Below are 288,358 nucleotides of genomic sequence, written 5' to 3'. Positions count from 1 at the left end.
ATTGACATCTTACTCTGCTGCTATCACACATGGCCTCATATCCAGCTGTAAACTCACACTTGCCAACTGTAATTAGAACCTCACACAGAAAAGCAACATTCCACAGTTTATCCATGGTGACAAGTTCTTGTTACCTTGTGAGTTGTCAGGCTGCTGGGCTGTCGGGTGGGTCCAGTTTTCCTTTGGAAACAATTGTGATGGTAACCCCAGCCAGGTGAATGGGAGATTCGTGACATTGAAAGGAAAGCAGTGAAAATGTTCTTAATCTGGCTGATGTGGTACTTGATCATGCAGATGACATTCAGGAGAGAATGGCAATGGAAAGAACAGAGGTTGACAGTGACAGAGCAAAGAATAGCAACTGTCATGAGGGCAGTAAAAGCGTAGCAGGCTCCTCAAAGCTGTGGATCCCTTGGACATCACCCTGCTTCATAAAGGGTGTTGAGCACTCGGAGTCTAGAAAGATGTTGTCAAGGGTGATTTGTGCAAAAAGACACATTCTGAAGAGGAGAGGTTGTTCTCATGTAGTGGCTCAGAGATGTCTGTACTCAGGCATAATGACTAAGCTTTTGTGCTATAGATGAGAGGGAGACTTTCGTGGAGTCTCTACCACTGCTATCGATCCCCCTCCTCACTCCAAATGGGGGTTCCCCATGGTGAAGTCTGTATGCACAGAACTTGAACATCTAACGTCCCCACTGAGGGGACACTCAGTGAAGAGGCCATTCAGAAGCATAGAATGGCATCCCCACAAGCATCCCCCACTTCTCATATCATACTTGTTCCTCATGGGGTGCACTGTCTCCACAGGCCTCCTGCAGTCTGCACCCAGCTAAGAAGATCCACTGGGGGCTGCTGGGGACAGAGGAAGGAAAGGGAGAGAGGCTAAAAGGAAACAGGTAAAAGGGTAAAAGTGAGATATCTTCAGTATGTCTTCAGGACCAAGCCCTGCTTCCCAGAAATAAAAACATGAAATAAAGACATAGATAGCTCTAGCTGGGTATATAAAGCAGTGTTGCAGAGAGATGAGAATTTTTTCCAGCAAGTCTTGGAAACAAAGTCGTTAAGTGATGTAAGTGTGTCAGCTCTTTCCAGCAGGATCTCTGTCTTTCTACATAACTTATACAGGTGTCAGCACGTTGAGGACTCTAGAACAGAAACAAAAAATCACTGCAGAGAAAGTTGATCCTCTCTAATATCCCTGATGTATGAAAGTAATTTCTATCATAAATATGAAGCAGAAAGAAGATACATAATGCTAGCTTTGAATAAGGTGCAGTAGCAGTTTCTTTGACAGACAAGTCCAATTTTTGCTTTCATGCATGCAGGTGTAAATCTGTACTAAGTAGTCTGCTAATGTCAACTGTGTGGTGTCAGGCTCATTTTATTCTAACCCAGATCAGAATCTGATGCTTAGCCTTTGAAGTGTTAATTTCTGAGAAGTCCTATTGGCACAGAACAGAGAGTATGTAGTCACTGTCCAAAACCTCTTCCCAGCCTAATTGCAGCTTCAGCCTGTAAAACCCTAATGACTTAAATGGAATTATTCCAGAGTCACACTGATGGAAAATGAGAGATAGATTAGAGTTTTTGGTCTGAGTAATAGCATTGTTCAGGAACCTGTACCGTGTGTCTTAATCAGCAGTCCTGCAATGTAATTGTCTGTTTGTTGTGTAATGTTCCTAGAGAATCTCATGCTATTTATACACCATACATAATCCTCATAAGTAAATGAACAGCATTTCCTAAGGTTCAAAATCCTTTCTCCTATTCATCTCATTTGACTGGTCTCAGCTCTTTCTCTCCATATTTTCCCAGGAACATAACTGTATTCGTTGGAAAGCCCAAGAAAGAGCAGTATTGTGTTCTTAATGACAGAGGCAATTGAGACACTTTTGGAAGAAAACCAGATGGGAGGGCTTTATTTAAGGTCATGCATTTTAATCTCTTGCTTAAAAAAATATCCTTTCCAGCCAGGTCTCTGAAAACTTATCACAGCCAACATACAAATTAGGAAAATGTATCCAAATGAATCCATCTGAATGCCATATTCATTACTTTATGTTGAAACACACTCAGTAGAACTCCTGTCTCTGAAATACAGGTCACTGGTAAAAGATGTTGTATCACCATGACATCCTTAACCATATGTTGCTTTTATCATTATATAATTTCTACCTTATAAATAAGAATGTATAGAAGGATTTAAATGAGAAATCCTATTAGGGAAGATTTAGAAACCAAAGAATTTTCAGTTATCCTCCTCAGCCTGGCATCCCACCTCTTACAACTTGGTTTTTTTTCTCCCTGAGTTCTTGTTGTGAGCTTCTTTCAAAAATTTTAAGCAGTCAAATGAAGTTCAATTAAATACTGAATGTCTCAGTCATAAAATGCTTATTTGAATATGTACTTTGGGGTTTCTCTGGAAAAGAAAGTGTGTGTGGGAGGGGCTGGAAGGAGACATTTTAGCTTTCATGCTTGAGTATTAACTGTGCATTTGAATAACAACTTCTTCTAAAATAAACCTGTCTATTTATAAATATGCTTTGGACTTGTGACAAGTAGCAGCTTATGGGCCTGATTCTGCTCTGTTATACCTGTGCAACAGCCTCCTTAGTGTGCAGGGAGGAACAAAAACAGGCAAAAAATTGGTCTGATAGATTAGATCAGAAATGCTCTCTACACTCTTTGGGACTATCAAAAGAAATCAGGAAAAGGCAATTCATGAGAAATGGAGCTGGATCCGAAACACTGACCATGTTTAGGAAGACAATCATCTGGGTTTTTTTCAGCCCTGCTTCTAATCAATCTTTTGCCCTCACGTCTTCTACAAGCTGCATTACCTCATCTGCTGTGCTCTGGGTTAGTAAAGAATGACAGTGCTCCTCGGTTTCATCTTTGGATGTGCCTGCCAGGGCTTTATGGCTCCCTCATTTCTCTGAGAAACCAGCTATGCAACCCCGCTTTGCAGAGAGAGAGAGAGAGAGAGAGAAATGTAACTGCTGAGACTCAGCTTGAGTGCTGTTAATGAAGGGAAACGTTACCTAAGAGATTAGCACTATTAAATCCATTGTGCATTCCAGAGATCGATTTAATAGTGAATTATTTTACAGGAGGCAAAGCTGGATTTCATTTGCTTGTTGGAGAATTACTCCTTTTTGGTTTTTTTTTTACCCATTCCCCGGGTTCCTTTGATAAAAATTCAGAGGCAGTAGTAAGAACACACATTGCTTGGTATTATGGTCTGAGGGCTTGACTATATGATACAGAATAACAATGTCAGTGCCCTGAGGGCACTAATAGGTCTTGAGCATCTTGATCAGCATCACCTGGGGCCTCCACCCACGTCCTCTGCCCATAGGTCCAGGAGCACCATTTAAACACAGGCCTGGGAAGTCAGTGCTTCCTTGTAGCCTTGTCTTTGCCTGACAGCTGCTGGTGGGACCTTCTGCGATTGCCTGTCCCTGGTTCTGTGGAGCTGTGCCCTGATGGTGAGCTTGTTACCTGGGTCACCTTCCTTTTGAAAACAGCTTTGCTCTAGTTGTTCTCTCCTTTATTGCTCTGGCTGAGAGACTGTACTTTATGTCTAACTTCAGGTGCCTGTTAGTGGAGGAACCAAATAAAGTGGTATGAAATCTGCTGCCAAGTCTCAATGGAGAGCTCTTTTCAGTTCTATCTGGACCCTAAACCACCTTGTAGGTGTACTTTTGGTCAGCGGCTCTATCTATGCAAAAAGCAATCTAGACTTGGAGCTGTGTGGTTTTCCTGTAGGAAAGAAAATTATCCTTGTTGCACCCAGCTGCATGGGAAATTTAATTGCAAAAGAGTTTGGTGTGGATGCGCCTTAGAAGTGCAATTGCTCTGTGCCAGTGCCTGCTTTTACAAGTATCAGTGACATTGGTGAAGTCACTGGGTGCACGTGGGTAGGAATGTTCCCTATAAGTTGTAGCTCAGCTGCATGTCAGGCTCACTCCTATAGAAGTATTGCCTTTGCACCTGCTGAACTAATCATTACCAGTGACTCTTTACCACTTCACCATCCTTTATAGACATTTCCCCTTAAGTGGTGGAAGGGTGTGCTGTTATTAGAGCCTATGTGGCTCAAATTGCATTTGGTGTTCTCAGACGAGCATGGGGCCAGGGAGGCAGCTGACCTGAGCCAAAGCTGTGTGCTTTGCCTTCAGCCAGCTACGAGCAGTGTGTGGGTAGAGCACAGCACAGAACTGTGCCTCATTGAGATTCTGAAGATGTACTAATCACATCACCTACCCCGCTTTGCCTTCCTGCATCAAAGACTTGTCTTCTCAATCCTGATTTCTTAATAAAGATCATGTATTTTATTTATATATTTATTTTACTAATGGAGCTTCATGTTAAATTTAAAGTCCATTAGAATCACTGCTTACAGAGTGCCCTTGAAAGTATGTTTGATTGCAGACTCATCCGAGCGTGATATAGAAAGCTCTCAAGCATTAATGGATTTGGGAACACAAAGGTGGCTTCACTGGCTTTTTTAGTCCTTCGGTGGCATCTGAAATATCTCCTAGGGAAAATGCATAATGTAAAAAGCCTAAAGTGTTGAAAGGGTGCATTTGGAAGGGACAGGAGGAGAAGTCTGAGCTCTGTGATTAAATCCTCTTGTGTGATCAATGTGAAAATGACAAAAATGTTCGAAACTCCAAGTGAGAAATCCATCTCCCCTGCACAAAGGACATGTAATTGGGCTTTATGCAGGGAACTAAGCCAGGTGGGGTTGAATTCACCTACTCTGTTTGTGAATGTGGGTTAATGAAGGACCCTCCCCAGCATAAATTCCAGACCATGGGCATGGAAATAGCCACTGCTGCCCTTGGCACACCTGCTGGGGCTCCCAGGAGGCTGTGACCACAGCAGGTGTGTTTAAATGACCCCATCTATAGCTCTGGGTGGTTTAAGGTACAATTGCAAGTACACCATGCACTGCTGACAGGTCATTTGGTACAAGAGTCTTCCTCAAATGACCTAAGCACCTCTGTCCTCTTTCTGCACCCTGCCTTAGCTTCCTAAAGCTTACCCCCATTTCATGAAGAGGTTCCTGTAGGAGTATGAGCTCAGTTGTTCTGCTGCTTTACCCAGAGAATATGAGATAAAGACAATCTTAGTGGTCTTAACTGTAATTCCCTATGTCTCCACTTGCCCTCCTAATGGTTTCCTAAATCTAAATGAAGAAGTCTGTGGGACAGGGTTATCTGCAGTCTTCAGTGATGGATCAGAAAGTGGCCTGAGTTGTCTGACACAGAAAGCTTTTTTTTTCCTGCCAATTTAAATTCTACATTGTACATGATGAATAGCCTGGTAAAAGTGATATTCCTCCAGTTGGTTGTCGATGTGAATTGATTTAAATTTGAGATTTTTTTTTTCTGATTTGTGTATTAATTTCTTTGGAAAGAGTCCTGAGACATCAGTCTCCATAGAGGAAAAACTATATTGTCTCAGAGGAGCATTTCTCAGCTAGTGCATCTGGGAACACAGCAAAACAGAGCTCATAGAGCCTAATATCCTCAGATTCCTTGTGAACAATATTTTAATGTTAGAATTGCTTTGCGACAGGAGGTTGAAGTTCTTGATTTCTTGTTTTTCAGAATGTTCTTTTTCTAAGCTTGAAAATTAAAGTTTATTCTGCTCTGATTTTTCCTTTTTTTTTTTCTGAGAACTTAGCTTTGCCCTTGTAAATTGAATATAAAATTTGATTTAGCTGAAATAGCTGTGCAGGGTTTACATAAAAGGGAGATATTTTGTGTATTCAGGGCTGTCTCTGATAATGACAGGAATAAAGGAGGTTAAATATAAGTTGCTTAAACTATCCAATTAAGGTTTCATAAGTGCTTGAGAATATGGTAGCTCTGAAATTTTTTAAAAGATGCTTTAATAGGCCCTGGAAAATTACTTTCCTAATAGCTATATATGAAAAATGTTTGCTGATGGCTCCCCTGGACTAGCAGCTGAATGTCTTCATTAACAGGTAACGGTTGGGATTTTTTTTGCAAAAAGCCACTGACTGCTGTGTCAGTTTTGTACCTGATTATTTGTGTTCTTTCTGAAGTTATCTTGCCCTGTAGTTACTCTATTTAGAAAATTACAATAAAAATACATGAAGAAATAAGCAGCTATTATCCTCCTAGAAGAGTTCTGGGCTATTTTGTTCACCTTCCCCTCCCTGCTGAAATATTGAGGCAATCAGCAGAGTTATTGTTTTTTGACACGCTGCATGCGTTCCCTAACTGGTGCCATTCATTCCTCTGATTGAACAAGAAGCTCTTTCATTTTTCAAATGAAGACTTTTCTTGTGGGTGAGTGCATATTTTTCAGTGGGGTACAGTAACACCTGGGCTAATTTTAAAAAACCCAGCTTGATAACCAGCAGCAATCTGGTTTTGGCACCACAAAGCTGTCTTTTGAAGGGGTCAAATTAGCCTGTGGGGAGCTTTAATACTATTAGTTCCCAGTTAAAACTGCCTTGAGAATCTCTCTCTGCATTACACTGCACTCTGTAGATTGTACATGCCCTGGTAGCAAATTGTCTTGCATTCTGTAATCTTTGATTATACCAATGGATGCTGTAGAATCAGAAAGCCTGTGAGATAAGCAATCAATTAAATACTTATCACTTAAACATTTTTATTAGCTCTTAAAAGTTTCCTTGATAAATTTAGGAGAATAGTGTCCTGTCCTAAGAGTGGCACCTCTCTTATAAGTCATTAAGGAGTAGTGGAAAATACTACATAGAAGAGGATAATGCTTTTTTCATAGAGAACAATACAATAAGTAAACATCTGAAGTCTGAAAATTATTTTTGTTTCTAAATAGCCCCAAGGAACAGCTCAGTGAGACTCCATTATGAGAAAGGCTCAGTGGGGTGATGCTTCCCTTTTTGGCATGGAAATGATTAGCAAAATTCCATGACCACAATTAATCCCTACCTCAGGTCTCTTAGGTGAATCAAGCCTCAGAGGAGGAGCCCATCAGAGCAAATACTGCTTAGCTGAGGGTGTTAAGCTAATACCAAATGCATATGGATGCCAGCCTAGTTCAAGCAAACACTAAGGGGTACCAAACTACTAGGACCTTGCTGGTAGGTATTGAGGCAAGTAAAGATTTATGTGCATGGAAAAGGAGCTCAAAACCCAACTCAGTTAAGGTTTCCAAATTCAAATATTGAACAAAATCAAATATTGCTAACTTCAGCCAGAGGAAAACTTCCTGCTGATGATAAAGAACACTGAATTTGGTTTTACTTTTCCTGCTCAGGGTTAACTGATTTTATCTTTACCTAACTCTAAAATACAGATGAGAAATACAGTGTTTGGAGCATTGTGGTCCCCATTTATATGTAGTTCCCTCTTGCAAACACCTTTGGAGAATGCAAAAAGGTTATAAAAAATAACACACTTTTAAGAGTGTGTTATTTAAGAGTGTGTTAAGAGGGAAAACCATATGCAAGTAAAACTTGGAGCAGCACTAGGGGCTGTTTTCTCTGACAGACCAGCTTAACAGCATTCTAGGGGCAAAATATTTTAAAAGCAGCTGCACCAGCCTTGCACAGGTTGCACTTGCAGTCGTTTCCTTTTGCATATGCAAGGGCATAATTACATGCCACACAATGCACTTTGGATTTCCACAACTGAGCAGTCCTACACGTGTATCTGGGATGCTAGCCTTCATGTGGAAATTGCTTGCATATTGCAGTCATTTTATATTTAAAAGTGGTCACATACACACACATGCACAAAAGAACCCCTTCAGCCCACCATCAGTGCTCATTACGGGTATTGTGTCCATTGGCACAGATGGAAAACCTGCGTGGGTACGTCAGCATATTAATTCTGGAGAACCAAAGGCTGTGAATTCAAAATCTGGATTTGTTCACTTGAAGGGATTTGGGAAGGCAGTGTTTACACTGATTTTTAGTGTTTCCAGCACGCACTTATATTTCAGGTACATCTGCAGCCTGTTGCAGTATGTCCCAGCCAAAGAAAACTGGGATTTGTTTTAATCCTGCACACTGCCTTCAAGCACCCTAATTAACCCTTCCACAGTAATACTGTTGCATATAACTTGGTTGGCATTCCTGTGTATAGGATGGGTTTGCTTCTGGAAGTCGATTTGCCTTAAGAAATAGGTGTTATATTTTTCTTTTATTTAGGAAAACTAACCAAAAAATGGAAATGATTGTTGGTTAACATGTGTGAGGGTCAAATCCACTGAAGGTATTTGAAAAATAGTTTTTGATCCATTACAATTTGTCCAGCAAACAGAACAAGTAATTATGACAATTTCTACTATAAGGGGAGAAAACAAAACAAAATACCTTTGTGTTTTGAAGACATGCTGCTTGTCCTTATTTGGATATAAGACTTCAAAAAGGATCTTGCTTTGCTGTCTGTAGATAATATGCAGTAGCTTCTGCTTTGAGTTTACTTTCTCACAAACTTCTGGAGCTGCAAAAGGAAAAGAGAGGGAGATGAGAACGTGTAAACAGAAAATGCAGCCAGCAATGTATTTTTCAGAAGAACGTGGGACTACATTTGACCTACATATATTTTGCAGGAGGAATTGGGTGCCTTGGTTATGACAGAGGACAGACTCGGAAATGTCTTGATGCAGTGGAGATTTATAACCCTGATGGAGACTTTTGGAGAGATGGACCTCCTATGCCTTCTCCTCTTCTCTCCTTACGAACAAACTCTACCAGTGCAGGTTGTGTGGAAGGGAAGCTGTACCTTTGTGGAGGATTTCACGGAGCAGGTACTAAAATGAGTCCGATATTCCTTGTGTAGTTAAAGTCACTTTCACAGGATACAGACTGATCTGATGACTGATCAACCCTATCAGGTGGCACAGGCATGCCCTGGAATCACAAACATGATTCTGCCCTTTGGACTGCCAACCCCTAATGTCAATATGAATTGTGTTCTGTTTAACCCTTGCTTTTTTCCTTAACAAAACATGAACATTTAAGGATTTTTCCAGTATGCACTAAACCTCTCCAAATCTAAAACCTCAGTAGAATTATTCTGGATTTATATCCAGAGCTACAGATCAGGAGCTTAGTGTTTCATGGACATTAAAGAACTTGGGCATATTTGTTGAACGTTAAGGCCCTGTCCATCTGTCCTTTGCCACTCTATCTCTGCCTATTTACTTACATGATTTTTGTTATTGCTGTTGAAAAAGATTGTGCATTTAATGAGTACTCTGCGTAGGGAATTGAGATGCAAACAGACTAAAGTTCCAGATCTGGTGATTTTAAATAATCCTAGCCTCATGGACACCTTTCTTCTTTTTTCTTCTTCCTTCCAACTGTGCTGAGCTCTTTCTAAATCTCCAGTGCTTATAACCATTATTTTTTTTTCATTATAAACGCAAAGAGTCACAAAACAAGCACACTTAAACTCTTCTGCTACATAGAGCTGCTACCCTAATTTCTTTCTAGGAGAAAGGAACAGCACAGATGCATTATCCACTACTAATAAATGTCATGTCAGGCTCACTGTTGTCCAGGAATGGCCACGTGGTATCACTGGGTGATGTCTTCCTATTGCACTGATTCCAGTTGCATTGACTTGTATAACAACCTCTAAACATAAAGCCACTGTTATTTTAGAATGATGATTTTCATCAGCTAGTTCACATTTTGCTTTCTAACCCCTTTATTGGCTGCTGTTTGAGGAAGCTGCTTCCTGAAAACAATTGTTTGGCAGCTTCTAACAGGCTTGTTCTCCTGTCATCTCTGATAGAAGTTGTGTGACTTCAGAGCAATTATGGTTATGACACATCACTGTGTTTCCATAGTGCCACCATAGTTGTCTTTTTCTTAGCAATATTATGAAAAAGTCTAAAGTTAGTGGGTACAAATCTCAGAAGGCTGATAAAGGGAAGTGGTTGAGTCACCATCCCTGGAGGGATATAAAAGATGTGTGGATGTGGATCTTAGGCACATGGTTTAGTGGTGGGCTTGGCAGCACCAGGTTAGTGGTTGGACTGGATGATCTTAAAGATCTTTTCCACCCTAAACAATTCTATGACTCTATGATCATTATCATCGAGAAATTAAGCAATTTTGTTCAAGATGACTAAGAGATTAATATGAGATTTTTCTGACTAGGGAAGCTTCAGGGCCATAAAAACACTTTCTGTACAATACCACCATGTTCTGTCACTGAGTCATGTATAAGGAGTGGTTGTTCTGGGAGAGTTTGAAAGTCCTCCTGTGGATTTCAGGAAGGCCATCTTTTGTATGTTTGAATAATGCCAGCTCAATGGGGTCCCAATTCCTCACTCTACTATTACAATCTATATAATTATGTGTAGAACTCTCCTGCACTAATACTGTTATTTAGATTGAAAAACAAGAAGTCAAAGTTAGAAAATGCCAGTTTTGCAGTTACCTGTGCAACCTGAATTCTGACCCCCTATGTGTGTGTTCTGTATACCTGTAAAGAAGTAGCATATGATTGTGTTGTTAGATGTTATGGTGCCTATTAACAGGAGAGCCAAAATAAGATTCTCGCTGTCAACTGTAAATCAGGTATAACCACATATTTGAGGAGTTGAGAGGAACCTGTGCCTTAAAGACAGGTTTCTTAATGTGACTTTCCAGTTATTAAAGGAAAAGGGCTTTCTAAATCTTTACAACAGTAGCAGCTTCTAGCTACCATCATGAAGAAAAAGATGAGTGCAGGCCGTATGTTGAACCTGAAGAGATTACCTAGCTGGCCTCTCTTCCTGACCCCATCTGCTTTGTGTGCTAGAAAGGGCTCTTGCCTGATGTGCTCTTTAGGGATGAAGGGTGGAGTGAGAGATGGTTGTTACCGTCATATGGGAGCTTGGAAAGGGTGGCTTGATTCTGCATTTTCACAATTACAGCTGCTCAGCAGCTTCAAGGTACAGAACAGCATGTGCTGCTACTGCTTTAGTAGCAGACAGGGTTATTTTAGAATGTGCTTGTTTGGTTTTAGTCTTTTGGGCTTCTTGGCATGTCACTTTGGTTTTTATGAGGAATGCAACCAAGAGAGGATATTCCAGTTTTACAAAACATTGTAATTTAGCTTCAACCAAGTGGAGTTCTTGGAACAAGCTGAAAGCACAGCTGTAGTCTTTGGGTTTTCTGCCTGCTGAACGCTAAAGGGCTGCTGGGAACATTCAAGAAAAAGTGCTTCAGAGGAAAAAAAAAAAACAAACAAAAGCAAACAAACCAAACAAGAACATATAAGCCAAAATTATTGCTGCAGTGAAAAGTCTTAGCCTAAGGGGCTGAAACCAACCCCTTGTATACTATAGATCTGTTCCAAACTCTTCAGCCTCAATTTGCCTTTGCATGTGCTTAAACCCACTCTTGATCCAGCAGTGTGAAATTTAACCCGCAAAAGACATTGTTGAATCTTAATTTTACTGGTATGTATCATGCTCTATACGCCTTTCTGCATGGCTATAGACCTAAATCACAGAATCAACTAGGTTGGAAAAGACCTCTGAGATCAAGTCCAACCTTTCACCTAACATCATCTTGTCTACTAGACCATGGCACTGAGTGCCACATCCAGTCTCTTCTCAAATACCTCCAGGGAAGGTGACTCTACCACGTCCCTGGGCAGCCCATTCCAACGCCCAATCACTCCCTCTGTAAAGAACATCTTCCTAATGTCTAACCTAAACCTCCCCTGGCACAGCTTGAGACTGTGCTCTTTCACTCTCCCTAATACTCCTTAGCCTTTCCACTTCTTCCTTAGGCTCTGCCACTGAACAGAGCAGATCATCCACCTGATCGCACCTTACGTGGGTGTCTTTTGCACTGTCCTCTGGTGCTAATGCCAGGCTCAGACACTCCCTGTAGCCGGTGACCTGGACTGCTGTGTCCTTCCTGGGGGGTTCTGCCTGGGTCAGTACACTCCTGCTGGCAGCAGCTGCAGCAATGGCTTTTGATGGTTTATAAACCATTGCTGGATTTAGTCAAGTTGGGGGGAGGGAACAAAACCCAAAAACCAAAACACCAAAAAACCAAACCAGCCAAACAAAAACAATGAAACCCCCACACACACACGTATCACAAAACCCACCAGCAAGAGCTGGCAGAATGGCCGTGCCCTTCCTGCTCGCCGTGCCTGCGCGAACTGCCGGGCAAACTGCCGTGCCAACTGCCCTGCAAACTGCCGTGCTGCCCCCCTGCCTGCCCGCTCCTGTTCCCAGTGCTCCCTTGAGCTATTTAAATTACCCTCAACTGGGCCTGGAAACACCCCTTGCTTGTCTGATTGGCTCCCAAGAGCAGCCAAGTCCAGTCCCAGTGGATTATTAGAGTCCCGAGATGCTGTACACAAAGCTGAAAAGCAGCTGTCAACTGCTCAAAGGGCCTTAAATTTGGATGATAAGGTCAATACTGCTGAGCTACCATCTTTCCTGAGTCTCATGTGACAGCTGAATTCTTGTGATGGCAGGATTCCCGTTCTGTATATATTGCCTCTCACAAATCTTTGTCTGCTTGAAGGGAGAACAAGTGGTGCAGCCTGAACAGTTCCCCTGTGAGCAGAGGAAGAAAACCTGCAGCTACTCGAGACGAAAGTCAGCTTGACCAGCTGAAAGTAGCAATAGCAGTCTTTCTAAAAGATGAGTGAGCTCCAACGTGTGCTCAAGCTTCCTCTGAACTGTTGTTCAGTTGAGGTATGTTGGTGAAGCTTGTAAGGCTTCCTCAAGTTAGAAGTTTGCTCAAAGCCCGCCCATGAAAGAGGAAAGGGGTTTGATTCAGCTGAAGCTTAGACACTTCTCTGCAGTGCCTACACTAAGACCTTAGTGACCTCAGGCTTCCTGCAGCAGATGGAGAACAGACATTTCAGAGATATATTCAAGTCCTTGGTGCTTTACATCTGCTCTGAAAGACCAGAAGGCAATTCAGAACCCTGAGGAGCTCTCCTGTCTCTTAAAGCTTTGTGTTTTGATCAGAGTATGAGGGGTTCTAACCTGGCTCACCTAAGCCAAACACGTCAGGATGTTGGTGTCTATGGTTTGATGGTATAAACAGCCCTGAGACCTCTGTGTTGTGTCACTAGCTGATGAATGTTGTATGCTCTTACAGTCACTATAACTACCCAAAAAGAGCAATTCTTGTTCTGAATTTTTCTCCTTAGCAAGACTTGCAAAACTTCATCTGTTAGCCAGTAGTTTATACAAATTAGCTCATTTTCTACTAAAACTGCTATGTCAAACAGGAACCATTAATCTGCTTGTCTCAGCTCCAGCTCATGTAGCGTTGTGTAGTGAATGTTGTCATTTTTCAGCAATGTTCTAGCATTCATCAGGATAATCAGACATGTTTTAAATGGCTGATTTTGTCCATTAGTTTATAGTGCTGTAGAGTGGAAACATTATCCCTAGTATGAGTACTCAGCAGGGCTCAGTGTGCAAACGGCCAGCAGCTTTCCACTAACTGCTAAAATACACTGCCACATTTCCTGCTGTAACTATGGATTTTAAACCAGCCTTTGCAGTCTGACTGTACAGTGGTTTTGTTGACATGTTTGATTTCCTTTGCATCGAACTAAAACCTGTCACCTGCACAGTCTGACAGCTACTGACGTTACCCTGTGCCTGGCAGAAGGAGCCTCATTAGTGTGGCTCCCTGAAGGAGGGGGGAGCAGCTCTTCAGGTATGCGGAATTACACCCTTATAAAATGCCTACCATATTGGGTTCCCTTTCTTTTGGACTGCTTCTGAGCATTATAAATCTTTTTTTTTTTTCTGGTGAAAATAATGAAGGCAAGGGTGTGTGCCTGTTTGCTGGGACCATGTCGTCTGCTGTCACTGTCACTTTCCGAGGCAGATGTTTGTTGACTTTCTGTTGTTGCTGCACACAGATCTCATAGCCTGTGTCTCGGGGTTGTAGCTTTAGTTTCAGATTATGGAGGTTGGTACAACTGCCTGTCTCATAGATTTGAAGTAAGAAATTGAAATACAGACTTGGATTTTTGTTTTTTAACCTGATGCATCCTGGTTTGCATCAGATATAGCATGGCCAGTAGGACCAGGGCAGTGACTGCCCCCCTGTGCTGGTGAGGCAGCACCTTGAATTCTGTGTTCACAACAAGATGCACGTTGAGGTGCTGGAGTATGTCCAGAGAAGGGCAATGGAGCTGGGGAAGGGGCTGGAGCACAAATCTGATGAGGAGTGACTGAGGGAATTGGGGCTGCTTAGCCTGGAGCAAAGAGGCTCAGGAGGGACCTTATGACTCCCTACAACTACCTGAAAGGAGATTGTAGGCAGGTGGGCTTTGGTCTCTTCTCCCAAGCAACAAGCCACAGGACAAAGAGCTGCTGAACTCCATTTTGTTATTTACTTACTGATATCAAGTAGAAATTAATTTTTCATTTAAGTGTCGTTACAGTCAGAGGAAGGGTAAAGGTAAAAATTATCTATGCAGGAATCTCAATTTTGTGTTTGCAACTGTTAGCCAAGACAGATGATAGTGATACTGGGTCCTACTAACTGTGTAATTTTGATTCTTAAAAAAAAAAAAAGTAATAGTTACCCTGGATTAATTTTCTAGCATTTTCTGTCTCATTTACATAAACTGCAATCCATGCATTGGAATAGAAGCAGCTCTGCTTGCAGCAGTGCAGAACTGTGTAGTAATTACTGTGTTCCCGCTGAGCTAATGAGTTTGCATCTCCACACCATGCACTCCTGACAGTGGACTAGCTTAATAGTTATTTCTTTTGACTAATCTCCTATAAAAGCTATTCCCCTTAGTCTCCTCCATTACATGATTTAGATGGAGAATTGTTCTAGTGCTTGTTTTTTATTATGGTGGTTATGGAACATTACTGGAATCAAATTAAATATAGACATATTAAGGAGTCTGGCACAGTAAATACTGCACTTGTGAAGTTTGAGGGTTGAGAGATTGGAACAAAACCTGTTTCTCCAGCACCTTCCCATGTTCCCAGCTAAATAAAGCAGAGGTGCAAACCCCGGGCTGCCTATCTGCAGCACTGTTCGCTTCCCTCTGTTAAAATTTACTGAGCACTGATGAATAATTAAAGCTCTCCTACCCACAGTTGTTACCATTTGAATAAATATTCCCAGCAGTGGAAGGGGTTCAGGGCCCCCGTGTTTTGCTCAGCACAGAAATCTGCTCCTGGCCGGCCGCTGTGCCGCAGGCATTGCCACGGCTCTCCAGCCCGTGCGCTGAGTCCACCCCCAAAAAGTGCTGCTTGACCTTTCACCGAATTCTCCCCCAGCACCAGCGTGAGCTGCTGGGACTGGGAGAGATCTCCACACGGGGCTGCCTATCTACCCCGCTCATTAGCTGGAAATGTGCTGCCATAAATGAGGCCAAATCAGGTCAGGGGAATTGCTGGGGAGCAGCACCTGCTTGTTCCACATCTAAATCTGACCCACTCTCTGGCAGCATGGTATTAGCAATTCAGCCCTGCTTCTTGCTACATCTCATTTATAGTTTATAAAGGGTTAATGAATGATTAATAGATATTTTAATGCGTTTTAATTAATTGCTGAAGAGGTCAATAGATTGTTTAGAAACATGGCTTGTAGCCGTGTATGACATGTTCTATTGTGTTCATAACTGCCTGTCATGCATACAGTCTAAACATGCTTTATATCATCTATAAATAATGTATTAACCCATTGTAAGGCATTTAGAAACAGTATCTCAGGACGGGCTGGGCCCAGTAGTTCTTATTCTGATCCTGCAGCTTTCACTTGTATGAATGGTGCATTGACTTCCAGAGCACGGACCCCGCTGCCTCTGTAACCTGTGATCCTGCTATCATCTGCAGTGCAAGCAGGAGCAGCGCTTGTAAGATTGTCTGAAAGGGGCCTTGACTAAGAACTGCAGGCAAAATCTGGAATGATTTTAAAAGCTGAGGTAGCTGGATCAATCAATCAAGAAAAACAGTTGAAGTAACTGAATTAGAAGTTTCCTTCCATAGACCATCCAGTTCTTTATATATGTTTTTTAAAACACTGATTTGTGAGTAAATGGGTGGATCATGAAACTATGATCCCGAAGAATTACACAGCAGAGCAGGAGGATAGAGACCTCTCTATGAGAGTGAATATCTTACCTTACTCCATGCAGGTGCTCTGAAAACAGTCACCTTCCTCCCAGTTTTGGCTGTTTCTGGTGGGATACACTGCCTTGGTACTTCACATCATGAAGGCTGGCCAGCATGTTAAACAGCCAAGCCAAGTTCCCTCTCCTGTGTATTCTCTGCCTGCTTCTGCCCACAGGCACAGATGATGGATGTCCTTGACCCCACGAGGGGTGCTGCCTGTGTTACACTGGTGGAGTTTGGGGGCAGCTCACATACACAAATGGGATTGAAGGCCACAGACTTGATGAACTTATTATTTTTCCTACTGCAAATGAGGAGCCAGGACATCTGGTGGTAATGATCTAAATGCACTTTTATCCCGTTGCAACACAAACATGAATTCCCAGGTCACCTAACTCTGCATCTTGTAATCATGAAAGCAGCTATTAGTGGTGAGAAAGATAAGTAGCAGAGGCTAGTCCCATATGTTTGAAATCATTCTTTGGTACAGATAATGGCATGAAAAAACAGGTACAAATGAATAGTGGAGGCTGAACTGCTTCAAGGCAACTCTGGGGTGGCTTTATGTGTCAAGAACTGGGGAAACCAGTGAAAGAAACACCTGAGTAAGCATTTTGAGGACTGTTTGGGAACTGGCAAGCACCTTGTGATATACAAGTGCTTTTTTTTCCATGGAAAGAGCAGAGCAGAGAGGTAGCAGTTTGCTACAGGTTTGGTGTGGTTTTTTATAAACTGATTTATGCAAAAGAAGACAGAGCATATTAGGAAACTGCAAACTGGAAAGGAAAAGGTGCTATAACAACCTGAGGACAATGTCAGGAGGACCTCAGGTAAGTGGCCTGTGTGAGGATGTCCCAGAGCACAGAGTTCAAGGACAGATGTGACATTGAGACTACTCCCACCACACAAGGTAGTTCTGTGCTAAGGTCTGGTTCTGTGCTGGCCTACTCTGGATAAAGTTGCTAAGGTGCTGCTGGCCATCCAACAGTGTGTCAATGTGGTTCTGTCACTGCTAGTGGGCAGGTGAGCTTGTCCCCAAACTACTTTAGATGTCTCTGCCCTGCACTGATGCAGAGGCACCATGACTCGTGGCTTGGCACATGCTCTCACCATCTCCATAACTCTGCTTCCTCACTCATAAGCTGGAGCAAATATACGAGCTGATGTCAATGGAATTCTGGAAGAAATAATGAAATATTGACCACATTTTAGCAAACTTGCCATAGGTTTAGCTCCAGTGAATGGAATTTCAGCATGACATTTTTTGAGTTCAGTCCTCTGGACACTAAGCAGGCTACAGCACAGTGAATTTATTTTTCTTGGCTTACAAACATAATAGCTGCATGATTAATAATCCTGGATGAACTATGGATTTTCTACCTGTTAAGCATATTGCTTAATTCTTCTACATCTCCCTCCCTTTAACCCTCACAATCCAAACCCTAATAATTGTATCTGAATTTTTGGTTATGAGTAGGAAAGAGAAAGCAAGGTCAAAAAAAAGGGCAAAAGTGCTAATAAATACTGTTGTCACATGGAAAGTTCTTCCTCCCCTCAACCTCCAAATCACAAATGGAATGTGGTTTAAAAAAAAAGAAAAAAAGGAAAAAAACCCAGATGAAAAAGCAGATCAAATATTTATGTTGCCTGCAGTCATACTGGGGGCCTTTCCAAGAATCGTTCATCAAACATTCAAACGACATGAGAAAACTTACATCATAAAATGAAGTCTGGCCATATTCGGGGAGTGAATCATAAAAATCTTTTAAAGAAAAAGCATGATTGTGTATAGGGAGTGCAGGCAGGCACTTACTGAAAATTAATATTTTTGTTCTTCTTCTGCACTTTCAAAGAAAAAAGTCGTATGAAAAATTGCAGGAACGTGTTGTGTTTACAGACGAGAATATAAAAGATAATCTAAAGATTAGATTCATTTTGCTTTGACTACTGTATTTGCATATATGAAATACAATTTTAGTGTTTATAAAGTAAATGTTTTCAGGTATAAACTCAAGTCTTGACACTGGGAAAAGATAAGTTTGTAGGCTCAGTGTAGCTTCAGTCTGCACTTGCACATCAAAAAGGCATAACTGTACCAAAAATGTTCTGACTCTTTTTAATATACCATAGTTTCTGGTGGGGATAAATTTATTATTAATGTTCCCTATGCTGGTTTAGCATTTTCCTTTCCTGAGTATGAATAAATCATACTATTATAAACACAATTTTACTGCTGGAAAAGGATCTGCGCTAGAGTTAGGTTTGTACAACCAGAATAATTCTCACTTTAACTCCTTTGCAGAAAAACACAGTGTAAGACAGTTTCTTAAAACTTCTCATGGTTAAACAAGAAAGTGCAGAAAAATACTGCCTGGTTTTGTAGAAAAAATTAGTGAAATCCTTTCATTAGGTAAGGTGGTCATCTGGTAAGTGAGGCAGAATAATGCTGTGATGACAGGGAGTTGTGTGGGGTGGCTTTTTAAGTAGGTAAGTTTTTAAGTTCTGTAATACAGCCAATTTATTTTTGTGGGTGTTGCATGATTCTCTTGTAAGCAAATTGGCTGCTAACATATTACCTTTAAAAGATAAATTACAATTAAATAAGATGAATCAATGAAGCAGAATCAGGAATTATTTGCACCTTCAAGCTTAAAACTTTAAAGCTGAAATATAACATTAGAGCCTGAAGTCAAAGGTGCTATTCTCTTTGAAAAGCATCACCTTTTCTATTGGTTTTACCAGGAAAAATTAAAAAATAATTTAAAAAAAGGCTTAAGAACTGAGGTGCTTTAACTAATTTCTCTTTTAAAAAGAAAAGATGTATTTTTTTTTTCTCAAGAATGACTATTTTGAGCAGTGCCTTTCCTCACATGAACTTTCTCATCTAAAGAGTGCTGTTTCCTTTCATATTAAACAAGATAAGACTAGAGAAATTATTGCTTCCCTTATTTAAAAAACATACTCTTTTTATCTCTCAAGGGTTAAGAGTTAACTAACACTCCATGTGCTGGAAAGCAGAATTTATAAAGTGGAACAAAACCAGTTACAACATCCCACAGAAAAGGGAAACGTGGGACACCAAAGATGGGGAGGCACCAGGGTCAGGAAAAAACACAGCAAGGCTTGTAAGGAAGGGTTGCTGAATAAGCCTTTGATGTTTTAATTATGTTTTTTTTCTGAAGTGTTGCAATCATTCACAGAATGTCTTGGTTCCAACGTTTGATTATTTTTCCTCTGATTGTCTCATTTTTGTCATCATCCATGCCAAAGAAAACCCAGGCATAAAAATTTATTGTATGAAAGAGATGATCTAATAAAAAAATACAGCGACTGGAGCCTCCCATGTCACAGGTTAGGTCTATTTGTGTCTGTATTTGCCTCTTAGGAAAAAACTCTTCACTCTTGCAGTCATATAGAAGTGAGCTCTTTGCTGATACTGGTAACTGGCTGGTTATTTGTTTGCTGTTTGTCAGTCATGCTTTCTCTCTTCACATGTAATTGGGTTTTTTTAGCAGTTTGCTGTCTTCTATCTTGAATGGCTGCACCCTTCCTATGGATTATTATTATTATTATTCTCCTTTAATATCCAGGTTCAATAAGCAAACCATCATAACTTGTTTCACAGAATGGAAAAGAACAAAACTACTCAGGTGTGACTACATCATGAAATCTTATTCAAATTTTACTCAAGCAAGCTCCTAGAGATCTGTGAGAGTCCCAGAGGTCTGAGTCTGGACCAACAAAAATTGTATTACAACCAATTGTGACACAACTGAGGGCAAAATGAGTACAGGCTGTGGATGGTGGGGTAGAAACAAATGTTGCCCTTCTTTATCAGAGGGGGCAGAGATGGTGAATGGTTGGTGAGTGGTTTCCTTAGATAAACATGACAAAAACATGCAGAAATGTTCATAAAACTGCAACATCCACATATCTTGTGTGTGTGCAGGACTTGCAGAAAACAGAGCTGTCCTGTATGCACTCAGTAAGGAAGCCAATCCTGGGAGGAGAAGTCTTGTTTCCACGTGACCTCCCCACATGCTGAAATTCCTCCTCACAGAGGAGCCTTAGAGGTATTTTACATCCCACCACACAACATCATCATAACACCAACACCAATTTTGCATGGAACCTAAACCATGACAGCACTGGTTTGGGGGCACTAAATCCCCTGGGTTGTTGTCCTCCGGAAAAATATGTTGTCTGTTTCCAAGGGAAACAATATATGTCTCTGAATGTTCTTCTGCTTTTCACTCTTTCCTCCTTCTCCAATCCTTTGCTGCCAGTTCCACACAAAGGCAGTGCCCAAACAATGAGGTGCAGCTGATAGACGTGAGACAACGTTGGTGGTGGTGGGAGGTTTTTGTTGTTGGTTTGTTTTTTTATTTTAGAAAAAAGCTTTCTATAAGGGATAGCTGAATGGGAACCTCAGTCTGAACCCTGTAAAGTTTATCCTGTCACCAGTCTCTTATGACTCAATAAAACAGCATGGAGTATTCAATGGTTTTTTGCTATTATGGTTCTTATCCTGATATTTGTGGAGTGTCTGTTCTCTTGCATCTCTCCAGAAACTCATCTGACAGCAAAGCACGTGCATGTCCTCAGCTCAAAGTAAGAAAAGTTTAGGCTAAGGTTACTTGCTGTGAGAAAGCAACTTTAAGATGAAAAGAAAAAGTGAGCAGAAATGAAAGACGCTTTTTATTTTTAGGAGAGAACTTGGGTTTGAGTAACAATTTTTGCGGAGTTCAGGACTGCTGTTAGCAGAGAAAGGGCTTGTGGCCTTGTAAGAAGTTTAATATAGCATTGCTGGTTGACAGCTATGGTTCTCTGCTGCATGGAGATTCTTTCATTTTTTGTTAGTCTCTGTAAAAAGCTTCTTGTCTGGAGATTGGCTGTGATTTAATGGCATTCTTCTAACCTGACTGTTCATGACAAATTCCTCAGCACTTCAGACCATCTAAAGTACATTTAAAGCCTTGGAGGTTTTTTATTTCTCCTAAATCACAGGATGTCCAGACTTTGCACCCAAGGAAAAAATAGTCTTGGAGTGCTTCCAGCAGCCTGAGAGCTGCATTTTAGTCAGGGCAAAGAAAAGACAATATACTGCATGTAGGCATACTTGTGAACAAGAGGCAATACTCTGCCTCGAAAAGATGAACATTTGACAATTGACTGCAGGCTGAAATGCCACCTGCATACTTGTGCCAAGATGGAGCACTTGATGCTTTTGTCCCTGCAGCTGCACCTGGAGCCCAGAGGGTGAGGACTGACTGCACTGCACAGATCTCCATCTGCACTATTTCATTTGCTGTACGTTGACAACTTGTGTGCTCCTCACACAGTGTAGTCATTCATACCACAGAAATTACCTCTTTATTGCCCCCTTTCAGAAGGGTCGTCATAACAACTGCAAAAACCTCTTTGATCCTGTTTGACTTGCCTCCTGATGCCTGCTGTTGTTGCCTCTGTCTTTCAGCTCGTCACGAGGTTATCACCAAAGAGATCCTTGAGCTGGATACGTGGGAGAACCAGTGGAATGTGGTGGCCACCAACGTCCTCATGCACGACAGTTACGATGTTTGCCTTGTTGCCCGGCTGAACCCACGGGATCTTATCCCTCCTCCCCCAGATTTAGTGGACCAATAGAAGTTCAGTGACTCTCAGTGCTTCCAGATTCTGCAGAAACTGAAGAATGTAGAGAGACAAATGCTGCATTGGCTCTGGGTGAGAGCTGAGTGCCACAGAGACAAAATGGCAACATGTGGTTAAGGACAGAATTGCCTTTGGGCTGTGCTTCTTGGACAATGCTTTATTTGCTAGTACTGGTACTCTGCACTTCTGTGATTGAAAGTCAGGGTTGTCCAGTCTTTGTGCTTGGCTTCTCATCTTCAATCTGGCTGCACAAGCTTCAGTGTTGGGCACAACATGGGCTGCTGGGACCCTTTGCCTCACAGGCAAGGGGCAGCCCAGGGCTCATTTCACAGCAGAGCATGACATATGACAGAAAGCTTTAGCCACGGAAAACCCTCCTTTGCTGTTCATCACACGTGGTTCTACTAAGCTATCCAGGAAGCTAAGAAATATATGAAGTTAACTGATGAAAACAAGTGCCAGACCATAGTTTACTGATGCAAAGGGAAAACATAGACAAGCCTTTGTTTTAAACAAAAACTCATTAGCCAAGTGCAAAAGCTACAGCAAACATTATCTAACCCACAGACAGGACAGTCAAGAGGTCCTGTCTTTGCCACTAGAGCTGAACCTGTGCTAGTAGAAAACTAGTCTTTTGGCAACAAGAAGGTCTTCCAGCAAGGTTAGTCAGTCTGCACCAAAGACAAGAAGAATCCTAAATTTTCACATAGAATCTATCTGTTACAAGGCCTTTTATGACCAAGATCTTAGAGTTCTGTTAGGAAACTCCCTTTGAGAGATGGAGAAGGGGATGCAAAATAACAAAGCAGATCATTATTATCTGCATATCAGCTTTGCAGCTACAGGGAAAGGATAGACATGCTAAACAATAAATTTTTATATAATAGGAATAGCTTTAATGAAATAGCATAAGGTAAAGTCTCTACCAACAGAATTGGCTATAATCACAGGGAAGAGGAATAATTCAAACAGTGCTTCTGAAGGCATAGTTAGCCTTTGTAGAGCTTGAAGACAGTAGGTTAGAGAGAAAATTGTTTATAGTACCACCATCCCATTTAAATTACCAATAACTATTCATCAGTTCTCTGGAGCCTACCTTACAGTGTATCTGTCTCTCACTGCCTGGGCAGTACAGACAAGGGAATTGGAAATCTCAGTTGTGCTCTTGGGCCACAATTGCAAATGACAGTATGCTGCAATGCAGAATGAATGTCAGAGACAAACACTGAGTAAAGTATGATATATCATACTTTATGAGACAATATGAGAATGATCATTGTCATGATCATTGTCAGCAAGAAGTTGCTTTTGATCCCACAAAAGCAGCAACAAAACTAAAAGGAAAGAACTGGCAATGAAATGAGGGAATCCATCAGGTAGTTCATCCATAGTTATTTGCAGGATTGCACTTCAGAGCATCTCTATTTTCTTTCTCAGTCTTATTTTAGGCTCCAAAAGTATCAGCTATTTTTTTTGGTTGGATTTTTTTTTGCTTGAAATGCTTATGGCAGAGAGGGATGGAGAGGATGACCCGAAAGCCCTTTCCCAATTCTGACTTTTCTGATTTATGAACTATTCTCTAAAATACCCCGTGGGAGTATTAATCTGTCATGTAAAAATTACTAGCATGAGTGTCACTAAATCTTATTTGATAACACTAGTAGGACACTGAGAAGTGCTCAGATAATAAGGGAGCTGGGGAGAAGAAACTCAGGAAAACATGTAGAAAAGAAGTAAATCTGTGAGCAGATAATCACTTGTCTCTCCTTATGTTTCCCAAGCAGAATGAGTGTGACAGCCTAAACTCTTGTGTTTGTATAATTTCTGTATTATCCAGCCATTCTTTTTTCATATGTAGGTCATCATCTGCCTAGAACAGAGCTGTGACAAGCATGAACTTCAGCAGAACAAATCAGCGGCCGGTTCCTACAATCTTAACCCCTCTGGTCGCTAAGTGCAGTTGTAGGCATAAGATCAAGGAGGCAAACTCTGCTTTAATATGTTTTTAAACAAACTCAATGGAAAGTTCTTCCAATTGATAACCATCCAATATTGGAAACTCTTTGGCTTTTCTTGTTACTGTGAAGTAAAGGTAATCTTGTTCTAACTTCTCTACGAGGTTCTTAGGGCAGCTGGAAGCAATGTTCTTGAGCATATGTTAAGTGTTTCCTTGTGAAATTCTGTGACTGTAGGTACTGCTTTTGCTTCTTTCACCTTTTTTGCTTTAAGGAATAATGTTTAAAAGGGTTTTATTTTCCTTTGGTCTCTGCTTTATGGTCTATTACTTAGGGTTCCTGAGGTTTAAAGCCTGGGTTAATCTACTTGTTTTTACTCTCTGAAAGACAGTCTACTTGTAATATTTGAAGGGGAGAAGGAAGACATTTGCAGGCTTTCACCAGTCATATTTGACCATGTATGTAAAACGCAGCTGACACCCCTCTATTAAACTTTTATTCCAGTAGTGAGCTGGCTGTTTCTTTCCCGCTTCATATGTTTTGCTTTTTTGACTGATATTTAATGAGCTGGATGAAAGGAAAGTATGTACTCTGAGAAGGTCTGACTTAATAACTGAGGAGAGTAATGACATATTTTAAATACTGACCTTGCAATCAGTGATCTTGAGCTGTAGTGGGCAATTGACAGGTTTATTTTTCATGCAGCGCTGGCAAGTGACCTTCCCCCTGTGTGCACTGAGCACCACCTCTCCTGCTGCCCACAGGGTCTGACTGTCAGTGGGGACTCTCACTTGTGTGTGTCTCTCAGTTTCTGCCCGAGTTGGAATGTCTAGCACTGTATGTCAAGCAGGAGAATTTTTTTTCTGGATTAAATCTAAAATGGGGGCACTAACTTCTTCATTTTATATTGTCCCTATGTAGTTCACGGGTTCTCCTTGGGGTGACTACAATTTCTAAACCAATATTTGGAAATGTAGCTTGGCTGAGGAAGGAAGAGGAAGAAAGCACACTTATTGAGAGGTATAGATCTCAACCAAAATCCTTCTGAGACTATAAGAATACTGCAGGTCTGCTATGTCCATGGATAAACTCACATTGCTGGTAAAGTCCTTAAGAGTCTTAATTTCTTTTATGACAAAACCTGATGCAAGAAAAATTATTAAATAATTACAGAATATGCATTCTCCAAGCTTGTGGGTTTCACTGAAATAATACTTTACTGCAGCCCTTTTCAGTCTGAGCAGTAGTTAGCTGAATGTTTCATCAAGGCTGATTTGACATCACCCATTACTCTAAAATATAAATAAAGCAGTGCTGGAAGCTACTAGCTGTTTAAATGAATGAGGGGTTATGAAGCAAAGGCATATACAAGTTTCACCTGAAGTGCTGAAGTTACATCACTGGTTCCCAAATATGAAGAAAAATTTTGGAGAGGTAGCTGTTTGTGTGGCATGCAGGGAGTAAAGCCAAAAAAGAAGTGCTATAAAAAGCTAATCGAAGCTCTCCATTTTTATCCCCCGCTAATGTTTTATTTTGAAATTGTACATATATAACTGATTGCATAAGGACCCCTACAGATTTCTCATCTCTGTTTTCATATGTGTGGTCACAGGAACTGCCCACATATGTAAACCATCAGGCATCTGACTACCCGCCCTCACACACCACTGCTGGGATTGCCTTTGCCTCAGTCCCTGCCCGTGCCAGGCAAACACACACACATTTTGCACGTGTGCAATATCGAAATTTATGGGGAAGTGTCTGCACTGTGCTCCAGCAGACACACACTGCGCTTGGAAAGCCTTGATTTGCCAAAAGAAAATTGCCTTTGTGCACACAGAGCTGTCAGCTCCTCTACCAGCACTCCCATTTATGCTCCAGGTAAGAGGCTGAGGGAGTATCAAAACTGAGATCAGCAGCAAGACATGGGAAGTGCTCCCAGAGTGTTACAACACGCAGTGGAGCCAAGGTGGGATGAATGATCCTCCCCATCTCCTCCTAGGCATGGTTCAGATGTAAAAGGATTTGGCCCTGGATCCTTATCCTGTACTTTTAAATCTACTTGAAATGTGTAATGAGATCCATGATCAAATGAAAATCAATGGGGAAAATGCTATAATTTCTTTTTATGTTAAAATATTTTCATAAAGATCTATATTGCTTTTCTGCTGATTTGGTAGATGATGACATTCTTTTAATAAGCTGTTTACCTAGTGATTGCTATCTTAGCTATGGGGATGATCCCTTTCACAGGTTGCTCTCCTAATGGATTATGCAGCTCCTCTGAAAATATGTTTCATGAATCACAATGCTTTGAAAAATCACCTGGTCAGAAATTCAGTTACTCATCTGCAAATGTCTGTGCCTCTCCCTACAGCTTTTCAAGTGGACTCTAGCTCCAGCTTCAAAGAAAAGCTATTTCACCCCCAGTTGTGCTCAGCTGGAACTAGTACATTTGCAATTTGCTATCATTTGACATGCAGAGGTTGAAAGCAAAGGAAATATTGGAAAATGGCTAAAATAGACATAAAAAGTACCCGGAAGTGCACTTTCCTTCTTTCTTGGTGAATGTCCCTCGGTGTGTACTGCCCTGCCTGGTGTATGATGGAATGATTTACTAATCACCCATGACTGCAACCACAGCAAAGATCAGGCTGGGGCCACGTGTTTGTGCTGCCAGAGCAGAGGGACCCAGCGTGGTGTGAAGCTGTGGCTCCTGACAGACTGGCCTGCCTTGCCATAAGGAATTACCTTCAAACAAAAATGCTTTTGACTGTCCCATGATGTGCACTCTTATGTGTTTTATATACATATGTGTAAGGTTAGTTTTAGAAGTTCTTTACTGACAGCAGTAAGATCCTTTTTTATAAAACATACCTAGCAACTGTGTCTTCTGCATCGCTCATCAGAGTACTTAAAAAAGGTGCTGGTCTTTAAATAATTGGAACAATTCTGGGCTTCATGTCAAAAAGAACCTTAAATTCCCTGCTGAGGGAAGGAACAAATGGGGAAATCTTTTATTACTCCCCTATGTCTTCCTTCTTCTACAATTTTTTGCTGGATGTAGCTCTCCCCTCAGAAGCTCAGAGTTCTCTTGAAAGCTTTGTGCAAGCTTCTTCTGTTTCTCTTCCCTTAATCCCATTTCTGCCCTCAGCCCACTTGTCTGACCAGCCCTTGAACTCCTTTGTTTCCCCTTTAGTTCCCCAGAATTTAGGGACAGCCACCTAGGGTGTTCACCAGGCTCCAGACCTTACAGAAACTTATTGCTCCCGGATCAAATCATCTTTGAAGGACAGAAGAAAGATCGTGTGATCTTTCTTCTTTCCCAGCCCCTGGGATTGGAGGACATTCATCTTTGGGCAGGTTCTAGCCCCAGGCCAAATTCTGCTGTTCATTCTCATACCAAATAAAACCTCCCTGCTCTGCAGTGTCACTGGTCCTCTGATTACAGCTGGGGCTGGAAGGCAGGTGACCTGTGTTCTACTTAGCCCTGCCGCTGTCTCCCTGCGTGGTGCTGGTAAGTTTGACATTAAATGCCTTGCATACTGTGCGTGCCAGAGCTGTAATGACTGCAGGCACAAGCCATTATCATTATCTCTGATTTCTGAACACTAGTTGCTAGAAAAACTGACTGAAGCACAGAGGGAGGTGTCTTCATTATCTCACTACAGCTCATGTCTTAAAGCCTGACTTCCTCCCGCATTTTCAGCCAGGCCAGGTTTCACTAAAGAACTGAGTCTCTAATTTATCTGGTTTTAATATTGGTATTTTTTCTCCACTTTGTCCTATTCTAGTCATCTTTCATAATAATGCAAGTGACTTCATCAGCTTTCCTATGGAATGCATTATCCAAACTGGCCTCCCGAGGCTGCTGGCTTTTCATTATCAGGGTCGAAGTACAACCACTAAAATGCCAGTCAGCTGCACTACTTTATTTTCTCATTCAGCAACTTCATAGTAGAGGAAATGTATTTCATCCATACATGCAGTAATGTGAGAGGAAACCACTTCCCACATACACAAATTTCTGACTCATTCCTTTCGAATGTGGCTGAAACAACTGCTGAATCCAAACATAAAAAGCTATGATAGCCATTCAATAGGTTTTTTCCAGAATTTCCAGTATGAGGAGGAGAATCACAGGGTGATGTCTTGTAACTAGAGCACAGATTGGAAATTTGAACCTCTGGAGTGTGTTTTCAGTTCAATGACTCCATTTACTAGCCTTGGGCATTTGGTCTCCCCTCCTAGGTTCACCTATGTAAAATAGTTAGAATAATACACCTCTACTCATTTTGTGGATCTGCCTTGCTGTGTTTTTAGAGGGAGTGGCTCTCATGTCTGTGATGTTATGTTAAGAAACAGATATTAAAAAGTGTTATACAATGGTAGAACAATAACATTGTTACACTGCTGTCATCTCCCTGATTTTTGGTAACAGAACATAACATTTTTTGTCCATAGCATTCAGAAATTGAGCCTTCCTGGGAAAGGAGATGTTTGCAGCTAACAAGGGCATTTTGTTTACTGCTTCATAGAAAATCAACAACAGATATCTAATCCTGTGATACATTAAGTAGAAGAAATGTAGGGCTTATTACATGTGCCTTCATAGCTAGTCTCGCTTGTACACAGGCAGAACTAATCTCAGTGAATTGAGAGGTCACTAATTGAGGCTAAATTTGAACAGTAGTAATTAGAAAGATGAATGAACTGTATTTTTCTCAAAGCAGATTTGATTTAATAAATTATTCCACTTAGATAGCCACAGTTGTTATAAGGCAAAGAAAGAGAAGGTGCTTTGCAGAAATGTAGTAGATTTACAGGGTAACTGAGACCTGAATTTAGATGATCTACCACATCTTTGATAGGAAAGCTTCAGCTCTCCAGGGAGTTCTGTAACAAACCTGTGATGCATTAACTAGCCACTAAAAGGTACTGCTGCATCCAAGGAATCACCTACAGGATATGCATAAAAGGGTTTTAGGATATTGCTGAAGTGTAAACAATGTGGCATCCACTTGCTCAGTTACAGAACTGAGTAAAACTAAGTAAAACCTAAAGCCTTCTTAATTTGCTCATTCCTTGACCATCCTTCCGTGATGACACCTTGTAAGGCTGTGTTGCCCACTTAACCACTTAAACAGTCTACAGGTAGATTACAAAATGTATAAGTAAAGGTAAGAAGATAAAAAAGTAAGAAGAAAAGTGGTCTTCAAAGGTTTCTGATATATTCTAGCCCCTCTTTTCTGTCAGCTGGGACACACTTGCACTTAAGAAAGCTATAGCTATAGCCATCTTGCTGTTGTGAGAGGTGATTTTAAGCTGAATAGATGTACCCAAGCCAGATGTGATGTGATGTGATGTAGTGATTAGCATGTGAAGACTCAATAGTCCAGGTGCCAGCTGTCGTAGCAATTCAGCGTGATCTTTAGCTGGCTTGGACAGCCCATCATGAAGCCCAAGCTGTTACATGCTCGCTGCTCTCATTAATTGTCAGGCTCAACTGAAGATAACTAAGGTATTCACTCATGTTGCAGTCAGAACTCCTAAACGAGTATGAAAAAGAATAACTCTGTAATTCAGCTGCAGGACTTGAAAAAGTCTTTTGCAGCCAGATCATTTTGTAGTCCATGTTGTCATGAAGCTACAAATTGCTTATACTGGCACAGCACAGAGAGAGGCACAGGGAACAAGTGCTCACTAACAGGTGGAACGGCAGCCGCTTGTGCCAGCACTGCCACTTGAAAATTCACTCATCAAACTGTGCCTTGATGCACCAGCATTCACCTCAGCTCTGGAGTAAGCCCACTATAAAGCTGGCTCTTCAGAGTGCTCTAAGTGGACAAACAGTCAAAGACTGCACAGAGATTGATAATTGCTCCAAAGCCTTGTCGCGACTGGTGCATTAACAGCTTACTGCTTGATGGCTTCTCAGGCTCTTACACAAAGATGCCAAATAGCATATGAACAAAACCACAGGATAGGAAGCTCACCCTCTTTCCAGTATTCACAGCTGATAAAACCTTCCTAAAGGTTTTCATTCAGTGTTTTTCAAAATGGGTTAAGAATCCACCCCCGCTCAGCACTGCAGCATGGAGCACTCATCTGATGCCCAAAATCACAGCTCTCTTGCCAGGAAATTTGCTGTATTAATGCTGCTGTCCTAAGCAGCTCAGTCTTTAATCTGATTTCTTTGTTTCTTATTTCAGGCAAGCCGCTGTAATAGCAGCATTCAGCAAAGGCTGCTAAGCCACTTGGCATGTCTATAAAACTCAGCCATGTTAGCTGTTCTCTTGCTCTTCCCAGTTGGCCAGGGGCCTGCTCGCTTGCATTTGAGGACTTCAATGTGTTTGCACTTCTATGATATTGCACAGATCAGCATGTAGTTACTGTTTTATTTCCCTAGCTGAGCTAGATAAATATTGAAAAAGATTTCTACGGCCTACTTTTATAAGGAAAGTAAATCTTTATAAGTAAAAATTCAAAGTGAAGCTATAGCTTGGGGTTTTTCGGAACCATCTGTGCTCTGTGTATTTAATCATATTTCTGTTGTTACAGGATTTACTGGATACATTTTATAAAGTGCATTAGGAGATCCACAGGGATGTGATCCACTCAGAGGCTATGACCCAGTAGGATTTTTGGCAAATGATTGTAATAGGAGCAGGATCAACCCAAGCCTGTCATCCTATTAGTATTTTAAAAAGCTTTCTCTGAGACTGGGAGATAAATAGTAATCAGAAGTTGATAAAAAGATGTGACACGTTGTAATTTATATCTAGTTTGGATTTAAACCTCAATTTTTAGAAGGAAAGAGTTGTCAAGTAAGCACTTTGTATGCTCAACCTGAATACAAACCTGAAAGTATCCAGCTGCTGAAAGTCACTGTTGTTCCACCGAAAAATATGGGTGGATCAGTTCTAGAGAAGGAATCAGCTATCGGGATCAACATAAAACCCACTCAAAAAGAGTCACCCACAAAGGTAATCTTCTCTATTTAAATTATAGTAGGTTTTTGAGAGGCACTTGTCACAAATCTACACGAAGTTTCATGTTGGTAAAACAGTGGAGACAAAACTGGAGTCAGAGAACATCAGAAATATAGCTGCCTGGGGACAGCCCACAGTCTAACTGCAGAAGCACTGGTCACTGGGTTAATGACACACTGAAACCCCTTTTGTTGTATGGGAAAAGAAAATCCATTAGAAAAACCTATAGAGACATCTAGCTCTATGACCTAACTGCTGCAGTTGTCTACCATACAGTGGTATATTATGGAGATAAGCAAGCATGATAAAAATGTTATAATAACCTTTAAGAGTGGGAGACTGGAAATGCAATGCTGTTTTTACTTGCAAAGTGTTTCTCATGCAAGTGTCCCTGGGAGATGTTTTATAATAAAGTTTGAACGAAATACAATAAAAATCAAATCAAAGCTCTTTCACTACATATCAAACGGAACAGCCCAGGTTACAGCTTATAAGGTTACAAGATAATTTACTTGACGAATTTCTGCTGCTGCTGCTCAGAATTAAAAAAAAAAAAAAGAAGAGAGAAAGTAGCTCAAAAGGTAGTTTACAAACAGTTTATATTTAAAAGCTGATGTTGTCAAGAGATCAAAATTGAAAGACTCACAGAATTATTCAGCAAGCTGCAAATATCCATAAATTAAACAGAAATCAGTTATATTCCAGGATCAAAAGCAGAATTTTGCATGTGCAGCATTTTATTTTCAAGTATGCATATGATAATTACTGCATGCAAAAATGCAAAAATGTTAATGTATTACATGTTTCATTTCATGAAAAAGTTATGCAACTACAAGCAGAGCTCAGCCCCACTCTGTGTGCACCCCAATAAAACTGCTTCATGTACAAGTGAGGAGTGTAACTCCATGTCACTGTGTGCACGAGGTTATTCAAATTCGATATCTGAACATTGATTTGAAAAACAACAGCTGATGCAGAAATCCAGTGTTCATGTCGTTATTTTTTTGGCCGCTGTCAGAACTTTCCAAGTGGACTAAAGGGATCCAGCGTCATTTAAGATTTGCTGACTTGTAAACCAGAGAGCCTCCTCTTATTGGTATTTTTCCATTCACAAATATAGGTCCATTGCGTTTTTAGTATGAAAGGTATTTTTGCTAATGACTCATAAAGTTCTAGGTGAAATTAATGCTCTGTGCCAAAAGCTGTCTCTGTAAAGGTGTAAAGGCTCTCAGGTTAATAGGGATGATTCTAGTCCTGGCCGATTTCCACAGGGTGACTGTTCCCATCAAGCTGGCAGTGGGTTTTATGTAAATGAGTCCATTATCAGAGCTGTATGTATCTGGTTACTAGTCTATAGGCCCTTAAGGGAAATTGGCATCAGTATTTCCAAGGCAAGCACTCTTTTTCTTAATGTTCCAAACCCTGTTGTTTGTTGGTTTTGCTTTGGGTATTTTTGTCTCTAAACAACGGTTCCAAGTTAATAGTTTGAGGATTAAAGAACAGATCATATAAGTGAAAGCTAGTTCTTAATCCCCTAGAAATATAACACGTTTGGGTTAGTTAGCTCTATTATAATTTTTTTACAGAACCCAGTTAGATAAGCCACAGTAAAACAAGCAGGGCATGAAAATTAACCAACTTATGGGTTGTTTTTTCTTACATAAAAACCATGTTGAAGACTTCAGAAACCTTAAAAAAAAAGCAGGAAAAGAACATGTGGGAAGCATTTAGACGGTAGAAAGACTTTAACCTTGTATTAGCTGTGGGCCTTCCAGTCTGGCTGAAATACTCACCTGTTGGTTCACCATGACCAGGTACAATTTGTAGGCTGCCAGCTGAGAACCAGCCTTTATCAATCCGGTCTGCATTGATGCTGGGGCCAGCATTAGCCAACACTGCATCCCCTCAGGGAAGGATGTAAAACCTCTTCACCCTTCTTGCATATAATTCAACCGTATTTCCTGACAATGGCAAGTATCTGCCTGACCTTGTTTGCTGATCTGCATAATTTTACCATAATTTTTATAATCTCTCCTTGTGGCATAATTTAGCAAACAGAAGGTAGCTTTATTACTGAGCTTTTTCTGAATCAATAGTGCTGCTCTCATTGCAAAACTACATGTTACAATTTGTTTCTACTTGAAATATTGAGGCTTCACCTGAAGATGCGGGATGAAATGCTGGTCCTGTTGGAGTTTTGTTGTTGTTCTTTGACAGGATCAGGGTTTAGCCACCAACTCTTTGTGCTACACAAAGTGTGTGTTATATAGAATGCCTGTTTTATCAGAGCCAGAAATCAGGATCCTAGTTATTGAGAAAGCAGTGCTGTAATACTGCCAGCTGGGAGCACAGCTCATTAAAGGTACAGTGTTATACAGTATTTTAGATACCTTATTAAGTATTGTCATAAATGCACGGAATAAAGTGATCTAGGAGCACCTGGGTGAACAAGTTTGAGAAATGGGGGTGTGAGTCATAACAGGAGTTCAGGATTCAAAACATTTCATGCAAAGCGGTAGAAAGACATTCAGTTAACCTCTCATGTCCTGATAATGATGTTGGAAATGCTTTCATGCACTGCAATATTAGACTTATGGCTGGCAGGGAAGTTAAGCATACTTCTTTTGATATATTCTGCTTAATCAGTGGTTTGGGTATCTCACTTTAGATATCAAAATTGGAAATTTTTTTGCAAATAGCCACAGCTATGAAACAGCCAAATGCAGGACCTGGCACTTCACCTTGTTGAACCTCATACAATTGGCCTCTGCCCATCGGTCCAGCCTGTCCAGATCCCTCTACAGAGTCTTCTCCAGCAGATCAACACTCCCACCAAACTTACTGAGGCTGCCCTTGATCCCCTTGTCCAAATCTTTGATGAAGAAATTAAACATAACTAGCTCCAATACTGAGCCCTGGGGAACACACCACTTGTGACTGGCACACTGCCTCAGATTTCTCAGGCAAGCTGGGAGATTGTCTCCTGATTACAGACTACAAGGGAAACTCTAGCTGTGATGAAATCAGTGGAGTTGGGCTGTTGGCTTAAAGGAGCTAGCAGTTAAGTTTCTTTTAGGTTAGTAGCATTATAAACAATTTGCTTTAGGAATGTTGTCTACTCAGGGTTTCCTGAAGGTCATCCTTATGTGTCTGTGCTCAGCCGTCATTCAGACTTATGACCTTGTTTCACTCATGCTACCACCTCTAGAGCCCATCTACCTGCATGAATAAATCAGTAAGGACATCTGACAAGCACCTGTCAAGCAGCCTGAGAGACAGCATGGGGGTGGCAGGCAAAGGGGAGGTAAAGCATGTCACAGTTGTGGTTGTTCCCTGGAATGCTCTGTCAGAGCATTAGAGATGCAGCTGCTACATTTGAGCATGATCACATGGAGCTCCTCACGTGCTGGTCTCTTCGGGGAACTCACTGAATTGAAGGGATCTCTCACAGTATAGCTGTGCTGTGCAGAGAAAGAGGTCACAGTGATCTTCTGGAGCATTGCAGACCCGAGCACTCTGTGGGGCCCTGGGATCTATTTACAGGAGCTCCGTGCAGGACTATGGACTGTGTTACGTTGCACTTAACACGAGGACTTCTGGTCCTGAACGTGGCCCTTGGGCATTGATGCACTGTAACAATTAAATAACGACTAACAAAACTTGCCTGCACTGCTGTGTACATCTCATACAAGCTGAGGGAGACATCATAAGTAAAGCAGTTCTTCCACCTTGTGGTTAGAGAGACTACTACTGGCAGAACCTGTACATCAAAAATCAGACTGCATATGAACACTGATGTTAAACAGACCAAGCACACATTGCAGGACCCCTCTTGCAGAGTGATGCTACAGGTATTAACTAGCCACGTTTTGCAAAGTGAACATCTGTCTGCATGTATGTATTTACACACGTGTACACACAAACAGCTTTGTAATGCCCTCTGGCGATCCCAGCCCACGGGGGCTATGAGACCTGGGTAACAGCAGCTCCTTCATCCTCCTTGGTAAGGAGAGGCCTCGACTCAGTGCAACAGCCAAACCTTGACACCCTGGTAAAACGTACTGGTGTGGGAACAAGGTGTGAGCATGTCACAGATGAGAAAAATGTGATCTCTTCAAAGAGAGATTGTAACTGATTTCTGCAAGCAATGACACTAGAATAAAAAGGAACTATTTAGAGGGAGTGAAAATATATCTGTGCTTCTCTCCCCATTTCTTCTCTCTGCCTCTATTTTCTGCTTTTTACCTCTGGCTATTGCAGCAATCATGTAGTCTTCACTGTTTGCATCAGGGTGCAAATTCAGCACAATTGGGTCCAGCATCTGTAGTCAGTTGCCACGAAGCAAAACTTGATTTTTAAAGCAGTAATTAAACATCAGTTTTGCACTAATGCAATAGAGGTATATTGAGACATATAATTTTGCAGTAAATGCTGAAGATTTGCACTGTGTGAAACAGTGGAACACACTGGCTAATAAACTTCCGTGCCAGTAAATGAATACTAATGTTTTTAATGGTCCTAAATTACATTATTTCTGAAGCAGGATTAGCTTGGTTATATAAGAGGGACTGATTTGGTTCAAAGAAGAATAGCAAAACATGAAAAGAACAGGCTGTTTAAAATCTACGTCTGCTTCTCAGATGTTTGTGTTCTCTAAAGAGCAGTTTATAAATTACATGCTATCCTCCTCCTCCTCATCATCATCATTCCAGTTGTACCAGCTGGCACCACTCTACGTGGAGTCCTCTTGCAGTAGTAGGTCTTTCCAAAACAGTATAAAAATCAGCCCTAGTGTATAAAATTCCATTTTTGTCACACAGGCTGCAGTTGGCTGCCAAAATAGTACTCTAAGATAAACTGTCAAAATCACAAGTCACATCAGGCCAAAATTTGACTCGGTGTCTCACATGGCTTTACTGTAATAATGCCCCAAGAACTGTATCTTCAGTTTCTTTTGCTCTTCAGTTCTGCAGAGTGATACCTGATTATTTAAAGGAGCTGAACTTGTCTCTTCTCTATGTAGTTTTCTACTGCAGTTGGCAAAACAGTTTCTTTTTTCGCTGTAAGGTCTGAAGAAAGCTTGCTTTCATCAACCATGTTTTGCCACCTAGAATTGAACTTCAATGGCAAGTTTCACCTGTAAGACTGTACCCACTTCACCCAAAATGTGAAGTTGTTCAGATCCAGGATGGACAAAATAGAAATGTCAACAAAATCTAATGAGTCTTCATCCTCCATGTCTAAGTAGTCAATTCTATGTAATGATAAGGTTTATTTTTTTACAGTAGAAAACAAAATTGTTTTATTGTCTAAATTAATTTTAAAAAACCCAGGAACACAAGAACACTGAATCTATTAAATATTTTTCCCTATTCTTGTGGCACAGACAAAGGTTAGTATTGAAAAAGCATGTGTGACTGTGCAAATTCTGGCATCTCATTGCATGCTTCTACCACTGATCCCCTAATCATTGCTCTGCTTCCTTGTCCAGACTTCCACAAAACCACTCCTGGTTCTCCCTTCTTTATCAGCTCTGGTAAATCAGCACAGTGCTGACATTAGTAGGTCAAAATAATCTTATCAAACCAACTCTGCAAGACATCATGTCAGTTGGAAAGCAGCTCCTTTATCTCTAATTAGAAATGTGTGGGTTAAAACCAGTTTCAATAAACTGGATGTTTTGAAATGAGCAACTATGGATAAAAACTAAAATATTCTCCGACCTATTGGCAGATGTCTTCAATAACTTGTAGATCAGATGCATGGTTTCAGAAGCCTGGAGAAGGGCAAATATACTCTCCACCAATCAAAAAAATAAAAGAAAAAAAAACATGAAATGAGAATTAGGCTAGTCTTTTAAATTAATCTCAGAAAACTGGGGATCAAATAATCAAACAAAGCATACCTAAGCACCTAGAAAATATCAGGGAGATTTGTGGAAGCCATTATGCATTTTATAGAGTGTATACACTGCCTTTAATTGCTTTGTATTAACACCTCTATTTGCTTTAACCTTTCTTCTGACTTCTGTTTACCTTTTCCTTTCAGACCGCTGATAACTCCCCCTGTAAAGGCCTGGAAAGCACACAGGACATGGTGTGACTCTCGGAAAGAACCACCTTAATCAGCCATTGTAAGCGTTTCCCCTGTTGGCACTGCCAGGTGACACAGTGACATCTTGATGTACCGTGACTTCATTGACACAGAGCCCAGTGCTTCACATTTGCGCCAGTGTTTCATATTTTATTGAAGACCAGTGGGATCTGGGTGCATTAAATGCAGCCTCAGGCACGCAGGGACCGTGTGACACCGTGTGACACCAGGAGGTGTCCATCATCAGATGCCTAAATATAGGTATCTAGTCTGAAGTTGTTACCTTAGTTACCTCTATAATCAGTAGAGATGAACATCTCTGGAGGATGGTTCATCTAATCTGAAAACAGACATGTAAGATAGGTAGAGTATTTCTCCAGAGGTGTCCACTTGTACCTCCATTGACCACAGAGAGTCCAGACAACTATCTACATACCTGACTTCTAAAACGGCTAAAAGCAGATGAGTTATTTAGGTGAAGGCACATCAGCCTTTCTACCATCTGATATGTGACACCAGGAGGTCACCGGTGTTGGGGGAGAGGGCGGGGCATGCGAGGAGGTTCTTACGGGAGAGAAAGACCTGAAATGTTCTGCTGTGAAAATACAAAACCAGAAAACAAATGTTGTGTTTATTTATTTATTCACTTGTTTATCCATACATCAGTTAAAATCTCTTAAAGCAGCCGTAAGAATTCTGGTAACTAAACGACGCGTCCCTCCACACAACCCACGTCCCCAAGGACGCTCAGGAGCCACGGTCTCCCACCGCGCCATGATGGCGGTTGGGTGGGGCTGGACTACAACTCCCAGCAAGCCGCGCGACAACCTAGAGCCCATCCCGCGGGGGTGTCGTTCGCTGTGGTCGCAGTGCATGATGGGAGTTGTAGGCGCACCGCGACGGGGTGGGCGGTGCCGCGTGCGCGCGTGCGCGGCGGCGGCGGACGCGGCGCGTGGCAGGAAGCGGAAGGGGGCGGGCGCGCTCGGAGCCTGACGTGTCCCTCCGCGGCCGCCGCTCGCTGCTCGCCGGGGCCGCCATGGGCAGTGAGTACCGGGGGCACGGGGGGCTCCGGGGGTCGGGCGGGGGCGACAAGGGGCGTGCGGGACAAGGGTGGGTCCCCTCGCACACGGAGCTCGCCCGCGGCGCGCCTCCCTCACGGGCACCGCGCTGGCCCGTTCCCCCGCGCCCCCCCCCCACACGCACTGAGAGGTGGCGGGACCCCTCTGGTTTGGCGGCTCCCGCTGGGTTGTTGCGTCTCCCCTCCCGGGGATGGCAGCTGATCCCGGGGAAGGAGCTCGCCTTGTGTGCCGTGCCAGGCTGAGGTGCCGGGTGCGGTGCCGGGGCGGGGGTGTCACCTCGGGCAGGGGGCGCAGCGCTGCCAGGGGCATTGCCAGAGTAAACGATAAACTGTGTCTGCAGCCCGGAGTGATCCGAGTCAGTGGGAGTCTGCAGAGTCCCTCACCTCGAGGAAAAGCTGCTTGAAAAGCGTCGTAGCCGACTGGAATATTGTTGTAGATGTAGGAGAGAATCTTGGTTTGCTTTAAGTTGAAAACCACGATTCAGTGTAACCTTTCAGGCATAATCGCTTGAAAATAAGTGTATATCTTTTGTGGGCTGGTCTTAAAGTGTTACCAAGTTGCCACCGAAGTTGCAGCCTGCCATGAAGTGGAAGCCACCAGTAGTTTCGGTTCTTCTGTGCTTCGTGTCTTTTTAGTTCAAATCAGTCCAAAATATGAGTGCAGTCTTAGATGTGTCTTAACCAGGCTACCATTAACTCTGTTTAAAATCAGATCTCTCTGCTCATGGGAGAATTGTGACTTTGCAAGTACCTTCTTCATTTATAGGCTTATTCTAAGACAGACTTTTCTGATCTAAGGATGTGTCCTTTTGGCTGGGAGAGAATCATGGCACAAGACGTTCTATAAAGTAACTAGAATTGATGCTTGTGAACAGTGTGTAGGAATTTTTAAGCTGTGTGGCCCACAAGTAATATATATATATATACAATATCCAAGGTACTTTTTTCTCAAATATCAGGCTCAGGGAGAAGCTACTATGAAGTAAAAGTTTCAAGGGTATTGATAAACTCATGCAAAGCAATGGCTGGGGTTTTTTGGTGCTGTCAACCTATACAGTGAAATAGGAAAGCTCTTGACTTATTTTTGTAGTTCTTTTTCCAGTTCATACTGTACTTAAAATGTACTAGCTGAATCTCTGCCTATCTAGAACAGATAAGGATTCAATAATACAAAAAACTCAAACCACAAACCAACCAGTCAACAGAAGATCCCCAAAACTGGGCTTTTTAATATGTAATGTACGTGTCCAAGTTGAATTTTGCTTGAGCTTTTCCCAGTATTCCTTGTATCTCTGTGTTCACTTTGTCTTTTAACTAATTTCCATACAGTAAAATTTCTTGAAGTGATCAAGCCCTTCTGCGTTATCTTACCTGAAATCCAAAAGCCAGAACGGAAGGTAAGTTAATAAAATTTTCTTCATAGGTTTGTATTTGTATACTGTAAAATGTTTACAGGTTGCATTTGTGGGATTTGGGGTTTCTTCTCCCTGCTGGGAGAATGGCAGTTTTTGGCACAATTGTTTTTAGTGAAGTGCTTGTCTGGTGCATCCTGTGTTGTGGATGGGGCTGCACAAGAATATATTTGCTGGTAAGTGCAGTTGTGCAGATTTGGTTATGCCACAACAGTGTGTGGTGAGATGTTGGGAGGAGTACAGAGTGTAAACTAGAGTGGGTTAAAACAGCAATACTTGAAAATCTTTTCTTCATAAATTCTAATCTAAGATTATTTGCTAAAATAAGCTGCTCTGTATTATTGTTTCTTTCTCATCATAAGCTCTTTCTAATAAAAATGTAAGACTTGTTTCTGTGGAAGGACTAGAATTACCTTCCATTGACATAAGCTTGTTTATTTGGATTAAATTTTCAATAAAGCTTTGTAATTTTCCTTGGTCTTATGTGGGATAAAAGGGATGAACTGTAAGTTATTTTCTTTAGGATGTCCTGTACTTTGTCCCTTCACAAGAAAATCAAATGTGCTACTCTGAAAGTTTGCTTGATTGACTAGGTCTTGTTATCTTGACAGCTTTATCATCTGGTGTTGGATTTTGGTTTTGTGGTTTTTTCCCTTTAGATTCAGTTTAAGGAAAAGGTACTATGGACAGCTATCACACTCTTCATCTTCCTAGTATGCTGCCAGGTATGTTTCCTTCTCCTGTTTTTAAGGAAGAGCTGAAATGTTTAAAGCATGCTATGAAGTCTCTAATTTAATCTCTGCTTGGAAATGCAGATCCCCTTGTTTGGCATCATGTCATCAGACTCGGCAGATCCTTTCTACTGGATGAGAGTGATTTTGGCATCAAATAGAGGTATGGTCAGTCTTTCAGGAGGGCAGTTCTTTCTTAGCTTGAATGAAAATGGTTTTGGTCTTGTTCTTACATTGCACTCTATTTTAATGAAGATAAAAAACTGAAGTAGAGAGGGAAAAGTAATTTTTTATATTCTGTAAAATCATAAACCGGTGCGGCATTGGGAAAGGCACAGCTTACAAAATGAGTTTATGGTTGGCTGTGTGCACTCTATTATATGCATAAAACTTGAGCATTTTTTTGAGGGAAATGGTTAGGGAAGAGACAGTTCCTAATTACCTGCATTGCTGCTGTTGCAATCTTCTGTAAATATTCCAAGGTTTGTGATTTGTGTTTCAAATCATATTATACGTGTGCTGCGGTTTCCTGGGTGACATCTTTGAGTCTGTCTCACAGAAGATTGAAATGCACTGTAGTTTATATAGATTTCAGTTTCTTGAGGAAGCTTCCTGATTCAGGTATGGATTAAGAATGGTGGCAGTTTCCTGAGTTCACTTTGTCATTCTTTATTATTTGGGCTGTCTTATCAGTCTATGTCATACCTTGTTTTATGCAGACTAAATCTGTTCTTGACAGCAAAAGTCTTTTTCAGTGGACGTAGTTTTTGAGTTACTGAGCAGTACTGCATACAAGATTGACTTCTAACAAGCTTATGTTATCATTGATACCTTTTACATACATGGAAATTTGGAGTTTTAGATCTTCTCCATCATGATGTAAAGGATGGGAAAAAAAACTTTGAACTTCAAAAGTGCCTGGGTGTGGTACACTCCAGTATTTTCTTTCATTGTTCTTCCTGTGTCTGGCAGGCACGTTGATGGAACTGGGCATTTCACCCATTGTCACTTCTGGGCTCATCATGCAGCTCTTGGCAGGTGCTAAGATAATTGAAGTTGGTGACACCCCAAAAGACAGAGCTCTCTTCAACGGAGCCCAGAAATGTGAGTAACAGCTCATATTGTGGTTTAGAGTTTCTGTCCCCAGCAGTAGAAAGTGTAAATTTAATGTGTGATGAATGGTGGAGTCAGAAATGTGGTTTTCTGTTGTGCTGTGCTCATGTTCTGCTACAGATGTCTGTACTTCATCAGTCTTTTACTGACTGCTCTCTGGCTTGTTGGCTGTTAAGATTCAGAAAGATGTGAAAAGGAAGAGTATCTGTGCAATTGGCTTTGCTGCCATAATCTCCCTGGATAAGCAAAGCAATACATCGACTGTGGGGACTCAGCTTTTGAACTGTGATGGTCAGCATTAACCTAAAAAAAGTTCATGGTGATTAAGATGTTTGTTGTAGCTGTTTATACTTTGCAGTTTCAAGCATGGTTCTTTCTCAGCAATAAGGGGTCTCTGTGCTCAGTTGATAATGACTTCTAGAAAAAAAAATGAGTGTTCTTTAGCTATTTAATGCTGTACCACACTTCTAACTGATCTATTTAGTGGAAAATAGAATCATAAATTGCTAAGGGAGTATCTTAACACCCTCAGAGTTTTCAGTATCTAAAGCAGTCTTTGGTAACCAAACCCATTTGCTTCTCAGTATATTTGTTTCTGGAGTTTTTTTGTGTATTTCTATTTTCCATGCCAGATTTCAGATCACAAACTTAACTTGTCCTTGATTTTAAATATCTTGTGACTTCTGCATCCCTTCCCAACTGTTGTGGTTTAACTCTGGCTGGCAACTAAGTATCACACGAGACACTTGCTCGCTCTCCCTCTAGTGGGACACTGATTGCCCTGTGTCATAAACTCCAGAACAAATACATACTTTTTTTCTTTTTATTCTGCAGTGTTTGGAATGATCATTACCATTGGACAGTCTATTGTCTATGTAATGACTGGAATGTACGGAGACCCATCGGAGATGGGTGCTGGTATCTGCCTGCTTATCACAATCCAGGTAATTTCTAGTCTTCTCTACTTACTCTTCCCCTGAAAGGGCCAAAAAATCAGCCTTATGGACAGCTTGCCCCACATGCAGAGGAAAAAAAAGGATCCAAGTGTATCTTCTTCTTCATATGGTCTTTTCTTGTCTTTTCATATGTGTCATTTTCTTAGCAAAATGAGAAAGGCATAAAACTAATGCTGTGTTCCTTTTTCTACTGTAGCTTTTTGTTGCTGGATTGATAGTTCTGCTCTTGGATGAGCTCCTCCAGAAAGGATATGGTCTTGGTTCTGGCATCTCTCTCTTCATTGCTACCAATATCTGTGAGACCATTGTATGGAAAGCATTCAGCCCCACCACTGTGAACACAGGGCGAGGTAATGTGGTGTAGACCATGTTCTTTACAAAAATTTTGTACAAAAAGGCAATATCTTTTTTTTTTTTAACACTGTGTTAGCCGAATGGCAAATGCTGTTACTGGCATCTGAGCTGTGCAGTTGACATGTAGTGAATCTTGCTAAGGCAGCAAGTGCTGCTGTGCAAAGTCCAAACACAAAGACATTTCCTTCTCAATTTATGGTATCACACAAGATATTTACTGAACTTAAATTGGAGAAATCCCATTCTGAATCCTGTAGTACCAAAGTATCCCTAATGGAACAAAGCACTGAAATTTGGAGATAATCACAGCTCACCTCTAATTTGTTTTTCCTTTTCTTTTCGAAGGCATGGAATTTGAGGGAGCCATCATTGCTCTGTTTCATCTTCTGGCTACTCGTACAGACAAAGTCAGAGCTCTTCGTGAGGCCTTTTACCGTCAGAATCTCCCCAACCTCATGAATCTGATCGCCACCATCTTCGTCTTTGCCATTGTAATTTATTTCCAGGTCAGTTGGAGTGACGAGGGTTGTAAAACTGTATGGAAGTAGGTCCACTTCCTTCTGCATTTCACTTCTGTATTTTCACAAGACTAATTTTTTTACCTGCAACATCTGGTTGTTCATTATGCTCTGCCTTTTCTTAATCAGTTCCCACACTTGCTGTAGCCACACAAAAGACTTGAGACCTACTTTGGTCTCTGGAAAAAGAAACCAAAAGACAAAGAAAAACCCGGATGAAAATGCACATGTGATATTGTCTAACCCAGCTGCTATTGCATTTTACTGGAGAATACTTTAAAGTCTCTAGGCCTGTGTGTCTCTTACTGTTTGTTGCAGCAAATATATCTGTTGAAGAATATTGGAAGTTTTAATGTTTCTTTTCCTGGATGCTTTTGTTCAGTCTTCTTGTAGACATCAGAAGAAATCTAAAGTTTCATCTTTCATCCCTTTTTATGTGTGTGTTTAGACAATCCTGCAGGATTGCAGGCCCTTTGCAGAAGAGTTCCCCTGGAAGCCCTCTGGAAGGAGTATGTCTACTTGCACAAAATGATTGCAGCTTTTTTCTGTTGCTGTCAAGACCTTGCACTTGCAGTTTATGGCCTTTGATATGGGTTCATACAGATGTAATAGGGGATTTTCTTTTGAAAACTTTTCAGGGCTTCAGAGTGGATCTTCCTATCAAATCTGCTCGGTACCGTGGCCAGTACAACACCTACCCTATCAAGTTGTTCTACACTTCCAACATTCCCATCATTCTTCAGTCTGCCCTGGTGTCAAACTTGTATGTCATCTCCCAGATGCTCTCTGCCCGCTTCAGTGGCAACTTACTGGTCAGCCTGCTGGGCACTTGGTCTGTGAGTATTCCCTTCTAATCTTGCATACAGCTTTATAAAGCACCATTAAAATGTGTGGTTGAAAAGATGGTCTCTGAATATTAGGACACACTTCTGCAGGTGGTCATGCACACTAAACTCCTAAATTAGTAATTTGTTTAAATTAATGGTAGTGTATGAGACCTGCTGTGATGAATGTAGAAGTTAGGTTTTCATTTACCTTTTTCCTTGGGCTGTTCTTTGCTGTCAGAAGTATTTTTTCTGTTCATTATTGCATTTCTGCTTAGATAAACTACTTGTGATAGTTGAGTCACTGATGCACAGTGACACAAAGGTGATACAAACCCAGGCTTAGCTTAATGTCTAAAAAGTAGTGAGAAGGTTGGTGACTGCTTTCTTCCTTCTTCCAGGACACATCTTCTGGAGGCCCTGCTCGTGCTTATCCAGTTGGTGGACTCTGTTACTATCTGTCACCTCCAGAGTCCTTTTCTTCAGTGTTGGAAGACCCTGTACATGCAGTTGTTTATATTGTATTTATGTTGGGCTCCTGTGCTTTCTTCTCTAAGACATGGATTGAAGTCTCTGGCTCCTCTGCCAAAGATGTAAGTTTAAAATGGCAAATTATGTCAGCTTACTTGATGAAAACAGGTGGAGTGTTGCAAGAATAAGACTTTCTGCTGAAATAGCTGTTCTGCTGATAATATTGTTGGTAGTATTTATCATTTGTGTAAACAGGGACTGTGTCTTTCTTGTAAGTGGGGAGGATGGTTTCTTTACTGCTTTTTCAAAAACAACATCAAAACTCAAATAGTTGCTTTCACTGGCATTAGGGAATTTAGAACTTAGAAACATCTGATCAGTGTGAGAGCAGGCAAGGTAACAGGAAAGGTAGAACTCCTTCAGTGCCACATGGCAGGTGCACCATGTAGAAGGCAGTTGCCACTTAAGAACTTGCAGGTAAAGCTCAAATAGCCAGTGGGATAGAGAGTTCTGAGCTTCTTTTGTGGGAAGATTAACTACAGGTTTTTATTTTTATCTTGAGAGTGCTGATAATGGGGAATATAGTGCAGTGCATTAATGTGCCTGAGCCTAGCTTCTCACAATTTCCATTTGCTACAGGATATTTAGTATTCAGGAACTATATCATTCTGAAATTAGAATTGGAGAACAAGACGGAAAATAGCTGTCATCGTGGTGTGTTTGTATTGTGTGGTTTTGTGTAGGAAATCAAGTTTGGCAGCCATATGGAATGGTTTATTCCATTCTTTAACAAATATGTAATAGTTGCACAGTTACTGTAACAGCATGAGCACCCTTGTTTTGGACTTGCATCTTGCTGCTTGTCAAGGCATGCAGGGATGCACTTGCAGCCATGTATAGTCAGGTTTTTATATCAGAATAAGCCAATGTACATTTTTTAACACTTTAATATACTTCCCTGATACTAAGTAAAATTATTTTAAGTTCATGTAAACAAGGTTTTCCACTATATAGTGGAAAACTGGCAGCTTATGCATCTGAAAGTGTGTTTTTTCAGTACATGGAATCAGTGACAAGCACCTTCAGAAATTCCCCTGCTAGATTTTGTTACCTGCAGTTGTCGGTAAAATGTTTGCAGGGTTCCACTGTAACCCTGTATAATTGCAGAAATCCAATTTAAGAATAATGTTTCAAGAAAGGTTTCTAAAGTCTGGTTTCTAGTATGGCCCCACAAATAGCTCCACTGAATGTGGAAGCTAAAACTGAGTAAACACTTCATAGAATGGTTTCACTAACATCTACTAGACCCTATTCAGGAGAAGAGTAAGTGGCAAAACACGGATTGAATTATATGTATGAGAGCCTACCAATGTCCAAATTTTCCTCTTCTCAATAGCACTGGAATTATCAAAAAAGCTTTGTGTAATTTAACAGGTAGAAAAGTGCCTGTGACTACAATCAGTCTGAAGTTAAAATAGTGGATATTGTAAGCTCAGATGAATAATGCAGAAAATAATCCAACCCCCAAAACAATACAAAAAAAAGCCCAAGCCCACCACCATTTACTGCAGTGTCTTGGTTCTGTTTCCTCATAGTACTGCATTCCCTGACCCTGACAAATGGCACTAAACTTACTTGCTCCATTCCTTGATTCAATACAGGTTGCCAAGCAATTGAAAGAACAACAAATGGTAATGCGAGGCCACAGAGAAACTTCAATGGTACATGAACTCAACAGGTGAGCTGCACATTTCACTGGCTGTTTATGCAAAGTGTTATGGGCAAACACGTGGCAAATTTTGCTTTGACTTCTATGTTCTAGATCCTAGAACATAGATATTCTTTCAGCTTCAATGTTACATGCATGAGGCATAGAATATTATCTCATTAATGGAAGATTTGTGCAGTACAGCTTATTCTTACCTTACAATTACAATTAGCCTTAAGTTCCGGAGCTTGTATTTTCCTGTTGTTAAATTTTTTCATTTATATAATTTTTTCAGGGTAGCCACAAGCTTAATCACTGTGCTTAGTTGCATGGTAGACTGTAATTAATACCTTCTCCCTTAGCATAACAGTCTTTTCCCCTCCAGTCAGGTTGAGCTTTTCATTTCCTCACCCAGTGTACTGGCATTGTTGCATGTTCCTTGTCTTGGACTGCAGACCCATAAGAGAAGAGAGTATTCTACCCTTGACTTTTTTTCCATTCATGTAGTTTCCCTCTTGTTTTCTTACCCACCTGGTTAGATTATCTCTGTAGTGGTCTTTCTGTTCTCAGTGGGATTGCTTTTCTAGAAAAATCCTGCCTCTGATATAGTTACTTTCCATAGATCCCATATGTGACTAACCCTCTGTATTTGTTACTATCCTGAACAAACTCTAATGGCCCCTTTTCTGTTCTTGTTTCGTGTTTTGCAGGTACATCCCCACAGCTGCTGCGTTTGGTGGGCTCTGTATCGGCGCCCTCTCTGTGCTGGCAGACTTCCTTGGGGCAATTGGGTCTGGAACTGGAATTTTGCTCGCTGTCACTATCATTTATCAGTACTTTGAAATTTTTGTAAAGGAACAGAGTGAAGTTGGCAGTATGGGAGCTCTTCTTTTCTAAACCTAGCTTCTCATGGACCCAGGAAAGAGAGGAGGGACATTCTCAAAAGGGTAGCCAGTCAGGTGAAAAGAAGTATCATAAACTCGATAAGGTTGTTCTATAGAAACACATATTTTAATAATGTTTCCAAAGCACATTCCCTTATGTTCAAACTTTTCTAGCATACAGTTTGCATTTTATAAATTGATGAGGAAAATGTGCAAAAAATTTTTTCTTAAGAAAATTGTTTTTTAATTATGTGTTAGGAGAGTCAGCTTTCTGACTTGGATTTAGTTCAACAATTCTTGGGATTTTTTTGAGCCCCTTTCAAATTTAGTAACCAGAAACCTTTGCAGGTTTTAATAAATGTTTGTTAAATGAATGTTTGGAAGGGATTTTTTCCATTTAACTTGTTTTTGCAGCTCCTTTGCAGTAATGGTGAGAAAAATCTCTCCATCTAATGCTCAAGTTTCCATGATTATGGTTGTAAGCACAAACAGTGTTTAATGTGTCTGGATATTTTTTCAGTATGGCAGATTTGGAAGGCAGTTGTTTCTTTTTACTAAATGATATCTCTAATTCCAAATGTCTTGTAATTACTACACTAGACCTTGTTAGATGTTGAATATCGGCTTGAGACTGTTGTCAAGTTTCTGAATAAGAAAGGAATGTGTCCTTTCCCACCACCTCTCCTCCATAAGCAGAAAACTCAGGTCAATCTCGATTCTGCCAGAGCCTGTGCCTAAGAGTTGCTGCTTTGAAACTTGGTCAAACTGGCAGCTTTGTAAAGCCTTCTACTTAGTTTTCATTGCCATTAGTGGCAGTACTGCTGGTTCTGATGCTGGCTGAAAAAAAAATGGGTGTTATGGCTGCATAGATGCAAATCTGCTTGTGCTCTTTGCTAGAGCAGTTTCTCTCCTTGATAATGAATTCTGGTCTTGTAGCGATCGGGATGTTATCTGACTACTCATATCTAGTGAATTTTGAGTCTCATTACCACAAAGGACTGTGGAAAGAATGTATGTTACTTGTCTGTTTCTATAGATCTAGATATGAGACCCTTGTCAGATAACCCCACTAAGGGGCTTATGTAGAGGGCTTTTCCATCCTATAATCTCGTGGATTTGAGTGGTACATAGAAAAATACTTTCTCAGAAGGTACTGGGGCTCCTCCTTTTTTTGAAGATCAGACCTTCAAATTGGGGAGGTTACAGCAAAGGCTTTAATGGACCAGAATAATACTTAATTTTCCATTTAAATTTAGATTGTCAGTACTAATCAGGTGCCTAGGACCAAATGCAAATATTTGTGTACGAGTCTTGTAAATACACTTTTCCTCAATCAGTATTTGACAACATGGAAACCAAAATGAGGAGTTGTAACGCTGGGATGTTTCTCTGCACTGCTTCAACATGCCTTCTGTGCGTTTTTGCATGTTGGGCTGACAGTATATGAGTCACTGTTTCTGCTGGGAGTGGTGGGACTGTTATGGACCCAAGGAGCACAGATGACATCCAGAAGCCCTTGTTAATGCCCTGAGCTCAGGTACCAAATGCCTGAGGAATCTGCAAATGTGGAATAGAGATGTGCCTATCAACAAAAGTCAAACTCCTGGGGTGAGGATCACAAATGGAAAAGGAATAAAAGTATTGGGATGAAGAATCCATGAAATTCTCACTGTCAGCCATTCACTATTACTTCACACTACGTTCTATCATTTTTCTGTTTTTCATAAAGTACTAGTGCACCACAGCACAACTGTGATGTGACATGGGGACAGTTAAAGAGTGACTTTAAAAGGAGAGGGAAGGAGCGTGGTGTGGTTCTGCTTTGGGTATTTTTGTTGTTGTTGTTTTTCCAGGAAGCCCAATGCAAACTTTGTTTTGATATAAAAGACTCCACTTTTTGGGCATGAAGCTCTGGCTGGGCTGGAGCTGTACTTGTATTTTTGGTCATATCATCTATTTGAACTGGTTGCAGTTTAGACTGTTCTCTCTTCAGTGTCTAAGCAGCACTTGTTCTGTGCATCTGTATTTTTGTTGTCTAGTGGTAAAATCTTTGTCTACTATGAGGCAGCTATGTCCTCAAAGCAGGACCTTCTGGTCATACAGTGGATGTTCACAAAAAGAAATAATGCCTAAAAAATCTGCTTTATAATGAAATAAAGTGCATCTTTGGAGCTAATGTTTAGTTTGTTGGGGTTTTTTTCTGAGTTGCAATTCAAAAGGCGCTGCACACGTAAATAGTGGGAGAGTGGGGCCATGATGTATCAGTTTAACAAAAACTGTTTCCATTAGAGATACAGTGCCAATCATTTTGTAGCATGATAGTAGTAATAGGATGTTAACTGAAACAATGCAAAGCTGCTGATATTCCCAGTATGCCCTTTGAGTTCCTAAACTTAGAGTAAGGGAAAATTTTTACTTCCTTCTGAATAGAAATATCCCAGTCCTTGAAAGCAAATTTGCTTAAAATAGTGGTACTGGGTGCAAGAAGTTCAGCCAAGATTTTGGTTGTCATTCTAAACAGCAGCTTGATTTCTCCCTTGCTGTTTTATTTTTCACCAGAAAACTTGCATTAATAACTGTGGTTGCTGTAGGAATATTATGTCATCACACATGATCACAGAACTAATTGGGGTCACCGTGGATGTGATGAGTTACCTGCAAGAGCTGGGGGAGACACCAACACCAGGGCAAAGCCTGAGATCCTCTTTCTGCTGATGGCATTTTAAGTGCAAAATTCTTGGCATGGCCTCTTCTTCTGCACTGCAGGTTTCCTGCGAAAGCTTTTCCTGTAGCATTTAACTGCTGGGTGTTTGATTTTTGTCCCTTTTGCCGTTATTCAGGAAGCCTTAAAAATCATCTATTTTATTCTAGTTCACTTACTCCTAGGGCCCATCTCCATATAATTTTGAGACGGCAAACAAATGGACTTTTTTTCCTGATTTCTCAAGCATTTTGTTTGTTGTTGTTTTTTATATTTTTAAATAAATAAATAAATTACTTTTGGCTGCAACTTTAAAGGTTGTTGCTGTACTCTAAGCATTGTATGGCTGTGCTCCCATGATTTCTCCAGGGGATAACCCTGTCCTTCTACTGTAAACAGACTGATTTGTGAAGCAGATTTCTCAACCAGCTTTCAGTAAAGGAGGAAGCCAAGTGGCTTGATAACTGCTTTCCCTGATTGTCCCCTCTTGCAGCAAGGAATAACAAGCTTTAGGTGGCCTTCAGTTTTACCACAGCTCTGAGCAGTCTCTCACAGGTTTCTGTGAGCTGCTTGTTTACAGACGTGGCGGGACATGCTGTGAGGTCTACAATGAACCTGGACTAGTTAACCTGCTCCCTGGACTAGTGAACGTGCTCCCGATGTGTCGCTGGTGCTGACCACAGGCTGGAATCCTTCTCGCGGCGAGTCTGTCCAGCTCCGTGCTGGCTGCGGGGTCAAGGGGGCTGTCGGCGAAAGCGTGCAGGGAGGGACAGCAGTGACAGCTCTGACACTCTGGTTCGCTCGGTATTTCGGCCGGCCCTCGGCTCCTCTGCCAGCTTTCTGCCACGAAAGCCCAGCCTTCGCCGGCTGCCTGCCCGAAAAGGTCGCGGTTTGAAGCGCGGCCAGGGACGAGCGGCTCCGCCGGCCCCGGCCCGCAGGTGTTCAAACAACGCCGGCTTGTCTGGGGGGCTGCGGCTGCCAAAAACCGCCCCGGAGGACAGAGCCTGGCACGGGGAGCGTCTGCCCGCCGGGTGGCAATGTTACACTGCCATTCCAGGCACCGGCTCCGAGGCAGTTTGGATTAGGGAAATGCACGTTAAATTCGTTCCAAATGTGTGTTCTTTCTTTTGCTTCCCTGCTACGCCGATGGGCGTCGTACAAAGTAAAACGTTGGGAGCGGAGTTCGCCAATATTTATTTGTATTTCCTAGAGCTGGGGCCCGGATTGAGGTTGTTTTAAGCTGAAATGCTGAAAATAATCTTTTAGGGAGTTCACAACATTTATAATATTTTCTAACATTTTTCAAGCATGCTAGGTGTCAAGGGGCAGTTGCTGTTACAGCCTTTTAGTCTGCCACTTAAGCCTAGACTGAGACAGTCCATGGGATTGGAAAAAAGACAAAAAAAAAGAAGCATTTAAAAGGAAAATCAATATTCTAAGCTGGGGACCTAATTAGGCAGCTAGACTTTAAGCTGCTGGTTTATAATATGCCACTGGATGGATCTGCTAAAATTGAAACCCTTCTGTGGGCCAAGTTGTAGCAATCCTCTGGCTATTGCCAACGTGATGCCAGCCAAGCTGGCAGTGCTTGGCAGAAAGGAAATACCCTGACAATTGGCACCTCCTTTGGCAGCTGTATCAGAGGGGTTGGAGACTGAATGAGCACAGGCATGATATACTTTGTCATCACAGAGGGGGCTGTCAAGGTCAGAGATGAGATGCCGGCTCTGAGATATTTCTTGTTGGAGAACAAGAAGACTGGGCCAGTCAGTTTTCCAGTAATAGGAATACCTGAGAGCTTAAAACAGAGGGAACAAATAAAACAAGAGAACAGCAAAGATATAATTTTTTTAAGAAGCTGTTTCAGACATTTTTATATTGCTTTGGAAAAAATCAGGACGCAGGACACATACACAAAACCCCAGATTCCCCTTCTTAGATATTAAGGCTAAAGTGGATGGTTCCAAAACTGGTATGAGCTGGGGTCTGGGAGAATATTAGCTATCTGAAATCTCAGATGAGTATTTTCCACTTTAATCTTCAGTGTGTCTGAAGCCCTCTGATGTTCTTACAGCTCTGATGTGTCTCTTCTGTGTACCTGTGGTGTGAAGATTTATAAAAGAAAAATGCAGCAGCAAGCAGGGAACAGCAAACAGAATATTTTGCCTGATTAACTTCACTATATAAGTGTGAATTTTATTTTTGTTTAAATAGCTTTATCTTTTGGCAATGCAAGAACCCAGAATGTTGCTGCTGCTGCTGCTGGATTCCCAAGGGGTGCAGAATTACACCTAAAGCACGTAGAGGAAGGGCTCCCTGTGACCACAAATGTGGTCATTTACACAATGATTTGGGATTGCAGAGCTCAGCTGCAGAGAGTAACTGGTGGGTGTGTGGTGAGAAGCCAAGAAGGAATTGTGGGAAAAAACAGTGCAGGAGCCAAGGCAGTGAGGAGATGTACCCTTGTGAATCTGGGATGTGGTGGTGTGTGATGGGCCTGTATTTGAGTGCATCTGAGAATGCTCTCGAGCTCCAGGGTTTTGAAGACTGCTGACAACAAACTGTGAGTGTGTTGTGCGGTTGGGGATGGTGATTAAAATGCAAAGGGGCAGCTGCCTGCTGGATCTCCCCTGCAAGACAAACCCAGAACACCTCTGTGCTATAGAAATCAATGGTTTGTTTAACCTTGATATCCCAGCCTGACCTGGTGTTCCCTTTGCACCATACAAAGTTTTCTTTGTGTTCCACAGATGTAGAAACTTGTAAGATAGGAAAGTGTGTTTGTTAAAATAATTCCTTTTCTAAGCACTTTTATCTTGGATGTTTGAGGATGAAGCTTGGACTGTTGATTTTTAAGTTATTAGAAGAGCATTTTTTTAACCTATCCCCCTTGCTTTGAGTATCTCTTGAAAGGAGAAGAGATTTATGGGGGGAACATGTTAACTTCTTTAAGTAGGTAGAAAAGAGCTGCCTCTTATCTCAGTGCCTCCCATTTCTTAAGCAGTGCTGGCTGGTGGAAGCAAGCCAACATTTGGGATAAGGCTTATCTAATTTAATGATGGAATACAGTAACACAAGCCAGGGGGTTCTGACACCACTTTCTGCAATTGAGGTACATTGAAGTAATTTTTATTTAACTTTAAACACAGGTATCCACCTTTTTATAGTGAATAACTGGAAGCTTACATAATCCTTTAAACTGGAATGGTGACAAGGGTATCTCACATGTGGAAAGAGAAGAGCCTTAGCTGTAGGGCAAATAAACTAGAAGGGTTTTCATTTTTATGAAATGAAAGTTCAAAATCCAGCCCACAGCTTGAAGACCTGAGTAAAAGCTACCATCTTATTTTCTTGTGTTCCACAGGTAGATCTGTGGTGGGAGGTTCTTGCACAAAACAGGTATTTCTCACGTCAGAACTTCAATCCCTCTGTGGAAGTGATCCTTAGGCTATTCAAACTTGACATGCCCGTGTGAGCTTTGTCCAACATGACCTTTTAATGGGTGTGAGATGAGCTTCACCCAACTTGTTTTCATCTTACGACAACAAGAGCACTTGACCATGCAAAACTACTTTTCTGTATTTCTGTCTAAAAGGCTTAGCAGCTCTTGGATGTAAATTTTTGATTTTCTCACCTTCTCCAATGTCTGTGTTCCATGGGTCTTTAGATGCTGTCGTGGTTACTTCCTGTCCCAGCATGGGTGGGATGGGGTTGCCCTGCTCTGATTCTGTGTGAGGGAAGGTGGCTGGTGTTTCTGAAGGCAAGTGATGATATGTGTGGATAGTCCTGGCAGGATCCTGCCTTCTGGACTGGACAAAGCAAATTCATCCTCTGAAAAAATCTATCCAGAGGGACAGGACCCTTTAGGAATATGTAGTTATCAGTCTCTCTAATCTTAGGTGCCTATCACCTGTATCCAAGCTGCACAATACAGATGTCCAGAGGGGCTGGAGGCATTCAATAAAGCTGCTACTATAGTTCTTCACATTAATAGTGAGTTTGAGCGCATCACTCCTGCGGTCAGTGGTCTGGAAAACTACATGCAGCTCTCAGACCCGGAGAGAATTTGGGAGGATAAAAGAATGGACAGGCTGAAGCAAGGTTGAGGATCCTGACAGTCACCACCTGGGAACCAGAAAAGATGTGTCTCTGGTGCTGGGGAATTGTCTTTGGCCTCTACAGCAGCATTTGGCTTGCTAGTTCCCAGTATTTACCTGAATATATTTTGGATTGTTGCAGCTCCTATTGTTTGTGATAAAGGGTTGGACAAAAGGTCCATTGATCAGGCAGTCCTTGCTATCCATCTCTGTCTGCCTCTTGAGACAGCCAGTTTGTGGTCGTAGTGATGCTGCTAAGCCACTGCACTACATCAGGCTGGCACAGCAAGTTGTGTTCACTGGGAGGAAAGAAGGTGTGATTGTATGTGCAGATCCCTTCTCCTTTCTCACCACTTGCATATGGGAATCGGGGTGTGAATACCATGCAATGTGTGACTCGCTGTCAGGTTCAAAGCTGATGGTGATCTTGCTTCCATGGTCTAGTTTAGTGGGGAACAGTCTGCCAGGTTTGAATGTTTGTGACATTCAAGCTCTGCGTGGCAGAGAGATTATCACAGACAAAGGTGCTGAATTTCGTAAATTTTTTTAAAAAATTAGGCCAACTATTGAGTAGAAAAAATCTTGCTCTTGGAAGAAAACCCTGGTGTTTTTCATAGGAAAAGTGAAATATCTCCTGTAGTTGTTGTTTTAGCTAAACTTTGTCTGCTTGTCTAATGATGAAAAATAGTGTTTGGTGCAATTATGGAAAATAGCCATGTTTCTGAAATACTTGTTATTTCTTTTACTGTGTCATAGTCAAAATACAGCCCATGTTCAAAATGAAATTGCATTTCATGCAAAGATTCTTGCACTGACAGAAAAATTAAATACTTTTATCCCCAAAAATAGGAGGGAATAAGATATTGAAAATAAAAAGCATCAATATTGCTGATGTGTATATAGAAAAGGTTATATCTTATGGCTCTGAAGTAGAACTTAAATTCAGACATAATAATGAAGATACACAAAAACTTCTGTTTTGAAAAACTAGCTGGGGGGAAAAAAAGATGTGAGATTTCAATATAGATTCTTTATAATGTAGTTAACAGAGTGCAATATTAGGGACTGACAGTAAAGTTGGTCAGCAATAAATGGGAACTATAGTTACCTACTGTTTTAAATTGAAATACTTATTCATTTTATAGAAAGCTTTTTTTTTTTTTCTCCCAAGTAATGGAATACAGAAATAACATTATCACTTTAAAAATTAACATGTGGGAAAGGATATTACCATGTTTTCCTAAGTTTGGGGATTTTTTTCAAGTTGAACCTTCCCTGTTTCTGACACCTTCCCTTCCCAATCCTGTCATCTGGCTGGATCCAGGGACTCAGCCTTGCACATGGTGGTGCAGAACCTCCAGCTATGCTGGGTCTAGGAATCTTTAGAAACCAGGCTGTGAATGGTGCCTGTAAAGCACGGGCAGCAGGAGTTGCTGGAGCTGGTGACAGTGCCAAGGCAGAGCTCCCAGCTGGGAGCTCTTCCCCACTGGGAAGAGCTGCTGCCTGGGTGCAGCCCCTGTGTCTGGGTACAAGCAGGACAGGAGTGGGAACAGGAGCCCGTGTCTCCCTGTGATCTCTGCAGGCTTTGGATGCGTCCCCTTAGACTCGCTGATGACAAGAGCTGAAGTGTGGAAGTCATTACCTTCAGCCAGATGCAAAAATTGTCTTGTGCTCCCGCTCCAAAGGGAGCCTGTGGTGGCTTCCTCCCTGTGACGAACGCAGGCGGTGGTGGCCCAGCCCGCTGCCGCTCACCGACCTTCTGGCTCCTTCCCCCCGTCTCCGCCGTGCCCGCTCCGCTGGTCCCCTCTGTCACCTCTCGTTTGCCGTCTCTCTCATCTGCGCGGGGCCGGACCCGCTGACGGCTCTTGCCGGGGCTCTCTCGTTGTCGATATGCGCATCGGGAAGATCAAGGAGCGCTCGGACAATGGGCACATTGTTCCCGGGTTTCTGCACCCTGGCTGGGGGAACGAGCCCCTGCCCTCCCATAGCCAGGACCCCGAATTCCTGGGACCTGGCAGTCCATGGGCCGGATGCTGCAGGTCTGATCCGGATGAGTTGTTGGAGGGAAGTTGTCCCAGCTTTGGTGGGAGTGAATTGTCAATTGTGATGGCTTCTGGCTGATGACATATTTGAGGGGAACCAAGCTTTTTGAGCAAACAGTATGATAGAAGGAGGTGCAGGATTTGAGGTCCCCCATGCACACAGATTTGGAAAGCATGTGGCTGTGGAAGTCTCTCTAATACAAACTGGTTTAATTCATAACTTGAGGTACAACCTGTGCCTGGGGTTTTGGTGGATTCACTTCTCTACTCAATACTTTTTTTTTTAATTCTCCCTTTTCTTTTTCTGGGATCATCTTCTGGGGAACAGGGTTGCCAGGGAGCCTGCTGCATCCTCATGGGAGTTCTTTCTTTTTCTTGCCTTCTCCATTTCATCTTTCTACTCTTCCTCTGTCTCTTTCTCTTCTCTTGTAATGCACAACCTTCTTTCAAACACCCCATCTCTCTTGTGCTTCTACTCCTGCTTTCTCTGGGATTGCATCCTCTCTACATGGGGTTTTTACCTCCCCTCTGATTGATTTTCCTTCTTCTTCCTCACACTTTCTTCTCCTGTTTGGGGGAATTTTATTTTCCATTCTCTTTTTCCTTGTACCTCTCTGGTTTACCATCCTCCCTTGCAATGTCTGCTTCTTGCTTATCAGCCCCTCTCCTTATCCTCCCAGTGCTGCATCCCTGGTGGGGACCCGGTTCCTTAATTTGTTCAAGAAGCATCATCCTGCTGAGCTCATCCAGATAAGTGATTTATCTGAGGACAGTCTCCGTTCCTGTTGGACGTGGACAATAGTCCCGTAGAGCAGTGAGGGTCCTGCAGTTCTGTGGGCCAGTTGGGATCCAACATCACACCACTCACACCTCCACACTTGGTGTCACTTGTCATAGGATTGAACCTATGACCATTCAAGCACAGCCTTGGTGGTTCAGAAATATTCCATGCTTTCTTTTTTGGGCTGTATATTTTTCCAGACTTTTCCAGAGTGTGTTGCACTATTCTGCTCCATCAGAGTCACATCTCACCCCAGAGAGGGCTGCCTCTCAATGGCAAATGGAGTAGTTGAAGGACTACTAGGCTGGGCCATTGTAAAATATTCTTTATCAAAAATGAGCCTTGCAAAGAGTGCTGTAGTTCTTTTGACACCCTCCCCCTCTCTTTTTTTAGTTTTCCTGTAGGAGTATTTCAGCTATTTAATTAATTTTTTTTTAATATCTCTCTTTCCAGACTTTTTATTCCAGCCCCACTGCCCGCGATCCCTGTGGGGTGTGAGGAGGAGGGCTGAGTGACAGGCTAATAACCTGCTCCGGCTCTCGCTCCAAGCCCAGTGGCAGGTGTCCCAGCACCCCTATTGAACGCCACCATCCAAAAAAAAATTTATCAACAATCTTCCTTCAACAATGATTTATTATTGCCATAATTTGCCTTGGTACAATGAGCTGCAGAGTGTATTTCTGCACCCGAGTGACAGGTATTTGATGGCTCCAGGTTCCTATTTTATTTAGTCTTGAGCCTAATATGATTTGGTTACCCTCGCCCCCTCCCTCCCATCCCTCTCCTCCCTCCCCACCCAACCTTTTCTCATTTTGTTTTGTTTTCTATGAGTGTGTTTCGCATAACCCTGGGCTGGCTGACAGCGCTTGTAAAAACCAGAAGTCGATCTTGCAGTGGCTTTTCACCATTAATCAAGCTGCCTGGAATTGGAAAGTAACACTGACAGGCTTTTATCTTGGAGAGAAGGAGGATGGCAGATGTATTTTATAGTGGATGAGCCTTCACGGCTTCTATTAGACTGGGACTTCAGTGGTACAAGGTGGTGGTTTGGGGGAGGAGGGGAGCGAGGGGGAGGAGAAGCCAGGGAGCAGCCTATAGATAAATAGATCCGTCAGTCAGGCGATGTGGAGGTCTCCAGGCGGCCAGCCATTGTAGGTGACAGAAAAGGCAATCAAAGACAAAACAAATCAAAAGGTACATCTTATCAGCAGCAGGCCAGCTGGACTTCCACCGCACTCGGAGGCCCCGCCGAGGGCAGGAGAAATTAATCGTGCTGTCGAGGCCAGAGAAATTGTCGCCGCTGAAGGTCCAAGTTCAGGCGAGCAGAGGTGGCCAACATTAAAGGAGAGGGAGAGCGGGGGGTGGGAGGAGAGGAGTGAGGAAGCGAGTGCCGCCGTCCCACCACCTCTCTCCCTCCCTCTCTCCCCCGGCCGCCGCGGGCTCCTGACAAGTGCATTCATCGTGCGATGATAGCTCGGCACCTATGATTGGTACCTTTAATAATATAGCCCTCGCTCAGCTGTCACCCTGAAAGAACAATTTTTCCTCCCGCTTTCCTCGATGCAAAGATACATCTGTAATGAGAAGGGTGACAGAAAGTGGGAGCGCGGGGAGCCAAGGAAAGTTTGGAAGAACATTAATCAAAAAGTGAAGTTGGAGGTGATGCCGGCTGCTTGAGGCGCCCGTGCCTCCAGCGGGGAGCCAGTGGTGGGGTTGAAGCTGCTGTCGTGTTTTCTGGCCCACAGTGCTTTGAGGCCCCCTTGGCAGGGGGGAGAGGGAGCCTTTGCCCACTCTGGGAGAGGAACAACTTTGAAAGCCACCATCCTCCTGCACAGCAGACCTGGGAGGGGATGGGAGGGACTGGGGAGTACCCCCTGTGCTGGGAGTCCTCATTGTAAACCAGCACAACTCCATGGTATACAATGCATATACTGTTGGACAGGGATCTCTCTTTGCCTCTTCCACCTGGAGGAAGAAATGTGTGGTTACAAGTCCTGTGAGTTTCCCTGCAGCAGGGCTCTGTTTTGCCCTGCTCTGATCCATCCTTTGGATTCAGTCACACTTGATGCCCAGTCCCATCCTTAGCAGCACTGTGCAAAAACTGCCTTATTTCCTCAAAGGAAGAGTTCTGCCTTCCAGGGCATGATGCTGTTTTCTCCAAGCTGCAGCATGGCTGCCTCTGGCCCGGGTGCTCTTATAGCTATAAGAGCAAAACCCCCCAAAGTGCCAAACTCTTGTGCAAAACCCCTCAAGCCCTGATTATGGCCCAAGCTGCAGCGTTGTGCTGCTTGGAGCCACTGCCCACGTGTGCATCAGCACAGGGTCCTGCATTGCTGTGCCCGTGGCCATCGCAGGAGGGACCAAGGACTCCCATTGCAGGTGCCCAGCACTGCACACCCCTCAGCCCTCCAAGCAATTCCGTGTTTCTGGGGCAGCTGGGGAAGTTTGGAGGAGTATATTCCACCCCAGATGTAAAAGACACGCTGGCAGCCCTGTGCTGGGGGCTGGGGAGAGCAGCAGGAGCTTGCATTGCATGAGGCACTGAGGGGGCTCATGTTTGTTGTATTTAAGAAACGTGTCTATTTTAATTTAAGGGATAAGCGGCAGCGTCCTCGAACATGGTTGTCTCCTGTGGTTTTTAGCAGCTTTCCAAGCTGCCCAGCTCTGCTCTGCAGTTGTCAGTCCCTCCCTGGGATGAAGCCCTTGGGCTTGAATTCTTTAGCACTAGCATTTGGCAGTCAGTTCTCTCATTCTGCATATTTGTTCTCTTGTACCTACAACTGATTTGCTAATCTGCATCTGTTTTTTTTTTATCCTAATAAAAGGGGGGATTATATTAAGATCTGGATCAAACAGGTTTGTCTGTAAAATCAAGGGTGCTGGTCTCTGCAACCCACAGTCTCAAATCCCAGGGGATCAGAAGGAAAGCAGGGAGGGTTAGGCAGCATCTCTAAAAAAAGTAGTTTGCTCTATATGGTTTCGAAAAATTGAATGGTGATTACTTCCTGCTTTCTCCATGGAAGCAGATAACTTCTGCAGACAGTGGTTGATGGGTGTGTGAACCATATGGCTGGGATAAATGCTGGTAATAAGGGGTAGAGAAAGCAGTCTTTGAGGAATGCTTCCCTCATCCATACAGAACAGTTGAACCCAGAATGGATGAGCACAGCTCATGTAGGGAAGTGAAGCTCTGGTCTCTGTGCAGGTCTCCTTACCAAGAACATACAGGAGGGGAAATGGGTCCTGGGCAGTTGATTTGGTCTGTCTGTGCAGGAGTTTCAGAGGAAGCTTAAAGGGATGAACTCTTCACATATCCTCTGCAAAGGTGATTCAGACACGTTTCGCTAGTGCTAAAATGAGGAAATAATGCTTTTGCCTGGTAACATTTTCTGCAGTCCATGGCCTGGAGCTGTAAGAGCAGGGATCTCTAACTCAAATGCCTGAGATGATTTTGAAAACTGAACAACCAAACCCTGAGTTTCACTGAGCCTTGGACTCCTTCTAGATGTTGAGATGCTCAACAGGTTAATATTTTTTTAAATGCTTCTGGCCACATGGAAGACAGGGCAATTTCTGACCTTGGTGTATATAAAGAGGGGGAATCAACTTTCAGGTAGTACCACACCATGGCATGGGAAAAAGTGAACCCAACACCTACATTTCTGAATTTCCACTAAGCTATCAACCTTAGCCTGAGAGCACCTGTACAGCTGGAGCTTGTACTCGAAGAGATACTGCGCATTTTTAACTCTCATGTGCCTATAATCTCTAAAACACGTGTCCAGAATAATGGATGTTGGGAAACTGTTAGCTCAGGTAATGACTCATTGAAGACTGCACTGTAAATCAGGAATAGATTTAGAATTGGGTCTTGGGAAATCAGGATATGACTCCTGAATTCGTTTCTGCCATTACTTCTCTGGTGGAAGGACGTGCTGTATGTGAGACACAGGCTTGGATTCATAATTTTAGAATTTATAATGAATAATCATCCGTATCTCCAGAGTTACTGCATCTACAGAGGCTTACAAGCAGGGAGATGCAGAACTGGCAACAAACCTCTGCCAGGTGACTGCATCCAAATCAATGGGAACCTGGGGAACAAGTTCTTTTTGGTGCAAACAGTCATCATGCTGATGTTACTCCCTAGACTTGGCCTGAATACCAGCCTTTTGGGACTAAACCCCCATCTGTTAGGGAATCCTGCACAAACATCCTACATGCTGCTGGGGAAACTGCCCCATCCCCTTTATGAATGAACCCCAAACCTGCAGTCCTAAGATATATGATGATGTTGGCATGCAGCACATAGAGCACAACCTTCCTGCTGAGAAAACTGTTATTTAATATTGTATTGTTTGGGCAGGTGTGTGGGAGGCTAAGCCAGGCACAATGGCCTCAGTTAAAACTGGACAAAATGACATTACACAAAGTCCATCTTCTCTGTTCTGATCCCCAGCAGCCTCACTGAGACTGGGGCAGGTTTGCAATGACCTAAGTGGAGCCAGGGCTCCATTCATAATGTAAATCTGGTGAACTGTAAAACAAAGTAGTTTTCAAAATGCTTTCCTGGTATGTGGTTAATATCTTGCTAAGTTGAACTCTGAAGTATTGCACTAAACAACTGGTCCCTGCATGAAGCCTAACCAGGGAGGTTATCCCAAAGCACAGGAGCCCCCAGCCAGCCTTGCTGTCTGCTGTGCTGTTTGAGCTTAGTGTGGAAGCTGAGACACCAACATGTCTTTATCACAGCTGCCTTCAACAACCCCTGTGGATTCCACCTTCCCACAGGAGACAGGATCTGCATGGGGCCATGGATCAGGGGCCATGGTGAGCAGGCAGTAAAACCTCAGGTTGTGCAGTTTTCCCACTTCTCATTGCAGACTCAGGAATGCAAGCTCTCTTTGGGAAAGAAAGCAAGCATCTGCTGCAGATGCTGAGAGGCAGATGTGAGCGTGCTCTTTGCTTCCTCATCGTCCTTGCGCTCCTTCCTATGCCTGGTTTCCGATCCAAAACGTGCTCAAATCTCTCCTCTTTCTCCCTGTTTGGCTGGTTTTACACCAGAAAACTGTCTCAAGCTCCCTCAGAGTTGTGGGGCTGTCGGCCAGTGGAGATGAGCAGCGGCAGAGCTGGGAGGCTGGTGCCAGGTTTGGAAATCAGGGCTGGGAGCCCAGAAGTGGCTGCAGTTACAAGGTCAAGCGAGCAGCATTATGTCCTCTACTCTTTGGAAATTTTTAACAGGTACCCAAACCCCCCCCCAAAAAAAACCCAAGTGAAGGTTATTGAAAATGTTTTGTAATAAAAATAAACTAGCTCTTAATTTTTAGTAATTAGAGGACAAAAAAATCCTCTCTTTCCCTGGCTTGCTCACTTCATCAGAATGTTCCCACTAAATAAATTTTGTGGCTGTAACTCCCAGGATATCGGTGCTGTTGCTTTGCTGATGTTGACGACTCGCTGGGATGTGCACAATTAAAATATGTACGTTGATGCACAGGCACCAAAGCTATTAATCAGCAGAGGGGATACAGACAGTGAACTGAGAGCCCAAAGTGTGATTATAACCAGCTCCCAGAGCTGGCACAGAGCAGGGTACCTGCATTTGTTCGTTTTAAGGATATCAAAATGTTAGGCAGGAAAAGCTCCTGTTTGCTTCTGGGCATTCTGAGGCTGGATGAAAATAATGGAGTTTAAAATAAACTCCAGCTGGTATAATGGCTCTTGATTACCAGCGTATCTTCTACCTAAAGAAATAAAAAGTATCATCATTTTCACCTCTCTGGAGTGTTTCCCACCCTGAGGAACACTGATATACCTCACACCCAAATGTGTGTGCAGGCATCAGTGCAGAGGAAGACCTTCCCAAATGTGTGTTTTGCTGGTCCTGCTCGGTAATGAGGATGCAGGTGTAAAACAGGTCACTGGTGTAACACCAACACATCCTCTGGCCATTGTGCAGCCTGAAGCAAGGTTGTATGTGTGTCTCATGCCTGCCGACCTGCAGCAAAGCCCTTACCCTGCTGTGAGCAGCTGCATTCAGCCTCATGCTGCTCTTTGTGGGTACCCCAGTTTCAAATGGTAAAAGCCACTGAAAGCAGGGAATCAAAGTTTTTTTCCATTGAGGGCATCTGGATCAATTTTTAAAGTGGAAAGTTTTCAGGATGTGTAGAGTCTTTGAGTTTTCTTGACCACAGCAGTGGTCTCACAGCTGGGTCAGTTTTCAGAGTATCTCCCATTTTTCTCATAAAGGTTAATTGTGTTTTAAATGCTTCTGGCCACATGGAAGGCAGGGTAATTTCTGACCTTGGTGTGTATAAGGAGGGGGAATCAACTTTCAGGTAGTACCACACCATGGCATCTGCATAGGAGGCACGTACGCTGGATTTATGTGTATCCACTGTCTCAGAGCAGGATCCGAGTGTGGCAGCACTCCATGTAGAAAGGAAATCACAGCTTATAATATTCAACTGGTTACTATAACCCCCACCCACCCCAGGTTTAATATTGGAACTATTTTTCACGTTGAAACCGAAATAGTACAAAATATGGGCTTGCTGTAATTGTTGTTAGATTATGTGTCACCCTGATAAGATGTAACAAATATTTTCCTACACAGCAGGGCCTGTTTCCCTGCGAGTAATGGATGGAGAAACTTCTCATAGTGTGTAGGCAATCGGTCGTAAAAACTTCGCTGAGAAGATTAATGCATTAAGTGCAACCTTTGTGGAAAATAGGAGGAAAAGAATTAAAATAATACTTTGTTCTTTCATGTTTAATATTAATAACCAAACTTATTCGGTGGGAACGTTCCTTGCTGCCATGTGCCTTCCTCCTTCAAGGGGCAGCTTTGTGTCAAGAGTATTTCTATTTTTCTAAAAATCTTTCAGCAGCAGCTATTGTATGTGGTGCAGTGATTCTTTCAACAGAACTATTTTTATCAGTAATATGAAAGACTTTTTTTCATGGGCAAAGCTTTGACACCAATAAGTCTGCTGGGCGTCACTTAATAGGTTAGATAAACATTGGCTCACCATTTAGCGTGGAAGGATTTTCCCTTTCTATCACAGCTCTATGTCTTCCTTAGACACTTAATGGCCATCAGAGAGGTGGCACTGTGGGGCGAGGGCTCTGCAGAGCCTGTGCATGGCCAGAGCCCGGGCAGGGGCTTGTTTGCTGTACAAACATTAACATGCAGAATGGAAAAGCAAGGCCCTTCTAGAAGGACCACACCAGTAGATAACAGCACCCCCTCCTGAGCACACCCTGCACCCAGTTCTGCTGTTGCCCATTAGAAGGGTCCTTGCTCCTTTCCGGGATTGTTTGGGATCAGCTCTGCGGCAGAGCAGGGGCTGTGGTTGACTGGGCAGGTGTAAGGATGGTCTTATGTGATGATGTAATGATGTGGTTTTTTTAAATTGCTCAAGGTTTGGGAAAAAGGCCGATTTAGATTGATTGCTGCTGCTTTCCTCCCGGGTGTACTTTGAGATCTTGTTTTCTTCCTGAAGTACACTTCTGTACCTGCAGTCAGTCTCAAGTGACAGGGACCATCAGTCATGGAGTCTGCTATGAAACCGGGGTCAGATGGAACTGCTTATTTTCAGTGTGTGGCACACAGTTCACTTCTTCCCAGGTCTTTGCTTGTATCTGAGGTCTGGTAGGCTACCCAGCTCGAGTTTTACAGAGAATCACTTGTTTTACTACTTGTGAGAACAGATATTTCTTCCCAGTTTTACAGAGCTTGAATTTTTATAAAGAACACTTTGTAAGCAAAGAAACAATTGGTTTGGTAAAGGAGAAATGAGCTTCTGCCTTTTCCTGCTGATGGTAGGCAAGTGGGAACAGTGGTCTTAAGATTTCAGTATTCTGGGAGGCACCCCTCTTCGCTGCCCCAGTAAGTTTTTTGCTGACAAGTGAACAGAGATGAATTTACCAGTAAAACGTCAATACCATCAAATGTTGATTGGGCCTTTCAACTGCTCTGGCATTCAGAATTATTTAGGGCTTATTCAAACTTCTTTCTAAATTGATCAGTTAGATATTTCAGAAAACTCAAAGAGAAATGGTACTTATATTCTTAAACAACTACATTCATCATTGCCAAGGACTGGCAAACTGCAACAGAAAAAAAAGGTTCAATTTTGAGTATGCGGCAGCAGCTTAATTCACTGTGTCTTTCTATCCTGCCATATCACTAAACAGAATGTGCCATCCAGCTCCAGCAAAAAGAAAATTAGTTTGATGGTATAATTGCAATCTTCATTCATTTGGAGTCAGCAAGAGAGAGGACTTTTAGGTTTGAAAGCAGGAATGCTCCTTGGCCAAAAATAGTCACAGATAAACCAAAAATCATTCATTAAATCTCTTTGTCACTATTGTTTAGTTGCAGATGTGGAGAAAGGGGTAGATAGATTATTTAAAGTACAAAAGCTAATTAGGGTTGGCTGACAGAGTACTGAATTTTGCTTTGAAGAATGGGACAGGTTTTACATGACTGAGATGGTAGAATGTGATCAAAACATTATTAAATCCAAACCATTCAGCTTCCTTCCAGCTCTTTTTTTTCCTCCCAGCAGTCTCCACTGTCCAGTCCACAGTTTTTGGAGCTGAAAAATCATTAGCAATTTCCACTAAAGTACTTCAGCACAAGAAATAGACAAGTCTCTAGAGCATAAAGGAGTGAGGACAGAGGTTTTTAGCAGCTGGACTCCTTCCCCAAAAGGATGATGACTGAGCCTATGCATGTTTTAGAAGTCAGAATTCTCTGATTTAACAATGAAGCTTTGTTACATTTGATACCTAGCAATTGAGCCATGTTTTTTATACAAACAGGCATGCTATGGCTTTGTGTTCATTTCAGCTTCTCTAACTACCATGAAGTCTTAAAAGCAAACCTCTTGGGAAAGCAAAGTGAATAAGACAGTTGTTTTCACCTTTAAAAAACAACAACAAAAAAGCCAGTTGCCCATGTCTGCCTAATGTTAACACTACTGAGATTCTCCCCGTGAGGAACCAATGACTTGCTGTCAATGATTCATGGAAGGCTGAGTAGCTCCATGCTTGGTACTTGTAAGAAGGTGTCTCATTTAGAGACACAGATTAAAATTTTTGATAAGCCAGAAGCATTAATTGCAAATTTACCCCTTTCACTTTGCAGATGCTAAAAAGGATATGTAAAACTGGGCTCTTGTGACAAGTTATTATTTATTCCCTTCCCACCCTACCCCAAGAACTTTGCTTATTTAATTAAGTGTACATAGAGTGTTTTAAATCCCTAAAGGTTCTAATAAGGAATGTGAGGTTAGTCACTTTATAAAGCTTCTACGTTTTTCCCAATTCAGCCATTGATGTGGTTACAGAGATTTGTATTTCAGTGTTAGAAGGATCTAAATCTTTAAACCATTTATCCTCAGAGTGCTGTGAAGCAATCAGGTATCCATGCTTTACAAAACAAGAAGCACAGTTTGTGAACATGAGACTAAGGCAAAGTCATACAAAGTCTGCGTAGAGTAGGATTTCATTTTCACTTTGAAACTTTTTCCTGATCCTGGGTGATCAAGGAAGTGGTGATAGTGGAAAAAACAGCTAATCGTGATGGAAAGCAATTTTTATTTAATCTGCTGTAAGAAAACACAAAGAAAGTGTAAGTTACTTTGGGGAAGAGGCTTTAAATAGGGCCAGGATAATTGCTATTATGTATTTCTCCATTCTCCAAGGAAATCTTCTGAAAATAAAACCCAAAACCCACAAAAAAGTAAACACTTTTAAAAGGTCTCATTACTATTTTCCCCCTTTGCTGCAGATGTTGCAGATCCATTTTACTCATATTTAGCTTTGTTAATTCCAACTTATTTTGACTGTTTCTTTAGGCAGGTCAAGACCCAGAGCGAACACATGCACACTTCAAATATTCTTGACATTTTTATTATAAAGCACTTCAGACAAACTTTGATTCAAAAAAAAAAAAGTTCTCATCTGTAAAAGGAAACTATTTTAAAACAACACTCATAAGGAAAATAGACTGTTCTTAAGTATCAACTTCAGTTAGAGCTCTTCTGTAACGAAATCTAAAGACAAAACCAAAGGGTCAAGAGCTATTAATTTCCTATATACTCATAAAAGGGAGACTAAGATGTTACACACACATCATGGAGCATCTGATGGTTGATAACGAAATGGGAACACTTGATAGTTAATTCTGTCCTGACACAGCAGTCCAACATTTAAATATTTTTTCAGTCCCAGAAGAGACAAACCATTAACATTTCTCATTCAATAACTAAGCCAGCCCTGGCTAAGGCTTAAAGCCACTTCAAAGCATCTAACATGATAAGCTTTTCATTTCATGTACTTCTCCTGTTGATCAGCCAAGATTTTTGCTGAGGATTTAGCATCATAGAAAAGTTCATTTATTTCTTCAATATGCTCTTTCTCAATGCTGTCCTTCCCATTAATCTTGGCAAGGAGGTTAGCTGGGGTCAGCAACTGCACAGCGTACCTGTGATCAAACAGAGGCAGATGAGTAATTACAATTCAGTGCATCCCAGTGAACTGAAGCTATGTAGGGGTGGGACATTTGTCAGGAAATGCACAGCTCTATGAGCAGTATCAAAAGTCAGCAAGCCCTCCAGCACATACATTCCTTAAAGGAGGAAAAGTGAGGATTACCACTCTCTTTTATGTTAGCACTGTTCTTAACAGACCACATTATTGTAAGGGAGAGGTTTGTCTCACACGAGTGAGTTATTCTACAGTGAGTGTTTTTAGACCCAGTCATGCTTAGGAGAAAACTGTTCCCAACTTACCTTAAGGTTGTCTTGGTACCAATATCCCCTAAGTGGTTTAGAGCCTCTTCACTGATATTAATTCCTTCTGTCTGAGCACGAAGTTTTGTGATCTGTTGGGAAGAATAAGTGAGGTACCAATTAACATGCTAAACTACTTAGCTTAGTATCTGGAAACTGTCATCTCAGAGATGAGACAGGCTATAAAACAAGATGATGTGAAGTTACTCTGGGGTAACTTACCACTAAACCAGAATTTATAGAATTTTAAGTCTTTGAACAGGCAAATATAATGTTGAAAAAACTATTCTCACAGAAGGCAAGTAAAGCTACACGTCTGGACTGCTAACCCTTCATGGTAACTCTGCATGATTAGTAAAGTCCATCTACTGAAAAGAAGCAGAATATGAAAACTTATACAAGAAAATGGAAAATGTATGTGGGAATTAAGTAGCAGCTGGAGTCTTGTGGGCAGGCATGGCAGTTACTGAATTCTGCAGGGTATCACTGCTGCTGTACAGCAGAGCCCTCCAAAGAGCCCTACAGAAAGCTATACTCTCTCCTTAGCAGCTCACAACACACTTTTTATTCAATTGACAAGAAGATAGTAAAATAAATCAAAAAGTTACTTTCTGTGATTCACCTATTCCTGCAAGAAGAAAAAAAAAATCACTAAGAAGAATCTAATCTTTCAAGAACAGTCTCAGGCTTGTACCAGTTTGAAGATCTTTACGAAGTTGGAGAGGAAGATATCACCAATAAGCCTGAGCATATAAAGCTGTAACAAAAGTGGCACAAGTCTCTCGGTAGTCCGTATTACCAGCTGAGTGATAAGGGGCAGACTGGATAATGATGTTGTGTTGTAGTGCTGAGATAACTCTGGAACTGCAAGCCTCATATAATACAGGTATTTTTCACTTTGGCAGCTTTGTAAACAAGATATCAAGAAGCACTCGTTTAAATTAAAGCCATAAAAATGCGCTCAGGAAGCCAGGGCAGGGAAGAGAGGAAGAGAGGGGCATGGAATGGAAGGAAGTTTGTGCTAAGATATTAGTACTGAATATTGCCAATGCTGCTGCAAATTGCAATTTCAGACTGAAGATTTTTTACTTTTAGATCACCTGAACGTCACCTTCCCTTCATTCAAACATTGTTGCTTTGTTCTTCTGCTAGAAACGTCTTGAATGCCACATCTTTAACAACCTTTTTAAAATAGCTTTTTATCTAGCAACCTGGTAGAACCTTACAGAAAGATTGGGGCCCAAGCCATTAACCCAGGAGCTTGCTTATATATGCATTTACTATGGAATAAGAAAATAACTATTTATCAGGTAAAATACATTAGGAACAAAATGTCTCAGTTATAACCTCTAATATCTAACAGCAGATACAGATGCAAAATGTCTGATTACAACAATATTTGACTAGAATATGCATAAAAATTTATTTTTTTCCCTATTCTGGTTGCACTAAGGTAACTGTGGGTCTTCCTCTCGGAGCAGAGCTATGCAATGGGATTTCTACTTAATCAACACAAAAAGAAATATTTTGAACTGGTTATGAACAAACTTTCAGTACATCCATGAACAGATTCTGTGCAGATAAAGAAATCAATTGAGAAAGGCCAAGGCAAAGAGTCTTACACAGAAATATCAGCAGCAGAAACTTCTTCCTAACATGAAAGAAAAATGGGAGCAAAAATAGAGAACTAAATTCATGGAGATCTTATTTTTAAACACCCACACAACTTTATTTAGTTAGAAACCAAAGTTAAGTGTAATAGCTCCTCCTCTTTTCCCATGAGAAATCGTCATTCAAAAGCCTTAATTTAAGGCAAGATGAGATTATCTGACTATGGGAACATGATTTATGGGACATAATGTCTGGACTCTATTTTTAGCTTTAGGAAATGGTACTGTAAACACTTCCTTTTCTTCATCCCTGGGGATGGTGGAAATCACAGCACTTACTCAGCTCTTTAAAAATCAGCAGCTCAGAAACAAGCTCTTCAGCAGTTTAATTTCTGCACAGTGATACAGCACTAACTACACAGAATTCACTTACAGTACAGGGAAGTCCAGACAGTCTTTAATATCCCAGACTGAGTAAAAGTCACACTTTAAAATTTGTTTTGTATACAGACCAAATCTAATTGTATTGTTAAATCACTGGGCTGCTTCTACTGCAATCTATACCACGATGCTTTTAAGTGTCCTTCTAGGTATAAAAAAACCATCCTGAGAACAGCTCACAACAGCATCTGTGAAAAGCTCCTCAAACCAAGTGAAATGAAGCTTTGCCTCTACGTTTATGTTCGATAAATGCCTCGGCTTCACCTTGGCACTTATCCAGCAGCAGGAGACTATTATCTTGTGACAAGGCTCTCCTCCATTGACAGTATCTCTTAAATAATACAAAGAATTGACATGGTAAACCGTAATGTCTTCTGCATTGTGTCACTTCACAGCATTGAGAGGCTAATGAGGGGGGATCTTTGACACAATGCATCATAATGGCACCAAGCATTATAATCGATACACAATACATTGTGATGGCCCCACAGGAAAAGTTCCAGGCATTTGGAAGCATATCTCTGCAACACTTGCTGTGCTTACATTTCCAAACTTGACCAGGAGCATGAAAATCCTCCCAGTTTCAGGAGACAGCCCCAGTAGGTTAAAGCTACAGTACAGGGAACAGAGGCAAAAACGCAGTTCATGAAGTTCCACTTCTCAATCCCTCTCATCTCTCTTGTGAGGGAAAAGCCTGAGGACTGAGACAAAAGGTCCCAAGATGTAACACTTCATCTCATACCAACTGAAAAAGCACAGGAACCTGCCAAGTATGGAAAGCACATTTGTGCAAGAGAGCACTTCAGCTAACAATTCATGCCATTTCATTCAAGTGAGGTGTCTCAGCTCTAGAAATGCTTAGCCACTCCTCAGTGGGTGGGAATCAGACAGAGAAGTTGCCCAGTTTTAACGACCTCACTGTAATGGTTCCTAAAGCAACAGGCATTTAGGAAGTAGAAAGCTTTCTGGCACAAGCCCTGGTGACCACAAACAACTCTATAGTAATAGAATAGGTAGAAACTGAGCAGAACTCTGGGGATTTGTTACAAGTTCTTTAAAATGTTGCATGTACCTGCTTCATTTCTTGGGGTGTATAGAGCATGGTTCGGATAATCATCACTCTATCCAGCAGGTCCAATGGTATTCCATGAGGAGACACGATATCCTCTGTGCCCCTAAAGGAGAAACCAAACAGAAAGAGGTCAGATACTATTCTGAGTTCAGTAAACTGATTTGACTAGAATCAGTAAAAAGTGACTACACATCTACTAGTTTACAACTGTTGTGTGTCTGTGTGAGACACACACACTCCCTGGACAGGGACAGGAACATTCCAGTCTGAAGTTCATACTGGATAGCCCAAGGGAAACAAATATTATTTCCGGAGCTCTTATACATGCCACTCAAATATAGCTAGAGGTGCTTTCCTTCATGCTTTCCTATATCACAATATCTAATGTTCCCAGTTGTCTTCCAGCAAGGAACAAATCATTCTTAGTTGTTTAGCAGTATCAGTAGAAATTATATACACTATCATCTATTTGAGAACATCCCCTCTTGCTGAGCAAGCCATTATGCTGTTCCAGTGAATACTTCAGTGGTTTACATCCCATGCTTGCAGTTGAGCAAATTGAGAAGTGGAGGTCTGTGCGTGAAGGAGAGAACAGGATCTAAATCCCCATCACTTCATTTGTTTGATGTACAACACCCAACAGCAAAGCCTGCAGACACGGGTACTCTTGGTTTTCCAAGACCACCACAATTTGCTGTGAAGTCAAGAGTGAAAGATAGCCAGACTTAATGAGAATTACAGAGATTGCAGTAAAAACAGTAAAGTGCTGCTAAAGAACTACATTTCTAAAGTTCTGTGCTAGAATTTAGGTATTGGTCCCCCTTTAGGCACTCATCCTCCTATATTAGATGTCACTATTATACGGAAAACTTCCTTTCTTAAATCAGTTTCCTCATAAGAAGTTCTGCAGTGAATCCATGCTGACAGACCTCTACTTCCTCTACTTTTACAAGACAGCTTTTTTTTATGCCTTTGCAAAGAGAATGCTGCAATGTCCACCTTAAACATTTTTGAAGGGCTTATCACCTTCACTTCTAAGCAATGCAAACAGAGAAAGATTAATACCAGATGAGCCACTATGAGGGAAAGGAAAAGCTGGTTACACAGCTGAATTAAATTAATTTAAAGAGTAGCAATCATAGCTAATGACAGCTTGTTTAGACATAATTAGACCTAGACCACAAATTAGCAATAGAACTTACAGAAGACTCTGAAAGGGGAGAGCACGTTTACTGAACATGTAAAGAATGCATTGTGTGGGTGCAAAATATCAAAGTGGAAGCACGGAGTGGAGATGAAAAACAAGGTAGTCGGTGAGACTGAAGAAACACAAAAAGCCAGACCAATGTAGCAGAAAAAGGGACAGGCTGATCTGCAACATGCTTTAACAGGAAGAACAAGAAGCTGAAGTCTGATGCAACTAGGATAGCAAACAGCAAAATAATCCAGAAGCAGCAGGAAACTATGATAGTAGAGGCTTGTAGCTCTGGTGCTTTTGATGTCTCTAATGTGCAGGCAACAGATATATTGAGGTATACAATGAGAATGGTACAGATCTGTCACAGATCACCCAAGATGTAAGACAATTCAGAAGCTGTTAGAGAAGGAGATGTGTTAGTGAAAATAAAAGGAGAAATTTCATTCTGCTTTAACTCAGCCTGGCATTAAATGCTTGTCCCATCATGAAGCTCACTAGCAGTTTTTGAGCACTGATGCAGCTTGCAGCCCATGCAGGGGATTATCACAGGTGTCAGTGTCACAGACAAAAGCCTTCACAGATTGTTACTCGACTGATACAGCGAATTCCAAGGCTTATGAACCAATGCAAACTGGAAAATTCAAGTGTAGACATCATACCTGATGATGCAGTTTCCTCTGTTCGAAGCAAAGATGACAATGGGGGAAATAGAAGATTCCAACGCTCGGTGCAGGTACGTGAAACATTCAATATCCAGCATGTGAACCTCATCCACAAAGAGCACACCTGGGACCAGCTCTGCAATGCCTTGATCAATGTATTTGTTCACCACCTTATTTATCTCTCCTCGAAGTTTGTCTGAGAAAAAAAAGAAACTGTTAGTTGTTTTGTTAGTGAACTATAGGTCAGTAGGTCAGACTTCAAGCAAGAAAAATTCTCCCTGAATTTTTTCATAGTTTGGTATTTTACTGCCACAAAGAAAATCTCTGTGACACTAAAATTCTGTGGCATTTAGCACTGTATTGGGGAGACATCTGTGCAATAAAATACTTCTAAATTGAACTTCTCTCACTTAACTGGGGTGGTCTGTCTTCTCACAAGGCTTGTGAAAAATTGACTGCTGTGGATTTGGGGAGTTTGGCAGAGGTGGAGGAGTCAGTCAAACCTCAGTTTAAAACATGAAATTTACTGAAGTTTCCAAGCATGGTTGAAAAGAATGTCATTGAAAGAATGAAATCTTGCTACTGTATTTCAGCAAAGAAGTTGCATTTAACCAAAAAAGAAAAACAAAACGGCTATATAAGTTTCTATGAACATATGGATCTCAAAACTATGCAAGATCTTACATTGATAAATCTGATATTAGGATAAGCAAAGCGATCTCTGGGACAGACAAAATACTTCCAAAGACTACCATTCAATTAGGTACTGAAACAGATTTTGATCTAAATTTAGATAGTCACTTAGTGAAACACCGTTTCTTTTAAGGGAAAAGGACAATAGATCTCTGTAGATACTGTTTCCTCCAATGATCTGTAAGCAGGAAGAGCAGCAGTGCACAGGGAGCATCAAGTCTGTAGAGAGCTGCTACCCAGGGGCCATTTCTCTACTCCACTGAAATTCAGGATGGTTGCTTCACATAAAAATACACCCTAACAACATTTTTTAGATTCTGTGTATTATTGGTGTTCAGTTTGGTCTTTTGTTGAGTGTGAACCCACGCTCTGCGTCAGGAATGTTATGAGAAGGGGGATGGCAATGGTATTCTGACCTCTCTCCCCAGGAGATGGGAGCAGAGCATGGTATGTATTTTACCACTACATGCATGAACCAATAACTTGTTGTACTGTCTCCAGCTATTGCAATTCTAGCAGCTGTATCACTGCTTTTTGAAATCTGAATGTTTATGAATAAGATGCTGCAGGAGTAACATGATTTTTAACCCTTTTCTAACTGGCAAACACACAGGTTATATTGGTCTAAAGACACCATGCAGGATTCATACCGGTAATTTCAGTTTTCTTAGGCTTCATCAACTGCCCCATCATAGAAAGGATGTCTTGCCCTCCCTAGGAAACAAAAGTTACAGATCAGCCATGAAGTCACATAGTGAGCACATAACTTGAGAATATCATAAATCAGGAATTGGTTAAAGTTGTTTCCTACAGTTACCTTGATATAACAGCAGTCTTTGATAATCTGTCAAAGTTTATGATTTCTGCAAGGGATGGGGCACAGTGGTGGAGGGAAGGAGAGCTAGGTCTAGATTATACATTTAACTGTGAAGGTAACAGATCCCAAATACCTGTGTAGAAGCTCTGTTATGGCTCTAAGACTGTTCTCTGTAGTGCTAGGAAAGGTATTCTGGCAAATATTCCATGACCAGGTATACAAACAACTGTCTCTTTAACAGGTAACCTGCTGCAGCATCACCTCTCTGAGGAAAGGAGAGGTAGACTGGCCTTAAAGGTGTAGCAACTCCTGCTTTTCCTTTAGTGGAATCTTTGAGGGTGAGTTAGGACAGCTCAACTTTCTACATCTCCATTATTCTTGTAACCACCACATTTATATCAAATAATTTTTCTGTAAGGACTTCATCTGGGAAGTCAGATACCTGAGGTCGAGCATTGGCCACATCCAAGTCATGGAGGGTGACATCCTGAATAATTTCCTTTTTCTTGTGCACATCACCTTTTGGCAAGGGAACATACTCTTCAGCTTCAAGGTCAAATTCCGTAGCATAGATATCACACCTGCCTTGCCTCTGAGGAAAAGCAAAGGAGAGAAACCCAGGTATAGAACTAATTTCAGCGCCCAAACCTTGAGTGACACAAATTTGATAAAGGGCTTAGTTCACAATTCCAATTCTGACAAGCCTCATCTGACAATTCAGACATCCCACTCCCTGCTTAGCAACAGGCATACCCTATCTACTGATCAAAGCTCAAAAACTCTGTTGAAAAACATCTGATATTTTCACTGGCAAGAATATTCCACTCCTCTCTCCCCTTCTTTTAACCGTATGCAATTCTTGCTAAAGGACAAATCCAGCAGATTAACTAGAGATTGGGAGAACTGTTCAAGACTCTTTTGTAGGTGGGTGATTTATTATATGATACAAAATATTATGCTCATCCATTAAACAGCAAGTATCACTGTACACTACTTTCTAAATCAGATATGAAAAGAATGCTAACTAATGCAGTATTCCCTTCTACATGTATATATCTTGTGGAGAAAATACCAGAGCGATAAAAGAAAGATTAAATACGCTGCACGTGTCAGCCTGAAAATGACTAAAGTTGCTTGGTTTTTATCCCTCTTCCCCTAAAGATGTCTTGATCTTACAGAGAAGAAAACTCATCCAGACAGCATCAGTGATAGCTTCCTTGCCAGATGACCTTAATTGTGAACCAGATCACCACGTTCTTTCAGTGCAAAAAGACTTTTCTCCCCAGATAAGGAAAGCAATGGGCTCTTTTTAAAATTTCCGTGTAACCACTTCATGTCAGTTAAGGTTAATAAATCAGAGAGCCTTCTGAAAAAGGCAGAGAAAGGTCTGCAAGAAACATACACCTGCATAAAAGTCCAGAACTTCTCTCTTACCTTGACGGCTCCACTGTTTGCTTCGATATAAATAACATCACCGGTTTCCACTCGCTCCTTCTGCAAGCTTTCAAAGATGCTTGGGTCCAGCTGGAGACAAGAAAACAGCACAGTTGGTCAGAACAGTTCCATATTGTTATGGAAATTAAGGTAAAGAAATTTAGTCTGAAGATCACTCCCATCAGACAAAATTAAACTGCAGCTCACCCCAACGATACCTCTAGGATTTTATAAAGCTGTAACACTTGGAGTGGGGACAGAGAATAAATCTGAAGGACGCACAGAACTTACTGTCTTACCAAAAAACTCTGCTATCCGGAGGAAGTGACAGTGCCAGAAACATAATGATACCAGTTACTGTTACAAAATATACCTTTGTGTAATGTGACAATATATTTATACTTAGGAAGCAGCACTTCTCTGGCTTTCTAGCAAAACTTTTATAAAAAATCTGGCTATAGCACTGAATTATGTTACTTGATTTCTTGAGTCCTTTCCCTCTGCGGAGCTGCGTTGAGGGAGAGTGGGTGTGGAATATATTAGATGCTTTTGTTTCTCTAGGTACATGTTTATTCACTTTTGCTCTTCATTTTGCTTTCAAAGTGAACAAATGCAAGATGATACTTAACAACAGAGACAGCTTTCAGTTTTCTCCCAGTCTGACAGGAAAATTGAATGGATACTTGTACAAGGAAAACAAAGGGAAAGTGGGCCTGAGCTGGCAGCACACCAGCTCAATTCTCAGTTCTCTATCAAATATTCACTAGAGCACATCTCCCCATGTAAAAAGAAGGGATGTGACAGAAAAGAACAATTTATTCTGAAACGGGCAAGATTTCCCAAAACCATCCTCAAAAATTTGGTTGAGAATTAGGAAAACAAAACCAAACAAGAGCTTTCTCCTATGCTTATTATCATGAACATGAATTTATAGCCAGGGGCCAAGCAAGGGTATCACAGACTGAGAAAAGGTTCAGATTTCCAACTCAGCCTGTTTTTTATGGTTCTAGAGATCTACAGAACTGCATAAGGATCTCTTCCTGCTTAAACTCACCTTTAAACTGTTGAAGACATACAGTGTGTGCTGCTGAACAGAAAAATAACGGGCTGCTAACCAAGCAATGGGTTTATCCAAAATTTCAATTAGTAGGAGACAAGACTAGTATCTAAATATCCTACAAAGTAAACATGTACAGTCAAGATAAAGTTGTCTAGCAAAAGAAAAGAGCCTCCTGACCTCCCCACTCTGTAGAGATGGGGATCAAGAGCTTGAAATGGAAATAAGAAGTGCTAAAAATAGAAGAAGAAGAAATAAACTTAATTTTTGAGACTCTACCACACATACCTTCAACTGTTTGGTTCCCTTTGCAGTTTTGAGTCCTATAATTACATGGCTGATGGTTTTGCCATACCCTCCCATAGGATTTTCAGTCTCACATGGAGTTAGTTCTGTGACTTCTCCTTCATAAACCTCCTTGGTCTCTTTAATCCTCAACCCTGCAAGAGATTGTTTAAAATAGTTTTAGTACACAAATCAATGGCCATATACACTCAGGAGTCTGCTGCTTTACTATCAACGAAATGTAACATTGTTAGGCTGCACTAATTTCATGGTAATATTTTACTTCTAAAGGTGGAAAGATAAAATATTGTTCTCTTCTTCAATATTAAGTGAGAATATTCATCCTGTGTTATTAGAATGAAAGCTTATTCTGACCAGTAAAGAGATTTATTAAACTCTTAGAAATTGTTTTCTTCTGTTCATTATTATTAGCTCTTGAAGCAAATGTCAGGACTCCCTCTCTTTTCCCTATCCTGAAGAGGGGATTTGCTTGATTTGTAACTCTATGCTAAAGCCAGAGATACAGATCATCTTCTGAAAAGTAGTGACATTAATATAACTGCAAGTTTTACACAATTTTGTACCATCAGATAAACCCCTGCACAGTTAACAAAAAGACAGAAGAAAAAGGTAACTTCATAAAAAGGTTTATTTTAGCAACTGAGTTAAAAATAACAAAAATTAGTTGACATGTATTGTAATTCATAAAATTATGAAACAGTTAATGTATCATTTAAAGTATTTTTCAAGTTAATAGCAAAAGGTGAGCTAGATAAAATTTAGCAGAAATTGCTATAATGAAAATTTAAAACTATTTCAAAATAGCTGACAGTGACATCCTTATTTTTTTTCAGACAGCCAAGCAATCATCATTGTATCTGGGTATCTTCTAATCACAACTACCATAATTAGCTGTTATTTTAAACTGATGAACAATATAGAGCTGAAGAGTTTTACAGTTAGACTGTTCCAAAGAAAAACCACTATCATCACCACCACCACTACAACTACGTATATGTTCTAACTACATAGAAGTTCAAAGAACCCACATCTGAAGAGACTCCATAAAGTATTTTATGAGACACACATGCCATACCAAAAATAATGAATGGACTGTAACAAGATATAAGGAAGTCATCCTGCCCAGTCTGAGGCTATTAGGACTTTATAAAACTTTCCTTGTTCCGTAACTTTTCCTTTTGCTTTGAAATAGATCAGACACTTCACCGATAATCTTGAGCTGCTGATAGGGGCTATAAAGAACTGACATATACGAGTCTGTCTCCCTCTACTGGGCCCAAGTTCAGACCAGTATTTGAAATGCAAGAAATAAGTTAACTGTGGATAACGTGACAATTTCTTGGTAAGAAATGTTTGCTTTCTCTGATTTAGGATTACACAAAAAGTTGTACATAAAGTTAATTTTAGTAATTTTTAAAATTGTTTTTCAGGTATGCCGAAACATCAGACAAAAAACTGATGAACCTCTGAGCTATAAAACAGACCCAGACAAGGCTGCATCACGTAAGTTCATATGTAAGGAATGTGAAGCAATATGGGAATCTATATAGTGTAACTGGTGGTGCCACAAAAACTGGACATTCACAGGTTTGCTTGTACTTTTTGCTTTGCTTTTAAACTTTTAGGACAAGCTCTGTTCTACTTTGAAAAACTGGAAACCTGTTTGTGTTTGGGGCATGTTTTGTATGTTGCTAAAGCACATCTTCCAGTTTCATTTCATCTGAAAAGAATCCAGTCCATGTGATCAGTCTGTTCCATGACACAAGCCAAAGCCGAGCCAGCGAGGACAACTCAGGGATTTGCTTCTGAAGCCTGCCTTTAAGCCAGATTAATGTGCTCATAGAGAGGTGTCTGTAGAAAATATTTACAGATGTTCAACAAAGGTAATTGATGCTTTGAACTTCCTGAATATCCTTTGCCTTCAAATCAATCTGCATGTATTGACTAAGAACTTCATTCTCAAAAGACTTCTTAAACAGAGACATCTCCTACTCCCAAATCAGACACGAGCCCAAGGCAGCAATTGTGGGCTACTTGTTTTGGCTCAACAGCACTCCATGGAGTTAAATAGTGCTTGTTTGATTCACTGGCAGTTACAGTTTGGAGACACAAGGAGTAGTTATGCTATTTAAGTGGCTATTCCAGCAGTTATTTTTTACTGCACCTGAGCTCTAACATTAGCTGCTGTCATCATCCTCACCTGCTGCTAATGAGCTCTAGAGCGGATTAGTCTCTGCCTCAGGTTAACTTTCTTTTAACCCACACAACAATTCCATGTTCTCATTTCCCACTCTGACCTTTTATATTTCTCACATGTTATAAATCCTCAACTATATCCCAAACACTACGTGACCATGAGAGTAGGTCAAGTCTTTTATTAAATAACTCTCAACAATAAAAATTCTGTAAACTCAGTCTCACTCCTGCTTCCTTCTACACTGGTGGGTCCAAACCAGTCAGACTCTGTAGTTTCCAAGAAAAAAACCAAACCAACCAATGAGTAAAAAAACTGATGTTAACATCTCTGGTAATTTTTAAAAATTGAGGTGGCTAAAGTCCCTGAAAGCAGAACGCATTATATCAGCAGTAAATGATGTACACAGAACCTGCTAAGGAAACATACAAACAAAACTCAAAAAACTCCTCAAATTAAAACTTTATGTACTGATGAGCTGGAGCTACTTTTGCACCCAGTCACAGGTGACACTGCACTATGTGTACAAAATCATTTTTTTAAAAAGTGAACCCTTGTAAATTATTTCTTTACCAAGCAGGAAAGCTAAAACCTATGTGAGATTAAAACTCAATTGGAACATATTACATTATGAGAAATGCTGGTTATTGGTCCTTTAAAATATTTGAGAATTTTTTTTTATACAGATAAAAATATTCAATAAAGGTTGTGTTATGAAAATGTGACATGGAATTCAACAGAAAGGAATTAAAGAAGTTCCATCTTTCATTAACGCTAATATTTGTTTAGAAGTGTCTCTGTTGACATTCAGGGAATGCAGGAAACTAACAATGTAGCTGGCTGTTAAACCTCAGAGAGTTAAAATACTGCTATCTCTAGAAATGACAACATGGATGGCATAAGTTTCATCTGCTGGTTCAGGTTTCCAAACCTCTGACAGGGAACTTCATCACATCAAGGAAATTTTGCAGACTACCGAGTCTCTGGCTTCCCTCCCCCAGGTCCCGCCAGATTCATGGTAACTAAAAGACCAGAGACTACTGACAGTTGCTTTCTTCTAAAAGTCAGTGGAATACTTTTGTTTCACTGGAGAACTGAGAGTCTTCTTCACCTTCCTGCTGCCAAATACCCAGACGAAGTCCAAGAGGAAACATGGTACGGAGGCAGGAAAATCAATTGTTAATATGTTCAGGACTAAAATCAGCTGGGCTGTCTTAAACCAATCCTCACACAGAAAAGGGCCACATTTATCTGCATTTATCAGCTGTCAGCAGTGATCATATGAGATTTCAGATTGTCACTGAGGGTGTGTCGCAAATTAAACCAATTTACATCAGACTTGTAAACGCACTCCAGAATTGAGGAAGACACTGAGTGAAAGCGTTTATTTCGTAGGCATGGAACTTTCTTTGTGCTTGCTGGAACAGTAAGTCAGGTTAATGCTGCCATTTGGGAGCCCCTGATTAAGAGCGTGTGTTTAGCAGGGTGAACTCACTACAGGAAAAAAGGAGAGAGCGTTTTTCTGTCTACAAGTATTTCTGCTAACATAAGAAACTAAAAATCATTTTTCTTTCAGCTTTATTCAGAGTCACAGGCAGAACCAGGAGGTGTATGTGGAGTATGAGAGGAGAATTTGGGGAAGCAGAATAAACCATAATACAGTAATTAAATTATGGTTTATAAACAGAAAACCTGACTCCACTGAGTGTGGAAGAGATTCACTAAAATAAGATCAGCGACGAAGAAAACAGGTATACAGTTATCTGAGAACACCATGCCCGCTGAAAAGCTTTTGCTTTTCAGATGACTGGAAAAAAGCAAATATGTATCATGCAAATACTTAATTCTTCTGTTTTCCTGAAACTCACCAATTGCACGCCGGAAGTTTTCCATCAGAACTTCTGTTTTCTTGATCTCAGTGGAATAGACCTCACTTCCAACCATAGGACAAAAGGGAACTTTGCTTCCCAGTTCCTGAGCAATGGCTAAAGCCAAAGCAGTCTTTGAAAGAAAAACAAAACAGAATAACAAAACCCAAAACTCACACATTAATTTCGATGAGAACTGACAAAGGGTTCTTTCTGCAGTTAACTTTTCTCATCATATCCCCTTTCATATATCAACTATCAATTTAATGTTAAGACTATTCTGTCTGACATGTATTTTTCACATATAACAACCCTCCCCCAAAACACATGACTTTGGCCAAAGACTCACAAAACCCTTAAAGACACAATACTGTGCATTCCAATTTGACATCTGATACAAATGGAAAAAGCCTTAAATAGCAAGGGGAACAAAATAAAGAATGCAAAACCTACTCAGGTTTTAACACAAAATTAACTTCTAAGACTTTTTCAGAGCCCATGTTATCCATGTGTTTGGTAATCTAAAGAGGTGGTTTCACATTAATGATGCTGAACCACTAGGTACTGCCAATGTTGATGACATGGCAAAAATCAAAATATAAAGCAGGAAATCATGTCAATACAAAGATGAAAAATAATCCAGTAGACTAAAATTTTATGTAACCACTACCCTAAAATGGTTTTGACAACAAATGAAAATAGAATAGACTTGTGAATACTTTATTTCATACCAAAAAAGAAAAATAATACCTTGCCAGTTCCAGGAGGTCCTGCCAACAGTACAGCTCTGCCAGCCATTTTCTTGCTTTTGATCAGCTCCACTATGACCCCACATGCCTATAAGTTAAGTAAGTATTCACACTATTAACACAAGTTATAACATCTATACACAAGCTTTAATATCTTTTGCTCCAACATTACTAGAACTGTTTACTGTGTTTTGCGATCCCACTACAAATAAGGAAGATCCCGATTTCATGCACATGGAAAGAGATTCAGGACCAGAAAAACCTACTTCCTACAGTCGGTTTACGTGACACAAACGTTAAAAATCACAAACAAAACTCAACCCGGGAGTCCCGATCCGTTGCCCCTCCCGCCCCCCCACGCACACAGAGAGGTTTGAAAGTAGAGCAGGAAACCAGTGCTCGGCTGCCTGAGACGCCGATCCGCTACAGATCCTCTTCCAAAGCCAGGCTGAACGGGGCTCGAAGCAGCCTGGTCTAGTGGAGGTGTCCTTGCCCACAGCAGGGGGTGGAACTGGATGATCCTCGAGCTCCCCTTCCAACACAAACTATTCTATGATTTTACGATGATTCTACGGTACAGCACCCGCCGGGGGCCGGGCCTGCGCTGGGGCAGCTCCAATCCCGGCTTGCAGCAAATCTCCTGACTTTTGGCCGGTTTCGCTGCCTTTGAAACCCCAGTTTCTACCCTTCACCCTCGGGGGATTGCACGGAAGTGGGAGCGGCGCACGAACAGCCCCGACGGCCCCCATCGCACCTCACACGGCAGCAGCGACTCGCAGGAGCCCGGGCAGGGCTTCCCCTCACGGCCGGGACCCGTCAGACCCCCCCGGCCCAGCCCCGCGCTCACCTCCCGCGCGTTCTCCTGCCCGACCAGCCCGGCCCCCGCCGGCTTGGCGGCGCCGCTCTCGTCCAGCCCCAGCCCCTTGACATGGCTGTGGGCGGCGATGCGCTGTGTTTTGGAGGTGCTCTTCACCTCCTCGATCTTCATGGCGGGGCTGGGCCGGGACGGGCCGCCGCGCGCTTCTCGCACGCGGACCGCGCGTTACCAGGGCTCCGGCGCGCGCCCGCCGGGCCCCGTCCCGCCCCGCCCTCCCCGCCGCGCCATTGGCCGCCGCGGCGCCGCTCCCGGCGTTCATTGGGCGCGGCGCCCGCCCGTCACCCTGCGCAGGGAGCGCAGATTTTTAGGGTCCGCCCGCCGCGCTTCCGCGTGTGTGGCGCGCGCGGGGAGTCCGGCCGGGCGCGGGTGCTGCGCAGGAGTCGGGCCGGGCCGGGCCGGGCCGGGCTGCGCGGGGAGGGAGGCGGGGGAGTCACCGGGCGTGGAGGGGCTCAGGGGAAGGCTGGGCCCGGCACTCGGTGCCGTGGTTTGGTTGGCATGGCGTGCTCGGTCATGGGTTGGGCTCGACGATCTCAGAGGTCTTCTGCAACCTAGTTGATTCTGTTAAATCGGTAGAGGCCGAGACCGGGCTGGGGGCGGTTTGGGGGGGTGGGCGAGCGGAGCCCTCCTGGAGGGGGAAACTGGCTCGTTCTTGCTCACAGGTTTCTTGTTCCTACAGCGACATAAACACCTGCCTTCCGTGAATACTTGAAGCCAGCTCTTCCCCCCTGCCGGGGCTGAGGGAGCCCCGAGTGTCCCCATCTCGTCGTGGGGCTGAGGGAGCCCCTTCCCCGTCCTGGGAGCCCCTTCCCCACAGCCAGGTGACAGGGGGCCAGGAACGTGAGCTTTATCAAAACCTCTGCGGGGTTTAGCTCACAAAAGTAAGCTGAGGCTTTCCAAATCTTGGTCAAAGAATCACAGAATCGTTTAGGTTGGAAGGGATCTCTGGAGACTGTCCAGTCCACCCCATTGCCAAGGAAAGGGTGTTACTTGCTTGCTCAGTGTTGCTCACTAACTTCTAGTGTTCATTGTAACTGCAAAATAATTCTGTTCCATGTGTCCAAAGCCTTCATGTCAGCAGCCGAGGTTGTAATATACAGCATATGTTCTGCATGAGCTTTGACCTACTGAAATGGATACAAACACTCCAGATTCTCAGCAGGTAGTTTCATGGCCTCACAGACATTGCCCTTGTTTCATCAGGTTTGTGATGCTGAAGCTTGCAGGCTGTTACAGCTCCTGACTGTGGTTCAGGGGTAATTCTGCTGCACCTTTTATGAAGTGTTTAAATGCTTGAGATGGAGATCACTCACAGTGAAATTTTAGATGGGATCTGGGAACCTGCAGTTCCAGTGAGTTTTCCTTGTTTGTAGGTATTGGGATCTCTGTCAGGAAAAAGACAGGGGACTCTTCCCATGGATATATAGTTTTCTGCCATTATAAAAATATGGCTATGTCCGCAATGTTGAAGGCCAAGGGATTACTGCGGTATGAGGCAGGACTGATGTCTGGTGCCATCTCGGCTTTCCTGTCACTGCCAGGGGAATTGCAAAAGCAGTCATGTGACAGCACAAGCTGGGAGAGCAGTTTTAGGGAGGATGGCAGTTATGGTTCAGTTTGCAGAAGCCCAGTGAACCATACAGAGGGCATTCATTCCCTTTTTGTTTAAGAGCTTCCATTAGTTTTGTTATAAATATCATTTGGAAAAGGAAAGACTTCGTTATTTGTTGCTTTCTTTTTCTGTTAATTGTTCTGTCAGCTTATATTTACATACTCTATAACTACAATATAATTGCACACATATGTAGTTCAACACCTTTGTAAGGGCATCCTCTTATACAACTGTTCAGCTAAGAACTTTTGAATCTAACAATCATGAGCTATTCTTTAAATAATTGGAAAAGTGTGTATGCTATTAGACTCTGTACATCCTCTCAGGGTCATATTAGTCACAGAATAGAAATGCCTAATGCGTACTGAGTGCAGACTTTTCTCTTTGTAAAAGAGCAAATATACAACTTTGATTTCTCCAGTGCATTAAACTGCCGCAAGTGTTGTGGGTAAGTCTGGTCAGAGTTCAAGTTTCTGCCAGTCCTGGAAGAATAATTAGCAAGTCTGGTAAGAGCTCTGAAGGCAGTGATGTTGTTATCAAGGGGTCCAGACTAGCTATGGCCCTCCTTTTCAAAAGGGCTAGCAATGGGTGAAATACATAATAGTTTGTTAACTTAGACTGAAACCTTTCCATGTGGTCCATGTTATCCTGTCTGATGTTGCAGCTAGACCTATTTTTGAGATTATGGCATTTCAAAGTCTATTTAATAGTACTTGTTTATTTATGTTTTTGTGAAATTCAATATATAGGAATGTAGATGGCAGGAATCAAGAATTGCTGTTAATCTTCAATGTAATTTAGAGGAAGGAGATAAATATTCCATGTCTGTAAAAATCAGATATGCTACTTCAGGTTCTTGAGCTTTAGAAATACTGATTCAATTAGAGATTTTTCCTGATAAAAGTGGGTAACAAACAGAGTGCTAATTGTTTGTCTACAGCAATATGACATCTCAAAAGCAGAATTTAGAGCCTAAAACATCTGTCTGGTAGTGACCATTGCTGTTCAGTAAATAAAATCTGCTGCCACAATGAAGGTACAATTTTAGTATTGACCTGCAGAAAATGTTATTAAAGTTATTTGGATTTGGGTTTATAGTAGAAGAGGATACTTCAATATAAAAAAGAATCAGTGAAGAATTGTTTGCATGATAGATGTGAGGCTGGTTTCTCCCTCTTATTTGCTCACATGAGTATTAATTAATTAACATTAATTAATTTGCAATCATCCATAAGCTGTGCCAGGTTTGGTGTTGCTCATTGTATTCATTGTTTTACTCATTCCATATGTTCTTTGAGCATTGTCCTGAAATTGCAGTTAAAGAGGGGCAAAAGAGGACATTTGGGTGAGGAAAAATAAACAGTAATCCTTTAGACCACACAGGATTAATTGTTTATTCCCCAGAAAGAGCAGAGCACAAGTGGAACTACTGGAAAGTTCAGAACTGAACTTCAGTGGCATAAATGATCTTTTATAATTGGTGTCTCATGTGTTGTGGTGCATCAGTATGAGGAAATATTGAGCCTCAATTTTTACATGATTTTTGTGATTTTTAATAGTTAACATAATAGAGGGGGAGGATAAAATAATTTCATTGCAAAGCATGGCTCTTCTTTCTCCTCTGTCCATGCCACCAGGTGGAACACAAGTGGGTTGTGCGACTGTTCTGCCCAGCTCATGTTATAGATGCCTTGAGTATAATTTAATATTCACTAGCCAGCTAACCAGAAAAAATAATACCTGTCACTAAGAGTCTGAACTGTTATTCCCCAGGTTTAATCAACTCATTTTACCAACGTTTCTTTTGCCCCCTGGTTCGAGGTCTCCTATTTGGCACAGACGTCATGCGATACCCGATGTGGGAGCTGGAGACTTGAGAGCTGTTTTCCTAGACTAAATGTTTGAGGTTACAGGACGTGGCCTAGTTTCACATAAGCTTTCAAATTTCAATGGGACATGCTGAATCCTGAAACTGTCAAATAGTGTATTATTTTTGGAGTGAGAGAGAGTACGTGTGTGTGAGTGTGTGAATGACCTTTACATTTTTACCCTATCCCAAAAGTCTGACTTCCTGCCCTTTCTCCCATGAGTCCATAAACTTTAGCCATTAAAATGAACACTTTTTAAGGAAGAAATTCAGTATAGGAGAGAACAAGTGGAAAGAGGAATGATGTATTAAGGGGAAAATAAGGAATACATCTAAATGCTACAACTTCATGGAAGACATAGAAAAATCTGGAGAATTTGGGATTCTTTCATTTTTGCCAGGTTCCCTTCTCCATCTTAGTAATATCAAGACCTCTGTGTGTGGGTGTGTGGGAGAAGTGATGAGGGGGTGAGGGGTATGTTCCATTTTATTTCCCACAAAAAAGCTGATTTTTTTTGCTACTCTTCAAAGCAATAGGAGTGATGAATCTTACCTAATTCCTTTCCAAATTTGTAACTAATTCTAAAACTTTGTAAGCTCACAGAATGGACCTCTCTAAATGCTGAATAAAAGTGCTTATGTCTCTCTTTATCAGATTTCTCCTCCTTGATATTGGTGATGTAAGTTATTCATTTCACAGATACAGTGTGCACTCTGATATTTCCTCGAGTGATACATGGCAAAACCAGAACTCTAAAATCCTGGAGACAGAGCTATCTGAGTGGTAACAACAGAGCTGTACACATTGGGCTTTTTTCCTTCCCTCTACCCAAGAACAACTGGCTCCTCTATCTAGAGAGTTGCAAATCTCTTCTGTGTCTAAAGGAAGAAAACACTTTTCTACCTGACAGCTCTCCTTTGTCACTCACAAGTAAAAGAAGTGCCACTATTTTAATGTGAGCTGTGGAATTAAATACATTTTCTTATGGATTTTTATCATCCTTATTTTGATGTCCTTAACAGAGAGAATTATCTGTTTTCATCCCAGGAGTTCTATCCAGTACCCCATTAAATAGTCTGAGCAAAATGCAGCGCTTTGTTTCATTGCTAAGTTGGCAGACCAAAACAGACCACACCTGATCTGGCTGTAGCCTCTTGCACTGTGAGTCATTGAAATGGGACCTCCTTGACCTCATTGCCAGTTTTCTCAAGAGCTGTAGAAACTTTTAGGCCTCTCTACTTTGTCAAAGCTTGTTGAAAATGGCAGTTATTTTAGATGTTTTGGGAGGACTTCTGGATAATGCCTCCTCTGGTTAGGAATCAGACTTTTTCCCACCTCTTCTGAACTCATCTAACAATGCTAAAAAAAGGAGTAAATGATAGGTAATATGATACAGGGATATCTTTGTGGATTATAACTATGGGAATTGATGTAAACTTTCCCTTCCCTTTGGAAGTACGTGTCAATATAACACGTTGAGACGTTCAGCACGATGAAGTGTATATGAGCCTTATGATTTAACAGGAAACTATTCAAAGCCTGGGAACTTGGTCTGAAAAGTGACATTATGCTTAATTTGGCTCTCAAGACAGAGCTCCCATCAAGCTGAACTATTCTACTCCAGAAGCCGATTAGCCAGGCTAGCTCAGTGCATTGCAGTATTCCTCATGAGTTCATGTCTTTCCTTTAGGGAGACAGTTGTCTCTCAAATAGCACTGAGTACTAGGAAGGAAAGCTATTCTCCCCTGCCCCTTTTCACCGAGTCATTGATTCTGTCAGCTTGTCTTCCATGTGTTTGTGAAGGAGGAATAATTTGTATCCAGCTTTAAACCAAACTCTTCATATTGGAAGTGTTGTATAAAGCAGCTTTCTTTGTAAGGAAAAAAAGCCTGGAGTTTGGAGTCAAAGCCTAAAAACTAAATCCATGATATTGACAATAGCCTTAGGCAAGTCATTTTACACTTCTGGCTCATTCATTAGTTATTCAGATGTGAACGCTAATACCATTAGCAATATGTATTACTGCATAGGGTGAGCAGAAAAGCAACAGCGCTGCTCTCGAAGAAAATAAAATGTAGAATACAGTGCAAGTCTAGTCTGCTTTGACACCTGTGGGAAGTCCATAACTTCCCAAGTTACAAGCCAAGTATTGGCTTCTTGGCTTGTAAACAGCTGTTATGATTCGAAGTGGTACTTTGGGTCACTTAGTAGTCACTATTGAAATGCTGAGCACACGTTTTAAGCTTTATCCTGTAATGCATTTGGTCCCATGTGCTGCCCGGGTTACCAGCAAAGCCAAGTGACTTAAATCAGGGAAGTGTGGTCCTGCCCTTAGCCTCTGAGCTGCTCCCAGGCCTCTTCAATGCTCATCTACCTGCTGGTTTTTGTTTGGGTGGTTATTCTTAGTTTGCAGGAGAGCTATGAATAATCTTGATGATTCTTAATCCATTAAAGGCGTGATTTTTAGGTAGCATCTTATCCAACATAAATATACTTTTACATGAAAGCGACTTACGTAAGGCTAGAATTTATTAAGTGTAAGGAGAGAAAATGATCCAAACGTGACCTGCTGTTTCACGCGGGTTTGCAATATCCACGCGACTTTGAAAGCAAACTTGGGCCGCCGTAATTCCAGCAGCACCTGGATGGGGTGTCCAGGGGGGCAGAATGAAGGGTGTGATGTAACAGCGAGCACGGGCTGAGCTGAGCAGCCCTACAGCCACTAATCAGCGTGGGCGACAGGAGAGCCAAGCACCGATGCCCCAGGGCAGGGGTGGTGACAGAGACGCTCTCCCAGGGCTGTCGCCCCCTCCTGCTGCCATCGGGCCGGGCACACACCTGTGGAAGGGCACAGCTGTTGGGTGTGTGGCCATCACAGTCACCTGCTTAAATTGCCTCTGCTGGGAGAAGGCGCCCAGCAGGGGCGGGGTGTGGGCAGGGGAGGCTGGAGAGGTGCCGCTTGCCGCGGCCGGTGGCTTCCATCCCCGCGGTTTCCGTCCCCGCAGTAGCGCTGGATTTGCCCAACCTTCGCCCCTCCGGGTCACCCTCCGCCCGGGCCGGAACGGCGGCGGCGGGCGCCGCGTTGCCGCAGGGGCGCTGTGGGGACGGACCGTGCGGGCGCAGCTCCGCCATGGCCGCCCGTCCGCTGAACGTGAACGTGGGGGTGCTGGGGCACATCGACAGCGGCAAGACGGCGCTGGCGCGGGCGCTCAGCACCACCGGCTCCACCGCCGCCTTCGACCGGGCGCCGCAGAGCCGCGCGCGGGGCATCACGCTGGACCTGGGCTTCTCCTGCCTGCGCACCGCGCTGCCGCCGCAGCTGGGCCCGGGGCCCGGCGAGCTGCAGTTCACGCTGGTCGACTGCCCCGGGCACGCCTCCCTCATCCGCACCATCATCGGCGGTAAGGGGGGCGCGGGGGGGCCGCCCCGGCGGGGTCCGCGGTGGGAGCTCGGCTGGTGCGAGGCGGGGGCTCCCCGAGGGCAGGCGGGGGTGCGGTGCCGGGTTCTGCACGGGCGCTGTGACTCTGTGACGCTTCTTCATAGTTGCCCCTCAAATAAAGTGCCAGTGCTCACAGGAAAGGGGTTTGCAAATTAGAGTTTCTGGGGTGTGCTTTGAACAGTCAGGCCTGCTCAGGTTCCTTACTTACTTGGGTAAAAAGTTTTCTTTATTGTGTATGGAGACCTTATTAATGGCATATTACAGTCCTATTGAGTTCTGTTTTGTCACTTGTTAAAGCTGTCAGAGTTTGCTGTTGCCTGGGTTGAGAGCTGTGCACGGGACATCCCCGTGCTGAACTTGTCTTGGAGGGACCAGGGAGTTCTCACATGATAATCTTATGCTTAGAAATAATTTTGTGGATTTTGGTATCTTTTCATTTTAGTCTTTGTAGATGATATTGGAAGGTTAATCTGGTTTGCGTTAGAATTCATTCTGAATTAGTTCACCTTGTTCTATCTCCTCCCTCCATCTCTTCTAAAAAGAGCTAAGAAGTCGTTGGTGCTCAATTAAGGATGTGACGGAGTTGCAGCTGCAGACTGCTTAAAGCAGTCGCAGGTTGATAAACTGCAACTGCAGAGGTCAATCAGTAGATTCAGTTCTTATGCGTTTCCTCTGCCAAGCTCTCTTTAGTGTCAGCTATGTGGTAGATTTGCAACAGAATATGTTTTTTCTTGGCTAGACTAAGGTTCAGACCGAGTTACTTCTGGTGATGAACGAATTTAATCCCCTTTTGAGCAGATGTGTTATTTCTAAACTGCGGTAGTAGTAACTGCAGCGTGTTGTTTGCACTTCTTTGGGGGTAAATATTTACTTACGTGTCTGTTTCACCGGCCCTCCAGTGCCATTCACGTGCTCCGGAGCTGCAGGGGAGGAGTGGCCGGGTGCTAAATAACAGAAACTTGTGGTCTTTTAGTCGTCTCTGGTACTTGACAACCCACTATCGTTCTTCAGTAATTGTAAGCACCTGATTAGCTTCTCAAGAACAAAGTTTACTTTGGCAAACGTTTCTGGGATGTACTCAAGAGTGACTTGTAGTCAGACATTCCTTTCTGCCAGAAGCAACTAATCTGAGCGGTGTAAACTTTCTCATGAAGAGGACATGGGAAAACTTAGAAAACTGCTTTAACCATTTTTTTTTATATACCTTTAATACTTTTTTTTGGGTGATTGTTTAATACACAAACGTCTTGTTACTTTCTTTTGTTTTTATGAACATCTTCAAAGTATTTAGTCACAGCTCTCCACATTGCCTGAATAAGTTATTCAGATTTCTTTATTGGTAGGCCATGAAGGGAGAAGCAAAGATGTGGACTAGAATATAGGGCATGATATTTTCTTCCCAGCAGAAATGGTTCTTTACAGGCATCAGTTCAGATACATAAGCAAATCAAACTCACTCAGTTCTAGTTATACCATATTATGTATATTAGTTAAAACATTTGCTAATATGACTTACTGCAATTCTGTGTATTAAGAAAGCGTTGTAGGGGAAATGCAGTGTCGTGTTAATAGTTTAAGGGGTTAAAAAAAATTCAGTTTTCTGCTGTATCTTGATGGTGTATGCCCCTCCTTTTTTATTCCCCCCCTACCAGGTTTAGGGGGTGAGACCATGATGATAAAACCTGATCTGTGCCTGTGGGACTACTTAGGTGCTTACAGGTTTAACATGTTTTGGTGAAACTCAAACTGAAGTATAGCATGTCTTGTGTAACAGGATACATTCTTTGGTGTTTGAGTATTTCAATATTGCCAACTTTTTCACCACTTCAGAAATGACACTTGAAAAATTTAGATTATTTTGATCTACTTCCTTCTTGTTGAGCGTTAAGGGTTCACTGTTCCAAACGTTTTGTCTGCAACATTCCGAGTAGGAATGCTGCTACTTTTTTCTTTTTGATGGAATCTGTGATTTCCCTGTTACTACACATTTTCTCTCTGTATGGTTTTAAAATAAAACTTAAGTGCAAAGTACTTTATCTTCCTGTGTTTATTCTGCCTCTCGGATTTCTCATACCTGTTTAAAATACTGCTTTTATGGTATCAAGTCCTGTGGTAGCTGTATATGTGTATTAACCTACAGGAAAACTAGAGACAGGATGGCTGTGGGCAAGGGAGCTGGATATGAGGGTTCATGCTATGCCAGGCAGTGCTCGACCTTGTAAATACTTGTCACAGTCACTCACAAGATGCTTATTTAGACACAATACCTTAGGATTCAATGAATGCAGAATATTTGAGCAGTAACAGAACGGAATGGAAAATGGAAGTCGTATTTCATTCTGTGTGGCTACATTTTTCTTGCAAAGCTTGTCCTTGAAAACAAAACATATCAAATGTTAAATCAAAAGTTTATGGTTTTTGGGGGGTTTTTTTGGTGTTTTTTTTTGTTGTTGTTGTTTTTTTTAACCTGCATGCTGGGAATTGGAAATGTTGCAGACAGTTCCACCCAAGATGCTTTCTTAAAGTTTTAGCTGGAAGGTGATAGTCAAGGTTGGAATGGAATAAATAATAGTCACTTGATGTAGTACATCATGCCTTTCACCACGCTGGTTTATATTCTTCAGCATCAGGCTCTTGTGTGTCTCTGGCAGGAAGGTATTAAGCTGTTGTTGGTAGCTGTATGGCTTGAACTGTTTTGTATTTCTTTTTGTCTTAAACAAGAAGAATGGAACTCTTTATTTAAAATAAAAAACTCTTTATGTAAAATAATTTCAGACATTTCCTATGCTTTAGGAGGCTCTTGTCTCAAGCAGTGCAACAAATATAGCATTTATAGCCATTTGTGACTTGCTAGGCAGAGAAAACAAACCTTAATAACTAATTTTAAGCGTCAATTCTTAGCTTGTCACGAGCAGTAAGAAGAACCCACATCAGCCTTACACTCACTTTCTGCACTGAAGGAATGACTGCAAGATGCAATACTGTTATTTTTCTTCTGTTCTTGCAGATATTTAGGGTGGTATTTTTGGTAAAATTTCACACTGAGATGGGGTAGTTTCTGTTACAGTGCTATGGAGTTTTTTAAGCTTCTGTTCTTTTGTTGAAATTCGGCTCCTGATCTTCCATAAAGCTGATGTTAATGTCGTCCAAGTAAAATAAGAGTTGCTTTTATATTTGTTTGTTGCAGACCTGTGCATCCAGTAGGGTCTGGAATGGTTTCTGAAATGAGTTCAGCAGGAAGGGATGCCTGCAGAGAGGTTATACAAGTTAATCTGCCAGAAGAAATTCAATCCCCATATTTCATTTTAAGACCACTTTGCGTAGCAAAGTAGTTTAACCAGTAGCAGATTTTTTACTTGCTGATGGTTAATTTCATGCCCTACAAAGGGTCAGCACACTAATACAGAAGAACATGATTACCTCATCCCAGCTTCCCCCACACAGGCAGCGAAGGGATATCGCAATGTTTGTTTTAGGTGAGCTGTTGTCAGATGCCCTTTATCTGTTTGATTTTGAGATGGGTCCTCAAAAGAAATTCTAAAACAGAAAATCGTCTTTTTTTTTTTTTTTCTTCTCCCTATGAAGTTCAAAGGACAGAGTATCCTTATAGGGTTTTAATTGGAAAGCTACTGCTTGACCCTGGTTGTCTAAACTTGGGGTGTGGGGAATTCTGACGAACTTGTAGTTTTGTAATCCTTATGCCTGTCTGAACCTTTGACCTTTTTACTTTATAACTAGAGCTTCATTGTCACCATTTGTCCCTGCAGTTCCTTTCAAAGAAAACTGCCTTGCAAGTGTCTGTTTCCACTTTGCTGCTGTGTTCTGCTGAGGAAGGGTATTAATTCATACCTGATACATTGGAGGGACCAAGACTTTTGAACTTGCACAAGAGCTTGGGGAGGGGGAAATGAGCATAGCAAAAGCATGTCTTGCTGATGCAAATGAGTACAATGAAAACAGGCTTGGGAGATCAAGGGAAATGTGGTCTTGCTACCAGCATTCAAATTCCGTCAGATGCAGATTATTTGTAAGATTAACATATCACAAAAAACTCCCACCTTTTATCACAGATTAGTTGTTTTGCTGAGTTTGTTGTAAGCTTTTAAGAGGATTTGTAAACTCGGGGTTACCTTTACATTACTGCAATGAAAACACACTTCTGTTGATGTGAGCTTTTGTTTGTTGAGACCTTTGTGAAGATGTGACAGTTAATGTTTTTTTCCATTCTAGGTGAGTGAGCAAGTAGGGTTTTATAGTTGTAGATGTATATATGGATGACTTGCTCTGAATGAAGGAAAATCTCTTCTGTGGAGGAAAGAGTGCCTTGTGTTGTTCAGTGGATACTGTTCTGATCAGAGAAGTCATTGGAGAGTCTTGAGAACTTTGGCTGTCAGCTTGAAATGAGAATAACATAATAATGAACCTTGTTCTGGTGGAAAAAAAAATTAAAATACAATTTTTGTGTAGTGTAATTCATATTCATGAGCCCTGTTGTAGTGGTTGATGTCATGGAAGTACTCTTGGGCCAAGAGAGTTCAATAAACACTAATGTGAATGTTTTCTAAATGCTATTGGACTCTTCAGGTTGATGGTGTTTGTAAATTGCTGATATTGGTTTGTATTAAAAATGCAAATAAACTTTATTTCTGCAAATGAAAACACTTCTCTTGAAATTGAAAAAGTGTCTTTTTTAATTCACCTCAATTTTGGCTGGTGCCAGATACTTGCCTGACAAAAGGGTATTTTTATTGATATTTTAAAATTAATTTTAAAATTTTAAATTTTTTTAATTAAGGAGCTGTGCATGAAGAAAAATCAGTCGGCATAAAAAATTTTGTTGGTCTGGAATGCCCTTCTCCCCCACTCCCGAAGCGGAACTTTGTCTCCTGGATGTTGCAGTGCACAAGAGGGCAGTGTTTGCTTACAATGTAGGATCTTAGTGATAAGTACTGGGGGTAACAGGTCAACGTGGGTGGAGTGACCTTACTGTGAATCGAAACAGAATTAAGCAGAAGATTTGGAACACAACTGTGGCTTAATTTTCTCATTCTTAAAGAAAACATCCTCTGTGTTTCAAGGAAGGTTGGGCTTTTTCATCTATAATTGGGATAGTGCTTTTTATACCTTAAGCAATAAAAACTTAGGGGGTGTTGTCTTACACATGACATAAGATGCAGGTAACACAGGTGAGACAAAACAACTGCCTCGATGTGGAAACCATGAAATTTAGCGTACACAGTTATTTTATTTAACTCTCCATTTCCCCATGTTGTGTAATAACTGGGCAAAAGAAAGCCAGTTATATGAAATCTATACTGAACCACTTCTGTGTCATTTCAGGGTTTGTTGTGTGAGATTGGGTAGAATGAAACTTGGAGTGTGTGTGTACCAGGGTACTTTAAAACGTTGGTCTTGTGGAATTTTTGTCTGTATCTGTGCCATAACTGTAATGGATTTAGCTTTCCATGTGTTATGCATTGCTCCTCATCTGTGTGTTTTTGAGTGATGTGACAGTGGGACTGGTCTACTTGGCTGCTACTATTTCTGTTCTATGTTCTTTTCTGCTATTTTGACTTGAAGCTGACTTGCCTATTAAAGCTACACATGTTCAACAAGTTCCTAAACTGTACATCAACTCTTATATTAGAGAGCCAAGTAGGATGAGGCTTCTGTTCCTTTTATGGATTGAAAAGTTTACAAGGAGCAGGAGAGCCATCGTCTCCTGATATCAAAAGTTACAGTGAATAATCACATTCTCTTCAACCTCTTGTTAGAATCCTGTCAGAAATGTACTGTTTTCTGTGTTCAATTTTAAAAAAAGTTGTGTATTTCTTGTTCAGAAAACCTGATTTATAATTGAATTTTAATCTTAAGTGTAGATTTTTAACTAGGAGTGGCTTTATTGAACCTTGTTTCAATGTTAAATTATCCCTTGCTAGGACAGGTTTTCTACAAAGCTTCTGAGTGGTTGTGTTTGTGTTTGCTTGTATACAACAAAATTGTGCTAATTCACACTTGGTTATTTGACACAAAAACATGACAGCTTCTCAAGAAAACATAATAACCAAGCACTGTAATGGTGCTGTTTAAGTCTGTTTGATCATTTTTCCTATTGATTTAAAAAGAGAATTTCTTTGTTCCGTTGTACTGTGTGCAAGCATTCATCAAGTAACTGCATGCCCTTTCATTTCACTTTTGCTTTATGTTTCTCCTTACTGGAAATTATTTTTTAAGCTGTTTGGAAGAGTGGGAAAGCTTAATCAATCAATTAAAAGCTTAATCAATTTTTAGATGTTTTAAAATATTAGCTAATGTAGTGAAGTCTTATAAATAACTGCATAAAATTTAGAATAGCTTACTATAAAATATGAACCATATTTATAGTTAAAATTACCCTTGTCAAAAAGAATTTAGAGCCCATTTTTCAAAGTAGCATTTTTACTGATGATGGATATGTTTGCTTGCTAAATAGTCCAGTTTAGCAATTCAGTGGTCTGCTAATTGACAAACTGGACTTATAAGGATCTACTGTATTTTTTCTGCATCTTGATTTAAAAGTTGTCTTCAATTAGTAGATGCTAGATATAAGCTCAGTGATACATTGCTTATGTATAAATCCATTTTTAATAGCTAGTTTAGCTTGATGGAGCCATGAACTGAGCTTCCTTAATATATTTCTCGGTGTTTTTTTTTTTTTTTTGTACTAGAAATAATAATGTAGGTTCTTAGATGACTACTGTAAAGTACTGTTTATAAAAACCTCTAGGAAAACCAAATGCAGATGGAAAAATTTAGGTTATAATTGTAAAGCAGTTGTGCAACAGATCTTCTAGCTAAGGGAGCAAACCAAACCCCCCTGCACTGTCAGTGCTGAAGCCTGTTAAGTGGAATAAAAAGTTGGTTCTCTGTGTGGCAGTGAGTTGTTTTCTGTCTGGGAACCCTAAGGTTGGCCTGGCAAGCTGAAGAGCAAGGACAGATATTCTGTGGTTGTAATTTCCAGATGGATTCTTGAACACATTGTGTTCTTTGGGTCACAGCTCATAACGGAGCAAAATTGGGTGAGAGTTTCAGGGAAGAAAGACTTGAACAGCTCGCACGATAGCTGTGATTGCAGAGACCCTGTGCATTCTGTGAGAATATATTCTCTGTGCTATCTGTAAAATTCAGATTAAATAGCTATTCTGAAGTGCTTCCTTTAAACTGTTTGCTTCTAAAAAGTGTTGCAGGCTAAGTAAATACCAATAATTCTTATTTCCCATCTCCTTATCAGTTATTTTACCAAAATGTTCTGGTCCAGTCTATCTGATCTCTTCAAGTGAGCATGAAATGGTTAGTGTTGACTTCCAAATTGAATTACAATCTCTGTTTCAAACTTAAACTGATTAATTCTACATTAGATTGAAATTACCAGCACCAGGGGTGGTTGTGAGAAGACAAACAAATACCCATGTGTGTTTATATATATGTATATATGTTTAATGTAACAGCAGAATGAGTTGGTGAATAGAGAAAGGAAATGGAATAGCAAAGGTAGCTTAAATAAAAATGAATAAATTGTATTCAAAAGCATTGTGGAGGTAAACGATGATAAGGAGGAATAAAAATCAACATTTGAATTGAGGCTTATAGAAGTTGATCTGGGTAAGAATCCAGGTCCCTCACCCCAAGTTCCAGAGAAGAGATGATACATTTGGGCTTACAGTTTTGTTGAGAGACTCCTTTTTCTTTTACTTCAGACTTTAGAAGGATCATGAAGACAGTTTTGTCCACTGCAGATCTGCCTTTTCTGCAGTAGTGAATATTGACTTTAGTACAATCACCTCTAGCACTTTCTTGTCTTCTGTGCTAAAGTTTTCCTTTGTTTTGTGTCTTGGTTGGGATGCAACATATGATTGGCATAGGAGAGGAGCTGGTACTCCTGGATCTCAGGAGCTCTTTTGCATTGTCAAACTTTGTCTCAGTTTTTTTCAGCCAAGTTTCACCTGTCTGATTTCTATTAAGTGCATTGTAGAGAAGGTGAGCATCTTTTAGATGTGATTCCTGTGTATGTAGAATTTGAAATGGTCTTTGAGAACATGTTGGGTTAAGACAAGCTGTAGAAGTGTTTGAGAATTGTTGATAGAACTGTCCAATTATATTAACAAGGATAGGCGTGGGAAATGTCTTTTGTCATAGATGCTTATCCACGCTTAAATCTGCTTTTCTAATATTAAAGACTACCCTTCCAGCAGTGTTGCTTTTGGGAAGAAAATTTTCCAAAGCATACAAAAACTGCATTTCAGAGAGAGAAACAAAATTGTAGCTGGGGTTTTTTTTGGTGTTTTTTTTGGTGGCTTTTTTTTTTTTTTTTTTTTTTTTTTGGAATCAAGAAGAGGAGGAGGGAAAATGGTTTCCTTGTATTTGACCGTGCTGTTGGATGGAAGACAAAGCTCGGTCTCTCTTGCTGACTAATGTCATCATCAAGGCATTTTTTTCTCCCACAGAGCAATTTTGTCTCCATTGAGACCCCCACAGCCATTGGCAAGACCATGGCCTGAGATTAAATCTCATGCTTGGGTGAAATTCTAATGACTGTAATTGTTTCCTCTTTTTAAGTCTGTGGTCCCTTCATCAAAGAGTGGTGCGGAAATTATGCATTTATGCTGTAAAAAGAGAGGTCATGATTACCTGAACCTGTGGTTGACTTCAGGGGATTCTGTGTCGTGTTCTGGCAGTGGTTATCCACGCTGACATTCTGGTGTGTGAAATGATTTAAAGTGTGGCTTAGAGCACACGTGCAAAGTACTGGTGTGGCGTGGCCTGGTCCTTGCCGGGGTTGTGCTGCTCTCCTTGGGCTGTCACCCGGTCAGGGGAGCAGCAGCAGCTCTGGTGTGTTGGGCATCTGCTGGAATAGGAGAGAAGGAGAAGTAGTAACCGTAGGTCGAGGTAGGTTTCTGGGAATGATCTACTTCAAGGGTAAACTCCTAACCTAGTGCAGCCGTGAAATAGTGCTGGACTTGGCTCGCCCAAATTGTAGAGGGCTTGAGACCCATCAGCAAGTGTAACTGTGAACCCTCATAGCTCAGAGTTTATTGAAGGTGTTCAGCATCTCGAAGCGCTGCCCCAGTGTGGTGGTGCTGGCTGTGCAGGAACCCAACCTAAGCGTGTCTGTGAATGTGGATATGACAAACACTGCAGGCAGTTTTATAGAGGTAGATTGCCTGGTCCTGCACAACTGGAATATATGTGTGTGTCAGTTCTGCTGTGTGATGGAAATATTCAGATATTTTGTGCTGTTTGTCTTTATTGTGCAGTTCTGTGTGTACACAACTTTGGGACTGTACTGACCCCTAACTTTTTTGAAGACTTATGAAAAAATCCCGTACTGTGCTTTAAGTACAAAACATTGGGTTTGTACTCAAAGTTATGAAGTATCCTTTAAAGACATCAGAACAACTGACCAAGAGACATTTCATCAGAGAATAAGGAAAATGGTTCAAATTGTACTTAATTTTGGGTGTCAGGGCTGCTTTAAGAGACTAAGGAAACCCCAAAATATTGTCATTCCTAAAAGCATTCAACACTGTAATCTTTCCCTGATCTGTGAGATGATGAATATTCAGTTTAGAGTATTAAAAAGTCTATCAGCAAAATGCCCCACAAATGTCAACAGTGCTGTTCACCTAAGGGACCAGTTTTGGGCATTTAACACTGAAACTTTGGTCTCTGTCTGGCTATGTTGTAGCTTCAAATAATATGATAATATGCCTCATTTAAAAAACCTGAAAAGCACTTAAATTATAACTGTTTGTTTATATATGTATAAATAAAATAACAATTATTTCAGTTTTTCTTATTTGATAATATTTTTCCTTGTGTATGGCTAAAAATTCAAAAGTCACAAGTCTGGCATCCCTAAGAAAGGTGTTTAAGGAAGTAATTTTGTTTTCTGGATTGCTTGCTGTGTGATAGCTTTTCACCCTGTGGGATGGACCAGCATGAATAATATTTCTTTCCCTGAGTAGACTTTTCACCTGAGTAACAACTGAGGATTCTCCCATTATTTCAAGTGCTTTGATAAAGTTGTGGTGGCTGGTGGTGTTTGCCCATGTGTTCATAATTGAGCTCTCCCTTTGCTCTCTCTGCTGTGTATTCTGACATCCAGCAATGCTTTTTCTGTACAAAATGGGTGGTTAACTGGAGTCTTTTGTGGGAACAGATTCACCTGTCTGTGATTCTTTATAATGCTTCTAGGGACAGTAAAAAAAAGTGTATTTGATTAAATCGAATTATACCAAACTTTATGTGGAGAAAATACTTTTCTAGTTAAGGGAACAGAAGAGTTTTGAACTGAAGCTAAATTCTATTGCAAAAACTCTCAAAAACCAATGGCTGAAAATCCAGTCTTTAAGAAAGTTGTCTCAGATGTGTTTTCATTACTGAACTGTGTTCATTTACAAGTTGTGTGTAGGTGGGTATTTGGCTGTTCTTTCATCGTGTGTCCCTAAATGTGTTCTCTTTTTTTTGTTTTGAAGCTTTATTTACTGTATGAAATAGTTGATTATTTTAGTAATGTCCAACACTGCTTTTGTGGGGTTTAATGTTTTCTTTGTTGTATTTTAAAGCCAAATCAAAGTGAAGATAAATTTAACTGTCAGTTTCTTTACTTACCCTGCACTGAGAAACCAGCGAGTCCTTAACTTACTATGGAAAAGATCACTGGGTTTTTTAGACTTGTAATCAAATTGATGCAGTGGTTGGAAGTTATTTTGGTTACTGTACTTGTTTCTTTTCCCTGTGCATTGTAGAGATCTTTATTTTTGTCCCATTCAGAAAAAGGTAGAGTGTGGCTAGGAAAACGGTAGACCACATAAAAAGTGATGTCAGGTTTATGGAATTTTTTTGCTGTATCCTTGCGTATAATTGAGTCAATCCTAGGTAAAACCAAAATTGACTATTGTGAAATTTAAATAAGTTGGCAGTATCCTTTTGAACCTTAATGTTTTAAATTTCTTTGCAGTAACTTATGAGCTCATGTAAGAACAATTGGAACAAAATAACTTCAAACATTCTTGTAACTAAGCTATCCAATATTTATTTTAGTAGCATATGATAGTTTCACTTTTTATTGCAGAGCTAACAACTTTGTAGCATCTCAAGTGCAACTGTATTTACTGGTTTTATTAGATGCCGAAAATTTTCAGGATGCCAGGATGAAATCATCAAAATGCACCCATTTTGGGGATGTTGTTTTTCTATTTAGAAGCTGTTATGCTTCCTATGAAAGATTTGTACTTTTGTCCCAGTTCCCCTTTATGCACTGTTTGATCAGAAGTGGAATAAATAAGATCTGTGAATGAGAAATGTGTTTCTTGCGAAGAGGATGCTAAAGTGGAGTCTGTTCTCTAACAATAATAAATTCATTTAGGGGTCAGAAGACAGTTTAAAAGCAGGCAAGTTGAGCTCAGCTAAAGCAGTTCACGTGTGAGAACTTGTCATAAGCTGCAGAGTTGTGTGGGTAACAGTCATTGAAATACTGGATGCTCAGGCACTAGTTTGTAGGGGGCAAATATGACTTTGTAGGAGGTCAGCAAAATAGCCTATCAAACTGGTTTTTGAAAATTAAATATATTCTGGAAATCGTGGTTTTCTGCTAAGTGGTAATGATCAGTGCAAAATATTTTAAATGCCTGAGCTGTAATCTCTCTTTTTATTTCTGTTAGCTCTGAGCAACCAAAAAAATTGAGCTCTAATCACTAAGGCTGTATTCTTTCTTGGTGATTTCAGCATTTCATTAAGCAGTGATTAGTACTCTGCAATTATGCATTCATTTATCTTAGTGATGCATTTACAGTTAGAGATAGTGTTGGTTTATTGAATTTGGCTGATCCCTAGCAATTTCAGCAGATTTTTTTTTTCCTGCCATGTAAGAACATGCAAGAAAGCAGTAGGGAGGGGTTCATAGCCTTGGCATTGTTTTAAATGATAATCTTATCTGATTTTTATGGGGGGGGAAAAAGAGGAAAAAAAAAAGATTTGTTTTGTTGGTGGTTTTTTTTATTTGCTTGGATTCCCCCCTTAGAACTTTCATTCTGAAGTCCAAAGGCTTTACCTTTGTCTGTTGGACATCCATGGCTCATGGTGTGCCTCTTTCAGGTGCAGAGTAATAAGCTGTGTAGGAGGCTGGTCTTGAAGCTTGTGCTTGGAATAGATTTTTCCCTATGTTCATAAGCTGGCAGTTCCACAAATGAATTAAAATCTTAAGGAATGTCAGGGAAGAAGAAAAAGAGGAGGAACAATGTATGTGGGAAATGGGATTGAAAACCAATTTCTTGATGTTTATATGGTGTCCTTTGCAGTCTGAGTAAGAGGGAGGAGAAAAGAATCTCAATACGACTAAAAACTGCCCTTGTTCATTTTGTATCATAACTGGATAAGGATTAAGTTTGAGTGGGCACGGTTGGACTGTGAGGTACGATGGTTTGTGGTGGGGGACTTGGGTCACTGATAACCCACCTTTGCTTCACTTCTTCTGTTTGTTTCATGTTTTCTGTTTCTAGGTTTTAAAATTACCTATTCAATTTGCCTCCAGATTTAACAGCATCTGAGCTTGAGTTCTAGTTTTTTGAGAGAACTGCAGTGAAATAGGCTTCTCTGCCTGCCCAGTGCTGCTGCAGAGAGAAGAGATGGTTGCTGCTCTCTTGGGACTGAAAACTTAAAAGCTTTCATTTTACCAGTAGAGCCCATCCTAAAGCTTGTGTACTCAGATGTTGTAATTCAATTTTCTGTGGACCAACAGAATCTAGCTCTTGGAGAGAGGCAAATCTTCTTTGATTGTTTGGGTAACAACATCATAGGGTATGTTTAAAACATGGTGACTACAACTATTTCAAATTTTTTTTCCCCTCCTGATGTCTCAGTTCTCCTCTGAGCCCCAACGTGTACCTTACTTAACAAGACACTAGAGGGGGAAAAAAAACATGTAAATGAATGTTACTATTACTTTATTAAGGGAGGAAAAGGATTAAATATCCATTTATATGATTTTTATTTCATGGGGTTTTTTTTTTACTTCTGTCATTAAATACTATTTAATTTTCTTTACCTACATTACTTTTTTCCTCTTCATACACTTTATTTCAATGTTACATTTTTACCAAATGGCAAGATAATTTTTCCCTCAAAAGCAAATTAACTCTGACATTTTAAACATAATTTATAAAAATAATTTATTGGAAGTACTTTAAGGAAATCCTTTACCAAAATTTAATTTAAGTCTATAGTAAATTGTCAGTAAGAATATACTTAATAAAGTTCCATTGTATTTCTCTTCCGTTATTATGATATGATTCTTCAACAGCAGTTGTCTCCATCGTTTGATGCGAAGACTGAAGTGCCCAGATAACAAATGAAATATATTTACTTAAGTTCATTTGAAATTAAATTCTCATTCTGAGTTTCCCATCCCTTATTCTGTAATTCTAGTTCTTACTGTCAGGAAGTTCAATTTAGAATCTATTGTGCTCTCTGAGACTAGAAGATGTGAATGGGAAACAAGACCTAACAAAATGTGAAAAGCAGTAATTAAAAGTATAAAAAAGGCTCCTATGAGGCAAAAGCATCTAAGAATGGGTTTTGTGAAAGAGAGAAGTGTGTATTCTTTAGATGTTCTTTGTATACTTGATATACTTTTGATCCTGTTTTGTGTTCTTGCTTAGGAATTTCTTAGTCATGGAGGTTGGATTAGCTAACGCAGATGATTTTGGACTTCTGGGCACTTCTTTTCTAGAATCCCATCCCAGTGAGAGAGTGATGGCTCAGTGCCTGCTGTTGCTGCTCTTTGAATTTTTGCTATGAGAAGTATTCTCTTGAAATGTACAGTTAAATGCAAATTTACAGATGCAGCTTCAGAGTAGAAGTATTGGTGCTTTGCGCTCTGTATTATTTTCTTGTTTATCCAGGATTCTTAGTCTGTTTGTTGCATATTTCCATTGAATAACTTGAGCAGTGCCAGCATTCCTAAGAGCTGGTCACATGAGCCTGGCAGAGCAATGTGTATTCTGAGCAGACTTTGTTTTCTGTCGGCTTTCATCCCACTTCCCTGGGGATGTTGTCAGCCTCTGTTTTAGCTTGAAAGTTTAGATTTTGATTTGGGGGAAGTGTTTTTTAATGATCAGTGAACCAGGAGGGTGAGTGTGGGGTGCAGAGCTGGAAGACCTGCTGTACTTTCCTTATGGTGACCCTCCCTGGTCACAGAAGCATAGTTCTGGTCTTGATGAAGGTTTTGAGTTTGAGTGATGTTTTGCTTAACTGACAGATGTTACTGCTCACAAACTTAGTTTATACAAGCTGCCACTACTGCTTGTAAAATGTAAAAATATTTGTGTCAACACTTGTATTTTATTCAGTTGTTCATTCATCTTAGAGAAAATGTGGAAGAACTTGCTTGGGATTATACTGAAATATCTGATTAGATAGTCATGTTTTGGTTTATGTAGTATTTGAGATGTGTTATGAAATTTCTGTGCAGGGTTATGTTGAACAATTTCATGTTTTGAGGTTCTTCAAAATACCTAATAGAAAACTTTTTTTTCTTTATTTATGAGGGCTTTTAGATAAGGGGCCTGGTTTTGTATGTTGATGGTTACTGTACGTTCACCTCACAGGATCTGTGCTTTTCAAAGTATAAAACTTGAAACAGTAAAATAACCTGGTTGTGTCAGAGATTAAAATATTTTCATTATTCTAGGGAGCAACTGGTCTAAATTTAGTCTGTGAGCTTTCTAAACCTGGTTTTGTGTTTATCTGTGAAGTGCCATGCACACTTGCAGCTTCGTAGACCCAGGTTGGGTGTTTTGCATCCATGCACCCTCCTAGGAATGAACTCAGTAAGGGAGCCTGCAGGATTAAGGTCCAAATAAATACAAACTCAGACCAGGTCTGTATTTTGTTCCTTAGTTGGCTGCTCAACTTAATTCACATGAATATCTAATTTGACATAGTAAAGTATATAATTCAAAGCATTTAAAATACTTATTTTTAGACAAATACTCTGCTGGTGAAATTTGGAATATCTTTTTATGGCACTTACTCTCTGCTGTAAAATTTTTTTGAAAAGGTCATCTGGTTATCAATCCTGATACCTTAGATTTTTCACCTTGCCTTCTGTTGGTACTCAAGCATTGCTACTGTCTCTTATCTCCGTGTGGTTATAGATCATTAAATTCCAGCCCTACTTACTGCAGTATAAATTCTAATCTTGGTAACTATTGTATCTAGTTTTATTTAGTAATTAAACCCTGCATTGCTTTCCTCCTTTTCAGTGAGCATCATCTTTTATATTATGGTGGGCTTTTATTAATTATATGGAGAATGTGTTAATGTGAGACACAAATGCTATACACTGCAATATGTGGAGTGCTTTGTAGCCTTGGCAATTTAGATAGTGTATCCACATGATATAGTTTGTTTTGTCCTGAAGTACTGGGATGTGAGATTTACAGGACTGTTAACCCCTTGGGACTGCTCTGAAATGAAGTGGATATCTTGTGCAGTCCTAGTCAGCAAAAATTTAAATAAAAATAAATACACTGTCAGAAGCCCTTGTGTTGGCCTGGCAGGAGGTATGAAATAGTACCACGTGCTCGATAATGGCCTCCTCAGTTTGGAAGGGTTTCTGTGATGTGACTTAGGGGAATGACAAACTGTGCAAAATACTTGCTATTTTCATGATTTGGTAGTGAATTGTTAGGCTGGGCCTGATGTCTGCCATGGACTGAAGGGCAGAGAACTGAGTACAAAATAACTCTAGCAAAATCTGAGTGGGGAATCAAAATTATAATTTAAAACAAACAGAGGTACAGCCTTTGTGAACGTTGGAAACTCCAAGTGAACTGAGAATTAACTAATAGATCACTGCTTTGAGTTTGGTTTTCAGTTGATGAGTTTATGGTGATTTTTTGCATATAAACACTTTCCTTGGTAGTGCAGTATTAACTCTTAAAACCTTAGCAAGAGCAATTTAATAGCAACATTAACTCTTCAGCTACTCTTCATCTGTAATTTGTAAGTTAGCAAAGCACCCAATATCTAGCATGGCAGCAGGGTAGGTTAACTGACTGCTGCCTAGACTGTGTCCAGAAAGATTTGTTTTCCAGAATATTGCTGTTTACTTTGGCTCTGACAATCTGTGCACAGTGTAGAGAATGAAAGTATCCTATTTCTCCGAACTGGCATCTTTAATTTGTTTGGGACTGATTGGTTTTAGAGATTTCTTTCATTCGTGCACTGTACTGCTACAGCTGTGTAGTAGTGCAGGTGCTTGAAATAAAGCTTGACATAAAAACTCAGATTGGTTGCGGGGTGTCCTTCTTGAGAACAACCTTACTTTTTTTACTCAACTCTGCTGTTCTTGTAAGGGTTATAATTATTGTTGGTGTTCGGAGATGGTGAAGGTTTGAAAGTTAGTGTTGTAGAAGTCTCATAGAATTGGGTATCATGACATTGGATTAATTTGCCAGTTTGAACGTGTATGGAGTTGTATGTTGATGTAAATAACAAGGAGTAGTATAATTGTTCTCTCTTTATATTTCCACTTGGTTATTTGCTGCAGTAGGAATAACAGTTTGCTGCATTACTGTCACAGAAATCAAGAAACTTGCATCAAAATTGCAGTTCACTGTGCTCCAAAGTACAGAATACTCTGAAGGCAAAATGTAATATAGTCATGGTAACCTGAGGTAGTTGTCTTCCTTTTCTAACTTCCTACTAGGTTTTAGTAACTCTTTTACTCATTATAGATTAATGTGCTTAAGAGAAGCAAAGCTCTAGTTGAGTGTATGAAAGATATATGTAAGAGATGTAAACCGAAATAGTCATGTTTATTACTGTTAGTTGTAAGTTCTTTGTTCCTTGTTGTCCAGCTCCATTTGATTCTCAGTTGTACTGAGATTTGCTGTTGCTCGATTGACAAGTTTTCAAACTCTGTCCAGCATTCTGTCAGTGCAGGTGATGACCAAGTGTTATTTGGCTTTACAGCCTTGATGTCATTCTGCAGCTGGGCACCACATCTGTCATGACTCCTGGTCCAAGCTGGGCTTCTCTTTGAGAAGAACTTCTTGACCCTTTGTACTCTGTACAGTACCCGCCTCGCAGGCGGACTCTGGAGCCGTTGTCTGGAATGCGTGTCTAACGCGTTCCACTCGGACCCTCGGTTCCATTCCATAATGTTAGCTTTAATTGGCTGTTTTTAAACTTTCATATACAATTTGGTTGTACACGGTAAATTACCACCCTCTTTGCCTTTTCCTAAGAGCAAGAAAGTAGAATCCAGACTATGCTTTCTCTTGCTACCTTTTACTATTGCCCTTGAGCTCTTTTAGAGACAGCACTGGTGGGTAGTGTTTCTGTCAGATGACAGATCTTTTTTTTTTTCTAGTGGTTTTTTTTTCTCTAATCTCCGTTTTTAACATTGTATTGTACTTTTGGATTGAATTCTGCATTTGAAAGTTTAGGAAGAATGGCTACTTCTTGTCCAAAGAAGTATCTCCAACTAACTCTTAGTGTGGTTGTATAGCCAATGTGTCCTCCAAATTATTTTTATTTTTTAAAAAAATATTCTTATATTTTTATTTTCTTTACTTCTATGTTTATGTGAGAACTTTAGGACACCACCAGTAGTATAACCAAGGCTGGTCTTCGCTATATAAGAATGCCTTCCTAGGTGCTTCCGAGTGTCAGAATAGCATGGGGAAAATGACTCTGCTGTTGTACAGGTTTCATCTAGGCTTAAATGCTTGATGAGAGCATCAGCAGAAGCTGTTTTTGAGAAAGAGGGGTAGTTTAGTTACATGAGGAGAAAAGTTGGCGATGCTGCATACAAAAGAAATTTTGCAGTTCAAGCTCGAAACAGTGATGAGCCTCTTGTTCGTACTTGGTATGAATAAAGTAAAACAAAGCCTGCCTTTATCCCCCGTAACAGGCTTATGAGCTCATGTTTCGGCTTTTCCTTTCCCCTCCCTTTCTGACATGGACTCTGTCTTTTTTTTTCTTTGCTAAACAGACAGTAACTCTCCGCAATATTTTTAATCTCAACAAGATGTCCAGCGGCTGATGATGCAAAAGTGTTACATCAACAAAGGGGATGATAGTTTGGAGCATTCCAGGTCTGACATTTTTGGCCAAGGAGCTGTGTATTGTGGCCACTGATTCCTCCCTGCACAGCATGCTTGCTTTGGGCAGGAGACTACTTTTCATTGACTCCTGTTGTGTGCCTCTCTCCTCCTTACTTTAGGCTTCCCCAAGAAGTTATGACTGGAAGTTTCATGGTTTTAGATGAAAGAGCCTGTTGTCTTGTTGAATTATCTCCTTTCTGTCTATATTTAAAGCAAAGTTGGCAGGTAAAAAAAAAAATACAGTAAAACAAAAGCTCTGTTATAGTAACATCTTGGGCTAGATTAGAATAAAACTGAAAGATTGACCTAATATTTTTTATTTTCATGTGTTTGCTCAGTCTGCATGTTTACCTGTAGTCCATTGGCACCTGGCAGTGGAACTGGCCTTATTTGACTTTGGATGGGTTCCTGAGCACTGGTGGGATCTAACCCACAGAAGTTTGTTCACTGAAATAAATTGTGATAAGTATCAGATTGTTTAGATTAGAAAAGTGTATATTATGGAATTTTAACATAATACACATTTGTAATCGTGGATATTGAGTAGCCATAAGTGCTTGTACTCCTAGATCTTTGAGAGAGAAATTGTTTTAAAACCTAAAAGAAATACTTTCAGTTTTTTAATGCTCTAGTGCAACATTTTAAGCTAACTATTTTTTTTTTTTGTGCTGACTGAAGTGGACCCAACTCATGAACCTTTTCATTCACTGAAGATATAGCTGAGACTTTTAAAAAGTAAGGCCTTAAGAACTTTTTCACGACAGCTAAACTTCTTGAATTCATATAAAAATCTGCTTAGATCACATAATTTAGCCTTGCAGCTGTAGTTTTATTGTGCAAAATATAAATTGATTTATAAGCTCGTTGTTTCATAGACGTGCCTGTTCCTTATGTACGACTGTTATTGTCGTAGTCTGTGTTCCCTCACAGTGTAAAGCCTTCAGACATCTCTGCAGTCTCTGTTAGGCTGATTCCATCAGGTACTACTTCTAGTCACAAAGTTTTCCCCTATTTAATAAAGGTAAGGTGGGATAATTTGTCGATTTCTACCTGAATGCATCATTAACCGTTGCAAGAGGGAAAATTAGGGCATGGGTTTGGTGTCTTTTTTTTTTTTCTTTTTGTAAATCTTATTTTTGATGCAAAGGCAGTTCTGTCGCCAGCCAGTCCAGAGTGTGTAGCCTCTCCCCCCTGCCATAAAACAATGAGCACATTCAGGCACAACTCGTGTTTTCAGTTATTAAAAAACGGAGCCGTCTGTCTCTGCCTGTGACTTTAATCTTTAAGCCTTTATTCCCTGTACCCCACCCCCTCTTTCTTTCCCCAACCTTTTGTTTGTGAAGTGCAGAGCTACAGGATATGTGGGCCTGGAGTTTCTGAATGTATTGTACATTCCCCTGGCAATTACAGATGTTTATAACCCTGATGTTGTTTCAGTATTGTGGAGGGTGAAGATAAAATTAAAGAACACTCTTTTCTTTGCCCCTAGCGGTCTTCAATTTTTTAAATTTTTTTTTTTAAATTATTTTTGAGGACAGGGGAGGGGAAAAAAGAAACAGCAAAATCTAAACTCTAATTTTTTTTACAAAAAATCTTGTTTAGTGTTCTCAGATGGAACATATCTGAGAGCTGTGCAGGAATCTTCCCATAGACTACCATAACTCATCTGTTAGGACAGGGTGTTGCATGCAGTGTTGTAAAAAGCATAATAGGGCTGGATTATGGTACAAAACAAGCTGCTTGGTGTGGAGTGCATGACCTTTGCTTACTTTATTTCAAAGACAGAGACAAGGTAGCTTAGGGCTAGTAATGATTTTAGAGTAGAATCACATGAATTTATTTCCAGCTTTGTATGGAACTTGGTCTTCTTTTTTTGGTAGAAGAATGATTTAGAATCTGATGAGTTAAGAATTTTACTTTTGGATTGGTGACTTGTAGAATTGTTTAAGAAAATTTATTTGTTAGTCTTGTAGAAATATACTCTTGATCTGTGCAAGGTTTTAAATCAATTTTTTATTGGAGGTGTTGTTTGAGCTATCTAAAGTTGCAGGTACAGGATTGATGTCCTTGAATTGACAAGATGGTGAGAAGAGAATCTAGTAGCAAATCTCTATGATGTGATCAAGGTGATAATTTGGGTGTTTCTTGGGGATTCCAGTGCATTTCATGATTTTCAGGGTAGTAGGCCTAAAGCATTAAATCTAAGTAAAGTTTAATGAAGTTGAGAATTTCAAGGTGGTTCAGCAGTATCTCTGAGGTACAACCTTTGTATCTATACCTCGTCTTGACTGTGTTCAATCTGCTGTTTATAGGTTTTGGAAGTTTGGAGTTGCATATCTAAATGTATATTCAGGTCTGTTTAGCTACACTTGTGTGATGGCTCTTATCTCCTATGACTGCTGTATGGAACTTCTTGTTAGACTGATCTTTTGAAGATATGGCAGAAGAATGAACAAGAATTTACAGTGAGATATCCTTTGGCTAGGCAGGACTTTAAAGAAATTAACACAAAAGATAGCAAGAAAGTCTTCCTGTCATCTAATATTAAACTGACTAAAATATGCTGAAAGAAATTCTAACAGATGTTCCAAGATGTTCATAATTCAGTCATTCTCCAAAGCACCCAGAGGGAGGCAATAGATGCTCTGTAGTAACAATTCTCCAGTCTTCTGGGAAGGAAAAAACCAACTAGTTGGTCATTAGGCACAGCACATTCTTTTTATCCTGAGATCATCAAGTTGTGTATTGCTTGTGTAAGGATTTCTGAGATGCTCTAGTTCTCTTTGTATTACAGCATGGGGGCATGGATGTGATCAAATCCTAGATATGCTAATGGAAAGATATCATCTTGTACAAATGTTAAAAGAACTTGAAAAGATGAAGAGCTGAGCGTGAAATAGCACTGATAGAGAACAGAATTTATAGAAACATAGTAGATATTGTTCAACTGTCTTTCCCCTTCCTGCTTCCCACCTCTGAATCCAGTACTGGGCCTCTACGTAATAGTAGATTCAAATACAGAAATATGGACACATTGATTAGGAAGCATTTCAGTTGTGCTGTTCTTGGAAAGCAGAGCGTTCAGTTGTCTGAAAAGCTAATACAGGAGTTCACTGCCTGAAGCAGCTCATTCCTTTGGTCTTGGAAAGTCTATCAAATTATTCCAGTAATTTTTATTGTACTACTTTGCTCCTTCTTGTACAAACCCGGTTTTGTATGATTTATCATTTGTAATGAAAGGTATACAGGTATAGCCTGCTATAGGCTGAGCCCAGAGGATCCTGTAGTATTGGGGAGGTAGCAGGAATTTTCATCGTTGTAGGTACCAGGGACTTTTGCTCACTATTTGCCTCCACACTCCAGTGTTTATTATTAGTAGAGGAACCTCAGGTGTGACATTGCTGAAGCTGGGAACATTGTTTCTGTCTGGTGTGAACTGGGTCCTTAGAGATGGAGCAGAAGACTCCAGATGTGTAGAAGTCTGTCAGAACTGGGGATGAGCTCGTGTCCTCGTTCATGCAGGTTTGGTGCCTTTATACTTCTGGATGCTTGATTCTTTTTATACTGTTTAGCCACTATTTTCTCTTTCTGAACTTGGAGATAGCTTCGAAGATGGTATCTGTCTGTATTCCCCAGAGGATGGAGTGGGCAGAATGATCGTACTTGTAAGTCATATTTTTTGCAACATATTTAGCATTATCATATGCAAATATAATTACTTTTTTTTTAACTTGAAACTTAGCACGGGATCTTGTAGAGAAGAAATGTAAAGCTGATATGGGTCAAGACTATAAAAAGGGTATTTTTTTTTTTTTTTAATCTTGTTCCTTTTGACCTGTTTGCTTTTCAGTGTTTACAGTAAAGACTTTATGGACCATCAGGGACCATTTATGGTCACTTTGTAAGGCCCAAGTGTAATGTTACCTTATATTTAACTCTTCAGAGCAGTGCAAAAACACGTGGCCTTGATACCAAAACAAAATATCTCTGAATAACAAGTCTGAAACTTGAACTAACCACTCATTAGGCTCTAGGAAAACTTGCTAGAACCTTAAGCACACAATATATTCTAAGGAGGTCAAAGTGGGGTTTTACAAGTATTCATTTTTTATACTTTGCACCTTTCTTTTTCCTGAAGCATGAACATTGATTTACTGTCACATTTGTTTCAAAAACCTTGTTTTATGAACTGAACAACTCCTACTCAGAAGGAATTTCACTGCAAACCTCTAAGTTTGGGTTTGATGTGAATCAGTGGAATTACAGGTGCCGGAAACGGGACATGACTTCTTGTTAAGATATTTTATAGTCTGGATGCCAAATTATGAAACTGAACCTTTTTGTGCTAGGTGTAATATAGACACGTAGTGCAAAACACAAACAAACAAAACCCCACCAGAAAAACCCAAACAAACCAGATTTGCAACCTGAATTGTAATAACCCAATTGATATCTTCTGTGCTTTCTCTTGCTTTCAAGTGTACAAAATAATAATTTTTGCTACTATATGCCATAGATTGTACTCCAAGGCTGATGAGTTGTATAATGACATTCAGTCTAAAATGTTAAGTAACTTTAGTTTTGTACAGTATCCTAAATATTTAACTTCTCAGCTTCACTGCTGTCTGTATTTGCATATACATATATATGAATGACACATTAAAAAGTTAATGTTTGCTAATTAATTCACAATTTATGCATTTTCGACTTCAAGCCAAGAAAGAAATTAAAGCAGTTGAAATACCACAGCGTTGTGCAATTCAGCAAATGCTACCTTTTTTTGTAGCAGTCATCTGCGTCTACTCGGAATGATTGTTGCTTTTCCAAGGTCTGTGGGCTTTTTTAAACCCTACCACAGTTAATGTTTTCAGCATTAAAATAAGTAGAGGTCTCTTCTGGATTCTGTCCAGTTTGTGCCTTGTCCATATAGGAATTCAGATCTAGTAATAGGTAGCATTACAGAGAAAAACTTAGTACATATGGAGGAAAGATATCTTCTCTCGTGTGGTGCTTTACCTCCATTTTTATACATGCTATGTATTACATGGCATTTCTTGTTACAAGGCAAGGATTGTTTGCTTTACTGTGCCCTCACTGTCTATAGGATTCTCATTTCGGGTGGTTTTCTGGTTTTCTTCAGAAGTATTTTGAAGAACAGGAATTTAAATGCCAGACCCTAGTAGTCACTTACCTGGTTTGTTACATTTTCTTTGGGAACAGTCAAAGCGAATGTTTTGGAGGGTTAAAGCAAGAAAGTCAGTGATGGAATGAAGTGTCCCTTGCTTTAAATTTCATTTTAGTATCTTTTACACAGGATAAAATCATAAATGTTTTCTAAACAATGGCATTTCATCCAACTGGATGTAGCTTTAAAAATCTTAATGATGTGAATATCAAAGCTGTATTTTTATTTGTCTGAAGACAAATGGAATGTAGCAGCACTGAGTTTGGGTTGTTGTGCTATTTACTGTCACATAATTGATTGTGCTCTTTTATTGGAGGTGTGTTATTTCCTTTTCTCTTGTTCAGCTTCACTTGCTTTTGTCATTGCACGCTGTTAACATGGATTTTTCTTTGTAAAGTGAAGTTGTTTTTGAAGGACTTGATTGTATTTGTCTTGTTTCCTTTTTTCTTTAAGGAATCTTTTAAGTTTTCTTTTCCAGAAAGTGACTAGCTCTAAATGCAGTATTTTGTTTCAATATTACACTGTATATAGGTCAAGTCTAATACTTTACCTTTTTTGGCTGCTCCTACACATAAAGCAATTTTGCATTGAGTAGCATATAATGACTGTCATTTCATAGTTTTCTGAAGTAGTGGCACTAGTTTTGTGTATATACATGTGTACTTAGATTTCTTCCAGTGCTTCCTAACAATACTGTTTATTCAGCTTTTAAGTTTCTCTGGAATTCCTCAAGCTGGTGTTTCAAGGACAGCTTGTCCTGCAGCAGTGTCCCTCCACTAGAAATGGGAGGTTTGCTTTGCTCTTTCCTCTTTTCCCTTTGCAGCTCCTGGCTGTTTGGTCCTGCTGCCTCCCCTGTGCCAACTCTGGCTGTCCCTGGGTGCTGCAGCAGCTGGGTCACCTTTGTCAGCTTCAGGGAGAGGTGTGTGGTGTGGCTGAGTTGAACTGACTGGTCTGAGCTTCAACTTTTGCCGTTCGTCTGATCCTCTGTGAGCTCTGGGAGACCTGAATAAGCACAGTAGGAACTTCCCAGCTCAGGGAACTGCGGTCTCCATGACCAGGTGCCAGAGCAAATACCTTTTCACTGCTCCACTTCACTGACAAGTGCTTCTAGGTGTACCTGACTATGTACACATAGTGATGGAGATCAGTGCAATAACCAAGTAAAGTGTGTGTTTTGCCCTGGTTTAAAACCACTGGTGATTTCTATTTGTGAGTCTTTGGAGGAAGGATTCTCTTTAATTGTATGTAATTTTTACAAAAGTACGTGTAATTTTGATGTGTGTTTATCCAGTGAATTTAGTTAGATTGCAATGAAGGCTTCCTGGTTTTACCTTGTTTTGGAATAGTCTCTCTTCTGTAGTAGTGGAAATGACAGAAGTGTTCAGACATTTCTCAGACTGGTGCTCTTGGTTTTCCTCACAAGAGGCTTTCTCTGAAGAGGCTAAAGACAATGTGGGACTCCTTACATCCTTGTGAAGGATCTTTTGATAATCTTCTTTCTTTGTGTGTTGTAATGCTTTTTTTGAGTGCATTTTCATTTTAAAGTTTGTTTGTGTGAGGGTTTTTTTTTCCTGTAACTCTTCTATTTAATGTAAGCTTATTCCTGTGTGCAATATTGCAATAACTAGACCAGCATACAATAGTAAATTATTGGAAGATGTTCCTCAGTCTTTGTTAGCATGATCTTCATAAAGGTCTTAACAGCTCTGTTCATGCTACTCAGCACGGCCTCAAGCTCTAATCACTATAGACATTTCCTCCTTTTGAAGAACAAAATTGTTTCTGATACAAATAAGTTAGAACTTATTCAAACAAGATAGATCCTTGGATGACTTGACAGAGGAGAGCGTAGAGGCCTTCATTGTTTTTATGCTCTTCAGAACAACGTGGCACACTGTTTCATCTGGGAGATGAGGTATAAAGTATATTCTGAGGGGATTCTTGGGTGAGGTCTTTTGCGAAAGAACGTAGTTGAACTCATGTTTACAAATAAATAACAGGTTAAAACAAAGAAATAAAATAAATAACAAATAAGAGAGGAGTTATTTGTGTATAAGAAACGGACTTCTTGCCATTATGCCCTTATTTCTGTACTGGTTTCCCTTTCAAGCTCTCAGTTTAAGACCAACCATAGTGACTGGTTTTCATCTAAAGAGAATTTGTGCAATGACATAATGCTTCTAATTGTAAGCTTTACTGTGCATTCAGAAAGAAGTAGGTTGCCAGTCAGATGCTTGCTACCAGAGATATTCCAAACTGTCCAGAGTTTGAAGCTGCACAACTCTTTGTTTGAACTTACTGATATCCTTAAGAACGGCCTGCTTTGGATATGGTGGTGGGATGCCTGAACTCCATGAGTTCCTTTTCTTTTCAAAGTGTTTCCTAACAGGAGTTGTATCAGTTTTGATCCATGATTTGCATTGCTTTGCAGAGGGTTTCTTCATGTGTAATTCATGCTTTCCAGTTGTGTGCATGTCTCTTCTGCCCCCTCACACCTCCTGTTTCTGTTTGAATTTTGGGAGATTTCGTATCCCGTCAAACATTTTCCTTATTCATCACAGTGCCTCTCCTAAGGTAACTAGCAAAATCCTGTGTGACTTGTAGCATCTCCCAAGGTGTTACTCTATATGAGAAGAGGGAATAATTTAGTTGTTTCTGAATAAAGTTTCTTAACAAAAAAAAACAGAGAGGGGGTTGGGAAAGGGGGAAGTTGCATACTCACTGCATGATATAGACAATATTTCCTGCGACAGGAGATACTAACCTCAAAGAATTTAAAATAAAACATCGATTTTATTATTTTTTTTGAAAGTGGAATAGGGGAGGCAAAAATGGTAGAATAGTTGGTCTTTTTATCCCATGTGCAGATGAAATTGATTAAACCTTAAAAACTCGCCTCAGTCCACCCGGTTTATTAATTGAAGAATTTCCTCTTCCCTAGAATGGGAAGTGCACATTAAAACAGAGCTTTGCCCCTGAGTAGCAATGATACTTGAGAACAGTACATTTTCTACAATCCTATTTTCTCTTCTACAGTAAAGGAAATCCTAACATGGTAAAAAGCATATTTAAAAAAAAAAAAAGGTATGTTTAAGGAAGTCCTCTTTCATTTCTTTGTAAAGCATGAAATCAAATTATAGCCCGTGGCCCACAATTATTTTATTTTTACATTTCAAATTCCATTTTCTGCTTCCTTTTGGTGCCTGTGAACAGGAGTTGTACTGTTTGACTAAAGTCAGCTAAAAAGATTACCACAAACAGGACACAGTAGTTTAAAGAAGCCCTGAGTCAGAATCTCTGTCTATGTTCCATTATTGTGTGGTGTGCAAAACCTCCCCCTCATTCAAGAGGGACCTGACCTCTTTTCTTCCCTCCACTACCCAGGTTTTACCTTTCAGAGTCAAATCAGCTTTATATTGATGGATTATGGAGAATCTACTTGCCAAAACAGTACAACTTGTAAATGCTCTTATATTCTTGATGTGTATTTGGTAAAGAGAAAACAATTGAGGTTCTGCCTATTTACTGAAAATGCCTTTTGGCATTTGGATTTCCTTCTCAGTAAGGGTGGAATGAGTATCTAGTTCAGTGCTTGGAGGTTATAATGGAGTGGTTCTGAAAGTGGACTGAGTGCATGTATAATAAAAGAGTAATAAATTTTTGGAACTGATAAAGTAATACAAGAGGCTGAAATGTTTGGGGTCTTGTTTGTTTGTTGTTTTTTTTCCTAGACCTAATAATGTCCTTTTTTTTCTGCCTTACTGTAAATGTTACACCGTGGTACTACCACAGCTCAGTCTGGCAGTTTGGGTGTATCATTTACAAGCATGCAACAGGTTGCACAAACAGAACGTATTTTGAGTTCATGTACATGCAGAACTGAAACAACCTCTGTGATCAAGGTTGAAGGATATTTTTTTTATTTAAGATGTAATGTTCTGTTCCAAAATAAAACATGGCTGTTATAGTGCTTCATGGTTTCTAAAAATACAGCCTGTAGCTTGGGTACTCCCAATGGTGTTACCCTGTGAATACTGGTGTAGCAAATGTGGGGTTTATTAATTGTATGGTTTTGTGTAAGGATGTGACACAGTAGCATGTAAACATTGCAGAGCTTGTCTACTTTAGCTGCAGTGAGCAAGATCAAGTGTGCTTTACTTATTGTGTGGAAATCAAAGATGGGTGCAACACTAAACGTGTTTACGAGGACTGAGTTTAATGAAGGAGATGAAGGTCTGAAGCCTTGTTGCCTGGAACTCTGAGTAGGCCTTTCTTCCTATTTCAGTAAAGGTTTGAAGATATATTATACAAAATAATGCAAATGCAGAGAATGCAGTGCATTTCATCCTAAAGGTTAAAAGTTTGTCAATACATCCTTTTATTAATGCATACTATTCTTTTTCGTTGTACTCAGGCAGTAGCTGGTGAGTTCTTTCAGGCTCCAAGGGTGAGAGCTAGCTAGGAATGATGGTGGTGCAAGTGGTATCATTTTGCTCTTCCCTTGGAGAAATTGAGCTAATTGCCAGTTTAGGGAAACTTGAGTTGCTGTATTCTGTGCTTTTGAAAATTGTTATAATCCGTGACATCTGTGTTTCAACTAGTGTCATGAATAGAGAGTAACAAATTACTTCCCCAGTGGCTGTTTATAATCAGATACTCCCCAAAATTCAGGAGCAAGAGTGGGTTGTGACTGTTGAAAGCAGTAGCTAGACTTTATCTTGTCTGTGAAGGTGTTTTTCTTATTATCTGAGTTCAGTGTTCCCTGTCACTTTTGTGGTACAAGTGAGTGCTGCTACCTCCAGGTTTAGCTGGCACTTGCAGTTTTTGTGATGCTGTGCTGCTGGTCTTGTGTTTTGCCTGTATCTGGCTGTCATCCAGATTCTCTCAGTTCATGTTTTATCTTTCTTGTTTGTTTTTCTTCACTCTATCTACTTTACTTTATTTTTGCTGTGGTTTAGCTGCTTATCTTTGCCATATAATTCCCACCTTTTCCTACCTGCTTGTGTTTTCTGATGACAACTAGTTTGTTTCATTTGTTTTTTTGCAGGGCTTCATCTGAGCCTTGTGTCATCACACAAAGGGTACTCCAATAGTTGATCTTTCATTTTCAAGCAAAGTGAGAAATCACTCATCGGGATTTATCTGTCTGAATGTTCTTGAACACTTTTTTCATAGATGAAGTGGCAAATAAAGAGTGACACTCCTGTTTTTTCTGTAGAAGAAATAATTTGAGTATCTTAGTTTAACTTTGTCACTGATTCTATATGACTTTCTATATGACCTATATGCAGATAAAATATTTTTGATTGCTTTGCTTCCTTATACACAGACCTGTCCTTTGCATGTGTCTCTGCTTTGTTCAGAGTAATTTCAAACCATTTACCTTCTTTGAAGGCTCGAGGAACACTCAACTCTTCCATAATCTCTTCCAGATCACTCTTCTTAACTGTGTGGGACCATATCCTGTCTCCTTTTTTGAGCGAAAGCTGAGTGTTTCAGTTCTCTGTTCCATTTCACACAAGAGCACATGGCTGGCATTCTGTAGTCAGATAGTGCAGGTTTATTGAGTGATATTTTCACCATGTTTTATTCTTGTTGCTGTTTTTGGAGTCTCCACTTGGTATGGCTGTATTTATTTTATCTTTACAAGTGAGATTGGATTACTTGAGAATACTCATGTAATCCATCCTCACTTCACTGTTCCTAGTTAAAATCTTACTCTGCTGTAGAAAATTTTTCAGAAATGTTTCTTTCATTGACTGAACTCTGATATGATCGTGAGCTGACCGTTTACTAGTGTGCTAGAGATGATGTAAGTAGTGAATATGAAGTTAAACATGTTCAAGGTCTACTGTTACCACTTGCATGCTATTAGAGCAAGAGTACTGAATGAGATGTTCCATGTTAAATGGGGGACAGTTACAGTTTTGTCAAATGACCTGCCAACTTTCCTGATTGGAAATGTTACATTTGTGAATCCCTGTGCACTCTATTTTGACTTCTCTAGATTTTGTTCTAGTATTTAATGGACTCTATGCATGGATGATGGGCAACTAAGAAAATGGGTTCTTGAATAAAACAAAATGTAAAACTGTGTAGGAGAAGATTGAAGGATTGGGAAGAAGGTGAATTGTTAAAGATGGCTTGAAGAGGAAAGTTAAGGAACTAAATCTTAGCATTAGTTTTTTGCCTTGTTACCCAAGGGTTCTGTAAACTTGAGCACTCATGCCTTGATATGCATGAGTAAACATGTACAAAACATCCTGATGCCTTGGGGAGAATGCAGTCAAAAGTATTTCTGTCAATGCTGTCCCGATCTTTCCCTTGGTTCCATGACTGTTGAAGGGCAGCAGCTTCCCACCCTGCTTGTGTGCCAACTCTCTACCTGCCATGTCTTCTCTTCCATCTTGTGCCATCTCTTACAAACTGTGGCCAGTCAGCACGTTAAGGCTTTGCAGGAGACACAGTAGCTGTGCCGACAATGTTTGTGAACTTGTGTATGCTGCTGTTTCCTTGACTTGTGATATTTTTTTGTCTGGAGTGTCATGGTGTGTTTTCTGGGGTTTCTGGAGTTTTTCCATGGACTGTACAGTTATTTTTCCTTTGTTCATCTTGTCTTTGCTATGAAGTGCCCCGAGTAGACATTCTTGACCTTCTAGCAAGTGGACTGATAATTTTTGTGGCTCTTTTAAAGTATTGCTAATAGATTCATACATACAACAATTGTAAGCATTTGTTTTACAGCAAATGTATTCAAAGCAGTTGATTTAGTGTTCCAAGATAAAGTGACCCTTGTACTGAAACTGCATATAACAGTTCAGTGCAGATTTTGTCTCCTGTTGAAATGAGGAGATACCTGTTATATACACTATATGTAATGGATGTTATCAGCCACCCTTTTTAAGGCCAGGTTTGGGTCTGGTTACTTTGGCTTAACTTTGGATCATGAGGGTTACTATGCTTTAGTAGTCATAGTACAGTTATCTAAGGCTAAAGCTGCAGCATCAATTTTTTACTAGGTGTCCTTTTAGTAGTATTAATAATCCATTGGACTTGATGGTTTGGTTTTAATTATTAATTCCCATTCATTTTTAAGGATGACACCTGCGTAGTGAGAATTACTGTGTGGTACAGTGTAATACAAAACATGTGTGTTAAGTGTAAAAAAAGCCCTGCTGTATGTACTTGTAAAAGTGGATCCATTCTGATTATTAACTATTTTGTCCTACTCAAAACTATTTTCATGCTGTTTGTTCTCCTTGCTTCCTGACCTTTAGGTCTGCAGTTGTGTGGTGTATAGTCTGAGCCTTTGGTACAGCCTTGATGACTTTTGTGTTGTAATTTAAGCAAGTTCTAAATCAATACAATTCTTGAAACAATAAAAATACAAACTACTTTTGAAGATATAACATCCATCCAAAGTTTGTTAGGGTGAGATATTTGAAACTATTAGTGAAAATTCTGATGAAATGTTGGAAATGTCATAATTATCCCACTAGTGCTCTGAAGGGTTTAGCATTCATTATTACAAGATGAAAGCTCTGGTAGGTTGAAAATAGTCATTTGTAAACGTAATTTTTTTTTTTTTACTGTTGTAGTTCCCACCCGCTCATTCACCCCTGCACTTCAACCTTGGACTGATTTCCTATCCTGAGTTCATGGGAATTAGGAACAAGGGTAGCTGTTGTCATAGCCATTGTAAAAGCCTGAAAAAAAAAAAAGGCAGGAGGAAGGCTGGAGAGGGTGAAGGAACAAGGAGCAGTTGTATTGATTTCTTGTTCTTCTCATTTAAGGCAAATATTAAAAGTACTTAAGTTCAGAATGCTGCAGTTTTATGTGATTTCTAGCTTCTGTCATCTTTCAAAATGTGCTTTTTTTGACATATAATTTTCTGGTAGTTCAGCTTTAAATTTTGTTTTAGTTTTTTATATTTAAACTTTGTCAATATTAAGGTCTGTTGCACTTTACTATTTTGGTATTCAGTATTTCAGTTACCTGGAATGAAACAAGAAAATTCGGAATATAATTAGTGGAAGGCCCAACATTCATCAAAAGCTTCCTTGAAAACAAATTTAAATCTGTGAAATTCAGGTTGCTTCAATCAAAAGATTAAGGGTTCATGACAACAATACTTGGAAAAATCAAAGTAATCCATAAGCATGATAGGTAACTTCAGTGTAAAATTTAGGAGCTTTTTCATGAAGGGCTCTAAGAATCAGATCTTTGTTGCCTGTGTTTGAGATTACATGTTCAAGTTACCCGGATGTGAATTGGGAGTAAGTGGCAATATAGTGCAGGTTTATGAATCACCTCTTCCTCATGCTGAGGGATTGTAGGAATTTCTTTAGACTTGGGATAAACTTGCCTCTGGTGGTGATCACTTTGTTTTCACTTTTATCAAATTTTGGGCTTTGAAAGAAAAAGGGTAGGAAGCAGGTAGGGACTGAAGATTGTTGATGTAGTTATGGGGCACGTGGTTGGCTCTTGTTGGGGTTGCTCTGAGCATGCAACTCTCTGCAGTGTTACTGTGTTTCTTCAGCTCTATCATATTCCTACTTAGCTTCTTAGATGATAATTTTTAATTGAGGCAAAAGTCGTGCTTGTGTTGCTGCAAGGTTAATTTTCTTAGCACTTTTTTTAAAGACAGTGATAACAGCCTTAGACTTGAACTATCAGTGGGGGGGAATATGTAAACTACCACATTCTTCAGTATTTTTTATGATCTGATGGTAGCATATAACAGCTTAAATTCCTGAGGTCTTAATTTCAAAAGAGCCATGCAGTCAGTGCATACTTTGACGTGCGTTTTGTTTATCTTTCTGGGTATTTGTACATCTCCTGACATTTTTTATGGTAGCTATTTGAGAAAATGATCCTTAATCTTTTTTTTATGCTGCTGCCATACTGACTGTGAATTCTCCTCCAGGTGCCCAGATTATCGATTTGATGATGCTTGTAATAGATGTGACAAAAGGGATGCAGACACAGTCAGCAGAGTGCTTGGTAATTGGGCAAATTGCCTGCCAGAAGATGGTGGTGGTTCTGAACAAAATAGATCTCCTTCCAGAGGGAAAGAGACAAAGTGCCATTGAGAAGATGACTAAGAAAATGCAGAAGACCTTGGAAAATACGAAGTGAGTGAACAGTGATATTAACACCTGACAAAATGTTAAACAAAAATTACCAGCATTTCCCTTCCAGTGTGCTTCTAAGCATACTGAGACATCTAGCAGAGATAATGAGAAGAGAGTGAAAAGATTTCTGGAAACTCAAGTGCCATTCCAAATTCACATGTGCAAGTATCATTTGTAGAGAAGTATTTTCCTATAATTAAGCTTTTCAGTTTAATAACACGAAGAATACCCAGGTGAAAAGTTTTGAGTCTGTTTGGTTGGTTTTGTTTGTTGTGGGGGTAGGTGTTTTCTGGGTGTGTTGGGGGTTTTTTGTGTTTTGTTGCTTGTTTGTTTGTTTGTTTTACCCTGTGTTTTTGGTTTTGTTTTTTTCTTTCTTTTTGGTTGCTGTTTCTTTGTTTGTGTGTGGGGTTTTGTTTGTTTTCTGGGGTTTCTTTCTATTGTTTTTGTTGTTTTGTTTGGGTTTTTAGCCTTTGGGCTTGCAACTTTTGTTATAATCTGCAAGTCTGTTTCACTCCACAGAAAATGAAAGTGTTAGGAAATCTGCTTAAATGAGGGTGAAAGCTGTGATTGCACCAATTAGAGGTAGCAGAATGGTGGAACTTTATATAATGTAATGTGGCTCTGACTGGGACAATATTTGTCAGCCCTATTTTGGTACATTAGTTGAGGTACATAATGAATGTAGTGAGGTTTGTGAGTGGAATTGTGGCTGGTTTTGAAGTGCGAAAATAAAATATTTATTTAGTGGTTACACAAACTGAAGCACAGCTTTGCTGTGGTCAGGGATGTAAGGTGACATAACTGTTGGGTCACATTTTGATTTGAAGAATCTGAGGAACAGGATTCAGTGAACAGAGGAGAGAACAAAAATTCAGTTTGTGCATGTGCTGTCTGTGCTTTTTGGTGCTTTGAAAGCACTGCTGACCTGGCTGTGATTGCAAAGTGCTTGTCCTGTTTTATCAGGCCGGGGTGTTTCTTGGCAGCCTCTTTACCACTTGACTTTGAATCTCAAATGCATGGTTTTTAACTACTTTTTTTGTTTCCAAACTACTGTTGTTAGTTGGACATATGCTGAGACCACTTGACAGCTGCCTCTGAACCCAGACACTTGGCAGTGAGGTTTTTTTGGTTGTTTTTTTTTTTTAATAGTTTATTTGTTGATAATGATTTTCACTACACATACAGGCATGCATGTACAATCCCATAGCAGTAAGCAAAGCTGAGGTCTGTTGCAACTGTGGAGTAGGTGTTGCTATCAATGCTGGGAAAATTATTGTGGTGTTGTCAGGAAATTATATAGAAGGTGGGGAAAAAAATAGGCAGAGGAAAGTAATTGTTGTATATTTGAATAGTTTGATACTAGTAAGTTGTCACTGACTATGGGGAAGAGTGGAGAAATTGGGATTTCAGGGAACTTCTAGCCTTCAGGTGAGCCTGGAACTACTTTGTATTGACACATATAGGAGATATGTGGTCTAATGGTGGGAGTCTTTCTCTCTTTCAGGTTCTGTGGGTGTCCTATTGTTGCTGTTGCAGCAAAGCCCGGTGGACCGGAAGCCCCAGAGTCTGAGAATCCACTGGGTGTTTCTGAATTGATTGAGGTACCTGCTGAAGAACATCATAATAACATAAAACATGCTCAAGCTTTTCTCTTAAGTCTTTTTGAGTACAGTGTATTAGTATCTAGAGTTGAGGAACTCCTGCATTAATTCCAGTTTTAAGGAACCTGGTTCTTTAGGGATTCCTGTCAGTGAACTGAGAAGTTGAAGTTACATGCCCCAAAAGTGGATCTCCTTTTTCAACTACTAGGCTACAAAGCCTTTGAATAGTTGTATCTTAAGAAATGACCATCCACAAGTGTGCTGAAATTGTCTTTAAAGTTGTAAAGAGTTAGGAAGCATAGTGAATAAAAAATAGCTTTAAAATTCTGCCAAATCTGCGGTAGGTGTTGTTTTATAGTTGTACCATAGTTAAGAAAACAGGAAAGTTGTAAAGTCAGGCACTCAGAAGTTACACATTGGGAATTGTCTCCTTCCTCCATGTGTGTATTATGGTCCAGTGTTTAATTGCATGATTCTTTATTATAAACCACCCCACCTTACTTCTTGCACAGGATGGACAGGACTCTAACTAGTGAGCAGGTAATCCATATTTTATTTTAATTCTCATTATTCTCTGTGTGGCCTCGTGACTCCATTCAAATACTGCTCTGCATTCAGAGTAATTAATTTCCTCCTGGAGTTTTCTTGGCACACATCACTGTGGTCTTGAGTACTTGGCAAACAGTTAAATTTACTTCCAAAACACCTATGGGAACTGTAGAGGTGACTTTAATCCATATTTAGATTGGAAAGTTGAGGCACAAAGGAGCTAAGTCCACTGAGTTTACTAATTTTAATTGCCAAATTTAAGGAAACTAGGAACTATTTTGGGACATGCTTGTGTTCAGATCATAGTACCTGCCAATTCTGATTTCAGTTATGAGTGCTTAGCACTTCTGTTAAGCTTTGGGGTTTCTGTTTGGACAGTCTGAGGTGTATAGTCAGTGATTACCTGTAGAAATTTCATTTTTGTGAGAATGACATGGGAGTTCTGCCCTAAGTATAGAATCCATTCTCTAAAGAAACACTGCCTACCTTCATGGTGAAATCATCTTCTCTGATACCCTGCCTTGTTTACTGCTTGTCTTACACATCGGCAAAAGATAAAAAGCATGGCCTGGATTTACCCTGTGTTCTGAATGAGATAGGGCCTGAGAAAAACTATATGATTGTGCAACTAACATTATATCAGACCCATATGAACAAAAGAAGACTTTAAGCAAACTGTTGCTTCACAGGTATCCTCAGTTTCAGCGATGTGGGTTGTTGTTTGGTTGTGGTGTTTTGTTTCTTTGGTTTTTCTGGAGGGGTGGGGGAGGAAGAATACCTTCTCAGATGTTCAAAACCTTAAATTATATGGCATGAAGCACATACTGTGAAGGGCAGGATGCTTAAAATAACTGAGGGCAGTTTGTAGCTTGTAGTAGACTTACCATCCTTTCTGTGAATTAGCTTTAGGCAAAAGCAGCATCTTTGCCCTGGAGGGATGCTGCTGTTATTTGCAGACAGCCGAAAGTAGTTCTTAAACAGAGACATTATTCTTTGAGGACTTGTCAGATTCTGATTTGGATGCTGCCAAATTTAAAACTGTAAATTGCTGAAGTTAAGGTGCAGCATCAGTCATCAAAAATTCTAGGGATGTCTGGCCCAGGGCAGCCTGGCTTGTATAAAGGCAGGACATTCCACAGAGCTGCTGAACAGTGAATGCTGTATCAGCTCCCAGGCTCGTGTGACCCGAGATGAGAATGGGGATGGGATGTAGGATGACCTTAGAACAGACTTAGTAAGAACCAGTCTACCCACAGAAATGTCTAGAGAGGGGATGTGCAAGTCCTTACTTCTACCTTCATCTGGTTCCTGGTATCTTTGCTGGAACGTTCTCCAGGGTTAAAGCCTTTGAAGGAAATACCAGTGTTGCAACTGTTTCTGTCAACTCTGAGACCTAATATTAGAAGAGCTGGTAAATGCTTTGTGAGCCCTGCCATTGAGCTTCAAGGTATTATTCTTTCTGTCCTTCATAAGAGACTCTCTCCATTGTTCTGCCATTACAATTTGGGCTTAATCTGCAGTTTGACCTTAAAAACTGACATTAAAGGCAGTGCCAAGTGTATATGCTGGTGTTATAAGAGAATTAAAGATCAAAAGTGATTTGAGACAGGAGCAAACCAATTCCTCTGAAGCACTGTTGGGTACACGACTGCCTTATTAAAATCTTCTGTCTGTGATGATGCATTTTAAGAAACATAGTATTTGTCAGCAAAAGAGAAATGCTAATCTCTTTTCTAGAGAATTTCTCTAGAAAATGGTACTTAGGTAGCTGTTTTTCTTAGTGGTTTGATCCTCCAAGAAGCGTTAACAGAAATCTGGAGGAGAAGTTGACTTTGAAAACTTAACCCAGTATAATAGTTTCTCTGGGAAGCGAGACAGAGATAGACTTTATGGGGCACTAATATCTGTATATAAGTTCATTTTCAGAAAATCCAAAAAAGCTGAAGTAGCAAAACGCACTGTAAAATTGTACTTTTGGGGTTGGGGGTGGTGAGAGGCAGAATGACACGTACAGGGCTTTTTTTTCCCTCTTTGCTTTGCTGCAGTGTTTATATTGAGTTTGGCAGCAACTTTATCGCCAGTGCGGTTTTGCTAACCAAGCTAAATGTGCAGCACCAAATCTTTCTAAGGCAGAAAATCGAACTGTTCCTGCTGCTAAGTGTGCGTCTCCTCTATGGCACACACAGTTAATTTGACATTGGTGCGTTCTAAGCTCATTGGGAGATGCCTGGAATCAGTAAAGTTGCAAGCTTGTTCAATCAATCATCCGCTTGCCTTCCTTTTGCTGTGTGGCTGTCATGACTTTTCACCCAGGCATGGTGCTGCTTTTATCTTTTTTTTTTCAGGTCTTGAAGTCTCAGGCTTACCTGCCATCAAGAGACCCCTCAGGACACTTCCTTATGGCAGTCGACCACTGTTTCTCTATCAAGGGTCAAGGCACAGTGATGACAGGGACTATTCTTTCTGGCTCTGTTAGCCTTGGTGACAGTGTGGAGATTCCTGCCCTGAAGGTGAGTCTCTCATTTTCACTCCCCCCGTTTTTCCTGGTAGAAAGAGACACTCAACAAAGAAGAGAGTGTTCTCTTCCCATCTGAAATTATTCAATTATTTTCACGAGTTTTTTTGTACTCTACTGACTGCCTTTTTTAAAAATCGCTATGTCTCTTCCTGTTATAGTATGGGTTATAGTAAAGTTACCTGCTCAGTAATTTAGTTGGGTGAAGAGGAGAGAAGACTGACCTAGATTAGCATGTTAGACTTTCAAATTCAGAAAAGCAAGGTGGGCATGTTTCCAAGATAGGATGTGCCCAAGGACTGAACAAGGTTTGAATGTGAGACATGCTGCAGTGAGGCGGCTTGTGAAAGAATCTGAGCAGGTAGGCTTCTAGAAATGTCTGCGAGCAAAGGAAATGACAAGGAGAGGGCATTGAAATGCTTGATATACATTCTCTTTGTTTGCTGAGGCTTTAATTCATGTCAGCATGTTCTGGGAGAACTGCTGGAATGCAGTAGGTGGCTTGCTGCCATTGGGATCTTCGGAGAGCTTGTAGAAAGTCACAGGGGCCTTTCAATGGCCTTTGAACTGCTGAACTGTTTTTACTATTTGATTACCTTAAAAGATATTCATCCTTTAAAAGAAAACAAGGTGATTTTATGCTTGGAACAGGTGAAGTCTATTCCACAGATGCTGATTTGCACTGACTTTCCCAAAATAAGTCATGACTGAGGAGTATTTTGCAGCTACCACTTAAAAATGGACCCAGCCAGTAACATTCTGGGTATGGGAAAGTTTTGGCTGAACAAGCCTGGATTGACCCCTTTTCATGTTGTCAGTATTATCTTCAAGTCATTACTATAAGGACCCTATTCTTTCATTGAGTGAACATGCTGCTTTCTCATTTTTGACTGTGCTTTGTGGACAAGTGAAGGACTAAGTGAGGCATTCTAATTTCACCTGAAATATATTGTCAGCTGACAATCAGTTTCTGGCCAGCCTCTTCTGCGATACCTGTGGCCATCTAGTTTATATCATATTGTCCTTTGCACAGAAGTGATTTGCATGAGAAGTGCTCTGCCATGTCTGCTTCTGAGTGAAGTTCTTAATTGCCCGTATTCTCCTGTGCAGCATGCAGCCCATTTTGGGAGCTGTGCTTTCAATTCCTTCAGGGAATTGTAGCTCTGGTTTCAACCTCTTCTGCTTACTGTTCCTTCCCTTTTCTGTGTCCTGTTCACAATCCTGGGCCTACCTGTGCTCGGGGTCCAAAGAGGGATAAGCAGTTAGGAGTGCAAGGCTGATGAGTGTGACATGGCTTCTGCCCAAACAGGGCCTTGCATAGAGGGTTTGCTGCTTTCCTTTTGGCATAGCACTGGCCAAACTTCCTGTCATTTTCTGCTCTGGGAGATGGGGGTGAGACAGAGCAATTATTTCTTGCAAAGAAAGAATGCATCACTAGATTATATCTGGAAATGACCATTGAGCTTTTCATGTGTAGTCCAAGAACGTTTTGAAGAAATATATTTAGGAATAAGACTGCTTTTTGAGAATCCGTGTGAAGGAGGAAGCAACAAAAACATAGTGAATAACTTGCAAATGGAGAGTAGGAAAAGCCTTAAATGGGACTTTAAAAGATGCTTTCTTCCCACCCAAATGACTGGGAGAGTAGTCACTGAAGTGACAGCCAACTTAGCAGATAAACAGGTCGTTTGCAAAGAGAAGCCAGACTGCTAGGCTGTTACGGCATTAACAACTTCCCTCAAAGTTTTAGTTATTTTTACATTTGCTGTTAATGAATTAATCCTTCCACTGCTGTGTGTGAAATAGATATGTTCATACCTCTGAGTGATAATAGTGGTGGGCAAAGTTTTGGGTTTTTGCCACTTTTGAATATTCATGTTCATGTTGTACAGGTATGGAACCCAAGAGCACAGTAAAGGGAAGCAACTTTTGTAAGTTTGAGCTGTGTGTTGTACTTACCCCTGCCAGCATCATGCAGAGCTGGGTTAGGATACCTATAAAAGGTCAAACCTTTCTCAGGCCTACAAGGTAACGGAGGAAGCACATTTCACAACACATTGTGGTTTATGACTCTCTCTGACCTTTTTTTGCCCTGACCCAGTGGTAACTGAGATTGACAGCTGGTACCCGCTGGGCATTTGGGGACATTACAAACCAGCTGCTTTTTTTAAATTTGAAGAACCCTCTCACCAAATGAAGTGGCATCACCTTCCAGTTCTACTAATGGACTTCGACATCTTTGACCGCTTGAACCTGCACAAAGGAGGGACACAGCAATTAAAAATAAACAGTGACATTCTCAAACGCCCATACTTGCTCTGATTGAGGCTGAGAGCACCAGCAGTGCGTGGATTCCTTTATGCTTTGCCTATGTAAATTGCCATCTGGGGTTGATTATCCATATAGTGAAAAGAAAAATTATATATATGTGTTGGGCAAAAAGCTTTGACACAGCAAACAGTTCACTATCCAATTGAGTTAGTACTGTTTGCTTCCTAGCACTTGAAATCCACCTTGAAGAGAATGAACCTAGGATTTCTGCAGCAAAAATGTAGTGCTGGCAGAATTCTGAGTGTCCTTTAAGATTATTTCAGTGGTCTTTCAATCTCTACAGTCTTTCAGCTCATAAACTGTAACAACTTGTGACACTTTTATTTCTGCTTTTATAAAAGTTTCTGGAGTTTGAAGAATAAGGATTTTTTTCAATTTAGCTTTATTTTATTGATAGGTTTTGATTTTACTGATGTCTTAGGTATATCTACTGTAATGATTTTAGTTTAAGTGAGGATGAATGTCAAATTTTAGTGGTGCTGTGTCTTTTTATAGCACACTTTTTAAATGAAAAAGGAAAGTGTTGTGTGGTTTGTTGGTTTTTTGGTGTTTGTTTTTTTTTTTTTTTAAGTCGAGCAAAGGTATCTTTGCCTTCCTGATCCAGGTGAGAGGGGGAAATCATGGTGTTAATGATTCTACCTTTGGATTTCACAGTTGCAAGCACATTAGAAATACTGGCTGATTGGATAAAACACATAATATGTTAATATGCTTTAAAGATGCTTTAGGGCATAGAAAATATCCCAGATTGGTTAGTAAGATTCACTCTGTCTTAAGAGTTGTGCAAGATCATGGAAGAGGTCAAGTCTGAATTGAGTGAGGAGGCAGAGGTAGATGTACACAGCTAATGGATATAAATCTGCCCATCCTGAAAGTGTCCACTCAGCATTGCCTTCCCTGTGATCAGGGGCTGCAGAAACCACAGGGCACGTCCGTGGCAGCCGAGTACAAAGGCCACTATTGCGTTTGGGTTTTTTTCAGGAATTCTAAGAAGTAGAAACTTTCGTTCTTTCTTTATAGTCAGGTTCCTGTCTGTCCTGTTTAATGTAATTGCTGACAAATGCTGGAGCAAGTTGGTGCAAGCTGAGTGGCTGGTGGGGGTTCGGAGCTATGTTGGAGCCCACATAAAGTACAGTGTGCTGCCACTTTGTACTGTGTGTCAGAAGTTGGGAGTGTCTTGAAGGCTGAGTATCTGTGTTAATGCTGAGCAGTTATGTTCATGTTTTTCTGTAGGGGATCATGTGGGGAATTTTGCTGCATGCTGCAGCTGAATAATGTATCTTGTGTTGTACGGTACGAAGTTATTTCTTGTGTAATAAATCATGTGGACGTCCAGTCTTTGGACTGACCTTGGGAAGTGCCTCTTGAGACGTTGTCAGGTTTTTGATCTGCTACGTGTGCTTGAGCTGTTGTCATTAAAGGGAAAGAGAAATATTCATACTGGGTAAACTTCACCATCCCAGAGGTTTGCAGTAGCCAATTGCCATTATTAGTGTTGAGCATTTCAGTCTCAAAAGTTGCAAACACCTTTATGAAATGCTTCCCTTGTAGTTGGAGAACAGTCATCCGGGTGTTTCAGTACTTTGGTGAGCTTTCAAGAGGTCATGTGAGATGTCAAATATGAAAAATGTGAGAAACTTGCTTCTGTTTATCTAGTCAAGTCTCCTAGTAAATGAGAGTGTTGGTTTAAACCAGCAGTGAATTCTGTTTGGCAGGGGCCTATTTGCTGTCAAATTATATTGACTTCATGAACTTCTAAGAAGCATTGTTTTGTAAGTGTGATACTGGGAAGCTTCATAGCTTCATACACTTTCACCATATGAAAAGAGATGTTTTCTAGTATTTTTTTTGTTGTCTAGATAACTTGGACTTTGTTTTGGCAAAGATTTTGTAGTTTTTCTGGCTCGTACAACAAAAAAATTCTCCGCTGTCTGATAGAATAACTCAAATTGTATTTGCAAGACTATTTCCTTCAAACTAGTGTAGCTATTAAAATCATAACAGAGAGATCAGCTTTTGTCCATGTGAGTACTTCAGTCTATCCCAAGACCTGTGATTAGTGAGCTTTAGTATATACATGTAGTGAGAACTAACTTTAGCTTATTTAAGGACTTTTGCACAATCAGAATTGCACAGTTAAGCTTTGTGACTGGGCATTTAAATCTCAGAAAATTAAGTTGGATCAAACCCCATTGAATTGGATCACAAAGACATTTGTATGTGGACTTAGATGGTGAAATCTTAAACAAGTTTTTACTTCTATCTTTTTGAGTTCTTTGGGCCTCCTGATATATTCCTTCCAAATTTCAGTCAATGTCGACTGTATTTTGCCTTGCAAATAGACAGAACCCTTGCTGAATTTTCTGAGAGTATGTCTGAATACTGTTTCTACATCTGTTTTTTCCAGTGCTGCTTGGATTATTTTTGCCCAATGCTGACACAAACAGCCTTTAAAATGCTACAGTTCCTCAGCTGGGGAAGGAGTCTTGCTTGCCTTGAATGTTTTTCTTTTCATTGAAATGCTGTAAAGAAGAATAGTTCAGAAAATTGGGTTGGGGGGGAATCAACTAAATCTAAGTGATAAAATTGTGAAATGGCAGTTCACAGTACATGTTAAAATATGTGGGTGAAAAAATAAAAGAATTCTAAATCCTAAATCAATAAATTAAAAAAATAAGCATAATGTTATACATGCGGTTTAATTCACTACAAGAATTAAACTGTTTCTTTATTCGTCTGCCTCTTCTAAAGCATGGGCTGTGTTTTTTGGAGATTTTCTCCTTTCCTAGAAAACATCAGTGTGAATCCTACTGGTTTTGCATCTGCTATGGCATTACTTAAAAGCAAAACATGCAGGATTTGGCTTATACTGGAAAGTACTTCGCTTTCAACATTTAGGATATTATCAGTTGTTTTGGAAGAACTAAACTCCTCAGCACAGTTCCTTGTGGTTAAGTAAAGGATTAAAGACCTGATCCAGTGCCTGTGGAATGAAATTTAGATCTGGCAATAAAAACTTCTCAAATCTTTTGGCTCAGTCTCTTAACAGAATAAGAATAGCAGATGCTGATCTTTTTCTAAAGATCAGTTCCCTCATTTTCAAGTATGGTTGTGTAACTTTTTACTGTGTGGTTTTTTTGGTTTTGTTTTTTATTTCTGTTTTAGTTCACACTTAAAAAAAAAACCCAAACCCCCAAAACCTCAAGACCACGAAGCACAGAATCAATTTTATTTTTTTTATTAAAAACCCATTAAAAAAATCTAGCTAACTTTAGACTTTAAAAAAAAAACCCTCAGGAATAAAAATGCTCAGGAAGAGATTTCTATGTTGCCATTCTTTTGCTACCTGTTCTTGAAGTATAGTGTTTTAGTTCTTGGCAATTTAGTTGCTGGCAATTTTTAGTAAGTATCATGTAGGTACCATAAAAAAGGGAGTGAGCAAGATAAAGGACTTTGTGCCTTAAGTTTTATTTAGGACCAGAGATAATACTAATAGAAAAGGATCTTGATACATATCGTGAGGTTTTCAAATTTTTTGTGCTTGGTCGGAGCAGAAGGGAAGGAAGCCAGGGGAGAGCAGCCAACCTGAGCAGTGCTAATCCAAACCATACACTGTATTTTTGGAGCTTGTGTGTCTAATGTGATCTCTGTAGGCAGAGCAGTGGCCTAGTCCGTGCTGACCAATTAACTCTTCAAATACTGAAATTCATCCACGGCTTTTTTTTGGAGGTCTAGATGTGCCCTGTGCTCCCTGCCAGATAGAAACAGTTGGGATGCAGATTGCATCTAATGGATGAGAAAAATTACCTATGGTATACAAGTTTTTTTCCTACAGCGAATCTGAAAAGGAAGAGAATTGTAACTTCTGCCTTGCTTCTGTCCACTGAAACCGTCTTGAAATGACTGTTAGGATCAAGGCTTCACGTGGAAGTGCAGCATTTCTGGAAACAATACGGTCTCCAAAGTAGATTTTAACTTCTGGAGTAGTTCCCTGACAGTACTTGCTTGTGCTTATCTGCAATGCTGACTGGTAGTGGTTAATGTGTGAGATAGTTTGAAGTGTGTATTTTGTGCCACTCCCATGCAGGTAATTTTGCCTTAACGGTTAGAGAGTTATTGCCTCAAAACTGGTACATGGTTCAGATGGGCTCAAAATGAAAAAATGATACAGCATCATCTTGACTCTGAGTAGATGAAAGTACTGTGTGAGATGAATGTCATACTTTGATTAGATATAATGACTGATTTTCTTAGATAAATTACGTTTTTTGTGTCTAGGTTTCAGTTAATAACCTGTCCCATGAGATCTGTTAGAAAAGATGAAGAAAGTTCTTACGGAAATAAAAGGTGGGAAAGGAACTGAGCTGAAGAAGCGGGAACCATTGTACTAACAGGAAAATGGTACAGGTAGAGTTGTTCTGAGGTTGGTCCTGGCACTGCAGTGTAACAGTTCCACAAGTGACTGCATGTGCTCTCCCCTGTATGTCAGCGTTCTCCTCACTAGTGTGCCATGTTAGTGTCCTCTCCTGTCTCCTTTAGGCTGCTGGCAGATGTGACTTCCATGCACAGTCTATGATGCTCAGTGTTCTGTAGCTCTTTTGGAATGTGCTGGGTCAAATGGAAGAAGCTCCGTATCCCAGTGCAAAAGCATGACACCCGTGGAAAAAGTGAAATATGTTCCTGTATATCAGTGAGCAGTTTGTCTCTGGTATGGCAACACATTTGTGGATAAACAAATATTTAGGTTTGTGACTCCAAAACAAAGTTGAAAAGAAAACTAAACGTAATAAGTTATTAACATGACACCTGGCACCTAGATTTTTTTTTTCTATTGTTTTAACTTCCTTTATCTGCTCACTTTACTTTTTCTCCTGCCTATTTCCTTTTTCTCCATCTCTAGCTTCCTTTCTAGTCTGGGTTTGCTCTTGGCTGATCTTTTCCACTTAAACCATAGATTAAAGAAACTTTTTTCTCTCTCCATTTTCTCAGCTGCTGTTGCAATTTTGAGTAACAATGTGGTTGTGTATGCTTTCATCCCCTCGAGTACATGGTGACTTAAAACCTCTGGTGTTTGAAACCAGCATCAGTCAGGGTCAGATGAGAAATATTGGGATGGTGTTCTTGAATCTGTTTTCATAGGTTGAAGCTAGAGTGGGGTCTGAAAGAAAAGACAAGACCTGATAAACATTGAGTGGTGTTATCCTCTCAAGGGCAGGTTCTGATACTTCCTCTACAGAACATGCCAGCTATTGTATTGGTAGGGCTAAATGTCTTGCATTTATAATTTGTAAAGGAGTCCTGGAGCTGTCTAAAGTGGTTACTCTAAACAATGATTCAGTGTACAGGAAGAGAAAGGTTTCAAGTTGACTTGAACCACGATTCGGATGCAACTGAACAAGAAGACACACGTTATTCTGAGGCTTAGTAGGTAAAGTCTTTCCTGTTGAACAGTTGCAGCTCCAGGGATCAGGTGTTGTGTTCTTGGGTTTATGTACCCTGGGGTTCAAGATCAGTTTGAAACTAAGTTAATGGACATTGCTATAGTAATCAGAAAATTTCATCCAAATGCCTCTTTGTTTAAACTTTATGATAACTCCTTAAAGCAAAGAATGGCTGGTTTATGTTTGCATAACTTGTTTGCTTAAGCATTGCTGCTGCCAGGTCATTAACTTTATTTCTTTTAATTTATCAGGTAGAATTGTTCTCCATCCAGTTCAATTGAAAACAGACCCACATGCACGTCCACATACCGCCTGAGCAGGAATCTTAGTGGAATGCTTGAATAGTAATTGGGAAGGTAACCTCCTGTATGGTAAACACAGCTTTCACATTGCATTCCTGCTGTGAATATAACGTTAGTACGAATAGACTTAGTTAGGGCAGAGAGTAACTATCATGTTTTAAATATTTAAATTCAAGTGCTGGAGGCTTTGGCAAGATTTCTGTAACCAGAATGAAGGAAGGAAGGGAATGTCACTTTTTGTTCTTCCTTGGTCATCCATGTACAGTACAATTCCTCATTTGATCAGGCTTTTAGAAGCAGAACAACTCGGCAAGTGCTGCATTAACTAAACCACGGTCTGTTTGTTATAAAAGTTCTGCTCAGTTCTGGCCACTGGCAAAGAAAGGATCTGAAAATTGAAAACATTATTTAACCAATATTGCTGAAGACAAATTGGACCAAATAACAAAAAAATGAACTAGTGCGTGAGGAATCTGTAATTACTCTATTACCAGAGTATTTCCTTGAAGTATTACTGTAACACCATAGTGAGTCCTCTGGTTGTCATTCCTTGTCTGTGTGTTTGAGATGAACCCACTTACTGAACTCTAAATGTTATTCTTGGATACTACTATGAAAATTACATGAGAATTGACTTTGCTCTTTAAATGTTTGTTCAGTTCATCACCTGAGTCTGTGATCACATGCCTGTGACAGTGACATGTATTGTTGAAACTAAATGTAAGATGCATCTCCTCACTAAAGTATTTCCATAACTTTGTTATAATAGCTGATGCAGCTTGAATTGGAAAAGTAATACTAGAGAGTGCCAATATTTACAGTATCAGCTGGAATAATATAATTAGGTTAGCTGCCCAGATAGTAGTGTGATGAACATGATATGAATGCCTAGATACAGATTTTCATTTGCAACTGTCTGAAATGAAAGCTACAAACTCCCAGGCTCTTCATGGTTGTAAAGATTAGCTTCAAAGCGTATGACATAAAATTGGCTTCTCTTGCTTTCTCCTCTAATGAATAAATAATCAAGAATAAACATTTCACACTTTAGGAATAACAAGGAAAGGTCAAATAGCCTTTTAAAGAGTCTCTGTAGCTAATACATCTCTAAATATTAAAATTGTAGAACTTGAAAACTATCAGGCCTTTGTAAAAGTTAGATTTAGTAGTTGAGCTGTTTCTCTGTAGGTGACTTCTTTGTAAGATATAGTCTCTCCTTATATATATAGAGAGAGAGAGAGAGTGTGTAATAGATTCTGCCAAAGGATGGTAGAAGTGGCCTTAATCCTTGTTCAATTTAGAGGCAGAAATCAGCCATGAGAACAGATTAACTCATTGGAAGCAACGACCCTGATGTATATATAGATGGCAAAGCTTTTCTTTAACAGAAAAGGGATACAAGTGTGGAAAATGATTCAGAAATTTGTCATGTAAGTTTGTCTGAGCCTTCAGAACCTCTTGAAGTTTTTCTGCTCTTTCTTGATATTAATCTAACTTACTTGGTTCATTTTTCTTCGTTTCAATTACTATGTTGTAGTTGCTTTTTATTAACATTATTTTCATTGTATAATGAATTTCAGTAACCTGTTATACTAACCATGCCTAGAAGAGGTTTTTGTCTGGTGTGAGACACCTCGTACATAGGACTGCAACAAGTTAAATGGTGGCTTAGGGAAAAAGTATGTACTATTGTGAATCAGTTCAGTTTTGAAATGTGGGTATTATTCATGTGGTATTTTCTTTGCCTCGTTGAAGACATTGATCCTGCTTGTGGAGATTAGCTGACAATAATTCGAAGTCTTCAGGGTCTGAGGAATATGCAGGTATACCACAAACACTCCAAACAAAACCACAGAAAAGAGAGGAAACTTGAAAAATACGTATTTTTACTAAAGGATTGAAATAAATGCCTAATAAGACTAAAATAAATATCCAGTTTGGCCTTAAGTCAACGCAAAGCAATACCAGTAGGTTTAGTCTAAATGCAAATCTTTGAAAAAGTGAAATAAAACACAAAATCCACTGTGAACTATTTTGCATTGAGTTTTAGGAGAGAGTTGGAGTCAAGTGGTGATTGAATAAGAATGTTTTGTACATATGTTTCTATTTCAAATGTTCCATTTCTGTTGTTGACATGATGGTCCTGTTTGGGGGAAAAACAGTTGTTTGTACAAAGTATATTAAGGTGGCAAGGACCCTCATATTAATGCTTCTTTCCAGTCTTGTCAAAGGTTGCTTGATTGCTTGGGTGTTAGAGGAGGGAGGTTATCAAGTATCTTCACTCCCAGGTAGGTCTTTAATCTGTTATGGGTGGAGATGGAGGAAGTTCTCCAACATGGTGGTACAGAGCAAGGCCCTAACTTGTTCTGAGCCCTTTGGTGGATCTGAGATGCTACCTAAGATTGAAGTTCAGCATAATTTATTCTGATGTCTTAATATTTTTCAGGTGTGTGTTTCCCTAAGTAGTGGGAAGATGATAGAAAACTCCTGAGTTGGTAGAAAAATCACAGTGTGTCTGCTTTTCTTTCTTGCAGCAAATTCTAAGATGCAGTTGTGGTCAAACACTTTTTTGTAGTACAAAATTCTTTTTTTTTTTCCCAAGTCTTTCCTTTTACTCATATCCTTGTTTTCATCTTCAATTTTACTGCCCACCCATCTTACCTGTGGAGGTGGTTGAACTCCCATCTCTAAATCTGCTTTTCAGATGCCTAATACATGCAGACAGCACATCAGTGGTTGTTAGAGCTGAGATCACATTGTCTTGCTGCCCTTTCAGAGAGGTTCTTGGAGATTTTAAAGTTTGGGGGGGATGGAAATTCTTTGCCAACTTCAAATTCACTGTTAGGAATAGACATAATAGGGGTAATAAGAGTAAGGACAACATGTTTAGGGAAGACAACTGTGGCTCCAGTAACCTCTACCACTTTAAAACATATGTACACTGAACTGCTTTTGGGGGATTACCAGAAATATTGAGGTGTTTTGTTTTTAATTTTTTTAAAGGGACGTTTTTGGTAGGAAACAATACAGTATTTCTAAAAAACAACACTAATTTTCTAGTAAAAGCACACAAATTAGAATGTGAAGATAAGGGTTCTAGTCACTGGTTTTATGTTAGTTTGGGGGTTTTTTTTGATTTTTTTTTTTTTTAATTTTCAGGGGCTTTGAGGTTTTTTTGGTTTTGATGAAATTTTTTTATGCAAGTTTCTTGTCTTAATTTTGATTAGAAAAAACAAAAGCATGATAAACTTCTGGTGTGTTTTTTGATTGTTTGTTTTGTTTATTTAAGTAAGTGTGATTCTAATTCTTGTCTGAGGGTTGCATATGTTAATTAAATATTGGCAAGGTGTTTTGAAGATTCATATATGGGAAGAGAGTTGCGCAAAGTAGTTTTTACGTCAGACTTAAATGGGGTGGGGGAGAAGGCAAAGTTGACGTTCAGGCATAGATTTGTGGTTACAGTGTGACTCACAAGAAAGACTTAGTCCATCTGACATGTACATTACAAACAGTTGTAAAAACATGCCATTAGATATCCACGATGAGGAGTGGGCTGAGTTAACTTTATTTTGAATCCGTAACGTTAACGTTTTCTGGCACAGTGAGTGTAACTCCGCAAATCAAACGTTGTATTATTACTTTTTCTTTTACGTTACATTGTTGTCCCTGATGGACAAGGTCCCTTCTGATCAGCTCAGAAGTGAAGATTTAATCCTGCCTTTCATTTGTTCTGAGTCATCTAGTGAAGCTGACACCAACCAGGGCTTTTTACTGGAGTCAGGATTTAGATAGACTTCGACAGAGAATGCATTGATGTGATTTAAATTTCAAATGGTTATGCACAGTGCTTTACAATATACTTACTGCTTTTCTTGCTTTTTCCTATACATGAAAAAACATGTATAGATTTGTGTTTAAATGTGATTATATTTAACTTTTCCTTAATGTCTCTCTTAATCTCAAATTGTGTGGTGATGATTTTCCCCAACGTGAGCTTCTGTGTAAGTGTAGCTTTGACCCTATTGAACCCATACCTGTATCTGAGCATGACCATGTAGAAAGGAGTCTTGTATTTTCCTACTGTTAAAAGTTATAAGGAGTTTTTATTCAGAATTTGGGTTCCTGTGTTTTGTTTTAAGTTTTTGAAAGCATTGGCTTTTGTAGTGGATTCCTTAGGTTCAGTCTCAGCTCTGAAGGAGACATTATAAGCATTTAATAGTTTTAAAAGAAGCTTTTTGGAAACTACATTATCTGTGGTATGTGCTGGATGTATGAGGGCTTTTTATATTTTCATTTCAGAAGAGTTGGGGTTTTTTTCTATAAAGCCATGAAGATGGGCTTTTTTGTGATAAAGAGTGAGCTTTAGGGTCTGGTTCAGATTCTGTTTAATCTTAGCTTTAACACAGTTAAGACTTCATTCTGTGTTTAAATCCCCTTGCCAAAATAATTTATTCCATATACTGTTTTTTACCTGTGTTTGTAAGTCAGATACTAAGACTCAAGTATGTTGATATAGAAGCATGATTAAAAAAATCTTCCCCAATACGTAGCAATTGCAACAAGTGGAATTTGATTTGAGGGGCTGAACGTGTCTGCTACACTGAGAGTAAGATGGCACAGCAAGTTTTGAAAGTTGAATGTGTTGGGGTTTGGGCTCTTTTTGTGGGGAGTCAGGGTGAGCAGGGTGTTGGTTGTGTGGGTGTGGTTATTAGATTTTTTTTTTTTAATACAGGTACTAAAAGTTAGAGTTGTAAAGAAGAACAGATTGTCAGAGATGTTGATTATCCCAGTTACCACTCAAATAATTTGCAGTCACAAGAGCTCAGTGTTCATGCAAATCAGACTTTGATTTAATGATGGATTTAGTTTTTAGCTGTAAAAAGTGGCCAATGGAGTACTGTAAATGTTTTATTTTTGTAGCCAATACTTTCCCCTGTTATATTTAAAGAGCATATAGATGTGTTTCTCATATGCAATTTTCTGTGTGGAAGTTTTATCTAGTTTGAGTTTGTAGTGCTCTGATAACAATCAGAATTCTGCAATAATGAAAAATAAATCACAGTTGGAACAGGCAAATATTTGGGCTTTTGAACCTGCAGGATTATTTTGTATCTTTTTTTTATTTGTTCATGAATACAACAAGCTTTAGTTTCTTCGAAGCAGACATCTTGGTGAAAATGGGGGAAGCTGAAATCAGTGCAGGCAGGTGTTGAGCAAATGTCTCCTGTGAGCTCTCACAAGGGTTGTGTTATAGATCTTTGATTCTTTTTATTAGTCTGCTCAGAATCTCACTTCTCCAATTTGGACTTAATTGCTGGGTGATTCTGTGGCGTAAACATCCAGATGTATATCTGTTAAAATCTGATTCCAGCCAGTATTCCAAGTAAGTTTTGTTTACCCCTTGTACATCCAAGGCTCACTCAGGTACCTTCTCAGAGCTGGTATGTTGTTGTTTCAAGATAATTTTAACTAACAAAATTACTAGACCACACACCTGGGGTATTTAGTTACACCTTTTGAACCACACTTACAAAAATGTAGAGGACTTCAGTATTCCAAAAGCTGTGAATGTTTTCAACCTCGTCAATTATTTTTAATATTAAAGTCAGCAGATGGAGCCAAAGGCTTGTAGAAAAATTACTTGTGCTGAATGTATATGAAACCACAAAGCCCACTAAGTTTAATTAATAATGTTTCTACTAAAATTTATAACAGCAAAACTATTTATTTGCTGCTAAGCCTCATCGTATCATCCTTTTTTCATTCCCTTGTCTCAGTGCAGAGTGAGAGCTCAACCCTTCATGTACCCAGAGTCTAGGAAGGCTAAAAAGAGTGAAGTTTGAGTGGGAACCTGGTTTTCTTTGTAGATTTACATCTGTGGAATGGTTTCTGCAGTGGTGTTCACCACTTACCAGAAAAAATGGTATTATATTTTGTCAATGTTTTTCCTTCTCCTGTGAGCATGGTAATTGGAATCCACTACTGAGGGTTAGATTGGAATTCATTGCAACCTCGTTTTCATTGTTACATGGTTGGTAACGTTTTGGGGTTTCATATTTTTCGTCTGAAATGATTGAAATGGGCCTTTGCCTTAAGTAACATGTCAGACTTGATATTCTAATAGGCTAACCCTATGCTTTTGTTAAATGCTTTTGTTAAATATCTTTTTTTTTTTAATCCTTTTGGGATTTTAAATAATATTTTCAGAAAAGTAAGGGGTTGGAATGTTCTCCAAACGTGTGCAATTTATCCCACTTTAATAAAATAAAGAAGCTCAAACACAGTAAGTGGTACCTACCTTTTTCAGGAAAAGGGAGAAAAAAACTGTCATAGTTTTAAAATATGATATACAATGGGCATGCAAAAAATTATGATGGCTGAACAGAGAATTCCAATTGTACAGTATTGTTTTGCCTTTATTTAAGGCAGAAAAATGAAAATGTTGAGTGACTAATGACAGTGGTTTTGTCTATTAAACTTTATGTAAAAAATTCTTTCTCCTCTAAATCTAGTCTTCTGGAGGAATATAAAAATGTACATATGTTACACATAGAATATAGAGGAAGTGGGATATAAATAAATGCTTAAGTATTGCTTATGTATTTTTTTCTCAGTTTTGTTTTACTGATTCTTGAAGCTCAGTCACTTTAGTTTGAAGCAAGGATCTCCTTAGAGGGACTTCAGAAACTTGGCTTACTGGCCAAGTTAAAAGCTTTTCTTATTTTTCTGTTTATCTTTGGCCTCATCTCTGTTTAAAATATCTTTCCCCACTTCTCCTGTTGATAGACAGTGATAAAACTTCCACCAGTTGTACCAAATTGCTGACTTAATTTCCTTTAATGAGCATAGGCTGTAGTAGCAAGAGTTTCTCACATTGATGTTTTTCTTTTGAATGATATAGTCAGTTTTTAGTTTCAGATTCACTCCAGACTTACTTATAGGCTTTTTTGATTAGACAGTTTTCTTCCTATATGTACTCACTCACTTCCAATAAAATTATATTTTCTTTTCAAACCATTTGCATTGTGCTAAAAAACTCATGCAGGACTGGGAGCATGCATCCCAAATTATATTATTGTCCAGTCTCCTAAAGTAACCAAATCTTGCAGTCTCACTGTGATATGAGTATCTTCTACATTAATATTTACTGTAGGAGGATATTAATGCATCTTTTAATATAAAGAGAAAATAAACTGGTAACATAGGAAGACACAGTGCTTTTTGCTGTATTGGAGCTGTGAGAGCTGGTGACTATGGTGAAAGAAATCTGCAAATAAGGCAACCTGATTATGAAAAAGTACTTTTAAAAAAATTCTGATGGAATTTTTAAAAATACACTGCCAAAAAAAAAGAAAAAAAAAAAAACAAACACAAAAAACCCCCAAACCACCAAACACCCAACCCAAACCTAAATAATATAGAGAATAATGAAAAATTTTGCCCATTGCTGGATTGGCCAGATAAGCCTTTTTTGGACTGGATTCAGACATGTCAAAGTATTTCTTGTGGTCTGCACACTTTGGATTACACGTAGTTTCAACTTTAAATTAAAAAGAAAAGGTTTTGACGTTCAGGGCTTGGAGGGAGTGACAGTTTGTAGTTTTCAGTCCTGACTGCAGACAGAGCAGACACATGTAAAATCCTCTTCCAGTCTTGGAATGTTAATTTTGAAGCCTAATTGTGGTACTTTGAAATGTCACTGGCCATTCTGGGGAGGTTGTCTCAGCAGGTGTGACTGGGTAGCTACAGCCCTGAGACCCAAAGGACAGGAAGTGAAAGATTCTGTGAGGAAAGAAATCAAGCAGGAGAGAGACACAGAGGGGGAAAAAAAAAAAGAGATAAATGAAAAGCTGTTTTTTTGTGTGCTGCAATACTGTATAAAGATTGTTCTTAACTATTTGAAATATCTTTACATGCTAGCATTAACAGTCTACTCTTCTTTCATAGGCTTCTTGTTGCTCCCCTTACTTTTTCACCTAGGTTCTGTTGTTGGTGTTCTGCTGTCAGGTGTTTGTGTGATGGCTCTAGCGCTGCCTCTTCTGTTAAACGTGCACGTTGCAACCTCAGTGAGCCTATTTTTAAGGTTCCCTCGTGGACTACATCTAGCTTCCTTTTAAAAGACCCATAATGGATTAAAATTATTTATAAATTGAAAACTGTTTATCAGCTTTCTCCTGACTGACGGCTGTTTCTTTGTCACTGATATATAAATTCCCAGGACAGACATTTCTCAGATTTTTTAGAAAATATTCTGACAGTGTGTCCTAAACCAAATTAATAATTAAAAACAACAACAAAAGCAAAATTGCATTTTGTTCGTAGTTTATCCTGAATATTTTGCTAAACATCCCATTAACCAAGAGAATCCTCTTGATCATTCACTGTGCCTCAGTGGTACTTGCACATCTCTGCACAACAGGCTTGTTCCCTTCCCTGAGTTGCAGTAGGTTTCCCATATCCCATGTTTCTGTCACAGGTGTCTGTGATACTTGATATTGGAAAATGAGACTGCTTGTCTGAAAGAAATAAATTTGCACAGGTACTCAGAAATACTAAAATATGCTGGTGATTGTTCTAATTTCTTTGGATCTTGATGAAGGTTTTAAAAATCATGTCAGTAGGACTACAACTAAGAAGTATCTGGGTGTAAAATGTAGAAATATTTATTCACCTGATGACAGCTGAAAGGTTTAGGGAAATAGATAATAGAAGATTAGAAGTGTTTAAAGATAGTTTGTATTTCTGTCATTTGAATACTGCTCCTGGCTGTCATTGTCAGAATATACTAGGTATGACTGCAGCATGTATCAGGAATTCTTTCTTTTATAGTCAAACCTGGGGTTTTTCGAATTGGACAGCTCTTCCACAGCAAGTTTACAAATCCTTGAGAGGCAAAGAAGTCACAACTCTGTCTGTTGTAAATGCTTGTTGTATCAGAGGTGAGGGACCCTTTCCATGAGTTAATCAAAAAGACCTATGCAAACAAGCAAGAGGATTTTTTTCTTCAGTCAGTCACTACAGTTACAGAGCCTGACATTGTTAGGTGAACCTCCGTGATCTCATACGCTACTGCAGCCTCTCGTGTGCCAGACCCCTCTTAATAAAAACGTGGGGCACTGGATACACAAATTCATAGCAGCTGTCACAGCTGGGCTGTGCTGAAGTTTGGTCAAGACCCTTTGAACTTTTTATTTCACACTAATCCCATTTACTGTGATCAATATACGGACCTCCAGCTCCTAGGTCTGTTAATTAGGTGTCAAGTGTTGGGTTGGCCTGTGTCAGGCTGTAAAATACAAACACAGAAGAGAGATCGGTAGGGAAGTAAAGTGTTTATTGTCTGAATGTATAAGAGTGAAAAGTTGCCTTCCTAGCCTGAGATATCCTTAGGGATCTTAGGAGTTTTTTGTTTCTCTCAGTAGGGTAAATGTATGGTTAAATATGCATTTTAGCAAAAATATTAGCACAATTGGGAGCTGCAGAATAACGTAAAAGATCCAATTCTGCAAATAATTCAGTGTTGGAATAGCTCTTTGATTACCTGTGCCCCTACCTTTTTCCCCTGTTAATAAAAATACTTAATAATTACTCTAAGGTTGCTCTGAGATGGGAGTCCTTTCTTGTTTTGTGTATGTACATCTAAAATGAAGTTTCCTCTAAGACTTACCAATGTTTATTTTAACTTGTGCTTTCTAGCATTCAGGGAATAGACAGGATAACTTAGATCTTGATTTCCCCATCTCAAAGAATTTCGGGAGGTTTTTGAACTCCCCCATCTTTAGTTCTCTATCATTCAGGGAAGAGTAAATATGTAGAATGATATTTCAACTTTCATACATTTTTGGGTTCCTTTATTTCAGTTTTTCAGTGACAGAAAGGACTGGGGAGTTTTGAGTAGTTTGTTTCATCTCCTTTGAAGAAAACCTAAAATTTATAATCCCAGATCAGACCTTTCCTATAACTCAGGCAACTCATCCTGTTAACTGTTTTAATATATGGCACCACTATTTCATTAAACAACATCCAGGAATAATTAGTTCAGCAACGATGCCTCGGAACAAAAGCCCTTGATTTCGTTTAACTTTATAAGTTGGTCTCTTTTGATCTGCTAGAACACATCTGGGGCCTTTAAGAAAGCAGAAAGAAAAATATTAAATGTTTAGTAAGGCTGTTGGTGAAGGTTTTAAAGCACAGTAACCCTTTGCTACCAGGATGTAGCTCAAAGGCAAAGAAGTGTGAATTTCTCATTTCATGAGCCATGACATGGCACCTCTCTATGGTAAATGCTGGGTTTTTTCTACTTGATGACCACTACATTTTGGCTTGATTTCCATTTTCATATGATGCATTATCTTCATCCTTTCCCTGGTTTTTCTGACCTTTTGCCCCCTTCTTCCCCTGGCTGCATTTGAATGGATTAATCAGAATCATTACTGTAAACCTGATGGTTTTTTGTACAATGTATCTTTGCATTAGAATTTGGTTTTGCTGCATCAAACTTTGCACTGCACTGCTTTGTTCCTTTAATAGCTTAGTATTATTTGCCAAGGTGGTAGGGATAAATCCATTTGTTCTTTACTCTAGACTTAACTGCTTAGATTTTGCAAGTATCATAGAATCCAGAGGATATAAATTTACTCGTCTAATCTTAATCACTGCTATGACTTGTAATAGAAAATTGCTTACCAGTTGAACTCTTTAAAATTTGCCACTAAAAAATTCCTGCCTCAAGGGAAAACTATAAAGATTTTGTATGCCAGTTGTTTCTTATTTCATAAACTAAAAAGTATTGCAAAAAAATACTTGTCTGATAGTAATTAATTCCTTTTTCTTTTCTTCCCGTAGCAGAGGTAGCTTTTGTTTTGATTGTAATTAGTACAAGGAATTCACTAGGTGTAGTACTGTATCATTTGACTTGTACTGATGTGCACGCTTGTGTTTGCTTGTTTGCTGCATTGCACTAGAGTACTGTTGTATTTATATTCCAGGCATTTCCTAGAAAATGTACAAATCATCACAATTAATGTTAACGTTTGCCACAGCTAATGAAGCCTACCAGATCTCTCAGTAATTATTCATCACCTTTGTTTCATTTTGTATAAATCATGGCTTCTATTAACAAGCTTATTTTAGAGAAAGGACAGGAGAACTTTGTTCATGAGAAAGAAATGAGCAAAAGAACTTTGTTCTTATTTTTCCCCTTGACCTGTCAAAATAGAAGCAAAAAGAGTTGAAAATATTATTTTTCATTACAGGTTTTATTTTTAAATGCAGCTTTATGTTCGCTCTATGTTTGTTTTCCTTAGTGAGCCTTTAACTCCAAGGTTGTGACCCAATAATGACCTCCTCTTTCCACTCTCAATTGCTTTTGACCTACTCCATTAAGTAAAAAGAAATAACCTAACAGAAGGGTAACCAGATCACTGCTACCACACCAAGGAAACAGGCAGGCTTTGGGATGCTCTTCTTTAATCTCTCTATCCACAGAGCCTTCATTTTAATTTGCAAAATTGAACCCAGATCGAGAGCAGTAAAGCCTGAATACGGTAAATATTCATGCCTCAGTGATCTAGAGTGGCTCCATTACATTTCAGAGATTGGGAGAATTACCTTTTGGATTATGTATATTCATGGGCTGATTTTTATTTGAGATATAATATTACTCACATTGGGCTACATGTCGCATATTCTACCAAAACCAGCCTTCTCACAAAGCTCCAAATGTTCCTTACACGTAAAAGTTTTACTTCTTTACCCTATAGTTTCCTCTCTTTTATGCTTTTCAAAGACTGGTAGTAAACAAATTTCTTTTAAAGAAGAAGGAAAAAATGCCAGTAGAAGTTCTTCTATAAAACCTTCAACCCTGTGTTTACTGTGATATGTTCTCTTACATGTGACTTTGAAGTCTTCAGATAAAAGTATTATTATTGTTCTAAACCTAAATCTATTTGGAAAAAATAATTCAGTTCGTTCTGTTGGAAGAAGAAAATTCCAGACAGCCTTTCTTTAACCTATCATTTTGCGTTGGTTTTGACTTCTTTTGGGATTTTTTCTTTGAAAAATGTTTTGTTGAAATATTTTTGATAAGTTGCAGAAATTTTAATTGGTACGTAAATGTTAAGCTGCTTCTGTGTCATAGTTTTACTATGGGTCTGACATTCTCTGCCTAGGTACTTGCTACCTAAACTCATTGGCATTATACTGTGCTTTTAAAATGCATACTTTGTCATATGTAGTGATAAGCAGTACCACTTTCTTTGGGATACTTGACATCTTATTCCTTTTTTTGGTTAAAAAAAAATTGAGATATTTTAGTCATTTTGAGATGAAAGAATGTATGGTGGGTGTCTGCCTACTGCATCATTCCACACATCCTGGAGGTGGGCGTGTTATCCCTACATATTCCCCAGATATTTGATGTGTATGGCTGCCAGGCACTTTTGGCCAGAGGACTAAAACAGAGTGTGGTTCTCCCCTGTGTGAATAGATTCACCCAAATCTAGAAGAGACAAGGCAGAGAGAAAATAGAAGTGCAGTGGGGCTTGGTGCTCTTGGTGAATCCCAGGTAGAGGTAAAGGGTGGGAGCCAAGGAGCATATTAAGAACATGTGCTACTGGGAGATGCTACAAGGGCAAATCATACTTGGGCAGCCTGATTTGGCTTCTGGGGCAGAATGTAGAGACAGGAAGAGTCATGATTTTAGTGAGGCTCTGGCAACATCTCTCACAGCATTCTTCTGTGGCAGCTGGAGAGGTGTGGGGTGGATTTAGGGGGTTTGGTGCAAGTTAAAAATTGCCTGAAGTAGTCGAGGCTATTGGAAGCTTTGCTGTGAATGAAGAAAATTGCTATGAAATGATAATAATTCTGCAAACTCAGCTTTTTGGTCTCAACAACTAGACACTGGGTTTTTCTTGAGAATTTGGTTAGTGACAAATGCTGCAGTTGAGTTTATCTGCAGTGAGGTGTAATCCCAATGTTATATCACAGGGGTGACAAGATTACTGGAGTTTACCAAATAACTACTCCAGTAAGATAGCATACATGTATGAATTTGATGAGTTACAGCAAATAATGAATTCAGGGAAGTTCAATCATGAGAAGAAAATAAATAGAGGATAGTTTTCTTATTCAGTGAGATTTGTCCAGCCAGTACATGGGATGGATTAGGTTCTGTTGAAAAAATTTGGGGTGATATACTTAAAGGCTACAGGAGACTGCATAGGCACAGAAGGTCACTTAACTTTACCTGCAAAATCTTAATCTTAACACTTGCTAATTTTTGGTTTGTGATTGTGTGCATGAATATAGTATACATGTAATTTAAATTAAAATTATGGTATTAAAGCAGAGGAAGATCATCGACCTGCTTCTTTTATTTATTGAGTACATATTTCAGATGCTGAGAAAGGAAATAAACTAAATGGATTTTATTATCCCCTTTTATATTGCTTTGTATTCCAGTGTTGCAGTGCAGGCTATGGTGTTATTTTATCAGTAGGAGGAGTATATTAAATAAATCTGATAGCATGTGTGTGGTGTTGCATAAGTGGTCATATGGTGAATGCCCTTATAAACCTCACTTAAAAAAAATTAAGTTAAAAGAATTGTTCTGTGTGAAATAGTTTTTCTTCCAGATGCTATGTTCCTTTGCCACATGGAGGTGAGGCCATGGATAAATAATAGAGTCTAGAAATATTCAAGATCTTCCAGAAAATTGTTACTAAGCCACATAATCTGCTGTAAACTGCAAACCTTGAATTATTTCTGACTCTTGGAGGTTTCTGTTCTTTGTAGTTGATCCTAGCTGCTGTTGTGATGTTGACTCAGAAGAGAAAGCTCTCCATAGCCTGAGCAGTGGGCAAAGTTTTATATTGTGTGATTTGCTGTTCAATGATGTGTTATTGACAGCTCCTGGTTTATTGCCATTTTATACTGTTTCAAGGTTCTGGCTAAAGTTTTGGAACTAATGAGTTATGACATGATCCACAAAGGCATCTAAGAGAATTTAGATATTATTTCATACCCTATTTCTCAAAATAAAATAATTTTTGTTACTTGGATGGAGGAGAGGCCTTTACTTTTGATTTCTGATTGCTCGTTGTTGCTGTCTTGTACCTTCACAGCCTACATGTCCTTTCACTGCTTTCGAGCAGGAGTGGTTTGCCGGCTTCACTGAACACATGGCTGCTTGCTTATCTACAGGGTTCAGCTTTGTCATCCCTTATAAGGCAAAGAATTCAGCATTCTTCATGTTTAGAACGGAATTTATGAAAAGATCTGCTTATGTGTAGGGAGCAGTCTTATATCTGAATTAGAGTTTTGCTTAGTTTCAGTGTATGTTCTTAGACATGGGCTGGCTGAAAGCTAAAAATTGTGGTAGCCTTTTTGCCAATGTAGATTGATATCTTCTGACCACCAAAAGATGATACTGGAAACAGGAAGATGAGATACCTTATTCTTTATTTGGATTTGTAGCAGAGCAAAAGGGAGGAAGGTAGTCCTTGCTTTCAAAAACATTTTAGTCATGCAGTTGGGCCTTAGTTTGCTGCTCCACTTCTTCTAGATGATATTAAGGTGATATTTCTTGTATTTGGCACTTTGCTGCAAAGTATGACCAGTTTATACTTCTCAAGAGTGTTATTTTTTTATTTTTCTTGTTTGGGTGCTGATTCAGACAGGCTTGCACTTGGTGTATTTTTAAACCTCTGGGCTGAAATGGTACTTTCTTCACTTACCAGCTCCTCTTCCTTCTTGGATGTAAGTTTAAAGATGCGGCTCATCTGGGCTCTGAGGTGTGATCTTTATTTTTAATCTGGTTGGAGTCCTCTGCATTTGAAGTGGGGTCTGTTTTTATAATACATATATAATAGTCCTTTTATAAATACTGCGTTTTTAATCAATATTTTCTCTAAAATATCATTGAGACTAATTACTTTAACTTTGCAGTTTCTCATCACTATTACAGGCAAATCTGGTTGCTGTATCTTTGATATCAGAAGGATGCACTCACAGCATTGGGAGGCAATGTGATGGCTAGGTTTTTATCTAAAGAAGCTCTGAGCAATGGTATGTGGCTGATAACTTAATGGAAGTTGGATAAATAAAGGAAAAGAAGCTCTGACATATCAGGGCCAAAAGTCATTAGTGGACTTCTTCTGTATCCTGTTTTCTATTAATCTGCAGTAAACTGCTTTGAAAATCTTACTGGGCTTTTCCTTTGGTCTTCAAATAACGGGTTCTTTTATATTAAATACATTTGTTTATCTCAAGGGCTGAACTGTTTGGGTGCTTTTGATTTCTGTTTTGCATTTTTTAATCTGCATTTGAACACAAACTTCTTTCTCACTCTCTTTATGGACCTTTACATAATGCTTTAGGAACATTAATGGGATTATACAAATAAAATTTTAAGAGAAGCAAATATCTTTGCAAATGATGTAAGATTTCAAAACGTGGCTCTGGATTTATATGATGAGATACAATCAATTCCCCTGTGCCACAACTAGGAAGCAAAATGTGAGTGAATTTCTTAGCAAAGTTTTATAATGGTATCCAAGTTCTCCATGTTTATTTACATGGTTCACATGCAGTGAAGTCCATGACTTTCGAATTTCACTGAATATTGTTCCCCTTCTGTGTCTAAAGGCCTGATTTCCCTGCTCTGTTGAATAGATTGCTAAAATGGACCTTGCACTATTTTCATGGACAATGTAAGATAGAACTCGTTTTACAGACAGCAGTTTGAGGACTAAAATGGGGGCTTAAAATAAATGCAAAGAAATGCCAAAGCTATTTGTCATAGCTGGTCTTGGTTACAAATTCCTGTTGATCAGGACAGAGTGCTCTGAAGTATTTTACATCATTCTGTTGGTAGATGGGTGGACTGAGTGGTCCAACTCCAACTCTCTACTTGAAAAATCCATTGCTGTAAAGCTAAAGAAAGTGTGTGAAACCTTAGAACTGTGTTATAATTTGTAGGGGTCCCTTACGCAGAGAAACTAGATATGCAAACTGAGGGTCAGTTGCATCCTTTTCAGTGCTTCTGGGTTTGTATTTTACGGCCAGGCAAAACAAAGATGAATTTTAGTTATGTACTTGAGCCTCTTGAAGAAACCCCCTACATTTGGAGTATTTTAAACCATGGGCAAATATCTCTGTCAGTTGGGGTCAGAGTGAAATGGAATGAAATACTGTACTGATGTTCATGGTCTGCTCAGCAAACAGGAAATCAGTGATTTAAAGCTACTCTGGCTCTTGTTATTTGATCCAGTGGGTGCAGACCAACTCCCTGATTCACTTCTCTACTGGTTCCATGTCTGACCTTTTGAAGGAGATGCAATTCCAACTCAGTTTGGGTGATCTAATCCACTCTCCAATCACTTATGCACACTCTGGCATTGTTCTGGTCAGATTCTAATTCCTACAAATGTTATGCTATTGGAACAGAGGTTGTGGTCAGTTAAGATATTGCTGTATTGCTCCTTTTACAGTTATGGTGCTGAGAGCATGAGGGGAAAAAAGGAATGGGCTCAAATGTGTCCTTCCCATTTAGTTCCATCCTCTGATATGCCTATGGGAACTTTACATACAGTAATAGATACTACTTAAAACAAATATAGATGGACTGATTAAATCATCTCCAAGGTACTGGATAGATCAGCATGAAGTGATGATTTTCAGTAGGTTGTGTAATGCAGTGTGTTTTCCTCTTTGTGTCTGAGGACGAGCAAAGCTGTCTGAAAGCCATACCCAGCTCCAAATAAATCAGGTGATTCTGAAAGCCCTGGGCACTCCTTCCCCTCTGCTCTGGTTCTGCCCAGTAGGTTGTTCCTTCTGGAATTTTTTAAATGTTTACATACAGTTTGTGGGTGGTTTTGGATTCAAGATTGAGAGGATCTCAATTCTTAAAGCTCAGGATGTCCAGGACTGTGAGAGAGTTGGGGATAGCACAGGTAATCTGCTATTTAAAATAGACAACTGGACAGATCTCTTGTGCATCTTCCAGTTCCAGTTTTGGTTTGAGGAGTGACAATGCTGGAAGATTCCTTGGTTCTTGTCAGTTTATTGAGCCTGTCCATGGCTGTAGAAGAGGAAAGATTTACTGCCAGTATTATCATATGTGAAGTCACAAAAGTCTTTCAAAATGGTTTGGGCTGGTACTTCTCATATGGTAGTTTCATTCTTGTAGTGCTTGTTTATATCCTTGAAACACATTTAAAACAACCTTATTTTTTTATTTTTTATTTTTTAAGTCCTTAAACATTGTATGTGTCACCAGTGTTGCAACTATAATGTGGATTGAAACTGGAGAGGGGCAGGTAGTGAATGAAAGAAGGGAGGGTTTGGGAAGAGTTTGATTCCAGCTGCTGTGCTTCCAGCCTCCAAAAGTACAATCTTGGAAGTGAATAGAGAGCTGGAGGTAAACACTAAATTGTTTCTCTTCAACTTATCTAGATAGGTAGCACTGTCTAGGAGGCTTAGCTAAAGGGATAATGAATGTATATTTGAGTACAAAAATGCTTGAAACTGAAACTCTGCTGAGTATTTACAATGGCCTTTTAAGTCTGTTTTGACATTAGTTAAGATCTTGACAAACTCTTTTGGTCCAGGCTTTTTAGTGAGGGGCTTTTCTCTTACATGATCACACTTCTTGATCTCCTTTCTCATAATATTTTGTGGATTCTTCAAGAATTCGCAGGCACTGATGTGGCATTTATTTTGCAAAATGTTGTAATAATAACATTATAATCTGTAAAAGGGCGTTTCTTTTGGTTTTGGTTAGCAGCCAGAGATTCAGGGAACCCAAACAATATTCATAGTGGTGAAGCTCATTGGCACTGTTATTTGTATAAATATGCTTTTCCAAAAGCAATACAGGGTTTTTTGTTGTTCTCCAGAAGATGTGTAGCTGCTAGATTTTTTTACTTTTTTTTTTAAATCAGCTTTCTGTTTTAGCTGTGACCACTTTTTGCTGACTTATTTTGAGAGCTCTTTATATTCCACTTACTGAAGGTTTTAGTTCTACCTTAGACTTTTCATCTAGTCCTCTATTTTGATCTAAGTTTCTGCAATTTGTTCCCCGTCTGGGTGGTTGATACATGACAATATAAGCATATATCATGTGATATAACCATATCATGATATGAGTGTTCATGATGCACTCATGTGCAATTAGTTACTTCATTCTTTTTTCTCCCCTTTCATCAACAGGTGACAAAGAAAGTCAAATCCATGCAGATGTTCCATACTCCTGTGACTTATGCTATGCAGGGTGACAGAGTAGGTATCTGTGTAACCCAGTTTGATCCCAAACTGCTGGAAAGAGGCCTGATTTGCACCCCAGATTCACTTCACACCATCCATGCTGCAATAATTTCCTTGAAGAAAATCCAATATTTTCGAGGAACTCTTCAGACTAAGGCCAAGTTCCACATCACAGTTGGTCATGAAACAGTTATGGGAAGAGTGATGTTTTTCAGTCCAGCCCCTGCTGACTTCAATGAAGAAATTCAAGAAAATGTTTTTGATTTTGAAAAAGATTATCTTTATCAAGAGCAATATTTGTCCAAGGACTCCGTTTCTTCAGAGGAGAACAAAGAAAACGACCAGGCAGGAGAAGTCCAGCTCCCAAAACAACAGTGGGCTTTGCTAGAGTTTGAAAAACCAGTCACTTGTCCTAAACTGTGCCTTGTGATCGGCTCCAAGCTGGATACAGATATTCACGCAAATACCTGCAGGCTGGCATTCCATGGGGTGCTGCTCCAAGGCATGGAAGACAAGAATTACACAGAGACTTTCCTTCCAAAGCTGAAAGTGTACAAACTGAAGCACAAAGAAGGACAAGTGGAAAGGGTAAGCTGTCTCTTTAACGCTATATTTGGGAACTGGAAATATTTGTTTCGTGTAACTACATATATTGGTGGGCTGCAGAATTTTCACTGCTATGTTCCAGAGTCTAACATTTTCTAATGTTTATATACCTAGTGTATTACATGTGGTCTACTTGCAAACAGTCAGAAATCCTTGTTTAAAGTGACTTGTTTATTCAGTGCCATGCAGTGTTGAGTAACTTGATGTCTAATGAGTGTGTTCTTCCCAGAGATTTGCTTTGTGTACCTCCCTAAGTGACAAAACTTCCAACTTGCCATTGACATATTTTATACAGTCTACAGTACACTGGAAATGTAAAGACAGTGTAAATGAGAAGGATTAAATTATGAGTTAGATTAAATAACACAAAGGACACTAATTCTTTTTTGCATTTTCACATTGTAATAAATAAGAACACTTATTTTAGTAGGCAAAAAGAAATCTCCTACAGGATGCCTTAGGGAGCTATGGCATGCTGAAGTTGGAATCAAGTTTGTAACATGAAGAACTTGAGCCATGCTTAGCACGTTGTTTCTGTGTCACACACGTGTTAATCTGCTGTAGTGTACGTACTTGATCCACCTCAGTGTGGCAGAAGATAGGTGTTTTTTGGAGGAGTTAGCACCTACAGTAAAAATTAATTGGGATTTGCTTTTACTGTCCCATCAGTATGGAAACACTGTCTGACAACCACTGTCTGTGGTGGTTGGTACTGCATTGCTGGCATAAGTTCAGTCTCAGTGGTGGTTACCTTCCAGTCAACAGTGGGGAATCATTTGTTTATACATCACATCATGGAATTTTTCACGATGAATGATTTAGGTGGAGAGGTACAATATATAAATAACTTAATTGCTTACCCCTTGATGAACAGAGTTGATGCCAACTTTAGCAAATATTTACTTGATGTATTAGTGTGATGGGTGTTCTATTAACTTTCATGTAAAGAACTATTAATTTTTATTTGCCTAATTCAAAACTTGATTGTTTGTAAAAACCATTTAGTTTCCTTCTTCTCAAATCTGTAAAGCTGAGTTGAGGACTGCGTAATCTCTCCTTCCTTTGGTATAGGAGACTAAACACTTGGCATACCATACCACGTTTGCAATGTACAATGCAGACTTCTTGACTATAGTTTATTTGCTTTACTGATTTAATACTATGAAGATCCCTACTGGGGTATGATTTTGAGTTAGTGAGGTTCTTCAAAATGCCTCACGTACATTAATTGATCAAATGGGCAATTCATAATTCTGCCTTTTTTTTTCTGAGGTTTCTGTGGCATTTTTGGCTTAAAAAAGAAAAAGAAAATACAAGTTTGTCCTTTGAATTTCCACTGACTTTGAAGGCCTTTTTTTTTTTTTTTTTTTTCTCTCAAAGGAACTGCAGACCTGTGGTATTGTGTTGATTTTTTTTTTTTTTTTTGGATGCCAGTTTTGACACTAAGAGGGAAGGTAGTTAGGAGGATATCTGTAGCTTTCTGAAAATTTTATCTCCATTATTACGGGTTATATGGGACACCAAAATCAGCAGTCACTCTTCACAATTTTGGTAGCAGGTGAATTGTCTCCTTTGTTTGACATGGCTGGCTACTTTTCTCTTTGTCTGATGCTGAACTAAAAGTAGGAGTTGAAAGTATTCTGTCCTCTTAAGTTGCAGAGAAGCTCTAGACCAAATGTGTGTGTCTGGATGCTTGTTCTTGTGGCACTCCAGAGCTTTCTGAACTCGTGAAACATTTGCCTTTATCTTGGCTAAAACTTCACTCCCTTGTGCGTGGCCTATTCTGCCAGGATCTGGCAAGACCTGGCTTATCAACTCCTTTTGTTTCTCTGTGGCTGCAGGAATACGAATTTGAGTTTGTGTGACCCATGGAGACAGGTGCTTTTCTTTAATTAGATATTAACTGGTCTCAGGTTATTTCTATATTTTTGCTCCCAATAAATGGCACTGGTCTATGGGACTTGAAAACTTGCAGAGTACCAACTGTGTGAGTTGTCTGATGGGGTTAACAAGAGTTTCAGAGTTTGCTGTTAGCCGTGGTTGTGCATTTTTAATTGTTTTTATTTAGTGTTATTTTCAAACTGCCAGTTTATGTATTCTGCTATTGATTTTACTGTGTAAATAATGGAATAATGTTAATCAATTACACATTGGGGTTTTTTTCTGGTCCAGAAAATAACCAGTTAACGTGGGTTATTGAATATTTGACCAGCAGAGTAATTTATTAGGCTGATACATCAGTGAACTTTTTTGCTATCTTCCCATACTCTTTAAAAATGTAGAGCTGGGGGGTTTATTATTTTATTCTGTCTTCATCTGTCACACAGTGTGCCCTAAATATGGGCCTTGGTCACTGTGTGTATGGAAAATAATTGGCCCTGTAGAGGAACAGTTTCCATCATCTGTTTGCAGGTTCGGTTTGTACCTGAACTCTGCCTCCCAGGGTAGTGTGGATACTTGGAGCTGGCATTTTCCTTGGTGCATGCTGGAAGGATGGTGGAGGAAATTTAAGAAATGCTCATGATGTAGAGTCAAAGGGGCACGCAGGGACTTGGAAGAGTTGGTGGGAAGAGGATCGTGCCAGGTATAAAGGGCCTGCTGGAGGGGGAGTACTTACAGTCGAGGTAGCTACGGTTAAATCTCTGCTTTTGCAGAACAGAGAGCAGCAGGAACAATTGGGTGGTACAGGGACTTATTTTAGCACACAAAGTCACTGGCTAATAGAAAATCTGAATCAGCTGGTCCCACCCTGCTGCTGATGGATGGCTGGAGATTAAGATCACTGAATTTAGGGTGTCTATTCTTGGCACTGATACAGGAAAATTTCTTTCTCTGTTGAGCAAGGAAGCTCCCCCCTCCTCACCTTCCCTGGGGAGGCATAAAATAATAATAATTAAAAAATACATGTTACCTTCACAAGAAGTGAACTTTTCCTTCAGAGAATACTGCTGGGGAAAATTAGCTTCATAGCTTCCTGAAAGGCTGGCTGGGAGAGAGGGAGGCAGGGGCACATAACATTTGCCTTCCCAGGTTTGGGACAGGGTAGAAACATACTCCCATGATGGGATTGTAGTGGAATTCAATAGTGCCTGTTTGTAAAATGTTGCTGCTAATCTGATGTGGGCTCTCCCAAGCCCCCCTGCTTGTTGCTAGAATTAAAATTAATTCCCTGCAGTTTAACTACCGGTTTACCCAGGAGAAATCAGGCATTTATGATTTGGCTTTTTGTTCCTATTCTGATTACTTTCAGAGCACTGATGGAATGGTAAGAACTGTAAATTCATTAAGTTTCTGCATCACAATATTTTTCTCGTGTGCCCCTGGTGCACAGCACCCTCTTGGATTTTAAGGTTAATTTTTTTAATAAAAGAAGAACACTTATTCTCAAAGAGTTTTTGGCTTTCTATGAGCAAATGTGACGTTTTTCCTGTTTCACATAAAAATAAAATTCATGGAAAATATGGTATTCACTATACTGTATCTTAAAGTAAAAAATCATACTTGAACTAGCCAACAGTCTTCAATTGTATATTTTACTGAAATTTCACGCCTAAGCTTCCTGGTGTTTCTCATCTGCTGAAGTGATGGTAAATTTTATATGAAAAATCAAGTACCCCTGCACTGCATTTTGTACTTCTCGCTCTTTTCTTTTGGTATCTTGCCTCCCTAATGCTAAGATTGAGTGGAGGACTGAGAGGGAAAGAGTCAAACCTGACTAGTGTTGTTCACTAAAATCCCTGAACTTACCTGTCTGCAGCACATCCTTGAGTCTCTTTTTTTTTTTTTTTTCTTTTTTTTTTTTACACCCTTACTTGTTTATCCTGGGTTTTTGGGGTTGTTTTTTTGGGGGGGGAGAGGAAAGGAGGAATATGTATTACTGTGGTACATTAGAAGCTAGTTTTTCTGAGGTGCTGCAGAATACATCAAACTGAGGTCTCGGTTATAAAAAGGTTGTATGATTCAACTGGAGTCATGATTTTTATCTGATTGTATTATTTGATATTCTTGAACTGTTGTGGAAATGTGTGAATGTTCCTGTTTTGCTTTAGACTTTTTTTTATGTTAGAGTAAGTTCATGGGTTAGTTTTAAGAAAAATCAAAATACATTGTTCCCTCAGAACTAAGAGAGCACTGACAGAGGTTTGTATTTGCTTAACTTGATGAGTTTAAAGCAGTGTGAAATACTAGTCCAGTTTTGTCTTGCAGAGAGGACTTGAGAGAGGGGAGAAGTTCAGTGGAAGGAAGTTTCTTTCAAGAGCATCTTTCTGGTGTGGTTATGTGGAGGCAGAGACTGTCGCCCTCTGGACACTTTATTTTTGCAAACCCTTGGCTGCCTGACAAATTTACTTTCAATTGGAAAAAGCTAGGCTGACAACAAGTGGCTTGTCCTGATAAAAAGGTAAAAGGTGGCTGAGAGTGCTGTTGTGAACACCAGTGTGGCCTTAAGGAGTGTGATGTGGGAATCTTGGTGAAAAAAGGGCAGATGAGATGCTGTGAAAGAGGTTTGTCCCTCTGATTTGGCATACGGAGCTGGCTGTGGATGTGGGCTTGCTGAATTGTGACAGGTCAGCAGCTTCTGAAGTTGGAGACAAGCAAATTATGAAGATAAACAGCAACTGTTGTCCTTCATCTTGTGCTTCTGGAGACAACCTGCTCACCATTCAGCTCTTCACAATTCTGTGGGCAAAGAGACTTGCATTAACCCTAGTACCATCTCTGAAATACCTGCCTCTCTGAATTTAACCTCTATGCAGCATTGCAGACTAATTCCAGTCTGACTCACGAAGCAGTTACTCAGTTCCTGGGATAAATCCTTTATATTTGTCACGTTATTTGCTCTTTGGCTTCCACGGACATGCAGGTTTAGTGCAGAGAGTTTCAACTGAAAGGTGAACTGTAGAAGTGCATCATGCTTTCCTGCATGACTCAGATATTCTGACTGTTTTGAAAGTGTTTGCACAAGCGGGATTTATCTTAGGATGGTTGCCACAGGGTCCTATTGTCAAGGGTAATCGTAAATCAGTAGTTCTTTGGCAGAAACAAAAGGAGAATGAAAAGTCTCTACCTTGCTTGCATAGCGTGAGCTGCACCTTCTGCATTTTCAAGCTTGTGTAGTGAAAAATATACATGCGTTGCAGAATGTTTTCCTATGAGAATGGGCTTCTTCTTCCTAAAGATGCTTTCTCTATATTTCTCTGACATTAAGAAGAATTCATTTTCTCTATCAAAGTTTTCAATGTATCTCTCATTATTTGCCCTGCTCTTAGGCTTTACTTGAAGGTAATGATGTTGCACTTGTTTCTTCGGCAGTTTCCTTTCATGTGTCACAGCTGTGGGATGTCCTGGTTTTGTTCATAGCCACTCTGTTCTCAGGTTTTGTGCATTGCTGAGCAGTAAGTTTTCTTGTTGAACTCATTCTCGTGGGGACTGAGGCCATCACGTAGCCAGCAGGCTTAGTTTCTAGGGGGATGGAAGAATTGCTTATTGCTTAATAACAGCATGTTACTAATTGTTTGAATATTGGTGTGATCTAAGTGTCCCCAAGGAGAAATGTATTGTTGCAGGAGCGAGATGTGAAAGCAGGGTAAGTTATCAAGATCTTTATCAGGACATCTCTTCTGAAGCTTGAATGGAAGACAGAAAGCTTATCTTTCAGCATCTTTTGAAAGTGTTAGGATTTTTCTCTTCTTAGTGGGATAGGAAGAACTTTGTTAGAGCAAGTGCATTACCTGAGTGGTCAAATGAAAGGTCTTTGTCACCTTCACAGATCTTTCTGGCCTTTCAGAAGAAGGATGAGATACTGTTGAGTGCTAGTAAGCAACTGCAGGAAGTTTGAGAAAATGCTATTAAGGTTGTTGATGACCAGCAATGACTTACACTGTCTCTTGGGGAGCTAGACATTTTCAGAAGCAGCAGTTGTGAAAAACAATTATGAGCCATATTTTGTATTTTAATTCCTTATGTTTTTTTTATGAATGAAAACACCAGGATTTAGTTACTGAGCACGTGTCAAGTTTGTAGTAGCTCAGCCACACACTTAACCAGATTGCTGAAGGAGGGTACAAAGGAGGAAAAATGAACTTGCATGTGAGTGAATAGGAACATAAGATGTGGTTCATAAAGGAATGGGACCCGACTTCTGGGGAAGCTGCCATTGCTTGGGGAGGCAGTAAGTTAATATGAAAGTGCCAAAGTATTCCTGTCTGGAAAGATTCCGAGTAGTGGATTGTTTATAAGCAGCACTGGTACTTTTTTCACTGAATCCTTTCCAGATATGAGTAACACCAGTTTGTTTCACAGAGTTGTGCCTATACACTGTATTTAAAATATTTGCCACAGAAATACTGCTCCTCAGGTTTTCTGTTACATGGTTGCAGTGCTGCTAGGAATAAAAGGAATTAAATATTACCTGCTTGGATAGTTAGATTCTTCCATCTAACTTATTTCTAAGAAAGAAGGCTTCATTGGCTTACTAGGACTACTGTTACATCTGCTGTTTCCTTACAGTGACAGTGCAGTTCCAGCAGGATAACAAGTAAAACTGTGCATCAGCCAGGTAATGATGCTTTCTGGGTGACTGCCATGGTGCATGCAGACTGATCTGGGCACAAAGTGAGGAACAAGGCCAAACTGTGAAATCTGAGTGAGTGCAGCCTGCAGGCACAGGCAGTGACCTGGGCTGTCTGCAGAACCTTCTGTGATTCTTGCTGGGAGAAGTGGTGGATGTCACTCCATCATCTACTGTAAACATGCAGACGCCACAATTAATATTTTTCCTGCTTTGAAGTCTGAACATGAGTTTGTTTGGTTCTGCTTGGCTGCTGATGGTATGCTAAATACAGTAATAATACAGAGATGAAGGCAATCAGGTGAATAAAAGTGCAGAGCACATTCACTAGTTAAAATGCACTGTAAAATGGGAATATAAAAGATGCATTTATTTATTGGCTCTTGTTTAGTTTTTGAGTAAAAGAGTTTGAGAAGCTTAGTGGGGAAAGGGGGAAGGGAGAACTGTCTGCTCATTAAACAGAAATACTATTTCTGTTGAACAGTGCTGAGAAAAGAATGGTGATGTTTGCTGACTGACACAGCATATGGATTAGCACAGTACAATAAATTTGTCGTAAGTGTACCAGCTAGATCAGAGAACCTGCTTGCTCCCCATATGAAAAAAATAGTGCTTTCTTCACTAACCAGCAAAAGAATGGCTTGTGCCAATGACTGGATAGTAGAATTTTGCAAGGTTTGAGTAACACCTATGGTTATTATTTATATTATTAAATTTAAAATGCAGACATGCTTTTGGGTCTTGCAAGCGTGTGGACAGCTGGTCTTGATTTTTCTGAGGTTGTGTAAGAGTCACCTGTGGGGGAATCAGTTTGTCAGCAAGGCAAGCAATACACCATTTTATTTATTGGTTACAAAAATAAATTAAGAATGTTACTTAGGTTGCAAAATCAAGAACTTGAAAGTTAGGAAATACCAGATTTACAGTTGCCTATGCAACATTAATTCTGTTCCCCTGTGCCTCTACCCTGTGCACTTAATAAGACAGGGTTCCTCTGAAATTTTTTTGCATGTGGTCATCTAAAGAGTATATCGTGGGGCATATCAAAGAGGGACAGGAATAAGGTTGTATGGACATCTGGCATTTCTTAACTTCTTAAGTGCCCAATTCTGCAACTTAAATAACTTAGATTTTATATAAATGTAATTTCCTAGGCATTTTTAAAGTAAAAAGATAAAGTAAAACTAAACCTCCGTACTGCTGAACTGTAGCCATCCCTCTACTGTACACCCTCAGTGGGTTTGAGTCACAAATATTCAACAGTGTAGCACAGGCTTGTATTGCTTCCTTCCACAAACTTTGTTGCCAAATGGCAGACGGAAACTGTTACCCAAAAGAGATGGTGGGTTTGGGCAGCAGGTCCACACCCTGGGGTTAGAGATCATTAGAGGAGGGGACGGACTTGAGATGTTCGTAGGTCCATGTGACGTTTTCAGAAGGGAATGCGGGTCTGTGTCCAGAGTCAGTCAGCTCTCTCCTCTCCCTCAGCATCAGTTACCTCAAGTAGCTCTTTCCAGGCCTGTCCTGTCCTTTTTGCCTGCTTAATTTCCAGTGAGGGTTTTGTAAGCCTCTGCTCTTTATTCCCCCCTGCCCTCCCCAAGCTATTTGTGGGCAGTTTCCTTTAGAAACAAATTAATTTACTGTTGCTATACTTGACCTCCTGCTGTGTGCCAGGTCTATGCACTGTTCCAAATTAAATTTGCCAGGTCCCACTGATGTTTCATTTTGGATGTTTTAGGATCTCAGAACCTGAGATCACCACACTTAAAATATTTTAAAATAGTTAAGAAAGTGCCTGTGTGTTCTTAAGTCCTAGAGATCCACCAGAGTCCTCCTGGCTGTTCAGAGCTCTCTTCAGCTTGGCAGTCCTCTCTGTGTCCTGTTTCTGAGGCCAGGTCAAGACCTCTGCATCTACAGATCATCTTGTCTACAGAACAGCCTGTGTCTTGTTTTGTTTTATTTTTCTTGAATAGTAATCATCACAGTGTTTTTAATCTGTATAGCAAGCCAGGGCTGGCTGGTCTGGAGATGGATGGTGTAGTAACAGTCCTTTAGTCTACTCTTTCCATATCTGTTGATGTTGCTTTTCCTACATAAAGAGAAGGCAGCATAGATTAATAAAAAATAAAATCATGACATCAACCAGTCTCTTCTCACCTGGTAAAATTAATATGTTCATTCAGACAGTGTCAGGAATTTAGTGCTTATGGTTTTTGTTTTTTTTTTAATTCAAACCTTCTAAATTTTAAATAGAGGTGAAGGAAACTTGCACTATGAAGGTGTATAATGAAGTTAGTGCCATCTTGGTACCCTGTGCATGCCTGAAGAATGCTGATTGGTAGGTACAGAGCTTTTAAAACCTAAAGCAGTCTAGTCGTGCACTTCTCACTCATTTTCCTGAATCAGTATTCATGACTCCTTTTCTGCTATGTACTGGGTTTACAAGGCTATAGTGATAGCAGGATGCTCAGCAAAGAGAAGAGCATTTTATGGCTGCTTGTTAGATACTCTCAAGTGCAATTGTCCCCTTATTCAGAAAGTCAGAGAAAGGAAAATGTTTGTTGGATACAAGGAAGGTAGGCTGCGGAGAGGTGGGACAAACATCTGAAAACCAAGTTAAGGCTATGAAGAGATGTTTGTGATGGCTTCTTGCTCTAGTAGAACAGCAGTAATGAGACATGAAGACATTTCATTTCCATTCCTTGCTCATGGATGGATGTTCAGAGGCAGAAGTTTATTGTTTGCTTAGAGGACAGTGAGAAAGGTCTTTGGAGCCCAGCAAACAGGAAAAAACTTCTAGTGCTGGAGGGAAGTGCAGAAAGAAGGGTCTTTATGCTGCTGTAAGGAAGCCCTTGAGGAAAAGCTGTGGCTGACCAAGTAATTCTTTCTTTGTACCAAGTTGTTCACCTGATTCTCAGTAACCATCTATAAGCTACAAGTCTTTGTATAGTCAAAAAAGCTGGAAGCTTGATCGTTGGTGAAATCCTCTCAGTTTCTTTCTCCTTCACCCTTTTTATGGCCTCATGTGCCGTCGTCTTCTCAATGCATGAAACTGTTTTTAAAAAGAACAAGAATTTGCAGTCTCCAAAATATTCTCATTTCTGACACAGAAATGGAAAGTACTTGAAACTGTTTTCTAGAAATAAATGAGCTGTCACTGATCATGATGAAGATGTCTCAAGTGTACTTTTTCTAAGGTACAAAAAAGTAATAAAAATACTTTGTATTTTCAGTGTTAGTCATAGATTCTTTTTGTTCTTTTTCCTCTCCTGTTGTTTTTCTGTTTTGGTTTCAGTGGACCATTTATCAGTTTGCTGAGAATAATCCTTAGGCTTGTTTCCATCTTTCTTTAAGAAGTTATTTCTTTTTAAACCCATATATTTTTTTATTAAATCAGAAAAGGTTATTCTTTCTCTGTGTATCTTTTTTACTATTTAATATTCAATGCTTCTGCTTTCTCTGTCTCAAACCTTTCCTTATTTCCGTCTCATTTTGGCACCACTTTGTTTCCTCCTGTGTGTTTCTATTCTGATATGCTTTTTTTCTTTTTNTGTTTTTAAGAGATGGGAGTTATTTGCTCTCGAAATGTGTGATGGATTGTTGAGAGGGTGTTCAGATGACACTCATTTTTAAGTTATCTTAAACGGGAGGGTGGTTTAACAGTCTGGACAGTATAACTTGCTGTCCTGCTCAAAGGGTAATCACAAAATTGTTTTTCCTTGGAATTATACTATGGTTTGCACTGAATGCCAACACATGTAACATGAACTGTGGTTTTGCAAAAAGTATATGGTCGGGTAAGCAGTGCTGAGATGGGGAGTGAGAGTTGGTTATTTTTTTTACTGTGAACTTCTTGGTGTTAGCACAAGGGTTATGTGCCAGAGATGCACATACTTCACCTATGGTTATAAAACCCTGTTTACTTTTTTTGTACAAACACAAAAGCCAAGTGGGAAGGGATATTTCATAAACTCAATGCTATTGTGTCCTCTGGTCTAAGCCATAAAACAAGAGTAACAGAGACGTTCCCTTTGAACTTGAAATCCCTTTCTAAGCTGCTGATCTAACCTAAGTGAGAGGGGGAGACTATACCAGCCAGAAAATTTCTCTTCTGGGTATTTTTCCCTTCCCGCCCCTTTTCTTTTTTTAAAGTCCTTAAGTGAGTTTGATGCTGCACCTCTGCCCATAAATTTAAAAAAATATTATCGTAATGTAGGTCAGTGAACTGAAACGCCACTGTACACCATGGGGGATTAAAGTCAGAGAGGCAGCCCTCTCCCACTCCTACTAGGTCATATGACAGTATAAACAAGAAATGCAAGGAGCCTTCAGCTTTTTCTTGCCCTAATCCTTTGTTTATGCAGCACTTAAACTGACTTTTGGGGTCGTCTCTGTCTGGCATTAAAGCCCTAAAGCTTTTTGAAGTTTCCCTGAAGTTAATAAAATTAGTCTGCCCTCGTTGCTAGGCCCCTTGCTGCTGCTTCAGAGCAGACTGCGTATCCCTTTACTGTCTTCGTGGTGTTTGGCTTTGCAAGTTCATAATATTTTATACCAAAAAAAAAAAGAGAGAGAAAATCAGAAAGCTCTCCCAAAAGGCTGTTCAGCTAATAGGCCAAATGATTGGCATTGTAGATGTTCTGAGAACTCAAAGGGGATTAACTTAAAATCCCACGATCGGAGGTAAATTGCTGGTAAAGTAATTGGAAGTGTGGCATTTCAGTGGGAGAGAACAACATGCATTTCTCTGCCTTTTTACAAAGCAGGGCTAGAGTAAAAAATTAATTTTTTAAAATTTTTCTAACATAATCTTAAAGTTGAGAAAATGAGCTTTCCTTCGTAGTAATTCTCTCCAACACTCATTTATTTCAGTGCAAAGACTGATCAAGTTATCTTAGTTCCTGTTACAGCAGGCGTTCTCATGTTATTTAGTCTTTGTCAGGGATAAATTGATGATAGGATAACTGGAGGTGATGGACAACATAAGATGGGATGTACAGTATTCAGTGCATGAGACTGAGACTTTGGGTCATAGAGGTTTTATTCCAAACAGCCACTCAGGCAAGTCACTGATCACTTATTATCTCAGCAGTTTTGTTTCTAATGGCCTATAGAGATGTCCAAGGAATCGTGATGATACCAGCAGAACATACTGACCACTTAAAGGAGGGTTTTTTGTTTTAATGAGTTGACCATTAAAGTGAAAAGAGCAGTGCAGCTGGAGCCCTTGGTCTGTTTCCTAAACTGAATGTACAAGAGCAAGATCCTAAAAAGCACATTTCCTTATAAAAGATAAGGGGTTTTTTTTAAATCAAAGGTTTTAAGAGAGTGTGGCATAACTAAATGGTAATAGATTCTGTTGCTGTTCTAATCAGCAATTATAGGTTATCATTACTGTTTTACTCAAAGGTCCGTGATGCCTGTGACACTTGTTCACAAAAGTCATTTGAGTTGCTGGGGAGCCTCCTCCTTGCTGGGGAGGCTCTAAACTGAACTATGCTAGTCCAGTATGATTGCTCACCCTGTAATTCCATTTTTAATTAAGTTATCTTTAACTTTGAAGTGCTCTTGGAAAAATAAAAGATCTTTATGTGGCCTTTAAAGTTGGTTTCCTGTGCCATTTTGAGAGATAACTACAAAAATCATAGTTATATGCAAGATCCTCAGTGGAGCATAAGAAACCATCTGTGTTTCAAACACAGCAGAAAGAAGCACATGGCTGGTGGTGGGGAATAGGGATGGAGTTTTGAAATTCTTGTTTTAGGAATAAAAGGTTTATAGGAAGAAGTAATATTTTTATTTCTCCAGCTAATGCAACTGGAAAAAAGGAAGAAGGTTTAGAGAATGTAAGTGCTTCTTCAGGTTGGAATTAACAGCTTCTTTTTATGCTAGTCTTCTGTTTCAGACTGAAAGAAAGGCAAGTGTGCCTGAAAGCTTATCTTCCACCTCTACTGCCACCTATTATCAGGGGCTTTAGTAAAAGACATTATTCAGTTTTAAATTTAAGCCAGAGGTTGCCAAGCAGTGATACTGCCATTAATGGTTCACCAGCTATATTGAAGCAATAGGAGAGGACAGACATGATAAAAAAAATACGAATGTGGCCTTTTGGGAAAAGATGAGGAGTGGATGTTTGAGCAGGGAATGTTGTTGAGACGTCTGAGTGCTGTTGCCTGCAGGTTTGACTGTGCTCAGCTGGGAGCGGAGCTGCCTGTCCTCTTGTCACCTCTACGTGAAAGAAGGAAGAGGGGCTCTGGATATTTCTCATCCTGGATGTGATCTGGGATAGGGAGAGGTCCTGCCAGTGCTCTGCAATACTGTGCAACCCTTTCAAGGCTGTTTATAGCTGGGCTAGTGAGCTCTGTTTGAAATAAAACAAAAATTAAATTTCTGATGCTAGGTTTACTACCCTGCTGAGATTGGCATTAAAATAGAGGTGTATATATGTAACAAAATAATAGCAATCATAGGGATTTGAGTCTGTATATGCATTACAGTTTATGGAGGAGGCTTCAGGGAAGGATAGTTGCTTAATAAACCAGCAATACTGTGAGTCACTGTTTAAACTGAATAAAGGGGAACGTTCAAAACTGGTTATAGTTCTTCACTGTTCTAAGTCGCTTTGGTCTTTGAACCCCTTAGGTGTAGCTAAAAATGGCTCCTAAGATATGAAGAAGAGTTGCAACTTCTGCCACAGAAAATAATCTTGGAAAGATTTAAGTAATATCCCCATATTTCTTCCGATAAATAAATGTTCTTTCTGTGTCTACAAGGTAGAGTAACTCCAGGCTTTAGGTATACAAGGATATTCACACCTACAGGATTAGGCTCACTTGACTGCACCTTATACTTTGTAATGCCTAAGGGAGGGTTGTTTATCTTGCCTTACCCACCAACATTGCTGCCTCTTGTTCCTGATAGCTTAATTAAGAATTCAACTTGGAATGGTTCTTCCCACTGGGTTACAAACCTTGAAATTAAAATTGGATACAATGGTCATAAGGCTTTTAGTTTAACAAATCAGTATGTATGTAAAGGTGAATATTTAAAAGGCTCTATTTAGAAACTGTCATTTCTTTGGAAGTGTAGCTGTTGGAGTGCAGATCTGGAGCTGAGAGAAAGAATGTTCATGCAGGTGATAATGTTCTTAGCTGTAGGATAAGTAATGGAATAAACTTTTTGTGAGCATAGGTACTTAAGTGACTTTCATGGAAAGGTTTCAAAGCAGAAGAAAGATTTTAATTAACTGATCTTTACAGCTTATTTTGTTCTTCCTGTGTTTTGAGAAGAGAGGTAAAAGTAGGAATATGCTACTTTGTACAAGCATCTATGCTTTTATACACAAATTGCCTTAAACTCAACAGTTTAGATGACTTGTCTAGGGTTTTGTTCATTTGGGGGTAAATGGTTTTTAAAGGGTGGTAGAAGTCGCCAAACTCAGAGTGTATCACAAATAATTTCTTGTTACTTTAGATTGTAGACTCATTAATCCCTGTTTCTTTTGCAGGTGATGGATGACTACAGTGTGATTGGTCGTTCATTGTTTAAAAAGGAAACAAACATCCAAATTTTTGTGGGTCTGAAAGTGAAACTATCTACAGGAGAAGATGGAATAATAGATGGTGGGTTTGGACAAAGTGGTAAATTTAAAATCCGAATTCCAGGTAGGTGCTTATCAGTTAACAAATACAAATCTATGTCAGTGTAGATGATCTTTCCATATTGCAAAATCTAAGTGTTACCAGTAGTCTCCTGAAGTTTTGAAATCTGCTCATACCCAGTTGGACCACTGATCCGGTGGTACCTCTTCTAATTGAATGATGGTGGCTGTGACTTATATTGTGAGGCTGAATGGCCTGAAGCCACATCTCCTGAGTCAACAAACTCGGGTCTCAAAATGACTTCTCGTTAAGTGGCAGTAACATAGAAATCATGCTGTGCCCAGAAAGGTTTGTGGTAATCTCTCCTCTCTTAATGTATATATGATTTGCACCAGAGCCCTCTGAACAAATAAAGGAAAGCAAACCTGCAATCATTTTTACCTGTAGCTACTTATTAAATATAGTATATTGGATGTGAGTTCCTTAAATTGGCTCTGTTCTGCATGTTATTACCTAACTTGCCTCAAGCAAAAACTACTTGATAAATGGCTTTTTGGACATCTTGAGAGGTTTTTTTATTGCTTGTGTCTCCTGGTTTTATGATATGACTGTATTTTTCATCCTTGGTGAATTACAGGAAGGATTTATTCCTCCTTAGGTTAGAGCATGGGAACTGATGGGTGCTAGAGTTTATAAGTGTCATTACTGGGGTTTTTTCCTCCTCCTTTTGAGACAGGAGAGTAGTTCTGAGCCTTTTCAAAAGGCAATAATAGGTGCTGGGTTTTACTCAGATTGTGGGATAAGATTTTAACGATACCGGGAGTACTTTTTGTATTTCTGTAGTGTCTTCAACCTATTTGTCACTAGTTAATTCCCTGCCCTCTTCAGAGAGATGAGTGAGATTACTTCTATTATACAAGTGGAAGAAAAAGTCCTAATATTCTATGACAGCAAACAATCTCATAGCAATTGATCTACAGAGAAAGGTAAAGTTTCCTGATTCCCTGCTGAAGAGGGACTGTTTAACTTGGGGCATAATGCAACTGCACTAATTTTGACCCTCTGCAAATTTCCTTTCTTTTACCTATTACAAGATAAGAATTTCTGACCAGACAAAAAAAAATCTGTATTCTATCCTAGCTGTAATTCCAGTTTTGTCAACAAATGCTAGACTTTGCAAATAGGTCTGAGACCATAATTAGTCAGCACAGTGCATATTTAAAGAATAATATTTAAAGTAACCCTAACCAGATACATGTATGGTTTTAGTTTTCTAGCATGAAAATGCTTGTAAGGGTTCACTGAGATAGGTACCTTTAGGTAGGTGGTGAAATTATTTGTAAATGGCCGTAATGCTGAAAATCAAGATAATATCTTGCTTAAAAATGTAATGTTCTTCATAGTTTTTCTCTTCTGGCCACAAAAGTTTGATGAAAGAGAAGAACAGGAGGATGGCGTTTACATTGCCATTTCCACATTTTGGATGGAGGAAATGGTTCTTCCTGGAACAGGGAGAAGCTTCATAAGTAGTCTTTGCCACTATTGAGGATGTAAGCAGGAACTGTAATTGTGAACCATCAGTTACATTAAGAAAACTGTATATAGGCTTAGAGAATGGCATTTAGCTCTGTAGATTGAGTTTGTGGGAAGAAATGATACCTTTCACAGAGGTGTTCATTATCTAATCTTGGTTACACTCTTCAGATGCTTATCAGGAGACCTTGAAACAGAGGGCCTTTTATAGTTTGTTCTTTCAGTGAGAAGAATATGTACCAGAATGTTAGAATTTAATACCTCTCTAAAGTAGGCAGAATAATACAACTTAGTTTGCTTTGCTTTAGTCTGGGTCAAACTTGGGTACTCTTGTTGTCTGGAAAGAAAAGGCAGTAAGTTAAATTAGCTTAAGCTAAGAGTATCAAGCAATGGGAAAGAAACACAGAATTTGGAAGAGCCTAAAACCCCATGTCTTTAAGAGTTGCAGAGATCTGTGTGTAGGGGGAGGGCTATTGCTGTGATGCTGTTTAAGTCAACTGCAGTTCACATTCCTTTGTTAGATCAGTGTTGCTTTTTTAATGTGTCTGCATCCTGTTTGTGGGGTTTTGGTGTTTTTGCTTTATTTTTTAAATTTAACTGCTCAGGCTTTTTTCTCCCTTTCCCCCATTCTTTGTCCTTGCTTTCCTTCATACATTCTCTTACAGATTTATTTTGTGAAGATCTCTTTTTAATTTTTCTGAAGTTATTTCTCCATGATTCCTTCACAAATGTATCTGGGAGTTGGGAGGGAAGGAAATGCCCAAGTTGAAAACTGCTTTGTACTGCCTCAGCCTGGCAGTCAGTCAGTCCTCTCATTTAAAACCAGTCCTAACCTTTGGAATTGAGTTGCTGGTTTGGGTAGTTAACCTGATGATAGCTGATGCCTGGTTTTAGAAACAAACCTCTGCATAGCAATAAAAATCAAGTAGATATATCAGAGCTTTGTGTCCTGACTGCTGAAGGTAATTACAGACCATGGCAGGTTGTAGGGTGTTTCATGATCCCACTGGTGTCAACAGCCTCCAGCACCGTGCCCATTCACGTGAGCAAGTGTTGGGCTCCCCAAGTGTTGTTCCAGACTCACTTGGAAATGACTTGTGTTTGCCTGTAGATCACAGCCTGGGAACGTTGTCTTACGTTGTCTGTGGGCTGAAACTTGGCAGACCACAACTGGGAATGGCAGAACGTGGATCTGTTTCTTATTCTGGCACTGCTTGTGTGCAGCAATAAGTCAGATATTTCTTTCTACTCGTCTGCTCTGTGAAATGGGGATAATTACTATCCATTCTGGAAAAAAACCAAAATAATGTAATCTCTGATTTAGATTTACTCCAGGCTTGGAGCATTAATATTTCTTGAAAAGGCTTAATTATCTTTCTTTAGAGTACAAAAAAACACATCTAGAGTACAGCATGCAATTGGAAGTTCTTTAGTTGCTGAAAGATGTCAGTAGTTTGGAAGAAATTCAGGGAAGAGCAGCAAGAATGCTGGAGAGACTGAAGGGATTGATTTATGAGGGAAAGAAGATGAAAAGAAATGCTTGAAGCTTGGCTAAATGTTGTCTAAGTGGGAGATATGATTATCTGCAAGTATTTGAAGAACATAACGGAGAAGAATCCCTTAGGGTGGTCCAAGGAGGTAGAAGCAAAGCTAATAGCATGGAATAAAGCAAAGTGTAGCTTGAGTATTGAGAGATGTTATTTAGCAGAGATTTCTTGCACTGCCAAATCATCTTTGCACAGGAAGATGATGTATTCCATGTTGAGAACAGTTGTGTGCAGTTTGCCTGGATGTTTGCTAAGTGCTCGTGTCAGGTTAAAACAGACAGGCAGCAGTGTGGTGAGTGGAAGAACCATGTACTTTCATCTCAGTTCTAGTGCTGTGTCCAGGCATGCTTTTATTGCTTGAAGGCCAAGATATAACCTACTTTCTAGAATGTTTACAGCAGCATCTAGTTTTGTGGGGTTTTTTTTAAGTATTTGCTGGCTGACCTGCTATTCTGTAGGACTTGGTTGTGGAGCTGTTCGTGCTTTAACTGAGGACAGAGTTTCAAGGCCTGTTAACTGACAGGATGATGCTTCTTTTCTAGACTTGTTGTTGATCAAATGCATAAAAGGGAGGACATAATCTCTAAATCACAAGAGTATTACCTAATTTAACAAGCTCCTTAAAAAACAAACAGGATTTGAAAGGCAATTTAAAATACGCTGCTTTTAAAGTTGTGCTGGTGTGTGTGTGGATGAGGGAGGGAGCTACTGATGGAGTGTTCTTGGCCGAGGCGGGTGATACGTGGCAGCTGCTTTAGTTGTACATGGAACACTGCATAAGGTAAGCAAGTGAAAAGTATTGTTCAAGAACAAGTTTGGAGAGGCAGGAACTGTATGTTTAAGTGTCTTATTCTAAAGAAGGTAAAAGCTAACAGTGACAGGATTTGGAAAATGCTTATTTCAACATACCTTGCACCAAGGAATGTCATGCCAGTTGATAAGAAACTCAGAGGAAAGTTCAGTGAATCACTTGAATAACTTAGTGCTCATTGTAGATTTTGTGTAACTCTCACCCAAGAATTGACCCTGTAAAACTCGACTTGGTTTGTAAAATCATGATCTGTTGAGGTGTGTCATGACATCTTTTGAAAGATTGACTCTAGATGTGCCCATTTCATTGGTTTGGGCACATTGCATTTGTCTTGTGCTTGATTATTGTAAAATGTGGCAACTTTTTAAATCTGATTGGAGCATATGTGATATGTCAGGCACAGTTCACTTTCCTGTGTCTTTACTGTCTAGTGAAGTGTTCATCCTTTCTGAGGCACTGCAGTGTGTTTGACTGCAATTCTCCTCTTCTCTTTTTGACTAAAAATTGTTATACATGACTAGAGTTAAAAGCTACCTTATTTCTTAATGTGAAAGAAGCAGTGCATATCTAACACTCGTAAGAGCTGAACACATTTCTCAATTGAGAAAATTTAAATATAATAAAGGACATACTTCTCATAAGAAGAGATACAAATGAGAATATTGGAAGACAAGCTTTTTGGCTTTGCTGTTCTTTTTACCCATACAGGATAACAGTAGTTTTAAGTTTCTTAGAACAGGCGAAGATGAACTTGTTTGTGACCTTTGTGTCTTTTGTTGCCTGTAGCTTTTTGCCTTGCATTTATGTGTGTTTCTTGTATATGAGAGGACCAGTGCTTCACTGTTTCCTCTGCTTGTCGTGGTAGAGTGATTGAATGTGCCTTAAAAGCCTGTTCTGAAGTAATAGCACGGATGTGCTCCCTAACTCGGGACACAGTGTGCTGTATAAGATGACATAAAGTGTTAAGAATTAAGCAATCAAGCCTTATTCTTGAGAATCCTTCATATTCTTAAGTGTGAAATTAAGGCTGGAAATGCTGAATGTGTGGGTTTTTTTCTTGGGGTATTGTGGAAATGACACATCCTTGGTGTTTGTGTTTTGCCACTTTACATTGGATGAGATCCCACACTGGCTTGCAAATTAGTTAATGACATAGTGGGAAAGCCTTGATGTAAGAGATGTATGTGAACAGCACTGCTCAGCATAATTTCAGTTCCAGGTAAAAACTAAGGATTTAAAAGTAGGATTCAAATTTTTTTAAGTATTTTTCAGCACTTCACTTAAGCAAACAGGTCTACTAGAGGTTAAATAGCATGAGGGAGATGAAAGTTAGGCAAAGATAGAAAAATGCAACAGTAAAATAATTTGTGTATCACGTTGGCTTCTCTAACTTTCCCCTTAAGAACTATCTTAATTGAATTTTTTTTATATTTGATTTTTTTGCTATTATTCAAGGCATATCTCACTTTGTTCAGGTAGGTCTCAACAGGTCTCAGCTGGCATTTGTGGAATATTACTTTTAGGGGGTTGAGGGGTTTTTTTAACAACTGTAGGAGACAAGCTTTAAATGGTTGACTGTAGATAAATGTCATATTCCCAACTTTGTAATTTGGAGGACACTCCTTACTGACATCAGCAGGAATGGGGCAGTCTAAACCTTTTCATTGCACTGAGAATAATTAAACATCCTGTCACTAAGCAGCATATTTTTTGTGGGAGATCTTGACATTTGAAATTCTTTGCTTGTGTTGCATTAGAATAGGATAATCTTCTCTTAGGCCAAATGGAATTTAGGCACATTTAATGTCCTTGTTTTCCCAGCCTGGCTCCTGTTTTAATAAAGGAAAGTAAAAAATTGTTGGCTGCAAGGGTCTGGTGGGTTGCCATCCCTGTCAGTATCAGGTGAGGCTGAGCAGGATTTCAGTCAAGAGGAAAAACAAAAGCCCAAGGGCGAAGAAATCTGTGTAGCTGTGTTTTATTTAAAAGCTGGAGATTAGCTCTGCTTGTTCTTTCACAGTCTCTTTCCCCCAGCCCTCTAAAACAAACAAAACCTAAAATCCTTGAGGGGCACTTCAAGCATAAATCTCCTTCTCTCCTTTTTGTGAAAGTTGGCTGGTGTTGTATGGACAGAGGCTGGAAGAGGATTGTTGCCAGGGAGGCATCACTTCCTTTTATGATCCCCTCTTGAGCAGATTAAACGGTAGTGATGTGGAAGTCCTGGTGACCACATAGGAACTAGGAATTTGTACTGCATTTACACAAAAAGGTTGGCCTGAAAGAATCAATCCCTACCTTTTAAGTGGTGGCATCCTGTAAGCCCATATTGACCTTTGGAGCTGAATATCCAGATTTATTGACCTTAGAGTGTTCTTGTGGAATCAAAGTCAAGATTTATGCATATTCCTTCTGAATGAAAACAGAAGTCAAGGAAGTGGTTAACTTATTAACTGGCTGTCTGCCTCATTCACGCTAGTATTGGGAGATCCTGGTCCTGACTGTAATGACAGAATTGCAGGATGAAGTCTGTAAACTCGGAGCTCTGGAGGGGTGATGTGTTCATTGCAAGATCGGTTTCAGAGGCAGATGGTCATTGCACACTACAGCAGATGCTGTGCTCAGGGGAGGCTAAGACTGTTCTTTGGAGCTGAAGTTTCCACTGGAGTGTCTGTCCAACAGACACTTCTGGGATCAAGCAGATGTGGATTAGGGAGCTATCAGGTATCAGGGGATGTAGCAACATTTGAGTGCTTCTATGGGGAAAAAAAAAGTCCAACTCCTGTGTAAGCCCTTGTGTTGGGTACAGTGTAGGCTACCACAGTGGTCTTCTGGGTAATTGAAAAGAGTTAAATGGAGCCTTTTATTTTACTCCCGCACACCCTTTTTATTCTTGTGCAAGAGGAGCTTCATGAAAGTGTCATTAATGCAATGGAAGGACCATTGGTGGTTCTACACCATACAATGTAATCAGTGTTTCATTCCTACTCATCACATTACACCAATGACCATCACACACCCTTTGAAGGCAGGGCTACGGGTGGCCTTCAGGAAGAAGTCCTGTTGCTCTCTAACCAGTCCTTTGATGGTGGTGAAGAACAATGTGTACTGACCTCTTTTTGCTACCCTGAGTAGCAAAGCACCTTACACTTGCACAAGTGTGAGCTGAGCCTCAAAGCAAACTGAGCTTTCACTCTGGGCTTTGCTGGCTATTGTGTTCCTGTTTAGTTTGTTATTTCTGTTCTACTCTGTAGAGCATGTTTTTCTGAACTTTTTGTTTGCATGTGGAAAGCAGTAAGGATGTAGGTGCTGCCTCAATCTATAAAGAAAATTACTTTGAAAAGACAAGAGTATTATGGTGGTGAAGTTAAGCATTTAAAACTTTAGAATATAGAATATCTTAATAGAATATCTTAAGTATCTTTCCATTGTAAGATGTGTTCTGATACTAGTTCCAGTTAAGTGATTGCATATTCCCCACACTGGCACACACAAAAAACTGATGGCTTTGGGTAATGCTTTGTAATTGACCTGTTGTCCTGTACTGAGTTCTTTTTTCTCCTCACTGCATAATTAATTTTTTTTTTTTTGCACTTCACTGGAGTCCTGCTGTAAATATGAAATCAATTATTTGTCCTATTTATGGAAAAAAAAATCCTATTAAGAAAATGAAAAGAATTCCAGCAGATGGGTTTTGTTTGACCATAGGGTATCCTTACTTCTACAGAATCTTTCCACTTGGGAAAAAATAAAACCAAACAAACAACCCACAACCTGTTAATCACTTACATACGTTCTCTTTTCTTAATATTAGCTTCCAGTCTATATCAAGCATCCTTCCACTTTAAGTTTCTGCTAATGCTCTTACCTCTCTTCCATTTACTTCTGTTCTTTATTCCAGTTTGCTACTGCTGCTGTCCCCCCTACCTGTCTTTCTGGATCTCTGAAGTTGTGTGCCAGCTTTTTTTGCCCTCAAATATTTCTACCCACATTTTCAGGCTGCTGTAGGGGTGTGCAAGGTAGAGGGGATTTTTCTGACCTGTGGATATTCTAGCGTTGTTGTATTGTGAGCTCTGGAAAGAGGAAGGGCTGAAGGGAAAATCCAGTCTAGCTCTGTGCCTGAAATTGCCCTCTGCAGATGGAGGCTGTTGGGAATTAGGCTGCCAAAATAGTCTGCTCCAAGTGCATTCTAATTAAGTTTCCTTTTTTGCCTCCAAGAACAGCAATTGCTCTACCAGTTATCCTAAAGTTAAATTTCAAATCCCTGTTGCAAAATAGAAAGATGCTATAATAGAATTTGTTTATCTTAATTTGAGGATAAAATGTGGATCTGATAGTGTGGGGAGAGCTTGGGGGATGACTGTGGGTTTTTACAAGTATTTTGAAACTGAACAGTTGTTGTTTCAGTTGGCAGTGACATTGGTAGTCAGCTGTCCAAAGTACTCATGATAGTAAGCCCCCAAAGAATGATTTTCCTTTCACACACATAAAAAAGTAAGTTTGTAAAGATTGTTTCTTTCCTTAGATAAACTCAGGTCATATATATATATAAGATTCTTCTAAGCCACAAGAGCTAGATACATAAATTAAACAAACTGAGATTTGCACTCAGTTGCGTGTGTTTGGGATCTGGGATTTCGAAAGAGGTGCAGTTATCTAGAGATTTGTGGTAAAACTGAGAGCTGGAAGTGCTGCTGTGTATAATAACCTTGCTTCTGTGTAGAGTCTCTTGTGGTCATAAGTCTTTCCAGTTAATCCAGGCTTTGTTATTTTGGGGGGATGTAGTTATTGTGGAAAGTTGCATTCCCTGGGAGAAAAGAAGCATCTTGCATATTTAGGGCTGTTACTTTGCTGAATTTTGAATAATTACAACAGCAGCTGTAAGCTCTTGGACCCTATTGCACAGTCCAGCTCACTGGCAGGACATGTCTGCAGTGGATGTGGCCAAGAGGCTGCTGTGCTCTGTGCTCATATTTGCCATCACGTCACCACTAACTTGCTTGGTGACCATTTCCAAATTACCTAATGCCTCCTGGCTCCGTGCTCCCGTTATGTAAACTGCCCTGTCAGGCTATCATGAGGCAAGACTCACATGCTTAGGAAATCCTTTGTTCAATGGGATTCCTTTACTGAAGGTTACCTTTTGTAAGGAAAAAGGGAAAAACAAACAAAAAATCACAACAAGTTGGTGGGTGGCAAAATTAAATATTCAAAATGAGGAAATGGACAAGTTTATTTCCTCTGTTAAAGCAATCCTACCGTTTTGCATACCTGATGGTTGTAAAGTTCCATAAACTCACAATTGCAGAGTAGAACTATATTCAAGTTTCAAAATTTCTGCTGCATTGTCATTTTATAAGTGGAGGTGCATTGCTACAATCACTACAACCCAAATATCCTGTTCCTTAGAGAGCAAGTTCTGCATTTAATTTTGATGTCACTGGGTTTGTGCTCCTGAAATTGCAAACAATTTGGGTTAGAAGAACATGGCATGGAACAACACCATCACCCTTACTTCCATGAAATACTACAGAAATTTAGTGTACCACACATCCTGCACACAAGGATGCATGTGCTACCTTTTGTTTGGGTTTTTTGTTGTTCTTTTTAGGTGTTTCATTTTGCACTTCAGTACACTCCTGCAGTAATTTCAAGTGTGAAAACATTTCTCTCTTGAGAAAGAATATAGCTAACAGTGGTTTTTATTATGTGCTATGGAGTTTGGCTGAGCAACTGTAGAGCATCAAAAAGATAGTAATTCAGGACTACCTTGTATCTCCTAGAACAAATGGGAATATCTTTTTATTTTTAAAATTTAATTCTACTATATTTGCCTCTGCAGGTTTGGGATGCTTCGGTGTGTCCCTTGAAAAAAGTACTAAAGGGACAAAGTACAGTTTGTTCTGAAGAGTAACAAAATATAGATATCATAAAAATTTCTGTTGTTTTACTGCTGCTCAGTTGAGCATTGTCCTTCTGAGAAGAAAATGTCATTTTTCTTGCTAAGGACTTGGTTGATGTCAGTACAGCCAAATGTGAGGGGTTCAGAGGATCCTTGTGGATTCAGGTATGGGACTGAACTGCCCAAACATGGTACGTTTTGATCTGATTGTTAAATTCTCCAAAAAAACATGCAGGGGACTTACCTGATTTATAATTGCTTCTTTAGATGTTTAAGGTGGAATTTTACTTTGAAGGGCTACTTTTTTTGGTGAGAGATGACTGAAATACTCTGTGCACAGGTGGAGCAAGGATTTTGGGGTGACCTGTTCAGGACGAACTTGCTCTGTCCTACTTGTAGTGGGCAGCTTTCTGTAAGAGTCCTCTTGTTCATGTAGAGCAAGAAGGTGGAAGCCATGTAGTCTAGATCATGTTCCCAGGTCAGTAGTTTATTTATGCAATACCAAAGAAGAAATTATTTTCTTGTCTTTATTTCTGCTTTCTTGTGCATGAAACAGGATGCTACTGGTTTTGGATGTTACAGTTCTCACTCATGGTTTTGCAGTATTTGGGTGGGAAATACTTAGGTTTTAAGCCTTTAATATAACTTCCATCTTATTGAAAGTCTCCACAATGGTTGCTCACACATTCAGATTGCCCTCTTGCAATGAAATTTCTCTCCCGTTCTGTAAACTGTTTGTGCTCATTTACTTGATTTTGATCGTTCATCCCCTGGGCCTTTCACCTTCCCTTTCCACCAGTGTTTGTTCTGATAGCTTTTTGAAGTCTGAGTAAAAACATACACCATGGGGGCTTCCTGGAGGCATAGAGCTTTGTGGTTTGCAAATTCTAGGCTATTTGAAGTATTGACTCTCAACAGTGGCCAGTGCTTAGTGGATGAGAACTGTCGTGTGACAAGGATGTTAACCTTGAGAGGCTGATCCATGTTTTGAGTTTGGGGACAAAAAAAATAGTTGTTCTTAATAGTGGGCATTGATTTCAAGGAAGTTTGTGTAAAGCAGCCTTTGGTTTGTGTTTTCACAAAGGGATTTGAGTGTTTAATAAAGAATAGGAAATAACTGGAGCTTCAATAGACCTGTTTTGATAGGGGGGGCTCTGCTGTAACATGATTTTGTATAATGTTATACATAAGCAACAAAAGCATTTCCTGCCTGTAGGTACAGTATTACTACATTTTAAAAAAAATAGAATTGCAGAAAATATTTTTAAAAGTACTTAGTACCTAGAATAAAAGTTATAAGTAAAGTGGAGAAGACTATCATCCTGCTTAGAAGTCTTTCCTGTAATACCTGAGGTTGTAACTTCAGTCACAGGAATAGCATATTGCATGCTTTTGTGCTACATGTTTCATAATAATATTTTTGTTAAACCTCTGAGCCCTCAATTCCCCCCGTCCCATCAATTATTATAGATTAGGAAATGAAGGCAATTTGATAATTTGGAGAACCTGTTCTTTCCCGTTGCAAGTGATGAGTTACCCAGTTTAATTTTTCTTATGTTTTACCCCATCTCTCTCTATTCTCCCCTCCCCATTCAATCCCCCCTCTTTATTTAGCCATTTGCCTTTTCTTACTCCTGCAGCTCCTTCCTCTGCCAACTGTCCTTGCCCATGCAACTCTGAGCAGCCTTAGATGCTTTTTAGATTTTTTTATAAGGTAAATATATTAACTACATAAACCTGACCTGAGAAAATGGACCTGTGCCATCCCTTCGATTACTTCATTGCTTCACCCTCAAATGTGTCATTGTATGTAAATGAAGAACATTGTGTGGTGCAGCCTTTTGCTGTGCACCTGAGGATTTTAATCCAGTACATGGATTTGCTGCCAGGTATGTATTTGCTCCTGAATATATTTGTTTACCTTCTCAGTTTCCCATCTATGAAAGAACAATCTCCTCTGTCCCTAGTCTGACCAGTTGATACATGGTGTGTTAGGCAAGGGACTGTTTGCCTGCATCTTCCTGAAGTATCAGCTCATCAGGATTGGTATTAAAATATGAATACAGCACGAAGAATATGCATTTCTTTTCTTTATGATGTCAATGAATTATCTTTTCGAGCCAGCACAGCGGTGACATGGGCTGTGCCAAGCAGTGTGTGCCAGGTAACACTACAGGCATGAGAGAAAGAAGACGTTTTCGAGGACTGAAAATGTGCTAAAGAATGCAAGTTCCTGCTGACATGAGAGCAGGCTCTATATCATGGACTGGGAATTTTCTTTTCATGGCTCATTACAATCCACTGTTCTCACAAGTACCTCCTCAGAAGATGTACTAAGATTATAGTCCCTCTGGAGTTGATGTGGAAATTGATGCCTGCTTCCCCAATCCCTGGCTTTTTCCTCTAGTTTTTCTTTATGTTTCTCTTGTTATTATCTTAAGTAAGTAGTTTGAGGATATAATGTAATTGGATTTAGTTGTGAGTTTTATTTTTCTGTCTTGAAATTGTGCACATTCAGAGCAGGATTGATTTATTAAGTAAATTATCAGCGATTTTTTTGTTTTTTGCTTGAAGTGAAATTTAAGCTGGGGTTTATTGACCCAGGCTGTGTTGAGCTTCTCTCTTCCTTTTCAGAGAAGCTGAGTATTTTTAAGAACCTTTTTCCATTGACCATGCCATATGAAGGTCAAATAGAAATAAAAGTTTTTAAGAAAATACTAAAATATGTGTAACTTCTAATATTTGGCAGTTTAGTCCTATGAAAAATCAAATTAATTTCTCACGTCTGTGAAAATATAATAACTTGACTATTTCTGTCCAGTTGATCATTATGAAACTCACTAGTATTTACTCTTTAATAAATGATTGTTTCAGAGTAAATGTATGCTGAAGCAAAAGCAGGAGTGATTCTCTTTTAGAACTTATTTCTTATAAGCATAGGAAAAAATCAGTTTTATTTGACATTTGGAAAAAATTATAGGTAGATTAACAACAGATTTAAAATGTCATCTTTTCTGTAAGATTTTGAGCTCTAATAAATACTGATACTTGTAAGAAGACTGTGCTATAGAGTTTTGCAAATGAGTTTGGTTGAATAACCTTATTTTCTCTAATCTTCGTAAAGAAAGGATGGATTTGTAATATACACAAATGATTGCTTTTTGGGAGGTTAAGAAGTGAGAGAAATCTTGTAAACATGGAAGGGGGGAAGGGTATGTGTTACTCCGACTCTGAAGTTTCCTGGTTTTGCTTGCTGATGGTTGGGAATTTTCTGTTAAAGACCTGTTGATTTAAAGCTTTTACTCTTATGTTAGATATTTGGTTTTTATGTCAGGACAGACATACACGTGGATTACACATATAACAAGTAGAAGCATGTTGTGGGTTCACTGGTACTTTCATTGAACCAGGTAGTTAGAATTGGTCTGGGGAGGAAAAGGGGGAAAAGACCAGCTGTAAGCAAATTGATGGAGGGTATTTCAGTCCACCCCTGCCGATTATTTCTAATTGAAGCTGTCTGAGCCAGTCTTAATACAATTTAGTTATCGCCAGCCAGAAGGATTTTATTTATGGAACAGGGCCTGTTGGAACTTCCTCCGACCCCGGAGAAGCTGTGAATGGGAGAGAGCTGATCAAGCAGGCATGCCTGGCTAGCGTATGCATTTCTTTAATAAGGCAGGGATTGATGTCTTTTGCAGTTCAGGGGTTAGGTAAACAGCAGTCCCTCGGTTCAAGGCTCTCCATGTTCAGTTGTTTGTTTATACGGATCTCAGAAGGTTAGGTTAGCCTTCTTGACATCCCCGGGGAGCTTTCCTGACCATGGTATAACCTCATCTGCTCCAAAGTTGCTCAGGAGTTGTCGCATCGCCTTTTAGGAAAGGTACTGGCTGAGCAGGGTGTGCAGCTTGTATGGAGTCTCTAGGAAAGATGGATGTAATCAGAGCGGTTGAAACACTGGGTCTGTCTTCAGAAACTCATAAATAATTTGCACGTGTAGTGTGTAACTGCTGTGCTTTCATTCTCAGATTTGGTATTTGCACACAAAGATGACTAGAACATAAAACTCAGGCTCTTACTGAATTGCAGTTCTGAGAAATCAGTGACATACATGAGTAATTTCATCAGAACTTTGAGGTTAAGTCCTACTAGTTTGTGCTTCTATTCAGTTGGCAGTGGTAGTCCATTAAATTTAATAGAATAAACCTTGAATAAATAAGTAGCCATGTTAATTTTTTATTTTAAAATTAGTGATGGTTCCATGTTGAACAATACAGGGAGTTAAAGCATGCATCTCATGAGGTTCTCTTCCTTAGCTATTATATCCCAGTTTTCCTCCTCCGCAAAGGCTGGTGATGGTCACATGAGAAGTGAGAAATTAATGGTGCAGTTTCATCTGGGTCTTATTGCAGTGTAGTTCTGACAAGTGGAGTTGTTCTGGAATTTGAGGATGACTTTGCTCTGGGTTAGAAGTGTGCTTTATCACGTGTGTGACTGGCTGCTTTTAAAATGTGACATGTTATGAAGTTGGCTTAAATCCCAGAATTTGTTGAATTAGTTTTTGCTGATTTGATGTCTGGCTATTCATACTTCATTTTTCTACAGCACCTCCAGGCTGTAACCATGCAGACCCAAACAGAAATTAGTAAACTGGCTGCACACCTACAGCATGGCTTGTGAAATATCCTTGCAGATGGGGAAACTGAGGCACAGACATGGCTGTGAATTGCCACTGGAGATTTCTAAGAGGGCAGAGTTCTGTACTGATCCTTCCTGTCTTGGAACCCCCAGCGTTCTGCTGCTTGACCTGCGATGACACTGTTTGTGCCAGTCCTAGAGCTTTTCAGGAAACCTGAACTTTATGTGGTGGTCACAAGTAGGACGATGCTCCTAAAATATCCTGTCCTGTACAGATCCATATGGGTGGCATCCCAGCTGAAAGGTGTTCAGAGTGGGAGGCCACTTCCATGCTGACTGAGTTTTCAAAGTTTTCAAAGTGCCAAAATATGAACATCTTGTCGCTTTTAAATAACGTGTGGGGTCTGACTTAAATGTTGGGTTTTGTATTTAATCAGTATTAATATGATAACAGGAATGTGACAACTGGAGCGAACACAGAGATTATCTTCTTAGCCAAATGCATCCATTAGCTAGGAAATATAGGTTTCTATTAAATGAAGCGGACAGATGGGCTATTGGAGGTGACTGAGAACAGGAGGGGGAGGGGGCTAAGAGGTGAAAGTTGAGGTTTAGAAAATCTCTATAAAAATAAAAACAAACCATCCATCTTGATGGCTGGCGTTTTACCCTCCTGCTGCACTTTCGGGATGGTGCTCCGATTCCTATCAAGAACATTATGCTGAAACTTAATCTAACAGAGCACTTACTCCTGCCAAACTCTGGCTCAGCAACTGCTCCGCTCCCCCAGAAAGAAGTGGCCAACAAGGCTTCAAATACAGGACAATGTCGTACCATCTTCAGGAAAACTGCTACTTTGAGATCCCGGGGAAAACAGATTGGATCTTGTCCCTCTAGTCTTTTTTTTTTTTTTCCCCTGTTTGGCAGAAAAGCATGTTGGGAAAACAAAATCATGTTCCAGCATTTCAGAGCAGTTGTAAAGTAAATTATTCATCTCTGTGTGTGTATGTGTGCAAATCCCAACCTAATAACTGTTGTAACAATGTTTATAGCCAGTGTTTGAAACGAAGGTTATAATAGTATAAATAATTTTAGATAATGCAGATAACAAGAAGAAAATAATATAATTAGAATTTTACAAGATGGACAATTCACTAAGATAGATGGAGTAACACAATACATTAAAAAAAATAAAAATCTGTAACAATGCAAACATGACACTGGTGACAGGAAACATCTGCCTTGCCAACCATCCCTGGGCTGGCCACAGCCTCACATCTGCACCTCCAACCTGGGAGCTGTGTGTGCTCCATTGCATGTGTGTGTCAGACCCTCAACCTCGAGTGAGTGGCTCTGTTCTGACACAGAGGTTTGGGTTATTCTGCTTTGTGGGATTTGTATTGGTTTTAAGTCTAAAAGAAAAAGAAACTGAAGAAACCACCTAGGATGGTGCTGCTTAGGAAGAGAAGGATGAGTGTGAACAAATGGAAGTTCATTTTTCTGAAAACTGTTTTGAATTGGACCTAATTATTGTTGCAGCAATTCTGCATGTGAGTGGTGAGAGTCTGGTTGGGTGCAAACACTTTTGCGTTGCTTGTTCTGATCTTCCATCCAATTTTGATTTTGCTGCCTGTGGTTATTCCTCCCCTTGGATATTGTGGGAGATGCAAAGCTTCCTTTGACCAAGCTTCGTATGGAGTTTTAGATTTGATGATGGTGGGGAACAGGAAAGGAAAAAACGTGTGTCAGGAGGGAGAAGCAGCATCACTCTTCTCTCTGGTGTTTCCAGGCTTCACACAGAGTTTCATAAATGAATTTTATGTTCTTTTGCTTGATTTTTCTCTTTTTGTTTGGGTGTTGGCAAAAATGGGACACTTGAAAGTCCAAAGTAGACTTTTCTTTCTTCTTTACACTTGGCCTGCTGTCCATCTCCAAGCCAATGCCAAACTAACAGTGACCAATTCATTTGGGCAGCATGCACCATATGTTCTTATAACCTCTGGATCCATGACACTTTTAGAAATCAAACTTCAAAACCAGATTGGGTTTGTATTTCCACGTTGTATGTGGTATTCCTTATTTATATATACTAATATTCCCTCCCCCCCACACACATTTGGAGAAAATGTATAGAGGTGGGTGATGGCATAGACATGCTCGTCTCCTGTGGTGACTGAGGGAGGGCTGTGGCAGGGCCCCATTCCCCAGCAGGGAGGTTTGTGCTTCATGAGGGGATGCAGGAGGTGCAGAGCCATTTTTCAGGCTGCCTTGTCATTCCTGCTTGGGAACCTGACACATGGACCTACTTTCTTGCTTGTGTTGTTTTTCAGGAGGGAGGGAGGTGACTGAGCAGCTATCCCCTTGACAGGGCAGTTTTAAAACATTCATAAAACTTTTATTGGGCTGCCACCCTTACAGATAAATATTTTCTGAGTTTATGGGCTTATTTTAAGGATTGAAGCTTAATAGCAGCTTTGTAGCCCTATCCATCCCCAAAACAGCCTTTTGGCAAACCCCATCTCTGGAAGCTGGTGGCTTTTCTAGGTTTTTGGAGTTTCTTCATCACTAAATTATTACCCTTTTGCCTCCTTCCAGTTTAATATTACTAAATGTGACCGTTAAATGAGTCTTTCCCCAGCCTTGCTGAAAGCTGATCCAGTGTACCGTATTTGGTCATCATGAAAGGAGAAAGACTGCAGTAGTTATAAATTTATTTTCTTTATTAAATTGGGTTTGTTAGACGTGTTTTATTTGTGTCTTGATTATCAATCTTAATGCTGTATGGGATTTTAAGATGGTACAGGCTGGTGGCATTTCAGACATGTAATGGCACTTTTCAGGCACTTTCTCTATGTGCTTCCACAAATACAAAAGCTTTACAGAGTGTCTCAGCATTAAGTGGGGAAACCAGTGGGCTTGCAGCCAAGGCTGTACAAAGCAATGCTGTATGTAGTGCTTGGAGGAAGATGGAGCTGCAGTTTGAGCATCTGTGCCATTTGATTTCACTGTGTTGCGTCCAAAGAGGTTTCATGAATTTCAGCACAGGCTTTTGCTCAACACTGAGTGTGTGCATTTTGGCTGCTCTTGGGAGAGCAGTGTATGATCCCTGTGTGTTCCAACTCCTGAAAAGTGAATGTTTTTAGCACCTGGAACACTACTACATATTGCTGTTTCTTTGTATCCCTGTGCAGTTACTGATCTCTCCTCCTTTTCTTACCGGAGACAGTTGTAGCACATGAAAGAAAAGTGTGCTTATTCTTTTTTTCCTTTGCTCATCTGTGTATTAAAACACTGCTTTCAAAGGCTGATTTCCTGAATAGCAAACTTCTGACACGTGATATTGTATTGTGGCATCCTTTGTCTCATCCCAAGTTTTTTTAGGGTGTGATGCTTTTTCTGTGCTGGAACCCCTTTTCCAGCATGTGATTGCTGGTCCCTCAGACATACTCAGAGAAATGCTTGGGGTAGGAAATGACTTAAAGGTTGAGTTCAAAGGTTCTTGTGCGAGACTTAGACTGTAGAAGTGACAAAGATAAAATAGGAGCTTCAGGACAACCGAAGAGACTAAAATAAACTTTTAACTCCCTTAAGAGGGTCACTTGGTCCTAACAAATTTTTAAAAACAACCAACCCCGCTTGCTTTATTTTGGGTGAGGTTGACAAGTTATATAGTCAGGGAACTCCCTTTTCCAGACCACTCACAGTTCAGCAATACATTTGCTGGTTTATTTTTTTTTCTTCTAAAAATAGGAATATCTATTTTTGTACAAAACAATACCCTGAGACTTTTGTTTCTATATTTCCATGACTTCTGTTTTTTAAGTCAGCACATCTTGGGACTTGTCCTAAAAATGGATACAGTAATCATGGTTTTCTGGATATCATAGCCATCTGATTTGTTGCTTAGATTATGAAACTATTTACTTTTGCAGGATTATTTTTTTGCAAATGTTACACTAACAAAGAGAAAAAACATAGGAGTGAAGAATGTAAATTGAATTCAATGTAAAGATGAATTCAAACAGCTTAAATAACTCAGCACAATCTCAGTACAAGCAAAGAGGTTAAGGCATGGGGGGGTTTTTTGCAGAAAACTGTTGAGTTCCAGCAATGTGCACATTATATGCAGAGTTCTTGTCTGGCAAAATTATGGGTGAAGCTGGACAGTTTGAATTTTTATATATTCATATATGAATTTTATTGCTATATCCATTATGCGAATACAAGGACAATGGTAGTAACTGTTTCAGGTCCTTTTCCCTGGCATTTGGTAGTGGTAGTCCCCAGCTAGTGCTTGGATGTTTTGCATCAGATGGAGTTTAATCTTTCTAGATCTCTGTTCCACATCTTTCTAGGGGAAAAAAAAGAATAACTAAGTTGCCAGCAGATTTATGGCAGTACAGTGGAGAGGACTCTGGAGTTTTGGTTTACCACTGGTATAAAATCATCTTCTGGAGCTTTTGCAGTGTGTTCTATTTCAGGTTAGTTATCAGGTCAGCCAGCAGCCTGTTGCCATTGACTGTTGATAATTAAAAAAAAAAAATCACTTCCATAGTGGTGTGTTTTGATCCACTGTGTTCATTCTCCATTGGGGATTAATCTTCTGAAGAAAACTGGTTGTTACCTAATGCATAAATTTGGTAAAATAGTCTGGTAAGGTAACTAAAAATGTACTTTCAGGAAATAGCCTATTTTAGATTGAGATGTTCCCTGGATGATCTAATAATTCTCCATAATTTCTAGCATATTATAGTTGTAAGGACACAAAAAGATCAAATTTTTAACAAATACAACTTATTAGTTTTTGATTTTTTTCACTTTTCCTGTCTGGAACCTTCTGATCATGTTGTGACACGACTTTTCCCATTCCAAAACACTTGATACACGTCGGCGCTCCTGCAACAGCAAGATACTGTGCTGAGGAAGATGTTCTGTAGACTGTCCTTTCATTAATTTGTCTGTGCATAACATACACTTGTTTTCTGAGATGCTGTAGGAAGTTTGCAGACTGTCCTACTCTTGGTGTGCTGCCATGTAGTCACAGGTACTGTGTTTCTCAGCTACCTCTAAAAAAAAAAAAAAGAGCTAATGGCAGGATTTTATCATCCTTGTTAATGATTTTGGAGAAAAATATTGGAATTGTGAATGTATGTATACCAGGGATTCTTACAGACTCTTTTTTCCAAAGTAACAGATAAAAGGTAGTAAATAGAAGAAATGGGTAGAGATAGCTGTTAATTACTTTCTCAGTGTACTGTGGACTAAAAAATAGTCATAATGAGGGTCCAGGTACAGAAATTGGTAGTAGACATTTGTAATTTGCTAGAAAATATAAAGAATTTAGAGAGCTAGTGATGGGGTTTTTTGGGCTTTTTTGTTTGCTTGGTTGTTTTTCTTACTAGCAACCTTGAAAGACCCACAGCCTAGGCAAGTTGAGAGGTACTTCTGATTCTTATTTGACTTTGGAACTCTGTATCTGTGTTTTCTTTTGTTGTGGTTTAAATTTCACATTGTTCAAAAGTTAATGCTTCTTAAGGATGTAATTTACCTTCAGCATGATTCTTCTTGCTGCTGTGTGGATGGTTCAATGACTGCGGTTCTGATGGGAAAATATGAACTGCAGAACAGGGTTCCTGCTCTGGAAACAGAAATAGTGGAACAAGGAACAAATATGGCTTTAGGGGGAAAAATACACTTCTCAAGTTTTGTTGTAAAATAATTAGCCTTCTGTGAAGGCACAGAGACCATAGAAAAAGCACAGGAGCTGCTCAGTTGCCTGTGATTTGACTTAAAGTTTATGACCTTGAGTAATGTGCCTGCTTAACCACACTTAACAAAAGCATATTTGATGAAATGTTAAACTCATGAATTACATCTTCACGGAAAGCCTTTTTTAAAATTTGTAAAATCAGAAATAAATCAACATCTTCAGACCTCAGCGGAGTTGTTTAAACATGGAATTGAAAGGAACAGGCTGTTCCATCAACAATGACACTTTGTAAACCCATACATAATGTGTAGCTTTTCTTCAGGTTAAAAAAGGACTCTGTATTCCAAGGTATTGTATAAAGAACTGTAGCATTAATAACCCTGTTTTATAAGTGGGGAGGCTGAGACAGAGGTGAAATAATATTGTGAACTGATAGAAGCCAAAGAACCAAAACTGCCTAGGCCTGGGTTTCTTAATTGCCAGTCTAAATGTCTGTTCATTAGGGCTGTAAAAATTTGAGAGCAAGTTGTACAAAAGTTTGGGGGCTTCTCTAAGGCGGTACCTGTATCTCTGTTTTCGTTTTTCTGAGCAAGAGTTATTGGTTCAACTGCACTCCCATTTCAGCCACAGAATGTCTGGAGTTATCCCCAATTTATACTTAGAAAACAGATAAATCCAGTTTACTTATGAGAGAATAAACGTGTATCCCTACTACACACAGCAGCAAGCTCTAGTATCCCTTGCATAGAGCTGTCAGCCCAAGGGCTTGGATGGCATTGGAGAACCTATTCTTCTCTCTTTTATTGCTTTGTGAGTTTTGTTTTATTTGTCCGCTTTAGTAATATGTTGGAGTTGTTATTATTTATTTCATTTGTTTGGGTTTTTTTAAAGTAGTTAGATACTACTGTGTTGAAGCAAAAATAGGAAATGTTTTCTTTGACTTTTGCACTAGATGTTATGATTAGTGTATAACAATGAAAGTACAATTTTTGTTTTCTTGGAGGGCTTTTACCTTTATTTTTCACGTTTTAAGGGATCAGATCTGATGCTAGAGCCGTGTAGAAAACATCTTCGTTGAAAACTAGAAATTTCCCTGTAAAGCTGGAGAGGTTTTTAGGTCACAAGAAAGTTTGAAATGCACAATAGCTCTGAACATTAACTTTTCACTTTGTCCCTGGAACTTTTGAAGGGAGACTTGCGTTTTTTGGCATTGGTCAAGCAGTCTGGTCTTGATAGACTAGCTGTCTGTAGTGTCTTTGTGTTAAGTGTTCCCCCTGGGGCACCATCTTGTGTTTTAATTCCCAGTTTGTTGCTGATGTATGGGCTCTTCTGTTAAATAACTTTTTTATTTTCTGTGCCATTATGCCTACATACTTTACTTGATTTGTGTTGCATACAGAGTGTTTTCCCCTTGTTGTGTTTGGAACTGGTTTGTAATAGAATCACTGTTGTGTAATTCTGACTGAAAGTTACAGCTTTATCAACAAACACAAAGTGCTTGTTCTGTTTGAAAATTTGTGTTTTCCACTCATCATGAACTATTTATTAATTATGTGCTGGTTTTTATCTTTTAAATAAAAGAAACCACTATTTCATACATGCTGCACGTTAGGAAGTATTAAAGATTCACTGGTATGTAGAGCACTTACTGCTGTGAACACAAGTGAAGAGCTTCTGTAAACAATTGATTCAAGATTTCAAAATAACACAAGTGCTGAGAAAACTGCTGCACTCAACTATACTGTCACATTTCCATGGATTAATGAGTTACTGTTTGTTATCTCAGTGATAGTGACTGTCTGAGTGCTCAAACCCCATCACAAATGTGCTATAAATTCATAACCTTAGATCTCTCTTTAAATCCCAGTGAAGATGTTCTGTCGTGCATGTGATGTGCCGAGGAGCATGTTCGCTGTTACCGAAGCTCAGCTGATAGGCACTAACTCGCTTCTGTGTCTGAGCTGTGAAATGACAAATGGTTGAAAAATATATCCTTTGTGCCAAGATCAGAGATTTCTGCCTGCAGTTGTAGAGGGCTTTAGAGCAATTCAAGAAAATATTCAAATGTTGGCTGGAAAATACATTCATTCTTCCGAGTTGTGACTGTTCCACCAGTCTGTGACTCTACTTTTGTCACTGATACTCATAAACTCACTGTGCTCAGATTCCCAACCTCCTCATGCTTTCTAGTGTTCCTGCCTCTCTTACTTAACCCCTCCTTTGCTTAGACTTTTGTCCTCCAGTATCTGTGATGAAAAGCACTATAAATATGAAGGCAGTTCCTTGGCTGTTGAATCCATTACTTGGGTGTACCTGTGGTGGGCGTGTTAGCGATGTTAATCTGGCCAGTCTTGCAGAACTAGTTGTTATACTTTCTCTGGAGCATGGTGAATCTATTACATATAAAGAGGCAGTATTGGTATTAATAAATTCTTTCATTAATCTGTCCTTTCAAAATTATGCCCAAAAGTTCCAGAAGCTTTTTGCAATGCAGACTGGCCATGTTTGCCTTGGGGTGGCTGAGTGCTGCATCCATTGCACTTCATTCCAGTGTATACTGGATAATGTGTTGCTATTTAAGAATATGCAGAACGTTCTGCATGCAAACCCATACACATAAACACTCTCACCCTGTGTATATTGTGGCTGCACATCTTCAGCTTGTGTGGTATGATGTACACACTTGTGCACGCCCACACACTAAACCTTTGCAGGTCAAAAAGGGAGGATAAACTTTTGAACCCAGCTGCCTCCAAATTAAGTACATGTGCAGGGACCACCAAAGCTGGGGTTACCGTATTCCAGAAAAGTGCTGGACACTGACACCCACGTCTTGTACTGCAGGAGTCTTCTTGTTCTTCCCTTAGAGCCTGAAGGATGATGTCTTGAAAGCACACTGTCCGCTTCGCCCTTTCCTTGTCACCAGAAAGGACAGGCAGCAGTTTGGTGACTTCTCCCTTCGTTATGGAAATGGGACTGATACAGTAATCAGGATGCTGCATATGGAGCTTTTTAAATTACTGCTCTTCAGTCTTTTGTTAGCCTTCATTATTCCTGAAGATTTTTTTCAAGTCATAAAAATGGCATTTTTAATATGCAGAATTAAAAAAAAAAAGGCAATATGAAGAATACGTTTTTGTCAATAAGCTTTTACCTTTTAAACCAGTTATCTTAGTTTCTGCTCTAGGTATTTTAATTGAAGATTAACTACTGTTAAAGAGTATACAAATTTAGGTAGTATATATTTGGAGTAGTAAAATAGGACTGAATAAAAGCTGGGAATAGAGTTACCTGTCCATTATAATTTTAGATTGCAGAGCACAGACTAACCTTCATTTGAAGTCAGCACAGCTGACTGAGAGACTATTCTGACATTAAGGCTGTTTTATTTAATTATATCTTTTGTTATGATGAAGTTCACTAGAAGTATACTTTTGCAGTTTTGAGTTAAGCGGGTTGTACCTGGACATTTGTTTTATTTCTGCTGCCCTTTTTTTGATAAAAATTTGTTAGGTCAAAGCTGATGCATGTGAACATGAAGCAAAATGCTAAAATAATTTCTTTATGCTTGTGACTTTCTGCTAAAATGACCTGGATGAACTCCGTTTTGCCCACCACAGGAAATAAGACTGGTTCGTTTCTGTCTACAAACTGATCATTTCTCTTGAACCTCGAGCAGCCTCAGGTTCAATATGAGTTCTCTGAATTATGGGCATTTAAGACATGGAGGCTGATTTTGCTTGAGAGGGAAGGAGTTGAAGATGCTGCTTTATTCTACTCACCTGCATTGTCTCTTGGGCAAACTACTTAGTTACCGTCCAAAGAGATAGGCTCCTGTCTTCCTTATAGTATCCCATATTTCTTCTAAGGATAAAAGGATAACTGTCCTGAGGAAAATCTTGTCAAGACTTATTGTTTAAACCTACTTGGAAGGGTGTGCATCTGGTAGTTTTTGTAAGAACTCAGATTTTTCTTTCTACTCTGAGTTTTTACTAGAGCTTGAATTTTAGCAGCAGAAGTATTAACCTAAACTTTCAGTAGTTCCATATAGATGGATCATCATAGATGAGAGAATGCTGCTGATTCCATTTTGATCCCTGAAAGCTGAATTGTAGCTCAGTGAAGCGAGAGGTGCTGTGTGTTGGCATATTAACCTGCATGGAGATGTGATTCCTTGCTGGACCATTCCCTTGTGTGATACCCTGCACTGTGCCACAGTCCACAGGGGATGTAGGTCTTTAAAAGGAGAATAAGGCTTAATACTGTGGTGTGCTGCTGCAGACTTCCCTCTCCTCTGCTGCCTGCTGGTAAGGAAGGAACCTGGATAAGATAAGACCTGGGTCTTGACTTAACAGTGTCATAGTCTCTGTTGCGAGCTTTGCGCAGACAAAATGGTTATTGGCCAGGACTGTGCCCTTTATCCATGACACTCCCCCAGTCCTTCTCTTTTCTTGTTTTTTTTGCTCTTCTTGTTGTTTCCCCCTCCTTGTAAGGAGGGAGGGTTTGAACCACAGATTTGCCATGATTCTGCTGCAAAATCAGTAACAGCTGTTGGAATTGTAAATGGCTTCTTGGTTGCTGTCACAGAACCTGCTGTTGATCAGCTCTGCCCTGAGCAATAACTGGAGACATCAGGACCACTGAGGCGAACTAGAGGGTAAGGGTGGAGGGAATTAAAACCCTAAGGCAGGGCTCTAAATAGAGAACACAGGCACAGATGGGTGTTGGAAGGGACACTGTTTCCTTTTATTGGATGACTTTTCAGATACTGTGAAGTGTGGAGTTGACTGGAGCAATATCATAGCAAGGAAAATGTAGAGGAGCTATCAGAGAAAAAGTAATTTGAATGTGAATTTCTATTATCCTCCCCATCTTTCAAAAATCCAGTATTCTAGGAAAACTCAGCAGGCAATAGATATTCCATGCTTTGATAGGGTCACTCTACAAGTCATTTATGTTGATAGGCTAAATATGTTCCTGTGTTGTCTTTGAGTAATTTTAGGATATCATAAACATTGATGTGTTAGTACAAGCAAATGTCTAACAATTATCTGTGAAGAAAAGTAAATCTTGAGACGTGAGAATTCCTGGTCCTGAAATGGGCTGTACTAGAACCTAAACTTAATAAAATCAACAGTCATCACACAAGATGCTGCCTTTGTGGTTTTGGTAATGGGGCTAATTTATTCTTAACTTGTTTGTATGTTTTGGCTGGTCATATTACATCTTCTGTAATTTAATTTTCCTCTCCTTCAATGCTGCCTTTTACTGCACTCCCTAGACACACCAAATTTATTTGTGGGGGTTGGATTCTTTTGCAGTGCAAGTCAAAGTGAGTTGGTGTGTTGGAAATGTCCAGTGGATCTTCAGTTCAGGTCGTTGCTCCACAGAGCTGTGTTGGCTGTCATAACACCCTGCAAAACCAGTTGTGAACCTTTTCCCTTTCACTGCTGGATTTGTACCCAGATGCTCAAACAGCTTGGCAGTGGTAGGTAGGAATCTTGTAAGTTTGGGTGCTATAGTTTGTTCTGTTCCAGCCACTTGGCATCAGAACACTAATTATTAATTTCTGCATCAGTGCCCTGAGAACTGCCCACATCTTATTTCTAAACAGCATCATCAGTACCTGGAAATTTCAGAAGGATGGAGAGAGTCTTTTGGGGAGATGGCTCAGGAAAGCTAATCTCCTTCAGCCGAAATGTGATCTGCTTCTCTGGACTTGGACAGAGAGGCTGTACCTGTGTTTTCTGATATTTTACTTGACTAGGTTTTAGAACAGTCTGTGCCCCAGGAAGAGTGTAATGAGGAAGGAAACCCAGCCCTTGGGTGCTTGCCTAGAAAAATGGAAGTATTGCTGTGGCATGGATAGAGGTATTAAGTTATTAGTATGTGCTAGGTCTGTGTCACTGTGCCTCTGCAGCTTTGCTATCTCATTTAAAGTCTGACTTACTGTGCCCATCCCTTTATAAACATACCACTGCTTGTGTTCGACTCTGTTGGCTTCGCTGTTTATTTGGAGCCCAAGTGTACTATAAAGTAATTATTAGAAAACATTAACTTTATATTCAAAGGTTTATTTCTGGTCTTTGTGTTTACTGAGAAAAAGCATGAGAATACTGAACTAAAAGTTTTGATATTGAGAAGGAGAATCATAAGTAAATTATGCCTTTTAAAATAATGCTTATATTAATTTTAAGTGGTTTTATTTGGAGAGTGGACTGATGACTTTGCATTTTTGAAATAACGGTATTGAAGCAGCCTGCAGAGAGTCCCATTCTGCAAATCTTCCCCCTTTCTGATAATCATTGCCTAATTAATTTCTGTAAGAATGTTTAAAAATATTAGTAGTTAAATAATACAAAGAGAATCAGTTAAGGCTCAACAGTGTTCAGCCAGCATGTGCTGAATGGGGAAAAGCATAGTGTCTTAATTAAAAGAAATGCAGGAAACTTAGTTATTGGAAAGTATTTTTCACTGCTAGAGGATTTGTGGGTGACTAAGAATTTATAGACTTGAGTTTTTTATTTTTTAAATAAAAGCCAGATACATGTCTTCATCCTTTGGCTTGTTGACTCAATTTACTTGGATGGAATTTTTCAACATTTAAAACAAATTAAAATTCATGAATCATTTCTGCTTAAAGGCACAAGCTTTTATAGATACAACAGTTAAGACTTAACTGGTTACATACATAAATACTGTTTTGGATATGTAAATTTTGTACTTGCTCCCTTAAAAAAACGCAGATGAAAGTTTTAATAGTTGGGATACAGCAGGGATTACCTGTTATACGATAATTATTGTGTTTGAATAACTGTTTATTTTAGCATTGCTTCATCTCTCTCTCTCTCTCTCATTTCCTGCTAAAGTAACAACTTGTTTGCAGGACAGATGTGAAGAAAACATCCCACCATAGCAGAGGGCAACGACGCGCTTTGTAAAGATGTTCCGTGCTGCCTTTGGTGTCTGCAATTTCTGTGTAGTTATTGAGAGAGGTTTTTCAGTTTTGCTGTAGTGATCCATGCTTGCTCTTGAATTCTTAGGTTCTGTTGCTCTGTGCTGGTGTGGTGTGAACCCTGTTCAGGAGGGGAAGGTGTCGTTTCACGCAGGGTACATCGGTATTAGATTAGGATCAGCATTGTTTTATTCCACGGTAAATGGAGCATGTGAATTTATTTTAATTGTTTTAATTATTGTGGCCAATTGATTGCTGGTACAGCTAAGTGAGCTTTTCCACAAGCATTTTGTAAATGTGGCAGGCTTTATTGTGAGGTTTCAATTTGTGCTTTCCTGGAATTTGCTTAAAAACATGACTCGGGGGAGGTAGGTGAGCAGTCAGTGCATGTCAACAGAAAATGACAATTGTTCCAGATCAAAATGTGTGTCCTCTTTCAAATATATTATTTCAAGAATATTTTGATTTTATGTAGTTCAGGATTTTCTTGGGAAGCTCATTTCTCTGCTGCTGCAGTAACCAGTCACTGTAGCACAGCTCTAGGCACCGTGTTGGTGTTCTGAGAAGTACCAGCTGTGGCTTTTCTCCTCTGGACTTCCTTTGCAGAGGAAAGAGGGAGCAAGGTGAGGTGTTTGTAGCCATTCATGTGCACATGCATATGTACTGCTGAGAACTTGAAGTTGCATTGGAATGTAAAATTTTTAAGTAAAAAGAAGAGGTAAGGTAAAATAGTAGACAAATTGGGAAGCAAAGCTGAATACACTCTTTTGGATGTTCCTTGCTAAGGCTGCTTTGTATATAATGTCCATAATTTGTACATAAAAGTACATAATGGACTTCACTGTGTTCATTTTTTGTAGAAGGGACTTTTAAAGAACACTGGAATCATTGAGAGTGAGTTTTGTTACATGAGCCAGATAATTAGTGTTCGAGCATCAACTATAGCAGGAAAACAATGTTTCTGCAAAAGCAAACCTGTCCAGTCTTGTCCCTTGAAAGGCCTCTTATTATATGACCCTTGCTTTTCTCATGCAGCCTGCCCTCCTGTTTGACTGAGCTCCATCCACCTGTGAATGGTGTTTGAATCTGAGAACCTCACCAAGGAACATGTGTGTGCCCCGTGGAGCTGCTCCATCTGTGGGCGTTTGAGGGCTCCTTTATGATCTTCAGCAAGTTCAGTGTGGGCTGTTGGTCTTGGCAGACTGTTAAAGACACTAGGAGGGAAAAGCACTGAGGAGCTGTGTTAGGGAAGAAGTGTATGAATAATAAGGAAGAACTGGCAAACATTTTAATTTGTCTTGGTAAAACAAAATTATACAAATCTTTAGTGTCCCTTTTTTTTTTTGTACAAAGCCATAGAGGAGGAATTTATAGGTTATTAAGACTGAAAACTTTGTAGTAACCCAGCATTCTCATGCTGTTTATTCTTTCCACCTCCCTCAACATTTTATTTCCCTTGTAATAATTAGTTTGAACTTTCCTCTATTTTTCTGGATCAAGTAATTTTCGTACAACTTCAGGATTTTTTTTATATGCTTTAAGTCTTTCTTCTAAATAATTTTTTATAACAAAAAAAAAAAAGCCATGAATACATTATAATTTCAATTTTCATGGTGTGTGAAAGATTTCTGCACTAGGTCTTTATTGTTTTTGAAGAATTCATCACCCTAGTTAAGAAGCTTAATATAAATTAAAGAAGGTATTAAGGAACATTAAGACATCAAAATGTGGAGCGTTCTTTTCCTTTCGATTGCTCCAAATGCAAACAAGTTGAATAAAATGCAATCAAAGGGCCTGTTTGGAGAACATTGAGTGGCTTTACAGCTGTGCTGTAGAGAACCTCTGGTAAGAGCATAATTCAAATAAAAAGGCCTTTCTTTCCTCCTCCTAATTCTCTTTGTTGTGGTGACAACAGAGTACAAGCCCGATAAAAATTTAATCACCTTATCTTTTTAAAGCAAATTGCATATTTGTTTACACACAATATACATAACATGAAAAAGAAAAAGCTGCTATCCAATCCCCCTCCCCTCCTAATCGCATTAAAGGCCCTTGCCTAGAAGTTTTAAAAAAAAAAAATTAAATGTTTTATTCTTTATTCTGAAGTCCCATTGTTCAGGATTGCTTTATAAAGGCAGCCCAGGGGAAGATGAATATCACCAAACTTAAACTCTGGACCAGCGCTGAGCAGCAGATGCTTGGGATATGTCAGCAGAGTTGGTCCAGCTTAACTGGCTTCTGCAGTGCCTACTCCACATCAAGAGTTTTGCAGGCAAGATGGGAGGATTAGACAGGCCTGCGGATCCAGCACTTTGATTTGAGGCTGCTTTGTAATGAATTGCCTTTGATTGTGTGTCAGATCTGCTAACCTGAACTTTTTCCGCATTGTATGCATTTCTGAAAGGCTGCTGTAGGAGAGATTGGGTATTGGTGCTGGTGTTGTTGTTGTTGTTCCCTTTTCACTAGGCTGATAAAGTTTCAGCCCCTTGTGTTGAATGCAAAACCTGTTTTCAGTTGTTTCTGCTCACCTTGGTGCACACAACATGAGCATTGTTGGTTTTGTTTATTTACTGTTCTATAGGTACTGGAGTGCTGACAAAAACACAGTCAAAAGTTATCTTCTGGCCCACTGCAGAGTGGGTTGGGAGCTCCCTCACTGGAGAGAAACTTAGTGCCAGAGATATGACATGGGCTTTAAAATTATGAAAGCTCCTGTGCTTACTAATTCCTTGATCTGTTTTTGCATACCTAACTGTACTCTTTATGGGCATGTTTGTCATATTGTTCCTCTTGATTTGAGAATTTGATCAGCAAAGACTACCTCAACAATAAAACTTGTCCTGTACTACAGTTGTCATAGACTCCTCCAAATTTTATTCATTGTGTTGACATCTGCATGTTTCTTTAGTAGTCTCCCAGGAAGGGAGAGAACTTCTTAAGAAGTCCAGTGACAGTAGCTGTGATTTTAAGATACTGTTTTGACTTTGATTATTATGAATGGTCTTACATATTTCACACAGACCTGCCTGTAATTTTTCTATTGTTGAATTGTAACAACAGCCTGTCGGTATCCCCAGGGTTCCAACTACATTGCATATATTTGTGTTAATAATTTGATGTCCTTATTAGTTCCATTTTTTTTTCCACAGTTGCTCCTGTTGTGCACTGGGCATTTTCCATGCACTCGGGTTTTGCTTCAGGGAGCTTGAAGAACGTGTAGACAAAAATCACAGCGTCAGTATGAGAGGTGCCTCTCCCTGCAGGTGTGCTGGGAGAATGAGTACAATACTTAGGCACCATCTCAATGACTGCATGGACCTTGAGTGGCCATCAAGTGAAAACAGAGTTTTAATAATTGCTGGTGTGATATATCAGCTGGCATAATTGCAGCCTTGTTACTGTACTGAAAGCCCATGCAGAAATCAATTTGAAAATTTCCTTTAGGCTACTGGAACAGTGTTGGATTTGAGGCCAGAAATATTACTGTAGTGGTTGTCTTTTAGCTCTGACAGTTGATCCATTGTGTTTTGCGGACACTTAATTTGTGTAGCCTGGGCATAGTCCATGGTGCACAGGAGTATCCTGTGTAACCTGTACTGAGTTAGTCTCTGGCATACAGAAAAGCACAAAGTTGTGTAGAGCATACAAGTAATAGTTGTGGTCCAGGAGTGCAAGGTATAAATCCATCTGCTCTTTAGGGGAGTCGCCCTAGGAGGACTTTGCCAACAGATGGTTGTGGCACACTGTGTAATGGCAGCTGAAAGGTGTGTTGGTCTATGAAATGAGGTCAATTTTTGTACTCTCAATCAATTTTAAAGTATGGCCAACTAGCCAAGAAATGAAGACCTTAAGTATGTCACTTCATTTCCATGCTTTCATTTAGGGCTGAAGGGCATGTTGGATTAGGGTACATTTTGGAAAACCCGCTGTGGTTACTGCAAATATCCTTCTGAAGTGTGTGTTGGCTTGTATAGACTTACTTAAATAATGAGATGGCTGCAGAGCAGTGGTATGATACGTGGTGGGGATTTTTCAAGTGCGGAAATCTATCCTGCTACATGGCTTAGGATGACAGTGCTCCATTTACTCTGATGTTCAATAATGACATTTTATTTCTGCCAAAAAAGAAGGTTAAAATGTGGTTGTGTTCTGTAAATTTGGGAAATCAAATAATATATCCTGGTCATCTTGCTGGAAGTGAAGTATAAAACTGAACAAATGGCATACTCAATGCAATGTGGTATGCTGGGTCTCCTCAGTGTAGATGACAGGAGGGAGGAGAAGGAAGTGGCAGGCAAGGGATGTGCAGGGAAGGACACTATTGATACTGATTCAGCTGCCAATAGATGTAGTGTGGTAATGGAGTCTGTGCTCCATTTAGCAATATGAAAAATATCAGACTGAAAATCAAGACGCTGACTTCATGCAGAGGGTATGGCAGACTAATTAAAGAAAAAAATGTGTACCAGTTGAGCCTATAAAACTCTTCCTGACCTTGAGAAAACTCCCAGAGAGCTGTGGGAAACTCCAATCTGTCCCCTCTGAACTTTTTTGTGTTGTTGTTTAAATATAGTAACTGCTTTTTTAATTAAAAAGAAAAATTAGATGGCATTTCAAATTGTGTCCATGGTGCCTTGGGGACCTATTACAGTACAAATTACCCTCTACTATTTAGTGAGGTCTTGTTTACTATTGTGTGAAGCGAGGGTTACCAGCGTAAGGATATAGGACAAGAAGGGCCCTTCTTTGAAAGTCTGGCTCTGCACATGAAAGTGACGCCAGCAATTGGAAGCAATTTGTGGAATTGTTTGATTATATTAATTATGGCACCAGCAAACAGTGCTTGGGAAACAGTTTTGTTTTCTTGCATTCTTTCTTGATTGCTTGCAGCAAAAGCCAAGATACAAAATGTGCCTTTAAGGACTGCTGGAGAGCGCAGCTCAAGCCATTGTGTAGAATTGGCACCGAGCTTGAAAGGGTTGTGTCCGCTTGATGTGAGAGTTTTCCAAATACAGCTTCGGCCTGAACTTCACCTAGGTCAGCCTCTTGAATTAAAACAGCTTCTGTCTTCCTCATCAAGGAAGATTAGCTCTTTCCCTGCTAAGAAGGAGCCCATAATGAAATCCATGTTATTTCCAGTAGTACCAGCTCTTATAATAATGTCTTTCGGTCCAAAAGCCTGTATAAACTTAACAAATTGATACACAAGACTCAATTCTGCTCACCACTGAACTGCAGCCTTCTCTGATGTGGTACAGGGCAGCTGTTCCCCAATTTATGGGAAAATGTTTTATTAGTTAAGGATTTCCAAACAGTCTGCCAAGCTGAGACTGCAGGAATAGCTCTGCTGATGCAGACTGGCTGTCACAACAGTGTTTGGTTGGGACATGGGGCAGTCTACTTCTGCTCAAAATGGCCGTAAAATGTTGTGGGTTTTTTTCTTGCCTCTGTCATCAAACAATGAATTATGGATGTTTTGCATAGATCCCAAACACCACACTGAGGCATTAGTATGATTCTCATTTGGAAGGAAGGAGTCTCCTTTCTGGCCTCCTTGGAGGCTGGTTGCTCTCTGACCAACTTCGTGCTGTAGTCCTATTAATATTCATGAGCCAGGCGAGGTGGTAATAGCTGATCTTCTACTAGCCAGAAGAGAAAAATGAATCTACTGTGGAGTTTGGAACTCTAGCAGAGTATTTGAGAGAGCAGACAAGAGATGTGGGAAAGGTGGTGTGAATTCAAAAGAGAATTACTGGAGAATTGCGAAGGGATTTACATAAGTAAAATTCACTGCCTGATCTGTGAAAGTAATTGCAGCTCAAATCCTGAGCTCCTGAGGGTAGTAAGGAAAGGAGTATTCCTTGTTTCTTCAGTGAATCTCTGGTCAACTGTTGCATTGAAATTGTCTTGGTAATCGTATTGTGCTTGTTCATCATGGTGATGAACACCTGGGAACAGAGTGGATTGGCTCCTGTAGAACCATACTTAAATACTTTCCCTAGAGAAAGTTTATAGGTGTTGACATAATGACTGTGATGTCAGGGAGAGAATTCCTGCCTGATCCCAGGCTCCAGTTAGTTCAGGACACAGTTTCATCCCTGCTCTTTCTGAAGCAACATATGTTACTGACAGGCAGATGGGATGCCAAGCTAGATGGGACCAGTCTCTAGATGACCAGTGATCCAGTCTGCTAGATATGGTGTGGTGTATCTGATGTTCCTGGTATAGTATTTATGGGTAGGGTAAGACAGGTTTTTTGTCCTTGGAAGGCTCATAAAGATCTCATTTTTCTTGATTAGTTTGGGGTTTTTTGTGATTTCGGTTTTTGGTTTGGTTTGTTTTTTGGTGTGGGAGTTTTTTTCATTTTTTGGGGGTGGTTTTTTGCTGGGATATTGATGGTGAAAAATTACTACCTTTAACTTGAATAAAATCAAACGGTAGGATTGTTGGGTATCTTTAGCAGAGGAGCAGAGTTGCTAACTGAGAGCTCAATATAAAGAGTTGAAGCAACAGGATGCTACATTTTCTGTTATTCTTGCACACTTTCTGCCTGACTGTATAGGTAACTGTAACACGAGGGCTGGGCAAACTGATCCTCTTATTTTGGGATGCTTCTGCTTTTTGTTTGAATCAAAATTCCAGAATGTTACTTGTGGGATATTGCATGAACTTTTCATGATTTTAGAACACAGATAACTGTTTCTTAGAACTGCTGACATGTTTGGGACTAAGTGGAAAAGTAACTTGTGCTTGATATTGTATTGCATGAGAACCAGCTCTTTTATCTCTGGTATTTCTATTTATTTTGCTGGAAACCAATGATAAATTTATTAGTCTTGTTTTAAAGTTAATCACAATCTGAAACAGATAGGAGTGCTGCTTTATTTGAATCTCTTTGGACGTCAGTAAATAAGTTTTTTAAGTCTTGGATGAATATACATAGATGTTGCAAGAAAAAAAAAGGAATTAGTTTGTAATTGTGTTGTGCTAAAGTACAGGATTTTCAAGTCCTGCAGTACTGGCAAAAAGTTTCTATTACCTTTCCATCATTGCAGGAAGGTGGGGGAGAGGCTGGTACTCGTCCACTCACTATTGCAGCCCCTCTGCATCAGACTGTGGCATGGATGTCTCCATCTGGGGCTCTAATTATTTCTGATTTTTAGGTCAACCGGCTTTTGTACTCCCTGTTAGCAGGAGAGTTGATGCTGGCAACACACTCTCTAACTGTGTAATTAGGGTTCAGGTTCTGAGGGTTCAATTTAAGGAAATCCTGAAATTGTGAAAACCAGCTGTTACGAATAATCCATTGTGAGTGAGGATTATCCCCAACCCTTTGCCTCTTTCAAGTTTTACTCTTTTTTTTTTTCCTTCCCTTGGGAAGAAAGAAAAATGTCTGCCTGTCATATTAAAAGGTTACATTTGCCTCGGATAAAAATTATTTCCAACATCAAATGTACTATGTTCACTCATTTTCTGATGTTCAGTCAATTTTTAACATTTGAATGTTGGCAGGAGACAGGAAGTTGCAGGTGGCCAAGTCTTCTACCTGCAGCATTCAAAAAGAAGTGAATAGGACATTTAGTTTACAGAAGGTAAAGCAAGTTCAGTTTCCCACTGAAAGTCTGCTCACAAATTCTTGAATGGAATGGAAGGCTTGGCAATAATATTAGCAAGTTAAGAATAGTCTAGCAATTTCTTAATATGTAATGCAAAAAGGAATAGTTTCTCTTCCTATGGTAGCTGCTGGTGTAGCCTTAGTGTGCTTTTTCTTAACAGTGTCATAAGAATCCTGAGCCAATGCTTTTCCATCAAACCATGGCAAGTATCAGTGCAGGAAGGTGGTGTAATACATTTGCTAATTTTCCTGTTGGTAAGATGGGCTTTTAATTTTGGCTTGAAAGGAAAGTTCTCATTAATTGGGAGACTCGAAATCTTTTAACATGATTTTTTTTTCCCCATTCCAATTTTTTATGCTGTAAAAAAACCTGTGTAATCATCCATGCAAATACTTTCATGTTCATTGGTGGGATAGTTAGCAGTAAACTTTTTTTTACAAGTGTGCATATGAGAAGGGAGTTGTTGAAGTTCAGCAAAATAAATTATTCTCCCTGGCTGTGCTGGAGAGCATGCCCTGCACCTATATTATTACACCTGTTTTCAATGATGGGTTTATTAGTTGCTTAAAAATTACTCCTGTCTCTGGCTGGGCTACAAGGAGATACTGTATTATCTTGCTTCTCATCTAAAATGTGTCTGGCATTCAGTCTTTAGAATCTTCCATTCAAACACAACGTTTCATTAGCTTTGATGGAGGCAGGACTATTCCTAAATATTGAAGAGATCTGTGAAAATAGGAAACGGAAATATGGAAATGGAAAATTTGAAAAAGAGAGTTGGAAAAGGAGAGAGAGAAATAAAACTCCTGAAGGGCTGAACAGCAAGTGCAATTTGGGAGTCAAGGAAGGAGGAGCTGAAAATTAGAAAGAAATAGCAGAGACCACCCTTAGAGACTTTTGAAGGAGCAGGAGAGCAGAAGGCTAATAGTAGAAAAAAGTCAACAAACTGACAGAGGATGTTGATAAGGAATGACAGCATTAAGTGAAGGAGGATGTGAAGTGGGGAAGTTATGTAAAAGGTAAAGTAGAATCCACGTTAACAGGTAACAGTTGAAATAAAAATGTATATGGGCAAAAAGCACAGTGGTGCTCCCTCACCCTGCAAAGGAGTTAAAGGAGCAGATACTGTATCAGCTTTCGTCCTCCTTTCAGTGAAGAAGTAGTAAAAACAAAGCCAAAGCAAACCCTGCTGGCTGTGGCCATGTGTGTGTGTTGTGATTTGTGTCCTGGTCGGTGCTCCCGGCAGGGCTGGTGTGAACACTGTCCCACGGGATCCACAGGAGGGTGTTCATCGCCCTGTTCTGGTGCCTGGATTAATGTAAGGACAAAACAAAGGTTTATAGAAACCTAAAACCTGGGAGTATCTTCACTGGGGGAAGGAGGGGAGCTAAATTCATTCTCTATATTTATACACAGGGAGGGATCCAGAATTCTACAATGTGAAATTTCCTTTTGAAATTACTGAAATCTGCATGTCTCTATGCAAATTTTTTGCATGAATAATTATAAAACTCGAGACTCCAATGCGCTTAACTGTGTAAGACACAGCAAATCACTAAGCTGCTAGCTTTTTATTTGTGAAAATTCTGTAAAATATTGTGTTTATCCTTTATTTTGTGCATGTGACATTTTTCTTAGACTTAGAAAATTTTTCATGATGTGGTATTGCTTTTCATCTGAATTTGAAAATTCACTTTTTTTACTATTATTTATAAATTGACCAGTTTAGACTAAATCCTTCAGGCCATGCTGAGACAAAGGATATTAAAGAGTCCGTATTTTTATTTCTTAATTATTAACAATAGTTGAAACAAAAAGAATGAAGTAGATTAAACTGTTTTACAATTAGATTTTCATGTCTAACCTGGGTTAGTTGCTGCTAAAAGTACATTTTGCATAAGACCTTGTCTGGGCACTTCTTGTTACAGACATGATTTTGATGGGTGGGAATAAATTTGCTAAGCTTTATGTGCCTTTGAGGATGGCCCATTAATAATATTAATATATAGGTATTTTCCATTGTTGTATGCAAAGCATTTCTTAGAACTTTGAAGCTGAAGTCTTTTTCTTTTTAACACACGGGCCTTTTCAATTTAATCCATTAGCAACTTGGCAAAATAAAGTAATTGTCCAACAGAGGAAGAAAAAAAAAATCTATTAACATTTGCTACAAATCCGAGTAGTACAGGCAGCACTTAATTAATGGAACAGATTTCTCACTATGTGTTCAAGCTAACATAGCTATTGTTCAGGAGAGATTAGACCCTTAATGTAAGTAAGTTAAACTAGACCTCCATCTAAAAATATCCGTCATTTCAGCTATTAAAGGTCTGATGTCTTCTTCGGTGACAGATATATTTCCCTTCATTTCCTTGGTTTTGTAAAATGTAAAGTATGCATTGTGTGTAACGCGAGAGCTCCGCGGAGGTAGATGAAACCCCGATTGTGCCTGTCTCTCCCTGCCTGCTCCTTTGTGCTGCTCCCTGTCACAGAGCCTCCTCAGCCCTGAGACCTCCTGGCACCAGAGCAGAGAAACAGAAAATGCCATTTGTCCGGGTACGATGCCAGCCACCTAATCTGTTTGCAGAATGAGGGCCACGGGATCTGATTAGGTAATTTAGATACCTTGAGTTTAATAATACCTGAGCTGCCTTTGGCTGTCAGCCTGTCATTTCACTGGTAGGAACTACCACGTTCTTCCATTTCTTCTGCAAACTTCTTACCTGTAATACCTCGTTTAGCCCAAATAGGTGTTAAGGGCTGCAGGTGAGGTATATATCTTTACTTCTCCTATGTGGAAGTTGGTGACAGAGTGGAGGAGGTGAGATTGTGCAGTTTTCAATACTTTTTCCCCAGTAGAGTTCCACGTGCAGCACATCATTTTTTTCTTAAAAATGAAAATTTTCAAACATGAGATGCTTTGTTTGAACACTGAACGTGCTGTGCCAGGTTTCAGATGTCAGGCTGTCTCACTGATGTCACTGGCAGTTTTTGAAGCTCGGTTTACCCAAAGTGGTTGTTTCACCCTCGTGGCTGAGACTTTCCCAACTTGCTGCTGCAGCCGAATGTCTCTCTGGAGTGAGAGGCTGACTCTCCCTGGGGGATCACCGGTGTGGGCAAGGGCTTGCAGTGACAGCCTGGGTGCCTCACTTCACATACCCATAAGGGAAAATTTTGGCTGCAATTTTAATGCCACATCTCCTCCCTTCCTCTCTCCTTTCCGCCAATTAGCATTTTCTGAAAATTAGAGCCTAGCGAAGCCTGCTAACATAAATAAAAGTGTTTTAGGATTTGTTTGCTTTAATTAAAGTGTGTCTTTCTGAAAGGATTTAGTTAAACATCTTTCTTAAACAGTGCTGTGCCAGTAACAGCAACATTAGTAATAGTGATAAGACTCAGAAAGGGAAACCAACTAGAAAGCAAAATGAAATGTTTCTTTGTCCAAAAAATAAATGATCTTCCCAAGAAAGTGGAGGAAACCCCGTGCAGGGAAACTTACAATTAGGTTGATCAAAACAGTAGAAAACATAAAATATGAAATAAATCCTGCAAAGGTATAGAGCGAGGCTGTGTGAGATCACTCTTTTTGCTGGTTTTATTTTGTTTTCCTCTGTTTTGACTCTTGCTGTTTTTTTTCTGGCAGGACCCAAGATGTTCTCAGAGCTTTCCAAATAGGAAATAAGTTGCTTTTCATGTAGTGATAAATTAGTTTTCACAGTGAAGTTGGAATGATTGTAAGGGTAATGATATTAATGGGATTTATATGAAAGCACCCAATTAAAAAATCAAAACAGTTGCATCAAACATGACTATACAATGTAATAAAATCATATAATAAATATGTGGTCCCACCACCCCATATTACCTAGTTTGATTAATTGAACCTTACACGTGCAAAGATAGTCATTATCAGACTTCTCAGCCATCAAGGAGGAACAGTCTCAATTATTTTCACAATGAAATAATCATTGCTTTTTTTGTGTTCTGCCATCTGGAAAGAGAAAACAGCAGCTGCCATGACTGTGAAATGCAAGATCTTGCAGAACTGTACAAAGTTGATTCTGCTTGATGCTGGACTCCTGCAGCCTTAATGTAGGCTGTAATTTATTTAGTTAAATACAAAACGTCCTGCTTTTCTCCTCTTTTGGGTGCTTGCATTTCATATATTATTTTTATTTTTTTTTCCAAAAAAAGCAAGACTGATCCCTTTCTCTCCAAAAGTATCCCTGTGTCTGCACTGCAGGGCCTTAGGGCTGTTTTACAGCATCTGGTTATGAGATGGCAAATGGGCAGTTTCCTGGGTTTGCTTCAACACTTCCTCGTTTCTTCCTTTCCCTCGGCTGTGTGGTGGGAATGGCGCTTGGAACAATTTGCTCTCTGACACAGCAAGATGAGAAGGTGGGCTCTGGGGCCACATCCCCCTGCAATCAGCTGTGAGTGCCTCTGGACGTGTCTGAGCTGGAGCAAATCACCTGTGCCTGTAGACCTCCTGTCTCCAGTAAATCATAAGCATCTCAATCTTTTTGTCAGGCCGTGATATGAGAATCCGCATCTGAATTTCAATATGAGGGGAGAGAGGCTGATTAAGTGTTTGAGATAAGGTTATGTGACACCATAGGTTAAAAATATCTGAACTGATTTTGGCCAGATGCCTGAGAACCACATTGCACCGTATTCAGGTGGCACTGAAAAGCTTCTGAGGAGTTTGCTGTCTTCTGCTTTGTACAAGCAGTTTTCAGGAGTGGTCCTTTAGGAGCTGCATCTCTCTTGTTTTACAGCGTTTCTTTGGACTTTGCTATCCTGCATTTCTTATCTAAAATGTCTCCAACGTGTTGGAACTTATTATAAACCCTGGCCGTTTAGGAAGAAAAGGGCAAATATTTCTGTTTGGCACAAATGCCTGGAGCGAGACTCAAGTTAGATCCGTGGAATTCTGTGCAGGTTAATTCTAGTTCCAATAAACAGTGCTATTTGTTCCAATAAACAAATACTGTGTTTTAACAAAACAAAAGACCCAGCAAACCAAACCAAACAAACAACAAACTGTATAACTTAACAAACACAAAACTGTATAACTTGCAGAGTGCAAATTATAAAATAAAGCGGTGTGCTTCTGGTAAATCTGGGAAATAGACTTAAAGAAATTCTAGAACCTTCTGACTCTTAAAATTGTACATAATTTTAGTATTTTACTGGTTGTTTTTTATTCATGACCTGTATTTTTTATAAATATTCTTAGTGATGACAAGAAACTTCGGGTATGTAAACTTTGGGTGTAAATAATAGGAAAGACCTGCTAAGTAAAAGGCTTAGATCAAGCAAGTTGGTCTGGCTTGTTTAAATTCTTGCCTGTGTTTAATAGTTTAAAAGCTGTAGATGGAAACAGAAAGATTCGGGATACTGCACTGGATTTGGGGATGTCACTTTTGTGAACTTTATGTTTAAAGACTTCTCTTATTTTTGATGTAAGTTACCATATTCTAAAAGTCTGATGCAGAAATATGACTTTCCTAATGCATTTGATTTACCTTCTTATTTTCCTTGGTTGATTTCAGATGTAAACTTTGCTGCTTATTTTTTCTAGCTATACTAAAATATGATGTTGAATGTGTTTATCATGTGTGTTCCTGTTCTTTTACAGATGGGCTGAAGCCAGATACCAAGATGCTTCTTACTGTTGCCTCCAAGAAGAAATCTAAGGGAGGGAAGGGGGATGTGACCAAGGAAGATGAAAGCAGCAAGAATGATTCAGCCCAACCTGTTACTATCTCTCTTAGCTTTAAGAGATACGTCTTTGACACGCAGAAGAAAATGATTCAATCCTGAGAAAGTAAGGGAGGCCTCTAATAGCACCTGAAAGTCCAGACTGAAACGATTTGAGGTGGAATGTATTTCTTTTCTGGACACATTAGACTTGTTTCTTCTTCACCAACAGAGCCTGGAAGCTTCTGCTGATTATATGCCCCCTTCCACGATCTCTGCCATCTCATATTGTTTGTTAGAATTTGCTTATTTTGTCGTCTTTGTGATGTGAATCTTTATGGCATCTCAGATAATGTCACCTGCCAGATGAGCACATTTGGGTGTACATTGTAATTGCACTGTTTTTCTGGAGAATTGTGTTGAAGTTTCTCTTGATTTAGAAGTTTGCCACCAGTATAAATCTAAATCAAGTCAGGATGTGAATTTCATGTGACCCACAAAGGCAAGCTGATTATTCTAGGCTTACTTCCCTGAGCAAAGCAGGAGACAGAAAGCGCACAGTTTAATAGGTGAAACCTAAAATGGATGTTTCACATTCCTTCAGCTGCAGCTATGTAAGATGCTATCTGAAAGATGGTATGGATGTTTTTTATAAATATGATTTATATCTTGAAATGTTTTTCATATTAAACATAATAATGTGTGTGACTGAGAGAGTCTTAATTATTCTGTTTGCTGTTCCAAAGGTTCAGAACCTATCTTTGGTGGCATTTTATATAACTTTTCTGAATTTCCTGCCTGTTCTGCAGTGAATGCTATTCCAGAACTATTTTCTTTTTTTTTTTTGTAACCACAATATCTTTTGTGTGTGAAAGAAAAAGTTACCTCTGGAAATAGTCAAGGGCTTTATTTCATTAAAATAATGATAGAAGATTGTTGCATAAGCCTTGTAAAATGAATATCTCCAAGATGCTTTAGAAACCATTAGTTGTTTAATAGGGATTTCATGGCTGCTTTAGTTCTTCCTCTCAATTTCGTGTCCTAGGCTCATAAAAAGGAGAGCACTGGTAATATCCCTTCTTTGTTACGTACAAAGCACAGACACCTTAACATGAAGACTAACAACAATTCTACAGGTACAAAAGCTGTGGTGTGGAACAGAAGTTGGACTTGGGCTTGTCAGCATGGAAAATGTTAGTTCCTGCCTTTTGAACAAAAAGAGTACCTCTTGTTGATGCTCAATAGCAGCTTCTGACCCATTCACTGAAGTCAGCCATGGACGGTGACCGTGTGTATGATGTAAGTGCATTAGTTGCACATGGAAGTAAATAACTAATAAATCACTACACTCATTAATCATTATTATATCCATTGATGGGCGTGAGTCCATCATGCCAACACGATCCTGATTTTTTTCAATCTTTTCCTTTTAATTTCCAGGTAACCACAGTGGATACAAATGGCAAAGCTATCAGCTATTGAGAGGATATTTACAGCTGGACAGTCAAGAGACAGGGCAAGTCTGGTGTCTAAACTAGGTTCATGGTGCCCCTTTAAATCAGAACAGAATTAGTGCTTTGTGTAATAATCCCAAACAGTTTCTGCTGAGTGAGTCCCAGCAAAGCTTTAGCACATCCCTTAAGATTATGGGGTATGCTTTCAGTGTGATCCCAGAGGAATTAGGCAGGCAACTTCAGCTGTGGCTTAACGTGACTTTGGCTGCCAGCCTTGCTGTAAAATGTATCCTTCTATAATGGAAAAAATGCATTTCACACCCCTGTCACCTCTCCTTCCCCATTTCTCACTTCTTCCCAGACACCCCCAAAGGCAGTCATTGGAAAGAACATTTATAATGTTATCTTTCTTTCAAGCCTTTATCAAATCCTGTTTTGTACTCTGCACTGTTACCTCTGCCTAAGATGCTGCAGTGATGGAACACAGAGAAACAGATGACATAGAAGGAATGGTGTTATTATCATCCCAGGTTAGTCTAAGAATTATTGGTAGAAAAAAAACCTCATAAAAAAAATTGAATTGTTAAGAAACTTCTATTTCTATCTGTGTAGTTCTAGTGTCAATGCCAAATTTTAAATAGGTTGCTAAATTCTGCCAACTCTGGAGTATTGGGAAGAAAAGGAGAGTGATCAGGAGAGGTGCTTCCAGAGTTGTTAGCCTTGCAGTTACAAGTTTTTGTCTTCCTCATTTCTAAGGCATTTTTGACTAGTTCTGGAGAAGAGACTGTCAGTGTAAATGGGAATATGTATTTTTGCAAAGGACTACCTAATTAATGTTTTACCCCCCCTGCGCTGTGGATTGGCCAGTGAGTCTGCTGTTATGGAACTTGATCCCTTTGAAAACTCATTAACCCTGAACAGTAGATTTGCAACCCTCTGCTTGGCTGAAAGGACTCCTGGTGCTGAGAGTTCCATGGTTTATTTGCTTGGGATACTTCAAGGGAGGGAACAGCAACAACTTCCAGAGTTGGACCTCTATCCTTTTCTTGTCCAGTCTCTTGTAGCCGTACTTTTAAAATCTTCCCCCTATTTTCCATCTCATTTCCAGACTAGCATACTAACTCGGCATTTTCCTTCCATCCTCTCAGTCCAAGACCTACCCTCTTCCTCAGTCCTCCTGTTTCCTATCATTGATTCTTCTTTGTCTGGCTCTACTTTTGCCTCTGGAGAAGGAGATGTAAATTTGGGTGCTCGCAGGGCTCCCAACCTGCTGTGGGAGCCCAGCATGGTGGGAAAGGTTCTTGCCCTTCAGCTCACACCAGCCCCTATGTGTGTTCAGTAGCTGCCTCTGTTCAGGCTGTGACTTGGGCAGAGTCTCCTGGACAGCTACCGCAGACCCACAGGAGCTGTGCTGAGGGGTGTGTGCTGTGCCTGACATGAGTCCCTTCAGTTGCTGCTGTATCCTGTCCTTCTGCTCTGCCTCTGTTGCAAAGCCCCATCCTCTCATTTTGCTCCCCTTGCAGAGGTTTGTGTGCAATGGAGAGCTGGAGAGGAATCTGTTGAAGATTGGGGTTTGGTTTTGTGTTTTTCCCAATATAGAATTCCAAAAGGAGAACTTAAGTGTGCCTAAGAACTTTGATTATAATGTGCTATTACTGCAGATCTCTGGCTGCTGTCCTGAGGCTGTTGGATACACATTTGAAAAAGGGTGAAATGGTGGAACAAAATGATTATGGGAAAATCAAAGCTTTTAAAGACATTTGCAGGATGAACAGATGTTCAAACATTCTTTTATTTGGTTTCCAGACAGACGTGGAGACTTTCCTTTCATCCTCATAATCAGTGCATTATGCTGTAATTTGTAAAAATGGCATTAAAAAAATATTAACAGGGTCATATTGTGATCTACTGACTCTGTGTTATTAAGCCATGAAGTTAAGAACGGCAACTGGGAACATGGGTTAAATGTTGCAGAATGTACTGTACTAGGATACATTGTCAGACTCTATTATAATGAATCCAAAATGGAATAAAGATGTAAGGAGTGTTTTTTAATACTGCTAAGGTTGTCAGTGTTGCAAAACTAGGAATTATTACGGCTGTGCAGATGTTTGGTGAGTAATACATCTTTGGGTTGAGGGGAGAGTAAAAGGGAGAAAAGCTTTGTTTTTACAAGCCTGTTTTCTACTTTTCCTTGGAATTTATTTTGGGACTGCAGTCTGGCTTGTGATCATGCCAGAGGTCTGGAGCCATTAGGGTCAAAGCTGTGTTTGTGGTAGCAAGGATTCAGTAGGTGGCATCCTTTGCTTGGAATCAAAGCTGAGTCTCCCCACCTAAAAAAGGGGGTATGCACTGGAACTGAGAATGAAGGGTTTGAATCAGGCTTGCAACCCAGCTCTCAAAGAACAGCTTCTATTAAAATAGAAGCTTGAGAAAATCTCATACCTTGAGATTTAGACAATTTAATGACTAGGACAGAGCCATCAACTCCAATCTGTTGACCAAACCCTGAGGTACCAGTGTCCTTTCTAGGTGTGTCTCTCTGGCTCTGCTGAAAACAGCTTTGTTTCTTAAATCTTGTTTTAATTGGTTGCAAGTACCTGCCTATGGAAAAATGAGCCACCTCCACCAGTGAAGTTCCTGGCATGTATGAGACCTCTCTTTCTGGGCATTGGGCACTTTCCCTGCCTGTTGAACAGTTGAACAGCCACGGGGTGGCAGAGCAAGAGGGAGAGACCAGTGTGGCTGGGAGCTAAAACGGTGCAGTTATGTCCTAGAGCAGCCACGGTCCACCCCAGGACTGCTGGGTGAGCAGCTCTGTGTTTACATCTGTAAAGTGCTCTGGGATCTTGTGAAATAAAGGATTAAAGGCAGCAGAGGAATGCTACCTTATTAACAGTTTCAAAAGCTCTTCATGTTTTCCCTGTAGTTTAATATCCGCAGTGAGCTGGAAAGCTCTTCACGTACAAACACATGAGTTTTAAACAAACTTACTGAGGATATAGAGAGAATAATTTTAAGATAGAGCCTAGCACTGTGAGCTAACTTCCCAAGCCTGGGAGAAGGGGAAGAACGGTAGGACTTCAGTTTGTAAGGCCAGTTTTGCTAGATGATGGGCATCCAGAAGGAATCCAGGGGTTTGGGGGAGTTGTGTTTAAGCAAGATATTGGCAGTCTTCTGGGATTCCCCACAAATCCTCCTCCTGTTCTGTGCAAAAATAGGTTAAAAACATCATTTGACACAGTTGTAGGTCTACTGTAGACAATATGTAAGAGGAGAAAGAGTACAGTGGATCTGCTTATTTCCTGCTGCCAAGGTCAGAATATGGAGTCTTTCCCACACTTGCTGCCTACTGGGCTGGTTTTAGTTCCAGTTGTTAGTGGACTTATAATTTAGGGTAAAACGGATTTTTCATTACTTGGTAAGTATGACAGTTCTTTGTTTTTATTTCTGTGTCTGATATGAATGCTTTTCCAAGGTGATATAATCAGTGTGCAAGGCTCAGATCATCTTCTTCTCCCTCAAGGTGACTGTTGCTTGTCAAAGGTGAGTCCTCTACAGGACACCTTTGTCTCAGGACCACACATTTCCGATATGCATTTGTATGCTTTTCCTAGTAAATGACAGGAGAGGGAATCTATCAGATTCTTCTCTTTTTGTAACTCAGGGTCAGCTGTGAAAGGAACTCACTGACCAGAATTATAAATCCTGCAAGATCTTTGGTACATCTGAGCCCTATACTGCTTTACAAGGTTCATTCTTAATAACATGACTGTCTCTTTGACTACTGAGTCCTTGCCAGTCTTGCCTATTCTAGTTTATATTTCTTAACCAAAAGGTAATTTGAGGTCTGGATCCAGTGCTGCTAAGCTGACAACTGTGGTAGTGACTGAGGTGACTGGTAACACTCTTGCATTTTGGCTAAACTGATCTGATTACTTTTGATCCTTTAAGAAATCTAGTCTAATCATCAGCTCTAGCATGTTCTGTTTACATCAGTTTCTTCTCCTTTAATTGGAAGTCATGCAGTCTTCTTGTGTTTGGATTGATCATGCTTAGATTTCTCAAGGGCCTCATTCATGTCAATCAGAGTCCATCCTTTTTGGACTGCAAAATTGCTTTTATTAGGCTGTATGAGACCCCCATTCAGATGTGTAGGAACCAGTTCTTTTATACTATTTTCTGTGAAAAGTGATATTTTAGTGCCTATAACTTCACTCTGACAGTTAGGAGGAATCCATGCCCTCATGGTGAATTCATTCCCAAAACAGCATTCCATAGGGACAGGCTGAAACTTAAACCCCACAGAGTGGTTTTGCCTAAATTTCTTCTTCTTTGCTAAAGTAAGTGATCCCTCATCTAGTTTTCTGTCTTAAGCTTCACTTCAACCAAAGCTCAGTTGAACTCTGCACCCTCTGTGAGAATACTGTTTTGGTACCTGGAAAGATCAAGATATTTCAGAAGCTCTCCCAGTAACTGTGAAGTTACTGAAATATCTACACTCGTGCCCACCCCTTTTAATGGCTATGGGATTTTTTTTCTGCAGAATGCTGATCATACTCTCTGTGAGGGCATTAGAAATGGAGATGGAGTACTTAGTTGCTTACTGTGCAGGAATTGGAAATAACCAAAATTATTCCCCCAAAAAATTAGGCATCTGAGATGTTTTCATTGTCTGTGTGTATTATTTAACTTCCTATTTCTTATTACAGAAATACCCATTTTTATATGGTAGCATAGGAATGATTTCTGTCTTGCCAGTGATATTCTTTCTGGTGATTGATTTCGTGGTTGTCACCACACACTGAGCCAGTGGTTGTAGAGAATCAAGTGAATTTTCCAAAGTCTCTTTTCTGAGTTAACACTCCCAGTTCTAAGCCTAGCATCATGTAACTTTTGCCTATATGCATTAATTTGCATTTATCTGTTTTGAAGCTTGTTTGCCTTTGTTACCCACTTACTTAGTTGTGTCTGATTTTTCTGGATCTCCTTGCCATGTAGCTTTTGCGTTATTTGTAGTGAAAGAATCTGAGAGTTGTCCTGTCTGAGCATTTAAGCACTTGGACTGAGGTACTGAGAAAAGAGGGAGAGGGTGTTTGGGTGACCTGTGCTGTGTGCATTGCTCAGAAGGTTCCCTTCAAAAGGGGTTTTTGCATGGGAAGTGCACATGCCCCCAAAGCAGAATGCAGCTCATGCAGAAGGGTGAGCAAGCATGCTTTTATTCTCTTTAGCTGGTTTGTTTTTTTTTTTATATCTTGAGATTTAGACATAGAGTTGATGTTCTGTGTGTGATATAGTTTTAATGTAAGAGTGAGACACTAATTCAGATCCATCAAGTGTTGTTCTGTGCTTCAAAACCCATGTTTCTTAAGTCTCATCATCACTTGTTTCCTTACAAAGGTTCATGTAGAGGAGTATACCCATGGAAAATATTTGAAATGTTGGACTACTCACGAATTCTTGCTGGAAAGTTTTTTTCACTTCACTTTACATCTTAAGATACAAGAAGGATGTCAGACTGTTGGCTGATTTCCTTGGCAAGTGTTCAGCTACCTATTGTAACCTATGGGAGCTGAAGGGAAAGGTGGGATGGTATAAACAGTGTTCTGGCACGAGGGCAGAAAGTTAAGAGCACAAGATGCGTTTTCTCGTGTACATCTTAGTTCATCTAAAAAAGAAACAAAGTTTCATTGCTAATGAATGTGACAGGGAAAAGGAAGGGATGATATTATGTCATCTTGTCTTTTTAAAAAGGTAGTTGGGGAGCTCTGGTAAAAGAAGCATTTTGTTTGGAGAAAAATGCAAATCCTTTTATACTTCAGTCTGTGTGTGGGGTTGTGTTGTTTTTAACTGTGAAAATTCATCTGTGCTTACAACCCCACTGGGTAAATGGACAGTTTGGTCTCCACACAGTTCTAAGTTGAGTTGTAAATCTCATGTCAAAGCATGGCAGTTTCAGCAAGAGATCTGGATTTAGAACAGTGCAAGAGCACAGAGGTTTGCCAGATTGGAATGAAAATAGAGCAGTCAAGAAACAAAACTGAGAGGCACAGGTTTAGGCTGAAATGTATTTGTAGAGACCTAGAACTGCTGTAATAACAGTATCTGAGCACATTTATTTAGTAATTCTGTTGGTATATAAATGTTTAAGTATCACAGGTTTTTAACATATACAATCTCTTTTAAAGCTGAAGCTGCTGCAAGAAAAGCTCTTGCAAAGCATTTCATCAGTTCCAAATGCTGACAGTATTTGACAATTTTTGCCCTTGATATATGATGTATTTCAAAAACATTACATACAACTCTCAGTGATGTGTCTGTGCAGTGAATCCTTGCCCAACTGATGGATACAGACGTGGGAGTGTGACTTTAGTGAGTTGCCTGCTGTCACATGTGAGATGCTGCAGAGGTGGAGCAGAGCTTTCAGACTGTACCTCCTGCTGCTTCTCTTCCCACATTTCCCTTGCTGCCATGCGAAGGCCACTTTCGAGTCTGCTGTTGCTAGCCTTGAGGGTAGTTTGTCCAGACTCCTCAGAACTTTTCCTTTCTTTCTGAGGCAAAAGAGGAAGTCTGAGATAACTTCATCTTTCGTTGAGGCAGATGCTAAGATGGATTGTCTGTGCTGTGCCACGTGCCCTAACAAAGGAGACTCATCTAGGAAATGGTACTGGTGTCCCACTACTAAAATGGGCAGAAGTGACCTTGTAGTACCTTTGTCCACAGTTATTTGCTTAAAATATTAACATTAATGTGATCTATGAAAGAGCAGCAAAGACTACCTTCAATTTGTAAGTAAGTCTTGCTAATTTGCAACATTAGTTTTGCTAGTTAGTGTGTGTGGGTTTCTCCCCTTAATTAAAATTTTTAATTAAAGCATGCTGTGTATTAAGATGTTAAAGCTTTGACTGGCATTTTGGAATTGCAGAAGGATCAGCTGCCTCTGTGGGGCTGCAGCACAACAGGGATTAGCTCGCACCCTCCTGCCTGCAGGTATGTTTTGCTTGAGTTGGATCATCAGAAAATGTTCCTCCAGGTAGGTAGCATTCATCTTCCTGATCAGACCTTGTCTGTTCCAAGGGGCCTGAGTTTAGGGAAGAGCTACAGATTCACAGATCATACATGAGGTGTAAAGACAAAATCTCAGAACTGAATGACAAACAGAGGAATTGTTGGACTGTTTCACCATGGTGTGTCAGCCTTGCCCCTTTATCCACTTATTCCTGTTGTGATGCTGCCAGTGCAGGAAGGTTCCCTGTCCCTGTCTTTGGAGATCAGTTACTAAGTTTGGCACTTCTGCAGCTCCAGTTCTCAGTCCTGCCTAGAAATGAAGAGCTGCCTGAAGAGGTTTCCCCATCTCTGATCTGCTGATCTCAGCTGTCTGTAACACTCCATGCATAGCGAGTCGCTGGGTGTGAGGGAGCCTTGTGGGCTGATCTATTTTGAGTTGCTCAGGCTCCCTTACCTCATTTTTCTTCTCTCCTGCTTTCAAGCAGATTCAAGGGAAGATAGGGATACATGGATTCTAAAACATTAGCATTTAATGTTTCCAGCATCACACGCTTGGAAAGTACAAAAACTTCTGCCATGGATAATTATGGAATAACCTCCTTATGGGAACTGTTTCCCCAGACTCCTCACACTTCGTGGATATCTTGTGTCCTTTGAGCCTGAAAACTTGTATTTTTGTTCTGTCTAGAGTAAGTGTGGGTTTTTCTGTTAGCCAGACAAATACACAATCATTTAAAAAACTGCTGAAATGCATTTTCCAAGAGGTCTTGTAGCGCTATAACCCACAAGCTAATTATGAAACTGCAATTATAATTTGCTATTTTGAATTGATTTCATGTTCTGATGGAACAGAAGTCATGATTTCCCTTCCTTCCTGCTGCTAATTTGTTTATCAGATGTCATCTCTCTTTGGAAGTACAAGTCTTTGCAACCTCTGTTGGTATAGAAAACTACCCGTGCTTCTAATAGTTTTAGTAAATCTATATGCTCTTCAAAATGAAGATTCATCAGTAGCACTTTAATAATTTGGATAATATCTGTCCCTTTTCTTAAGCAGAGTCCTGCTGTGCAGGATCTGTGTTCTATTGAGCTGTTCACAGTGATGCCCAAATCTTTTATCTTGGAGCCTTCTGTTAATGTATCAGTGTAGTTCAATTTGTACATCCTTTGTGATTAACTTTCACTTGTCAATACTGAATTTCAGCCTAGCTTTGGTGGTACTTAAGTTCTTCCTCCTTCTCTTTCTGCCAGCTAAATTAGCTTTCTGCTATTTGCAAATCTTGTCCAGTTGTAATTCTTCCCTTTCTGGAAGGTCACTAGTTAAACAACACTGAGTTAGTGTGGAGTTTTTTAGCACTTGTTTAATCTGTCATTTGCTGAAAGCCAGATTCTTACTTTACTTCTGTCCTTTTCTTTCTTTGCTTTGCAGAATGTCTTTGGTAAGCCAGTGGTTTATGAACCTGTGTGGATAATTCCAGTATAGGAGAGGTGCACAGTTTTTCTTTGTTTTCTGGTGCTTAATGAATGACATTTATCAGGATGATTGACCAGCCTGGTTTTGATTGTTGCCTCGTGGTTTTATCTGGCATTGAGGTAAGCTCACACTGGTCTGTAATTCCCTGGAGAACTTGTAAGTTCTCTTTTAACAAAAGTGATAACATTGGTAATTGACTGTGGTTAAGACATGTATGTCTCTTACTGTGTAAATCATTTAATAATGCTGTCAATAATCGGTGACGCATTTTATAATTTTCTGCTGATTATGCAGTTACTTAGTGGACTTGTCATTTTTATACCAATCAATGGAAGTGACTAAAGGTACCCTGGCTACTTAAAAAACCCCCAACTAAATAAGAGAAAGAGTCTTAATGTCGTTCAGAAGCGTGTTCCTGTTGGGTTTTGTTTGGTTGGGGGTTCTTTTTGCCATACAGAAGTACAATAACCTGAATCAACAGTTGATAATTAATGAATGTTATCAAGCATCTCCACTTTTTACTGAGCAGTTCTAGTTCAGAATTGATTACAAAACTGGATCAGGCATCCCCAAAAATTCCAGAGTTTGTCACCTAATTGTGAAAGCAGATTTCTGTTTTAAATTAGTAAAGCTGAAATTTTCATTATTCATATGAACTTTAAGCTAGCACTGTCAGAAAGCATCATGGAATGAGTTTTTGCTGGAAGGACTTTTGCAGGTATTGTGAATATTGGTGGGCAACCCCTGAGGAGGGGCTGAGCAAACCCAGTGTCACCATTCTGCACTTGGCTACTCCTGACTTCTGCCTGTAGCAGTAACTTTGAGTCCAGCATTTCAGTGCCTGAAAAAAAGGAACATCAGGAGAGGCTTTGCAACAAGTTGAAAATGAGCAGTGATGTAGAAAATATGCCATGATTGAAAAAAGGCTGATTTAATTAAATGTTTATGGCTGAGACGCTCTGGTGTAAACAGCCTGTGGCTCCTGGCTTGCAAATTAGGTGTCTTTCTGTTTGTGCTTGGGGTACCAGAGTTTCTGTCACTCTGAGCTCAAAATATCAAATCCAGGTAAGTGATTATGCACTATATGAGGCAGGAGAATTCCTTCCTTAACTCCAGGAGTGTAACCTTTCTTGGAGGGTGGTCAGCAACAGCACAGCGAGTTACAGAGCAGTACTGCCATGTCCATTCCTTGTGGCATTGGTGTGTGAAGAGGAGGAGCTCTGTTACATGTATCATTTGGAGGACAATATGATAATGTCTAAGATTGTACCAGATCAGATGTATACTGAGCTTCCACTCTGTTTCTGACATCTGTGTTTTTGTCTTGGAGTCCCGTGGCTTTCTTTGTTATGGGAACTTAGCAGTGATGCTCAAAAGAGAAGCAGTTGTTTTAAAACTAGTCACTGAGTCTTGGAACAACTGTATCCAATTTAGAATCAATATAAAAATATTAAGGAAAACAAACCCTCTTTTGTCCTGTCCGTTAGCAAGATCTCTTCAGAATCTGTCATTGATAAGCATTTCTCTGCACCTTTTCAGTGTCATCTGTTAGATCGTATATAGAATGACAGAAACTTGTGTCTTGAAGGAAATCCTAAAGTCATCTTGTCCCTCTCCCTACCTAAAGGAAGGATCAGCTGTATGCATGTTTTTCTTTTGCAGTGTCCAGCTGACTTGTTTTTTAGAGATTTTTGTCGCTAGCTGTCACAGAATTTCACTATCATTAGGCTTGTTTGAGAGGGCAAGGGAACAGTTTTTTTCTCCCAGTATCTTACTTTTATCTTTCGTGTTGCAGTGTAAGCCTATTTATATTTTTTTTTATCCCTATCCACTGTGATACAGAGAACAGACTATTCCTTTTCACTTTGCAGTGCTCTTTATGTATCACATCCATGCTCAATCTTCTTTTCTCTGGACTAAAAATGTTCTTTGTTGGTACAGTCTCTCCCCTTGGAGGCTGTGTTTGGTAGATCTGGGGTTGTTTCTGTCTTTCTGAGTTGCTCCAAATGGTCATTGTCTTTCCTTTAGAGCATTTCTCTCAGCCAGGCAGTTCTCTAGCTAAGGCCTCATGGGTACTGAGTGATTAAAGCAGGATTTTAACTTTGGAGGTCTCCAAATGTCTTCCTGTTTCTGCTTCCCCATCTGTGGGTTTTGCAGAATCAGGAGTTTATTGCCTTGAGTTTAATGTGTGAGCTCAGATCATGGAGCCTCTCTGTAGGTCTGTTATATGGGCTTTCATTATTCATTCTGTATTTACACATTTCAACATCCCCTCTTAAATAGCTTCTTATTTTTCAGACTACTTTCCCAGTTTGCTGGGATTACTTAAATTCCAATCCTTTCCTCCAACATACTCATTCCCACCTGATCTATCCAGTCATCGAGATCATTAATGGAAATACTGAAAATAGAATTAGCTCAAGGTCAGACCTCTGTGAACCATGCTTAATACATCTTCCCAAACAGTGTACCATTGATAACTATTCTCTTAATGTTCTCCAAACAGTGTCATGCTCAGCCTATAATGAGTTTCTCTAGGTGACTTTTCCCTAGCTTGCTTATGCAAATGTCTTGTGAAAAACTGTCAGAAGTTTTTTTCTAAATCAGGCTTTCTACACCTATATTCTAGGTGATGTTTTCAGAGTTTTTTCACTCTTATTTCATTTGACTTAAGCTGCAAAACTGGATCTGTGTGGAGCCTGCTGTCCCAAGGCATGTGCTTATTTTTGGTTTTTACTAGAATCCATTTTTCAGAGAAAAGTTAAATTTTTTTAATGTGTGAGAGGATGCTCAGGAATGTGGACTGCTTTGTTGCAAAATATGTATGCAGGTGATATGCAAGTTTTCCTGTTTCTGTAGGTGTATTTCAATCTTGACCTGCAAGACTGTGTTCACAGCCTGATTTAAGTAAGCTGTACTCACAAGCCTAAATCAGAGCTGTCATCAAACACATGGGTGCCAAGTATCCAAACCCAGCCTGGACCCAGTTTCAGTACTGCAGCTTTTCTCTCTCATGGCTCCTGTCTAAATCACAGTTGCTAGTCTTTTGGGGCTAAGAAGCAGCAAATTTTGCAGCTGAATTGAACAACACTTTGGTGACAGGGTGAATCCTAAAAAGAGTCTGAGGAGACATTCAGGCTCATTTTCATGTATGGAATAAGTGAGGATTTGAATTGCAGGTGAGCATTCTGGCCCATTTTAGTATCACAGTGCTTTCAGGTGTGATTAAAATGTTTTTGTTAACATTTAGAAATCAAATAAGAACATTTTCTGATAATTCCTTCTCCTTTCTTGGCCTTGTAATAAGCATATAATAAATTCAGCAGCTGACGTCGTGAGGAGCTATTGGATTTAAGCCCATCTGAACATGTAGATATTAGGACGCCTCCTGCACCTTTGTGTGTAATGAATGGGTCTTAGTTATTATAAAGTGCTGCACAACTTCACCTCTGCACAGGGTGTTCAGAAAACAATCCCCAGCAGAAAATGCCTGCTATTGCCTAAGCCATGGGAATGCTCTCTTACTCCATTAGCCTCGCTGCACTTGCTCAGTTTTTTCCCCCCTAGTAGCTCCAAAGAGGAGGGAAACTTATCTTTGCAACCACGCAAGGGAGAATTAGCCCAACTGTATTTTACAGGTAAACTAACAAATAAGAGGAGAATCTGAGCGGCCCCCAGAGACCTGAATTTGTTTGCTGCTGGGCCGTTCTATCTGCAGCTGGCATCGGTGGAAACCCGAGTGCTCCATTAAAAGTTGACAACCTCTGTTTGCTGGGGCACGGGGCAAACAGAGCCAGCCTGTTCTGCAGACAGACTGACGGCCTTTATCTCCCCCCACCCAGCTCGTGATGGGAAATGATGAGACTCTGAAACAAAAAGCTTGAAACTGGGACTCGGTGCTCTTACCCTGCAGCTGTCGGAGCAAGGAGGAGTAGGGACACAAGGTTGCCTTTCAGGGGCCATGTGGGAAATGCACCCAGTGCCACACATTAAGTGAGGGTTGGGGCTCATCTATAGGAATGGGGAATAATACATGGTGCTGCTGTGGGCCCCAGGTGGTGACATGAGGTGTGTGCATCTGAAAATCTTCATTCCAAAACCTCGGGGGTGGTATGGGTAAGTTACCACCCCCAAAGTCGATGAGGACAATAGTCTGTTATAGTGTCTACTCTTTCAACCGTGCCCACAGATTAATGCCTTAAGCAGCAGCCTACTACCCTTTCACCCACCCCAAGGAGGCTCGAGCCTACACTGTGCTGTAGCATTATCTTGCAGTAAATGTGACTGCTCAAATGATGCCTTGATGCTCTGGTTGCTCACAAAGCAGAATGTAGAGGTATATGTGTCTTTGTTCCCATGTTCCAGCAGGATTAGATTGTACCTCAAGCACATGGGATCAGGGATGATTCATGTGAAATACATAGAATTTAATGGTTTTGTCTTTTGAAAAGACAACCCTTCAGACAAGGGACAGTGTGCCACACAGGAAGTACACTGGGCTTTGATGGTATCAGAGTCTGAAGGGAAATGCATGATAGTACAAATGCAAGGGAAGTGGTCTTTCCAGTCTGAGTTTGCAGATATTTGAGTGGTATATTCATTGGTTCTCCCATGCAGAAGAAGTTATCTTTACCCCATCCTTGCTGCTTCTCTGTCCCTTTGTTCCACCAGCTGTTTTTATCAGTAGAGCACTTGGGTACAGCGAGCAAGTTGCTGTTTGTCACTGGCTTAAGGTTTTGTTTTGTTACTAAATGCTGCTGTTTTGTTACTTGCTGTTTTCTTTTGCAGTCTGTGTATATGAACAGTTCTCTGGAGTGTTGGGGTTGTACAACAACAACTGGAGCACAACAGTAACACTGTAGTCTTGGGCTTGTTGGGTTTTTGTGCATAATAACTTTTACTTTTTACTTCAGTCAGGAAGTGTTATAAAGTGTGTAAAGGGAGAGTTCCTCCTACCAGCTGCCTTTTGTTCATCTTAATTTCTAGTCAGTGAGTGACCTTTAGATAACAGCTAAGATAGTAGATTGTGCTCTAAAAGCTTGAACGTAGAAATGAATGCTGCAAATATCCTTTTCCACCCTGTGATGGGTGCATAGGTAGAATCATTGTTCTAATTACCTTTTGAAGGTAAAGGTGGTATCCTGTGAATGGGATTTTTGGAAGCAGTAGCCCTAAACCTACTCTTGCAACAGTCAAAATGATTTTTATGGCTAACTTCAGGGGGAAGTGTGCCCACAGCATGCAGCTAAGGACCCAAACCAAGTTGCTATACTGTATGGCTTGCATGTGTGACCTGGGTTGACTTCCAACAGAATTAGAGCATTTTCCCCTGAATTACAGGGATTTAATTGATGCCTGTTCGATAGTCTCCAGATCTCTCCTCACATACACAGTAAACTCTGGTACTCCTGCAGAGGAGGGGAAAAAGGAAGGGAAAACATCTGGGGGATGCAGCCCATGAGCCCAGACCACTGAATGCGTTTGGATATTGTCTTTTGGTTATAACAGTGTGTGAAACCTCAAGATAACCCACTGCAAAAATTGGGCAGGGATGGGTCCACAAAAAAATACTTCTGGCTTAGAGCTTGTGCCCATGTTTTATGTCAATTTGACCATGGTGTTGCACTGTACCAAAGAATAATCCAAAGCAGTTTCATGTTGAATCTTGCTAAAGGATTTGTGGATTTGCTTTACTGGTACATGCAGAAGTCTTGAAGATTTCAGAGTCCTCCCTGCACTCCTTGGTTAACCTGGGAAGCAGTGAATGCTTAAGGTCTTAACTTTTTGTAGATGTTCCTCAAATGAGTATGAAGGTTTCTAGTGAAGAGGGTGCTAGGAATCGGAAGCAGCAAAACTATACAGGCACTTTTGGTGTAGTTTGTGATTAACTTCAGCCTTTAAGCCCTTCTCCCTGCATGCATAGGTCCAAGCCTACTGCTTGGCTTTGTGGCTTCTGAGGGGTTGGATTGGGAAAAAAACCCAGTGATCTGAATGGCAGCAAGGATTTGGCAGTTCTGCAGACCCCTTAGCGAGTCTCTCTGGCATGATGTTAAATATTTTCCTGCCAGGTAAGTGGATAATATGTCTTTTTGGTCTTAGTTTTAGCTACTTTGTGTCTCTGATCTTCAGGCTCCAGGAAAATTGCTCTGGTCTTAAGAATACCCATCTAAAAGCATTTTGGTAGATGCCTTTGGTTTGTACTGTTCTCTGCCTCCTTGTTTGTGACCAATGCTTTTTTCCCTTCCCTGTCTCTTCTGACATGCTTCTGGTCAAGAGGTTCTGTTTCTTAGAGCACCAGGAGCAGAGTTAGAGGCGGAAGCAATGCAAAACTCTGATATGTCCACATCTCTCTTCAATCTGTTTATCTTCCGCAGAGGCCTGATAGTGAATGACATTCATATAAACAGTGGGTGAAAGACCTGATGTGCACAGTTCAAACATCCTGTCACGATCTGGGTACATGTACCTGATTGAAAAATAAACACCTAACATGCATAAACATCTGATGTGTTTTCCTGGTTAAAATTTTGTGTCCCTGAGCAGTATTTTTGGAAGACTCACAGTTCATTCCTATATTTTCCTACCATCCATAAGATATAACTTGGTTTTAATTCTTCTTTGAGCTGCTGGCTGTGGCCTGATTGCTGCTGTGGGCAAGTTTATCTGAGTGCAAATTTATGTGATCTAATAAACAGTACTTCAGAGAAATACTTAAGTGCTTTTCTCTTTCTAGCAGTGAATTGTTAAACCATTTTACACAATTTAGCCTGTCTCTCCCCTTCAATACACTTGAGGGAAAGGACAATGCTTCAGTCTAGAAAGCCATGTAGGGTAGGACCAGGCTATCATTTAAAATTCTGGAATCTCTATTCTTGCAAATTTTTCAAGACCCAACTGGATAAAGTCCTGAGCAACCAGGTCTGAACTACCTTTGCTTTCAGCAGAGGCTGGTGCTAGATGGTCTCCCAATATCTTTACTAATCTGAGTGATTCTATGAATCAACCATAGTTGAAATCAAGTGGTTCATCCTGAAATTTCTGTAGCTTAAAAGAAAGGCAGTAGAAGCTGTCAGTTTTTCTCCTGTGAGCTCTTCAGCTTTGGAGTTGGCCTCTGATTCTGCCAGAGAACAGCTGAAGTACAAGGATCTTCTGTAAACATCATGCTTCTTTTTAGGGCTGTTTGGAAGCTGATTCCCTTGATGTGAAAATCCAACTATGCACCTCTCAGGCTCTGAAAAAATACAAACTGCAAGTCCTTGGGAAAAGATGATATGGACCTAAGTAATAGGAGTGAATGTGTAAGAATGATGTGGAAGGCCAAAAGTGTGCTCTAGCACCATCCTTAGATAATGTTTTAATTGCTGCTTCTCTGTTGTAGACTCCTGCAGTATGATTTTTTTTACCTAAAGACCAGTAGTTTTCAGGAACTGAGGGAATACAACAGATGACTTGCTGGAAAAGGTGTGAACAGAAGGTGCAGTGAAACTCTTCTAGAGGCATCATCTGTAGCCATTGTGGTCTGGTTCCAGGTTCCACCTGTGTGCAGTGCTGGGCAGTCCCAAACGTCTGTGGTGCTGCCCTGGCTGTGGTGGATTCTCTGTGCTGGGCCTGTGAAGATAGAACTGATCCAACATGCATGGCTGGGAAATTACTGATCATATGCAGAGATTTCATTGCACTCACCTTACTGGAGGGACGTGGCTGAGTGTCCCCGAGCCATGTTCCCAGGATAGTACTCCCTTTCACCACAGGAGGGTACCCGCTCTCCCACATTGCTCAGGGGACAGACCTCGTGGCAAAGACCTTCAAAGTTTGTGCTTTCTCCTACAGGAGGGAAAGAAGATGGCAAACCCAGTTCAGGGGCTGCTGATGTGAGAGGAGATCAGGCTTTGAGCCTGAAAGTCCTCAGTGACAACTATTTGAGCGTGTAACAAGGCTCGGTAAGATCTCTGGTAGAGACTTACACGCGGAGTTGACAGTTTTGTCTGTGAGAAAGAAGTTTGTTTTTACTACGAGCTGCATTGTGCGTGCTGTTCATCCCTAGCTGTCTCTCTGCCCTCCTGCTATCCTCAGCTCTTTTCAGAAACCTTAGATTTATCGCTCTTGGATCATCTGTCTTGTTCTGGCTTTTAAAAATAAAAGCTTTTCAAAGGGCCTTTGGAACAGGCTGTGTTATTTTTGGCTCAGGCTCTTAGCGACACTCATTGCAGAATTAAAACTTCTAATTAGAAAGCAAAAAAAAAAAAATGCAAGGGAAGGAAAACATTTTGCTGCAAAATTAAGGTGGATATTTTGATTGCCCCAGAGGCATGGAATTGCAGTCCACTGCAGAGTTTGTTTGCTCTGCCCCAGAAGATCACTGTAGAAAATGATCACTGTTTTCCATAAGTAATCTAGAACCTTTTAATTTTAAAAGCTCAAACAAGCATCTCTGCCTAGATATTTGGATGCTGCCTGAGACTGATGCAAATGTCCTAATAAGAACCATTTAAAATTTACGTACATGATGTAGGGAGGATGAGATACCAAGAGAAAGTAGTAGTTAAGGATGGCAAGGGTAAAAAATTGTAATTGTAATAAAACAATAGATGCAATGGGCTTAGAAATGCAGATGACCTCTATGACCTTGGATTTTTTGAGTGATTCGCTTCTCCGATGCAAACTTCTTGAAAATTGCTTTGACATCATCTGCCATCAGGCTCTGCACCAAGGTGTGTATCTGTAGAAATTCATGTGATTTTGGGTGGGTGCTGCCTGCTGCTGCTCTCTTTCCTTTTCCTTGTGTGCATGCTTGGCCCCGCTCAAACCCTCAGATCTTTCCATGGTACTTTTCACCAGGGCAAGGGTGGTGTTTTTGTACTTGTTGGTGTTCACGTGTACTCGTGTCTGCCAGAGCCCCTGTGAGGTCCCAGTTGTGCTCTGTAAAACTGTTTTGAGGAGAGAGGAAAAAGAAAGAGAAAAGGAGATGATTGACAGTAGCCCTTTAGATTTCTGTTGTTAATGCACCAGTAATAAGATAAGGCTTATCTTTAAATGTTCATGGAATCGAGACTTTGATGGAAACAGGCTTTTGGGTTAATATATTTTTGATAGATAAAGCAGAATGAAATGAAAAGACCGCAGGAACATACAGTATATGGAGAAAGACATATTTTTCATTTAAATCTCTCTCCTCCCATGCTGTCTGTCTCTGAGCATTTGACATGTTTATATAAATGATGTGTTTGTAAACACACACTTGGTGCATGTGTTTTGGGAGGGACCCCTAAAAGTGCTGCGTTACTTAGCTAAGAGGCTGCTGAGATGAAATCTGCCAGTTGAGATGAAAAATCTCACCTTCCATCCCTCCACTTCCATTCAAGTCCAGCTCTTGCTGGGTAGGTAAATGTGAGCAGATAAGAGGTTGCAGTGTAGCATAGGTTTTTGCCTCCCTCATCCTCTGATATTAAAAAGGAGTTGTGTGCCAGCCCCTTGGAGGAGTTTGGGCAGCAAAGTTCTGTCGGTTGAGATGCACAGGGGGATTTTGGGATGTCACAGTCATTAATGCATTTTAGCTCAAGCCCTTTGGATGGTCTGTTTTGCATATTTGCACATTTGGATGAAATTATCTTGCAACCGTGCGTAGTACAGTGTCTGGGAAGGCCATGACACACTCCCCTCACAGTGAAGAGCTGCAGCATCTGTGACTTGAATCACAGACCACTTGGTTGCTGGTTTTCGGTTGTGTGTTTGCATCACAGTTGTTGAATTTTATCTACCTGGCTTCATCCCTCTCTTTTGTACCTCTTCAGTGAGGAGTCATCTGTCCTTTCTTGTCTCTCCCTGCCCATGAACCCCTATGCTGCAGCCCCAGCCATCTGAGCCATGCAAGTAGTTGTGACAGGGAAGTGGAGGGAGCAAGATGAAGATTTGTCATGCTGCAGTGATAATCTAGGGAAGAAAGCAGAGTGGAAACCTCTAATGCTGCAGAATAGCAATGTGGGAGAGCAAGAAACACAAATTTTTATGTGATTACACCAAATTTTGATGTGGCTATGCCAAATTGGGCCTTTGATTTCTCTTGTTGTAGTCAGATCTCTTCAGCTTGGTACAGGGTTTTGCTTGTTTTAAGGGGTTATAAAGTCAAGTCTGGAAGAGAGACTCATAGGGTAAAAACTTTGGTTCTTTTCAAAGCTGATGACAGAAATCTGACTTAATGCCATTAGGACTGGCATCAAAGTCAGGCAAAAAATTTTTCAAGGAGTAATTTTACATGGAACAGACTAGAAATGTAGGAGAGCACAAATTCCTCATGTATTTATAATTTCTCTTTTTCAGCCTTTCACCAAGTGGTAGGCTCTGGGCCCTGATTTCCTGAGCTTGCTTATCCCTTGTTGTGGTGTCCCTGCTCTTAGCTGAGTGAGCACATCGGTGCTTGTGGGCACCTATCACAGGTGCCAGTTATTTGCACCACTGTGAAGTTTGCTTCCTTTGGACACTTTTCATGGGTTTTGGTTCACTAGAAACCAAATGCATTTTAGAATCCTGCATGTATGTTGCTTAGAATGTATCTGTGTAACTCACAGACCTCTATTAATGTAGAACAACTGTCTTGAATCTAAGAAGCTATCTAGTTGCAATTAGTTCTTGTTTGCTAATTAATTACCAATGGATGATTAAAGACTTGTTTACTGAGGTTTAGCAGCTATCAAGACACACATCTAGTACTCAGGGGATTTACTATGCGGTAACTGAATTGTTGAATTAAATTCTTATTGGAGACCTTTAAACTATGACTGAAGAAAGCTGCTCTGCTGATGGAGTTTACTCTAACAGCTCATCCATGCCCTCCTGGTCCTGCTGCCATGGGTACTGTTGCTCTTAATGGGAGGGGAGATTAGGCAGATACTCCTGGCTCATTGGGGTGAGTAACTTGTTTCCTTCTGCAAATTAAAGGTAAGGAAAACCAGGATCTCAGGGCTTGGCTGTGTTGGCAGAGCAGCGCTGCTCACATACACTCCCAAATACTGTCTGTCGTGTCTGACAGTCGTGTTTCATCTTTGTCTCTTTGTGGATGCTCATCACATCTTAGTCCAAACAGACAGCCTTGAATGGAGCCTTGTTCTGTTGAGAGTTGTTTGCAAACTGGCTTTTGCTTCTGCATGCAGGCTTTTGGTTTTGCTTCTTTTGACAATTTGCTGGGCGGTTTTGTTGAATTGTTTCAAGTCTGTGGGTTTGTTTCAGATTTAGTCTCTGTGTTTATGGTCTATTTGGTCACCAAACCCCAAGTCTGCTCACCACTTGATAAATGAGAACAAGATTTATGGTGGCAATTAGTTACTTTTTTGGGTAACCAGCTTGAAGAGGCTTGAGAAAGTGGTGTGTTTGCTGCCTTCTCAAAGCCAAGCTCTTGAGGCATCTGGAGGTGTGCAAACATCACTGCTCAGTGCTTTTGAGAGCCCTGCCCTGAACGTTGTGGATAAAACAACAGAAGGGAAAGTTAAACGCTGATACTCGCACATTTGGGCTCTTGGGTTAACAGTAGAGAGTTGCTTCCTATAGACTGGTATGAACAAAAGCTGTCCATGCAGGTATTGAGGAATAATAAGGGACAGAAACATGCTTTATGTGAGCAGGAATTCAGAGTTTGGAGGGTTGGTTTTAAAAGCTGTCTCCAGGATCTTTCAGCCTTTCTGTCAAGGACTGCTCTTCATTTTGTTTTTTAGCCTGTAGGTCGTGAAGGGAGGTAGAAGACCAGCAAGGGTGCTGGGAGTTTCCAGATGGAGACAAGCCTGGTAGGATTTCATGGAATGATTTTATCCATTCTTTCATTTTCTCTTGTGCTTTCCTTATTTATAAGCCTGAGGTTTGGATTGCTTTTCTCCAGACTCTCTCACTAAGCAGAGCTGGCAGGGAAAAAAAAATCAGAGAGAATGAGCAACTGTGGCAGAAAAGTGATTAAAAAGAATAATTAGCATTTGCCCCTGATAAATGAGCAAAGCCATTAATTAGACTGATTTACTCCTGGCTTTTTTTTTTTTCCTTCTCCCTTTCCTCTCTCTCTCTTTTTTTTTTTTTCCTCTTTATCAAATGGCAGCGCCGTGACTGCCCCTTTGGTACGTTTTCATCAGCTTTTCACCAGTTGTCAGAGCTAACACCCTCCTTTCCTGGAGCCCAAGCAGCCTCTTGTAGCTAATGGATATGGAATGCAGCCAGAGCTGATAGCTGCTAGATCTCCACTGGCTTACAGGTGTTTCCATCATTACTGGCGTATTATCTGCCACTGGGTCCCCTTTTTCCTCTTCCTCCTCCTCCTCTTCTCTTTTCTCCCTGTTTTCACCCTTCCTTGCAGTGTTCTAGAAGTAATTACAGTTTATGAAAAAAAAAATGCTGGCAGATTTTTAAGAATTTTATTTTCTGCAACACGATGTCCCGGTGATCAAATCAATTTCTTTTTTTGGCACAGTGACAAACAGCGATGCTGCTGTCTCCTGTTTGAATGTAATTACCAGGATGAAAGGGAGAATTTTAATTAAGACAATTTCCCCCCCCACACCTTCTTCCCTCCCCCTTATTCAAATCATGAGCTGGAGGCTGTGTTTTTTTAGTGTGGGGTTTTTTTTTAATATATGCTTTTTTATTAAGAAATACTAGTAATCATCAGGCTATTGCATATTATGTCATGATTATGTCCCCCTCTCCCCTGCTCCCACCCTGATGAGAGCTGGCTGAAGGCATGTGTCTGTGCAGAATGGGAAAATGATACATACACAGTCTCAAATGGGGGTTTGGCACTTTACAAGCTAATATGAGCATAAAACTCCTTGTTTCAAGACTAAATGGTGCAAAGGGGATCACTGGCATGTATACGGTGCTTGGAACCTTTTGTGATTTATTATTATATGCATTCCTGTAATGCCCAGAGGCCAAATTCTTCATGTAGTTCAGGGCATTGGAAGCAGAGACAGGCCCAAATGGCTGCCTGGGAAGCCAAATGGCTCAGAAGCATTGCAACATCTGGATTTGACCTTCATTCTTCAGACCCATCCCTAATTTAAGGGAACATTTGAGTTGTGTGCTGGGCAATGGGTAAGAAAAAGGTGCTTCTAGGGTAGAAAGAGGAAGAAATTTGCTGGCAAAGGTCAGATGTGAAGTAAAATGGGAGAATATGCTGGTGTTTGTTGGAAGGAAGCTGAGGAGAAGTAAATGGCTCCTGGAGCTTGGAAAATAAGGGAATGAGGCTTTATCTGGAATATACCTTGAACTTTTAAGGTTCAAGTAAGTACAAATGGACATTTCTTGTGAACCTCCGGCATGGGAAGTGCATTGGCAAAGGGTTTTGCAAGTAAAGACTGTCAGTTAGAGTTAGGGCTTTGTGGGGAGGATGTGAGGTGCTGAGCTAAAGATTTTGGAGGGCAGTCAACCAAATTCTCTAGTCATCCTGTCAGGATGAGTCTTGATTTTAACTCAAGGTGGTGCATACTGGGGATTATTTTAACTGGCTATTGGCTTGGAGGAACATCTTACCTTGCAGTCCTATCACTTCTGTGCTCCTGAGTCTCAGCACCATTTGTAAATTTATACAGAGGTTAAGTTCTCTGGGACTGTACCACAATGCACAGGCAGAATCATGGAGAGGAATTTTAGTTAAATTTTCATAGGGAGGGCAGGGGACACCTTCCCAGTCATGCTGGGATTTGCCCATATCTGGGTTCACCCCATACCAAGCATCATAAAACCCCTGTGCTCCCAGGCACGGGCAGGACATCCTCTGCAGCCTGGCCATGCAGGTCTGTTAGCAGTCCAGAGTGGCTGGTGCGAGGTAATTCAAACTGCCTCTTCCCCCCAGGGCAGGACACACACTTCCTCCAAAATATGCTTTTTAACCTGCAGCCTTGGGACCAGGGCAATGCTGTTTCTTGGGACTGAAATCAGGTCTTCAAAGGGTTGGTGTTGGAAGGGGCTACAGAGAGGAAATTCGTTTCCCAGCTGTGTTTTTGAAGCATGTCTCATGTCAGCAGAAGGTAATTTAGACCAATCTGGGTGCTTGGTTTCCCAGAAAAACAGCAAGTTTATGTGCAAGTTCCTTGGCTGTGCAGTCTGTGGCAGGTATCCCAAGCAGGGCTGGTCCCCAGGCTCCCAGTGCTTCACCCTGCCTTCCTTGGGGATCACTTCAGGCATGACTTGAAGATTGCTGGACAAATAGGAAAACCTGCAGAGCAAGGTAGGCGCCTGCCAAAGAATGAAGGGAGCAAGCTCTGTTTGGGTCTCTTCACTTGTTCAGGGACATTCAGAGCAGTTACAACTTTGCCTCCCACCTTGCCTGTCGCGCCAGCTGCCATGGAGCAGTGGAGCTCAGGCATTTGGGCAGAGCTGATTGAAACAGCTGAAAAAAGGAAACTGGTAGAACTTGAACTGTGGCTCAATGGCTGCTCTTGTCCTCTGCAAAGAAATCATTCCTGCTTATAAAATCCACGTGCTTACACCTGTGCTTTAAGTCCAAAATGGAAAATTTTCTCCTTTAATCATTCCTGAGTGAGTTGGGGGAAAGGTGAGCTGTGGTGGGGCGTGAGGACCAAGGACAGAGGGTGTCAGAGAGGTCCAGGTGAAGAACAAAACCAAGATGGAACGACAGAGAGGAGGGTGTATGTCACTGTGTTTTTGAAGGCCTTGGGCTCTGCTGGATCTGTTGTAAACCTGACAGAGCCATTCACAATCTGGCATCAAGCACCACAACGGCCAGTTGTGTTAGAAGAGTCGGTTTCTTTAGGATGCCAGCCCTCGAGGGTTTGGCAGAGCTTGGATGCACTGGGTTAATGAGCAGGGATCGGTATGCATGCCCCAACCACACACAAACAGATGCAGTAATCTGAATTATTCGTGTGCAACCCAGGGTCCCTGGCTTGCTCAATCTCAGAGTGGAAATTGCGCCTGAGGTTAACGCACTGCAAAGAATGTAGGGGAAATGTTTCGCATTTTAAACAAATAAAAATCAGTGCGTATTTTTTTAATGCTTGCTGACCAGCTCTTCACATCCTGTTAAGCTAAATATTTGCACGGTAGTAGTGCAGAGAGGGCTGAGCGAGGAACCCCTGTGTTTCGTTTGGGTGGCTGTATATTGCCATCAGCTGCTCTTTCCTCTTCTGTCTGTTTTTCTTAGCAGGGTCAGGACGAGTTTCACAGTCCGAATGGTTCACTGCAATTCTCTACAGGATATCCTCATTTTACTTTAATGGGGAGGAAATTAATGAAACATACAGGCCCTGGGGCTTCAAATACTATACATTAATATTATCCCAACGTATTGTGGTATGTGCACTCTCTCAGACTAAACTTTACACTGGACAGAGGAAGTTGTGATCAGATTCAGGTGCCTGTGAAATTTAAGTGGTAGGGAGGGAGAGGGGGGAAAAAAAATAGAGGAAAAGAGAAGCTTGAAGCTGTTTCCTTCCGTTTCAGCCCCTGATCAGTGTGAGAACAGGGATGTTCAAATGGGATCAGGTCAATACAAACCAAACAAACTATCCCAGCTCTTAGAACAGGAATATTTAGCCGTATTTGTGTATCTGGGAGATTCATTCTTTTGATTTGTTGCTTACCTTCTTTGGAGAGTGAATTCTTCCCATCTGCCACTAGACTAATAGTGATCTAAGACAGTGGTGGTCTTTGCAGAAGATGGGCTGCAAAAGGATTGCAAATCTTCCCGCCTCCCTTTCCTCTGAGTGAAAAACACCACAAAATGGGAGAGTAGGAATAAAATAAAATTAAGTTCAGCTTCAGTTTTCTTCAGTTTTTACAGGGGACAGTGAGAAGAGAGGCCTGAGCATGCAGCTGTTACCCCTTGTGTGAGCCACCCTTACAAGCCAACAATTTCCATGCAGTGATGCATTCCAGCTTCAGCACAGCCCAGGGCCTTCAGCTGGAGGTGCCTTGCCCTGAAAGTGGACCTGTATATTATTAAGCCTCTCAAGACAAGCAAAAAGCTTTGGCCATGTACTGCAAACTGCACAGAGCCAGGGTGCTCATCTGCCACCCCACTGTTGCTCTTTGCTGCTTAAATACAGCCTCTCCTGCAGCTGGAAGGGGTCATTAACACTGGGCTGTACCCGGCCCACTCCTCAAAGCTGCTGACAATGAATTCTGTTTCTCCTTCTGGGATTTTTGTTTTGTTTTCTTTCTCCTTATGCTGCAATTTCCTCATATTACAGCAACTGGCACTGTCTTTGCATCAAAAAGAGCAATCCTTCACAATTTTGGTGGAAGAATGTGGAGGAGGGGATGTTGTTTGGAGAAATTGACTGCATCAAGGAAAATGAGAATATAAAAGGTCATCATGGTTTTGGGGTCTTGGGGGATAACAATGCATTTTTTCTTTTTCTTAGAAATGTACTAAAATACCGTAAATTTTATATGGGCTGAAGTAGAAAGCAACCCCCTCCCATTCCCAAACTCCACATCCCCAACTCTATCCATTTGATTTTAAATGTTGCTGAACCGCTTGCCTGGTGGAGAAAACCACAACTTGAATATTACCACATTTCACAAACTGAAGGCTCTGCCTTGGGATATGGGGACAATTTATTAGTGGAAATATCTTTAATTAATTTGTGCACAAGTTCGTGTTTTTCTTTAATTCTTCTCCCCAGGCACTTGACCCATAGTAATGAAATCCGAGAGCCCTTTTCAGAAAATGACTTTCTCAGCATTTTTGTTCCTTTTAAAGTTAAGTGTATCGCATAATGACCATGAAATGTTATCCTCTATTAGGAACACACTTTTCACTGAGAGTCTTCAAATAGACTTTATTACCAGGAACTCTGTGGTAAGCTGCCATCCGCTGCCTTGTAGTCAGAGAGGCCTGGCTTTGAACTCTGCATGTGAGTGTCTTCGAGAACAAGTGCTCTGCTCTGGCAACTCAGCTGGGACTGGTTATCGCTGGAAGAAGGTGGGTCCATGGTTTGTTTCCAATACCTTTGGCATGAGTGGCCAAAAGCTGGACAATGGGCACCTGCAACCCAGCCTTGCTTGACTGAAGAATGGATGTCATGAACCAACCAACACTGGTGTTTGGGAACCTCATGTATGACCCGATCCATAGGCAGGTCTGGGTGCCTCCAAATGGTGCAGTTGGAAATGCAGACATTTTTGTTAGGTCTGAGCAGGGCTCAGGGCCAGAATAGCTCTTGCTGGCCCAGTCCTTGCCAGTGTCATGCTGGGGTGGAAATGTCTCAATGGTTTCATCTTTTCCAGGCTGCCACCAGGGAAAGATTCCAAACCCGGGAAATCAGGACATGCCTCTAGAGTTTCTTTGGTGTCTTAGATGCACTTTAACTCTCACTGCAAAGGGTCTGTGAGGGCAGAACGGTTTCCTTTTGCACAGGCATGGGCCAACAGTCCCTGTGGTTTGGCATGTGGGGTTGTTAGCACTGACACAACAGGCACTGGTGATTCAAGGGTTGTTTGGGAGTAATGCTGCTGAGGCAGAATGGGATTTTTCAGGTTTTTTGCAACAGAGAAAGATGGGAGGGGGGTGCTTAACAGCAACAGGCGATGAACGGTTCTGATTTATAACCCATCTGAAACATGTTATCTCCCCATCCCACCTCCTGCCCTTTAACTGCCACTCTCTAAGCCTGGCACCTTCTGATGCAACATTTAGAGTGCTGATTCAGAATGGACTTGAAGGACATGGTGTCACTGTGGAATAGCTCAGCCTGGTGTTTCTTAGACAGTCTCATTCAAGTACTGACCGACGTGACCTGGAACATTTGCCAGGGAATTCTCCATGCTGTAATGTTACTTTGTTGTCCCGGAATGGGCAGTCTTGGCCAGAGCTACAGAGTTCCTTGCACCCCTCCAAATCCATGTCCGAATCCTTTTTTGGGGCAGTAACACAGGACTCTCACTGCTCTCTTCTGTCTCTGATGCTCATTCCAAGTAGATTCAAACACCAGGGGTCGAGGTCGGCTCCCTGGAACCAATTCACATCATGCCCAAGTGATTCATCTTATCACAAAGATATTATTAGTGTTTAGAAACCCCCTACCAGCAGCAGAAAGGGCTGTTTAACAAAGAGCCTGTCCCCATTGTTTTGAGGTCATCCATCTCCCTGTCCTGGTCCCGTCTTCACTCTAATTTGTTCAGACCACAGAATGGGCGCGTGAACAACTCATTTTGTTTTTGTTTTTGACGGGCAACCACAAGAACATTGGCTGCATGTGCTTTTTGTTTGGTTGCAGTTTAACAGCTGTTCCCTTTGAAATAACCCCATTTCTGCTGGCTTTATTTCTCAGTTGCTCTTACCCAACTTTTCCGACCAGTGAGGCTTCTCCCTCCTCCCCACCCACCTGGCCCTGTTCCCTGCCCTCCCCGCCACCACCCTAGGAACCCTTTTGGTTATTTCAACCTCCGTGATTAAACTGGCCCCCAATTGTTATCAAGAAGATTCAGGAAGGAGGATGAAAAAAGGAAACATAATCTTATCTGAGAATAGAAAATATGATAAGGGCCCCCTATCTGGAGGCTGCAGTGTCCCTCGTGGTGGGGCTGCAGCAGTTCCTTTGAAAATAATCACCGACACCATCTCTGCTAAATCACCTTTCACACAGCTCAGGCCTTTGATACAAAGGCCCCTGGCAAAATTAGAGCAGGATTGTGTAGACCCCAGAGCAAACGCATTAAATGCTCAAGAGATCAGAATTAGGGGGCACCCAGCTATAATTGCATAGGAGGAACTCGTGTTCCTGGGGGGTGGTGGTGTGCCTCTGTGGGTATATGTGTACGCACATTTGTGGCTCTGTCTGGTTGCTACCAGATGAGGACCACAAGTTACAGTGACATGAAGTGCTAATTAAATGGCCTTTGTACCTTTTAATCATCCACGTAGGAGAGGAATTAATGCTGGACTAAATGCAATGTATAATGATTCTGAGCACTCAGCTCTTTCAGAAAGTCTCCAACAAAGCATGAGCAGAGCAGTCCTGTGCTGGTTACATGTAAACAGCAAGACCAAGCAAGTAATATTTGCTTTTAGTTTTTGTCACTTTGTTTGTTTGTTTCCCCTGCCTGTTTTGCTGTTGGCAGCCTCAAGGTCAAGCTTTTCTTATTTTATTTCACCTGAAGTGAATTTCATGGTTTTATATGGTGAGAGACCCTACTGGGCACATTGCAAAAACCCCTCAGTGTGTTGCTCCCAAGGACTTGACAGACTTTTTCATGAATATACCTGACCTGAAACAGTGCTGGTGCAGTGGGGGGAGGCTGCAGGGGCTGAAAAAGTGAAATATCCTGCAGGGACAGTATGGAAGTGCATTGAGTGGATGTGTAGAATCATTGGAAATACAAATATATGGGCCATAAGTACTACCTATTTCAAAAAGAAAACAAAATCTCCCCTGGAACCATTCTGAGAGTCTAAGCAATCATTAGGGATTTTGGGAACTTGATCAGTTTTTAGGTTCTTGGCATGGGGTGCCTTTCCGAGGGTGCCATAAAATAGCCCTTATAAGCAACTAGGTTATTTTAAAATGTTTGAAATTAGTAACCTAAAAATGGAGATTCCCCAAATCCCAGCTCTCTTGAGAAAATTGTACATTGCTAAATGACTCCATACATTTGTAATCATCATGGCTTATATCTTTTAGAAAACCATTTGGGTTGAACTGGAGAAACCTCAGAGCCACCACCCTCTCACAGGTGTTAGCCATCAGCCAAACTACCCATTTCCAAGGTACTTCAAGGCAGAGCTTAAAAATATGCTTAAAAAGCCCAAACCAAAACAAAAGTCTGAAAACCTTCAACAGCCAAGCAAAGTCCACTCCTTTGTGAATATCAGGTTAGGAAGTTTTGCTCCAGGCATAGGAAGTGCTGAAATTGTCACATGTTGTGAAATTGTTTAACTAAAGAATCTGGGCTGAATCTGGCAATGCTCAAACTGTAGTGTAGTTCCTCTGCAACATAATAATCTGGAATTAAACTATTTCTCATAGAGGGAAAAATACATTTTTCTTATAATTTCATGGTGGGACACTGCAACACAGGGGAAAGGCGTTATAGTGTTGCCACCTGGTATCTCAAGGAGAAATGTTAACTCCAGCACTGCATAGTTATTCTAAGGTAAAAAGTTTGTAAAGTAACACAACTTTAAGTGCTGGCCTGGAAGGAAACTGCAGTGATGGGAAATTGGCATGAGAGGTAATAGATAAGCTCAGAAATCCATGTCTTTCTGCTGATGTGGCTTTCAGGGACTGGCATTTGTGAATGCAGCCCATTGAATACGAGTGCTGTAGTGTGTTGGTCCGTAACAGAGACATGGCCCATGTGGAATAAGGTTGTGAATGACTGGCAGAACCTTCTGTCCAAATTTTTCCAGATACACAAAATATGCCCTTTAGGTCTTTTCCTCCTATTCTTCCCCCTTGACAGCGCAAATTATGGATGGAGGTGCCAGCCTCAACACTAAATTTCCTGTTGCATGTTGATTTGTGGGTTATTTGTGCAAGTGAAAAACACGTTGATTTGTGGAGCATTCACAGAGGGGTAAACAGTGAATTTGGACATAAATCCATTTTATCTTTCATAGATGGGTGTAATCCTTTGTCATTTCTGTGGCTGGCTATGAAACACATCTAAGCCAAATCCTCAAATTTCTTTGCTCCTTGTGGGAAGCTTAAATCTGAGATGTCCCACAAGGGACATCTAAAGGAAAAACCTAGATTTATCAAAATGGCTGTGTTTTATAAGCTCTTTATAATTAAATGTAATTGCTGAGCCAAAGACAATGCACTCCAGTTACTTGCAGAAGAATGAAGCGAGACATGAGCCAGCCAAGACAAGCCCTGCTTTCATCTGAAGAACTCTTACTGGCATCACGGTTTGGGGGCATTCCCAGCCTGCAGCAGCCATCCCCTTGATGCTGACCATGTGGTTTTGTAAGGTGATGTGGTGGAATATCTCAGGGAACTGATACGACTGCAGAAGAAAAAGAAAAAATCCTGCTTTTGTGTGTCCTGCGTGTTTCCTGCTACAGTGGATCAGTTCCCCAGTCAGGCTGATGTCATGGACCACTGCAGCAGCACGTGGAGGGGGATTGCACACTGCAGGACAGAGGCAGTCAGAGGGGAACCTCCATAACTGGAATTGCCACCAAATTTCTAACATGAAACTGTAACCCCACCAAAACAGGAGAGAACTATTATGTAAACAGTTTAAAGAAAAAAAAAATACAAAACAACAGGGCAAACTGCTTTGCTGAAGAGAGTACTTGGGTCAGAAAAAAAGATCCACCAAAAACAAACCAAAACCCAACTCGAACTAAGTCCTTTTTCATAGGAAACAGTGTTCTTTTTCATAAGTATTCTTCTGCCTGACCCACCAGTGTGGAAGGGGGCTATTTTGGGAAGCTTGCAATGCAGGAGGGAGAGAGAGGGAAGAAAACAAGGAAGACTGAGGAGTGCCTAGGCAGTGAGGCTTAAAAACCCTTCCTCGTTTAGGTTCTGTCAGCAGAAGCCGATGTTGGTGACCATGAAGGAAGGAGAGCTCTCCTGGAATGTCTGAGTCTGGCACTGCTCTTGTGCTGCTGGCAGGGGCTGCATGCAGCTCCTGTTCTCAGGCCCTTTTTCTGGTTGCACCTTTTAAAGGGGTTCCCAGGCATTGCTCAATCTGTAACCTTCGTGTGCTTCCTGTGGAGCGCACTCTTAAATTATTTTTTATCAAAAAGGCCCAGAAATTTGATAGGGGAGATGAGAAGATGGGCACGATCAGGGAGGATAATAATGAAGAACTGTCACTTTCCTGACTGTAGCTTTGTTGGGCCTCCTGCTTTCTGAGATAAAGACACAGTGGCTGGTCTGGGTTTTATATCAAAAGGCCGATTTGGCTGCTTGATTATATATGAAATATAGATTTAAAGCTTAACTTATGTTCCCAAAAGCGAATCAATTGCAGGGTAAAGCCTGACACATTTGTTATGATCACTAAAGAGCTTTGCTCGGCTTGTTGATGCTCGTAGTGGCTGGAGGGGCTTTAAAAAGCTGTTTGGATCCAGTTTACTGAAATCTTACCTGTTCTGAATTTATTTATATATTTATTAATACCAGCTCAGGATGGGAGTATTTTTTTTTCTGCTATCCTTCTACATTCAAGTTTCAGGAATCATCTCCAAAGAAGTAGTTAAACCTCCTTTTACTGGGCAGAAAAGGAAGGAGAAAGAGGAAAAACTTCCAGAGCCAGCATCCAGAAGGGTTGTGATCCAGCCAAGTACTTTATTTCTTCTGTAGATGACCTTGCTCAGCTCCTTGGTTAAGTGCTTTGCTGGATCTGCTGCTTTAGGCTTTGTTCCTGGAAAGCAGAGTGTATCAGACCTAGAGAAAAGCTGCCCTGACATCACTAAATCGTTCTGGTACCCTTGCAAGCTCTCACAGAACAACCTGGAGCATCTCTGTGGGCACTGGAGGAAGGAAACACCTTTCAGGGGCTGTGGCTCTTTGTCACAGTCACCTCCCTGGCGGCGCTGGCAAGTGCACAGCCAGAAGGTCACAGTGCAACACCGGGAGTTTGCCAGGAAGCGACAGCAGGAGCCATCCTGCCTTGGCTGACAGGCCTCTGGGGCTTGTCTGCTCACAAATGACACACACATGCATGCACAAATAAAACCCTGGCAATCGCTTTCTGCGAGAGCCTCACTGCTTCCAGGGGGAAGGAGTGCAAAGTAATTTGATGCCTTCATTATCTTCATAACATGAACCAATTTGTCAGCAAACTACTGTGCGGCCTGATTCCTGATTGCAGGGAAAACCAGGCTGGGAGAGAGGACTATTATTTGCAACTAGTTTAAGCATTGTTCTTTTTCAGAGGAATATAAATACACTGTGTAGAGTTGGCTCATTAGTCACTTATCCATTTGTATTTATGGTTTAATTAAATAACTGCACAGGAGGACTTTGGTTTCTAATCACAGTAACAATATGTTTTTACCCTCCTTATGGCAGTTTCTTTCTGAAGAAGGTTTTGTAGGCACGAGTGTGTTTAGTCTGTCAGCTCCCATTCCCTGATGGAGAGAAGAAAGTAGAACACTTTAACCCCCATTGTACAGAGGGGGGAACTGATGGGTAAAGAGTTTCTGTGACCAGCCTCAGGTTATCGTGACTACTAACTTCTTGTGAGAACACAGTTTTCTACCCGAAAAGCAGGGCTAGGAAGTGAGTTGCTGATTGTTCTTTGTTTCTCAAGAGATAATCCCCCCCAGAACTTTGTAAGAACCACTTTTGTCTTACCTTCTTGTTTTGTTACAAATTCTGAGCTTAGTCCATCTTTCTAGTCACCCTGAATCTGGTTTTGTTTTGCAGATATGGGAGAGATTTGCTTGCCGTGGCTCTGATTTTAACCTAAAGCGGGAAGGATGGAATGTACTAGATATGATTCCTCTGAATAAGTCCCTGCACAGTGCCCTGTGCTGCTTCCCCATCCCAAGACCTGGATTTCATGCAAGATGTGGCAGTAACTACCCACTAGGTTGAGTGTGACAGAGATGTGAGGTGAGTTACAAACCACCAGAAAAGGTGCAGCCAGGTTAGGTGACCCTCTGCCTTTCTCTGAAGATGGCCCCTGCTCTGGTACTGCTTTCTGTTCTGGTATAGTTTTCTGGTACCACACCTTGTGGGTTTCTTGCCACCCCGTATTTCCTATAAGAACAATTCCGCAGAAGATTTGGGAAAATCTTCTAAAGATTTGCTTTAAGTTTTTGCTGGAGGAGAGTATGTGTCATGGCTCTGGTGTGAAGGTAGGTGAACACAAAGCTACATTTAAGTAAACGTAGCTTTCTGTGTCTGTTCATCTATTCACTTCTTGCATCAGCTCATGTCTGTGATGTCAGTCTGGGACAGAGGATGGAAGGGTTATGAGATCTCCTGATCAGGCATGCATCTTTTGGCAGTGCTTTGACTTCAAGGCTAAATTTTCTCTCTGAAAAGTCAGAGGAAATCTAAGGGAGCTGCCTGTTGCTTAGAGAATAGAGAGGAAGAGCACTTTGACATTGTATTTAGTTATTACTAATCCCTGAGGTAGCTGATGTTTTTATTTTATATTTTTTCTCTCTTCCATGTTTAATGTGGTCCCTTAAATTGCTTAAGCTTCTTTTTCTTCTCTTTAGCTCAGTTAAATCAGATTCCCCCATACCCTGAAATATAAAATACATGGAGGTTTTCTCTAAAGCATAGTTTATGCAAATAATTCCCTCTCTGCATTCCTGTGCTAGAGTCAAGCACTGCATATCTGATTGGGCTCTTAATGACTTTTGGGAATCATTTAAATATCTAGCTGACTAGCCCAGTTAATAATCAAAGCTGCAGCTCCTTGAAGCAGGAGTGACTCATGGAAGAAGAAGAAAGCTTCTGGTTATTTCTAAGCCTCGCTCCTGCCCCTTCAGCGCTGTGCAGGCTCTGAAGGGCACGGCGTTATCAGATGTTCCCAGGCAATGTGCATCCTTTCTGTCTTGCTCCCAGTCACACGTTCAGGTGTGCAAACTGCCAGCTCGCTTTCTGAACATCTGTTGCCTGTGCACCCCGTTGCAGGGAGATCGCTGGAGCTTGCAGATTAAGCAGTTCAGGGGTAAATTTAGTGTTTGAATTGCAGATTTTTCTGGAGGGGAAACCTTTAGAGGGTGCGGTGGGGATAGTGCTTGGGAGACAACTGTCTTTACTCCTGTGTGCTTAAGTGTGTCCTGATGCTGCTAGTACTATCTGTGAATAAATAAGAAAACAGTGAACACTGGGATTTGCCTTTGGGATTGCTCATTTAATTCAATGTCCTTTCCTAAATGGCTGTTACTCTACTCTGATGTTTGTCTCAGTTTTTAAGGTTTTTTCAGACCATCTCACTTAACATCTCCTGAAGTTTCACCTTATTTCTAGAAGGAGCTCTTTTTTACATTGTCTGTTCTAGAGTGTCATGGATTATTGTCATGTGCTGTTACTGCTGTCTGTGCTGCAGCTGGACAAGCATCTGCTTTGGTAATGGAAAAATAAAAATTGCTGTGTGTTTCCCCTTCTCTTGCACCCCCAGATTACTCTCCTGAGCACTAACATGATGTTAGGACTACCTTTGGCATCTCTGTGTTCTGTTTTGTGTCCTGAATGGCAGTATTCACTGAGACATGCTGCTTCTCTGATTTATGAATCGAGATATATTCCACCAGAGAGAATGACTGCCTGAGGGAGGAGAGCAGGACTTTGATCTCACTGTGCTTTTGAAATATGACTGTAAAATCAGAATTAGATTGTAATCTCTTTGGGGCAGGGACATCTTTGTTTGCCCTGTACAGTGCCTAGCATGCTTTGGGTGCCATGTTATCAACAACAGAGGTTGAGTAATGGGTGATGCTCACAAAGTGTGTCTATTGACCCTGCAGAGTTGAGGAGCTGTTCTCTCCTCATCCTGTTATTAATAGTGGTTTTGTTTTCTTTCCCCTTCTCATCTCCATAGTAACTGGACCTTGCTGGGCTCTCTGGCCATAAGTGTGATGGGATGGACCTGCTGCCGAGCCATTTCTTGGGGTTTGTGCCCCTCGCCTGTGCACAGCTTTGTTTCTTGATGCCAGTGTGAGCTGCCCTGGCTCATCTGTGGTACTCTCTGTAGTTGGCCTTGAGCACCTTCTGAGGCTTCAGGAAACCTTAAAATGGTGAAGGTAGCAAGCACAGGAGGCCAGCAGACTGTTGGTCCAGCCTTTTGTTTCCTCTAGTCTGTCTTCCCCAGAAGCTCAGCTCCCTTGCACGCTACTGCTGCTGGTTTGCCACAGAGGAACATTATTGCAGAAAGGGACTGAGCATCTGCTCTTTTAGGTGTGTTCTTGTAAAGAAAAATTCTCACAAGCTCCTGAGAGCTTCTGCGTTGCTTTTTGCAGCACAGCCTCAGTTCTTAAAAGGGATCTGTGACTTTGCTTGGCAAATACCTGAGCAATTTAGGATAGAAGTGTGCATCTTCCCTTGTGGAAAGCCACCCCTGGCACAAATCTCAGGGAGAGCCCTGCTGTGGGATGGCCACATGCAGGGAGCTGATGAGACCAGTCACAGATTTTTTCCCGTTGCCTGTGTGAGCATAGAGATGCCATCTCATTCTTTTTCTTGGTTTGAAGTTTTGGAGAAGATTTTTTTTGGAGGGATTTAATCACTGACCCTCTGAAATTTCCTTTCCTCCACTGTCTCTCTCTTTCTTTTTCCTTCAAACCCACCTCCTCCCCCCAAACCCCCCTCAGATGTGAATGTTGATTTTTAATCACTTGCCCTAAATCAAAGGTTTTCAATGGGGGAGGCACAACTGAAGATATCTTGTCCTCATCCCTCCAAAATTGCTCCTTTCTCAACTCTGAAAGCAGCACCATATATAATGGTTTCACCAAGCTTTTGCTGTCACTGCTACTAAAAATCCTGATTTAATTCACAGTCATTGCATTTGAGTGAAAAACTTCCCATATCACTGTAGGGAAGAGGAAGGAATAGATACTCAAGATGCAATTGCTGTGATTCCTAAATGAGTCATGAGTTTTGATGCTGAAAGAGTGACCTTGTCCTCATCAACTACGTATGTGGCTCTGCCTTCTAAGGTGAAAGATGGGATTGCTGTCTGTTCTGCACCTGGTGATTCAGATTTGAGGATAGTAGCTTCCATAGCCCTGACAGTTGGAGTTGACCAGCTTTGGGGATAGAGGGCTGCCCTGTTCCAGAGTGCCCTGTTGCAGTTAGGAGTCTGTTTACCCCAGGGGCAACCATTTTTCAAGGGGGAGCAGAATGGGTGCTCATATTATTTGAACTGAGTTGGCTGTGAAATAGAGGCCCTGTGGAAGCTCTTTCAAAGAGGACTGTTTTCCTGTCATGATAAGATACAGGAACACTTTTTAAACAATCATGCTTTCCTCAGAGTGGATTGAACTTTGGAGAGACGCAGAAAAATGCCTTTTCTGAGACCCACCAAACTATGAGTTAAGCTGAGGTGCACTTAGGTTATGTCTCCAGCTCAATTTTCAATGGTGCTTTGCTCTAAAAGGGCATGGGTGGTGTTTCATTTACATGGACTACTGACCTGTGTCCTAAAACTCTCACCTAACTGTCTTGGTTCTCCAGCTACAAAGACTCATTAGTGGAGACAGACATTTCTTGCCTCCCCAGCCAGGAAAAAAAAAAGCAAAGGATGGGCGAAAGGGAGCTGGGGGTTGGAGAGAGAGCTCTCAGAGAGACTTTGCTGGCAGATGACTACAGTGGAGCTCACAGCCCTGTTCAGCACATCTGTCCCTCCAGAGTAGCTGATGGCATATGTGAAATGCAGCAAGTCCTCGGGCTATTGTGTAACTTGGGGGATGCCTGCAGCCACTGTTCATAATTAATCATTTAAGCAACAGTAAAATCAAGTGACTTTACTGACAGTATCCAAACTGCTGACCTCAATGCATTTTAAAAGTTCGCTGGATACTGAACCTCAAATGACCCATGGATGGATCTGGAATAATAATTTTCATAATCCTCAAGTCATTATCTTAAGAGGGAACGTATTGTTCTCCTAATTAAGTCTGTCCACACGCTGTGCAGCTTCCCATGCAAATGCACTGTGCATAAACTAATTAAAAGAAATATACAGCCACAAGGACTTAAACGGTCTTTTATGCAATCTCTTTAAATTATAGTCTCCCTCCTCCCCCCTCACGCACACAAACTAACAAGGGATTCAGCATCATATTCAGCAGGGAAAACCACTGAGCAGTTTTGGATCAGAATCTGGAATCCCCCAGAATTTATTAGAAAGCTTTTGTTTTATGACATTTTTGTGAGGGCCCTGGATGTGTAGAAGACCCTAATTAAGTGAGAGTTATGATCGTTTAATAGGAGACAGTCCCTGCCCTGAAGAGCTTACAGTCTAAACAGACAAGACAGCCAAAAGCTGAAAAAGCCTTGTTTTGCAGTTGAACAGCTCAGCCGTTGGAAAGTTGAATGACTTTTTCAAGGTCATACATACAGAGCAGGGAACTGGAGGCAGACTAACTCCAGCACTGTAAGTACCTGAGTCTTCTACCTTTAGTAGTAGACCCAAAGGACATAATATATAGAAACTTATCTGGTGCAACAGCACCAAAGTGCAGTTTCCCGGTGAAACTCACTGGTATTTTGTTGGCTGGGACATGGCTGCGAGACTGCATGGCTGTTTTCAGTAGTTGTTTCATATTCTCTGGTGTGGTGGAGGCTATGTCCCTGGAAAGCAGTATATTGGAGGCATGTGACTGTCTTAAAACATTTTCTGCCATGTCTCCCCACTTAGACCTCAGCAACACTGTGCAGATACAGCAGAAGTCTCCTGTGCCATCAGTGTCCATGTTCATGCTGTCTGTGTGCCTCATGTTGGATTCTGAGTTTGATGAAGCCTGGTCTGGCCTCTATTTGGTTGTGAACATGAATGAAGCAAGATAAATAAAGGGTATCATCAGGGTTAGTCTTTTTGCTGTTATTTCCCCTGGAACTGTTGCTAACACTGGCTTCTACTTTGCAGAAGAGGAGTGGAAGCTCTGGATGTAGGATGTCCTGCTTGCTGTTTTCACTCCTCTCCTAGTACACATATCTGGTGTCTGTGTGTTTGCCAGAGCACTGTGGTGCTACTGCTTGCTCTCCTCCTGTAAAAAATCAAAAGCAACTGAAGTGTTTTGTCTAATACATCATTATAGTCTCCATGGGTGCAGGAAGAGATGTCTGTACATATTAACATGCTAGATTGGAATGTAGCTTAAACCAGGGGGTACACCAGCAGGAGAACTTGGATTTTTTTGTCTTGCTCAGACTTTCTCCCACAAAAACCCTTCTTGGCTGCTGAGGTTATGAGATTCTCCAGGTTAGATCTGAGTCATCTTATTTGGAGCAACAATCTTGTAAACTGAATCTGAGTTCAATGTTGAAGCACCCCAGTGTTTTCACTGGTCTGAATGGTCTTCAATGGGTTTGGTGGTAGAGGATTGGCATTTGAAAATCTCACATGCATGACTGTAGACCTGCCATGCACAAAGACCATGAGTGACAGTTCATAGCAAACAGAACAGCCAGCAAAGGAATAGTTTGTGAGTAGTCTGACCTGAGCAAAGTACCCAGACAAAGAAGCTGGTATTTTCACTGGGGCAAACTGGGGCAATGCAGCCATGCCCATCCATGGGAGAGGACACAAGCAATTGTTGTGCTGCTCTGAACCAGGTAGAATGATGTCAGCTGCTAGATGAAGATGGGCTGTGTAGGTCACAGCCCTGCAGAAGCCTAAGTTCTGCCAAATAGAAATCAGTTGGTGGCTGCAGCTTCTGAACAGGTGATATCTGCAATTATTGAGGCAATGGAGCTGCTTCAAACACAGCCCATCAATATGTGTGAATGCCATCCGTGGTGGGACTTGTTCAGGGGAAAATGACAACCAAGCCCTTAACAACCTAAGCATGGCTGGATAGGAATTTGCACATAAATTTTGAGGAAGCACAGGAATTTTCTTGCTCTCTTTTTTTAGATGGACGTTTGCAAGTGCAAAGTGGATGATGAAATTTCCTTAGGCTGGTCTTGATTACTGTCTTGTTCTTTGCATGTGGCAGGTTTCCTGACAGCATCCCTACTGATGCAGCAGTCATTGAAAAAAGCAGCTGGAAAAGGAAGGTGAAGAAGAGCCTGGCCTTGCAGCTGGGAGGCCCCTCAGCACAGCATCAGAACTGGAGTGAACGAGCAGTTCTCTGCTTATCTGATGTAGCCTGGAGAGCAGACAGATAGGACTGCAGCAATCAGTATGATGGGAATGCAGTGGGTGGACTCTATCAGGAGAAAAGAAACCCTCCCCTCTATGGATGAACCTTCATCTCTCAGTGTCCCCCCTCTCCAGCCCTCATTCCGGTAAGAGGGAGGATCTTTTCCCCATCCAGTGATGAGATGAAAGAGTGCCCCCCATTTGACACTTCATGAGTTGGCTGAACCCAACAAAATGATCTTCATAAAATCCTGATTCCAAAGCATCAAAGCCTTTTCCTGACTGGTAAAAACCCTAAAAATTCCTGGAAGAACTGCCAAAGGGCAATGGGGCTGATTCTGTCAACTGCCTTTGGTTAGAGCTGGGTTTGGTTATTTATGGGGGCCGGGGGAGGCAAGAACTTTCCAGATGGGCGGCTCAACCAAATATAACAATGATAAAAATCAATTCAGTTATGTGAAGGGAAAAGAATGCCTGTGCTAAAGGGCCTGCATGAGGCACATGCTTTTCTGTGCTGAAACATCCCTCAGCACGGTGCTTTTCGTGGTATCCCACCCCATCCCTGCACATTGCACAGACACCTCTGTGTCTGCTAAAATATGCCCTTTGCTGGGGGGATTCTGGCTTGATTTAATGGTACCTACCTAATGAGACCTCGCTGATTGAGTACCTTGTGCAAGGGAGAAGATAGCTAGGAGTCAGGACTGAGTGGGGGAAGAGAAATATCTGGTAAGAGAGGAAATTTGTTGGAGAGGATTGGAGCTGGTGACTGCAAACAGTCTTTATGTTAATGCACTGTTGGGTTTCCTATGTTAATGAAACTTTGCATGCCTGAATGGGTTCTTAATATAGCCATAAAATTAACCAGTCCAATATCTTCACCTTGTTAGTACTGATCTTTATTTTTGGAGCTATCCTTTGGTGGAAAACCTCAAGTACTGTCATGGAAAGGAGATGCAAAAAATTGTCCTTTGGGTAATTCCTTTTTTCCGCTGAACTCTCTTGTACTTCCTAGAGTCCTAGAATGGTTTGAGTTGGAAGGGACCATGTAGTCCCAACCCTCCTGTTGTGGACAAGGATACCTTCCACTAGACCAGCTTGCTCAGACCCCTATCCAACCTGATCTTGAACTCTTTCTGTCTGGTATTTGCACTCCTTGGCCTAACCTGTTGACTAGTATGTGTTTATACTGTTGAAAAGGTGGTGAGGCTCAGCCTACTGAGGTTGCTGTTCATCACTGTGCAGTGAACTCCAACTCTGTAGGTAAGTGTGATTAAACTGGGGGAATTAGTCTGTCTTATCCATCAAGACAGAGCCTTATTGAGTTGGATTTCTTTATTTAGGTCAAATACTACACCTGTGTGAGTGGTCCCACCATTGGGTTGCCTTTCCACAGTCTGCTGTCTTGAGGGAGCCCAGGCCTGGCCACAGTCATCAATCAGCTAAGATGCTTCCTCCTCTCTGCTCCATAGCCACAAATGGGCCCTGCTTGCAGCAATTCAGCAGGAAAGGGCCAGGATAGGGTGAGTGATTTGTTTGCTACTCAGATGGCAGGACCCTTGTTTCTTGTTAAAGGCCCATGAGATAAGAGATGCCATTGATGTTTCAAGGTGTTCTTATCTTATAGGCTTTAGTCTGAAACAACACCACTCATCCACACTTTCTCTCCAGCTTGGTAATGAAAATGGAGAATTTTCTTCTGCTGTTTTCAGTCTCTGGAATGCCCCTAGACAAAAGAATTTTTCAGACACATCATTTCCTTTTGTGAATCAAACTCTAACCCCTTAATGTTCAGCAAATAATTTGTTCCAAAGGGACTGTGTTGTGTGTGATCGTAATTACATTTGGGTTTTAATAATCATAAACACTCCTGTTTTCTAAGAACCAGCTAAACTGATTTCCAAATAATTTAGTTTGAATGGCATGTTTTGTGTTTGTGTAGCATCTTCTCCCTCATACACACTTCTGAAGAAAAACAAACAATGTATTGAAAAAAAAAAAAGGCAAGTGTGGGGGGAAAAAAACCTTGGAGAACTTTAAAAGACTCTAAACCTGAAAAGGGAGGGTGGGATCAGCTAATTTGTCCCTCTTTTGTATGGTTTATTAAGCCTTTTGTTCTGGAACGCATGGGTTCAGTGGGAAAGCGGTTTTTGATATATAATGTATTTACTTTTGCTAATTAATTAAAGCAGTATTCATATGAAAATGCCGACTGATAATGGCTTTCACAGCAACAACTGTGTTTTTTAAAGTAGCAACTTTTAATTACAAATTGACTGGCAGAAATATATAAACCCAAATATTGTTCCACTGATTTCCTTTTAACTGTGTTACTCTTGCTTGATTTATCGGATTAGGGCTTTTCACACATAGTGCGTACAAGATATTGTTTTTAATGAGAAATTAAAAGATTACCAACAATACCCATAAACCATTAAAAAAACACAAACTCTAGATGAATGGTAATTAGACAGAATGATTTGAGGCTGATAAATTGAAAGCAATTAATGTGTTTGTTTGGGATTCTGAAGATAGCTCTGGGTGTTCCAGAAAGCACTGAAGGGTTCAGATTTGGTGCCAAATTGCACGTGGAGATACCTGCACCGCTTCAGCCGTCCCGGGCACCAGTGGAGGAGGTGCTGAGAGGGTTCCCCTGGGCTGAGGTGAGGAGTTACATGAAGGGGTTTTGTGGGGAGAACTGAGGGGATGTGTCTGGGCAGGGCTTCATTGGATCAAACCTTTTCTGTGTTTCACTGTTTTGTGTGACATAATGTAAGGAAAAACTTCACAGAGTCACAGAATATGCTGAGTTGGAAGAGGCCCATCACTGAGTCCAACTCTTAGCCCTGCACAGGACCATCCCCAATAGTCACACCGTGTGCCTGAGAGTATCAGAACTCGAGAAGGAAAGAGGGGGAAGTGCTGAGGAGAAGTAAAGTTTTGTCATCTGTGCTGTGGTTTATCAGGATTGCATCTTCTGCTCAACTCGAGCAACCCTGAATCAGTAAGCCTGCATGAGATGCTCTCTTCTGGGAGATGACGAGGTTGCATTTGTTAGTGATGGCTTGTAACCCCAGCAAGAGCATCCTGTTTCTATTCTTTCTCTTATTCTTGGCAAAGCAAATGTTTTGGGATTCTGTTTCAGCAAAAGGAAGTACTCTCGGGTGGTGATGCCTTTTGATATTGTTCCTTGTACTTGGGTCTAGAACAGAGCTCACCATGATTTCCCATCTCGGGAGAATTTCTCAGCACAAGAAAAATAGCCAAAATCAAATAATCTCCTAAATTGGGATAGTGATGTCTTCACTCAAAAATCTTAAAACAAAATAGCCCTCCCCACCATAAGACCTAAAGCCCCAGGCGACATACGATCTGAACAACCAAAACATCTAATTTCAATTTTTGCTATTTTTATTTCAAGTCTTGTCCAAGTGTAAATTAGAGCATTGAAATGAAGAGTCAAGACAAACAAAAACCTGAAACCTTTCACTCATTTTCCCCCAGGTCAGGAGTATCTGTCAGAATCAACCCTTTCTTACAGACATTTTCTTCATGATAATTTAAGATTTCTGATGAGGGGTGGGGTATTTTTCATGGGAAAAAAATCTTGACATGGAATTCTGTAAGTAGAATTCCCTCTCCACCATAGGCTTATCTCTCTGTTCCAATCCCTTCTTCACATATATTCCTTCCACAAGGCAGTGCTTATCCACTGTAGAAAGAAATGCATTATTTAACAAGGCAGGAGCAAGAGAACAGTGTATGTCCTTCGTGTTCAACCATCAGTTACGGGTATCTTGTTCAGGGAACCAGGTTTTCAAAGGAGCTCAAGCAGTTAGCAGAGTGAACACTGGTGGGTGCTCAGTTCTTTTGAAAACCTGGTCATTGCATTCTGAGTGAAAGTTGTCAGACTGAACCAGGGTTGTTTTTTGAGGTTTTGCCCCCAAAAAATGATGTTCTCTATGGAAATGCTGTGGCTTGTCAAATCTAGGGCCCAATTTGCGTACTTGTTGACTGTCTCTGAGGTACTCTGAGGTCTTGCAGACTCTGAAGTTTACACTTGCAGCAGTAGGAGCCCTGTCTTTTCTCCCTGTGACTCCATCCCCTGCAGCACACTGTGGCTCTCGTGGGGCGATTTGTTACAGCTCCTTTCTGTCCTGCTGGAGTCAGGGTTGGGTGCAGAGAAAAGCAGGTGTGTTAGCAAGGAGTGTCTTGCTTCCAGGGATGAACTGGACAAGGTTCCACTTCAGCCAGCAGCCTTACTCTGGGGAACATTTCCTATGTTGTTGCCACTGCTGTGAAGTAGCATCTTGGGCATTGCATTTCAGTATTTTTCATTCCTCGTGCACTGGTTCAACCATCAAATTAACAAATAAGTTTCTTAGAGGAGCCACCTGGGACCTATTGCACAAGCTGGACGCCAGTAAAATCCAGTCGCATGTAGCAAAAGGGAAAAGACCAATAAGGAAACAATAACAGAAAAGCATTGTTAAAAAGGCATATGGGTACAATGTTGCTGGCCCAGTTAACTAACCTGTTCTATTCAGTAGTGCAATAAAATCCCAAGTAATTGCAAATGAAACTTAATGCCTTGTAAAAGAACTCAGCTCCCTTCTTCCGTAGCCGCAGCTTTTTGAACTGAAGGCCGGGTCCAGCAGGAGGTGTATGTGTGCTGCTCAGCCTGAGGAGGCTTTGGGGAAACAGCTGATCAGCACTGTCCACAGCTAAGGTTGTTTGAAACGTTCCAGCTTTTTTGGCCAGCCCAGCCTTCTGCAGGAGGGTGGGGAATGGGGGCAGCACACGGAGAATTTGACCTCGACCCTGTGCGTGTGGGATCCAGCGTGTTCTGGTCTTCCCCACAGGTGCAGGAATCACTTCAGACTAGTCCAGCCAGGACGCTGCTGAGGTGGTGGTTACTTTTTGCCTCTATTCTCAAATCCCTGTGTTTCATCATCATCCTGACTAAAGTGGTGGGCTCAAAAGCCCTGCAAAAGCAAGGCAGAGAAGCCCTCTTAACCTTGCCTGTGTGTGTATTCCTTCAGGCCTTTGATCCAGACTTTTTCCTGAATTTTTACACGAGATGATTCCTGCCTGCTTCTAGCAAACCCCATTTGTTTTGGGGAAAATAGATTTGTGATTTTGCTCTCTGTTACAGATTTTGGATAGTAATGGTTTCTTTAAGTCATAGGGCTAAATCCTGATTGCTTTTCCTCAGCTCTCAAGTCAAACTTCCTTTATGTGAATAAGAAATATGTAGGAGGAGGGGATTTGCAGCCACCAGTCTTTTCCAATGAGGATAGTGATATTTTTTTATTGTTTAGTGCCTGGTCTTTGGGAATTAAATAACTGCTTGAGAATTTTAGCTTCATTTCAAAGGCATATTTCTAGTCCTTGTGTTTGTGTGAACTCCACACCCCACCCTCAAGCCCCCAATAATTTGAAAGTGTGACTTGATTGTGCCTGAAAGACTCAGGATCCAGAAGGCAGAGAAAAACAACCCATAACTGATTGTTATTAAAAACAAAGACCACTACCCTCTCCCCAAACTGATAGTATTTGAATTCCTGGGTTTGCATTGCTGATTTGGGGCCAAGGGAACAGAAGGCAGGTAGAAGCCTGACTTGCATTAGAACAGAGAAGCAAGAACCCAGCAGTTTGCTTGAAAATGCCCTACGTCTGTTAAGCCTGGTGTTCAAGTGCCTGCAAAATGATGTGAGCAAGGACTGAGTGCCATGGAGGGAAATACCAGCCCTTAGAGAAATCCTTCCTGCTTCCACACATAAACCCTCATTTTTCAGGAGAGAAGTATCACTCCTGCAAAGGATATCTTCTCCTTCACTAATCAGGTTTTAATTAAATTGAAATGCTTTTTTTTTCCACATGATTAACTGTAGTTGGTAAATAAAGCTGTGAATGGCCCTTTAGAGTTCAAATTATGGTTCTAGCTGCCCACACTAGTTAAAAATGTGCAGTGTCCTTCTTTCCCGGCATGAGCTAGCAGAAGTCATGGGGTGCACTCTGAGAAATAGCCCCTGCTTTCTTTATTGTTGTTTTTTCCTTCCTCTGATGGCATGAGTCAGGGGAACTGTCCGTCTCTGGACCGACAGCGTCTCCATTTTGGCAGTTAATCTGCCCGTTTCATTGTTCGACTGAGCTGTGGCATGCTCTGAGGTTTATCTTCATTCTCTATAGTTGACAATAAAGGGGCAAATTTCTGAAATTCTAGCAGGATTTCTAGAGGAACTTCCTTCCCCTTTTCCCCCCTCAAAAGGAAGCAACCTCCTGCAAACACACCAGCCCATTTCTTTTCTTGCAGGGTTAGGGCTGGCATCCTTTGTTAGCTTCCTGAATAACCATGGGTTTGACTTGGCTTCTCTCAAGGTTCTTGCTGAAATTGGTCCAACACTTTATCCTCACATCCACCCACGCATGTGAATTCCTCAGTGTCATTAGTTGGTTAGGATCCATGTAAGTCATGGCATCTCTTCGTCTTTACCCCTTCATCCATGCCTGTTAAAAACTGTGTGGTGTTTAACATGGAGGTAAATATATACAAGGTAGGGATAAGGAACTAAGAGAGGAGAACAGTGAAGACACAGTCTGTGGAGTCTATTAGGCCATTCCAATAATGAAATGCAAGACTGCGCCTTAAGGCTGGATATGAAAACTGTGGAGCCAATGGAGAGGTTTGTGTTTATGTCAGTGAACTCTGGATCAGTCCCTTCAAAACCAACAAGGAATGTGGTCCTAATAAGATGGTACCACTGTGGCAAAAGATAGGGCTTAGCATCTAAGCAGGACCCTAAATAAGACCTTGGGTCTTTCAGAAATACTCATTAGGAAAGGGACAGATTCTATACTCAGGGATGATTACAGCAGAGACCAGTGTATTTTCAAATCTGGTTCCAGTTGTAGATGTTGAATGCATGAAATCTATTTCTGAACAAATTTTTAAAGATTGCCTCCCCTTCCATGTCAAAACTAAATTTTGCAAGGAGTTATGTTCCTTCCATTTTTAGGGCTACACATACGCACACTCAAGGACTTAGGAGGATCATCGTTGGAAAATTAAAAAGAAAAATTAAGATTAAAAAGTTTGGATGTTTAGATCAAGGATACGGACATTTGAGATCATTTTAGAAATGGCAGGGCAGCCAGCAGTTTCACCACCAGATCTTGGTTTGAACTCTGAAACCAGCAAAGTTGGGGTATGTGATCCCAAGACTGGGGTTGTCTAAACACAGAAATCGCTCAGAATTCAAGTCAGCAAAAATGTGTGTAAAGGCACTGAATAAATGCAGCGGTCATGGGTAGCTAATCTTCCCACTCAGAGCTCTGGTGCTCTCAGTACACAACCATTATCCTCTAAAATACTACCTGTCCCATTGCAGTCTGGATTTGGTCTCCTTGCCTGTGGATTAGACATAAGGAATATAAAACAAAATACATGCACAAACCCCCTGTGTTTCCTTTGCAAAATCAGGCTGTGCACATAGCTAATTCTTTTCATGTTAATCTACACTTACAACCCGATAACAAGCTAGAGCTTTCTTCTAACCAGGCTTGATTAAATTTGGAAGATTTCTTCCCAACAGGAGAAGCCCTTTCTGCTTTCATGGAGTAAACATGATTTTGTGCTTTCTGTATTTCCCTTTTTTATTTTTATTTCAGGAATTCTTTTTTTTCCCCCTATTATTATTATTATGAATAAGCTAGTTTTAAATCAATTTCAACAGCTGGAATTAATTTTCCTGTTACTGACTCTTCACTTGGGCCTGTCACAGAGCGGGAGGCTTTCTATTAGCATAAACATAACTGAAAGCTCTGGAATTTGCATTAATGTACTTTTAACAAGTTGACAGTCTTTTGGCACACGCTCCTGAGATCTGAGAAGCAAGGGAAAAAAAGACTGTATTATACCTTACACTGGCCGGATTGTAAGAAGCTGTCAGGTAAAACCTCAGGTTTCTTTTTCTACTACAAAAATATGGGACAAAATATCCACTCATGAGCAGGTGCATATATCTGACAATTTTACAAAGTCCTTGCCTCCTAGTCCCTGAAAGAGCATGCTCCCAACCTGAGAACAAGCTGTTTTATTGTTATTTAATGGATGTGGAACTCGCACGAGGGATAGAGGTGCTGAGCAAGATATTTTACAAAGTTTTTAAAGGGTCTCAGGAAGTGTATATTTTGGTGACTGGAGCATGGACCCTTTGAATAGTGATCCAAACTCTGCTAATTAATTTGGTCGGTGTGTCAGATAAAGAGCTGGTCCTGCAGGCTCCTTATTACCACAAGGTAGGAGTTCAAGAGGATTCAGCACAGCAGTTTGGCCAGCAGATGACAAAATCATGAGGGAAGACCTGAAGACTGAGATGATGGTTTTCTACACCTCTGTTTAAACCAAAGAAAGGACCTTTCCATTTGCTTCCAGTTCCTGTGTAGCAAGTGAATTGTGGTTGAACTTGGCCTTCAGTAGCCGTAGGACCAGAAATCAGTTTGTGGATAAACAGAAACTGATACATCACAGAATCATTTAGGTTGGAAAAGACCTTTAAGTTCATGGAGTCTAACCTTTGACTGATCACCACGTTGTCAACTAGACCAGAGCACTGAGTGCCAAATGATGTGGCTGTAGCAGCAAGGCCTGAAAGGAGGATGATAATTACAAAAACTGGAGTTGGTGACATTTGGCTGAACTGTGTGTAGAAGTAGCTGGGCTACTGCTGGGTTGGTGTGGGCAACCACTGGGCCGATCTGTGCACCACTGTCTGCATGAATGGGCTCTGTTACTGCTGGAAAGTAACAGTTAACTGAGTCCCTGCTCTGCAGGCTTTGGATAGGAAGCCTTTGAGTAGTTCTCGGTCTCTCAGCTATGTAGATGTTCTGCCTGTACATCAGTGGGGTTGATGTGTATTTTTAAAGAATGCAATATGTTTTCACCAATTACTTAGGATAAATGTGTTACAGTATTTGCAAAATCCGTACAAGCCAACATCAAATTTGTGTGTGTTTCCAGTTATACTAGAAAAGTAGGCAGGAGAAAATACTTGGACTGCAGATCAGAGTCGTATCAGTTGCCATGGGAATAAAAGGAATACTGAGAATTGAGGGAATCCTTTAAACTACAGGATTTTTTAAATTGAGTTCTTATTTGACTGTTTATTTAGGCCCTACATTAAGACAAAAATGTGTGTTTAGCCAGCTCCTCCTGCTGGACCCGAAGCAACTATTAGAGCTTATTTCCATAGAGATATTGCTGATCCTGGCCCCAGAACAGAGAAGAAGGAGGCCTGGGAGAGCTGCTGTGCTTAGTGGCACTGGGCTCGCTCTGCGGACGGGGGCTGGAGCAGCCCCCTTGCAGTTTGGCAAACAGAGGCTAACTTTATGCTTACATGGTAACGTTGCTGCCAGTGGTTTGGCAAGGCTGCAGTGTTCGTCTGCTCCAGGCTTTGTTCCTGGGTTTGTCTCTTGAATTTGAAGAGACCAAAGTTGGTACCCCTTTGGTCTGGAAACTATGACTCGATCTGGCCGGCACGGGACTGATATGACGCTGCTTACAGTATGGGAACTGTCTCACTGCTGGGAAAAGTCACTGAAAGGTCTGCTAGTTAATTAGCAGGGGGATTGTAAATAGCTAAAACCTGACTGAATTCCTCTGTCAGATCAGGACAGGATCCTCCTGCCACTCCTCTTCCTGCCTCTTCACTCTTTGACCACAGTCGGTTATTCTGGAGATAATTTTTCCTCTCACGACTGCTGTTCTAATCGCTACCATGGTTCACTGTGGCTGTTATTTGCTGCCTATAGGAAAAGAAGAAATTCAGTCCTGTGACATAGCAGTATTCCCTCAGTTGCCTTCACATCCTTTGTAGTTTTTCCTTGTCCCAGGGATGCTGGCTGAGAGCAGAGGCAGCCTCTCCACCACCCCTTGGCTCAATCTCTTGCTTCAACTGATGGAAGGCACTTGAGGTACATCTGCTTACCTGTGGCTGAATCACATGATTTTTCCTGACCTAACGCACCTGTGTACTCTGGCTTCATGGAGCTCGGTACAGATTCCTCATCCAACCAACAACCAGGCATTTGTGCACAGCCCCTGGCAGACTGGATGGTATAGAGATACCTCGGTGATGTCTTCAGTTGTAGTTGCTGACACAGGGCCACATCAGTGGAGCAGGGAATGGGATACTTCTTCACTCAAGCCTCCAGACCCCAAGGTCACGAAGCCAAGAAGCCTTCTAGGAGGTTTATCTCTTTCTTCTTAAGACAATTCAAAAAGCCCCGGGGGGGAAACCTGTGTTGGTAATAGGCAGTGCACCCGGGCTGAAAATGCATCAGAACATCACCTAACAACTGTGTGTCCTGCTGTGATAAAAAGACATTTCTCATCCTTCACATAAAGATTTTTCTCCTATGTTCCAACCCAATCCCTTTCAATTGCATTGGGCACAGATATTGTCCCAAATGCAGTCTAACAGTAAGTTGGAAGCAGGGGTCAGCAACCTGTCTTTGTGGAGAGAGCAGCTATCCCAAGCTGAGGGCCCAGTGCCTACACCAGCGTTGACCCCATCAGCTTCAACAGAGAGTGTTGTGAGCCAGTGCTGACAGCATCACGATCAGAGTTCAAGTGTGTGAGTGGTGGGCAGAGGAACACTGGGCTGGGAGGACTTTGCAATGATGGGAAGATGACTGTGGGAGAGGAAAAGGGAAGAGTAGTTTGGTTTAGAGATACTGTCCACAGTGTTGGTTCATTGGGCTAATCGGATCTTGGTGGCATTTTTCCTCTGGTATCTGCTCTGGGCGTCTGTCACTGTTTTTAAGAATTTATCTTTCTCATCAGAGCTTGTTTTTTTTGTTGTTTTTTTTTTTCCTGCTCTTCATTCAATGCCTGTTAGAGGAAAATCTTTGAAAACAAAATGTCCTTTTCTTCGGAGCTCTGTTCAGTGGGTCTGAGCTGTGATAAAGTTTCTTCTCATGTTGATTGCCAAGGAACATGGGTGCCCCATGGGCAGTGGCCAGCCAGGACTATCTATACCCTCTGCTGCATTCTTCCTTTTTTGGAGTGAGTTCTCAGCTACCCCATCTCTAAATAATATTGTAAGGCCTTGCAGCAAAGGCTGCTGGATAAAGCTCTAGGGCATAGATCCTGTGGGAGAGGGTCTGGAGTTGCTCCTTAAGTCACTCTGTTTCAGACAAATGTGAGAAATGTCAGACTGTGATTTAAATGAGAAGCAATGGAGAGGAGCACTGTCTCACCAATGTGTCCTTGTCCATATCCTGCTGCAGAAAAAGCCTAATGACAAATAGCTGGGAAGTTTTTATCATAGCTTAGATTCTGGTACTGTTGCTGGAGAGGTTTGAGCAACTGTTGTGGAGCTCCACTCTGTCCTGTACAGATTGAGGTGAAGCCATGAGCTAAGTTGAGCTCGTGATGACCAGTGTGCCAAACCTCCAAAACTGGAAGCATGGAAGAAAGAGTTCAAGTATTAGTTATTATCTGGCAGCTGAAACCTGGCCTCTGACCCCCATTGTATATGTTAAGCTGAGCACAGCATGAGAGGGGGAAATGTCTGATAAAGGAACTTTACCTGTGCAAAGCTCCTTCAGTGAGACTTCTCGGTGAACATCATCTGCTGTGAATACAGCCTTGCGTGATTACAGGCAGACATTTGTGTTGATGATGTGTGTTTTCCGGAGGGAAGAGGTTTTTAATAGGGAAAAGGAGATATTTGCACAACTGGTTAGCATCCATTTTGTGTAATTATTGAATATATGTTTAAGAGAAGTGCTTAGAGACCTTAGGTCATAGTAGGGCTTCACTGAGCAAGGTACAGAATATGCCTGGGGAAATACACCTTGCTGCAAATAGCCTGAGACAGTCCTAGCCAGGGCAGACAGCTGGGCAGAGGGAGGGTGAGCATGAGGGTTAAGGTGACCTGCTCAGGACTGCGTGCAAGAAGGTAGGAACAAAACTGGGCCAGGCTGCAGGTCTTCTAGCTCTGCCCAATCCTTAAACACTGTTGTCACCCCAGGCTTATGTGGGCAAATGACAAATAAGAATAGCCCTGCAAGTTAGCAATGATATTGCTATTTTTACCGTCTTTCTCATGATGTCTGGTCTTAGACCTTGAGCTTTTGAGGAGAGAGGTGCTGGTGGTTTTGAGAATAAAGTATGATGATAATTATGTATCTTTTCTGTATTCAGGATGCCAGACACAATAGGAAAATAGTTCTCGTTTAAGAAATATCAAAGCTCAGAGTGGCCTCAAAAGCATGTATGTTAGGTTATGGTTCTGTATAAATCAACATATTTGCTTGTAGAAGCTTGAGAACTTGGGATGAGGCAATGAAAGGAGATCAAATACAACAGTAAGTGGAGATACAGGCTGTTCTGACCTGGTTTCGGATACTTTGAGGATTTGGGTGTAAAAATCAGAATCATCCTTGTCTAGAGCTGATCTTTTCTGCATTTTAATTTCTACCATCTTGAGTATGGGTAATGTTAGGAGATCAGCTGAGGATTATAACCATCATAACAGCATCTCAAATGGGGCTAGTGTGGGGCCAACCTCAACCTGTTTTTTACAGCTTCTGACCTGAGTTTAGCCATTGCTTCCAGGCACCAAAAATGTAGAAAGACCAACTGGCAGATGTGTCCCACTACCATGGAGTGACACTTTTGATACCTCTGTTCTTGCTGTGTAACACCATAAACCAAAAGGCTCACATGGAGTTGGCAATAGGCCACAACCAAGAGCCCTCTCCCATTTCAAGGTGAGCACTTCTCCCTGACACAGCTGGCACTGGCAGCAGGACCCCACATTGAGCTCTGAGTGCATGGGTAGGCTGTTAGAAGGACCCCAGGTTAACATGGCTTCAAGGAAACCTGTCCTTGGCCTCCCTTTCACTGTCATCACACAGAACTTCAGAAGCTTTCTGTGATACTAGGATGGACATTTGTTACAGTTATCACAACGGTAAAACTGTCATGGGTAAAAACATCCCATTGTCCAGAAATACAAGACAATAGCATGGGCAAAAGGGGCCCATCCTCCTCACCCCCCTTCCCCTCGCAACTCCTCCACACTCAGGAAGTGGCAAGGCTGTACCTTGTGGCCAAAAACAGGGCAAAAGAACTCTAGTGAAAAAGGGAGTTAGAGCTGATTGGTAAGCCAAGCATGGGTGCTGAACATCTCTCAAGAGATAAGTCTCTGACGCTTGATTCTTTTCAGTCCTTTTGGAGACCGTGATAAGGAGGCGGCAGTTGCTTTGTTGGGGTTGCTCACGCTCTTTGTGCAGCATGTTCAGTCACTGAACTTGTTCAGATAAGACAAACATCTCAACTCCATTTCCGGAGACACATACCAGTCTTTGCACTCAGGATGGTTATACCAGGGTGGGCAACTGGAGGCAGGGCTGATGCTGAATGTCTTGTGACAAAGATGCTCCATTGTAGCTGGTGGTTCTGTGTCGTCTTTGCTTCCGTGGGGCTCTAAAACTGGAGCCCAGACTTTCCAAGCTGCCCAAAGATCTGGGATATTTGGCAAAAGTGGCCACAAGCATCCCAACAGTGGAGGGTCAAGTACTTCTGAAAAACCCACCAAAATGCAGTGTGCTTTGGGCTGAATACAACTGGGCCCTCCCAAAGTCTGGTTGCATCCAGACAGCTGAGTATCCCCTTTGCAGGATTTGCGAGCCATCAGCCATCAGAAGAAAACTTGTTGCAGCTAGTGAGTGCTTCAGTCACTGCTGAAAGGCAGCCACAAGGGAATAGAAATTTGATTGATTAAAGTGAACAATGTCTGGACACAATTGTTTAGGACAGACAGTGAAGGAAATCTGCAGAGAATTCTATAAGGTGTCAGGATGTGATAAATGCCTGAGGTAGAAATCAGTCCAGGTGTTACTTAGCACCCCTGCTGCAAGAAGTGCTGGGGCAGCTCCAGTGACTGTAGTTGGCTGGAGTTCCTTTCTAAGCTCTCACACTAAGAGGCTTGCTTTGGAGACCAGTCCTGACTAGAAGGAAGAAGCACTCTCTATTCTGTTACCCTAATTTTTTAATCTTCTAAGTTTTCTCTAGAGGACTCCCAAATAACTACTCATCTTGCTTTTTCCTGTGAGCTTTGAGAAGTCTTTCCCTGAGTTGCTATGAGCAGATACACATCAAATGGCTAGAGCTGTCCCTGCAGAAGCAGCAGACTCAGAGCAGTCATGCTGCCTGGGCAGCGAGGGTTATGGGAAGCTATTTTTCTGTTTTGAGACTTAACTTGCAAAGGTTGAGATATAGTTTGTGTAGAGGCTTCTGGCTTTCTTTGGAGGCACTGTAATATGTCTGAATACATTTTGCTTGTATGATTTCTGACATCTCCCAGTCTGGCAGAAAGCAATCAAGCTTTTGCCTTCTCCTGGCCAACTAGGGAAATAAATACATCTAACAAACCTTCACACCCTGGAAAAGGCTCAATTCCTCAACAAGGAGCTGATTCCTCAAGTTGAACAGTGGCAACCTGAAAAATGCTTGTCTTGTTCTCCTGGCCTGCAATGAAACATGTCTTCGCTGCATACTACCCACCTAGAGCAACCTTCTGAGGTCCCTTAATCCCATAAAACCTTCATTTCATAACTTATGATATTAGTCTGTAGCTCTGTCTCAGCCTGATGGGAGACTGGTTCAGTTAGCCTTGGAGGAGATGAGAAAATATGTCAGTATTGGAAAGGAGAGACTGCAGGGAGCAAGTGGTATCATTTGACTTATTGCCCTCTTTTTTGAGGAGATTCCTCATGAAACTGCCATCTTACACGGGATCAGTAGCAGACAGGTGTGGGCTTGTCCTAAACTGGGCTCCTAATTGTGCTGATGTTCTACACTGAAAATGGATGTACTTTAAATGCCTCCTAGGAGTCCTGAGGGAGCAGAGCTGCTGAAACTTTGAGAACTGGCTTCATTATTCTGTTTGAATCTCCTCTGAGATCCCTATGTGAATGGATTTCACCACATAGGAGAAAGATTTTCACAAAAAGTTTCTTTCCCCACCTTAAACAGATTTCATCTAAAAGCCACCGAGAGAGCTGGGGATGTTTGGTACTCAGAGGGTCTGGTCCACATTGAAAGCAGTGTCACCACTATATCCCTGGGGGAGGGTGATGTTCCTCCTGCTCAGCTTAACCCCTCCTGTGAGCAGCAGTTGCATCACTTAGGCACCTAATTCCATTTATAACCCAAGATGGCAGTTACAATATGCAAATAGATTTTAAAAACTCTGCAATGGAAAGGCCTGTTATTAGGCCATCGAGGATGCAGTTCTGTCAGTGAAGGGTTATTCAATTAATTGGGATCCAAGTAGTTGGGGTTTTGGTGGGTGGGTTTTCTTAGTGTGGTTTTTGTTTGGTTGGTTGTTGTTTTTTGTTTATTTCTACTACCAAAGCAACTATTTAAAGCCTTCCTGAATTTCAGTGATGTTTCTGTTCACTGCCAGTTGCCCAGGATCAAATACTGGGCTTAAGCCATGTGCTGGGATCATCTTGCTGTGAACACCAACAGAAAATCCTGTCCTGAAAGGTGCTTGTTCTGGTAGGAGTGGATGCACACAGATCTCTTCTTTCTTGTGTTGGATTCTCCTTTACAGGAGCACTGTGTGATGGTGTGGATTTCCCAGCTTTTCCCAGGCTGTTTTCTCCAGGGGCTGGGAGCAGTTGTGGCAAGCCATGACCTAGTCTTGGTCCAGGACCAAGTGGATTCATGACCTCATGCTTCTCAGTTTTCCCTTGTGTTCTGCTGATGAGCTGTGGAAACTGGATTAACACTGTCTGCAAGCAAAACCACAGAGTCCTACTGTCCTACTCCTGGGTGGAAATGCTTCTCCTGCTTTATCAGATCGTGCCTGTCCATGTCTGAGCTAGGATGCACCTGCTGTGCACCTATTCCACCCAGGCTCCAGTCCATTCTGGTGTTCTCTTCCCTCAAGCTTTAATTCCATCCTTGCTCTTCCCATCCCCAGACCAGCTGCCTGCCCTGATGGAAGGGCTGCCTGTGCCCTTCTTGGGGAAGGCAGCTGCCTGCATCAGGGAACTCCAAGAGCTGCCCAAGTCCTGAGCAGTGAAACTTTGTTGTTTCAAAGTCACGTTGACCTGAGTGCTGCAGCGAACATGTACAGCGTCTGCTGCCGCTGTTTCGCATGAGGGAGCTGCAGTCAAATATTAAAAAGGCAGCAAGAGCATTAAATTATTCGGCAATGGAACATTGTCATTCCTCCATAAAACTATTTTGACCTGTAGTTTTCTATGGAGTCTATTGCTCTTAAATGTGCAGTGAGAAAGGAAATTAAAAATTAATCTTTATTTCCATCTCAGAAGAAAACCTTAATTCTCTGCATTGAAATTATACTCGTAATCCAGGGTAATAAATTATAGTTTTTAATTGCAGCTAGTCACAGCCAATCAAAAGGGAACGTCTCTCTCTCTCTCTCTCTCTCGCTTGCTTTAACTTTGCTATACAGAAGAACTCATGGAGTGCTGGAAAAAATTCATGTACATTGACCCAGGCTCTAACATTGAGTGGAATAAGCCCAGGACATATTACAACATCCAGGTTCTGCTCTTGCCTGGCACCCTTGAGCCAGTGACCTGAAAGTACCTTATGGGCACCAATTGCACCATGCACACAGGCATGGGGAAATGGGTAAATTATACCATTTCCACGTGGGGAAGGTGTGGTGCAGTATCTTGTTCAAGGTTATGCAGTGAGTCAGTATTGAACCAGGAACCTGGTTCACCTCCTTTTGACTAAGAGACAAAAGCACCCTTCCAAGCAGGGAATAGGAGCCAGGATGCCCTGCTCTGGCCCAGTGACTAACTTGGCTGACCTTCAGGCATCTCAGCTCTGACGTAAGACCTTTTCTAACAAAAAGGACAGCTGGTTAAAACAGATACTTCTTTATGCTTGTTGTCTGTTGCAAGTAACCTCTGTGTTCTCTCACATTACAGTATGTTGCAGAGGAGTGAAATGTTTCTTGTGATTTGACGTTGCTGTACTGCATATGATGAAAGCTACCTTGCAAATGGACTCACTGATGTATGGCATGCTTCAGCACAGCCAAGGAGTTGTCTCTGTTCCCAAATAACTGATGCTCTGCATATTCCAGCCCTTCCCATTGCTATCCCACGATGTCTGGCTGAGTTCTTGCATACTCACCATACTGCTCATCCTGCCTAGCTGTCGTCTCACTGCTTGTATAATGGCACTTAGCCAGGGGTTGTTGTCTCTAGGAGCAGACCATAAGGTGTTCAAATACCTGTGCAGTGCAGGTACCTGAAATGTTTACATAGCACCATTCTCTAGGCAACCTAGCCTTGGTGGTTTTTTGTTTTTACCCTATTCTATCCCAGACAACATGATAGGCCTGTTCTAACAAGGAGGATTTTAAGGGTGGCTTAGCACTTCCAAGCTCAGCTAGGGAAAGGGAGAGCCAACAGGAATGCAATCCTCAGTTGGAGAGAGAAGTAGCAGTGGTGGGAGTCTACTATTCTGATAATTGCTCCTAGCTTTTTTCCTGGTTTTCACACACACACACACACACACACACACACACACACACGAATTATAGCAGTATGTGGAAGAATGGACAAAAGAGAAAAAGAATGGAGAATTGGCTAAAATATCAGACACAGCTGTGAGAATGAAATTTAGTCCACTTGACATAAGAAGCCTTAAGTGGTTATTATCAATGTAATCACAGTGAAGGTGTTTGTTACTAATCAGGATTAGCCTGGTGGGTCTGTAGTCATTGATTTGAAAAAGACTGTAAAATCTCTGCAGTCAGGGTCTTCACTCTGTGACCATTCCTCCTCAGGAGTTCAGTACTGTTAGCTGCAATGAGAACAGTGTGGTGAAATCCTTACCCCAGGATATGTAAAAAAGTACAGACAACAAAATCTCACAATATTTTTGTGCAAGAGCACTGATGTTCTTGATGAGTAGTCCCTAGATTCCAGACAGGAGGTTTTATGGAGTCTTACTCTGCACTTTGTAACACTGGCTGTTCCTAGAGAGCTTTGGGTGGACAAAAGGAAGCATCTTTGCCATTATGACAAATTCATGCCCTCAGAAATTCTGCTGCCCTCCTATCACTGGCAGAGAGTTGCTGTCTGTGGAGGATCTGTGTGCCCTGCAAAGGGCCCCAGTGCAAACCCAAATGGTGCAAGCCCTTCCCCAGGTGACTGGCTTTCCAGGTGGGATGATCAGCAGCTCCACATTAGCAGGACACGCGTGTGCTGCAGCACTTGTGCAAAAAGGCTGATTCACCCTTGTGAAGTTTCCTGAGGGAACACAAGAGGTGTGGGTGGGAAGGGCTGTCCTGCACACCATGGGGAGGGCTCATTCTTGTGCTCAGCCCTCGGGCAAGCCTGGAAGAGAATTAGATGGTTAAAAGGAGATAAATTTTGACATCCTGTCACCTTTGGGCATCTTTGCTCTTCCATGCATTTCGTTGGACAGAGCTCTCAGAGAAGTGTGTGTATTGCGAAGGGCTGCTTCTGTTTGGAGTTGTGGAGATGCCAATGATCAGTTTGCACTGAGGTGTCCTGTCCATGCCTTTGCTGCTATCAGTGTGTAAGCTTTAGCTAGAGTAAAGGTAGTTTATGTGTGCTCACGTATGGTAAGCACACCTCTGGTTTCTTTTATCTGAGTTGCTTTTAAATGTGAATTCTCTCCCTTTCCTTGGCAGGATTAACCATGGCATAAAGAATGAAACTGCTTGGAGGCTTTTCCTAGTGATCTAGTTGAATTTGGCAGTTAACTTCCTTCCTTCTCTTCTCATTCTACCAATTGGATTTACCTCTAAATTATTCTCCTTTCTTGGAGCATTTAAACATGAATCAAAGCTGCATAGCTTTTTCACTATTTCATTGTTTTCTCTCCTGCACCAGTTCCTCACGATCTTTGTAATTTTTTATTCTATCTTTATTTCCCACTTTCTCTCTTAGTTTTGTACAAATAAAGCACAGGTAAAAAAATTATTGAGTCTCTTCTTCTAGATTGTGGAACTGAAGAACAGCACTTGTATTGCAGCTGAGGTATGTAACACAGTTTCTTTTGGCTCATGAAAGTGATTCTTAAATTTTGAATGAGATGACTTTGTGATGCAGAAAGCAGAGGCTGCCAGTTTACTCACCCAAAGCCTCTGCTTCCCAAAAGAGAGCAGTCAGGGAGAACAGGAGAACACCCAATGGACTATGTGTATACAGACAAGGCTCCTTCTGGAAATTAAATGGTTTATCTAAAGTTATCAGGTTGCTGACTGCTCTTTAAAAGAGGTACCTCAGGGCTGGGGAAAGAACTGCAGTTCTCTTTGTCAAATCCTAAGAAAGAATGATCCTGGAATTTATTATCCTGTACGCATAATTTTTGTATTTAGCAAAATACTGAAATGAGGATTTATGAACTAAACAAACCTGCTTCCGGAAGATGATGGCAGCTGTGTGCCTTTAGCAGGAGTGGCAGCACAGTGAATGTATCTCACCAGAAAATCTTTTATTTTATAGGACAATAAAATTAGTGAATGAAAGCAAAAAGAGGTATAATGGGTCTGGATTTTAACAAGCATATGAATCAGTATCTCATGAGATCTTACCTGAAAAAAACATAATTGTATTTTGCTGAGAAAGGACATGCAGAGAATAAGGGGAAGAGCGTAGGAGGGGTAATCTTGTGACCATGGTTGGAGACTTTACTAAGATGGGGTGGCTTGGTGTTCAGGGCTTCAACCGGTGGGTTTAATTCCTTGCTCTGCCAAGGACTTTACAAAGTTGAATCACTTCATTTCTGTGTTTTTTCACATCACTTCTTTTCTTGGTTTGCCATCATTAAATGAAGAATGGTACTATTGCCTTTCTTGCTTGTGAGAACGATGGCATTTAACATTGAGAGGTTCCATGAACCGTGGGACTGCAGACCATGTAACAGCATTGTATTTTTCCACCCCGCCATATGAGCAATTATAACAAGTTATCCATTTTTCATCATTTCACGCTTCATGCACAAGGGGGACAGACTCTAATTCCTGTTAGAAAAGTAGCATTTCATACACTGTTTCCATTGGTGCAGTTATTGACACAAGCTGCAGAAACAAGACAGACAAGGCAAAAGGTCTTTGTGACTGTGGAGAACCCTTTCCCCACCACTAACTCTTATACCTTTGTTACAAGCAACTGATTATCTTTTTTTCCCTCCTTGATTTACCTACGATTGTGTGGGAAGACAAAAAGGATTTATCTGGTGTTTGGAATTTTTCTGTAGTGACAGCAGGACAGAAAAAATGTCTTTTGCTTTTCCTCCATCTTGGAAATGGGTAAGAAGAGCTTTTTGGTGAGGCTACATAGTGATCGTTCAGACTCATAGCCATGTCATTTAGTGTTTGCTTGTCTTTCTGGTGATTTGGAGTGAAGGAGATTGGCTTCTCTGTCCCCCTGCCTGCCTGGGGACACTGCTGTTCCTGGGCCCAGGAGCATTTGCTTTTGCCCACTCCCCTGAACTTGTATGCTAGCCAGAGAGATTGTCTCTAACATAGGCTGGGCAGCTCTTTCTCGCACTCTCTCCTGTATCAAACACTTCCCACCTTGAAAACTTCCTTGGTTAACTGCTCATTTCAAAATCATTATTAATGTATTTGCACAGGGATTTTGGAATTTAATTAGCCTCTTTTGAACTGCTCTTAGAGTGTTTGTCTAGAGAAACAGAAAATCCCTCCATGACTTGTTTGCTTTCTTCATTCGTTGGTTTTCACTGGAAGGGAAAGATACCGGTGGGCTTTGCAGGGTTGCAGCCTCCTCATGCAGCTGGTGCTGCATCTGAGGATAAGCCATTGGGCTCTGCAGAGGAAGCGGCTGCTTTTGCAATGCATCATGGCCCCTCCTGTCCAGGGGAGGGTGAGTGAGTGTTGGCACAGGCTGGGCTGCTGAGCATGGTAAGACTCAGCCAGCTGGTGACATGGATCTGTGCAGTGTCCCAGCACATGGCTCGCTCTTACTCCCGACCCAGACATGTTGGCACCCTGGCAGCTGTGCTGGCTGAACTGGACTCCCATTTCCCTCTTCATTAGTTTCCCTTGGGAAAATCAAGTCCCTGACTGTGATTTGAATGGACCTCACTTCCAGAGGCCAATTGGCCCAGCATTATTTTCAATCTCACTCTTTGAAAGCGCCGTGAAAGCAACGGTTCTGCTGCACCCCATCCAGAGGGTGTTGGGGGCTCTGTGTGTACGTGTGTGCAGATCTGCAGGCACTCAGTTTTAATTTGAAGGCTGTTTTAAGTTGTATTTTCTTGCTTTTGTCTGGTCCTGCTTTGAAAAACAAGGCTGGGCAGAGCAGGACAGGGTTTCTGGTGTTCCCTGCCGCCGCGAGAGCACGCGCATGCGCCCTCTTTCTCTCTCACAAACCACAGTGGTTATGACCACTGCCTCTGGTAGTGTTGTATTGGTCCCAAATTGAGGAAGGATGACTAACTTAATCACTCGATAGTTTTGCTTTCTAAAATTAAACAGCCTGCCATATGTGCAACCCTGTTACTATATTCATGCCAGCAGTTAGCAGACAGCACCAGCAGAGTTAGAGGGGCTTCGCAGCTGTGGCTTTTGCCTGTGCTGCTGCTGTGAGCACACAGATGTTTCTTCACCCTTTCCCAAAATGCAGCCCTGTAGACATTTCTCTTGTGAAATTAAAAGTACTTGTACTCATAGAGCTTTCTAGACACTCTCAGACATTGCTTTGTAAATGTGTCCTAATGCTCCCTGGTGCACCTCAGCTCCAAAGAACGAGTGGAAGGTTTGAGGGACTGGATCAAACCCAGGAGAAAGTGCAGCAAGCCAGAACTGAAGGCTCCAGCCTTAGTGCTAAAGCAGAGACAGTGGGTAAGGTGCAAAATGGGGCTTCCCTGGGGAAATGGTGGGTGCTCTCCCCAAGGAGTCACCTTGAGGGCCATGTACGGCCCCACAGGACTCGTGTCTGCTCACTGTCCTGGGCTGCCTGAGCTGTTCAGTGAATTAAGGGGGTGAGATGCCTTTCTTCCACCATTTGTTTTGTAGGAACTCAGCACCATGCAGATTAATTTGGATTCTGGGACAAAGGAAATAAGAGAAATAAGCAGTGGACAAAAGCCAAGGTGAAATGTACTGAAGTTGAAGGAGTGGACCCTCATTCCTTGCAGGAGGACAGACTGAGGGATGAGATGTTAGTTATTATTTCAGTTCAGGCAACATTCCTCTGTGATCTTAGACACGTTGCTTGACTTTGTTTGCTAGCAGGAAATCTGGCTTGCCTGGCAGAAGGATTAAGAGATGGAACGAATATTTAGCACTAACTAACCAAGAGTGCTTGGGTGAAACTGAAATATTTTGACATATTATATCTGATTTTACCAACTGACTTGGTGACTTATAGGTGCTTTTGTTTGGTGTTGAGCAAGTGTTGCTGCAAAGCATTAGCAGCAGTGTGTTTTGGTAGGTTGCATGTGCTTGTTGAGTAGGTGGCAGAAGAGGGTTTGTTTTTCATTTGTTTAGGTTTTTCGTTTAAAACAATTGAAATCCTTGGGGATTTCTTTCTTGTGGAATAGAGCTATATGGATCTGGCATCTGTATGTAATAGAAGTAAAGAGTATCTCTGACCCTTAGGGCAATGTGAAATTGAGAAACCTATATCAATTAGATCAGAAAAAAACAAGTTATAGGTAAGTTTCTGTGCCTGCTGCACACTCTAAGGATGCATGAATGGTCTTGGGTTACAGGGACACCTCAGAGCATCCAGGGGTGACCCATGTACTTCATGTACAGTGTACACTGTGCACTGACCGGTCACTTGTCCTTGCAACTTTTGGAGATCATCTTCTGTACCTGAGTGTCATTCTGGTGTCTATAAACTGTCTAGAGCTAGTTCTTGTTTAACTGTTACAGCTGCGTGAGACTTGCCTGCATGCATCACTTTTCATTCTGGAATTTCCCCACATGTGAATTCTTAAAAATTTCATTGACATACAGGGGCTAAATGGAACACTGACAGGTCACTTTCTCCAAATCTTCCCTCCAGTTTTTTTTTTGGGGGGTGGTGGCAGTGTTCGTTTTTTTTTCAATCCACTTCATTCTGCTCCTTGTTTATTGAGAGCCAAGGAGAAGGTTTGTTGGACTATTTGCTGTTGTTTATTAAGCTTGCTTCCTTTAGGAAGGTTTTTCAAGCCCACTGTGGCCATGGCCAACACAGGGAAATGCCTTCCTATGCTCCACCTCGGCTCAGAGGGCAGGAGTCTGGCATACAAAACCAAACAAAAACAAACAAGCAAACCTTGACAATAATCCTTTCTTAAAGAGAGACAGACCAGAGTCTCAGCATTTGAAGTTTTCTTGTGGAACCAGGGATCATCATTTCTGTAGATTCAAAGAATTACTTTTGTACCTCAAAACAGCATTTGCCCTTGCAGGCAGAAAGAGCCTTTATGTTTACTGTTTTGCCTGTGGATAGTACCAGGTAAATTACTTAAAATTCTCAGGTAATTTGGTAATAAATTGGGAAAGGAGGAGCTATTCCTCTGTATCAGAGGCAGCATGGGCAGCAGGAAGGTGAGCTGGCTCCTCTCTTTGGCTTGTCACCTTGGGTAGGTCAGGCTCCCTACTCAGTTTCTGCAGCCCAACAGTGTTTACCAGTGTTATTAGTAATGATACATTACAAATTATTAACGTTTGGAAAAGGCTTGAATTTATTTGCAGGGAGTTCTGGGGAATCAAGGGTGATTTTTTTTTTTAAATTTCCTTTTTAAATTTTTGTTTAGTTAACTAAGCTCAAGTCCATACTTGGACTCATATTTTAAATGGCAAAACTGCAGCATCAAGGAACTCACTGCTTATGCCAGCAGGGCATTTGGCCCTCTCCTTTTGCTGTGCTCTCTCTGCCTCCTATCTGAAAGGTGATGTCGGATATATTGATCCTAGCTTTAAGGACTTGTTCCATTTCTGAATCCAGACTGCAGTATAAAGTACAAACACCACTTGAAAAGGAAAGATCTATATTAGAATGACAAAGAGCATAAATTAAAGCAGCCTCCCCTCTCTAATGGTCTGCTGGGCAGTTGTTACCAGAGGGAATGTCCCAGTGCTGTCTACCTGAATGATGCTTTAAAGTCTCCAGCATCAGGGGACTTTCTTGAGCACAGTATTGATTTTTGTTCCTACATTAAGCTTTTAGCTTTGCAAATGGTTTTCTTTAAAATCATTAACATTGCAATGTGCAGCGTGAGGAGTGAAATAGCTCAGCTGCTCTTGTGCAGGTACGATCTCTGATCACTTCCTTCTTCCCTTCTTCTGTTGAACCATCATTCAGCTGATGCACCTGCAGGAGAGTGAGGAGAAAAGGAAGTCAATTGCAAGCCAGGACAGCCTTGGAACTGGGTGAGGAAGAGTAATTTTTCAGGAAGTTGAAGGTAATGTTTTAAGCTTACTTAGTGGTTGTGAGTCTGGGGTGGAGGACTCAGAGCACAGCCTGGGGTCCTCTGGGTGGTACAGGGCTGTGTAGAGCGGATGTGGGGAGGCTTAAACAGCTCAGTGGGAGCTGAAAGCTACCATCAGCATGTTTATTCCTGCTTGAACAGAGAATCTTAGGTAGACTTTCCCACCTCAAGACTGAAGATAGTTAAGTGGTGACAGGGCAACACTGGAAGTCTGTTACTAACATTGGACTGAGGTTTAGACCAGGCCCCAAGTTTGTTAGTTAGAGGATTAACACAGCTGAATCAGTAGATAGAGATGGTTATGGTTGTTTCAAATCTATCTACCTCCCCGTTCAATGGGATCAGCTTGCAGACAGCACCATGTTACTGCAGACACAGCTATGCTGTTTGAAGCAGCTCATTCCCTCTCTCTCCTCCCTCTGTCACTCTTCCCTCTCCATGCCTTGCTTCCTAGCCTGGCTTCCTGCTTTCAGGGCTGTCCCTCACCCAAGGGGAGTGGGAAGGCTGCTGCAACATGGATGGATGCTGCAAAACTCTCATCCTCTGAGAAAGATTGCAGACAGCCACTGCTATGCCCAGGCAGGATTATCATCTTGCAGGGGAAAGATATTGGTGTCTTTTGCTTTTGTCTGTGTGCATGAGCCCAGCCACCTGGGTCCTTCAAGTCTAATGATATTGTTTCATTTCAGGACAGGACAAGGAGCTTTTTGCCCTTAACAATCCTGACTTTGCTGCTGTGGTGAGTTCCTGAGAGACATGGACATCTGTCTCTCCTGTTATATAAAGGAGGGAGATGTGATGGGGTTGCAGAAATGATGAGTGCCCAAGTCCTAGTGGCTATTCTGTCACCTGGCCCTCATGGTTATTTTAGTGTCAGCTCTCCATGGGAAGGAGGGCTGAAAGGACTTGGAGAAATTGTCCAGTTCCTTGTACTGCCCCAAGATGGAGTCAACTTGCTCAAAGATTTGTTTTGGTGCAGCAAAAACAAAGCACAGTATAGGCTCTAGTTCTCCGACCGGCTCTGCTTGTCCTACTCCCACCAGACCCTGTTGGACAACTCCTCTGAAGGGGTAGGTGGATGCTGCTCAGGTAGGAGACTACAATTCCCTCCTCTCTCTGGACTGCACAGTCCTTTTGGTGAATACTACAGTGCCAGTGACGAGTTTATTTGCAGTAGCAGGTAAAGGCAACCCATCCCATTGCTCTGGAGTCATAATGTTTTGTGATCCTTCACCTAAACCAGTAATTCACATACACAAATAGTGCATCTAAAGTCAAGAGCGTTAGTAACAACTTCTGTGCTTTGAATTAGTTTTTAATATTTTGTTCTCTATTACATCTCCCTCCAGACAGCTCAAATAAGAAGCAGAAGAAGCAGTTGTTTTCATGGCTAGAAAGTTTCCCAGGTTTTGCTGACAGCAAGTGTGCTTTGGGAAAGGATGACTCTCCCACCTTAGCAAGCAGCAGAGAAGAATTTTCTTTTCTGTCTCCCCCCTCCCCCAGTCCACTAGTGTGTCAAAACCTTGAGTTTTGTGTAAAGTTGTTAAATAAGCTTCTAGGCAAAATAAAAGATCAAAAGGGGTCTAATTAGCTGCAGTCTGCTTAGGAATTGTGGATGTTCACCTAGTTGTATAAATTGACACTTTTAACATTAGAACTCAAAGCAAAAAACGATGTAATTATTCCCTTTTTTTTTTGAAGCTTAGGTTTAATGTCTTTATTGAAAATTGGGTACTTCTATGGCATCTCAAGATGCTTTATTCTATCAAATCTGGAGCAAGTCATTTTTCATTTTGGATTGTAATGTGGTATAAATGATAAGGGCCTGATTCAGAAAGCTTTTTTTTTTTTTTCCCCCACTGGCAGCCTGACGAGAAAGCTTTGCAGTCACCTCACAATAACCCCAAAGATAATCTAGGGTTTGAGTCTTTGTGAAGCTGCTCGCTCTAATACAAGAAAAAGAGTGAGATTTCTGAGCTCTTAGTTAGGGTGCTCGAAGCTGGCTTGTCATCACAGGATTTTTAGTTCTTTTCATATCTTTTACCAGACATAGGATGCCAAGGCAAAAGTGTATTTCTCCTATAACCTTTCTGTGCTGTGATCGTGTCTCTGGGAGTACTTTGTGTCTAATTTAAATCTCAGAGAGGGTAGCAGGTAGCTGAATAGAGAACATCTGGTGATTAAAGCAAAGGAGGAATGAGAGAGAGATGAATTCTGTTATAAATTTTTCAATTTTGTTCTGATGTGACCTGATCATGTGTCTTGTTTCGCAGTCTCTGATCATTTGGACATACCGTGTATGATTCACATGTTAAACCTCACTAAACTTGACCTCAGTAACTTAGAGCAGCATGGATAAATGAGGGGAGGGTCATCATGAAGTCATGTGTTAGAGCTTGGATGGGTTACGAGTTTTATTTATATTGTGGCAGGACACACAGGCTCCGTTTAGAACCAGAGGCTGATGGTGTTGGCATTTTACTAATGCATAGGAAATCCTGGTGCCTGCCCTAAAGACCTTACCACCCATCAAGACAAACAGCAAATACAGGATTTGTGTGAGGGTGACTGCAGAAAAGGGTCAGTCCGTCAGTGAACTTTTCGCCTTTTTTTTGGTGTTTATCTAAAACTTCATGCAAATGGAGGTGGATTTCTTTGATCTGAGAACTGTCTTTTGTAATTTCAACTGCTCCCTGGCTTGTGTCAGAAATACTGTGAGTGGGGTCTCCCCAGGGTTTTAGCTGGGCTGGAAGGGAAGTGGGGCAAGATTTATACATCAGAAGAGGGCTTGCAGTAAAGAAATTTTTATTGGCATCTTTTATATTGTCCTAATTTGAAAGTTTCAATTCTTGATGATCATTCTGGGCATAGGTTCAAGGTTTCATTTGCACTTGGCTCAGCTCAGATGCTGGAGGAAACTTTTGTGATGGGAGACAAGTCCTTTTCCTTCAAAACCATAGTTTTTCAGTAGATGGTAGGATTGGATTAGAGCTTCCTCTATGAATCCAGAAGGGATTTGCCTGAATTTTTCCAACTCTGCTTCTCTGATGCAGTGTGGTGATTAGAGGAGAGCTTTTCAGGTGCCCCTCTGAGAGTCTGAGCATGGTCTGGCTACTTGTGTCTGAGGTCTGGTAATTAGACCTCACTGAATTAAAAGCTTGGTTCATCCATATATTCTATAAAGGTTTTCCTGAGAGAATGGGTGTTTATTCTTTATTATCCCTAAATTTTTTTATCAGCTAACTAGTAAACAGACATTGATTTCTAAGCCAGAGACAGCTGCTTTCTGGAAAAGGTTCAATTATTCTTTCTTTGTGAATACTCTATATGGACTGTGCTGCCATACAGTGTATACATGATCCAAGGCCTTTTTCCATTTTCTAGTTAGCAAGATGCCCAGTGGCTTCAGTGGAAAGAGCCAGAGCCCAACAGCAGCTCTGTGAGTCACTGCAGTTTGATGCAATGAATGATGGATGTAATTTAGTGGATGATGTAACACAAGGCTGCTTTTGTTAAGGATTTAATGAAGGAGTTTGGTCCCACTGTCCCACCCAGAGCAAGAAGAGATGGATGTTCTGTCTGGCTTTACATTGAGTCAAAGACTCGACCTCAACAAATGTTGTGGAGCTACTCTGTGCTGTCAGACTTTTTGCTGGGAGGGGTTATGTCATGCAAAGTATCACTCCTGTGAAGCTGAACTTGGACAGAACAGAACAGCTTGCATCTGGCTCTCATACTGCCATAATGATCATTAAATAACACTTTAATGCTTTTGAGCTCCATGTTTTTGTTTGAGTATTAAATAAAGATTTTCTTTTAAGGGAACTTAGCTTAATCACCTGGTTGCATGGCTGACTTGAGTAGAAGCACTGAAAGTCTGCAGAATTCCCAAAATACACGAGAGAATGAAAGTCCTTACGATTTCATAAACTATACAAGATAAAGTAACTGGATCTGTAACTGAGGAACATGAATGTGTGCATGTGTTAGATACAGGAAACCAATGCTTCCACCAGGATACACAGCTGCTGTCTTGGGAGGGTGCATATACTCTATGCTTTTCATATTCCCTAAGTTGCTTATACTAATGTGCCTATTCTAAAAGTTTAATTTAGAAGTATGTCATTTTTCCTTTTTTTTCCTCACTGCTTGGGAACATGCAAATCTTGTAAATTCCCATTACTGCTTAACCCTTTAGAAAGTCACCCAAGTTGGCTGACACAGCTGCCTCTTGAATCCACTGTGTTGTCTCTAGATAATGTCTGGTGCTTTAGAGTCAATCCAAGAATTCCCAGTGTACATCACCAGGTAGGTAATAAAGAGAGAAATTCTTATCTGTACATGAGGTTACACCTACACATTAGGGAGTTTGATTAGACATGTTGTTATATGTGTTATTGCCAAGTTTTGACTACCTACAAACTAGGGCATTAATCATGTAATTACATAACTTATGATTACTTAAAAATGCTCCCTCTTCAAATGGTTGTTGCAAATTTGTTCTTTCCTCTGCTGAAGTGACCTGTCATTTGTTCATTGTGATTCATTAAATATGTTGGCACTGGGTTATAATCTTCATTAGTTTCACAGAATGCATCCAAAACCAAAAAAAGATAACCCTTTTTGTTTTCTCTAAAATAAGCAGTCACAGGTGTTGATGTGTGTCTCCTTCACCTAGAGAAGTCTTAGTCCTAAAGCTCACTTCTAGTGTTTTTGGTTCTTGAGGGTTTCTTAGGAGGTTTCAAGAACAAGCCTCTCGAGAGCAACATTATCTACATACAGAAAACAGAAATTTTTAAAATATTATTAACTTCTATAATTTCTTGGAGTTTATAAACTTGATTTCAGATTCCTTTCTTTTGACCATTTTGTTTTCAGAAACATTCATCAGAGCACTGGATTTTCATTTCCTTTTGACTAACAAATTTTGGAACCAGACAAGACACATTTCTCTGGTTACTGCTGGACAAGGCTTGTAGGTGGAGATAATGTCTTTTATTACACAGAGGAGTATGGCTGGAGATCTTAGGCAAACCTTAAGGCACAGGGGCCCTCCAAATCTGAAACAAAAGCTGTCGGTGCTAAGCATATGCTGAATAAGCAGCTGCTTAGGTTTAGTTAGATACTTGTTAATTAGACAATCACAGAGGGAGAGAATAGTGAGCGCAGGTATCTCGAGGTCGTAACAGTGACTACAGAATATTGCTAAATCATTTGTAAGCATCGTCTGGCACACAGATGAAGGGTGGCAGAATTGTACAAGGAAGAGCCTTTTTATGTCTTGAGTATGGGAAAGATGTGTTTCTCTTGAGTGATCCACTAGAAACATATGAACATGGAAGTTCCTATTTCATGCTTAGGAGTGTGTGTCCTTCTGAAATTGCTCAAATGTGCTTCAAATTTTCTTCCCTATTAATCTCTCTGGGCTTCTGCAGGAAGCTCAGAAAAAGGCTTTTATATTTACAGCTCTTTTTGCTCTGACACAGGCAGAGTAGTCTTCAACATGGAAGCTCAGACCCTGTCCCCGGGATTGTGAGTCCATGGAGAAGGTCACATATGACTGACAACGTGGAGCTAGGGAGATCTGCTGTTCTGGTTTTGTCAATGATTACCCTGGTCTGACAAAAGTTCTACCATGAGCATTGTGGTAACTTCTTAAAGTTGATTGGGAGCTATTAAAGAGTGATAAAAATCAGATATTTCTGACCATGGTGATCAAAGGAGGAATTCAGTGATACTACAATAGGTGCTTGGAGTTCTCTGGGCATTGCCATCACTATTGTTTAATGACCCAATGCTATGGCTATGTTGGGTAAATAGCAGCTTTGGCAGGTATAGAGAGAAGGGGTTTCAGAACAACAATGTAAGTCACTTACAAACTGTCCACTTTCCTCGAACACTGGCGGTTGCCATGTTGTGACTGTCAGCCTGAAGGTTGACCCCACTTCCAGAATCCTGATTTATTCAGAAACCTGCATATTTCCTCTCTTCAGGTTTCTTTGTGGTCTAAAGACAACAGTTCCACCAGCTAAGCTGTTGAAGGTTTCTTTCTGACTGAGGTTACACACGTAGATGTTAAAACCTGGTGTCAGGTGAATTTTGCTTATTGGGATTCTGAAATTTCCTCCTCCTTTAATAATGAGGGCAATTTAATGCTTCTGCCCTATCTATAGGAATATACTGGTTTGGGAGCACAAATCCTTCACTCTGCCATGCTGAAAGACTTCAGCAACCTGTACTAGGAAGTTGGGAGGCTCATGGAAAAGCACATGGAAAGCATTACACCAGCAGCTTGGTGAGGGTGTCCACCAAGTCCTGTGGAATCTCAACCCATTCAAAACTTGTGGGCATCCTCACACTGCTTGGTGTGCAGATTGGTGGCTGGGGGGGTGTTGGCTTCGTGCATCTCAGACCTTTCATGCCTGAATTCCCCAAATTGCCTGAACCTGCCACACATTGGAACTGTGTGAATCTCCTTGTTCCTGCTGACCAACAACCAGCAATTTCCCAGGCATCGAGTACATGTGTGTGTGGTATTGAGTAATTTCTTTGGGGCTATTGTTTAAGCCTTCAAACCATGGAAGGAAACTGGGAGCCTGTTTAGATGTCACTAAAGGTCACTGGCTATTTTTATAGATTACATTTAAAAAAAAATTGCACAAAATGATTATTCAGTTTGTGAAGTCAGGACTTTGAAAAATATTTTTGCTGCCTAACTATCACAAATCACTGCAGAGCATATGCAAACTGATTTTTCAAGGGCTCCTAGCTTGGCCACAGCTCCATTACTCTTCCTGTAAAAAATTATTCCCTGGCACCATTGTGACCTTCCTGCCAAAATTTAAAGCAGTGCTCCAAACTATAGCACTGAGACTATCCAACTAAAAGCTTCCAAGAGATATCAGTTGTTTCTTGTTTTTCTTTTAACTGGGGTAAAAAGTTTTCCTGTAGTGGATGAACTGCATTAGCTGAAATTTTCACCCTGAATTCCAGCTGGGGCAGACAACCAGCATGGAAAGCTTTAATTCAAATGATTAAAGTCGGGCAAAATTCTGAGCAACCAGAGCCGTATAATAGTGAGTTTTGTACAATGTGGTCAGCATATCAAAGGGAAATATTTTTTTCTGTCTGTTTTGATTTTGATGTCATTCCATCAAACATTTAATTGGGAGACACAGCATTAGCCTCAAACTCATTTTGAATCAATGAACATTAGTCAGACATGAACAAATGGGCTGGGGGCAAATTACATGGGTGCCAAGTGGCGGGAGAGGTTTTAACGAGGGGCTTTCCAAACCACTTCCCTGAAGGAATGGAATATCTGCAGAGCAGAAAACAGACCTTGGAATGGTCTCTGGTGGAAGGAATGGGGGTTGTACAGCACAAGGGAGTCACCTACATAGCAGTCTTGAGCCAGGTATGTGAGTGCTCGGAAAAAGGATGTTAGGTTGGGAATGCTCTTAGAGTGCAGGTCTGGCATCAGAGTGACCTGGGCAGGGGGTGGTGGACTTTGACAGTGTGGTGCAGCTGAGGGGTGGCTTGATCCGAAATCCTGCCAGCCTGCTCTCCTGGGTAATGTTCTGGTGGCTTAGAAGCAATTTATGAGGTTAAACTGGAGGTTATGAGGTTAAATTGACCCCCATGCAAATGTGGGTCAAAATGCTAATATGTACATATACAAAAACTGTGCAGGCAGCAAGCTTCCTGAAAAATCATACTTGCAGTGACCAGACCTCAGTCACTACAAAATAAGGAATAACCTTTGCTAATTCTCAGCCATTGCCTCTGCAGACTATTGCAGTAGAGGGACCACAGGCCAGAGAGGAAGGTGGGACTTACTCAAGGTCTTATCTCAAGTCAGAGCACAGCAGAAGGTTCATTCCCAGGTCCATAGTCTCACTGCTGGAACAGGCTGCCCAGAATTACTGGCAATATGTTTGGTTTTAATCTTTGCACTGTTCTCCAATGAGGCTCTCCAGGCTGAGGTGCCTGGAATTTATCTCCAAAATATTTTGGAGGAGAAATGTGATCATAAAGCTAAAGCTTTGGGCTATGCATGGTTCTTTTCAGGCTCCTAACAGGTTTGAAAGGAGTGTTTGTAACCTGCCTCCTTTGTTTTTTGACAAGGAGAGTAAATTAAAAAAAACAAAACCCCAAAAAATCAAAACCATTTTAATCCTGTACACTGAGTTCATGTCAACTTTAGCTTAACTCAACCCACATTGCAGGAACTTCAGGAGGTGTTTTATGTTTGTTAAAATAGGTTTGGGTCTCTTACTGCTCTTATGACCATATCACTGACTGGGGTCAGAGCTGTGTCACATGCGGTGGGTACAAACTCCTGCCTCGGTGGCATAAGTGAGAGAAAGCTGCTCAGCCCTGGAGTGAGGTTTGCTGAGCAAACAGCGTGCCCAGCCTTCTGCATAAGGGCTGAGCCTCCAGTTCCTGTCCAGGTCCTGACACAAAACCCTGTGCTTCCTCTCCTGTATCTCTGGAGTCTCATAAGACCCTTCCTCTTCCCAGCATATCAAATTGCAGCTGTCTCAAGCTGACTGGCAGCAAATTGCTGCTGCCGACTCTGCCCTTGTTTTTTCTCCGAGCAGAAGGAAAAGGCTGAAAGTTCCCTGTTTCTGCGGTCACCGGCCGCCTGTGCCAGCGAGCTCATATCTGCCCTGTTGAGAGACGCCTCCGCCCGTCTCGGCGGGGCGAGAGCATGAATGCTGCCGGGGAGCGCCAGTGTCAGGCAGGCATCGTGCCTGCCTTTACCAGCCTGATGGGAACAGACAGGGACAAAGGTAAAGCTCGAGGCATGAAAAGGCTGCTTGTTGCAGCGTTTCATGGCCAGTGAGCGTGACCAGCCTTCAGGGCTAATTACCAAAGGAGAGAGAAGTATGTTCTTGTCAGCAGACCTACAGGGTTACTATTTAATGAAGCAGATATGCAGGTAGCTTGTTCAATGGCATGAGCAAATGACTGACTTGTGTCCACAAGGATGTAGGTGTGTGTGGCAGGACGCTTCAGGTGGCTTTCAACTCCTGATCTTCTCTCTAAGTGTAGTTGAGCACAACTCTCCTCTTACCAGTGGCAATCTGCAGCCTGCTTCCCTGTTCTCCAGTTTTTCCTCCCTACCTTCTCTGCTCTCCTTTTACTTTTTTCCTTTATAATTTTCCTCTTTCTTCAATCATAGCACCTCTTGTTTATTCCATCATGTCCTTTTATAACTTTCCACCTTATTTTTTCTCCTCTTTTTTTAATTACTGATGCTAAACAGCATTGAACGGTGGTGTCATCACTATTTCATCAGGCCTGCCCAAGTTCCTTGCCAGTGGTTTGTGGAGCATGTGTGAGCTGGGAACAGCCAGTATCCTTCGTGTGTTTGCATCGGGGTCCCCTGCCGATCACAGTTGCTCAGCACATCTGTCAAGTGTTACTTGTCCTTTTCTTGGGACTGCCCGTGGAGGTGTGCAGGGGGTTGTGAGCTGTGCCAAACCCTGGTGTTGTGCTGGCGGGGTTACAGCCAGCGTGAGGATGCCTCCATGCTACAGGAATCCCGTTGTATTGCTGTATGTTCACATGTGCTGGTCTCTGTAGGAGAGATGGGACAAAATGTGGGGGAACAAATCAAATGGTGATTTTTGTTTTTCCCAAGCCAGTAAATATGAGCAGATTCGATGGCTCTTTCTGACTCCTTAACTTGTACTCTGAATTCATAAGATTTAGTCCATCCAGCATCACCTCTCAGACTTGTCCTGACTTCTAGACTGGAGTAGGTATTACAAGGGAGGAGTAGCATCTACAGTACAACTCCTTTTACAGTTTGTTATGGGAAATACTCATTTACTTCACTGCAGCCTCAATGTTTTGAATTGACAGCAGCTACATTTGGTAGGGGATCTTTCTAATACCAAAGTTGACTAATACCTGTATATTTAGACAGTTATGTATATCCTCTAACAGCGTCCCTTGTGTATTTACCAGAAATCTGATTTGAATGAATTTGGTTGTCAAAATTTCACCTGTACCTACCATGGCTTTGGGAAGAACATGTAAATTAAATGCTTCGTGTGACTGCAGACTTTGAAGCCCAACAGCCAAGGTGTGTATGGGGAGCACAGACTGCAGCAGGGAGACAGGTGCAGGCCAGAAGTGAGATGCACTGGCAGAAACTCTGAGAGAAGGCACACTATGTCTGTCTGACCTGAGACTGCTGTTCCCTGCCTGTGGGGATGACCCTTGGATTCTTTTTGTAAGAGGTTCAATGGGGTATGACAGTTTGAAAAAGCATGTTTGACTTGCATGTTCCCCAGATTCCATGCTATTTTCTCTGTAGAGAAAGCTTTTTTTCCCTAGGATATTAAGCAAAGTGGATCTTGGGAGAGTCAGCCTTCCTTTTGTTCTCCTGTTTGTCTCCAAATGCTACACAAACCACCTGATATGAGGCACTGAGATGTTCTGGAATACAGCTGTGTGCTTGGGCTCAGTTCAGGCTGTGAAAGTGGCGGTTGCCCGCAGGAGAACTTGGGGCTGGGTTGTGACAGTCAAAGCTGTGCTACCACGCAAGTGCTGCTGGTCTCAGACTCTTGCTCTGGGCCTCTGCAGAAAAGGCAGACTGTTGGGAAACAGACCTTGCTGTCTCCAGGACCTCTTGCTGGTCCACTTATAGTGACACTGGGAAATCCACTTGTTCACAGTTGTGCTGCTTCACACTCTCCATTTCTACCAACAGGTTCCAGGCCAGCTCTACGACTGCACGGGCCTGTGCTGTCCCCTGGGAAGGGTCCTCCTGCCATGCTGGCTGCTGGTGACCTTGCAGGGAACATGGAGCTGCTGGCTGTCATGGCACCAGAGGAAACAGGAAAGGATGCAACAGCATCACAAGCTGAGGTGGAAGGAGTAGAAAAAGCAGCAGCAACAGGGGAGGTGGAAAGCCCAGCGAGAACAGGTCTGTGTGGAAAGGTGGTCATTCCTGAAGGAGCAAAGGAGACAATGGTGGAAGTATCAGAAAAAACAGAGGCAGAAAGAGATGCTGAAGCATTTGCCCGGGCAGCAGAAAGAATTGCTGTATCAGAAGTAGCCAAGGTGTTGCAGGCAGCAATAGCTGAGGTAGGTACCCCTGCAGCCTCGGGTGCCCACTGGGGTGGAGGGGATGGGGGCATATGCTCCCATGGGGGGGGGCTCACAGATCCTGATGCCATGGGAAGCTGCAGCTCCAGCACAGAAGCTAACCCTTGCCTTTCAGTCTTGCCCTCAGAATGCCTCAGGTGGATGGAACCACCTTTCTGCTTAGCCTAGAGCAATGGGAGGAGATCTTTGTTTCAGAAACAAAAAAATCCCTGAAATTCCTGCTGAGAGTTTGTGCTCTTTTCCCATCTGGTTTCCCTCTGTCTTTTAGATGAGCTTTTTTTCATGATAGCGGGCACTTTATCACGCCTGGTATAGTTAAGGTTACAAAGCACTCTCCATTCCAGCCCCGCTGGCCACATGCTCATCCTGTTCTAAAGCATTCATATTTGGGGATCAAAAAAGGTCCACGCGCGGTGTTTACTCAGACAAGAATTTTTATTTGACGTTTGAGCAATTATGCCTTGTGTTGTTCGTGAGTTTGCTGAGGGTGATAAACGCACTTTTCCCATTTGAAAAACCTATCTTTTAACATTGACGATGTGGTGACAGATTTTCAGCAGGGCTGGAAGTTGGATTTGCCAGGGCTCAGTGCCCACTCTGAGCACCAGAGATTCAGCTGTGTTCAGCACCCAGCAGCTTCCCATTGGGTGTGAGGCCTTTGGACGTGTTTGTTCCCATGTGCAGAGCTCGTTTGAAGAGCTGCCTGCCTGCAGCACCACTGAGCATCCACCTTCTGCTCTCAGGAAAATCTGGATCCCATCTCCCCAGACTCCGATTTCATTCTGGTGTGCAGGGTCAGGTTACTGCTTTCCCGGTTTCCTGGGCCCCAGAGCTGTCCCAAGCACATGGAATTTCTGTAGGTTATCTTCTTTTAACTTATTCCCCAGTTTGGGCAAGGGGCTTCGCTCAGGAAGGGCTCTTCAAATGTCTGTTTGAGTTTTGGTGTGTTTTCATGTCTTGTGGAGATCAGCTGGATTGAGGCACATGCCAAAACAATTCTCTAAATCAGCCTGTGAATAGGGACCTTTATTTTGAAAATCAGCAACTTACTTTCTAGTGACTTTTCCAGTGCTCATGTATTTATTCTCTTGGCTTTCCAGCTCAAAAGGAAGAGGAAGAGCATGTGGATAAATCCGAGGAACGCCACTCAGCAGGAGGAGGATTGTGTGAAAGAGGGAGAGGTGAAATGAAACTGAGAAGAGGTGGTGTTCTGGGTCATACCTCCTAATGAGGGGCTGGTACCTGACACTGTGACCACTCCTGGAACACAATAGGGCACAGTCGCATCTTTTTTGTGACTGACTATACTATTAAAAATAAATATATGGCATATTCTGCATGCAGTAGTGTTAAGGGTCTTTCAAAAGTCTTTGTCTCCTGGTTTTGTGAAATGGCAGCTCTGCGTATCTTCCTCAAAGATGAGAGAGAACAAAATGTGCTGTTTGTATCAGAAGATGTGTTACTGGCATGAAATTATATTAAAAAGAAATATTTTCATAGAATATCCTGAGTTGGAAGTGACCCACTAGGTTCATCAAAGTCCAACTCCTGGCCCTGCACAGGACAGCCCCAAGGCTTAAACTTACTTTAAATATGGGGTCAAGTTTTCATGCTTGTAGTCTAAGAGATGGTCCATGGGAGCACTGCTAATGTGAATTAGTTTCACATCATAACAGAGCAGGTGCATTTACCAGTCTGTACGGATTGCTCCAGCTCTGAAGTTTGTTTCTTGCTCTGAAGTTTGTTTCTTGCCTAGATGGGAATGGTAGGTATGTTCTTTTTTTCTTCTCCTCCCCTCCCTTCCCCACCCTTATTCGTATGAAGTAGAGAATGGGAAAGGTCTCTCTATACATCTTGGTAACGGTGAAATGACAGACAAAGTAAGTCCAGAAGAAGTTCAAGAAACAGGAAAAAACATCTTCAAAACAGTGATGGACTTGTCAGCATGAATGACGTTCCCCAGGCAGTGCAGATGGATCATTAAAACAGGTTTCTGATTTTTGAGAGGAAAAACTACAGTTTGTTGTAAAATTGTTTTCTCAGCCTGTGAAGTACAGATAAGTCAGGGTTGTACTAAGAGTTGGATGATGGAACAGTCACCATAAGAAGTAAATGGTGATAAAGTGTTACAGAGAGTACGGGATTAGAACAAAGCCACTCTTGCTGCATGTCTCCCAGGTTTTCTGATGAAGGATGAATACAACTCAGAAGTGTCTGATGCCTTCAGCAAATGTCCACTTCATTAATTTCTTCTAGATACTTCATGGTTTGCTGCTCCAGTCTTGTGTTCAGCAGACTATGGAGATGAGGTCAAATCCGCAGTTGGATAGAAAATTTCTGAACTAAATGCAGGTGGTGATGCAAGTGCTTGTGTGTGACTTGTGGCTGCAGCCCAGGTGGGGTGACCAGGCAGTGCCACCAAGTACTCCAGGTGAAACAGAAAGCAGCTCCCTGACTGCAGATGGTCACGAGAGAAGCCGTAGCACTTTTGGAAAGAATAAAGACTGCAGCCCTGGATTCTGCCCCAATGTCCATGAGAGCATTGACAACTCATCTCTAAACTCCTGTGTAGTTCCAGCTGGATGTGATATTCTCCATATACCTTACTTCCAGCTTCCTGGGGTGTTTTTGTGGGAAACGTGCCATTTGTCCTGGTGCACCCCAGAAGCAGCAGCACATTGGTAACAGCTCCAGCATGGAGCTGTTCTCCCAACAGACCCTGGGAGAGGAGGGTGTTGGGGATCTGCTGCTGCCCTGTGTGAGCTGGCTCTCAATGAAGACCCCTTTCCATCTCCCTCTTGGGAAATATGTTGTTGTATTGCAGAAAGTCAAGGGGTTTCAGTGCCAGGCTTGGGTCTTTGCCCCTCTGCAGCACACCCAGTGCCCTCCGCTGGCTTCTCTCTCTGTGCAGTGACAGGCTGGGGAGGAGAGAGGAGGGGAGAACAGCAGCGTCTGATTAAAACTCAGCCCCCCTGGCCCTAGATCTGAGGAGACAGAGCCCGCCCTCCCTTCCCTTACCATAATTTTATTTTATTACAAAAAGAGCCCGTATTAAAAAAGCTCGTGATTATGTTTTCTGTTCACCAAGACTTTTCCTGTATTCGACCTTTGGATAACCTCCAAGGCTTGCAAACATTTGAAAGGAGTAAAGGAGCTCGTTTTATTGCAGGGCCTCAGCATACATTCTTTCCAGCCTATCTTTAACATCAGTTGACAAGAATTATATAATTGCAGTCTGTGATCCCTTTAAGGCTAAAATGTATTCGTTTTCCCTCAAAGAACACTTCAGGTTTCAGAGTTAAATGTATACTTTTTTTTCCCCATCTGGGTTATTCTGTAAAAAGCCGTTTTCTCTTAAACTGGCAAGTCTCATTCTACCAAGTTGCAAGGATTTGTTTTTTACTGCGGTTTTAAGCTCACATGTTAACAAGTAGAAGAAATAGCCTCCAAATCCCAACCTGTGTTTCCCATTCCTTTGGAAAATTAGTGGGTTACAGAGAACACGCAGGGGGAATTACACTCCTTAGGTGGAATCAAATAAAATTTCAACATACCAATTTAATCAAATTAGTGTCTAATGCTAATTGATAGGCAGTCTGGAGATGGACAGGTAGCTGGATTGGATTTGATCTTACATTTCAGAGGCATGATGTAATCTGCTAAATCAGGAAGGAATTTCTGGTTTCCTATCAGAATGGCATCTGCCACCATGTTTTAAGAAGCCATGGACATCGGATACTTGGATAGGAGCTGGGGAATGATGCCAAAAAAGAAGTCTGAAGATATTACCTGGAATTTAAAAGATGAATTAGCTGTTGCCACAATGACATTCTGTTTGCATATGTTCCTGACCGTTCAGGTTTTCACTGGTGTTTGTGCTGCCGGAGGGTAAAGAAAAGCATGCAAACATGTGAGTATTCCTGGAAGTTTTTCATGCCAGTTGTGTCCATGTGTCAGAGCCAGTGGTGCTTGGATCCTCTGCTCAGAGGGAGCAGAAGTGATGCCACCGTGATGCTCAGAACACATTTGGAGTTCTCCTTGAGAATGGAATGAGAAGTTCAATGAAACTGCAAAAAACCTCACCTCTTTGAGTGTTTGAGGGATATGGAGGGAGCAAGTAGCCTAGTCATTGGCATTTGCATGCAAGAGGGGAAGTTAAATTTGTCTCAAAAATTGGCTATTAGGAGTGATCTGGCTGACTGAAGCTGGAGAGAAGAGACTGGGCTCAATGGACCAATTGTCTGCCTTTGACACAAAGAGGTCTGGAGGTAGGGGTTGAAATCGAGTTTGGGGAGTTGTTCTCAATTTTGCCATGAGCTTACCCCAGATCTCAGCTTTCTTACCTGAGGAGAGGAGAACAGTGGCAGCCAGTGTGCCTTCGTGCCCTTTTATCTGAGCACTTGAGGAAGTGCAAACTTTTTTTCCAAATAATATTTGCCAGTAAAAATGGATCTCTTCTTCAAATATTTAGTTACTCTAATGCTGATTGCCCCCATTCCCTAAGGGGAGGAGGGGGAAGGGGCAGCATTCCTAGTTTTATAGAGGGGCAGTCTTGAGAGGGTTGTAACTGCATGTCGCGGGCGTTGGATACAATAACTGAAGAGAGAGGAGCCAGTAACAGAATCCTTTTAATAAACTACAAGGCCACAGTTTATAAACTTGGACAGAGATTGCGCTCCTGCCTAGTGTATAAAAATAACCACATTTGGATGTCTTTGTGGCCAAAGGATCTTATAACCTGTTAAGTTTTCACTGCCTGTTTTTCTAACATAGGCAGGACCTGTGTAATACCCTGCCTTGCACTGAAAGGGAAAATCTCTGGCCTGGTAAGCTGTTCCCTGTCTTTGGTAGCCTCTGTGTATCAGGATTCACATTCTTGTTTCCGTTTCAAGCAGGAGACTAGTTTACAAGGCAAGTTCCTCCTTGGAGATCACAAGAAGCTTTCTTTCCCCTTTCTTTTTCTGAGAGGAAGGATTAGGTCACAGTATTCCATTTGCTTTTTATTTTTTTCTTCTTTGCCTAATCTGCTCTCCAAGATGTCCATGTTACAAGAGAAATAAAAGGCTTTAAGTGAGCATGGGATTTTTTTCCCCTCACCTCAGCACTCCAGCCGAGAAGGGCGATTTACAGAAATCGCCGCATGGAAAAGCTTTGAAACAGACTTTCAGATGCTTATAAGACAAAGCAGAAAGATAGCAGAGCGGCAGGTGCCTTCTCCTTACCTCACAGGATCGTGTTCTGCCTGCTCTTAAGGGGTTTTGGTGGATGGT

At 40.9% G+C, this 288,358-nt stretch overlaps 5 protein-coding genes and 2 long non-coding RNA genes across 11 annotated transcripts in view; 4 read left to right on the top strand and 3 right to left on the bottom strand.

Moving 5' to 3' along the window:
* The window catches only part of MGLL (monoglyceride lipase), a 108,901-nt gene extending 96,732 nt beyond the window's left edge, over positions 1 to 12,169 (bottom strand). The window contains exons 1-2 of one of the 3 annotated variants that reach the window (XM_017820545.1): positions 12,096 to 12,169; positions 8,348 to 8,477 (exon numbers count right to left, since the gene is read on the bottom strand). In XM_017820545.1, the coding sequence (XP_017676034.1) occupies positions 8,348 to 8,366 (19 nt within the window). In that variant the 5' untranslated portion in view covers positions 8,367 to 8,477; positions 12,096 to 12,169. Of the gene's footprint in view, positions 1 to 8,347; positions 8,478 to 8,573; positions 8,691 to 8,759; positions 8,895 to 12,095 lie in introns of those variants that run through there. The other 2 variants (XM_017820547.1, XM_017820546.1) reach the window with 2 other exon arrangements.
* Positions 1 to 40,447, top strand: part of KBTBD12 (kelch repeat and BTB domain containing 12) — a 57,631-nt gene extending 17,184 nt beyond the window's left edge. For 2 of the 3 annotated variants that reach the window (XM_017820542.1, XM_017820543.1), the window contains exons 5-6: positions 8,587 to 8,784; positions 21,581 to 24,217. In XM_017820542.1, the coding sequence (XP_017676031.1) occupies positions 8,587 to 8,784; positions 21,581 to 21,750 (368 nt within the window). In that variant the 3' untranslated portion in view covers positions 21,751 to 24,217. Of the gene's footprint in view, positions 1 to 8,586; positions 8,785 to 21,580; positions 24,218 to 27,014; positions 27,018 to 40,437 lie in introns of those variants that run through there. The other variant, XR_001875751.1, reaches the window with a different exon arrangement.
* On the top strand, positions 37,755 to 49,021 carry SEC61A1 (Sec61 translocon alpha 1 subunit). Its single transcript, XM_017820544.1, has 12 exons — positions 37,755 to 37,839; positions 39,204 to 39,271; positions 39,946 to 40,011; positions 40,102 to 40,180; positions 40,990 to 41,121; positions 41,965 to 42,074; positions 42,283 to 42,436; positions 42,786 to 42,946; positions 43,597 to 43,794; positions 44,184 to 44,375; positions 45,915 to 45,991; positions 46,672 to 49,021. The coding sequence occupies exons 1-12, from the start codon at positions 37,833 to 37,835 to the stop codon at positions 46,856 to 46,858; spliced, it is 1,431 nt and encodes a 476-aa protein (XP_017676033.1). The 5' UTR covers positions 37,755 to 37,832; the 3' UTR covers positions 46,859 to 49,021.
* A 17,348-nt stretch (positions 49,022 to 66,369) lies between these two features.
* Positions 66,370 to 82,450, bottom strand: RUVBL1 (RuvB like AAA ATPase 1). The gene is made up of 11 exons (XM_017820657.1): positions 82,217 to 82,450; positions 81,371 to 81,457; positions 80,621 to 80,753; positions 76,541 to 76,692; positions 75,196 to 75,285; positions 74,204 to 74,353; positions 73,595 to 73,658; positions 72,249 to 72,447; positions 70,392 to 70,494; positions 67,269 to 67,360; positions 66,370 to 66,961 (listed from the first exon to the last, which is right to left on the bottom strand). The coding sequence occupies exons 1-11, from the start codon at positions 82,355 to 82,357 to the stop codon at positions 66,802 to 66,804; spliced, it is 1,371 nt and encodes a 456-aa protein (XP_017676146.1). The 5' UTR covers positions 82,358 to 82,450; the 3' UTR covers positions 66,370 to 66,801.
* A 6,380-nt stretch (positions 82,451 to 88,830) lies between these two features.
* EEFSEC (eukaryotic elongation factor, selenocysteine-tRNA specific) lies at positions 88,831 to 208,758 on the top strand. Its single transcript, XM_017820617.1, has 7 exons — positions 88,831 to 89,124; positions 121,426 to 121,633; positions 123,138 to 123,234; positions 126,129 to 126,293; positions 152,583 to 153,224; positions 167,315 to 167,471; positions 207,753 to 208,758. Exons 1-7 carry the CDS (start codon positions 88,854 to 88,856, stop codon positions 207,935 to 207,937), a joined length of 1,725 nt encoding a protein of 574 aa, XP_017676106.1. The 5' UTR covers positions 88,831 to 88,853; the 3' UTR covers positions 207,938 to 208,758.
* LOC108500094 lies at positions 132,914 to 134,425 on the top strand. Its single transcript, XR_001875754.1, has 3 exons — positions 132,914 to 133,036; positions 133,169 to 133,337; positions 134,322 to 134,425. It is a non-coding gene; the product is annotated as an uncharacterized LOC108500094 (long non-coding RNA).
* A 31,219-nt stretch (positions 208,759 to 239,977) lies between the features above and the next one.
* On the bottom strand, positions 239,978 to 241,646 carry LOC108500093. Its single transcript, XR_001875753.1, has 3 exons — positions 241,382 to 241,646; positions 241,003 to 241,113; positions 239,978 to 240,067 (listed from the first exon to the last, which is right to left on the bottom strand). It is a non-coding gene; the product is annotated as an uncharacterized LOC108500093 (long non-coding RNA).
* Between the last annotated feature and the right edge of the window lie 46,712 nt (positions 241,647 to 288,358).

The sequence above is a fragment of the Lepidothrix coronata genome, unplaced genomic scaffold, assembly GCF_001604755.1.
Source record: "Lepidothrix coronata isolate B3197 unplaced genomic scaffold, Lepidothrix_coronata-1.0 Scaffold84, whole genome shotgun sequence".
NCBI lineage: Eukaryota > Metazoa > Chordata > Aves > Passeriformes > Pipridae > Lepidothrix > Lepidothrix coronata.
The sequence above is the reverse complement of the archived record's forward strand: the minus strand, read 5'-3'. Positions and strand labels throughout refer to the sequence as shown.

What these genes read in the sequence shown, in the direction of transcription:
- EEFSEC (XM_017820617.1), top strand. Translation starts at nt 88,854, where the DNA reads ATGGCCGCCCGTCCGCTGAACGTGAACGTGGGGGTGCTGGGGCACATC. An exon ending in CATCCGCACCATCATCGGCG is followed by an intron (nt 89,125 to 121,425) that starts GTAAGGGGGGCG and finishes ATTCTCCTCCAG; the next exon opens with GTGCCCAGATTATCGATTTG. An exon ending in AAGAAGGACAAGTGGAAAGG is followed by an intron (nt 153,225 to 167,314) that starts GTAAGCTGTCTC and finishes TTTCTTTTGCAG; the next exon opens with GTGATGGATGACTACAGTGT.
- RUVBL1 (XM_017820657.1), bottom strand. Translation starts at nt 82,357, where the DNA reads ATGAAGATCGAGGAGGTGAAGAGCACCTCCAAAACACAGCGCATCGCC. An exon ending in GACCTCCTGGAACTGGCAAG is followed by an intron (nt 80,754 to 81,370) that starts GTATTATTTTTC and finishes TTTCTTTCAAAG; the next exon opens with ACTGCTTTGGCTTTAGCCAT. An exon ending in GGTACCAAGACAACCTTAAG is followed by an intron (nt 66,962 to 67,268) that starts GTAAGTTGGGAA and finishes GTTTGATCACAG; the next exon opens with GTACGCTGTGCAGTTGCTGA.
- SEC61A1 (XM_017820544.1), top strand. An exon ending in GCCTGCTTATCACAATCCAG is followed by an intron (nt 42,075 to 42,282) that starts GTAATTTCTAGT and finishes TTTCTACTGTAG; the next exon opens with CTTTTTGTTGCTGGATTGAT. An exon ending in CCATTGTAATTTATTTCCAG is followed by an intron (nt 42,947 to 43,596) that starts GTCAGTTGGAGT and finishes AAAACTTTTCAG; the next exon opens with GGCTTCAGAGTGGATCTTCC.